The 288,358-nt window shown below is 43.3% G+C and overlaps 11 protein-coding genes and 1 non-coding gene across 15 annotated transcripts; 6 read left to right on the plus strand and 6 right to left on the minus strand.

Moving 5' to 3' along the window:
* The first annotated feature begins 2,185 nt into the window (after nucleotides 1-2,185).
* On the plus strand, nucleotides 2,186-28,399 carry LOC131283019 (sensory neuron membrane protein 2). The gene is made up of 9 exons (XM_058312576.1): nucleotides 2,186-2,321; nucleotides 17,170-17,327; nucleotides 17,411-17,558; nucleotides 18,232-18,366; nucleotides 20,595-20,849; nucleotides 20,926-21,155; nucleotides 21,227-21,426; nucleotides 27,811-27,929; nucleotides 28,025-28,399. The coding sequence occupies exons 1-9, from the start codon at nucleotides 2,211-2,213 to the stop codon at nucleotides 28,397-28,399; spliced, it is 1,731 nt and encodes a 576-aa protein (XP_058168559.1). The 5' UTR covers nucleotides 2,186-2,210.
* A 3,226-nt stretch (nucleotides 28,400-31,625) lies between these two features.
* Nucleotides 31,626-47,172, plus strand: LOC131282624 (transcription initiation factor TFIID subunit 4-like). Of its 4 annotated transcripts, none has more exons than XM_058312135.1 (10): nucleotides 31,626-32,889; nucleotides 36,254-36,415; nucleotides 37,267-37,440; nucleotides 38,765-39,337; nucleotides 39,429-39,542; nucleotides 39,632-39,973; nucleotides 43,188-44,342; nucleotides 44,411-44,584; nucleotides 45,152-45,277; nucleotides 45,370-47,172. In XM_058312135.1, the coding sequence occupies exons 1-10, from the start codon at nucleotides 31,729-31,731 to the stop codon at nucleotides 45,523-45,525; spliced, it is 4,137 nt and encodes a 1,378-aa protein (XP_058168118.1). In that variant the 5' UTR covers nucleotides 31,626-31,728; the 3' UTR covers nucleotides 45,526-47,172. The 4 variants fall into 4 exon arrangements, with proteins under 4 accessions (XP_058168118.1, XP_058168120.1, XP_058168121.1 ...); XM_058312137.1 differs by having other exon boundaries at nucleotides 39,632-40,018; nucleotides 43,914-44,342; nucleotides 45,370-47,171; XM_058312138.1 differs by having other exon boundaries at nucleotides 43,914-44,342; nucleotides 45,370-47,170.
* Nucleotides 47,173-48,775: 1,603 nt separating this feature from the next.
* On the plus strand, nucleotides 48,776-81,978 carry LOC131283046 (uncharacterized). The gene is made up of 4 exons (XM_058312606.1): nucleotides 48,776-49,612; nucleotides 80,513-80,699; nucleotides 80,755-81,224; nucleotides 81,309-81,978. The coding sequence occupies exons 1-4, from the start codon at nucleotides 48,783-48,785 to the stop codon at nucleotides 81,562-81,564; spliced, it is 1,743 nt and encodes a 580-aa protein (XP_058168589.1). The 5' UTR covers nucleotides 48,776-48,782; the 3' UTR covers nucleotides 81,565-81,978.
* Nucleotides 50,596-71,077, minus strand: LOC131283047 (carbohydrate sulfotransferase 11). The gene is made up of 5 exons (XM_058312607.1): nucleotides 70,943-71,077; nucleotides 52,292-52,571; nucleotides 51,991-52,196; nucleotides 51,229-51,396; nucleotides 50,596-51,144 (listed from the first exon to the last, which is right to left on the minus strand). The coding sequence occupies exons 1-5, from the start codon at nucleotides 71,075-71,077 to the stop codon at nucleotides 50,767-50,769; spliced, it is 1,167 nt and encodes a 388-aa protein (XP_058168590.1). The 3' UTR covers nucleotides 50,596-50,766.
* Nucleotides 81,979-82,851: 873 nt separating the features above from the next.
* On the plus strand, nucleotides 82,852-83,954 carry LOC131294985 (adenine phosphoribosyltransferase). The gene is made up of 3 exons (XM_058323042.1): nucleotides 82,852-83,088; nucleotides 83,157-83,394; nucleotides 83,470-83,954. The coding sequence occupies exons 1-3, from the start codon at nucleotides 83,000-83,002 to the stop codon at nucleotides 83,704-83,706; spliced, it is 564 nt and encodes a 187-aa protein (XP_058179025.1). The 5' UTR covers nucleotides 82,852-82,999; the 3' UTR covers nucleotides 83,707-83,954.
* A 5,238-nt stretch (nucleotides 83,955-89,192) lies between these two features.
* LOC131281521 (LHFPL tetraspan subfamily member 3 protein) lies at nucleotides 89,193-102,010 on the plus strand. The gene is made up of 7 exons (XM_058310855.1): nucleotides 89,193-89,334; nucleotides 95,233-95,366; nucleotides 95,630-95,756; nucleotides 100,212-100,352; nucleotides 100,425-100,526; nucleotides 100,593-100,692; nucleotides 101,902-102,010. The coding sequence occupies exons 1-7, from the start codon at nucleotides 89,193-89,195 to the stop codon at nucleotides 102,008-102,010; spliced, it is 855 nt and encodes a 284-aa protein (XP_058166838.1).
* Nucleotides 102,011-105,281: 3,271 nt separating this feature from the next.
* Nucleotides 105,282-122,047, minus strand: LOC131282819 (scavenger receptor class B member 1). Its single transcript, XM_058312361.1, has 10 exons — nucleotides 121,918-122,047; nucleotides 113,966-114,057; nucleotides 113,722-113,879; nucleotides 112,505-112,643; nucleotides 112,205-112,408; nucleotides 106,423-106,678; nucleotides 106,219-106,347; nucleotides 106,016-106,134; nucleotides 105,824-105,949; nucleotides 105,282-105,746 (listed from the first exon to the last, which is right to left on the minus strand). The coding sequence occupies exons 1-10, from the start codon at nucleotides 122,045-122,047 to the stop codon at nucleotides 105,282-105,284; spliced, it is 1,818 nt and encodes a 605-aa protein (XP_058168344.1).
* On the minus strand, nucleotides 121,359-121,541 carry LOC131283264 (U12 minor spliceosomal RNA). The gene has a single exon (XR_009188754.1). It is a non-coding gene; the product is annotated as a U12 minor spliceosomal RNA (small nuclear RNA).
* A 51,696-nt stretch (nucleotides 122,048-173,743) lies between the features above and the next one.
* Nucleotides 173,744-198,731, plus strand: LOC131281771 (homeobox protein Hmx). The gene is made up of 5 exons (XM_058311121.1): nucleotides 173,744-174,536; nucleotides 187,641-188,180; nucleotides 188,252-188,356; nucleotides 188,436-188,539; nucleotides 198,087-198,731. Exons 1-5 carry the CDS (start codon nucleotides 173,744-173,746, stop codon nucleotides 198,729-198,731), a joined length of 2,187 nt encoding a protein of 728 aa, XP_058167104.1.
* A 59,958-nt stretch (nucleotides 198,732-258,689) lies between these two features.
* On the minus strand, nucleotides 258,690-259,325 carry LOC131293980 (serine protease ami-like). The gene has a single exon (XM_058322030.1). It carries the CDS (start codon nucleotides 259,323-259,325, stop codon nucleotides 258,690-258,692), a length of 636 nt encoding a protein of 211 aa, XP_058178013.1.
* Nucleotides 259,326-260,509: 1,184 nt separating this feature from the next.
* On the minus strand, nucleotides 260,510-261,241 carry LOC131293981 (serine protease ami-like). The gene has a single exon (XM_058322031.1). The coding sequence runs from the start codon at nucleotides 261,239-261,241 to the stop codon at nucleotides 260,510-260,512; it is 732 nt and encodes a 243-aa protein (XP_058178014.1).
* Nucleotides 261,242-262,801: 1,560 nt separating this feature from the next.
* LOC131293982 (uncharacterized) lies at nucleotides 262,802-263,486 on the minus strand. The gene is made up of 2 exons (XM_058322032.1): nucleotides 262,869-263,486; nucleotides 262,802-262,822 (listed from the first exon to the last, which is right to left on the minus strand). The coding sequence occupies exons 1-2, from the start codon at nucleotides 263,484-263,486 to the stop codon at nucleotides 262,802-262,804; spliced, it is 639 nt and encodes a 212-aa protein (XP_058178015.1).
* Nucleotides 263,487-288,358: the final 24,872 nt, after the last annotated feature.

Below are 288,358 nucleotides of genomic sequence, written 5' to 3' on the forward strand. Positions count from 1 at the left end.
AGCGTCGATGTAGCCGGTGGGGAACGCAGCCACTACGCGGTGTTTGAACGGCATGTGTTCGACCAGCACCAGCACAACACGGGCGCACCGTGACTCCGACCGTCAGTTGCTCAACGGACGCGAACCGCCTCGGTCGACCTGAAACCTGCACTCGTAGTAGGCTCCCCCAAACCCTCTTAGTCGTAAGTATTCCGAGGTTCAGTTCGTTCGATACGCTGATACGAAACACAGTGAGTGACGTTCGCGATCGTAGCATGCCGTACCAAAGGCCACCAAGTGATGACTTTGCATACCTTGGGTGTTGCTATCGAGAAGGAGATTTAATTGAAACCCTCGCAAGCCAATCAGGCGGCCATGTGAAAGGATGTTGCTGACAGTTGAGTGTCCTTGCTGTGGAAAATAGGAAACTGTGTGTGAGTGTACGAATTATTCATCACCAAATCGACGTGCAGCCACATGTGACCGCATGTGGATGTGTTTTGCGGTGCATCGTGTGTTCATTTTTGCGTGAAAAACCGAGCGATCTGATTAATTCTATTCCGCCATTATTTTGTTGCCTTTTGCCTGTGTGACTACTATTGATCCGCGGCCAACCAACCAACCAAGTCGGTGAGGCAATTCATTGAACGAGCCTCAACAAGGAGAGCGGCCATCTACAAACATCCGGTGTCCGTTATTAGATTCGAAATATCGAACGTTGTTGTTGGACGAATGGATCTTGAGCAGCTGAAACATCTATTTTAGGTCAAAAGTGTGTGGCATGTGACAGTTTCCTACAAGTGCGAGTCGTTTAGTGTGTAACAATCCAAGGGACCCGACTTGAGGCACCTTCGTACATGTTTTAAGCGTTAGAGCCCCGCTACACGACCCGAAAACTCAAAAACTTCTCGGCGAGAAGAGGGGAACAACCGAGAAGTTTACGTCAAAAACTTTTCAGCTCCGTGAGCTGAAAACTGCACCCGAGAAGTTTTTGGCAGCTAACCGAAAACTCAAATGCGTCAGAAGAAGAAGACGAAAAAGAAATAAATGTAAACATAACAAATCTCAAAAACAAAATAAACGAACATATGGTGATAAATTTACGTGTTTCTTTTGTAGTTACGGTTAGTTAATATTTTGTTATTTTATAGCTAGAATATCAATTATAAATTCACTATAGATCAGGGGTTCGCAAAGTCCGGCCCACCAACTGATTCCAAAATCTAAAAGTTTCAAAAAGTTTAATGATAAAGATTAAAATATTTTATTCTACCACTTTTTATGTAACTTGAGAACATCAAAATCTTCCTTCTTCATGCGAAGAAAGTTAATTATAGTTTCATTTGCTTGCTCTGCTACAGTATTGTCCAGCAAACGGTTGCCATCTTCTTGCCTCCGCACAATACGCCTGTTGCGTTGTTGCAAGTTTTGGGTACTCAACTCGATGACCCGCGATAGGGTAGTTAGCCACACTTCAACAGATTATCCATCTTTTACTTTTTGTGTGAATTGAAATAAGATCTTGTTTGCTTTGAAGGAAGATTTTTGAGTTAACTGAAAAATCAAAAACAAAAACCTCGTTGCGCCGCAAAGTTTTGAGTTTGCGGCTCGTGTAGCGTGGCTCACAGAATTGGTACCACAAAACGCGGCTACACGAACCGAGAAGATTTTGACGTAAACTTATACGGTTTTTGAGTTCTCGGTTGGAGTTTTCGGTTCGTGTAGCGGCCCGGTTAGATTCAGGTTTATTTTACTCAGTGTGCCCTTTTTTACCTCTCGTGGAGGCTGCGATAGTCGCCCGCGGAGAGGGTGGCCACATTACATTTTGTTTTAATCTGGTTTATATTTGTTTTTTACCTTCTGCTCCTTCTTCCCTTCGATTTCCCGCCCGGTTCCACGCGTCGTCCTTCGCGGTGGCACGTGATCGCGCGAAAGTGTTGAAAGTGCCAGCCCGGGCCAGATGGAGCAAAGCCCCCCAAGTGCGACTGGAGTGTGAGTGAGTAAAAGAAATAGGAGTAAAAAAAAAGAAAACAACCACAAGTCAGCAGTTTTCAACGGGAGGTGGTAAATCAACAACAAAAGTTCGACATTCGACCGCCGACGCGCGGAGATTGCGGATCGTGAAAACCGTCGGATTCGCCATCGAGAGTGTGTGTGTGTGTGAGTGTGTGTGGGGTTTGGTGCAGTAAACGGTGTCACGGTGCCGTCGGTGCGCCGCCATCGGTCCTAAGATGGTGCAATGCACTCTGATCTGGGCCGGCATCGGTGCCGTCATGGCCGTATCCGGCGCCTTGCTCGGTTGGGTCGTTTTTCCACGTGCCGTACACGAGAAAATCATTGAGGTGAGTGTGTGGGTTGGTGGTTTGATTTCGTGGTAACAACGGGGGATAGTGAGGGTGTTATGTTTGTTGTTTAGAGGAATCTCAACGCTAACTTCATTTCCGGCCACATCCGAAGATGACCGCAAACATTTCCTGCGAGGGAAAGTGTCAGCGTTTCATTTTCGCTACTTCCATGGATTATTATTTTATTATCGTCATTTCAAATGAAGTCCAAATGTGCAATCGATGCAATTATGACCGTGAGGCTGACGATGTCGCTATGGCGTTGTTTCCTGTTTCATTTGTGAGGAAATTACTCACACCGCTTGCAAGGAATGCATCACAAAGACTATTTTTTCATTTTTTGAGCTCTGTTTTAAATGCCTAGAAAAGAAAAATAAAACAACTTGTATGCCTTACCCTTTTTATGGTACAACGTTGTTTTTAACGTAACGTTATGCTTTTTTGTAAATATTATTAATACACTGACTGTTTAAGCGTCACACATAGCGTTCTTTCTTTTGAATTAATTTAAAATTTGCTATTGTTGATTAGAATTAGTCTTACACTTTTGATAAAGCATAAATAAATGTAAGTCAAAATGTAATACTTTGGTTAAAAGTATAGTTTACATCTCTATCCTGTATTACAGTTTACCTTTGTAGTGAAATGTTTTCAAGCGATCGAATTATTCTTCGAAAGCAATCGAAAGTATTCTGATGTGCTGCAATGTTTCAAACCAAAACTAAAATTTAACACAAGGAAAATGTATCTTTCCTTATGGTTTAAGCACAGTTTTATAATATTTTAAAATAAATCAATACTTCATGAACATACTTTATTCTCTTTGAGTGTTCTGAGTTATTTAGAAACTTTTAATAAAACAAGCATTTACTTCAGTTATTGTACAAATATTTGGCATACAATAAAAGGCAGAAAATGTTAACAATATGATAATGTTGTTCAGTTAGCACAATTTCAGCATAACATTTAGCAAAAGTTATAAATTTGAACATTTTTAATGATTTTTATACATCACGTGTTATGGATAATAAAAACTCCAATTTTGAACGTGAACTAATTCAAAACAAGATTGACTGCGAGTAAAAACCTCATTCCGGAGAAGATTGTTCGTTTAAAACAACATTCACCACATTGTTTATTTGTCGAATTTTAAAACCAACGGATTTTTTCAAACCTGTCTAACCAATTTCTCTTTCGTCTTCCCCACTTATCAAAACCCAAATTTGCATCCACTCATCGATTGTTTTTTCGTTTTGGACCAAATATTCGACGTGGAGTTTCCGAAAGGAGAAATCGTTGGGCGCGACACATTCTTCTTCTACAGGGATCGACCCTCGCCACACTGGAAAGCCTGGAAACTCGCATCGGCTTTTGGGCTCAGCTGCGCCCAATTCCTAACCGCGAGACAGCGTCCCGAAACGATGATTGAATGCTAATTTGCATCGCCAACATTAACGATGTTGATCGTCACCGGCAAGCACGGCGTTATTATGCACGGTCCTTGGTTCGATGGATTCGATGTTTCGCCTCATGTTGGAATGTATTAGCTTTCCTCCCGGTGGCTTATGAATTGTTTGGTTGAAGCTACAAAAAAATACCATTATGAATTCGATGTTGGAATAAAAAGATAATGGTATTTGATAATGGTACCGTCCCGTTGGGTGGTTTTAAATTCATTCTGCGCCCATTTACTGCACGCCGCCCCCCTCTCATTCCTGCACGTGACACTCTCTTCTTCAGGGGGAGGGCGTCGGAAAAATTCGTTGTAACCTCGCCCGGGGACACGTTCTGAACTTCCTGCATTTGTTTTCATGCGTTTGATAAACATAGCCCGTGGGTGTTGGAAAGGTCCGCTGGCCTTGGCGGGCTCCAGTTCTGCCGTATCAGGCACATGCGATCTATTTTTCTACACTGGTTTTTTTTAATCGCTTCAGTTCCCCGAGGCTCACGTACATCGACGTAAACGTGATTTATTGGGCCGACTTCCAAACGGAGTTCCCGAGATCTCGGTTTGATCTATTTAAACTGGTCGAGCGACGGCTTGTGGTGATGCTCCACGTCAGCTCCGTTTATTAACATGGTGTATGCGTGGCTAATGAACCGTTCCGTACCAACACGAAGATCATAGATTAAAGTCACCACTGTCAACGCGTGTCCACGTTAGCTCCCGATGCGGTCAGTTGGATTTTAAAATCTCGTCCCAAAATGCCCGTTGTGATGCACCGGTCCGAATAAACATCGACCTGCTAATGATGCCCCTGTCGAAGAGCCCCATCTTCCCGACCTTTTTTGGGACGTCCTGAGGTTTCAAAGTCGGAGTAGGTCCATTATCGGAGGTTACATAATCGGTCAACCATAGGAAGAGCCACATAAAACGGAGGATGAGAATCAATTCGATGTCTCCGTGGACACGATGTTCCAAATATCATCGTGATATTTAACTCGTGCGTTGTCGTCACCGATGTCCAACCAAGTCGCTAGCAGAGGTAGGCCGGGGAAGAGCTTCCGAGCTTTTTCATGCCTGCTTGAAGAGGGTTTCGTTTTTCGGCTGCTTTCAACTTCTACAAAAAAAATACACGCACACACAAGCAAGTATACATGACTCCACGATGGCACTTACGAGGGGATACTTAAGGAGGACGTGCAGCAATCGTGCGCGTCCCGAAGAGGGCTTGCGTAACGCAGCCACCCGATCGTGCGGTCAATATTCAATTATTACATCAATGACTTGCGCACGGACTGGCCGGAGAGTTTGGCGAAGCAAATCTTTGGTAATTTGGGGAACGGCGATGCCGAGTGCCGAACAGTGCATGACTTGCCCGCGCGTTGCGTATATTTCTGCACGGTCCGATTTTTTAATACACCTAAGACACAAGTCACGGTTTGTTATATGAACTAAATTCTTTTTTGTACATTTTTATCTTTACAGAAACTCTAGTTGCAAGGGGTAGAAAATTAATACCCTTAAAGTGTGACATTTTGCACTATCATCACGGAAGTGTAGCGTTCCCTGGTGAACTAACTGGTTTGGTGTTGAACATCGACTGGCCTATAAGGAGTTATGTTTAAACCACACATAATTCTTCTTTCGACTTCTATTTGCTTTGCATTTGCCTTTCTATGTTCACAAACTAAATGACGCCACAGCAACCGCGATCTTAGCAAACAAACACTCCAAACCAAATAAAATTGTTAGTACTTTGAATTGTGTTTGCGATAACAACAAAAAACCTTCGTGTTCTATCGCAAGAGGGAGTTTTTTTCCTCCATCTTCCCCGAGTTCTTGTAACGTAACTTCTGTTAGCGCAATTCTTCCCTCCATTGTCGATCGCAGGGAATGATTCATCTGACCAAGATGATCTTCCACCCGTCCGGTGCCCGACAGCGAGTCTAATTCATTCGCACCATGTTCTGGAAGTGGAAGTTCACGGGAAGTTATTTGCCCTCCTGATTTCACATTGACGTCATCAAGCGTGTGTGTGTGTGGTTTAGAAGTTGTGCTTCTAAAACGCCCTCCACCCTTAACCTCGCCCTTGAACCACAGCCTCCCTGATCTAGCGCCGTTCGCATCGTACCTTTCGAGGAACAAATCGCACGACAGTCAGTGTCCGGATTCACGGAAAGTTATTTACCCGATGGCGCACACACCGGTGTCATATGTTCATACAATTGTTTCTTGTGTGAAAATGGTTTGCGCGTTGAACAATTATAACTTCTCTCAACCTCCGATGGCCCTTCCACTACCTACCGTCCGCTGGTTCACCATTACCTGCCATTCCGGTGAGTAATGGAGAATGATCTTCGACATGGCGAAGTTCCTCTCGAAGTCGAAGGGACAATTCGCAATGCCATCATAGATCGAGCCGACGCATTGTTAGATGATTTGGTACTATTTGTTGCGTACTTCCGTTGTGGTTCGGGTGAAAAAATCTTCCATTTGTTGTAGAGAGTTGTCAAAGTAACTGAATGATACTTAACCAAAAGAATCGGCTTTTTCCCTCGGAAGCAATTCATCCTCAAATGGACGTGGTGTTTTTTCCAGTTTCCAAGTAAAAATCCCCTTTACAAATCGGTAAGCAATTTAATTGATTTCTACGAGCTTGCGGCTAGGAAACCAGGCAAGAGGGTAGGAAGTTCAAGTTCAGTGTTGTCGATGTCACATTGAATTGCAGATTGCCTCCTACGCGCAAAAACCTAAGCAAACCTAACCGGATCACGGTCTTGACCCGTTTTTTCCGATTCCTTTCTAACGCCGCCCTGTTCGCGCGAGCGGTGTGCGGTGAAGCATGTGACAAGGATATTGCTGAGCTAAGTCGCAGCCGCTTACGCATGAATGTCATATGGCGTTTCGCGTAAATGCAGAGAGATCTGAGAAATGACACTAATTAATGGTTGACTTAGTTCGTCCGCTTCCAAAGGTATGTGGCCTCGGACGCAACCTTCAGTGTAAGACGACGTCGTTGCAACCATATGGAGGATGTCGCTTTTTTGTCGTCCGGGCTCTGTTCTATTTGAGTAGCTTTATGCCGTAGTTACTTCCTGATCTTTGATAGCATAATCGTCTTCTAGGAAGCAACTGAGAGATGGAAGACGGTGGATCGAAAAAATGCTCAAATAAAGAGTTAATTGGTACCAAATAGAAAAACAGCTGTAGCTCTATTTGCAAGTGGTTTATGGTTGCACAAACTGGAATATCCATTTTACAAGTATTATATTTCTAACCAAACAAATGAAGCAATAATACACCAATACAATACACATTGTAGCGATGGTATAACAGATCGATCGATCATGCTCGAGGCTAAATGTTAATCCATCAGATGGTTTCTTCTTTCCTATGATCACTTAACCTACTTAAACAACATACATCCCTTCTATGCAGCATTTTGAAGCCAATCCATGTACGTTCCATATAATCCCAAGTAAAATAAAATAACATCCGATGATCTCCACCCCAAACCGAAAAGGGGACATTGACCTACTCGAGACCCCAAAAACTCGTGCGCCCATATTTTCACACTTTGTCTTACATTCGCCGCATCGCACCCCGCAACGCACGGTGAATCATCTTTTGTAAATTTTCTCCCGTTAAATAATGTGCTCATAATTTGCAAGCCGTGCATCGTGAACGCGGAGTTTGAAGCAACTGTTTTTCTTTCTTGTTACCCTGTTCCTGTTTGCTAGGTGCGGTCAATTGCCGATGCCGCTATTTCTCCCAACAAAGGCGCCCTTGATCGGAAAAGAGCAACCGATCGCGAACGGCCAAATGATGTTCCATAATTCCGGAAGGCTGTTTGAGGCGAATGAAGGAGATTTGAAAACTGAGGCACGTACGCAATAATGCGGATATCAATCAGCGTTATTAGCGTCTGCATTGGGTGATTTGTTTTCCGAGATCGATAGACTGTTGTTCATTTATCACCATTGCAGTGGACGTTCGTTTTTCATTTTATCTTCCTCATGACGGAAGATAAATAAATGATCCGGAATATTTTTTTTTGAAGCACTTCATGCAATCCTACTCATATATTTAGAAAATTTTATGAAAGTGCATTTTAATTCTACTTTTACAATCATAATTTGTTGATAGGTTTGACAATCGCGCCAGTGTATCTCCCAATTTAAACAAAAGACTTCAACGCCATACCAGCATTGTTTTGCAAGACACGAACCCTTCTATTATTTCGGATACAGACAGCTTTCTACTTCCATTCGCGGTTTGGGGAAGACTGTGATGTGTTGTTTTTTCTCTTTCATACTCTCTATGCTCCCTCATGCCTTACCTTCACTTTTCAATCACAATGTCTGCATCACGATGACGAGTTTGGCGTAGACTCCGTCGATTGCTCGATCGCTCAAAGAGTTTGCAAAAAGGAAAGGAAAAGTTGTTCTGCCACTACCTTCTCTGGGGTATTTGCATGTGTGTTTCATGTTTAAAAAAAATACCCTACAGTACTTACCCAAAGAAGTTGTACTTGTGATTGTGTAGCATAGCTTTTCGCGCGTACCGTCACCTCGTCCGAAAGAGTTCGTTGGAGTAAAATTGAAAGTGAATAAATTTAACACGGCTATTCTGGGCGAACCGAAGAACTTGACGGTCATGAAAATTATCCGCTCAGATAATCATTGCATAACTCCTACCGGACGGATCGACTTGTTTGTGAAGTTCAATCAACCAGTGCTCTAATCATTTGCAAGACTTGCCGGACTGGTCAAACGGGTTGAAACACGATCTCTATCAGTAAACTCCCATCAGTGTTTACCAACATATTTCCCCACCCCCCATTCGAACGCTCGATTTCATGCTGCACATAAAAATTCATTCTTTCAAATGCCAAAGATGTCCAGCGTGTAAGATTCAACAATAAATCAGCGTTTTGCAAACAGTACATCGAGCTCGTTGCGTCAGTATGCTGCCCCCGCCGGGAGGTAGTATCGTCGTGTACAATCTCTCTTCGCGTCTCGTCAAAAGAGTCTGTCCCGGAATCATCAACTACATTGCGATACCTTGGTTTCCCATCCCATTCGACCGTTTTCCATGCAAACGACGGTCGTTTCGCGTAGCTGAAAGTATTTTCCCAGCTCATCAGAAGAAAGAACCGTACGGTAATCTTTGACGGCTGCGTTCGCTGGCACACTCCATGCAGTTCCACAATTGACTATTAAAATGTCGTTTGTTTCCAGTTTGTACAGTTTTGTACGAAACCGAAAAAAAATAATGTGAACTGGGATAAATGTAAACAAAAGCCAATTAATGGCTACAAATGAAGCGCGCGCTCTCCGTAATAAAGGTCATGCGTTATCCTTCGTCAAGGACTGAGGATCAAATTTATTAAAAGATCGTGTCACCGAATCCCTTCCGACCATTCCCATTAGCTTGCGTGCGTGCATAAAATGGACACTCCGGGGTGTGTGTGTTGCCGCCAACGACAAGCGCAAGCAACAAATAGGCGGCACGCACATAAACTTGAAGCTGCTGAGCTTGCACAATGCTCGTACCGTCCTCACGGTTTATGTTTATTTTCCCCGTCCGGTAGCCTGCGGTGGGTCGATTGTTTTCCAGTTAGTTTGTTTTACAATTCCTTCCTTTTTTTCTTGCTTTCTGTTTGCTCCTCTGTCGGTGACGTGCTGTGGTGCTCGCTTTTTTACGATTATTTCCAGCACATTGGTGGTAAATTTCATTCGACTGTTTTCTCCGTGCCGCAAGTGCAGCCGAGTGGGCTTCTTTCGGGCGGTCGGCCAACAATTGCAAAGCGCACACCCTCGACCGCCGTCCGATGATCGAAGAAGAGCGCGAATTGTGGCGGCGACGTGCGTGTTATTGGCTTCGATCGGCGACACGTTCGGCGGCTGCCCGCAAAACCTTGACCGTTTTGACAAACGACGAATATCAATCGGGGTTTTCTTTTCCAGCCCATCGCGGGGACGGGCCCAATTCGGGCGGCAAACTATGCCAACCGGCTTCCCCGAAGGCGATCGTTGGAGGGTGTGTGTCAGTTGCTTGCATCTTTATCACTTTCCTTAAGAAACCATTGTTTTTTTTAAATAATTTTATTTTTTATGATATAATATTATTTATATAGCATCGAAAACTATAGCTGTCAATCATCGAACACAGAAATCTTTTAACCAAAACTAATGTATCATGAGCATGGCTGTAAATCACTTTCGCTGCCAACGGAAACGAGCTTAGCAACATATTAAAACCTTTAATTCAACCTTCTACCTGTAGCCAACATTTGGGGAATGATGAAACCACACACCGTTCCAAGCGGTTGTAGAAAAGCGATGATCGAATAAATTAAGTGACAGTTGTGACACATGGGTTTGTCGTGTCGAATTCCTACCACCTGCCCGAAGAGAGATTATAAGAAAATAAAAAAGAAAGTCGCTCTCAATCCGGATACTGCATTTGCTGGCAGGATTGAAACGATCGGCTACATTTTTTTCCAATCTACAAATAAAGCAGTTCTACATATCCTGTTTGAAGCCGTGACTAGAGTCAATTTACGAAAGGCATCACAATTAAGTGGGTTACATTACGGCCCTGGGAGCTAAATATTCCATTTAAGCTAAGTGTTCATTGAATAAATAGCAAGAAATTACCTTTTACTGCCATTGTCTACTCAGAACGCCTGGTGATTTTTTTTTCTCACATTGATCAGATTTAGATGACGCTGGCGATAAGTAACGTTTTCTAGTGCATTGTGTGCCGTGTAGAGAATATTTTCTAGAAGCGATTTATAAACAGTGCATGATGTAATATCCACTGTCTGGTGAAACGCGCAACAAAAACACATGGAATTATTTGGTACAATTCCGGATCCCCATTGTCAAACACTTGATTGATGATACAACCAAAAACAGTCTCCAATTACAAGTTGTATTTTTTGTCACCCTAAAACCGATAGACCGTAGATATTTTCGATTGGATTCGAGAAAGCAGTAGTTCCAGTCGCGTAAGAAAATTCATGGAACATTGAGCGTTTTATCTCCACCGTAACCGGTGCCTATGTCGAAACCCTGTATACAAAATCTCTTACGTTCCGCTGAACCGCGAGAAGATAGAAAACAGGTAACTTTCTAACAAACTGCAACTCAATTCGTCAATTCGCTGCGGTATGATTTCCCCGTAGGACCGCTAGGTGTCCGTGGCTTAATTCCGGGAGTGAACCGGACCGAGGGCCTTCCGTCGGCACGCCTGTCACGTGAGGCTATGCAAAGGAAAAGTGGTCAATTTTCCTGCAAACCTATTGGTAAACAGCTTTCCCACCTGTGCCGATGGCGCTGAAAGCATACTCTCACTGTGGCGCAATTATTCGCGATCCGTTTGTTCAATCGGCCCTCGGCAAAGACCAGGGTTGCCATCGTCGAAGGCCGGATGTAAAACCAGATGCGGCCGAGCAGCACATTGAACCCTTTCCGAACTAACACTTCCTTTCAGCGGCGTCTTCAGTCTTTTGCAATCTATCGTGAGGCTCTCAAAATAAACCACTTCCACAAGTTGCAACACTTCCTTCATCCCATAGGCAACCGATAGTTTCAGTCAACCTGAAGCCTCTAATCAACACATTGCATTTCTCACCCTATAATTTTAGACATCCGTCCAGGAGACTATTTGAACCTTGAAAAAATCAACAAACTAGCTGTGTGAACCTTAACTGGCAGTAGCACATAAAAATACTTACCTGCCATTCGAGGGTTTGGCGTTGCCGCAATGCTTTACAAGGGTCTTTGTGATGACCTAATCGTCCGGAAACCACATTTCCAAATCGGAAATATTTTTTATATTATCCATCGCTATTTCGCAGTGCGCATCAGTGAAATTTACAGCAGATAATGAGTAATGAATAAATCTCTTACAAAACTTTTTAATGCCGCGATTGCAATTGCTAAAAGCTGCAGTTGCTATAGTGCAGTTTTCGAACATTAACCATCCACCTTCGAGTTTTTGAAAGTTGTTTTTTGAACTTGTTTTCGGGCTGATCTGCGGAAGAAAGGAAGAATTCCTTTTTTGAAAGTGATAATACGATGGATTTTTTGAAGTAGTATTTGGCGAACTCTTTTTGCCCTATCCCAAAACTTGATGTCATTGAACTCAGATTGGTGAACAAATATTTACCATTCCCCATCGTCAAGGTTACACTCTACCGTCAACGTGTAAATTGAAGATGTCTTCTTTCACATCTTTTCCGTATTATATCTGGTCTTTCCATATTTTTTTTCCATAATCTTCCTCTTATTACACACCGAAAACCACAAGTCATCAATCGAAGCATATTTATGCTATTTATGAAACCACCCGCACATGTCGCCAGAAGCGATCAGATCGATCCCGTCAATTACCAACGCAAATAACATTATTTTACCACTGCAACACGCTATGTAAATATCAATCCAACAGTCTGTAGATAGAAATCCTGTTGAAGAGTGGGTATCCACATCGCGCTAATAAATAAATAATGCACGTGGTCGCGACGACCCAATCCCATACGAACGGTTATTTCGAATGAGTTTCGAGCTAGCGCGAGCTCAGAATCGCGCCTAAATGTAGGCAACAATCGCTTTTCGAAATACCTTATTCTTCTAGCAAGTTTTTGTGATTGCGTTTTCTCGATCATCGAGCCCTGTCTTGTTGAAGGGTTTAGATCAGGGGTCGCCAAACTCCATTCAAATTGTACTACTTTGAAAACATTAAATCAATGTTTAAGTTATCCGACACGCGCTTTCTGCTTCCTTTCAATCATCTGGCAATCAATCATGTTTTTAGGAAATGGATACCGACTCCTGGTTTAGATTGATTTGTAGAAGAACATATAAAGACTCATAAAATGTTAAATTTCTAATCAAACACGCATCAACGAAAAATAAATAAACAAATACGTACCAAAGACAAACGTCAATTTTTATTCCACATTTACGTTACTGATTTCAACATCACGTGTCAAACACCTGTTAAGTAACATGAATTTGTTCGATTAGTCTGCTGCTTATGCCTTGACGCTCTTCATAAGATCGATGTGATAGTTCATATAGTTATCCAACGTTATACAGGTGAACGTCGATTATCCGGGGGTGTCGGGACCGAGAGGTCCCCGGATAACCGAATTCCACGGATAATCGAACATATACTAAAATCCGTTTATAATACCTGGTTTGAGTCTCGGCTAGTTCACTTTTGACCAGTTCCAGTTAGTTGATTAATCATAAAAAATGTTTGAATTATTTTCCTATGGTATTTTTATTGCTATTTTCGATCAGAGAAAATTTATTTGACACATTATTGCTACAAAATGTTGTGAACCAACCTAATATTCATGGAAACATTTAAGCCCGGTTGTGCAGTTGTCAGTTGCAAGACCCCCGGATAATCCGCCCTCCGGTTAATCCGGCCCCGGATAATCGACGTCCGACTGTAGTTCGAACTGCGAATCTGATTATCAATCGAATTGATCCAGTAGATTCGATCCTCGACACAAAGCCGATTTAGGCCATGCACTCCGGAGCTGCTATTCATGTTGCAAAATTGTCTTCCGTTGATCGTCACGTTATTACTCTTTCATTACCGACTAGCAGGATCATGTACTATGGTGTAGCATAAATCCTGACACGATCAACACATGTATGTTTTCCTCAGTTTCAATGAGATTAAATCGACCAACGTTCACTAATATATGATCAGCACGCACCAAACCAAAGTAGTTCAAACGATAGGCAGCTGAAATGAAAGTTGGTTTTGCTTTAGTTCCTTCACAGTCCCGCCAGGTCAAGAATATGGCTCAAAAAAATTATCACACTGTTTTTCTTTGTATTTTTGTATAGTTTTTGGTCTAAAATCGAAGAAAAAAGTATATTTTCCTAACAAACTTAGGATTGTGTTGATTAAATTTTGGTAAGTTTACTTATGTTCCATCATCGATTTGTATCAAATAAGAGAATAAAAATTTACAAACACATAAGATCGTGTTTTCGAAGCAGGTGCACTCCTAATAATCGCCGCGCAACGAAGATAGAAACAAAACGTGTGACAAAAAACTGCCCGAGTCTGACTCAGGCAAAACTGTGAAGGGGTTAGGTATCGATTTATTTTCTACCAGTAACTGTCACAGACTCACCCGAGAGGCTTTGTGGATAGACGAGAAAAGAGATTGTTTTAGCGTTGCCTGTGCTTTTATATCCTTGCCCCTTTTTTGTGAGTACCCCGCGTGGGTTCTCATGGAAACGCAAGAATGTTCTTTCGGATGCTGTTTTGAGTCCTGCAGTCCGTATCTGGACCAAACGCACGATAAGTTTGCGCAGCGATCGGTTTTGAACCATTCGTTTACCTAGCAAAGATACCGCTACAAACCGAAAGTAAAAATAGATTTCTATAATCTTAAGATAGTTGAAAAGGGGGTCAATTGTAGAAATTCGACTGAACAATGAAGACGAATGTAAACGGATAATGGTTAGATCAATTCCATGGCATATCCCGAAAGATTCGAAACCTTTTGAAATATTCCGCGTAACTTATGCATTAAAAAATTAACTGACTTTTACCTGCGAAAGGAAAAAAACTATACGATAATTGAATGAAGTAAATTTTTATGCCAAGTTCGGTGCTGCTTTATTGTGGCATCAACAATCCTTCAAATATTCCATTTTGTGCAGCGGCATTCAGCACGAGTAAATTTTCTACTGTTTCTAACACTTTTCACAACGCCAAAACGATTGACTATAAGCGGACTTATTGTAATATAAGATAATGTAAATGAAACAACATCTAGAATTTATTACAAAACGCAAGTTGCAAAAGATTCTTCGTCATCGTTGAAGATGGTTCTAACCACGCCCTTGTCACAAGGTTGATGAAAACATTTAACAAATATTACTAATACTATGCTAACTCTTATAATTAAAATAAATTAGTAGCACAATTTCCATAACACTTTTTATTCCTCAGCAAAGCCGTTGAATAACAATACATTTTTTTCGATATTTGCTTCCATGTAATTGATTTCATTTTCCATTTTCCAATTTCTCCGTCATGGATCGAAGCTTGCAGATCAAGTAACATCTGAGCAAACATGTCCGTTGGTACATAACTTACCAGTACCAGTAAGGATACTATTCGCACTCACAATATTTCCTTCACAGACGACTATAAGGTTGCCTTGAAGATTATGGTAAATCACTGCGTGCCACGGCCAGAATCCTTCCGCGGTTCATGATCTGCATATTCTTTGTTTCGGTAACTTTTCGTTCACCACATTTTCGATGCATGGTTTGACCACAGAAAACAACGGAAAATAAAACGATTAATACTGAAAGCGCACGCTGAAAGCTTTTTTTTTTTGTTAAAGCTTTTTTGAATGTAATTCAATGGTCGAACGTCTTTAAATGAATGACAAAAGCCTGCTAAAACCCAGGGTTCGTTAGCAAAAGACTGGTATGTTCCGTTGCGCTCAACAACTATCTCGGGTCAGCATTCGATGATAAGAAGAATGGGTTAGCCAAAAATGTTTTTTGTTTGTGTTCTGAAATTGACAGAAAGAAGAGAAAAAAAATGACAGGTCTGTAAAAATCTACAACATAAAAACAACATAAAAAAACCCAACATCCAACAACTGAGTATTCTTGCAAGCAATGTTCATTCTGTATAATCAAACTTGTATCAATGTAAGACCAAAGCGAGTTGTGGTCGACGGCGACGATCGTTAGCCTTCAGATGTAAGAAATAATCCACAAAATAAATCATATTATTCTACACCTAATGGGCCAACAAAAAGAAGGATATTGCTCAATTGAAGTTTTTTCTCGTGTATAACACTATCTTAGTATTTTCAACGGGTTTTGCTTTTTATTGCTTATTTGAAAATATCGCTTTATTACTTTGCTATCTGCAAAAGAAATGTTCTCATTCTGATATGCTCTCTTGCTTTCGTGTGAATTGAATAATATTCATATTTATTTGATTTTCAGTTTCTGGTTCAGTAAAATCTTTTTCTGTTTCAAAGAGCTTTTGTTTTTATCTTTTTCAATATTTTGTAATTTTCTTTCATGTGGTATACGGCCCTTTTTTGTTTATACAATAATGATGATGATGATGACGATGATTAGTGTAAATAATTTAATAAAACATTAAACTTTTGTGTTGAATATACTTACAAAACCCCGTACAAGCTTTCATTCAGAAATTGGTTCGAAAATATAGCATTACAACTTACAACTAATTCACGTGTATAATACGACCCCTATTCGGCTATTCGAATCAATTATCGTGGATTAAAAAGATGTTCTTTAACAAGCAAAAATATAGTACATTCTGTATGAGCTAGCGCAATACACCAGCTTTCTTATCAATGTTCTGAAACAGAAGTGAGAATGTTGTTTACAGAACTGCAGTAAATTGTTTAATTATGATTGTATATTATTACCTTTACCCACCTCAACGGCGTGGGTTCGAATCCCAACCGAGACCGGACTCTCCCCTGTGCGAGTAGACTGGCTATCCACGTACGCACAGGGTAATAAGTCTCATAAGCCTTCAACGGGACAGGCATGATCAACAAGGTCGTTACGCCAAGAAGAAGAAGATTATTACATCAAAAACACGTTGAAAAGTCTCAACATATATTTTATATTATAGAAGGGAGTATATAAGCCAGTCAGGTCGTAAACGTTTCAAATTACCGACCATGTTTCTTCATTTGTCAGGAAAGCAGAGTTGGTGTGTAAACCTGAAACCGCCCCCTCGATGGTTGAGGGTGATGCCCAACAAATAAAATTATGGAAAAACGCTGTCCGATGTTCCGATAGAAGCTTCATACGCGTCATTCCTGGCAGATGCTTATCACACACGACATGAGAGTGAAAAGACTATCGACGCATCACTATCAGTGCAACCTCCGTCACGCGACCTTTAATCGCACACAAGAAAGTGGAAATGATCAGGGAGTTCTACTGCACCTAATCCTTGTTTTGTGAGCATACAATTTTACTTGCATGTAAATACACACGAGGGACGATGTGAAAGTGCGTGTGATCAAATCTACCGAAACAATGAATTTGATGACGATAAAGCGATAAAGCTCATCGAGGAGGGAAACGGTTTAATTGGACACAGTCACGAACAACTCTCATTTACTGCCCTGATTGTCGTCGGGAGTGGAGAAAGTAAGCCCGCATATCTAGAGCAAGGACATTCGTACACATCCATGCTTCGTAAAGGGGCGCACAAGGACTGGAATTTTCTGAATTGGTTCCCTTGACCTCAAATTAACTATGCGTAGTAGACGCCGTACGATGATGGAGTAATTTTCTCATTTCCTACCATTTCTTTCCACAAATGTTTCTCTCTCCACAGAACACAGAGCTGCGCCAAGGAACGGATCAATACAAGCGGTGGGAGGCACTGCCGCAACCGTTAGACTTTAAGGTCTACATCTTCAACGTCACCAACCCGTACGAGGTGATGCAAGGCCGGCGGCCGAAAGTGGTGGAAGTGGGTCCGTACGTCTATTTGTAAGTAGATCTGTCCTATGGATTTCCTTCGCGTTGAATGTTAAGGTTAGGACGCGGGCTTACGCATCGATTGCCACTTCCAGCCAGTACCGTCAAAAGGATAACATTCGGTTCAGCCGAGACCGTTCCAAGGTTTACTACAGTCAGCAGCAAATGTACGTGTTCGACCCGGAATCGTCCTACCCGCTGACGGAGAACGATGAGCTGACGGTGTTGAACATGCATATGAACGTAAGTTCGGATAGCAAGCAAACGGGGAAAGCTTTTTTCTTTCAACTAATAAACCGTGGTCCACTCTGTCTTCTTCTCTAGAGGCAATTGAACTAACCGAACCGTGGAGCCTCCACCTGAGGAGGCTCACTGTAAAAAGCAAGATAAATCTGTACAATGTTCCTTTCCCCTTTCCGGTAACCCAAACTACCACCACGGATTACTTTTACAGCCAAACAACCCGAAACAACAAGAAAAAACACCTACACCACGTCACACACAAAATAATCGGATTTACTGAAATCCTTACCTCGACTTGGGGAGTAACCATTGACTTTTGGGGAAAGTACAACAAGTAGAACACACATTAATCCTCATCCCAACAAAACAAAAAACCCAAGCCCCAACACTAGTACACCTTGCAGCTTGATTTCTTCACGAGTTAAAAAAGGTACACATACGGATTTACACACTTCGGGTCTTCTTAAGCGAGTTTCTTAAGGAAGCGTTTCTCCGTTGACAAATCGACGTTTCGTACATTTAAAAATTGAAATATAATCTTACTTTCTCCATTCGTCTTATTCGCGGTCTTTATCCCATCAAATCTCTACCTCCTATTTTTCTTCTTCTTCTCCATCTATCTCCACATCCTCGGCCACTTCTGACTCTTGTTGTGTCTCTTTTCTGTTTTCAGAGCATTTTACAAATTATCGATAACCAAGCAAAGGAAACGATCACCAATTTTCGATCGGACGTGAACAATACACTCGAAAAGATTCCCGTAGTTAGAGTCATTAAACGGATCATCGAGCGCACCACGCCGATCCAAGTAATGCCCACGTTTTGTGTTATTTCTGCCATTACCTACCGGATGCATCATCCCGTGCATTTGTGCATTCGTCCCGTACCGCCCTCAGTTGCGCCCTTCACTATTTTCGCTACTCATACTGCATACTGTTTTCATTGAAAGAAGGGAGAGATAGAGAGAAAGAGAGTGAGAGAGAAAAAGCGAATAGATCTGAAGGAAAGGATTCAGTTTTCTTCTTTTTGATTTATTTACTTTCTACCTTGGCAATTGGCTGCGATGCATTGCGTTACTCTCTTGCGTTAGTAGATCATACTGTGTTATTAATCCTTCCGTTTGGCTTTGTTTTAGTATTTTTTTTTAATGTGTTTTTCTAAAATAATTACTTCAAGTAAAGGAATTGGTACGATTATTAAATCGAGTACAGAGACTTTAGACAGCTCACGGGTCTTACCACCAAAGTTACCATCGTTAACACGTCTCTAGGACAATTGTTTATTATCTTTTTTATTTACCTACTCTCTTGGTTGCAGTTTCTGGAGTTTGGTTTTTCCATCCTCGCTCTTTTCTCTACTACCTGTTTTCGTATTTCATTGTCTCTTCTCTTCAGCCATCACAACTCTCTTTTCATTTTCATCTTTCATCGACAACCAAGATCATCGGTGCATTGGTGAAGCACAGCATCTTAGTTGTTTCGCAATACGGGCTGTAATTGTTTATTTTTGTGATTGTTTTAATAACCGCTGCTGTTTGCTGTTGGTATTTTTCCCCGCTTGTGTTTATGTTTATGTGTGCCGTTTGTGTGTGTGATTTTCTGTGTGCATAATCCATGTAGGTTCGGGTGGCGGACTAATGGTTTCGGCTCTGCGGTCTTCCCTTATGCTCAGTGTGCCCCCTCCCTGTGCGGTTCCATGTAGTTGTTCGCCATCCTTATCCTTTCATCCCCATTCTTACTTCATCCGCAAATCATCGGCCACCGATTCCGATAGCCAACCGAACCGGTGCCTGCTCATAAGAAATCACACAAACGTCACCTTAGACACAAACATGCACACCCAAACCAACAGACGCAACTACGGACGCAAAACCAACCACCGACGCATGCCATGTAGCATTGAAAGTGTGGTATTTTATTTTTAGCAATCATTTTTCATCACGTCCAACACGGGCGGGCTTGTTTGGTCATCATTTTTCACCGACCGATTCTCCCCGGGAATGTTAGCTACTGTCGGATATAATAAAACAAAAAAGCCAACCGAAAACCTTCAAGTCAAGTTTAAAAATAAATTTAATAATGAACAAGCTCTTCCGCAAACATACCAGCCTTCCGAAAAGGTCGATATATCAAGCTGTTTGTGAGAGGTATTAGCTAAAAATAGTCGCTACGGGAGGAATAACTTAAAGCCGGTGAAACCGCACCGTACGCCGCACGTAACGGGGAATAAGTCGCAAAACTTGTTTGACCACCCCGAAGGTTCGTGTCTTTACCCTCTCGGCGATGCGGCATTGAAGTCGTTTGTTTGTATCGCTTTTTTACGCAGCACTGCAATAGAATTGAGGTTGCATTCTTTGATAATACTCTCCCGGGAGTGCATTATCTCACGCCGTACGATGGCGTGAATGTATTTGGACTGTATTGAGTCGTATTTGTTACCACTGAACCACTGAATAAAATTATAAAAACAATTTTAAATCGATCTCTTTTCTGAAATCATGAAGCTTATTATTTTACGTCAACACTCATCAGTGTACGAATTCCTTTTTTAAGACTTCTTCCCATCCAATACATTTCCTCATTTCCCATTCCTTACACCGAATTCCAAATACCTACGTATCCACTATCCAGTTGTTTTTTCATCTAATATAATTAACAGATATATGCAACAAAAGGGTGCTAAAGGGTTGAATAATATACTAAACGACTTAACCAACTATCATGTCATCATACTCACAGGTGCACGTGTTACATATAACATATAACAGATGTCACCGCCATCATGCTCATCTTCGCTGCCTGTTGCTCCGTTTACTACCTTCCATTTATCGTTCGGAAAATTTTTCTATATTTTTTTTTCCTGCACGCCCTCACACGTTCGTCATGCAAAATCAAATGTTCCCAATTTCCATAACAATGTCGTACCGGCACACCTTTCGCCGACTGCGCTTGTCTGACGACGGCTTGAACCAATTGAAACGGTGTCAACCGACCGACCGACGGGTGCACTTTCTCCTTCGCTTTTGCGTCACGCCAGTCGATATTGCAAATCGCCGAGGACGAGACGTACGACAGCCTGCGGTTGATCAACGCGGAGCTGAACCGCATCTTTGGCCGGCCGGACACGATGTTCCTGCGCACCACGCCCAAGCAGTTCCTGTTCGAGGGCGTCCCGTTTTGCGTGAATGTGATCGGCATCGCGAAGGCAATCTGCAAGGAGATCGAGAAGCGCAACACCAAAACCATCCGCACCATGCCGGACGGAAGCCTGCGGTTCTCCTTCTTTAGCCATGTGAGTTGGGATGGGTCTCCTGGTTCAACATCCACCGGAAGGTCACTAAAACGGGTTGATGCGGTTCTCGTTGCAGAAAAATATGACCGACGATGGTATGTTCACAATTAACACGGGCATCAAGGATCCGGCCCGGACGCAGATGATCGAGTTGTGGAACGGGCGGACGACGCTCGACGTGTGGAACAACCGGAGCAGCGGGCTGCCGTCGTCCTGTAACAAAATCCTCGGCACGGACGGATCGGGTTACCCGCCGTTCCGAACCGGCGTGGAGCGGATGACCATTTTCAGCACCGATATATGCCGGTTGGTAGCCGCCGAGCAGCATTTTAGAATGATCATTAATCGAATGCACCTTATCGTGAACCACTTGACAGGACGGTGGACATCAAGCTAACCGGTTCGTCGTCGTACGAAGGCATCCCAGCGCTGCGGTACGAGATCGACGGCAACTTTCTGCACGACATTGGCCCGGAGTATGGCAACGAGTGCTACTGCGTCAACAAGATCCCGAAGTCGATCGTCAAGAGCAACGGTTGCCTGTATCGTGGGGCGCTGGATCTGTCCAACTGTTTCGGTGAGTATAAGCCCGTCGCTCCATGCATTTTCATCCCTTACCACGGTCTATTCGTAGTCGTATCTTCTGCTAGAATCTTTCGATAGCATCTCAACAATGCACGATACAAAAACCTCAAATGGGATAAGATCTTTCTCCCACCCGGCGCCGCAACGGACCGCTTTGCTGGGCAATTGTTAAACACACTACAGCTACACTGGAAACTTACTAGCAGAAACGCAAAGCCCATTTTTGCGTCGCTGTCTGTCGAGTTTAAGGTGCTGGTTAACATGAACCGCAACGCAATTTATTGAACATAATGAAGGATTAGTTTGAATATTAGTTTTTTGCTGTTAAAAAGATATCTATCTTCTGACTGCTCTTATGCAATTGGCGAGGTAGCATTCTCTTTCGTTAGTGCCTACAATTGAACGGTATAGAGTTGCAAGAAACAGAAGCGTAACTAAATTTGAGTTACAAAGGACGGTTCAAAGGTATGGTTAACCAACAGAAAAAATATACCTTCTACTAATCATCCATCTAATTAAACATAATTCAATCCATCTCCCTACCATAATTTTTAACAATGATGCGTCATTTTTTATGGTTTTTGATTCCTCATTTCTGTTATTTTTGAGTTTTCCCACACTAGAAAGTTTAGTATATTTGCTCAATTAGTCGATATTTTTGCGAAAATGATATCACCATGCAGAAATGTTTTTCTATTTAAATGACGTTTTTGGTTTATATTTCACCCTTTCCAAAACTGCTTATAAGCGTGCATCAAGACAACTGTTTAGTGATCTATAAATGAAAGTAAAAAGAGATTAAAGCCAATAAGAACAAAAAAGTTGTTTTAAGATTTCGAAAATCTTTAAATAACATCGTTTCAATGAAAATGAAGGATCAAATTGACCTTCCTTGAGCACACTCTCACTTTGGTCAAAACTAAGCAATCATGAACGTATAATAAATATATTTTTGATCAAGTGCTATAGTTCAAGAAAGGTTTTTCCCAACCTTTTACCAAAATATTAAAAACAAAAAAATCCCATCAAATTTACCGCTCGAACGTCTCGAGTATCAAGATCGATTGTGCGTATTGGCACTATCGTCATTATCGGAGGCGTTAATGGAGGCTGCGTGTGCACGACTAATTAAGCCTGTTTCTATTTTTATCTACGAACTGGATGAAGCATCGCTCGAGGCGTGTTTAAAGGAAGGCTCGTGTGTTTTATTTAATTTTTATGGACACTACGTGTGGTGAGTAAACAGGTTTAACACGCATTAATGAACTCCCCTATGGAAACAAACGGTTTGATGTATGCCCTTACTTCATCGTCACCCTTATCGATGGTCGACATGTGGAAGCAGGTACTAAACAAATTATATCCCATCGGGATGGATCTACGAGCAAATGTTTCTCACCTGATCAGATATCGAGCTCGGTTCACGATCAAGATTCACGCAATCGACAGCGCTGACTAATGCTCATCAGGTGGACGTACATTTTCCCACACCGTTTGATGCCGCTCAATCTTTAATGCGTCTTAAAAATTAATTTTAGGGTGAAACTCAGTGAATCTCAGAGGGGGGCGGGAGGCAGAATAAAGTGCAAAACGAAACCATTGTTTATCGACGACTTTGTTTGCGCTGGAAGTTAGTAAACAGCGGGCGAGAAGGTCCGTTGACTGCGGTTGGTCAATGCAGTGTTTTAAGACGTCCGTTTATTTGCTAAAGTGCTAAAATATCAAAGGTTAAGTATTCTGATTCGCCGTCGTTACCGTAACGAAAATACGTGGGTTATGATTAAAAATAAATTTACCAAAAATTCGTAATGGTTCACCCCTTTGGTATTTCATCCTGCGAATTTCTACACATCTCGTTGTTCTTCGTAATCTTGATTGATTACGTCGTCGAAGGGAGAGTATTAAAAATCGTTTTAAAAATAATCTTGTCACCCACCATACGCGTGAGACACTAAAGTGTGCCTTTACGAGTTCCAACGATAAACAGATGAATAAACCATACACCATAAACACGGGGGAAACCCGTATCAAATCACATGACTTTGAGGTTTGGAACGGCTGGCAGATGCTTCTCAAAGTTCACCGTCTCGGCAAACAGGTGCCAACTTATGCAAATAAGTCTGCAGAATGCGCAACGGAACTGGCTCGAATACTTGGAGTGACTCAGCAACAGGGGTAGACAATTCCTGACAAGTCCATTGATTAGAATAATTTATTGGGCTTCCTAAAATTAGTCCATCTTGTAGACAGAACAATAAATGGATTAAATATGCGATCGTCGAGGGAAAATAATCCGAACCAAATATACTTTGCCGAGAACTCTTCGGTCCACTAACTTTGGCGATAAGAAATCAAGTAAATCTGGATAAACGAGTTCCACGTTTGACTCACCTCAAGAATCTTTCGAATAAATCGTGTAAGAGCTCTTGAGCCAGCAAGTATGTGGTGAGGTATTTATTTCCTATTGCTTGCCGTAACAATTGTTTACCCGCTTTGGAACCATCGATTGAAGCTACTGGCTCTGGTGGTCGTTTCAGTCGGGAAATTCTCCGCTCCAATCGTGGTCGGTGGTGTCGTTGGTGACGGCAGTGTTGCTGTCCGTTGGCGTGAGGCAAACGGTTTGAAGGTGTACACCGGCATGGCAGCGGTGATGGCGGGCCGTCGGCCAAAGTGGTTGAGATAGAAGTCGTACAAGCTGGTGGTCGAGTTGGTTGCACTGCTTGGTAGCCTAGTGGTGGATGGCAGTCGCGGTTGGGCAGTGGTGGCCGTCTTCCTTTGGAAGCTAACGGTGGTGGTGGAGGTGGTGGCGGAGGTGGCGGTGGTGGTTGGGAAGCGATCGGTTGATACCATGGTGGATCGCTTCGTTGTTGCCCTTGACCAGGGACGGAATGGAGTGGTACTTATCCGTGGCCTTGTTGGTCTGGTGGTAGTGGTGGTGGTGGTGATGGTGGTCGGTGGGGCATACGTTGGCCGCATTGTGGCGGGAACGGTGATCGGCTCCTCGAAACATCCGTCGATGTAGTGTGCCGAGCGTCCCTTGCAGTACGGCCGGTAGACGGCCCACGCATTGAACCCGTCCCCGGAAAGGCGCGTGTGTTCTTCGTGGATCGTTCGCATGCACTCCACGTCGTCGGTTAGATCGTTGTCCTCCAGGTCGGAGCAGGCGAGTCCGCACACCCATCCCTTGCCCGGCGGTGAACACCAGTAGATGTCACTGATCTGGAACAAACCATGATCCTCACTACCATCGGCGTTGAGTCGTCCAATGGCGGACACGTTGTAGTTCGATTCACGGTGCGCAATGCATACCCAGGTCGCGATCTGATCGAACGGCAGTCCGTGCCGGTAGTAGAGTTCCTGGGCCAGTTCGCAACGCTGGTACACCTTCCCTCGTGGGAGATTTTTCGGCGGTGCTTGCAAAGGTCGCCGTGTGGTCGGTGGAGTTGGCTCGAGTGCGTTTTCACCCTCCTCGAAACAACCATTGAGCAGGGACGCACTTTTACCTTTGCAGTGCGGCTCATACACCGACCACGCGTTGTATCCATCACCCGAGATGCGCTGATGTTCCTCGTGGATGTGCCGCATACATGCCAGGTCGTCGGCGAGCTCGGCATCTCGAAGTCGCTCGCAAGCGATCCCACAAACCCAACCGCGCCCGGGTGGAGAGCACCAGAACTCGTCACTTAGCTGGAACATACCGTGGTACCGAACACCGTCCGGACCGTGGCCTACGGCTGACGAGTTGAAGTTGGACTGATATTTAGCGATGCACACCCAGTTGGCCGTGTCCTCTAGCGAAAGTCCGTGACGCAGGTGAAGAAGCTGGGCAAGCTCGCACCTCTCGAACACCTTACCCGGGTTTGAAGTTCCAGCGCGTCCCGGTGGTGACGGGATGGCCGTCGGTGCAGTTATGGCAGGCCTTGGCAGGGACACGGTTGACGGTGATCCACTATCCCCAAAGCAACCTCGCGTAAACTCCAGCGACCGATCACCCTGGCAGTAGGGTTTGTAGACAGACCAGGCGTTAAATCCGTCCCCCGATAGACGCTGGTGTTCGTCATATATGATCCTCACGCATCGCACATCGTCGGTGATATCGGAGTCCTTGAGGTCGGCACAGCTTACACCACACGCCCACCCATTTCCCGGCGGCGAACACCAGTAGATGTCACTGATTTGGAACAGTCCATGATCGCCACTACCGTCCGCGTTAAGCCTCCCCTCGGCGGAAGTGTTGAAGCGACTCTCGTGGTACGCAATACACACCCACGTGGCCACCTGATCCCTGGGGAAGTGGTACTTGTGGAGCAAATCATTGGCCAACTCGCACCTATCGTACACCTTCCCGATTGACGCCGCTTTGACGCCCGGCGGTATGATTGGAGTCGTCGGTGCGACAATTCCTGGCCGCGGTCTGTTGGGCGTCGTGGGAAGTCGTTCCTCGTCGAAGCAGTTGTGCACGAAGCTCGTCTCACGCCCCTCACAGTACGGTTTATACACCGTCCAGGCATTGAACCCGTTCCCGGACAGTCTCCGGTGCTCGTCGTGGATCGTTCGCACGCACCGCACATCGTCGGTGATGTCACTGTCCCGCATAGCTTCACACGTAACCCCACACGCCTTTCCCGGCCGACGGGGATCCGTAGAGCACCAGTAGATGTCGCTGATCTGGAACAGTCCATGATCACCGCTCCCGTCGGCGTTAAGCCGACCCTCGGCCGAAGTGTTGAAGCGACTCTCGTGGTACGCAATGCACACCCAGCTGGCTATCTGGTCCTCGGGCAGCTGATGCCGGTCGCGTAACTCCCGCGCCAGTTCGCAGCGTTCGTACACCTTCCCCGGTGCTGAGGAGGCGATCAGATTGGCCGTCTTTTTCGCCTTGGCACGCTTCCGCTTGAAGTACGCCTGCACTCGCACCACCTCGTCGTCTAGACAGTGCGTAAAGGACTCCCCGGGCGGGACCTGACCCTCACCCCGGCAGGCACTCTTGTGTACTGACCAGGCCCCGAACCCGTCGCCTAGTTCGCGCGCGAACGCCGCGTGCACCTTCAGCATACACTCGATGTCATCGTCCAGCTCGTCGTCGAGCAGCTGATCGCACGAACCAAGGCCACAGATCGAACCGTACCGGGCGCACGCATACCGATCGTTGATCTGGAACATCCCGTAATACCCGGTTCCACCGAACCACTTGAAGCGCAAGTTCGCCGCCGAGCTGTTGTACGCCGATCCATGCTCCGCGATGCACAACCAATCGCCGATCTGCTCTTCCGGGACACGCTTAAGTGCCAACTCACGCGCAACTTCACACCTCGTCCACGGGTTGACGCTTCGCACGACCGTAAGCAAAACGACGATCGAGACGATCGAGCGGATTTCCATCGCGACGCAATGGCGTAATCCAAGAAGATCGAGCGAGAAACAGCAGACACACAACACGCGGCTCACTCGATGGCGTTCATGGTCACCTTTTCGCTACGTTCCGTTCCGACAACCGCTGGCGACGGCGGCGCAGCATAAACTAAACTGCATCGCGAAATTCCACCGAGTTGGAGTTGGATGGAGTACGCGATCGCGATGGCGATCGTTTGAGTGTCGTGCGAGAGCTCGAGAACGGCGGCGAACGATCAAGTCCAAGTGGTGGCTTCAAGTGATCGGGCAGGATCTTCACCACAGAGCATGAGAGGAAACGATAGTATAGGATGCTTTTGTAGCTGTTTGAGCAGTCCGCGTGACGCCATCGTCGGTGGCCAAAATCTGGGAGGGGGAGGTTTTAGAGGATCACGTTTTCTCGAGAGTCGCCCGATTCCTTACACCGTTCGCGCTCAGCATCATGATACATTGTTGAGTTTGTCGCAACATACGATCGTGGCGTTTGCCGTTCGTATCCTACTAGGTTTCATTCATCACATCTTCTTGGATGAGGTGCCTGGTCATTAATGCCACTTTAGGCACGAGTCCGTCCATTAGCGTCACGATTCCTATTGACTGAATCAAGTCGTAAAGTTGTTAGGAGGTGCCACCTGAAGATAATCTGTAACGATCTCGTGAAGCAACAAGACGCTTCCGTTATCTATCTGCCTTTTTTTGATAGCCGTGTTATCTTTTTGCTTTGATGAACCCCAAGAGAACATTGTTGTCTAGAGAATTGATCAGACGATAAGACATTTGCTGAGAAAAGTAAGTTCAAACCGGTTGTAGCATTGATTTTGAAATTTGCATACGTCCTATAGAAAGACCATAATTTTATGATGACGTTCACCATGATCTACGGCGTGGATTGTGGAGTCCGTGAATGTGACGCGTGTCGCTAGTGGTTTGTCAACGCAACGAGTGATTAATGAACCATTTTATTGACTGACTGTCTTCCCATCAGATGCACCGGTCGTGCTGACACTTCCGCACATGCTGGGTGTTGCCGAGGAGTACACGGCACTGATCGATGGCATGGACCCGGACCCGGACCGTCATCAGATCTTCGTCGATGTTGAGCCGGTAAGTGGGAAGTGGTGGTTGCTTGGTGGCAAGCCAGTGGGAGCCGTCTCGTTTGCAACTTTTTTACAACTCCGTTCGATTTCCCCTTCTCCCAGTACACCGGTACACCCTTGAATGGCGGCAAAAGGGTACAGTTCAACATGTTCCTGCGCCGGATCGATGCCATCAAGCTGACGGATCGGCTGCAGCCGACGCTGTTTCCGGTCATCTGGATCGACGAAGGAATCGCGCTGAACGAGGACATGGTGAAGCTGATCGACGACAGTCTGATGAAGGTCCTGAGCCTGCTGGACATCGTGCAGTGGGTGATGATCGGGGTGGGGCTGCTGCTGGCCGTCCTGATGCCAATCGTGTACTTCGTGAAGCGGTGCGGAGGTGATGGCAGTCGGACGGTGAGCCCGGCCGTGACAGCGACCACGAGTGCGGCCAGCCTATCGACGGCGGGTGTCACTGGCGAGCGGAACAAATGACCTTCGCTAGCGATGCTCAGTCTAGACTGATGGTAGTGTAATGGCCACCGGAAGCGGCCCCATCCGAGCGACGCGTGTTAGCGTCGCGTTCAGGAAATCATTTAACCAGGTGCCAATGAGTGGGTGTGTATGTGCAGCCACCCGGGAGAAGGGTGAAGGAGTAAGGGGCGGAGGGAGGGAACGTGCAAGACGACTGAGCTGAATGCTGAAACGAATCGTGCGCTTCCGCCGAACCACTGAGTCAAAAATCGATGCCGTCCATTTACGAACGGGTTTTTAAGGATAAAAGTTAAAATGTTTGAAATAGCTACCGTTATTTTGCTTACGTTTGCGTACGACCTCCGTTGGTTTCTGTTTATTCCACTGAATGTGATTTACCGTAGGAAGATTACTTGTAAGCAAAAAGAAAATTAAAAATAAAATCACACAAATCGAAAGAAATGCTTTTTCATCTCACACAACCGAATTTACCGATCGAAGATGACTAAAGAAGGGAGCAATTGAGAAGAAGGTCTCCACTGTAAGTGATTATATTCTTGTAAAATTGATATCAAATAGCACAATGAATTTAAACAGAAATTACCTTACAAAATTTTGAGAGTACCATGATCTATTCTTTCTGCAGAAATGAAAAGTTTTGTAGAATTTAAATGTTAAATTATTGGAAATGAAAACAAAACATACCTAAGTAACTATGCCAAACACTTCCAAATCGAAATGATGCCTAAAAATCTTTAAATGGAGTTTAAATGTAGACCACTGGAAATTTCTGCATGAAACGGGAGATATGACAGGTGAAAGAAAGGAATTAACTAGTTAAATCGTCCAGATATTGATTTGTATTATTTTCCCATCCCCAAAAAATTGTTTATCATTATACATGAATCTCAAGATCATATTTTGTATATGTTATGGTTTTACATTTTACTGGATAGTTTGAAAAGTTTTTGTTCTAAAGAATCGTAAATCTTTTTTGAGAGCAGAATTGGGCCGGCTTAATCATTGAATAGGTATGTATGAGCATGCCACTTGGCTGTATAAAGTGTTATATCGTCTTTGCCCTGGTAACGAGCTGGTGGCTTACTATGCTCACCGGCTCAGAACGCATACCGTACTCAATTGCTCAGTTGGTTTGCCAAACTCATATGCTCAGGTGGGCATAGCAAAATTACTTACACAGGTGTCTTTCCAATCTCATCTGCCCAGGTGTCTTACCAAACAAACCTGCACAGGTGGGTCACCAAACTCAATTGCTCAAATGGCCTGGCAGGTCCAACTTCGATGGCACAGGTAGTTCACCAAACTCAGTTGCTCGTAGCGATTCTCACATACAGCTGCAGTGATCAAATGTTAATCTTTACTTTTTTTCTTTAAATCTAGTGTAAGTTGTTTTTAGTTTATGCAACCCACGTATTGTACATGCGCTATTTTTTTTTTTTCAGTAGAACTTCTCGACATTATTTATCATAAAAGGCCCAACATCCTAGTGAATTTGTTAAGCGTGGTAATCCGGTTTATTTGATTTTTGTTGAAATAGTTGCTCTAGAGCTGGATGGATATTTTGAAACCGCTCCGGACTCAATTTCCCAACACTAGGCTGCAGCAGTTGACACCAAGGATACTAGAACCAATAAAAAAAAAGTTTCATAAGGTTAGACCATCTTGATTGTTATTTGTGACAATGTTAATTATATTCGGATTACATTCGCGTCCTCTGCAAAGTTAACTGAACAGTAATGATAACTGTTTAAATTGGTTCCGGCAACTTTCTAAATTTCAATATGACTACTACGTCTTGGTTTTTCAGTTAACCTCTCTTTTTCTAGGAGCCGTGCTTTGAACGCTTACTTCGCGGAACGTGTAGTGATGAGACATCCGAATCCCTACTATACACTCGAATCTCCAAATCTGAATCACAATCCATTAAACAGACGCGAGGCGCTGTAAACTCAAGGTTACTACACACTACTCAGGTTACGACAGCGCAGTTTTGCTCGGAACCATTTTGAATATTTTGTTGACAATTTGTCAATCAAAATAACGTCGGTGTTTAAGTGGTCTGCGCGAGCTTCGACGATCATTTTGCAGAATTAGTATGTATACTCCTCTTTATACACAAAAACTACCGCGAACTAATAAAAATAACAACTTGCAAAGTATATTGAAACAGTTAAAACGTATGAATAATAGACACAATACTGCACGGATTCAAGCGATCCGTAAACACAAAGCCGGACCCAGCTGAATAAGTTGTCAAAGGTTCCTTGAGTGGTAGAACACATCACATAATTGACGTTTTACTGTATTTCTATGTTGTACATGGGTTCTAATTCGACTCACATCAAATTCAAATAAATATGAATCCCAAATAAATCCTATCTGATTCAAATCCCAAACGAATCAAATCTGATCCAGATCCATCAAATGGGATCCAATCCTTAGGAATCCGTCAAAGGCTCGAATCTTAGGGTCTTCCGAATCCCAGTTCTGTCAACACTAGGAACGCGTCTGTCGTGCAAGTGGTCGAGTGTTTTCTTAAATGGTTTGTTAATTAAAGCGCCGATCTGCTGCGGGCGTCTACACACTGTTATCGGAAATATCAGCAAAGCCAGCTGGCGTGTTTGCAAGTTATGAAGGTTTGCAGTGCGAGCTAGCGGCGGCCACAAAAAATTGCACGGGAAAAAGACGGCTTCCGACGGCGAGTGCGATAGACCTGTAGTGTGGGGTGCGTCAGAAGGCTGATTGTGCGTTGTTGGAGTGATTAAATCGATAGTTGCAGTTGTTATCAGTGGTGTTGGCAGCATGCGTTGCCGTAATGTGTTCGAGTTTGTCGCTCGCTAAATGTTTCCCTGGGTAGAATAAGCATTTATCAATTGCAAAACATATTTTTAATACGCTAAAGTTGCTCTCGGAGCACCAAGCAGAGTTATTGATTTCCGAAAGCTAGTTCGAAACAATTGATGCATCGGTCGCTACGTGGCGCTAGTGTGCGGCCGTGTCTGTCTACACCTCGGGCGCCAGGCATATTTTTCTGCAGCAACCTTGGCTGACGTTCGAGGAACGGAGACCCGTGATTGGCCAACACGAACCGGGCGATTTGACATTGTGATTTCCCCGCGGTCTATTGGCCAGAGGTCATCGAAACGGGTTTACCGATTCGAGTTCCGGTAATTTCGACCTCACCGGATACCGGGTTTTGCCCGGAAAGGTCAATGAAGCGGTAATGGGCCAAACGTCAAACGCGGATCCCGCCAGTCGGACGAGCAACCGTGTTGAAATGACGCGAGCTTGCGTTCGGCTAAAAATGGGCAGTGGGTTCGCGAGAGAAAATGGCGTCTGCCAACTTTTTGGAAGAAGCTCTTAAATCGGACGTCGACGAATCGGCGGTGAATGCGATAGTGGGAACGTTGGAAAACCAGTTGGACGTGAATACGAACCAGGTGCAACAAGTAGGCGGTGCAGTGAAAACGGGTGCGTTCGTGAATAGTGTGAAAAATCAATCTAGTGCAATCTCCGAGCCATCATCGGCAGCAGCACCAGCAACAGCAGTAGCGACAGCAGTTGTGTCAAATGGGGGTGCAACGAGTAGCAGCAGCAGTAGTAGCGCTTCATCGGGCCAGAAACACGGCGCTGGTGGCCTCGTCACGAACGGCGAAATAGTGTCCAACATAGTGAACCTCGTTAGCAGCAACAACGGTGCTAGTGTGATTAATAACAATACCATCACGACCAACAACAACAACCTTGCAAAGACGTTCCTAGTGAGCGCGAGTGTGGCAGGCAGTACTACGACGACCGTGGGGGGTAACAAGGCGACCGCTGGTGGTGGCGGGAACGTAACCGTTACGTTATCATCGGCTGGTGGCGGCGGTCAGCAGCAGCAGCGCAATCCGGTTCCGTCGGTGGTAACATCCGGTGGCGGTACGACCGGTGGTGGTGGAGGAGGCATCAACATAATCAGCCAGCAGATCGTGGTGCCTGCCGGAGGGGGCAGCCACCACCAGCCACCGCCACTGTTCAACGTGACCACCAACCACGGCCACCAGCCGCAAAGCAACCAGGGCACAGCAGCGGGCGGACACGGCAATAGCATCATCATCGGCAGTAGCAACAACCACATCCTAACGTCATCGAATATGCCAAAGAATGAACCAGTGAAGTTGGTCTATCCTGCAGCCGGTGGCGTCCCGCAGACGGCGGTACTCAATATGAACAACAACCGCGTCACGCTGACTTCGTCCACGTTGCCGAACGGGACGCTTTCGTCCGGTCAGCAACCGCAGCTGATCCAGACGTCGAACATCGTCACCGGGGGCGGCGTGAAGGCCACGATCCAGCAACAACAGCAGCAGCAAGTGGCCGGTGCGTCGCAGCCCGGTGGTGGCGGTCTGCCAACGCCAACGTTAATTATCAAGAACCAGCAGACGGGCGCAGTCATGAACACCGGTGCACCTGGCATCGTCACGGTTTCGAAGCCGATGAACAATCAGGTAACATCCTTCACACCGGGTACCCGGATCCAACAAAGAGAGTCGTGTGTTGTGTATTTTCTGCTACTTGGTGGACGTTGTTTTGTGAATTCGGTACATATTCACGGCCAATTCTTGCAAAGCCAAACATCGGTGCCATCGGCGCGTTCTTCTCCCGGTCGTTGTTCAACTAACAGAAATCTTCTTGTTCCCTAAAACTGCGTCGCTAAGCAACAATCCCGCTATGCTGTGCATCATTCACTTCGCGATTCAGGGCGTGCTAAGGCTAAACTCGGCTCCTCAGGTTAAGCAAGCTCCGCAAAAGCAATCTCGGCAGATTCGACCGGCATTTCGCTTTTCTGCTTCTCGCGCTTCCTACCCCCATGCCGAAGACCGTTTTTTCGTCGCCCCAACATGGTGTCTGAACCAAGAATGATAGGATCAGGATGTAAACATTACTACCACATAGAGAGATGCGTAATTAACTGACAACAGGGCGAACACGAACGATAGGCGCCTCCGGTGTATCATTTTCGGATCCCCGGAAAATCCCGATGGCGATGGTAGATGTGTGCGTTGACCCGGTGGCCGGATGTGAGAAGGAATAGTTGTTGTTATGGGGTCGAAAGGTAATCAAGGAACGTGTTTGATTCAGGTGTAGTTGCTGTGATAATTATTTAACGTTGTTATCAAAAATGTTCAATCGAAACACCAAAATACACGAACAGTTTCTAATCAATTTGATATATCAAACCAAGCTTAGGATTCTTGAACAATTATTTGTCATAGCAAATTTGTGAGAACTAAATAACACGTGCAATGTTGAAAGGAGTACAGTTTTGTTTATAAAGCTCATCAAAGCTTGAAATTGGAAATAATGTTCCACACAAATGAGAGATGAATTCTAATAATATATATCAATATTTGTGTTACATTTTTGTATACGTTTTCAATTTCAACTTAACACGAGAGATCGGAAAACAATATCCCTTTCTTTATTTTAGTTTTGCTCAACAACATACAAAATTTCGAAAGTCACTGTTATTCAAATCATTTGGGTTTGCTATGCCAATCTAGTAAACCAGTGTTTTGTGAACATTGGTTTAGTATTTGAAAACCAAAGATCAGTATCCTGTGCATGGCGTCTAGTCAAATTTTAGATATCAAATGAAACTGCACCTGTTGCTTTCGTCGATGGTGCAGAGGTAGTGTTTATTTATACTGACAACCTTTTCAGTTTGAGTATTGAGATAAAATAGAATTATATTTTCGATTCAAATATCTCTTGCAGCAATGACATCGGCATACTCGATCTGAAATAAAGGCAAAAGAACTTGGAGGGAAACAACCGGTGTTAAAAGTTTCATGGAAAAGGGAAAGGGACCAGGAACCTCGTTCAAACTGGTTGAAAGAGTACAGGACTCATTTGACGTGTGTCCGCAACAATTATGCATCCGATCGATGCAGGGAAATATGCTACTACTCTACCCGCTTCGGTCAGTTATTTGCAACAACCTGACTGGTCCTAGACTCGGATACGTCCGACCGGCGAAAGAGTCTCGTCCAATCAAATCATCCGGACATGTGGAAAGCCGGTGATTGTGCGGTTACCACGGAGCCCCCGGGCGCACTGAGTTTGCTTGTACTGGTGACATATTTATTAGTCGTGGGGAAAGCTACGAACTTTCACTTCTCAGCCCACCCGAGAGGCCTCGGGGAAAATGCTCCATTTCCTTCGGTTTCGGGTGGGATCGGTGAAAAAAAGTGAACCTACGCGTGGAGAGTTATACTGAACTCTCTGAGCCTGCCAACAATAACCATATGTAGGGCACCGGGAGATGCTCTCGAACCTGCGTCGTCGTATTTGACCTAATTTGACAGACAGCTGCTGATGCTGTTTGTCGCCGCGATTTGCAATCGATTTAAATGGTCGAGTGTGTATCCTTCAACGTTTACTATTGGAACACTCATGGCGACCCAAATTAGCCACTGAGGAAGGTATATTCCGAGTATACATGCCATCAGGGGTGATTGGTGCAAAAGGGTAGCTAGTCCACATAAAACTCACTGATTGCGCTAAATAAGCGTAGGAAACAATTTCACTTGCGTTCTTTTCTTCATCCCCCTGTAAGGATATGCATCTTTGGAAAGTTAAACCTTTTAATTTGCAATGTTCAAGCAATGGAAAAAGATGTATCCAACATTAATTCGTCGTAGCAACCTCAAACGAACCAATGGTTGCGGAATGTGAACGACACAAATATGCTGCCTTTGATGCGTCACCATACGATGCTTTAAGGCCGCACACATACGGCTTGCTGAGCTCTAACCAACGTCACCGTCCTTCGCCGCGGTGGGTTGAAAGCAAACTGAGCATGCTACCCCACGGAAAACCCGCGCTTTTCCCATTTCTTGCAAACACAAGTGTTTGTGTGCGCGTTTGTCTGTATGCGCGCTGTATGCTCAAACTCTCATCTCCTGCTGGTCCGTTTCTCTCGCATCACTGGTGGTGCTGTGGTGACACACAACGCCCGCGGCCAGAAGTAATAGTGGTCTGTGTGGCTTCCAAATATCCCGCGGTTGTTGTTGTTCTTGTTGTCGTCGTTGCTCCTGTTCGACTTCGATCGTTTTCCCTCCGCCAGCATCCGCCGGTTTCGGTTCCCTGTAACATCATCTTTCCGATTGTCAGAACAGTCGCAGCAGCTGATTCGGTTGGCGTTAAAACATACGCCCGCGGCTTTTCTCGTCTGCACTTGTGTGCCGGTTTTCTTCCTGTCCAAGGTTGAACGAGTAGCTTTTAAACCACGCATCGAATCGGGAATGACGGAAAAGCATACACAGGTGGGAGCGAGCGAACTTCTGGCAAGGTCAATGACCTTGGCACGCGCTGATTGCCCCTGGGATGTTGCAATTTACGCTGGCGAGGGTTGTATGAGTTTCGATTTCGAATTCTTTCGCAAATTGTTTTTTTTTTATTTCGTTTTAAAAGATACAAACTTTTCTACCGTATTCTTGTTTTCTTTTACTGCGGTGCGTTTCTCTAGAATTAATTATCTTGGAACAAGAAAATTGTTGTTGAATAATTCAAGCTAACGTTTATGTTTTTATGTTGTACTCTAATCACGTATGATTGAATAATCTCCATAAGAAGATCAGATTGATCTTCGCCAAACTTTTGAAAGTAGCAAACGCTATTACAAACACATTTTCTGAAAAAACAAAAAACTATTGTCCACCTTGTACGCTCCCTTGTATACAACTGTGCTAAACAAACAATTTTACTGGTTCTTTCTCTCTGTCGTGTTTCTCGAAAAGCCGTACATCTTCTGCGCCAGTACAACTAATGAAATTTCTGTATCAAATTTCACACTACTCCACATTATAGGCAACACCAAACATAGTCGGTTTACCTGGTGTGCAAATTGTAAATGTTAGACCTGGCGCACAACCCACACAAGCACAGCAAAAAACTGTTGCCGCTGTTTCACCTAGAGTTGTTATTGGTAGCCAGCCAATAGTTAGTACTAGACCACCAAACGCAAGCGCTGTAAGAATCAAACATTTTTTTTCATTTATACTATCTTACTTAGTGTTACGTTAGAGCATATACACGATTCGTTACGCGATACGATTATGTTTTGTTGTTCATTCGATATACATGTTCGAATCGGTTTTTCTACCCCCGGTAATTCCTTCGTTTGGTATCCCTTCAATTCCCTGTGCCAAAATCGTTTTCCTTCCTTCATTTGTGGATTTGTTACTTTGCCATCTATTATTTTATTTGCTGCTGCACAGCGTCATTTTTGTTATGTTTTAGTCGCTTTGCTTTCGTACTTGAAATTGTTGTGCATTTTGTTGTGTTGACTTATGTGTTCGTATTGTGCCGCCGCTTTCTACCTTACGCGTCCCATCCATTCATGCCAAAAATTATAAATATTCTTGCATTCGCTTATATAATTGCTGTTTTTGTTTTACTTATTTCGCAATGCTCACCTTTTATGCTTCTATGATTGTTTTTGTTTGTTTTGGCGCATTTCTCACTTTATTGCAGCTTTATATTAATAAATATCGTTAACTAATTACTTTCCGGTGCCAACGGAATATTTTTCACATTAAAATGCATTGTTATACATTGCTATTAAAATTGGCATCGTTGGAAATTCTTTGGTTAACGTTTTTCAAACGGTTAAAGTTAAGATGTATTATGTTTTTGTATACTTTGTGGGTAGTTGTTATGAAAAAATATGGTATCTATTGGACACGTTCAACAAAACTAATTCTGTTCTCTTTTCTACTCTGTGTTTCCCGTCCATCCCCGGATGTACCTGATACCTTCGGATGTTATTGATGATGCTGCTACTACTTCAACGGTTGCCGTCACCGCAACGCACGCAACAGATCACTTTAAGTGCCCTTCAAGGACAGCAAGGTTCGACGCTGCTGCTGAAGAATGAGCAGGGCCATTTCCAGCTGCTCCGGATCGGACCGGCCCCGACCGGTGCCCAAATTACGCCCGCCAATCTGACGGGATCTTCCGCGAACCAAACGATACGATTGCAAACTGTACCAGCTGTAAGTAGGTTTACCGGGCCCCCATTAGCCCTCCGAAAGACCATTGTCACCAGTACGCAACAGGTGAAACAGAAGCAAAATGTAATTACCAAATCCAAACCAGAGTTTGTTTGTTCAACTATCAACTTCGTTCGAAGTCTTCCTTTTTTTCTCAATTACATCCGAGTTTATGTTGTTTGCATCGCATTCTTTTCTTATCGTTTTTTTCTTGACCCGGTGGTCCTTACGACCATATAGTTCGATTAGGTTTTCATTTTATCCATCGAGCGTGGTATTTTATACCGCATAGGATAAGCTCTTTCCAAGCTCTAGATGTGTGAATCTTTATTTGTTTCGATAACATCCTGTTATCTTTCTAATATGTAAAGTAAACTATAACTTGTTTTACACTGTTCTGACTAGAGAGAGTTACAGATATCTGACTTATATAGATCCTAAAATACATTCTTATTGGATTTACTTTAATATGTAAAACATGGTAAAAATCAAAACAATATTGGATTTCCGGAACGGAATTGTAAAGTCAGATAGCTCTTTATGGGTCCGTATGATTTGTATTTGATAAATTTAAGCAAGATAAATCCTCATACCACCACTGATCGGTCAAGGCGGTGTGAAATGAGGATTTGTTTTCCTTCTACCTGATAGCCATACTAAAACGCATGCATTTGTTTCTATCCTCTAGGAAGCTAGAACACGCCCGATCGGTTATTTTCTGTTAAAAAATCAAAGAAAAAGAAAACAACATCTATCACACCTGTGCGATGGTCACGAAAATGTCTTTTCAAACTCGCTTTTTATATGACACCACACGTGGTTTTGTGTTTTATATTTTTTTCCTCAATGTATACCATTGCTGTGTTTGGTTCCTTTTTGGTGGTTATATTTTGCTTTGCCAACACTCTGTGCCTTTCTTTCTGTTTCGCAACTTCAATACCCAATTCGGCCCAACGTTTGAGGCGTGTTTATGCTGAAAAGGATTCGTACTGGATGGTATCATTTGCGCTTCCTCCTATAGCCACCGAGCCAATTTCCTTTTCGGTTTTTTTTTCCAGTACGGTCTCATATAGATGTTTATTAGTTTTTGTTTTTAAAAATAATCCTTATTTTATTTCCAACCACATCCTGATATTCCTCCCTTTATTGCCTCCTCGTCCCAAATGAACCGCTTCTAGAAAATCAAAATGCTTGTTCAATGTTCCGAATGTTCTTCTAAAGAGCGTTCGTTTTAAATATGTTAATGCTTAAGATATTTTTGGTTGATTAATATTTACTAATGTTTGCTTCTTTTCGCTTCATGCAACGTTTTGTTCCGTGCGGTCAGACCCATTCATCCGGTTCCGGAGCCATCATAGTGAGCTCACAGTCCATTACGACCGCCCCGACGAGCTACATTTCAACGCAACCCACGCCAGTCGCCTCGGTGGCCCCAGTGCCGGCATTGGCAGCTCAGCAAAATATCACGATATCGCACTCCCCGGCGCAAGCGGGCGCCCAACCCACGGTGCTGGCCACCCAGCAATCATTGCACCAGCAGCAGCAGCAACAAACGACCGTTGTCGCCTCATCTCACTCCGTGGCAAACCAACAGCAGCAGCAACAACAACAGCAGCAGCAGCAGCAGCAAACGGTCGTTGTTACAACGACTGGCGGTGGTGGAGCCCCTGGCCAACAGCAGCAACAGCGAAACTCCTTAGATAATACCAAAGAAAAGTGCAGCAAATTTCTCACCAATCTGATCGAGCTGTCCAAACGGGAACCGGCCAAAGTGGAGCAGAATGTGCGAACACTTATTCAGGAGCTGGTGGACGCGAATGTCGATCCGGCCGAGTTTTGCGAACGGTTAGAGCGTCTGCTCAACGCTAGTCCACAGCCGTGCTTAATTGGGTTTCTAAAGGTAACCGTGAGGGGGTTCTGTGGGGCGGGTTTCTCTCGTACACTCTGCCCCGTTACTAAAAGCCAACCTTCCGTTCCCCTTCTGCACACAGAAAAGCCTTCCCCTGCTGCGGCAATCGCTAGTAACTAAAGAGATAACGATCGAGGGCATCAATCCGCCTTCGGCTGCTGTTGCCTTCGCTGGTACCGCCTTAACCCAAATTCCTGTAAGTACTAGGTAGCCAGCCGGTAGGAAGGAGCACCCACCCCGGATTGTCGATAACCGACGCGTTATGCTTCTGCTCAATGTTTTTAGGCCCAAATTCGCCCGATCGGACAGACGACGATCGTGTCACAAAACAGTATGGTCGGTCAGACGCAAATACGTATGCTTACCTCTCAGGCCGGCGGGCTGACGACGATGCCACGGATCGGGCAGACCACGATCCGGCCGGCGGCCCCCGTCCGAATACAGCAGCAGCAACAGCAGCAGGTGGTCCAGGGCGCCACGCCAACGACCGTCGTAGGACCTCGAACGATCACTGCCCAGCAGATTCGACCAAACTCTACCACGATCGGTCACACGACGATCGTGCAGACATCGGGCGGCCAACAGCTGTCGCAAAACATCTCAACGACACCTCCTGCATTGCTACCGGTGAGTGGGAGCGCTTCTTCTACGTACATTTCCTCCGCTCAGCAGGTACCTAGAGAAATTTAGTAGCGTGTTTTGTTTCGGCGATTTCTTCCTTTTCCTCCTTGGTTGTTAGTGTTTTCCATTTCGTTATTGTTGTTTTAGAGTTTTTTCTCCTTACTATCAAATATCTGCTAAACACGTTCCTTTAATGAATGCTGTTTGCAATCAGCATTGCTTCCCTAGAATCTTACCCAAACTCAATCAATAGAAACCTCACCACCCGCTTACAACATCACCTCCCTTCTAATCTCCCAACTGCCACTATTTTATTCCTTGCGTACGCTGTAACATTAATGCCCACACCTACTGATAATACTATTCTAATTATTTATGAAACTCCCTGTTGCGGGAACGCGGCATCTTCCTTTCGCGATACGTTCTCTTCTTTTCCTGATCACTCTTCCCAGTATCGAGTATGTATTGCAACTCTTGTTTTATTCGTATTTAAAAACACTTTTCTGTAGCACACGAGTTAGCTTGTTAGCACGAACTAGTAAACTTTGTGCTTGCACACATCCCTGTAGCACTAAGGTGATGATATAGGCCATCATTAGTTGGCATATCTTTTAGGTGGTTTTCTTTTGCACCACAACGGTATTTTCCACAACACAAGCACATGTATGTTGCACCCCTGGGTCGGTTCAGCATTTTGCTTAACTTCTTAGAAATCACACAAGTAGGACAAAGTTTATCCATCAAATAAGGTTGACATTTTCTTTGAGAAGGAAAAATTCGGGCTAAAATAGTACAGTTGCTAGGGAGATTGGACCCTTATTGGACAAATTATGTAATTTAGGGTTCATTCATGAAGGTTCATAAGAAATCTTTTTCGTGACATTCCGTTTCAAAAGCGTTTTCAAACGTTCATATGTGTTGTTTGACAAAAGTTTTTTTAAATGTCAGCCAAATAGGGGCGACATTGCCATAAGCATAACATTATGTTAAGTTGAACATTAATTTTTCTCACACAAATAGTAGTGTAGCATCTTCTCACCAACAACATAAACCAACCTGGTCGTTCTGTAGATCTCCTCCTATCCTCCGATAATTGCTGTTACTTGCTGCTACCCTAACAACCTCTGCCAACCCTTGCGTCTGAATGGAATGTATTTCTTGTTTGCTCTGCTCCCCGTTTTTGGTTTTAGTAGTCTCGTTTTATTTTACGACACGCGGTTAACTTTTGTAATGTAATCCGCGCTGTTGAATTGCAAACTTTAACAATCTGTTGTAGTTTATCTTTCCAGTTCTCTGTTGTTGTGTAGACTTTTTTTTGACTTTTCATTTTTTGGCATGCTCTAAGTTTTCTCGTTGAAATTCCAAAATCGACAAAATCATAAATGTAGACAACCAATTTCAACAAATGTGAAAAAAGCTGTAGAATGTTTTAGCTACATGACATAATTTTGTAAATGAGCAATGGAAAGATAAATGTACACTACTGAAGCAATTCTTGTCGGAAACCCATTCGTTTCCTCTGAAAACTACATACTATACAACCCCTCTAAAACAAAACATTTGGTGCTGGATATGTTGGTTTCTTCCTCCCCTACCCTACCGGACGAGACGTGCCTCCAAACGCGTACTAATTAAACTATATACAGAAGTATATATTACCTCCTGAACCCTGAACTCTCATACATTAGAGGTACACCTTCTTTCTTTAAGGGGTTACTTGACAAAACAAAACATAGCGGTTATTTTCTACACTACATTAGCCGTGGGACCCTTCTTCCCCCCTTTTCGAACGCAACCAAATACCTCCGACTTTTGTAACACATGCATGATACCTCTTAAACATTAATGCTATAGATGTATTGCTTGTAATACAAAACCCTTTTTTCTTTATGAGTTAGTTTACTTTTGTTGTTACGTTTTCTACTTTCGACACTAAATTTCTCTCTGCTGCTGAAAGGATTAATTAACCCACGATTCGTTGGTACCAAGTGTAAAATGAATCAAATTTCTCTTTTTTATCGAAGAGTAGTGACGCGCACTAGCTGAACCGTGTGTACGAAAGTTACATTTTTATTTCTAGCTAATGAACGTTTTAGTTACGTCGAGGTTTGTCCGAAAATTAGATTCAATCGTTTTTGAACTTTAAAGCTAAATTAATAATCTTGTGGTTAAGTGTCATAAACTAACTGATTAATTATAAAATACTGTTTAAAAACAAAACAAAAAACAAAATACCCCCAAGTATGAATGAAACAAAGCTTCTTGAATTCGTCTGTGCCAACTTTTCGTACTGTACAAAATTATTACACAGCGCAGCTTTTTCTTGTAACTAGAATCGTCACTTTGACAAGACTCAAAATAGCGATATGTCGCTACGCAATTTTCAATTTCAATATCTCTAAAACGGCTGAATATTTTTTCAAAACAAGACTTTTCTAAGGCAAAGTCGAATGCTACATCAAAGACCTAAAGTAACGTCAATTTCCATAATAACGAATCGAAATAAAGCTCAGAACAGAAAAAAACTATGGAAAATTTTAAAAAATCCATAACTTTGATGTTAATTTCGGGCGTCATTTGTAATCGTAAAAACATGAAATTATGTTTTAATGCTGGCAAAAAATACATAAAGTATTTGCTTTCTAGAGTATATTTTTCCTGAATTTTAATTTTATATTTTGAAATTATTAAAGTTGCAAAAACTTCCGACCTAACTAACTCTTCATCGAGATAGCGGAAGGATGAAGAAGTGCATAAAAAACCAAAAACGCCAAAAGATAGTCTGCCAATATTCTGAAATAACCGTTTATGGATTCGAAAAATCTTAAAAGTGACGAAGTTATGCCATTTGTAAAAAATCGGTCAAAAAGAAGCTTTCGTTGAAGATTTCAAAGCAATGTATTGTAGTGTTTAATGTCAAACTTCGAAGAAACTAAACCGATACTCGCTTCAAAAAAAGTGTTCCTTTTCGTCCACATTGTTTAGTAGTTCGGCACGCACAGACGACCGACCGAATAACCGTTTTATTCCCTCGTATTTTCTCTTCCCACCATCGCTGATGATGATTCGTTCGTGCGTGTCATCACCTTGATCGTGCATATCATCACCTACCTTCATGTCCAAATCAAACCAAATTTGCATTCGGATGGATGGGGGGTCGCACCACCAACTCATAATTGTCCCGTGTGTTGTGCACTCGTTATGGTCTCGGTTGCTCTAGATCCGAGCACCCTCCGGCACCTCGATAACGCGCACGAGCGCGACGTTACAGATACGCACCGCGGCTCCCGTGTCGCGCACGGTCACCTCCGTCGTCGGCGGCACGACGGTGACAGCGGGCGGGCTCAGCAAACAGATCCTCCAGACGCAAGTCAATCAGATACGCGCCCAAACGCCGGTGGCCTCGGTGGCGGCAGCCGCTGCGGCGGCCGCTGCCGCGGCATCCGGTTCGTCCGCGACCCAGGTTAAGCAAGTGACGGCAATTACCGGTGGCGGGAACGTGGTGGTCAGTTTGAACCAGGTTCCAGGTCCGCCTCCCATGCAGCCTGTCTCGGCGAACAGTGTCGGCGGGACGACGGTAGTGTCGGTGGGTGGTTCGTCTGCCGGCACGATACCGCCCATGCCTGCCCTCGCGCTATCCTCTTCTGCGGTAAGCGCGGCGGCGGGTCTTAGCACGACGCACGTCGTGGGCTCTTCCTCCTCTTCCTCGGCCTCGGCGGCGCCAACGGCCACGGTCGTTGTTAGTTCTTCATCCTCCACAGCAGCGTCAGCTAGTGGGACGGTGGTGGTTGCCAGTGCGTCCGCACCCTCGGCGGCCACTGTCAGTGCCACCAGCAATAGCGGCAGTACTAGCACCTCTGCACTTCCACCACCACCATCAACACCGGCACCGGCACCCCAGGCGCCGAGCGTAACGACTAATAAAAGTGTGTCCGCTAAATCGCAGAATCAATCGGGGGCGTCGAAGAAGAAGACGGGTGCGTCCGCGGCCGCCGGCAGCGCTGACCCGGACGCGGCCAGCAAGCGGGCCGGGGCATCAGCGCAATCGCAGTTCTACCACCACCATGCGTCCATGTACGGCGACGACGACATCAACGATGTGGCCGCGATGGGCGGCGTCAACCTGGCGGAGGAAACCCAACGCATCCTCGGCTCGACCGAGTTCGTAGGGACGCAGATTCGGTCGTGCAAGGACGAGGTGTTTCTACATCTGCCCGCACTGCAGTCCCGGATCCGCAGCATCATCGCCCGTCACGGTCTGGAGGAACCGAGCAACGAGGTGGCGGTGTTGATCTCGCACGCCTGCCAGGAGCGACTGAAAAACGTGGTCGAAAAGCTAGCAATTATTGCGGAGCATCGGATAGATATTATCAAGGTAGTGATGATAGTAACATTATTCACATGACCGATCCATATGATGTTATTCGTTTCTAATGCTTTCAGGTTGACCCACGGTACGAGGTCACGAAAGATGTACGAGGGCAGATAAAGTTTCTCGAAGAGCTGGACAAAGCCGAACAAAAACGTCATGAGGAGCAGGAGCGTGAAATGTTGATGCGAGCCGCCAAATCCCGATCGAAAACGGAAGACCCGGAGCAGGCTAAACTGAAGGCAAAGGTAGGTTGGCGGGAGATATGGCTGTCTGTCAGTACTCTTTGCTGAAGCGGATCAAATACTTGGCCAAGTGTTTCCTTTCCATTTTGGTGAAATTGTGATATCAGATTAAATAATTTTAGTATGTGAATTGCAATTTTCATCTTATAAATATGACATGATCTCTCATTCAAATGTTTAATACTGCTTTTGTGTTACTTCTAGTAAGCATCATTTTGTAAAATATGTTTTGGAGGAATTTCTTTCCTCTGTTGGCGTTATTTTTCTTATTGAGTATGAAGGTTAAAATAAATACGTTTATTTGCCGGTGTATGAAAACTTTGCATTATTAAATAAACGACTAAACGTTTTAAAAACATCTTGTATTTGAAGATCTTATATTTTTATGAGACTGAACGGGAAAACGTAAGTTCCATTATGGGCATAATGAAATAAGATTCTGAGAGTTTTGCCAACAATTTTAAAATGTAGCTCAAAAAGCTGTTCCATTGGCCATGAAACAAGTGCTTATGGAAAGAGTTTGGTTGCTCTAAGTATACTTGAATTCCACTTTTTTTAAACTCTTTCTAGGCAAAGGAAATGCAACGGGCGGAAATGGAGGAATTGAGGCAGCGGGACGCCAATCTGACGGCGTTACAAGCAATTGGTCCGAGAAAGAAGCCGAAGTTGGAGGAAGGAACATCCGCATCGGCAACGGTATGTCTTATCAAAGTCATATTCTTTTCTGTTTTGCTTATCATGTTCACTGAATAATAACACTAATGTACATATGTCTCCAATTAACCCAGCCCGGTGGGTCCGGAACAGGAACATTAAGTGGGAAGGCTCCGACGCCGTTACGGCCGCGCATCAAGCGCGTCAATCTTCGTGATATGCTATTCTACATGGAACAAGAGCGGGAAACCTGCAGGAGTCAGATGCTCTACAAAGCCTACCTCAAGTGATCGATCGTGGTGCTGGTGGTGGTTTTTCATAAGATCATCCTGATGGCTTCGAGCCTACAGAAGAGTACACTCGCGCTACGTGTACTCGGTACGCATATGTTGATAAACCGAAAAACTACCCAAGTATTTCCATGACGTACGAGCCCGAACCATCATCGTTGTCGTTAGTGAAAAGGGAAGCGTGTGATCCTCGAGCCAGCAATCCGGTTCGGTTTTCATGCTATGCGACGCTTTGGACGCCATTACTGACGATAAATTGTCAAACTTATCGATAAACTGAACATAAAAACGAATGTGTAAATTGAATCTAATATAAGCTACATTTTCACTCGAACCACAACAACCACGCCCGGAAAGAGTTGCCTAACATACTACAACGTTAGATTTCCACTTGAAAGCTCTCATGTAGAGTTTACGAAGCAAACACGGCAGTCGGTAACATAACGAGGAACAAGGATGTGAACTGATTTTCTATGTTTTAAACAATAGATTCCTAAACATCCCGCGCTCACCAATGCACTCAAACGGAAGGCTGATGGTTGCTGCTAGGGAAATAGAACGAAATCATCAAAAGCGGCGAAATTAATCCTCACGGAAATGCAAACAAAATACTAAATCCGATTGATGCAACCCGGCAAATTCGATCGATGCGAATCAAATGAAGTGTAATGCAGTCTAATGCTGCCAACGGACCTGGCTGAGGATCTGATCGTTACATCGAATGATGGTTACGGATGAAGGCGCAATCTGTAAAATAGATATGCGTGTGTATGTGAATGTCTATGTGAATGTGTATGCGTGCGTATGTGTGACTGAGCAAGAGCTTGTGATAAGCGAGAAGATGAGAGAGTGGAGAATGTTCGAAAGACAAGGGAAAATAGATGAAATTAAGGACGGAATGATCGTACTCGTATATTTGTTCGGATGTGTACTTGCAAGTGTGTAAATACAATTGGATGTTTTTTCTTTTTTTTCTGGCACTACCGGTAATAGGGAAGAGAATATGAAGTAGTACAACAATATGTATCTTTTGTTCTACTCCTCCTTTAGTTCAATGTTAGATGTTAATTTTCCGGCTTTTGGTATAGGTTCATAGATTTCGTTACACTTGCTACTTCCCATGCTCAAAAGGCAATTTATAATTGATATACACTTTAATTCATCCCCGTACAACCAAGAAGGGTTCGTTCAGCGCGTAATGGGCAACCATAGTTTATGCAAACGGAAAGGGGTTAGGCTGGGATTGTAAATCCTCCCCGCCCCTCCCGATCATTTAACTCATTTGATTCCGCACATTTGAAACATCTCACATGGTCATCTTCTCTTTCGCTAAATTTATCAACAACTAAAAATGAGCTGGAAATAGCACAAGACTGGCGGACGTGTGGCGCGTAACGTAAAGCAGAATAAGCTATAAAACGCGACACAGAAAAAATCAAGCAAATAAATATGATAACAGACGCAGCAACCTAACGACCGAGGTGTGCCCCATATAAACGGATGTATAGAGTTAGATATGTTGGAAATAATAATATAGTAAGAGAAAAGTTTAGTAATAGACGAGTAACAGATCGGTTTTATTAAGTGAGGCAGAGCAACAGCTCACCGTGTACTGGTGGACTAGAGGCCGAAGTTCAAACAGAGCCCCATCGTGACTCAAGTGTGGCTCTTTTGGTTTTACTTCTCTTCTTTACCTGGCAACATGCAAACGGCCAACCCCCTATTGAAGAGTTTTTAGATGACAGCAACTTTCACCTAGCCATAATTGTCAACAGTTCATTTTAGTTATGTGACGCCGAAGAAAGCATGGTTAAACCCAATTAAAAACGGTTCTCAGCGCAACGTTAAAATACTTACCTAGACTGAAACAAATTTTTGTCGCTAATTCTATTAATTCTTTTTATACTTATCTAACCTTGATCGGGAAATAGTATGAGAACACTTCCTAACCACCAACGCAAAGAAAAAAAAAATAGGTATATTTTAACGGCATAATCTTGGACGTTCATTATGATTTAATGTATGTTTTTTCGGTTTTATTTTTGATTATACTGTAGTGTTTTTTTAGCTGAATTGAAATGAAGTGAACATGTAATTTTATAATTTAGCTAGCTTACAATCAACATTAACATACATACTCCTCAACAAATTAGCTTTTTGCGTCCCGTTCATATGAACATTTTTTCTGGTGAAATCAATATGATTATGATTATCGTTAGTTGAAAATTTTGTTGTCGCCTAAAAGCACTTCAATACCTGGCAATTATTTTTATTTGATCATTAAGTGCTTCAGATTACTCGTACGACCCCAATAAGACGAACCCCTAGAAAATCCCTGTTGTGCATAAACACGTTGTTTGTATAGATTTATTATTTATGTTACAATCATCGCTTGTTCGATTAAATTTAATTTAATTTCGCTAATAAAGTGAACGAGCTAATGGTGATTTGTATTAGAAAAACACAAAATCTAAAGGCGAAACATGAAAAATACATTCTTTGGTGATCAGTAGCGATGGGTGGTCCAGCGGATTGTAAGTGCAAGAAAGGGATTAACTAGATCAAGCATAGCATATCTTCTGCATACGTAGTGCGAACCATTGAACATTGTTTTTCAACGACTATAGGATAGTATAGGATGTTTATTTTGTTTTTTTTTAGTTATTAAAATTGAGTTTTTTTCTTTTTTTTTTTTAAATGTACGCAATCGATTGACGAAGCTGAAAGCGTCGGTACTGCGGAAAGCAAAGTGCATATGCTTGGGTGTGTGCGCGCTCGTGTTGTGTGTGTGAAGAGAAAATAGTACGGATGAGTAAACCACAAACGAAGGAAAAACAAGAATTGATCCGTAAATAATTTTGTTTCGTGTAAGAAAAACATAAAAAGAAAAAGTAAAAATGAACCAAGAAAATGGAAATATCAAAATCAAAACTGTTTCGTATAAATCTACATTACACACTAGTTTTACATTTTCCTTTTGTTCATCACCTAGTGTGTAATACGAAAGAAATTGAGTACAGACACAGAATTACTTTTAAACCTTTCTCGTTCGCCAGCTACATCAATAATAATAACTACGATCTCTGTTGCTTTAATTTAACTGTTTTTTCAAACCGGTTGCTGGGTGGAACTCTGGAAACCAGTGTCGTAAACACCAATGTTGTAAACATAAACAAATCAGCTGTCATTTAACCAGCTGCCATGGATACGCGGATATATTTTTGCGCGCGCTTCACCGACTGTAGTTAAATCAAAACATGAATACGGCGAGTAAATACGAGCAGGATATACCGAAAAGGTTACAAAGTGATGTGATATTCGCCGAAAAAGTGTCTCTCGATCGTTCCACCGCCGTAGTTTATGCATTAACGCGCGATAGACAGTTGTTCGAAGTGCAGCGGAAATCAATTCTGCACTCGGTACGTCTGGGATCTGCTACTGGTGGTGCGGCGTGCAGTTCCCGGCTTTTCAATGAAAATCCATTGGCGACAGAAAGATTCACATCAGCCGACGAATTGACGGGGAATGTGTGCTTAAGGACGTTTCGTGCTAACGATGGCACAAGACGGAAACTTTTTATTCTCGTCCAGTTGGACCGAACGTTGATCGTCGTAGAGCGTCGGTTCGTGGATTCCGATGGAAGCTGTTTGCTGGTGATACACTCCTGCTTTGAAGAATTCCGGCAGTTAACATTCGTAGAAAACCCGCACCGTGGTGGCAGTTGCATGGTGCAGATCGAAGTGGACGATCGCGAAGAACCGATCGTAACCGATTTTCAGAGTCGCGGCCGTTCAGCCGGCGCGGATCAGTTGCCTTCGATGGTGGATAACTTCACGTGCTTCGATCATGTGCTGAAAACACTCCGAAATCAGACTGCCGAGCGAAGGGCTCACCTGGAAATGGCTCGACTAACCGTAACGGAGGTGTTCCATGACCTAAACGAGCGTATGAAAATGGTGCCCTCGTTGCTGCGATCGTCCAATCCGGAGGAAAAGGTTCCGTTGGTGCGTTACGGCGACGTTTGGAGCAGAATTCACAATGATCGTTTGGTGATCGGTGTACCGTTGTTTAACTGCACGTACAAAAGGTATGCGCTACAGGATACTGTTTGATAGAATAATAATTTTGTTATAGAAATTCTTTCCACAGCATCAGCTTTGGTTTAATCAACTTTGGGAAGAATCGTTCGTTGCTTATTTTATTGATCAGATAAGGAGTTATGATTGATATGATTAAGTGAAACAAATTAGTTAAATGATCGTTGTACTTTGGTTTTTTTTTCTACTTATTGAAGCAAATATTTTGATTTATTTTGTCAAACGAAATCGCAATAGATTTACCCCCTCCAGACTAAGAATAGCTGCTCAACAAACACGCTATCTACCTTAAAAACTATTTTAAATCACGTTTTGGTTTGATCGTAAGCCTCCTTGACTTTCGAAAGTATGTCACAACTTCCGCCCTCTTTCGTGGTTTTTTTGGTCATTCTTGCGCCACACTTTGAAGGAACATTTGTCACTCTGCAACTAGATTGTTCTATTGCGGTTTTGAAGAAGAAAAATTTCCTTCCTCCATTCGTGCAGATTTTGTGCATAAACGTTGATCGCCTTTCCAGCTGTAGCCTGTACTTACATTCGGTTCTACTTTGTCCTCGTCCCGTTTTATATTTAGTTCATTATTCATTACTAGCGAGAATGGAAGTTGGGGAGAGAACAAAAATCTAACAAACTGCTCGAGAAATCATCTACATCGAAATTGGCTTGCCTTGGCTTTCTAGTAAAACGTCTCTTAACCGCTAATGGACGTATCTATATAATATTGGGAGTTTTTGATTATCTTTCCAAATATGTAGAAAATATTCGCTCTCGCGCCTCGCGTTCATATGGTGTTTTTTCCCGTTTCCCGGCCCACACTTATTCTAAGCTGTTCCACGTGGTTGTCTTTTTTAGTGTCTTTTATTTGTTGCTCTTACTGTAGGCCGCCTTAAAATCCTGTTTTCTTTCCTTCCCCCCTCCCCATTTTCTTTAGTTTTAGCATCTTTTCTAACAGGTTGGTTTGTGTTGCCCAGTTCCTGTTGGGGTTATCTTTTTCCGGGGGTTTCCCCTAGCTTTGGAATCAGCGAAATGTTTCTCTATCACTAGTAATTTGACGAAATCATGTTCTCACTATCGATTAACCCGCTTCAACTGATACAAGCGGGTCTTTTAAAAGATCTATCATCAAGCAACGCCGCAGCTCCCGCTAGTCCTTGAAGTACTCCTTGGCACTGTAGCCGAACAGCTCGAAGTCGAACCGATAGTAGTCGTACAGGCCGCGAATCTGGGCCCCGTCCAGCTCGGCGAACAGCTTCACCAGCACGTCGTTGGTGTGCGCCCCCTTGCCGGCGTTCTTCCACTGCGGCTTGATGACACTGTCGAGCCGGCCAATCGCTATCAGATAGTTCTGGTCCTCCTCGAGCGTCTCGAACTTGGCGATCACATCGTAGTGGAAGAAGCAGGGCGTGCAGAAGTGCGTCACCGGGACCCAGTGCATGTCGATCTCGAAGTGCGGATGTTTGATCTCGTCCAGCAGGTAATTGACGAACTCGGAAAACGTCGGATGCTTCAGCAGTGACGTTGGCTGCACGTTGAGGTTGTTAGTAAACATTGATAATCATTTTTATTAAACCCACCTTTTCCAGTGGACACCAACACCCGGACTTACCTTCCCGTTGACCGTTTTCCGGTACTTTTGGATGATTCGATTGCCCAGCTTGTGATGGTGCGAGTTCGGCAGTGCGTACTGTATCTTATCCTTGTACGCGCTGACCAGCCTTTCGAACGGGTGCCGCACGATAATGAACGATATCGATTGGTTGATGGCTTCCTGCAGCTGTGGAGATGGGGAAAGACAAACCAACGGTCCAACATGGTTAGGGCGACGGGTTATAAAATTCCAACAATGTCCTCGATATTGCCAAAGACATTGATTACAAGGGCGGAAAGGAGTTTGGGTCTCTGTTTGCTAACCGCATGAAACGAGGAGGCTAATAACGATACACCCAACCCGGTGGCATATGAGCTGGCAAAGCAAAATCCCTCCCCAATCCTCTCGCCACGTGCTCTCGTGCATTATCGAGAGCGCAATTATCATATGCTGCAGCGGTCGGTTTCTTGTTGTTTGCATATTTTATGCCATGTTTACCGGCAACTGGAGCCTGATAGCGTTTGCGAGTGTATCGATTGAGTGGATGGGAACAGGGGCAGATGGCCGTTGTGTGACGTTTTGCCGGCGTGTAGGTTTTTTCCATTACGTAGGAATATTTTATCCTTTTCAAATAGATTAAAATGAACGAATCTTTTCTCTTAAACAACAATGGTTTCCTAATACCATGACGTAATATTTCGTGTGCTAAAACCTCCTCCAATGTCACCGAAGGATAGTGTGACATTAATGCTTCCCTCTCGATGCTTTATTTGGGCCTACCTTTTCCACCGACGGTCGCGGATACTTCTGCCGTGCCAGCTGCAACGGAACGTCCTTCGTTTTCCGCAGAAACTGTGGCGTGTAGCCGGCCATTAGGTTGAAGTTGTACATCCAGGACGTGGAGGCCGCCTTGAACACGTTGCACCACACGAGGTGGTACTCGTGCTGGATCAGATATTCCCACGCCTTCGGCTTGTAGGTATGCTCTGTGGCAAAGAGAGCGCGAGAGAGAAGAAGGAAAACGGAATTAGATCACACCGGTCGCACCATATCGTTGTCCTGGCAGTGACGGCCAACGTACTCGGTTCGTTCAAACGGTACTCGGTGCACTTTTTCTGCAGCCTCTCGACCCGCCGCGCCATACGCTGCTTCATGTAGTCCATGTCGAGCCGGTACTGATTGTTGACCGTACCGTTCTTAAGGGCGCGCTGGTACTGCTCCAACTGTTGCTGCCGGTGCGCCTGCTGCTGCTGCTGCTGCTGCACCAACCGGAGATGGTGAATGCCACCGTCCGGGTGGAGCGGTGCGCGAAATTGCGGCAATTGCTGGCGTGAAGATCCATTGGCGCTGATGGCACCGTACTGCGGGGTGGAGAGCAGAAGGGTTTAGTGGGGTGGGAAGATAATTGAACGGGATTATTAGAGGCACGTAGCCGTGGTAAACTCCGTGGAGCTTCGCACTCGTCTTGAGGGAACAATTTGCGCATCGGGTTTCATCCGGAATGGCAATCGTGAAATTGAAACTAAGTAGCGAGGTAGAGACACTAACCGGGCAATTGTTGGTACTGTAGAATCGCTGGCATTCCCACTCTGTTGCTGAATGTATGCAACTGAATGTATTTATTTATATTTTGTTTAAAAAGTGTTTTAAAACATGTTTTTATTTCTTCAAATATATATGACCTTAGCTCCTAATGTATATTGCTGTGTAAACTGTGTATTGTGGGACGCTTTGCATTGGTTTTCATCACAATGATTCACAATGTTTACCCCTTTTAATGTAATACGTAATGCTTTTTATTATATCCTTGAGCTTGTAGCTATGTTATGTTAGTACAGATCCAAACAGGATTCAGTAAAATATTATAGGCTAAGTGCTCCCATAGTGGTGCTAGTACTCGTACCAATAGTGTTTGTAGTGGATCAAAATTCCAGCTCTACGACGAAATAAATACAATGGAGATATTTATTCTTCTATGAAATGTTCTTTGATCTTCTTCGGAGTGTTTAAAAGATCAACCCTCCCATTCCGTAATAAATTAAGGCTCCGAAATTAATGTTTTCCAAACAGGTTGCACTAATATGCTGGATTTTTAATACTATCATCTATGACATGATTTCCTGAAGGCTTTAAATCGCTGCAAAATGCATTGGTTTATAAGTGGTCTATGAGGCCTATGCATTGGTCTATGACCAAAACAATGCATTGGTTTATGAGTAATTTTGCCGTTCGGTTTGAAATATGCTTGAAAAATAAGTCACATTGAAAATATATGTTTCGATCATATAATTGGTATAAACATGTAAAATTACATGACTAACTGCTCCACTATTGGTACCGTACCATAAACTATTTTCAAAATTAATTTACACAAGCGTATGACGGGTTCCGAACGGTAATTAGAAATTTGTTTTTAAATTGGCATCCTCTAGCCCCTTTGAGTGAAGTATTTCTTGAGGATTACTATTTTATTCCTTTCCTTACATGTTGCAACATATTTTCAAGCTCAATTTAAAGAAAATTAATGAAATTGTTATATTCCAATAAATTCAAAATCAAAGCTAAATGTAGGACGAGTGTTTTCCAATAACCTACAGTAAACTTTTGTAATTAGTTGCAGAAAGTGTTCTGGAGTTTGGAGAGAAAATTTCATGCTGCTGAAAGAAATAATCATTCCACACCTTATAAGTACACAAGAAGTTTTTTTTTTTTATTATCATAAAAACTTCGCGTTTGTTTGAAACAATATTGTGTCTGCAAGGGTTAGATCACCGATTGCAATGCATAGAGCTGTATCGGAACCGTTTGTCCAACGGGTGGCTGCCCAGAATCAACTAATGGCATTTTAATGCCACACAACAAATCATTCCGCTGCGAATTCCAACAAGGTGAACCACACACAGCACCTCTTCTTGCGAGATTTGCCGGGGCGTGCGATACCATGATACCGACCCGTTCCTGTATGTGTGCGTGCGTTTCGGCCGTGTATCTCCGTCCGGCGGTTTCGGCGGCCTTATTATTGGTGCCTTGATTACGGTAAAATATGGCCAACTGCGAGCCGTATGTTGGTGTCGTGGGTGGGTGTAACAGATTGAGTCTACGAGCGGGCCAATGCTTGGGATATCGGGGCTGGGACCGAAACGTCCGTGCCTTTATTTGCGCTCCGGAATCCGGAACCTCGTCGGCTGCTTCGATGTGGCACACATTAGCAATGCGGACGGCTGTAATTTCATGGTTTATGCTAGCGCGTGCCACGGGTGTTGGCCCCGTACCGGTTCACCCGAAGTGGGCCTGAATTGGTGGATAATTATGCGGCAAATGCCGGCGCGCCTTTGAACGTGGGGTTGTATGGATAATTTTCCGGATCTCTCTTGCTTGGGTTGGGTCCTGGAGATGGCACACAATCAAATTCATTAGCCGGGTCGAATTTGTTCCGATGATAAATCTACCATCCGTTCCATACCGAAGCACGTGCACGTGGATTATTGTTTCTGACGAATACGAAAATGTTCATACACTTTTCTGCTGTTTAAAATGCACACAAATAAGTGCATGAAACACACAAATCCCGCCCACAATCTCCATGGACTCAGCACACCACAGCTTGAACGCTATCCGATGGAGGCGCCTGGTTTCTGGTAAAATCAATCAGCTTCTCTCAACCTCAACGTGCTCACAATGGTCAATGTTTTCGAACGTTCTGCTGTAAGGTGTGTTTTATTTGGTAAAGCGCTTAATTTTTCAACATTTCCTCTTTGTTTTCCCCCTTCGACTCGTTTCAGCTATAGCGTGTGCGGTTCGTTTCTTCCTGAAAGCGCAGCGATAAAATATATATCCTTGCGCTGACCTACATAGCGTGAAAGCAGCGATGCGCCAGATGTCTGTCAGATGGGCCAAAGTGCAAGTGCATCGCAAAACCGGCACCGTGCGCCCTAGCTCTTGCCATCGTTGGTGCAGCCAGATGATTTAATACATCCTTTTCCTGCTTCAATTGATTGCTTTTATGGACGTTCGTTCGTTGTTTTTTCACCCACTCTGTATCCTTCTACCTATAATAAAAGAGATAGTGGGAGAGAGAAGGAGGGGTAGTTTTGCTTGCTCTTGCCACTATGCAAAACGGACAGCAGCAACACCGGACTCTGGCAGAGCAGAGACCGAAAAAGGTGCCTGCAAAGGGACACGCCTATTTTATTCCTTTCCTTACATGTTGCAACATATTTTCAAGCTCAATTTAAAGAAAATTAATGAAATTGTTATATTCCAATAAATTCAAAATCAAAGCTAAATGTAGGACGAGTGTTTTCCAATAACCTACAGTAAACTTTTGTAATTAGTTGCAGAAAGTGTTCTGGAGTTTGGAGAGAAAATTTCATGCTGCTGAAAGAAATAATCATTCCACACCTTATAAGTACACAAGAAGTTTTTTTTTTTTATTATCATAAAAACTTCGCGTTTGTTTGAAACAATATTGTGTCTGCAAGGGTTAGATCACCGATTGCAATGCATAGAGCTGTATCGGAACCGTTTGTCCAACGGGTGGCTGCCCAGAATCAACTAATGGCATTTTAATGCCACACAACAAATCATTCCGCTGCGAATTCCAACAAGGTGAACCACACACAGCACCTCTTCTTGCGAGATTTGCCGGGGCGTGCGATACCATGATACCGACCCGTTCCTGTATGTGTGCGTGCGTTTCGGCCGTGTATCTCCGTCCGGCGGTTTCGGCGGCCTTATTATTGGTGCCTTGATTACGGTAAAATATGGCCAACTGCGAGCCGTATGTTGGTGTCGTGGGTGGGTGTAACAGATTGAGTCTACGAGCGGGCCAATGCTTGGGATATCGGGGCTGGGACCGAAACGTCCGTGCCTTTATTTGCGCTCCGGAATCCGGAACCTCGTCGGCTGCTTCGATGTGGCACACATTAGCAATGCGGACGGCTGTAATTTCATGGTTTATGCTAGCGCGTGCCACGGGTGTTGGCCCCGTACCGGTTCACCCGAAGTGGGCCTGAATTGGTGGATAATTATGCGGCAAATGCCGGCGCGCCTTTGAACGTGGGGTTGTATGGATAATTTTCCGGATCTCTCTTGCTTGGGTTGGGTCCTGGAGATGGCACACAATCAAATTCATTAGCCGGGTCGAATTTGTTCCGATGATAAATCTACCATCCGTTCCATACCGAAGCACGTGCACGTGGATTATTGTTTCTGACGAATACGAAAATGTTCATACACTTTTCTGCTGTTTAAAATGCACACAAATAAGTGCATGAAACACACAAATCCCGCCCACAATCTCCATGGACTCAGCACACCACAGCTTGAACGCTATCCGATGGAGGCGCCTGGTTTCTGGTAAAATCAATCAGCTTCTCTCAACCTCAACGTGCTCACAATGGTCAATGTTTTCGAACGTTCTGCTGTAAGGTGTGTTTTATTTGGTAAAGCGCTTAATTTTTCAACATTTCCTCTTTGTTTTCCCCCTTCGACTCGTTTCAGCTATAGCGTGTGCGGTTCGTTTCTTCCTGAAAGCGCAGCGATAAAATATATATCCTTGCGCTGACCTACATAGCGTGAAAGCAGCGATGCGCCAGATGTCTGTCAGATGGGCCAAAGTGCAAGTGCATCGCAAAACCGGCACCGTGCGCCCTAGCTCTTGCCATCGTTGGTGCAGCCAGATGATTTAATACATCCTTTTCCTGCTTCAATTGATTGCTTTTATGGACGTTCGTTCGTTGTTTTTTCACCCACTCTGTATCCTTCTACCTATAATAAAAGAGATAGTGGGAGAGAGAAGGAGGGGTAGTTTTGCTTGCTCTTGCCACTATGCAAAACGGACAGCAGCAACACCGGACTCTGGCAGAGCAGAGACCGAAAAAGGTGCCTGCAAAGGGACACGCCGTGTTGAGACATCAACGTCCGAAAAGGGTCGATAGTTTTGTGTCTTTCTTGTTCCCCGTTCGGACTCGTTCGGGACGGCTCGGCCGGAAAGCTATTGTTTGTGCATGGATGCACAAGCTTTCCCGAGGGGAAAGCGACCTCCCTCCATAGCGAATGAGTTGGGTGGCAAGCGTCAGCATATTTTAGTCATTTCGCTGGAAACGTGCCAGCCGGCCGGTCGAAGTTGATCGACTTCAGGAAGTTGAAACCAGCGCCAGCGGGTGATATCAGTCATCAGATGATGGCGATGATGCGGGTGTACCTTTACCCACTGCCTTTGATCGGTCGAGCGCACTGACCGGAACTGTGATTGAGGTTCGTAGCAGGAAACCTGCCCAAGGGGAAAACCATTCGGTAGAAGGGTCGCTGTTCAGACATTCGCCAAACTGTTTACAAACTCGTGTAAATAGCATCGTGTCGTAGAATGCTACAACTTAGTTTAACTAAACACGTTTAGTACTGAATACTTCGGATGGATGGCTTTGATTCTGGTTGAGAACAGAAATAAACTGAACTGGACCGGCTGCTTCCGGTTGTGTCTGCCGAAGAATAAAGCCGTGTCCTCGAGTAGAAGATAAACAAGAAATTCAATTTCCGTTCCATTCAGTTCATGAAAACGGTTAGTTCGACAGTGGTATTCAGCGAGCCAGATGAAAGAATGCAGTGGCAATTTGATTTTGCGCAAATAAACCGTGAGAGAATGAACAACTTTCAAAGCCATAACAATGGCATTATACCTTTTTCCTTGTTTTTGATAGAAACGAAACGAGATTGCGGTTAGAAAAACTTGACTGTTTTTATTGGCAGGAACATTGTTTAAGAAATTGATGATATGGGTACCGGACTAAAAAACATGTAATTCTAATCTCATTGAAGGTATATGTTACACCAGTGCAATTATGTAGTTAAGATAAAACTTCAGGTATTGGACAAATTTTACCTTTAAACAACTTTCTCAACTTCAATTATTTAGAGAATGGTTCCAAACCAGATGGGTTCGTTGGTTCTTACTTCAATTAAATGGAACTGGTCTTTTCGTTGAATAACGTTACAGCGAAACAGGTTTGAAGTATAGCGTAGTATTTTAGATTAATAATAAATGTTCTCACTCACACCAATTGGGTTGAACGTTAAAGCTTTTTTTTTGTTTAGGCATCTGTACTGTTCAACACTAAGAACTATGAACACGTCGAGAGCAAAGTTCAGATGATAAACTGGATATGTGAAATATACGACATAAAAAAAAGTATTCCCCAAAGGGAGATATTGTTCATGGAATGGTTCTATCTGCTAGTTGTCCAGTGATTTTTAAAAATATCAAAACATTATGTGTAACAAACAAGTAATAGATTTAAACGACGTTCGACTATTAATTTAAACATGATCCATTTTCATTAAATATTATTTTACGTTCCCGTTGGGTTTTTTCCACAACGACTTAAACGAAATACTTTTCTATAAACTAACGAAGGAGAACATCTTCCCAGCTATGGCACAAATGAGTCTCTGAGACGAGAAAGCTTTACGCCATCGTCAACGTTTGCAATCGTCCAAGTCCTTACCATTTTCCTGTTCTACTTTGCTCTAGTCGAAACAGAAATGTTGTGTTGGAAAATTCGCCGTTTTCATTTTCCTGCGTACCGTTGACATAGAGAAGAGATGATGAAGGATTTTTGCGTCCCTTTGTCCCTGTGTTCAACTGTCATGCCTTGAGTTTTCATTTTGATAACGATTCCCATTCCCTGCGTTACTCTCCACTGCCTACGGCTTTCGATGATGATAGTTATGTTTTATCATCATTCTTACGTTTGTGATCCGGTAATCCCGGGCGGGAAAACGAATGGTACGTAATCTTCTCGGGCCAGAACCCACCGTCGGCTTCGTATCGTTCGGGAATGTGCAGTTTTTCTCCACCTCGGTCCGGCCTTTATTTCCGCACGCGAAAGAATGTCGATGGCAGGAGGGTGTGTGGTGGCAACGTTTCGAACGTTTTGTCGGAAATGTCTTCCGTTTTTTCTTCTCGCGCTCGAAAGGTACAAGTCGCCTTTATGGCGTAATTAAGAATGTGACGAATATGGCACCGCTTTGTCACGTCCCTCTATTTTCTCCACGATGCCGCAGTGAAGGATGAATGCCATGAGAACCACTCGGTGGTCGATTAGAAACAAAAGCACAAAATATGATGTTGGGTGGATTCGGTGGAATCCTTTCCGAAGCCCCTCCCAAGGAGGCTACAGCTACCCTGTGCGAGGTACGTGTGCGGTGCACATACATGAACAATGGAGAAACAATGCACAGACCATCGGAGAGCGTAGCGGTTGAGTGGCATCGTGTGTATGCATGCGCTTTCGGTTCAGTTTTCCATCCAACAATTCTCTCCCCGTGAACCACAACGAGTGTCGTCCCGAGGACACCGTGTGTCCTCCTTTCACGAGCGTTTAGCCGTGTTTGCACACTGCTCTTTTTCTTTTGCTGTGCCGTTATCTGTCCATCTTTCCCGTTTTTTAATTTGCAGGTCGAGTTTCTCTTCTCGAAAGTTTTCACCTTCGCGCGGGCAGCTTTTGGATTCGAACGAAAAAGGCCCCGGTGGTTTGAGGGTTCGAACAACGGAAGGAAAGTTGTTTGAGAAGGATTTTCCACACTCATAGCTACATAGGTGGTGGGACGATGACGCCGAGGTAAGGTAATATAGGTAACTTTTAAAACGCTATAAACGCTCACAAACGCGCTCGGGAATTCTTGAATTTCAAACGTAAGCAGTTTCTGTTGAGCGTAGGAACAGTTGAGGGAAACCGTTGGAGCAGCAAACGGGAAAAGTTATGCAATCACTTATTGGATTACGAGCACGCCCCGTTTGGCGTCCCGACGGCCCCCGTGAACCATGGTCTCTTGAGGTTGAGGAAGCGGATCGTCACAACGTCGGGAAAACTAAACCCACGTGTATGAGCCGGGTTTGAAAATTTGATACTATAGGAAAAAGAGGCCACATTTTCCCATTGGCATTCCTCTACACGATGGGACAGTGTTTTTTTGTGTGTGTTCCTGTTGTGCGCAACTTAGATAGGTCGGTGTGGCACCTTGCCTTTATGCGTGCCACCAGAAGAATGGCTTCCGATTCCGGTGGTTTCCGACCCCCAACTGCCCAATTGGAGCCAGCCGTCGCCAACCGCCGAGGTCGGTTTTTCCCGGAAGCTCCACACCATTTTTGGGCCCGAAACCGAACATAACCGTTCATGTTCGCGTTCGAGTCGAAATCGACAAATTTGCATTGCAAAAACCGGTCACGAACCATCGCCGTCGGACCGTGGTGGGGAGGGGGAAGAGAGGGTGCGTATTCTGCGCTTGGAAATGGCACCCAAAGAGGGTAGGGCTGTGGGGATATTCGAGGAGCGGGCTGTTACATCCGGACCGGGTGCCGTGTCGGAGGACGATGTCGGTTTGTTCATTGCATTTGTCATATCGGCAACCCGGTTGTCCCATGTTCGAGCGACTTTTCCAACGTTCAACGTGGCTGGTGGCCGTGTCGATGGTACGAAACGGTACGGGAAATGGTCCCTCCATAGCGAACCTGTTGGCCTCGTGTTCGTTTGTGTGGCTTTCACAATGTCAGGCCCGCAGCGGTGCGCAACAACTCATTTTGGTCTCAACGGGAAACGGAACGGTGGAAAGAGCCCTCTCTGAAGGTGTGTGGCCCAGGCCCCTGGGGGACGTGAAACTGTCGGGTTTTGTCACCAGCGAGGCGCCGCCACCAAGTCCAACTCCCGGCTCGCAGTCAATCAACCATTCATTGGGATTTGCAAAGGTCCCCCGAAGGACTTAATAAATGTGCCGAACCATCCGGCCTTTGTGAGGAACCATCTGTCCTGTGAGTGGGTGTGTGTGTGTGTGTGTGTGTGGAGTGATTTCTCCTTGAAGTACCAGCCTTCTTCTCATTCGACGTGCACACGAAGTTTGCTTTAGCTCTCGAGGACCCCGAGGGGTTATGTCTGTTTGTGCGAATCTTGAACACGGATCCTCTGCGATGCGGATGTGTTTCACTTCCCTTAAATTCCTCATAAGATTTCGAACTTGTGCACGCGTATGTGCGCACGTGTGTATTTTATTCGAATCCCTCAACCGTTTCCTACCGCGCGTCCTGATCAAGGGAAAAATTCTGCTTCCGCTTTTGACACTGTTTGGCAGGAGTTTTCTGCTTTTCCCCGCAGCAGCGTGATGTTTGATATTGATCGATGAATATTTTATAATATTCTACTTCAAGCACCGCAACATTCTTCCAAGGCAGCGCCGGAATTTAGCCGTCGGCCGGAAGGTAGTGATTTCCGGTTGCTACTGGCTACGATCACGTTTGAGCTTTCCGGCACCTCACCGGGACGCCACCCCATCATTATCCGCGCTGGGATGGAAAACAAAAATCCACTTGTGAAGAAATTGGAACGCTTGGAAAGGGCCCGACCGAACGGGCTTGGGTGTTGCGCTGTTTTTCCACAAGCAAAATATTTGCTCCTTGACCGCCCCTGGGCGACGGGAGTATACCAACGGGAAAAGTTGGCAAACTCTTACCAGGTATGTTTTCCATCAATTGCTGGCTGTTGCCAAGAACAATCCACTTGTGCTCTACGAGAAGAATTTGCCCGCTGAGTGGAAAACTTTATGCCAATCTTTGCAAGTTACTAATGGTTGCTTGAGACGATATGGACCAATATGGCTTTTTTATATTTTCTTAGAAGTTTCTTTTATTAACGATCGACGACATAACGATCAATTCACTCAATTCCAGAATAACAAGTACTTCAACTGAAACTGTTTTAATCCGATTGACCTTTCACAATCGGCTAAAAGCTTGATGATTTTGGGTGAATTCTACTTTACCGTTATCGAAAATGTGACAAATAAATGCTCGAATGAGGCCAACAGCATCGTTTTTATCTTTAATTCAGTCTACGTAAACTGCAAACACACAATTGAAAACACTCAAATGTTTCACCTGACATGCAAACATTGAAATGTGCTGATTTAGTTTGATTGATAACGCAGCAAGTAATAATTGCGTTTATAAATCAATTTGCAAACATTTGAAAATGTGCGAGTGATTGCATTTAATCTTTCAAATGAAAGCTACAGAAAAATAAAGAAGAGTCAGCATGTGATACAAAATAGTGAATTGAAATACGTTGCACAAAATAATTAAGAAAGTAATTTTAGGTATTACTTCAATATCACAAGGGAAGTCTATTGCCAAAGTAAGGAGGCATACGGTGCTCAACCATCTTTGGCATTATTTTTCATCGAAAACACTCCATTTCCACCAATGGGCTCCGATAAGGTGCTGGGAAACTAAATATTGCTACTCAATCGGCAAGTTACGGCAAATGCCATTCCACAAATTGACACTGAATACTTTATGGGACAATTATCGCCCGTAACCGTTCAATAACAGTTCGGTGCGCATGGCTACGCACGGGCAATGTTTGCGTGGGGTGATGTATGTAAATTAGGTTGTTTTATCAGCAACGTTACTTATTTATTTGGCTGCCCTACCTTCAACAACGGTCGTGTATGTTTTTCCGGTCGCCTAGGAGTTGTTCCGAAAGCTGCCTTTTGAGGAAGCGAAAGGAGAACGGTTTTGCGGAAGTTGTTTGATTTGTAATAATATCGATTATCGGCCCTCCGGACATACTCCAGGGATGGGAAATCTTCGGCCCACTGTTTGCCGTTCAGGACAGATTCTTTTATCAGTGTAAATAGAGCATTGCTTTCTTGTTGCAGCGAAGCGAAAATACAAAATGAAAGTAAAACCACACTCGCAGCAAAGGTGGTGCGGTTTTGGGGGAATAAAAGGTTCATTTCCGGGCACCTAAAACACTCCCAATCTTCCAACGTCGTTAAAATCCATGCTCGAAGGTGACCGAAAAGGAAAGGTCGCTGGTAGCAAAGAAAGATTTTCCAGACCACCCCCCTCCGAAGGAAAGCGAGTGGAAAAAAGGTTTCGTATCAGGTAGCCTCCAACGTTGCGTGGTGGGACTTTTGGCGTGGGCCAGTTGTAACGGATCCCGAAAGGTTTGTGGGTGAAGTAAGCGATCGGTTTTGAAACAACGTCCTTGTCACAAGTTCAAGCAGGCGTGCAGGTCAAACCTGCTAAACGTAGCGACAGTTTCGGCTGGATTTTTATCTTTTAGATATTTGTTTCGCTCCTTTTTCGTCCCCGTCCGGTCGAAAACCTTTCCACGGACCAATTGACATGATGTGATCCTTTTTTGTTATGTAATTTTCGAACTGTATCTTCATCGGCTACAGTCGTGTAAGCCACGATACGACTCCGTTCCCCCCCCCCCCCCCTCCCCTGCCCCCTCCCCATTGCCGGTGTTTGTATTCATCGTGAATGGGCCGAAGCGGTTTTTACTGGAATTACAATTTTTGGTGGGGTTTACCTTTTGCTCCCTTTTCTTTTGTTTCTGATTGAATGTCACCGATCCGTGCGATGAACGATCCGGAAAATCGATCAATCTGTCGACTAAACACTTCTAGCCATTCGTCTGTTCGGTTGGCATCTGCGATCCCCGCACGTCAATTAAAGTCAATCACGGAAGCAAAACGAAGGTTTAGGTCAACGTGCTACTGACCACCGACCGTTTTGCTGGCCGTCCTGCTTTGGAGCAAAGTATGTTTCTTCCCTGTGCTACAGGGACGAGCCTGGCAGGACTCTAGATATGTACGGTAAACAAGCTAACATGTTGTCTAAACGATAACAATCCTCCGGCTGGGCTATCGACGATGGGGAAGATGTTGGCATTGGAAGGTTATAATTTCGTCGAATGCGATTTTCGTGTCCTGATTTGGGCCTTCTGGGATAATTTGATTTGGATGGTTGTTTTTGGATGGTGCTTGCGAGTCGGAAACAATGAAATTTAAATGCCATTTCGATTTGATTTTCCAATAACAATGGGTTGGACAAATGCACTTTGTTTCTACTTAGTTTAGTTACCACTTTGTTCTACAAAGAGCATTAATATTTTTGATATTTTATTAATTTAAAATGAGAGTTTTCTTGTTATTTTCTGATTGATTGTTGTTTTCAATTTCGCTATATAAGCTTTCAAGGAATTTTCCAAAAAATTGTTTGTATTCCTAAAATTTATGTTTAATCAAACCATATTAAATTCTAAATAGGCCGCTGGTTGGAGAAGTTATGTAAATTAAAAATATAAGAGAAGAATCAAGTTACAAATTATCGTTAAATGGAAATGGTTGTGGCAGCCTTACAATTGCGCACAGCACTGTAGGTTTTATAAAAATGTGCGTTACATCAAACGAATTGAAATATTGAATTTTAACTTTAAACATGTAGTAGTGTGCTTAGCGTAATTTAGGAAGTAGGAATAAAATTCGATCCTTTCCGATCTCAAACTTCGTCGCGAACGGTTCTATTAATTTGTGAGAAAAGAACACGCTAAAGTGGTGACCCCGACGAAAGTGACCCGACGACCCTGTGAATAAAAAATCTACAAAAAGTGACATGGCAACCGAAGACAATAAAACTCCTGTCGCTGAAGGTGTCAGCGGGCACGCGGAACCGTTCGTCGAATCTGTTAAAGTGCCAAGAATAAACCCGCCCAGCATGATGGATACCAATATCGAGACTTATTTCCTCTCGTTGGAATTTTGGTTTGCAGCATCGGGCATTAGTTCCATGCATGACGCACGTCGGTACAATATCGTAATGGCGCAAGTGCCGCCCAACAAGCTAACCGAGTTGCGCTCCATTATCGACGGAACACCGGCAAGTGAAAAATATTCGTATATAAAACGCAAATTGATCGAATATTTTGCCGATAGCCAACAGCGCCGCCTCCAACGTGTACTATCAGAATTACCGTTAGGAGATCAAAAGCCCAGCCAATTGTTCAACGAGATGAAGCGTGTGGCAGGCAATGCTTTAGGCGAAACGGTATTGCTGGATTTGTGGGCTGCTAGGCTGCCGCCGCATGCACAGGTAGCGGTCATTGCTTCTCGAGGCGATGCGTCGGACAAGATAACAATAGCCGATGCCATCGTTGATTCAATGGGCCTTCGTAGAGTGGACGCCATCGATCACGTGCAAACGCCGACACCAACGACACCTGTTCGAGAAAAAGCGGTCATTGACCCAATTGCGGAGCTTACTCGTGAAATCGCATCGTTATCTAAGCGATTGGATAAAGTATTGCACACCGGAAAAAATACACGTGGGCGATCGCGTTCACATTCTCGTGGCGGAGAATGGAACAAAAGTCGTCACGAAAGAGATCCTTCGAACGGACCTTGTTGGTACCATAGAAAGTTCGGGAACGACGCCCGAAGGTGCCGAAAACCATGCACCGCCGGTGCACGTGGTCCAACAAGCCAAGAATGAGGTTGCTCAGCTGAAGCAGTGGGGGACATCGGCGAACAATCCACCACTGCCACAATCTTTCGCTTACGGGTAACGGATTCGACCACCAGGAAACAGTTTCTGATCGACACGGGAGCAGACGTATCCGTGGTGCCGCGAGGAATACATTCAGCGAAAGTGAAGCCCTCTTCTTTAAAATTGTTTGCCGCGAATGGAACACCCATAAAAGTTTACGGAGAAGTACTATTGAAAATAAATCTTGGTCTTCGTCGAGAGTTCTTATGGAACTTTATGATTGCGGACGTGCAATCAGGAATAATAGGTGCAGATTTTTTAAGTCACTACGATCTATTAATCGACTTAAAACGCAATCGTCTCATCGATAACACCACCTATCTCGAGTCAAGCGGATCACTCGACAAAACCAGCACGCTTTCCGTAAAAACGTTTTGTGAAGTATCGCCGTATGCAGATCTATTAGCCGATTTCCCGACAATTACCCGTCCCGCTACCCCGGGAGCAGTCAACGGATCGTCGACTTGCCACCGCATCGAGACTACTGGCCAACCTGTTTATGCTCGACCGCGACGCTTGTCACCGGACAAGTTAGAAGCAGCTCGTGCGGAGTTTGAAAACTTAATGAAGCTCGGGATTTGCAGACCGTCGAGTAGTAATTGGGCCAGCCCCCTCCACATGGTTAAGAAAGCAGATGGTTCTTGGCGACCATGCGGGGATTACCGCGCCTTAAACGCGCAGACCATTCCGGATCGGTACCCCCTACCGTACCTTCAGGATTTTACGTCGAACTTGCAAGGTAAAACTATTTTTTCAAAAGTTGACTTGCAGAAGGCGTTTCATCAAGTTCCTATCCATCCTGACGACATCCCGAAAACGGCCATCACCACACCTTTTGGACTCTTTGAATTCTCTTTTATGACTTTTGGGCTAAGAAATGCAGCTCAAACCTTTCAACGCCTCATACACGAAGTTGTTCGCGGTTTTGATTTCATCTTTCCCTACATCGATGATCTGTTCATCGCGTCGTCATCACTAGAGGAGCACAGAGAACATTTGCGCTTGCTATTTGAGAGACTCAAGCAGCATAACTTAACGATAAACGTTGCTAAAAGCGAACTGGGACGAGAAAACATAAACTTTCTGGGACATTCCGTCTCCACCGAAGGAATCCGTCCACTTTCGGATCGCGTCGAGGTCGTTAAAAACTTCAAGCTGCCGTCTACAGTTAAGCAACTAAAAAAATTCTTAGCCTTGATTAACTTTTATCGACGATTCATACCGAACGCAATCCAAACGCAAATACCGTTATTAGCAATGACACCTGGCAATAAGCGAAACGATCGTACGCCGTTGAAGTGGACCGACGAAACAAAAGCTGCATTTGAGAAATGCAAAACTCAACTCGCCGAAGCAACCCTACTGGCTCACCCCGTTAAAACAGGAGAATTGTCCCTCTGGGTTGACGCTTCAGATATCGCCGCAGGTGCGGTCCTTCACCAAATTGTCGATGATAAGGTTCAGCCGCTTGGATTTTTTTCGAAAAAGTTTAACCCCGCTCAACTACGCTACAGTACATACGATCGTGAACTCACTGCGATATTCCTCGCAGTGCGGCACTTCAAGTTTATGTTAGAAGGACGGAGTTGCCACATATACACAGACCATAAACCGATCATCTACGCTTTCCAGCAGAAGCTTGATAAAGCATCCAACAGACAAGTTCGCCAATTGGACTTCATCGGGCAATTAACGATAGACATCAGGCACATAGTGGGCAAGGACAACATCGTAGCAGACCTACTCTCTCGCATCGAAAGCATCCAAACTGTACCAGTGCTTGATTTCGACGCGCTAGCTGAGGACCAAAAGACCGACGGCGAACTACAGGATATTCAGCAGGGTAAAATTAAATCTTCATTGATTCTAAAATATTTTTCGGTTCCAGGCGGAAAGCATCAACTGCTTTGTGATTGTTCGAGTGACAGCATTCGTCCTTTCATTACAAAGCGGTTTCGCAACGCAGCACTCCAGGCAACGCATCATCTATCCCACCCTGGCACTCGTGCAACAGCCAAATTAATGACTGAGAGATTTGTTTGGCCGAGTATTCGAAAGGACAGCATCGCCTTCGCCAGAAACTGCATCCAATGTCAACGCTCGAAAGTGACCCGACATACGCAGTCGCCAATAGCGCGGTACCCAGCACCGGACAGCCGATTTTCGCACATAAATATCGACATCGTTGGACCCTTCCCTCCGAGTAAAGGAAACCGTTACTGTCTTACAGTCATCGATAGGTTTACTCGGTGGCCGGAAGCATTCCCCATGCCGGACATGACCGCGTCTACAATCGCCGAAGCTCTAGTCTCCGGATGGATATCCCGATTCGGTGTTCCCGCCTACATATCGTCTGATCAAGGACGACAATTCGAATCATCGCTCTTCACCGAATTGACTCGTTTGATCGGATCTAAACACCTGCGCACGACTGCCTACCACCCCCAGTCTAATGGAATCATCGAACGATGGCATAGGACCCTTAAGTCGTCGATCCTTTGCCACGATCCCAACTACTGGAGTCAACATCTACCGATAATTTTACTTGGATTACGGACAACCTACAAAGAGGACATCAAAACTTCGCCTGCTGAAATGGTATACGGTACGACTCTCAAGATACCGTCTGAATTTTTTGTTGACAACCTGCAGAGACCTAACGAAACAGAATTCGTCGCTAAACTCCGATCGACTATGCGTGATCTTCGCCCCCAAGAGACTGCCAGGCACGGGAAGCGAAACATTTTCATGCACCAGGACCTGCGAACATGTAAGAGCGTCTTCGTTCGCAACGATTCAATAAGACCATCGTTATCGTCTCCGTATGAAGGACCATTCGAGATTCTTAATCGAACAGAAAAGTTTTTCAAATTGAGCATACGGGGACGTGAAGTCAACATTTCGATCGACCGTTTGAAACCCGCGTACGTATGCAGTGAACAGCCAGCGTCAACAGAACCAGCAGCCACAACTCCTGCCGAGATTCCACCGACTAGAGTAACTCGCTCTGGCAGACGAGTTATTATCCCTTCCAGATACCAGTAGAGGGATCCTAGTCTAGGAGGGGAGTATTGTGGCAGCCTTACAATTGCGCACAGCACTGTAGGTTTTATAAAAATGTGCGTTACATCAAACGAATTGAAATATTGAATTTTAACTTTAAACATGTAGTAGTGTGCTTAGCGTAATTTAGGAAGTAGGAATAAAATTCGATCCTTTCCGATCTCAAACTTCGTCGCGAACGGTTCGATTAATTTGTGAGAAAAGAACACGCTAAATGGTTCTTCTTCTTCTTCTTTTTGGCGTGACGACCTCTTGGTCATGCCTGCCCGTTAAGGGCTTACGAAACCTGTTTCCCTGTTGTACGTGGATAGTCAGTCCCTCTCGTACAGGGGAGGGTCCGGTCTCGGTTGGGATTCGAACCCACGCCGTCGAGGTGGTGAGCCCCGGCGCTCATGGGCCGATTTTCTAACCGGCGCTACCGCTCGGCTGTCGCGGACCCCCCGGAAATGGAAATGGTTAGGATCACTTAAAAAAATAAGCTTGTCAGTATATTAGCGTCTGCATTAAAAGAAATTGACAAATTTTCATCGGTGATAAGAAAAAAGTTAACCAAGCTAAAAAATATCCCGACCGTCAGTAAGCGGTCTTACGGACCTTGGCCGAAACTTTAGCCATAGCCGACAAAACCAGCATTTTTTTGAGTTGCTGTGAGGCATTCATTAGCAAATGGTAATCCGTATGGACTTTAAAATGTTGGAATAGGTCCTACCTTTAAGTTGTGAAAGATTTTTTCGATTGGTTGTAGTTGAGAGTCATAGGGAGGATTAGCACTGCTGGTTATATCAATTATATTTGGACCGTTCAATTCCTCCGATTTATGATGTTTTCTGATCAAGTTGCTTAATTCCGGAAAGCACTGCACACTATACGCTTCTCCATACGCCGGATGTCTTGACAGAAAGAACAACGACTTTGTGCATAATTTTCTCGCTGGTTTTCAGCCACGATATGGCATTCTATGGGAGTTAAGGAAGCCCACAACATTTCAAATATAATGTAACAAGCTTCAAAAGCAATATAAAGTACCAGGGTTTTTACCACTTGCTGCCGTCTGGCTTTAAATAACCTTTGGTCACGTGGTTCGCGCTAAAGCTGGATGTTGTAACACACAATGAAACGTAGATGGTTTAATGTTTTGGCTACGGCGGGTTCAATTTAAATGATTCAGATTTGTACTAAATTTAAAAGAAATGCTTTATTTTGCTTTCTACAATTGAAATTTGTCTATTTTTTTTAATGCAAACGTTACAATTTTTCATCTGTTATTTCGAATCGATGATTATGCGTAAGAAAGTTGTTAAAATTAGATTGCTGCATCGCGCGGCGAAAGCAGAAACATCGCGTTACCAAAACACTGCCAGGATCAGAACAAAACACCAACTTGACCCAGTAACGAGCTGGGGAAACATCACGGAAGGTAAGATGAACCGAAGTGACTAAATAGCTGGCAGAAAAGGCTTGAAAAATAAAGGTGATGTTCACACGCTTCAATGGATACTAAAATTTAAAAAAAAAATGCAAACACAAACACTTGCTTCGGACCGTTGTCATAAAGAATATTGCTTGTTTGTTGCCCATGTAACAACATCACCAGACTTTCTACTCCAAACTCTCAGAATGCGGATTCAATTTCCCCCAAAACCAATAACCGCCCGCTGGGTGCCCCGTGTGGAAAAACAATATACCCACGCTGATGGGCCTTCGAGTGGCGTCATTATGCTGGAGGCTGATGCTAAGAATCATCATCACAGCACGACCTCAGGATTCCTGTTGGGCGGGGGATGATAAAACTCATTAACTTTTGAAAGTGATACATCATCCGGGAAGAATGGTTCCGTGCGCGCCTTACGCTAAGCTTCTGATTAGATATAAATTAGTCCGCTCTTCATTAGGTGCTGCCATCGGCGCTGGTCCGTAATGAAATGTGACTAGTTTAATTACGAACCGCATGGTTTCATTAATTGTCCCATCGCGAACGGTGGTCCGGGGTTCGATCATATTTTGTCATCGGCGACACGGCCCGTTGAAGCGTCTCTAATGACCTTTGTTGTGACTTTATTCAAAAGGTATATGTTTGCTCATAGCTTCGCCCTTTTTCGTTGAAGTTCGACGCGTGCCATGAATAATTCCCAGGGCAAGGAGGTTTACTGACAAGACGATAATGTATTCCCAGGATTTCCCTTCCGTTTTCCGGTTGAAGGTTTGGTAGGGGGCGGCGGGTGGGGAGTTCTTTTTCATTTTATTTGGAATAAATTACGGCGAGTCGAGTGAGGGCACACTTACCGTGTACTGGCGGAAACGGTAGAGATGGTCGGAGGTGATCAGGTAGAGGACGGTGAGCGGAATAACTGAGAGGGTGGTAAAGAATAGAAACAGGCGCTTAATGATGCGCCATTTGGTCCTGGTGTGTCCTTTCATGTAGTCGTGCCACGGTTTCGTCCATCGATCGTCCTTCGATCCGATTAGACGCTGCACTGGACTGGGATGGAAGAAGGCGAGCCCCGCCGTCTTGGGGCGCGCTCGCTGAAGGGGAAGATAGAAGGGGTGCTCTCCCCTGCGGCCCACTGCTGTGGAAGGCTAATCTTCAGGATGCTCGCGCGACATCGGCCATGTGGGGCATCGGCCGGTGCGGCATAATTTGACAGGACCGGTCTCCAACGCCGGCTCTGACGGACGTTGATTGATTGCGTGCCGTGATTAGTGGCCGCCGTCCACTTCCGTTCGGCCGTGCTCACTGGAACCGGAAGGAACTGCCACGGGTCGATGGGGCATCAGAATCTATAGAGGGAGAAAGAGAGATAGAGAGCGAGAAAGTGAGCAAAAGATTTGCTATGATATCGTGACACATGATGAGGAACCTTGCGCGAAAAGGAAAATCAGATATCGGCGTATCGAGAACGTCTTTTTGCATCGCCATGCTCTGCACGCAGACGATCTTTAAGCATGATAAGATGAGGTGCAATTGTGACACTTTGGAGTAGAATTTCGCAGAGTTGCTTAACGGCGGCACACTTAACACTCCTGTTGCGAACACATGGTGGACCATTCCACGAGGCGATAACGTTGCTGATGGCATTGCGCGCGGAATGAAGTATCCCTGTTGCCCTGAAGTGCAGCACAACATTAGATAATTATGATATAGACGGAAAAATTGGTGAAACGTACTGTTCTCACCACCTGATATCTTTTTATCGACGTACAAGTCACTTTGTAAAGTTCTAGAAATTGGTGCGATACTGGATGAACCAAATCCTTTACTAAACAGAGAATTTTCATGAAAAAGCGTCGTCACTGTACATTTACAACATTGCCAAATCAATCTATATGTTATGTCTTGTGTCCGTTCCATGAAAAATTTAATTCTAAAATTTTAGAGTAGATAATGGTCTCTAATAGCCAGGGGCTGGTGTACCTACAATCGGGCTGAGTGATCGCGGGGGCACCGAAGTGAAAATATAAAATGGTAACTTGTGTACTTTATACAAAAGATCTTTCAAACGAACGATCGAAAAGAAACATAAAAGTTTTCACAGTAATACCGTCACGTTTTAAGAATTTAGAGGCATCAATGAACTGCAAGATTCGGGTAGAAAGGGGAAAACTATGAATGATTTCCATGCACTGTTTTTAAAAGTGTATAAAAATGGCGTCGATAAATTCGATGTCGAAGTAGAACATTATAAAAGAGAATAAATTCGACGGGAGAGCCAATGTGGGAATCAAAGTTAGAGCATTTAAAATTGCTAGAGGAAAATCTTTACATTTCCCGGTGTGAAAATATTTGGTTACTTGACTGAAACGTTGGTTACTTGAATGAAAAAGATTTAACATTATCTAAAACATACGATAGGAGAAAAGAGGGTTAATAATTTATCCATAATTTAAATAGTAACAGGAATAATCTAAATAGAAACACGTATATCTAAATAAGATGAATACTGGCGAAATATTTCGCAAATTAGAAGAAAATTAATAAACTAATTAATAAAAGACAAAAAAAACCCAACTAAGTATAATTTTCATAAAATTTTAGAGTCTTTTGTGGTATCGGTAAATCACTTTTTAATGAAATCCGCCATCCTTGTATAATGAATAAATTTCTTTGGATTAGAAACATTCACGGTAACGGAACGCTTTGCTAATTCTAAAAAAAATTCGGAACGCTTTGCTAATTCTGCTTTGCTGTTCTAAAACTTATATTAAAAGTTTTGCTTTGTCTATCCAAATAGACTTGTTAATTCTGTTTCTATAAAATATTTACCCTTTACCACAGGTAATGCCTAGGTAAAAGGCATCTAGGGCCACAGTTTACTCCTTCCTCTGGAATCATTTGTTTTACATCGCAACAAATTCCCCAAACTTTCGGACCTTGTGCTCATAAATATGCTGCTCCATTGTGTGAGTGTAATGGTTTTAAAGCGAATGTCGAAAACTAACATGTAAAATTTACGAAATTGGACTTCCGCTTGCATGTGACTTACATTTGAAAACCTTTTCGTAACGAGGAGCTGTGACTTTTGCGACAAAGCATTAGCTATGGTTGGAGCAACAATCAAAATTGTTTCTCCCTCAGTCGGTGTAATTTTGTGAATGACTAATAGTTAGAAATTCATGAGTTCAGTCGTCGTTGTTGCATCTATGAAACAGCGCACGACACATTCGTAAAAAAGAAAATTAAATACAGAACGCGAGCTTTTTATAAGCGAACCAGCGGAACTTGTGGTCGTTATGTGAATTAAAAATAAATCACTCTTGCAAGCGTGTTTGCCCTTACACAGATTCTGGGACGTGTAACGCCAGTTTGTTCGGTTTCGTAAGTTCTTCCTGCGTTTTGTGGCATGGGCTAGAACTCCACTAAGCTTGTAGTGACGTTTCGCAGAATCCACGTGCGATTCATTTGCAAATTATTAAACAGCCTCAGTTTCGAGAATACCTTCTAATATTTTTCCCTAAATATACCTTGTTAATTAAAAATCCGAGGTTCAGGACTGGAATTCCAATGTCTGATGTTTGATGATCAATGGTATGCGATGAGCGAGGTAAATGCGATGGTGTTTTCAATCAATTCACGCCAAGGCTACTGGAGTGCTTGACTGCCCCCACCAACCTCTCGGAGATATCTCATTTTTTCGAATCGAATGCTCAACTGACTGGTAGAAACGTCTGCTACTACTAAACGACTGTACTACACTGAACGTTCCTGACTGGCTGCATCGTTTGTTTGCGAACACATAAACTGATTATGTCGATGGTTAAAGAATCACGGGCGCCCGCACACACACACAAACACACTATCAAACCATTCACCTTGATAACGGCTCAATGATGAAACGAAACTTAATGGACGGAGCAATTTCATAAAAGTGCCATAGAGCCAGCAAACGATACGAGCATCTAAAAACCCCAACAATAGAAAACATGCCTCGGAATGCTCCATTTTTCTGCTGCTCGTCTTTTGTGCGAAATTGCCGGGTCAGATGGCAATTCACAAAAAAATATAGATGGTCACCAAACACGCACCGCGTTTGCGCTGGTCAGCATAAAAAGGCCGAGTTTATTCTTTGCGAGGTTTATCTGTGGGCTAGAGAATTAAAATGAAAAACCATACAGATGAATTACACACGGATTAGCTTGCGGTGGGTCATTATGGGTTTCCTTCTTTTTGTTAGTTTTATAACTAAAAAAACCCCTTATTGTGCCTTTTGTGCTTAGAATCTATCACTGTTCGAATGTGTCTCTTTTAAACATCTGCAAATTCCAAAGCTTTTCGCCTGAAATTGTTTACTCTTCATGGAGCATGTGTCTTTTATATTTGACCAAACAATCCCATTTCATTTCACTGGGCATTTAAGTGAAGGGCATTTTATTTCACTAGTTTTTTCTTTGGCTACTTATCTGTTACGAACATAGATTTACTTTTCATCATACCAAACTCATTATTTTTATTAAATTTAAAAAAGATCCATTTAAATTCAATAGAACCGCGTGCAAGGTAACATAAATTTCGAATTATATAGCTCGAACGTTGTTCTCAAATAATGAGATCGAACCCGTTAAAAATAGTACCTAAAAGTGTATAAATGCACTTTTCTAATGTCATTTGTTAATAGTCTTTTTCAATCAGACGAAACAGTGGAATGTGCTTTTAGAAATTAGACGTCAAGTTCTGTAAGCTAATAAGTTTGAAAAAGATTCAAAAATAAATGTAACCCGTACCTCTGTCGTTGCTGAACAGTTTACTTTGAGCTCAAAAATATGCAACCATCACTCTGATTTACGATAAAATCAAGTGAGTTACATAGTAATGCGCTTCAGTAGTTTTAGTCTTTTAAAACGTAACCTAGTTCTACGAATCGCGAACACTGGAGTAAACAACCCATTCCTACGGTGCTAGTTTTATTGAGCGTCCACTAAGCCACGTTCCCTGCTGCCCCGAGCAATGTTCCATTTCAAGATCGTCCAAGTTTGATCACGCACTGATAAGGCGTACCCCAATGTACGTTGGCGGGCAAAAAGGGGCGGGCGAAAGGTGGAGAGTGTGATGAGAATTGAATGTAGCCAGGGTTGAGTGGGCAAAAGGGGGCCGCTGGTAGGGGAATTGTAGAGCCGGCGTTTGAAAGAAGACGAGTTACGAAACGTGACCATCCGCCCCGACCGGGTGGGGTGGCGGAAAAACGCTCCCGTCGGTTCGTTTCAACGTGATTGTTCGAAACCTTTTTGCGTGCGGGTGGGGTTGGGTGGCATTGGGGCAAATTGAAATCGACCGAGGTCAAGAGATGCTTATGCTGTTCCCCGTTGCCCAGTGTGTGAGGGTCGAATAAGGGAGGAAGGTTCCATGCTGATTGTAGCGTTTGATCGTCGTTTGCATCGCTGATAACGCTTCGATCATTTGGGGGTGCAAAACCAAAACAACAAGAAAAATGGCGATGGGATTTTAATAGCCTCTCTTTCATTTCCCTTTTTTCCGTTTATATTACCATTTTAAGTTGATCTTTTATAAGTTGAAATTTTAACGTCCACCGAAGGGGCTTTTTTTCCCTCTCGCTATCAAAAATAAAACCACTCGGTTGCTGAAGAGCCATCACGGACACCGTGAAGCGCTGACTAATTCGCCCGAGGTGAAGTGAAGTGTCTCTTCAATCTACCGTCTGCTCGATATAAAAGTGCCCGCACTAGATCCGGCTGTCGTCGCTTAAGCTTTTTATCTGCAAAACTCGTGTGCAGCCGCGTGTGCCGGTGCATAATTTTCCAGAATGCAATTTTGCGCTTCAATTGGTAGCTTTATCGGAGGTGTGCCACTTCTGCGCCGGGTGGATCCCTCCGTTTGTTTGCTGCATTTTGTGTGCCGGCCCTTGGCTAAAACAGCGCTGGTGTGTCCTACCCTCTACTCTGCCAATGAGCGGTGACGGTCGGTCCACTAGATTGACTCTTATCTTTGTCACTTTATTCGCCAACAACAATCGTGGCGCGGGTTGATGATGTTATCATCGTTTCTAGTTTGCAGTGGGGGGAAATTGGCTTAGTGGAGGCGACATTGCGAACCACCAGTCCCGGGAAAGCGGTGCGGAAAAGCTTATGAGAAGTGAAAGGGTGGGTAAGCTAATTAGTTCAACTTCGAAATTCAATTAAAAAGTTTTCCTCACTCACACGCTCGTTGTAGGAGATAAATTCTAGCGGACCGTCGGGGGAAGGGAAAGAGACTTATGGTTAGTGAAATTTGATGTCACTTGCTTTTGTTCCATTTTGATGCTTTTCAACAGAATGGTTAAATGATAAAAACGATATCATCCGGGTAGAGAAATAAGAACCCCTCTGCCCACGATGATATGCAAATTAGGTTTTTATGTTGTCGTTTTTCCAACGCACACATCGATGGGGCTTTCGATTTTGTCAGCCTTTTTATGCTGCTGCTCAGTTGAATCGGTGGAGGTGGAAAAACATTCCCAACCTACCATAATTAATATTGTGCGGGCGTTTCGTTTACGCAACGATTGTGCACTTTTTTTAAAACTCTATTTACCGTGACGATGGTTTAAAATGAAGCAATCAATGCACAATGGAAACTGTATAGAAAGACTAATGTTTTTTTATTCTTTGGAAAAGTTTTAAAGCTCTACAACCAAACATTTTAATGGACACTGGGACAGTGAAAACTGGTTGAGCAAGCACTAAAGCATTTCAACAAATCTGATGAAAATGTTGTAATTAATATAAATTTTATCAACGTGATTCATGCTGAGAAAAACAGCAGGAAAACTTCACCGTATGGTTAATTCTGTTAATAATAAATAAAAATGGAAATCAGTTCAAAAACTTCCTTGTTCTAGAATTATTTCCCCGGGAACATTTGTTTAAACCATTTAAAAGTATATAAAATTTTATTTTACAAATTTTTATATTCATCAAAATATAAATGAATTAACTAGAAAAATCGAAAGGAGATATATTCCTCTCATTAGAAGTCAAGGATCTTTGAAAGAAAACGGATGTAAAAATTACGTTTTTTTTCCTTCCATTAAATTACAAAGAATGTCGTATATAATATTGTTCGAGTTATATGTTTGTTTGTCTTTGAATACTTTAAATGCTAGGTTCAAATAGCAGTATCGACAAATCACAAGTCATCTTGCAGAATGGTTTCAATTAGTGTTTTACCCATTGCATTTTAGCGTCATGTTTTTGTCAAGTGGTCGTTAACGACCATATTTCCCGTGTTATGTCATTAGTGCAATGTGAATAGCACTTCGTTCATCATGTTGCAACGATGCATGCTGTATGCACCTAAAGGGTTCCGTCTTCAATGAAGCGAGTGTGAAAAATGTTTATTGACGATATCTTTGCGATCTTTTTTTTTCTAACCAACATTTTCTGTTGCCGCAACTTTGGATTCCTTCTTATTATAACTACTTTTATTTTTAGAAATGTTTTCCTTTTCATTATTTACGCTTGATAGTTTACAATTCAATTTATTATAACGTTTTGCAAACACAAATAATTTTGCCAAATAGTGTAACACAATACTGTTAGATATGGCAAGTCGAATGCCGGAAGTATGTTTTATGCCTCCCTCGCCCCCCTTTCTCGCTTCATTTCTCGAATCAAGCTCACATTTCCATCACAAGGTAGGCATCCGTTCGTCCGTTCTGTTCTATCCGATCTGTTCCATTCAATGAACTGTATCGATCTATTCTTTCTTTGGCACGATTCCCACGACGTGAGAAACATTACCCCCAACTCACCCACTCACCCACCAACCGACGCACCGCACCGGCATGCGCCCGAGTGTGCAAGTTCAACATTAAAGGATTGAATTTCCGCAAGCAACACCACGAAAAAGACGAACCACTACGAGCAGGTGCACCATCTTTCCGGCGAGAGGAGCGCCGTTTGCCGTGGCCATGGCGTGTTGCTACAACACGGTCCATCCGGTGCTGGCGCGCAGGCGAGAGTTCTACTTCCCCATGCGACCGATTTATACATCCCTGGCAGTGCCCGAATAACTATTCGCATGACACTTTCCGAGCACTCGGAAAATGAGAGGCATCGCATCTTGGTCTGGTAGGGCATTTTTATTTTTTCCTTCCCTTTGCGTCAAAGGACAATGGGTGCCGTGGTTGGAGCTACGTTTTATTTTAGTAAATAGATCGTCCGTTGTTTCAGGTCTAGGTAACGTTTGTTCTAGGGATTTTCTATCACTTTTGTGGCACTGCATTTTCCCTTCACTCTCTTCTTGGTACTCATACGGATGGTTCTACCTTCTTGGGCGGCTTCTAGAGAGGTTAGAATGATTAGCGATGGCCTTTATTTACCAATCTCACGAATAAGAACTGTGAAATAATTTCGCATCACATTTTTCCCGTTCACAGCAAATAAAAGCTACCACGGTTTGCTTCTCTTCTCGCAACGGAAACTGACGGTCATGGATGGAAAACACGGAGTTGTTTGCTATCGGGAAAATGTTGTCATGGCGCGCTTCGATGCTTTCCTTTTCGCGATTGTAACAATGTGAGATGCATTCTAGAGCAGTGAAGATTCTCGGCGGAACTGTGAGGAACACGTTACGACACAACAAACCATTGCCATCGCCAACATTCACTGCACGAGAGGGAGGAGGGAAACTATTGGATAACAACCGCAAGTGATGCCGATTACTACTCTACATGCGTGGGACAGTTCTAACAAGAGACGGTTCCGGCGGAAAAGGTCTAGAGGGGAATTAGAAAAAAATCACTTACAAAAATAGAACAAAAACACTGCGCCGCAACAGCAAGTACGAGGTGCGCTTCTTCACTGCGTACTCCTGGCCAAGCCGGGGATGATATCGTTTGACAGAAACGCGTGCTCGCACACCGTCCCGATACGGTGCACACCAATCACTGAAACCGCACAAGCCAACGGAGGCCGAGCGGCCGTAACGCAGGTTGATATCGCGTCCGGTCACCGGCCCGCACCACTCCCCGCGTACACAAGTGGCCCACGACGGTGTCCACCACGGAGTGCGTCCGTGCGAGAGTATCGCGTTTGTTTGGCGCGTGCGAACCGTGCCAAGTTTAGTCGCAAACTAACCGAACTGACGGGCTGGCCACTGCTCGGCGCTCGGTGCGGCATTTCGGGTGCGCTGCAGTGCCACTCGCTCGCTCGGAACGCGAGAAAATCCGCGGCCGTTTTGGTCCATCCACCTCCGGGAGCGTCGCGGGAACCGCGTGCGTTATCGGAGAACTCTCCGAATGGTGGGCGACCGGGGATGATGCCTGCTTCTTCTGCCGTAGTGGCCATGTGTATTTTCGGGACTGTGCAAAGATCCGCCAGCCCTGCTGCGCACCCTCCTTCGCTGCGGGGTGGGTGAATCGTTCTGTTTTGTTGTCTGGTGAGCATGTGCAGCTTGAGGGGAAATCGCAATCGATGAGCACCGGTTTGGGAAAATGAGTATCCGGCTTGGGAAAAAGCGAACCAACAGGGGTGTCTTTTATAGCTTTTGCTCTCTTCCCGTGGGTGAAGATAAACAAACGGTCGATTGTTACAGCGCTTTGCATAAATATCGGTGCATTGTAAGGAAGGAATCAGATAATTTTTTCTTTGCGTAGAGTTGAGTTCATGGAATACTCAAAATCGTGAGTCATAATGTTCAAACATTTTCGTCCACGAAAGTATCTGGTTGATGTTATATTCGCGTTTCAGTTTACCTGTCAGTTATTTTTAAAAAATGGTGTCAGTTGAAATTTTCATACCGGGATTTTATTCAAATGATATTTAAACAAGAAAAAAAAATTTTTTCCAATACTTACGACACACAAGATTATGGCAGAAGGATCGTAAACGTAAAATAGACAGGAAATGTAGAAACAACATTTCGAAAGAAGTAATCCAAATAGTAAGTCATTGGTAATTAATAAGATTTAAAATTGTGAAGACAATAATATTTACCAGAGCATTAAGAATTCTTATTACGCACAAATCAATTTTTTGTCGGATGAATAAAAACAAACTCGCTTACCTCTTAACAATACACAAGAAATTTGGATAAGATATTGTGGTGCGTTTTAACAATCGAATATAACTTCAGGTAGGAATGCTAGCGAAAAGGTCTTGTCTAGATTTTAGTTCATAGCTTTGCTTCACTCGTTCGCTTTGGTGGGGTTATAAATTAAGAGTTTCAATTTAAGTAGCACAATACAAACACCAAGTCTCCACAGTTGAGAATCACTGTACTAGATAAAGTTTATCTAGGCGCCTGATATGATTAGTCTTTGACTTTTACTATTTTAACTTATCTTTTGTATACCCGTATATTTTTACTAGAAATCAATAAAAATAAACAAATTATATTATTTTATTTTATTTTATTTTTCCTAGACGATTGACACTCACAAACCTAAGGCTGATGCTGATAAATCGAAGTCTGAGACCTGTTTCATACACAACCCGCTTTTATCGCCTGCGTGACGATGATTACAATTTAAAATCATACGATGAAATCATGGAAATGGAAGATTTGATTGCCAATCCAGTGGCATTCAAGCAAGAATGGATTGCTGAAAAGGTAGGGTGGAATGGTTGCATATGTTGGATAATTTTTTAATTCCTTTTTCTTTCAGGACAGAGTATTATATTCGGAAGATATGGCGGTTTTTGTAGCCACTTACAAACTTTCAACTCTGTTCGAACTGGGCCAGGGTGTTTCACTTGACTGTTACATCAAATACAACGTGGCGGCAATCGAAACGGAATGCGATGAGCTGCAGCTCAGCGTGGGACCGCTAGAGCTATCGCAAACGCAACTATACAGCACCGACCTTTGGGTGCATTTCAAACCGGAAGAAATCAGCCGTGATCTACTGACGGTTACCTGCACATCCGAGTTTCTGCCGCTGACTGTTTGCTACAAGCGCGAACCCACGGTCGGACTGAAGGAGTTCTGTGTCGGACGGTTAGGGTTTTCCGATGTGTTATCGACTATCGCGTATCGTACCGTGCTGTACTGCGCCGATAACACATACTGGCAGGGAACAATGATAAGGTTGGATCGGATGGAAGACAAGCGTTTGAAGATTAAACTTTACAGCAGGTACGGTATGGGGGATTGGGCCTTTGATCGTTTCCGCGCCTCATCGTATATTTCACAACGTTCAACTGCATGTTTCCATTTCAGATACTCGCACCAATTGACCACCTTTCTTCGATCGATTTATGACGATTACGAGGAAACCTGTTCCGTTGATCTATGTGCAACGCATCGAAAATCAACGGTTGAAGAGTTAAAGCAACATCTTTTGGAAGAGCTACGGACCAAAATCGAACAACCGACCAACAGTGAGGAATGCATGCGGAAGGAGTTTTGCACCGATTTGATTTATTGTTCGCTAGAGACACCGATCGAAAATCAAACCATCGATCCGTCTAGTTGATACTAACGAGATCTCTTCCATCGCCATTGCCACGGTTGTCGATTCCTACGTGCACGTTAACCATCGCTGGATTGCGATGCATTACTGGTACATCATCGTCTTCCTGGTTGTCCAGCGTTAGATACGGTTCCGGGTCTAGCACGTGGTCGGCATCCTTCAGGATATCCACATAGATCGACACGGCGGGATTTTCGTCGTCCGGAACGTAGTGTGCATCACTGGATAGAACGCTATTACCATCCGGTACCAACATTGTCTTCTCAGGGTCCGAAACCAACGGTCCAGAAGCAACGGTGGTCAATGTAACCACAAGCACCAACAGCAAAAATACACTTTTCATGTCGATTAGCGGATTGGTTGACTGGGAACAAATTATATCGCAAAGAAGATGATACTGATTAAACTGGACAATCCATTTGGCGGACCTTTTTATATATCAGCAAGCAAGTGTAGTAATAAAAGGAAGATGATACTTTATCAATTTATTGGGTGACAACATTTATTTTTGGCAGCGCATTTCGATAACCAAAAGATAGCAGAAGAATCGCAAAAAACTTCAGTCGGTAGTCAAATATTAGATTGAATTTTCTTTTTTCATGTAAATTTTCTCAAACCCTAAAATGAATGGAAACTCTTCCTTTAGCTAAAATTATTTGTCTTCAAAAGATCGTTCATTTGAGTGATTATTTGTTAAGTCAGTTAAAAACGAATAAACTTTTGAATTTATTTTTACTTTCGAGCAAGGTGCTTACACGAGAAGTGTTCAAGAAACCTTGGTTAAAAGATAAATATTTTTATGGAGCAAGCACTGTCAATTTAGTAGTGATGTACATTGCATTTATGGTTGGAATTGATTCTCTTCACCCCAAATGGGACTACGGAGTAAATCCTCACATTTTCGCAGAGCTTTGAGTAAAATAATAAAAATTATTCTTCTAGTTCGCTTCAATTTGATCATTTGTGAAGCAACTAAGTTATCAAATTGGATTGATCGATGTCGATTCGCATTGATTTGTTGTTCAGAATCAACAAATGCAACTTTACTCCCGGAGTTTTCATGGAATGGTTTTCATTCCACCATTGCAAACCCGATAACATCAATTTTTAAAATTTCCATTGAAAAGTTTTTTTCTTAAACACAATAAATCGCCATAGATGCAGCATGAAGGGTCAATCTCTCTCATCCAATCATTTGGATCACAAAGAATAGCTCCCAGTAGGGATCGGATACATGCACCCGATCCAACACCGACGCCCCAACACTAAACATACCGGCAACACATCGAAATCAGTCAGTTGATAACCACAACCGGGATTGATGATTGCTTATTGTTTTGTCTGATTCGATTGGGATGTTGTGAGCAAAACATTAATAAAACCTTTTTTCTATTCTGTAACTGTCCCAGTAGTTAGGTGAATTCACAGCAGCGCTAGAATGACTACCAAGCATAGCGATAATATTGCGCTGATAAAGAAGCACATCGGCGAGTATCCCGACTTTCCAAAGAAAGGAATCCTTTTCAAGTAAGTACCGTGCGTGCCGGAAACCCATTTCGTTTCGTTGTTTGATTAACTCTTACTCTATTTATTAGGGACATTTTTACCGCACTTCGAAATGGGGAAGTCTGTAAAGCCATCAAAAGCGTACTGATTTCGTACGTGCAGGAAAACTGTCCCGATGTGGAGGTGATAGTAGGTCTGGAAGCTCGTGGCTTTCTGTTCAGTTTGCTGATAGCCGCCGAGCTGGGTGTTGCTTCGGTGCCGATACGTAAGAGGGGCAAACTTCCCGGAAAGTGCGTGCAGCAGGAGTACAAGCTGGAGTATGGAACCGTGAGTAAACAAACTCGGGGCAGGGATGTTTGTTTTGGAAAAGATTCTAATGCTTTTCTCTCCTTCTGTGTTCAGGATGTGTTCGAAGTGCAGGAAGGTAGCATCACGAAAGGCCAAAAGGTGCTCGTGATCGACGATCTGTTGGCAACCGGCGGAACGTTGGATGCAGCAAACAAATTGATACAACAGCTGGGCGGTTTGGTTGTGCAGAATGTGGTTATTATAGAACTTACCCAGCTGGGTGGCCGGAAGAAGCTTGAAACGAGTGGTTCCAAAGTACATTCCTTTATACAATATGACGACATAGAATAACAAGGCCCAGATTGTTCTCCGGTTATCTTCGGTAGAGTGTTACTTTGGTTAACGATCAAAAGACAGTTAAGATTAAGTTACAAACGGACCTCAAAGGTCTTTAATAATAGCAGCTGGTTTTGGCTTGTTACCCTTTTGGACCGTTATTTTCGGTTCTTTCTATATTCATGTTCCTCTTGACCAATCTCTATGCAATAAAAACCGTTGATAGCGAACGATTCGTTGATCGTAATATAGCATAATTAAAAAAGAAAATAACAATGTTGTATGTTCGAATGTTAGATTCCTGTTGCACCTGAGAAAACATATGTGCCGTGCCACCTGCTTTGCGCCCTTTCGCATAATTCGTCTCTGTGTTAGTAAGCTCAATCGCTAAGAAAGGAGAATATACAGCGGGCATAACATAAAATTGAGAGAGAGAGAGAGAGAGCGCGCAGAGGATCAGCTTTCTTGATCTTTGTGTGTCTTCAGGTCCCGCGAGAAGCATAACTGCGTCCGCGACAACGGTACCACAAGCGGATGAAAGGCCGAATCTCGCGGTGTCAGTTTCGTACCGATCGTCGTGTTGAGCAGATCACCACCGTGTCATTCGCGAGCTTACGTACCAAAGGTTTGTGTAAAATTAAGCTGAGTTTGCAGAAAACTCAAGTACCTTTTTGTGTCGTCGCGATCGTACGTTTCGTTCCGTTGTTCAGGAGATCGTTTTTTGTTGTAAGTTTACGTCTCGTTTGATCTCGCAGTGTTGGTTGTCTCTGGGATGTTGGAAGTAGTAGTGTGTTACCGGGGGAGCTGATCGATCGATCGATTGTTTTCATACTGCTGTCTGACCTCCCATTGTTTATTTCTCAACATTTTCGAAGGGCTGCTGGTGGACCGCAACAGTGGACGGGAAATTAACAAACGCTAATGGGATCGTGGAGAAGATTGTGTGAAGATCAGTGAAATCGAACCGAGTCGATGGAAGTGTGTTAATTTCTCATAGGGAAGACCTCACGAGCAGAACTCGACCAGTCGAAGTCGAAATTTGTGTTGGTAACGGTACGTGACCGCGTTTGAGAGACAAAGCTTCAAAGCTCCAAAAGGGTTAGTTGGAGCGTTTGTTTTGCGGACAAAAATCTTCACTAAAAACCCCACAAAACGGGTCACCGTAATCACCAGCATCATTGGGTATTCGTAGCGACAGCCACGCAAAGGTGGCAAACATACGCAACGAGCCGGAGAACGTATCGGTTGAGCCGTTTCGGTTCACACAACACCGCTCGCGTTACCCTTCTCGCTGGCCGACTGACGACGTGCCGGAAGAATGAAGAAATAAACATATTTTCGTGGGAACCCCTCGGTCGGGCGGTGTGAAGAAGAAGACTTTAAACAATGCGAATTGCTGCAGCCGATCCTTCTGCACCAAATGAGCATAGTATCGTCGTCTTTTCCCGGTCTCGGTGCTGGCAAGACGCGTGGCATTCGGTTCCGAGAAGGAGGTTCTGCAACTTTTGCAATGTGCTATCAAATGGAGTGGAACACCTTCGAATCGAATGTCCTTGAAAAGGAGTGAGGTAATTGGTTACGAGAACGTATCGCCCCTTCAACCCGAGGATCCTATTCGAAAGGACTTTGTGCCAAGATTGGGAGTTCCCATTTTGCCTTTTGATATATTTTTTTTATCTGCAAGCTTCACATGAAGGTTTCAATAATAAAGCTTTTTAAAAAACTCAATTCTTCCTCTCAATGCTTCTGAAATCAATTGTATACATTAAATTCCTTTTGAATTTCTTAATTAAAGCAAGACAGCAACGTTGCAAATTGATTAGGACAATAAGAAGAAAACATATTTTTGAAAAGTGCTTTAGTAACATTTTTAAGTAAATTAGTAATTGACAAAAGTATACCACTTTTATAAATTACCTCCAAGAGTTTTTTTAACGTAACAGTTCCTTAAAAATACTTTGTTGCAGTTATTTTCAAAACAATATGAATTAAAATAATTAAAATGCTTTTCAATGTGAATTGCTAGAAATAATAATTACTTAGGTACTGATTTGCAACTTACATGTTTTTCTTTTGAAAAGTATGTAATTTATGATAGCAATATTTTTTCAATTTTAAAGTACTTTTCTACTACACAAAGAAGCTTCTACTTGCGCGTTATATTTACTCTATCAAGCAAATACTGTATTTACTATGCCAACGATCTTAAAAGAAAAACAAGAAATCTGCTTTCGCAAACAAAATTCGTTCGCGTACCAAAACACAACAGCTGGTGATTTGTTCCTAAGCTTATTTTTTTTTTCGTTCATCCATTTGGTTCACATTCCGAAACTTGCGGAAAGTACGGTGAATCATACGGTCGTGGTGTAAGTCGATTCTTAGCGATCCAGCCGATCGCGCCGCCCGGCGTGTAAAGTTTGAGCGCAGTAAGCTTAAAAGTAACAGGCGCACAGAACCGCAGGCAGCGAATCCGGCGGTGGCCAAAGGTGCTAAAGTCAAAATGGAGTTGAAACCGAGAAGGGATCGGACAACGACGGTTGAGGGTTAATCGAGGGTTCTCTCTCTCTCACACTCTATCGTTCCACTTCTTCGTCTTACGATCGCGAGTAGGTGAGCGAAGGGTCATGGCGTTGCAGGAGGGTCTCGCGTATGATCGAGGTAGAGAAGCGAAAAGATACATGTTGTGCCGTGTGTGTGGTTCTTCTTTCATCGTTTCGTGGACGAAGGTATCAGCCCACTACACCTGAAGCCATCATATGAAGAAGCAACCTGTGCCTCTGTAGGACGGATCTGGGAAGTACCACCACAACCAGAGGAGCTTGGAACGCTGGTTACGAAGAGGAAGATACACAGAACGATGAAGCAACCTCTTCGATTGCTGGTTGCGCCTGGTAGTTGGAATGAAGGAAAAATGAGCTTATATGTTTACTCACCGGAATCTGACGTAGTCATATGGAGGGAAGATGACTACATATTGCCGTTGGGTTGGACGATCTCGTGGGTGATCGTACGGCCCGGAATGGATTGATGCTGTCACAAAGACACACAGACGATCGATTTGCGAGCTCTTATTTGCAAGATCACGATCCTCAGACTCAGGAAGATACCGCGATCGTAAACAAATGTCATGCGCAGAGTAACGGACCACGTTGGAAGTGGTGCATAAATTTGTCTAAATCCTGCCGTAAAAGCGTTAGCGTGCCGTACTGCAATCAGCTCGGTGTGATCAGAGGAACGATTAATCATACTGTCAGTCAGCAGGTTGCACGTACGATGAGGAGAGAACCGTTTGGCCTAGGACAAGCTCAGATTCAGCCGAAAAAGAGGTCAAAGCTTCGTGGCAGGGAGAAAAGACGTCTGTCGTGGTGCTTCTTCATATTCTACCTAGGCGCTTGCGCGCCTAGTTTACACGACACCGAGTGCGCCAAATGGCAACGGCATCGTGATCGTGGAGGAGACGCCAGCAGAAGTAGGGTCGGACTAAATGCGGCCGAATTCAACATCATCTTCATCCGCCTCTCATAATCGTTTTTACCCTCCATGTCGGTCGGGTGTCTCTCTACCCACACCCGCATGAAGCATAGATCATTGTTACGCAAGATGATGCTCGGTGTTCGGTGGAACGAAAGACTTCGACGGCCGAGCAGAAAGGGAACCCCAGAAAATGAAATATTTGCTTCGATATTCGGTTGAGAAATATGTAACGTAGTAGGCATATGATGTTTAGGGGTATTTTTCTCGAAAAATATTTGTGGTTTATAAACTTCACTCCGTTAATTCAATCAGTAAATATACCTTCAACTGAAGCATCGTTGTAACAAAAAGTAATTCCTACCGTACCGCGGAAGTGTGACATTCCAGCGTTTGGGAAACAATTTTCTGCTCTTTAAAACTCCCATCCAAAACAGAAGATCGAAATCAAGCCGAGCTCACGTGAGAAAGGAAAAGCTGCACCAGCGCCCGAGTGATGCTCCGATATGGAAAAGCGATCTGGCGGGCGGAAGGGTCGCATTTCCGACTCCGCCCGGTTGGTTATATCTCGTTACAGCCATCATGTAATGCGCACGGTTCGGTGCGCATACCAGATCATCGGATTGTTTTACTGCCGCTTTTTTTTAAAGCTTATCTTTTTTCACTTCACATTTCACTCTCATTTCCGAACGCTGTACGCCCCGCGCTCTCGAGATTATGCGGGGCTCCGAAATCGTTTACTGCACTTTGGGTGCATGCCGGTTTCAATTGTGTTCAACATAACATCCTCTTCCCATTCCCTTTTACCACAGGCGCAGGCTTTTATGGGCTCGTGGAAAGCTTTAGGAAATTTGTTAAGCTTTGCCCATTGATTTGTTTTTGATTACATAAATTCCATGGCCGGTAAGTGTGTGTCTGTGTATGTGCGTTGGAGAGTGGAAAACACAAAGCTCACAGGCTCCATTAAAAAGGGTGCCGTCTTTACGATGAGATATGTTGAGCATGTTAAACGTAGGTAAAGGTTTGCTGTAACAAAACAATCGAAAAATAATCTTTTTTTCCACGTGAGACGCGTAGGTGAAAGAAAGCAGATTGGGATCGTTTTGTTAATTTAGAGAAAAATTTCATTTTGGAAAGTGTTTACACTATCGAATAAGTTTGGAGCACATATTTCAAACACTTCCTCTCCTCCATTGCAAGGCGTTCAAATTGGCGTTCGAAAATTATTTGTTTTCCAATCGGGAACCGGTCCTATCCATTTTTTGGGGGAAATGAAAAATAAATCGCATAAACACGCTCTGTGTGTGGCGAATTAGTCAACGGTGGTCCGAAACTGATGTTCGAGGAAATAGTAAAGAAGCCAACGGATGGGGGTGTTAAGTGAGTATAATTTACAACATGTGATATTTGGCGAAGCGATGCTGGTAGGTGTCAGCATCATCAACAACATCACCATCATCACCGGCATCATCAGCAGTGTAACGAAAGCTGTGCAACACGAGCCCAGTTTGCCATCTTTTGTTTCAAAGGCATCTTCAAAGTTTTCTTAAAGCTACGCTTTGTTCACAACGGCTTTACGATGAAGCCGTTCGAATGAAACCAAAAACATGAGCTCCCTGAAAAAAGCATACCGCGAGTGAAATGGGATCGAAATACGAAGACGTCAATGAACGGGATTGGCAAAGGAAAAAAAACGCGCAAAACAGTCGTCGTCTTACTGATGCTACCGATTTTATTTCAACAGGAATACCCGTGGCCGTCCCGTTGCCATCGTCGCCCGCGATTCGTCCGTTCGTGGTGTCAGTGTTTCGCAGTGTCCGGCAGCACGCGGTGGTTAGGAAATAGTGCGAGTGAAAATTTATTCCTTCTGCTGACGCAGCAAAAAAGAGAAGTGTCCGCGTGCAACGTGTATTTAGTGCGCGAAAAAAGTGTGCTTTCAGTAGGCTGGTGAAAACCCCGAACAGACGTAGCGATCGCAATCGGGAATCTCTGGGAATACACAAGGTAGTGAAGCGTAAGACGGGCGCACGATGGGAACGAAAATTGAGTATGTCGACTCGAGCCACATGTACGCGACGAACTACATTCGAAACTCGAAAGCGATTGCGGTTCTGTGGGCGATCTTCAGCATTTGCTACGCGATCATCAGTGTCGTCGCATTCGTAACGCCAGGTGAGTTTATGGGAATGCCCAGCGAGGTGCGAATTCATGAGCCAAAATGCCGATAATTAGAGGGATTTATGCAACATTCGTCCGGATGGAAGTAACGATCAGAAAGCTCACTCTCTGTCACAGTTGTTTCAAATTCAAGCGAAAATGTCTTGCACGTGACCATATGACCTGTTTTAAACGTCTGCCCTGAGCAAAAGCGAGCACATTTGGGTTTGCATTGCATAAGCACGAAAAACATGGACTTTCCTTGTTGTGTTTATCGCTTGGTAAAAAACTGAACGCTTAGTTCTGCACAATTTGCACGGTGAAATGTGACCTTGTTTCAACACATACCGCCGCAAATAAAGAAGAAAAAGCATATGCTTGCTTGAACTCAACGTTCATCGTCAGCGATCTTCCATGTTTAGTTAGGACATGACAAATATGTTTAGTTAGGACATGACAATAAATATGAAATATCGTAATTTTTATGAATAATTCTTTTCTTTCAGGTTTTTAGTTTCAAAGGATAGGGTTTTGCATGATGATTTGTCTCTTTTAAATTTGATTTTTGCTCTTATTACTTTAGATCCTTTGGTTTGTTCGTGTTGTTTTCTTTCAAAATTTGTTGTCGGTGTAAATGTAGTAATAGAGACAAAAATAAAATTCAAATGACAAAAAATAATACAAACATTGAACACAATACACAAAAAAAATTAAATCAACAAGAAATTGGTATAATGAAAATGGACAACCATAAGGTGTTGAAATGGAAGAAGAAATCTAAGTTACTTGAACCGAGCTCGATGGAATTAAAATATTTTTTCGAAATGCATCATAAAGATAGTGAACTTTAAAGAAATGTAAGAACCTAAAACTGACTCATTTGAAAAAAATGAGTTGAAAAAGAAAGATGGAAAAATACGCATTGTATTAGCAGATGAGGTACAGTGCAGGAGTGTTGTGAGTACGATGAAAAAGATTACAAACGTGTTTTGCAATCAATGAATCCCAATGGTAATGGTAAGGTTACGTTAGGTTTTGCAAAAAGTGTTGTTCGAGTGCTCTAACAAAACGAAAAATCATATTATTTAGCTTTTAAAATATCGATTTTATGCTTCTGGGCATAATTCAAAATTTTGGATTTTTAAAACTCCTTCCTATTGGTACAACACAACCCGTTTAAATGAATCTGATTTTCAATGTTCTGTTTGAATAATTTTTAAGCAAACAGAAACACAAACGGTCCATTAAGATAAGTTAATTCAATAAATGCACTGAGCTTTTAAATTTATCATATCTGTTGCTTATGTTTGGAAGACTCCGCATTGTGAGGCATTTAATAGCCATTGCAATGAACAAACCTAGTATCATATTCCTTTTTCACGACCATTAAGATTCTTTGGAAACTCTTAACCCGTTTTGCTTTTCGCGGCAGAACAATGGATACTATAAGCGCACTGTGTGTTAGTGTGTGTGTGTGTGTGTGTGATATGGTGCAATTTTCTTAGGAAACCCTATTCCACCCCTTTGTCCAAACGTCCGAAAGGGTCAGCGTAAATGTAAATACGACTCCGCCATCCGCAGATGGAAAACGAATCCACGGGGGTTGCTTTGCAAAAGTGTTCCCAACTATAAGAAAAAAAGGCAAAACAAAATTCACAGCCTCAGTGTGTTCCATTCTTTCGCGCCGATGCGCAATGGGAGAAGCAGTGTTCACACTCCTCAAAACGACGGCAACCCATTACTACCATTTACTACACCATCGGGCGGCTCGGTAGCGTGCCGTGGTGACCTTTTGCGCTGAAAAGTTGTTTCCAAACAACCATTACCTTACGTGGTAGCATCGCAGTCGGCGGTATGCAGACTCGAGCGGGCGAATGTTTCCGAGGTGCCGTTGCCTTGCACTTTGGTTCCCTCCCGCGAGCGGAGACGGGCGGCGCCACACGGTGGGCGACAATTGGTGGACGGTTTTCGCAAGCTAATTAAAACCGGTTGTATCTGTGACTTTGTGTGTCAGTACCGTTTGCGATCGAGGAAGAGAAAACTTAATTCAATTCATTTTGTTTTTTAATAAACATAATAAAACCGGTCACTTTTCGTGGGTAACACCAAGCTTTAACACAGCTTCTTCATCGGACGTTCGATCGAAAGACTTCAACGCCGTTCACAGCGCGCGCAGGCAGCGACGAACCCGCTGTGCGTTGGAAGTATGTAGCAATGCTTAAATAATGCTTAAATTAATCATAATAACCATAATGATCATATCGGCGCCGCGCGGAGTACCGCTCCGAACCCTTCCTACCCTCCCCCCTCGCTTCCTACGTGGCGGCTTATGATGCAATAAAATATCGGAGGCCGGAAAGTAAAAGCTTTCCTTTTTCTCCGCATGTTTCCGGCGCTGGTTGGCTCGTGTTAATAATCATAAATCTGCTAGCGAAATTTTATGTTCAGTTCAATTTACCCGCACCGACTGCACCTGCACTGTGCGCCCGTCTCCCAGCTGATGATAATTCGTCGTCTGATTAAGACGAATTGAATCGATTGCATTGTTCACTGGCGAAGTTAATTTGCGGGTTTGAGCTTTGGCTGTAAGGAAAATGCGGAAAGAAAAATGAAGCTAGCCAGCCCGGGGTAGCAGGAAATGAAGGCAACCCCGCGTGACACCGTGCTGCTCTGGCGGAATAATTGTCTAAATTTCTTCTTTTACCACTTTGTGCGGGATTTTTGGACGGTCTTGCTTTCTCACCTCTTAAGGCCGCTCGGATGATTTGCATATTGCTATGATTTATCGCACGATTTCGCGGCGGTTCATCATCGCGCTGAACTTCGGGCCGATAGCTGATTGTGTTTACGGTTTCGGTCAGGGAAATTTTTCGAGGGCAGAAGCAGTTATCTAACTCGTTACCGCGTTACGGTGAGCCGAGGAGGTCACGCACGGTGATAATTAATCATAACAATCCGTTGCTCCACATGCTGATGATAAGCGAAATTGGAAACGATTCGAAGGTATTGTTGGAAATGTTTCTTTTTTCCTTATTTTGGATTCCTGTTTTTTTTAACAGTTTTGCAAAAAACTGATGCTCCATTGAAGATGGGGAAAGCAGATCCGATCATCGACGCCGATCAAATGTAACTGTGCTGGATCGTTTGGCACTGTTCGGCTCAATCAACATACATTTCCCAATCGTTAGACGATGAACGGTTACCGAAAAGCCTTATTATTGGCAATTTTTAGGATACGAATTTACCTGCAGGGCATTTTGCGATTCGGTGCACCTAATTTTGATAACAAAAGGTAATTTATTGCGTTACGGTATCGTTCTTGATTTGCAGAATATTTGTCTGCAGATGCTACGGCAGATGGAAATTTAAAAAATAGAGAACTCTTAATTTAACATTCTCTGTGCCGTCTGTGCGTCCCTCAAATAACATGAGGTTTGCTGTTGACGATGCATATGCTTTATTAAACACTCGGGGCAGAACATGTTTTTAATGAATGATCATAAATGCACTGGGATGTGAAGTTTAAGGTACAAAATGTGTCCCCAAATAGTGAAATTTCGATCTGAAAATGCATCAGAACGAACAGCTTCATGAATGAAAAACATGAATCATATTATGAAAACATAAATAGTCATCATTTGGCCAAGGTTGTATTAATCCAGCGTCTTATGTTCTGGGGAAGTTGTGTTTATCTGGTTCGAGTAGCGCAATTTTTCTAAGAGTCTATTGCCAACATGGATATTTTCATTTCTTTTACTCATTTCCATAGCTTTTAAATAGTTTTAAATTTTTAAATTGTTTGTTATGTTTTGTTTAACCCCCATAAGAGCAGTCTGTAAAGAAACCTACACAATTTTCCGGTTATGCCTGGGCACGTGCAGTTTTCGGTCACCGACACTAGCGCATGCACATTATAAATTATGTGTTTTTCATCAGAAAATCGTATGCAATAAATTTAATCGATTTTTTTATGATTTATCGATCAGTCAAAAGGGTATGAGTGTCATACTTACACAACTAGCAGCACTTTTCTGCCAGGGGCTAGCGGCCGAAACGGCAACGACAAACCCCTTTTGACCGCCTTGTGGTCGACTGCTTTATGCAACCTCTGCCACGCAATGTAATGCTCGCGGAACAATTTGTTGGTTTAAGCATTATGGCTTCGGCCGGATGATTTGCGTCGTTGGAGGCTGGGCTGGAGGAACAAGAAGCCAACATTTTCTGCCTTTTTTCCGCCCGATCTCGGTGTGGCCTTTCATCTGTAGCATTACTTTTACCTTGGGTTTACCGAACAAAAGGTGAGAGTTTGAAGCTTATTATTGCCTTCGAGTGGATGTGAGTTTTTATTCCCGCGCACAGAATTGCAAGAGTTTTCGCGCACAAGGAACGGGGAAATGGGTCCAGGAAAATGATTTAAACTAGCGCATAAGAAAGGTCTCATGCTCCCGCAACCACTTCCAAGAAGAGAAAGAGGAAACCATAACCAGAATGCACTGATCGGTGGCAATCAATTGGTTGTGTTTATTTTTGCCACTGCCTTTGGGGGTAAAAAAAAAGGTAAACGCCACCGTGGAAAATCAAAGGGGTTTTTTCTTGACGTGCAAAATGAGATTGAACATTTTGGCTTCAGCCCACGGCTTAGCTGGCTGTAATGTGCCGGCGAGAGTTATCCAACCGGGTGGATGATTTCTGGGCGCGCACGTCGGCATGTCAAGCTCGATCTCGGCTCGGTTTTCCGCGGAGCCCGCAACCCGTGAAGGATGCAATGCAGGAAGTGCTCAAGCTACGTTCGTTCTGCTCACTTTCTGGCCGACGACGTAATTGGTTCCATTGACACACCGGGTTTAAACTGCGCAGCGAATGGATTTGCCTGTGGTTGTAATGTGGCACGAGAGGAACATTTGCTTCACCTCCGTTTCGAGTGGTGCTCTGATTTGCACGCTTGCAACATAAAAGCCCTATCAAGCGAAGCATATGTAACAGATTTTAAAACTTATAAAACACATTTTGTAGTTGCACCAGGTGATAATTGAAACACTCTAGTTTTTTCGTTCTAGTAGACAAATAGTATTTAAATGAGCCTCAACATATTTTTTTATTCGAACCCGTTCGTTTTACACATTTATAATATCAGTTCTGTCACGTGTAATTTGTTAGCTCATTTCCATCTTTTTGCATTTTGCATGTTACCAAATCTAGTAAATTTTATTCGGATTTCTTCTTTTTTTAATAGATTTTTTACATTGCAAGCAATTGTAAGTTTAAATAATCATCATTGAACCAGTAGCGGATTTACACTAATCGGGGTCCCTACGCAATACTGTAAAAAATAATAAATGTTCTTCTTGTTTATATGCTTTTTAACGCAATCAATGTTAGATATTACTTTTGTCCTGCAATCAATACGTGGACTCCTCGAAGTTTGAAAATGTATGGCAACATCTAACAGGAAATGTAAAAAAAATCATTGCTTGTATTTTAACTGGTTGAGTTTTTCAACTCATTATTTTAATCCTTTGCTTGATGTATTTAAAAATCTTGTTGTTTTGCAAACTTGCAATGACATGCTTGTTTCTGATTGATAATTTAAAAAATCTTTTTACTGCTGTTACTCTTCAATTAATATAATTCTATACCAGACCTTCTTTTAATTATTTCGCTATGGCTCTTAGCATTATTGTTTTAAAGATGCAATAAAATTAACCATAATTGACCGATTCCTATTTATTACTTGTTGCTCGTTAAAGAAAATCGACGAATTCTGTAGAATATTTGTTTAAGTATAAATTTTACGAACTTGACCGTTGAAGGTCCGGGCCTCGTTCAATACGCCGCTGCATTGAACTTGATATTAAGCACGAAAATAAGCATGACAAATAAGCATAATGGGTTTCATTTTCTTGTTTTTTCCAGAATGGGTTGGCGATGCAGACTCGGACGCCGGGGGCCGGCTTGGCCTGTGGCAGATTTGTCAGAAAGATGATCTCAACGACAGCTGTAGTGGCAAACTGGAAGAGCTTCTGGAAATGCAGTCGATCGCGTTTCAGGTGAGTTTTAATTGACTTTGAAAGCTAAATAGAACCCCCGGATTGCGGAAGTTTTCCCCGAAAGAAAACCCGTTAGCGCTCCAGAAATACAAAAAAACGGGGCGCTAGATGTGACGTTTTTATTAGCAGACACCCCCAAGACTAGTTCTCCCGGGGGAAAAATGTCACTGACACACTACCACCCGCGGAAGCCCAACACGGTTGGCCTCGTTTCGTTGAGCGGAAGATAACCCTTCGGTGTTTTTCCTCCATCTTCTTTTCAGGTGGCGACCGTATTTTGTGGCCTCGCCGTGGCCACTTCCGTGCTGGCGATCTGCTGCCTCCTGCTGATGGTGTTCATGAAGTCAACGACCGTCTTTCACATTTGTGGCTGGATGCAGATGCTTTCCGGTAAGCATGGAGGATGAAAAGTGCGGAGCTTGGTAGGACAAAGGAAACTAAGCCATCTTAGTGTGCTTCCATCGACTGAACACATCGAGTAGCCATCGAGTAGTTGTAGTGGAGTGTGGAATTTCGACAGGAATTCGGAGGGAAATGTTCGCCCCAGCGAGACTTCGCTCAACTTACGAAAACATCCACTCGATAATCGATGGGAATAAAGGGTCGGTTCGTACACGAGCTGTACGCACGAGAACCGACCACCATCTTCCTCATTGCGTTCGTTAGTGAGAAGAAATTGTAATTAAAAGCCGTAATTGTAAGTAAAAGCCCCATAAGGCAGCGATCGGCCATCGCTCAGTAATAGCGCGCGCAAAAGCGGAAGCAATGGAAACGGTTCACAACCAACCGGAAAATCATCTCGGTTAAGCGTGCGCTCTACAGATCGCGTGGAAACTGGGATTAATAGTTCAATCGGAGACTGGAAAGATAGATTACTTTAGTAGTGGCAAGATGAGGCACTTAAACGCGACTCCGAAAGGAGTCCACTCGATGTGAAGCTATCCTACCCAATCTGCCCATCAAACGTGGCGAGAGTGTTGGGTGAAGGCATTTTCATGTTCACTTATCGTTAGTGGATAAACAAGACCTCCATGTTCGAAACGGAATTGGTGTGTCTAATCCGGTTTTTCTGCGCTATCAACCTTCGCGGCTTCTGGCCACCTTTTCGCCAGCAAAACTGCACTCGATGCAGCTGCTTTTCCGTTGTTTCCCTTCACTTCAATCCGATGCGAAGGCCGATGGTGATGATGTTGTTGGCGATGATGGCGATGATGCTGATTAGGTCGTCGAGATGGTGGAGCACATTAAGAGGCAGGGTTTGGAAATCGTCATCATCGAAAGCATCGCTGCCTTCTGGACCGGCCGGTAAACCGGTTTTCCAACTCCGGTAAATGGCTCCGGCGTTGGTCCCTTGAGACGGAGGTACCCGGAGAAAGCTCCGACCGGGCCGGAAGAAAGAGAAATGATCGATTCTCGCACACCCCGAAAGGGAGTGAACGTGCTCTCGATGGCCTTCCCTGTACCTCTGGGTTGGAATGTCCGGTCGAAGAAAGCAGACAGTCTACCCACACTGGAAGTAGGTCATTGCCACTATGCTGTGCCCTGGAACACAACCGGGTGTTTGGGCGATGATCCCTGTTTTGATCACTTTTTCACTCGACTGTTGTCGCACGGGTTTGCATGCGAGAGTGGACAGTTTTTCCAGCAAATCGATCGAATGGAAAATGAAAGCACACGCGGGGAAAAGTAGCTTTCTTCATCGACAGGAAAAGTGATTCCAAACCAGTTTGGTGCGTCTTACTACGACTCTCTTCCTAATGCCGCAAAGCGAAGTGGTCGATCTAGATTTCCAATTTCCGCCCGTTCGGCACTGACCTTTATCTCGGCCGTCCGCCGCTGAAGATCGCGAAACCGACCGGGGAAAAACAAGTTTCCAGTCGATGTCCAAGTTTGTTGACTTCACTTTGCGACACAATGTCGTGCTGGGTAGGAGTGTTTTGCAGTATGGATTTTTTGTTAGTGAAAGTTGATTTGAAAGTAAAATAATCTCCCAACTGGACGAGCAATGGCGATCACCGCTAGTTGGACATCTTAGCGTTCTTAGCGACGACCAGCAGTGAGTTTTTCCAATAAAATGGAAGCGCTGCATGCAACCATAGGTGCAATGAATGTTTCTCAAAACTCATTACCACTTTAATTTCTTTCTACCTCGGATTGGTTGTACAGTCAATAAAAATTGAAACATGATTACATTGGTTGCGTTACGCGTTCATCATCATCTGCAAAGCGAAGGTATGGCATTTGTTGATTGATCGTGAGTTCGGATTTATGGCAAACATCCTCTCGCACACGCACTTTTTACAGCTGCGTGCCCGAAAATTACGTGCCACCATTTTGCCATTTTACTGCCCCCTCATTTGGGAGCAATATGACTGACCGGGTGGGTGATTTGAGCCGATGCCGTCGTTACGGTTACAATTTCGGCCTTTATTTACTTTCGCTGGTTGACCCAGTCTTGCCGGGTAAATGGTGAATGAGATTTCAGGCTTCACGGGTGCATTAGTTTGGCATTTTCAGTCGTTACCGATTGCGTATCCTTCCTCTGGTGGCGGACGCTGAACTCGATCCAGTACTTATAAGATAATTTTGACGAAAGATGCCTGATGTAAGCGACTCTAAGAAATGAGAATGATGTGTAATAATTGTTACAGTTGATTGCGGTGATTTTTAAAAATGGAGAGTGCCAATCGTTTCGGAAAAGTTTTTGCATAAGAAACACTTACTAGTTATATTTTTTTTGTTGGTAGAAATGACTATACATTTTTTTAATACTATAATGATTTCAACCCAAAATGCCTAGACGTTGGCTTGAATACATCACGAAAGCCTGCTAGAACAGAAGTGCAAAATTTTGGTTCCATTCGGTGTCCATGGGTCTTCGAGAAATTAACAAATGTTTGATCAGTTTTTCCCTTTCCGCCAATGTCTGCTGTACATGTGGCACATGTTCAAAATCAAACAATCATTACTTACTACTCACTAGTATTTTAAAACTATGTGTTTTTGATCCCGGAGTATAGTTCTATATTTTATCAATTTTTAAAACGATAAATACCGTACACTTGCAATCAAATCGTGACGAATCACTGCATAATACTAATGACAGTATGGGCTCAAAGTTAAATAAGTTAAATTTGCTCACAAATCTATCTGTTCATAGAAAACAATATTTAAGGTCAGTTTGGTATTGATTTTAGATGATATTTGCACTGTTGATCACATTTAAGAAATATTTTTAAGATTTAAACTCTTGCGAAAGTTTGCAAATATGTAGCGAAAGTTACCAATACTGTCACGAACAATAGCCGCAAAAAAGCGGTATGGGAAAATCATAAATTCCAACTAATATATAAAAAAGAATGAAGATTTATAGTTCGATAGCTTGTTTACATTTTCGTTCCGTTTTTTTCTCCGCGGTCCATGCATTAATTCTTTAAAAGGTTTTTGTCACGATGCTGTACTAACACGGCGAAGGCACCGTCATTTGCCCAATTTGTACAGTTTGTTTTACAGGAAATACGTAAAATAAGTGCTAAACCGAATGAGGCGTGGAATTTGGTTTCTCACATCAACCGGAACGGGGCACCCAAATTAAAGATGATGCAAAAGTGATAGTTTGATGAGCGGTGGCAATTGTAAATGATACTTAAAAATAAAGAGAAAGAAACTTAACGGTTCCGCTCCCGTGCACTTCGCTAATCAAATCTCCATTAAGCGAAGAAATCTGCGTATTTGTACAAGGGTCCATTATGCGTTGGAAGAAAAGTGGTTGCGAAAGAAAGAGTTTCAACGTGATGACGGCCGGTTAATTTTTGGCTGAGTGTTTTTATTTCCCTGCTTTGCTTTTCTCTAAATGCCATTCCAACGGATGATGCGCAAACGAGTTGACTGCACGCTCCGGAAAGTGACCGTTTCCGGAAGAAAACATGCGGTGTCTTTTTATTTACTCGCCAGCGCCGTGGCGTACAATTTGTGATATTCTCGTTTGAGTTGCGGCACTTGCAAGTCTGCGAACGGTGCGGTACTAATTTGTCGTGTGTAACTTGAGGTTTTTATTTTATTTTATAACCCGCGATGGTCGGAATGTGGTAACACATGTGGAATTGGCGGGGGGAAACTAATGCGGTGGAACCTTGAGCACGCCATTGAGATTCCCACTGAGGGCCACTGAGTTTGTCCCGCCTCGGACCGGATGGATGTACGGTAGGCGTCGGCGTGCAAGAAGAAAGAGCCATAAATGTAATGTATGCAAATTTTCCTTCCCGCCACTATCGCACTCGTCATCAGGTGCGTTTGCGCTGCGGTTGAGCTTTAATGGTGCAAACCCGGGGGCCATTATGTGTGTGCAGAATCCCTTGGCGGACAGGTGAAATAACTCTTGTGGATCACTAAAAACTGGTGGCCGAATGGAACTGCGTCATGTGTTTTACTGAGGTTTTTAATCTGATGGTTTCACAATCTGTGGCATTGTTTCCTCGGATGTACCAACCCGAAGCCACGATGTGTTCAGTTGTTACATTTACGGGAGCGTGCATCATTCGGTCCATAAATCGGTAGAATGGCAGTGCTTCGTTTGCCAGCACGAGTGCCTTGGGAATACAGTGCTTGTCTAGGGCTGAGGGTGGGGGTGCATCGGTATGAAGTAATAGCCCCGCGGGGAACCACACGGATGAGTTTTAATATTGAGGGATGCAGTTCTACCCTTTCGATTGAATGCTCTAGGCGTAAGCTTTTTTCCGAATGAATTTACTCTGGATTCCTATAACATTAACAGTTCTTAGATTCTTATGTCTTTTCTATCTCAAAACTTTGCTGATAACATTTTTAATTTATTATCTTTTTCAGCCCTCTGCATGGTGATTGCTTGTGTTTCGTTCCCGTTCGGGTGGAACTCGGACGAGTTCCGCAAGATTTGCGGCCCCGAGTCGAACCGTTTCGAGGTTGGTTTGTGCAGTTTGCGCTGGGCGTACCCATTGGCAATAATCGGTAAGATTTGACTCACACCGTTTACCACCAACAAATCGCTTCACGAGGCCGAGTTTGTTTGCATCTTTTTAGCATGTATCGATGGGTTCATCCTCGCCACGTTGTCCTTCATTCTCGCTACGCGACACGTCCGCTTGCAACCGGAACCGCAGTATCAAAGCAGTACGTATAAAGGTTGGGAAGGTCGGGTGATATCGTTCCTCACAATTCAGTTGATCATCGTATTTTCTATATTTTTAGGGGAAATTAACAATGCCTACGTGACGGACGCCGTTAGCATCGCCGGCTCGAGGAAGTCGTTAAACCTTCAACCAGTGCTCCTGGTTGCGCCGCCACACATGTAAGATAGAGGAAAATGAATTCCCAATGTTGTTCCAGAGGCTATCATAGCTTTCATAAGTGGAGTGTGCGGGGAAAATAAGTTAAATGAAAACGATTTGAAAGATTAAAATGTGTAGCTGCATACACTTTGCAAAATGTAATTCTCATCTATAAACTTTGAACTAGAAATTTACTAATTTACGATTTTTCTAGAATTGTTTTTCTTGTAATTTTCGTTTTGTGAGAGTACTCGATTATTTGTTCGATCATCCAAATTATTTGTTCAGCATTTGGGTGGAACAACACGAGCGCATAATTATTAATTTTTTCATGAATTTTGAATTGTTATATTTTATTAATTTTTTTATTTTTCAATGTTTAAAGTAAACTAAAAACGAACGTTTGAAGAACTTTTTTATGAATTTAGAACTCGGAAATAGCTTAATAATAGGAAATAAAATTATCTCATAAGTCAGCTATAAGTCATTAGGAAGTGATTGCGATACCTTTCTAACGTAATGAATAATTATTCTTTTTAAAAGAAATTTTTGTTATTATAAAAAGGCTCAACTGTCAATTCTTATTTTCAAATAATAGAATTTGCACACATGATGTCAAAAGTAATTTATTTTTTATACAACATAACAATCTTTGATGGTTTTAAACGGCGGATATGGTTGGATGTCTAAGTAAAAACTGCGATTTGTTGAAATGAGTGATAAGTACCATTGTAAATCATTTAACGTAAATCAGACTCCTCAACCGAAAACAATTGCCAACGCGTTTGGAAAGCATAAAAGAAAATTATATGTTTTTATGTACATTACAATTAGAGCTTTTTTTCATTCTTTTCTCGATTCACCTTGTAAAATGAGACTTCTCTTCAAAAATCAGATTGTTATATAAGGTTATGTGGGCATATGTCGCACACCTGATCCCAATTAAAAAAACATAAATAGTTTTTGTCATAATTATTGTAGCCGAATGTACATGCTAGATACCGAACAAAACAACGCACGTTAAACCAGAAAAACGGTATCTAAAGGTCTGTAGAGTACCATTTGATATGACATATTTGATAGAAATCTGTTCAGTTTCTCAAAATGTCTGTAAAATTATAAAACTTGAGTTCTGGAAAAAATTATTCCAATTCAATTCGCCTCTTATACTGTTCCACCCAACCCAAGTAACTCATGAATACTAACGTTTATGCATATTCTTTTTCTAGGGCGCATCATATGAACGGTACCGACACTCTGTCCAGCCGAGCTGCTAGTCGCTACGGACACGGTATGCGGCCAGACTACCACAGCTCGCTGCATCAGTTCCAGCTGTAATATACACCATACCATGTGCAGTGACGTTACGTTGCACCAAACAATCCTTCGAAATTGCGCGATAAAATTATTAGTAACATCGCGAACAAAATCTATCACTATTCAATCCTCAGCACGTAACGCTTTAGCGTTACGTCGAAGGTTGCCCACCCATCCAGCATGGAGTGAGGTGCCCGTCGTCGAATAGTTGATTTTTAACTTATTGAATTCTTCCTCGCATCACGTTGTTTGGAAATGGTGCATGGAGTTAGTTTCTTTATTTTAAAACTGTTTGACAAGAGACCGAGAGAGAGAAAAAAAAAGAAAATAACAAACGATCCCAAAAGTACGACGCAAAGTGCAACCAACATTTAAGATTAGCTCAAACGATATGGTTTTTTCTCGCCTTTTTTCTTTTTTCTTATGTTACTTATCTTTTAACCGTATCTTTTATTCGTTAGGGTTATTGTTTTTTCGGATTTTAGCGAAAAATAGATATTTTTAAGCATTTACCAATCAGAATCGAGAGCGTATAGCATTCTTGTATACATTATTGAAAGAAAATATTAACAAACAATTGGTTTCTAGTTGATAATAAGGCAACAATAAGCTTAATCAAACTATATTTAAAAAGTTTTCTTTATAAATAAAAAAAAATGAAAGTTTTCGCACGCAATTTATTTTCCTACTGCAAGGAATCAGATAGGAATTGATCCGTGGTGATTATGAAATGAAAAGTTTCAAAATTATTTAATGAATGGTTTTTCAAAGTTCAAAGTTAAAAAATGTACGTAAGAGGGATAACTTAGTTCTTTGGTGGCGTAGCATATCCAAACTGTACGTACTCAATGAAAATATCAAAAGAAAATTTGCAACTGGGGACTTGGGTCGTGGGTTATCCTGGAATTGCATCACTCCAATAGACGGAGTCTTTGGATATGAAATTATAAGTTCCCACACTTGTGATATGCTTTCTCATACTATAGGGCACAGAGAACGAAAATTAATCGCAACATGTTCACTTAACTCAACCTTCCAAGACGACATACCTGAGGTCATTATACGTTACGCAGTATCCGCCTAACATACTCGCTGTAATAAGCAACAGCCTTTCTAGTCGTGACGGTATTTTTCATTCATAAAATCCCTCAAAACGATAGTCGATCGTGCTCGATGAAACAAGTGCTACCGAAGGCGATTGACGTCCGGTTTTCTCCCTCTACGTTGACCGGAAGGCGGTTCGCCTGACACTGGGCTAAACCGTGACGTTCCTAAGGTAGGCCCAACGCAAGCGCTATGACAAATTAGCATCCACTCCCTCGGCATGTGCACAAACAATCACCGGCGGGTGCTAGAGGTGACGAAAGGCACCGCAAACACGGGATTGAGTCGGAAACAGGGGCCAATCATGCCCGGGATCCTATCTCGTTCGAACGCAGACGAAGTAATTACGCGCAAAGTCGACGCCAGGGCAGCCCGTGGTGCTCTTGAACTTGCCTGTGCCGCGCGTGAACGCGGTAATTAGTCCGATCCGGTCAAGCAAAGGGAAAGGAAGTGACCCATAAGCTCCCCCGAGCTACGGTTCGTATCATCTGCGAAGCCACGTGCCCTGTGGCATGTTTACTCAAACTGGGCCCGAGTTCTCGCGTGGACGCGTTCTGCTCCCTTCGTTAGGGATCTAATTGCTTAATTGCCGATCGACGATGATGAGTGTTTCATACAACTAAATCACCTCTTACAAGATGGAGAACTGTATCATTATCGTTTGAAAGCTACAAGCGAATCGTCGACGAAATCCTACCTCCTCCTGGTAGGATTTTGTTGCCAGCAGCAAAATAAGTAAGATGTAAGTGAACCACGTGGTACAGGGACTTAAACAAACAGCTCAGTGCCGTTATGATGTGGGCAAAGTTTGGAAAGCAAGATGTCTTATCTAGGCTTAGAATGTGCTCAACACTTCAAAGAGCATTTTGAAGGGGAAAATAATTTCCAATAATTACATTTCAGAGCACGGGAGGGCTCTTGCCTCTTGCTTTGATAAAGTAATCAACTATGTCAAAAACAAGTGTTTATGACCTTACCAAGCTCCTACACCTGACAGGAATTTTAAATATGGAAATATTGAGATGATCCTGTTTTCATTAAGATTAACTACGTCGATATTGGTTGGAATATTTTCAGTGGAAATACACCGCTTTTTCTAAGTCAGCAATTATTTAAATCCATCGGTTTAAAAAATCAGAAACATTCAAATTTATTTACAAATGAATAAAACGTTTATCTCCTATTTACATCTGTGGTACACGTTCGTGGGATAAAATTGCATAACTAGCTTACACGTTCTATTAATTTCTAGAGTAAACCTACGATTACCAACGAGTTGCTGCACTGTTGAACGTGAAACAATCGCAGTTAGATAGCATCTTGTTCCGTTTCGAATCCTTTTCGTCGACCAATTACTCCAAATACTTCTTCCTAAAAACCGTTCCCTGCACTTTCGTGCACAATGTGATATGTACACGCGCTAGCCATATCAGCCAGCTAGGCGGGCGAGTAAGAATTAAATGAGAAATATTTTCAAATGGCTTACGGAACCCTGTCGCGTACCGATTGAGCAAATAATATTTCGCCTCCGCTGCGTGGAAACCTCGTACCGTCAGAGCTTATTCTATACTGGGCTGAGCATTACTTTTTTCTCTTTTCTTGACGTTTTTTTTTTTGACTTGCGGTACACTTTAGACAACTTTCTTTGAAACTATTCCCTAGACGACCGCGTATGTAGATAAATTTCCAATGCTCTATCCAATAAAAGGTTGTCTACCAGTCGCGCCTCTTAGTAGAAAGAAGAGTTTCGTTTCTTCCGCTGGGGGTTTCTTACAAAATAGTACAATGAGCTAGGTGGTAGTGGATAGATGTTGAGCTGGAGACTGAATACGATGGCAGTGCGTAAAACGGTTGACCGCTTCACGACGACCCTTACCACTATGGGGCGGAGAGAATGGGGAACCGGAGGGTTTTACTCCACGAAGTACAATCCTAAATCTTATGCGAACGAGCTTCGGCGCAACGCTCGGTTAGAGGTAAGTAGATAGACGCAGGTAGCAAACGACGAAACGTAGTTTAACAAATAATAATCAGCAGTCTCTATCACCGTTTTGGAACGAACGTTGGTGGTTCGTTCCAAGGAAAAGTTGAAAATCATTGTATAGGAAGCTAGTCGATCGTTATTTTTTTCTTCTTTAACATTAGAAAAAGGCGTTGTTCGTGCTGGTCTTTCCCCGCAGCGGTCCTCCTAGGCGGGCGAATCCACCTCCGTCAATAGACTTTGGTCCTTCGGTTGAATGTACAGATGATGATGACTTTGCAGCAGGTTGTGGTTGTGCAGCAGGTGGTTGTTGTTGATCGCGTGGGCGTCGGCGGCAACCGCACTGGAGCCGGTATCGTCCACCTCGTCGGAAACCGTCGCCACCGTACCGTTTGCCTTCAGTAGGATGTAGCTGTCCCGGTGCAGTATCCGCTGCTGACCATTGTGGATCAGATGGCTACCACGTCGCAGCGATCGTCGACCCATGTCGATCAGCTCCGTCGTCGGATCTTCGGTGAAGACGAAGTTCTTGTACGCCCGCACGAAGACGTATATCATGGCGAAGGCTCCGGTCAGTATCATGCCGTAGGACAGGATGGGGAGCGCCGTCGGGGCAAACACCGTTGCCAGGTAAATCCAGCGTCTGATGGGAGGCGTTAGCTCACTGACACCCTGTAGCATGTGCGGTAAGACGATAAAACATTAAACATTTTCCACCCATTGCAGACCCACAGTTCCGAGCCGCCTACCTCCTCGAGCCACATGATGGGAAATACGAAATCACGAAAGTCTTTGGTTGCCAACACGTTCGGTGCTTTCTCGACTAGAATATTGAGCTGCACTCGTACCTGACCCTCCAGCGGGACGCCCAGTTTCTATGGAAGAATGGACTATCGTTAGTATCTCGCATTACGCGCCATCCTGACGATGGACACACTTACGGGTTGAATTTTGAAATACGTTTTGTGCTTCTCCTCGTTCGGTTCCAGTCCTTCCACGGCGTCCAGCAGTTTGGGATCGGACTGGAAGAAGTGCGGGTTCGAGATGTAGACAGGTGCGCCTATAAGAGACAAGTACATCAAGCCGTTAAAAGGCTGTTTATAGTAGGACCTCCCAAGGCGTTATATTCGGCGAACTCCCTCACCATATTGACAAGGACTGATGTTCTGCAACCCGTGGTACTTCTTATAATCCGAGTGATCAAAGCAGCTGTTGTTTTCGTTCGGTGGCCCGTAGGAATCCTCCGCAAGTGTGTACAGATCGGCCGCTATGCCTATCGAGGCGTGGAAATTAGAAACCAAAATTGAGACGTGCAATCTACACAAGCGGGTTGTTCTCCCACACATACCATCCTTCTCGACCGGCTCCCGGTAGACCAGTGGCAACGTCCGGCAGAGATCCTTATCGTAAATGTACACTGTGTCCTTGCCGGTGATGTCGCGCGGTGGAAAGAAGCTTCCCTCCGACGCCTCGATGCTCCGGCACGGTTCGCCGTCCCAGTGCGGCAGATGGTCCAGGCCGTTCAGCTTGTCGAAGTAGCCGAACTTCTCCATGCCCGTGTGTCCGGTGTGCATCGTCGCGTACTCGGTGAGCGTACCGTTTCGCTGCACGTTTCGCAACATTCCGAAGCGTTTGGTGCCGGGTTTTGGGGGGTTTGCAACAAAATACGACAAATGGTTGGGGTTTTTGGTTTTTATGTTTGATTAAAAACATAAGAAGACGAAGAAAGAAAAAAACGGAAAAAGAAAAGAAAACGGGACGGTTGTTTTGGATTGTCAGAAGCGCGTCGGTGAGTGGGGAGGGACGAAATAAAGGTATAAACAATTATAGGAAAAACAAATTAAGAAAAACACAAATAACAAATGGGAAAATGGGAGGTGGGTTTTGGGGGAAAAAAACAAGCAAAATGTCAATTAGTACATGGTTTGAGAAGGTAATACATGGTTAAGGATATTGGTTTATTTTGCATGAAAGTATAAACAATGCAAAAGCGAAGGATGATGAGTTCCAGAACCGATGAAGTGCATTGTTCAATCTCAACATAACATCATTCGCTAAAGATAGGAAAACCCATTTTAGTATGTATTCCTGAGGCAAAACGCACCTTTTAGAATTTCTTATTGAAAATGCGTTCTATGAGCTAAAAAAGTAGTTATCCTGTACGCGTGAACTAAAATACGTGTTTTTGTATAGCTCTACAGCGAAATAGAAACAAAACAAGAACATCACTGGTTCGAACGTGTTCTGATGTAATTTCGCTGATCACTTCGCTGAGAAATCAACGGTGTAAAATTCGCTGCTTTTGTACATGGCATACATAGTTTAGTCAATTAGAATCAGACATTCAAACTGCATGTAAAAAGTAAGTCTCGGTAAGTATCCATAATTACTCGGATTTATGGGGGCATTATGCACTCCGTAGGTCGGGGCAAATTACATCAGTTTGTAAACAAACCACAACGAATTCGAAATAAAAATGTCGAATAATAAAAGCATTGAATATCATTTAATTACGGTCAAAACACAGGAAAATTGGAACTTTTCAATTGAATCAAATTTGGTTATTTAAGGAGAGTGCTTCTTTGTTTTGCTGCGTATTGCTCCTTTCTTATGCTGAATTTAACCCTGTACTGTACTGGGGCATTTTGCCTCAACCAGATTAAGAACTATCTAAAATGCAACGTTTTTTTTTAGAGTATAAGGCAAAAACTCCCTAACAGGTTACTACTTTAAACCTTAATGAACCAAATGAGTTGATAATATACACAATCACTTAAGGGGCACGTATTGCCCCAGGAACAAGCTACCATTATCGCGGGTCGACATTTAATTTCCCAGTTCACCGTTTGTTCCGTACGGTTTCAATGATTGCTTGCACAATCGGTAAACGTCTGGAAACGGAAAATTCCTTCCCTGGCTATCGTTACCCCATGGGAAATTGTTTTGGTTTATTAAAATTTGTTGCCAGTTTTTTATTATTATTTTTTATTCGTATTGTAGGGAGCAATTCAAACCTGGAGTGGCCGGGAAAAAAAGTTATGCAATAATTGCGGTATTCTAATAGGCATCGTGTTTTCCCACTAAACAAGCAAAACAATCGGGATGCACTGGACACGCTTGCTTAAATTGATTTCCTCTAGCGAAACTTATGCAATTCTCGACCGTGGGGTCGTCTCGTATCAACTTAGCATACTTAGTAGATGGAAAGTTTCCGCACGCACACACAGACACGCACGCCTATTGCTATCAGGGTGATAGACGCGTAGGTGAACTGGTTAGCAGCTGAGTGAGGGATCGATGGTGATCTGTGGAGAAGATTCTAAGTACTTCCTGCGTGCGGGACTTTTTGACTACTGATCTCCCTCGCTGAGGAGGTTGGAATATGTAAACCGTAACAGTCACAGCTTGTTTTGCCAACACGCTAATGCGGGGAATTTTCTCACGCTTACTGATCGCTGGTATATCAACCGTTAAAAAACGGTAACCCGGCGGAGTCGACGGAGAGGCGGTAAACATTTACAATTCGTTTTCCATTTCCATTAGGTGGCAAACTTGCACGAGGTGATTGTTCAGGCCGGGTTCTCCATACCACTCGGTTCACCTGGCGCTCCATTTGGCGATTCTATTTAAATCAATCGCCATCGAACGATCTAATGCGACCGACTTTTATGCAGTGCCATAACTTTTCCTCCGCTTAGCTCTAGTCCCCATTAGCATGACAGTCGGCGGCCGTAGATTGTCGGAAAAAAGCGGAACAAAGCTTAAACAAAGAAAGCTTAGACAGTTATCTCAAGCTCCAGAACGTCCTTCATCAGCGCAACGATAAAGTAATCGTATGGGCGAGACAAATGGCGGAACGGGGCGAGAACTCGCCATCCTGATGGCCGTAATCGAAGCGCCGCGTGAGCCCTGTTAACGATGATTCATATACATTGTAGGGTAAGTTATTTTATCGCCCTCTTAATCAGCATATAATACGACGAAAGGGAGAGCGTTTGCAACGGCGCCGAGAGTGGGACGCGAGCGACCGGCTTGTAATAATCATTTGTTTACCTTTACTTCCATCCTCTACCGAGGGTGGGGAGGTGGGATGGAAGTCTGACGAGGCTCACCTTCTTACGGAGGCACCCTCGAGACAGCATCCACGCCACGTTTGGGTCGGGCCGACTTCAAAGATCGGCTGCTTTCCGAGCAGTTCGAGCCCTCCGGGGCGCTTCGGAGTAAATGGAAGAAATACCCGTAAAGCCACGGCTCTTTGATACGCTCCATCGATTCGATGAGGCCGCCCGCGATTGCCCGGAACCCTCCGGCACGATGTTAAACTTCTCGCCCGTTTCTGCTCGGAACGTTTTAATAAGACTGTCCCGAGCAACAATTTGATGGTGGGAAATTCAGGCTCACTTTCATGCATATTTTGCACCTCCTCCAAGGTTCTTCCTTCGCCGGCCATCAATTGCGCCGGTGCCTCTCGCAAATTGATTAATATCCTTTTGATGGGCTTGTGTGGGTTTGTTTTCCCTCCACCAGTTTGATAACCATTAATTCTTTCGGTATTTGGGGGCTTCAGGCATTCAAAGTGTGGCCTAAATTAAAAGAAGGGGCTGCCTATAATTAAATTTAATTTCTTATTAGGATTTTTGATTGATTAAACTTTTTAATTTCTATCTAATTATAAGGACATTATTCTTTTTCTAGGTATATGATAACATCGTTTGAATTGTTTTTTAAACACTTCCGAGGCAGACAATTTTGAAATTTGACACTTTGACACTGTTATATTCTTTGGCTCTGGAGATTAATAACATAAACTTCGACATCTTCAATGACACGCGCGAGCTTCTGAAAACACCGACCAATCCGATGATTTACGACTCGACAAAGCGGTTTGGCCACTTCTGGATGGGTTTGTTTGTGTGGCTTCCCTTGCGTTTGCACCAAGAGGTGAAACCGCCCAGATCATACCGATAGGATCGAAGGACCACCGTAAAGCTGTCTGGTGGCACCAATGCCTCGACAAAGATCGGTTTGCGGGAGTTCATGTCAGTCCATTAGCAAACAAGCAAACCGCCGGCAAACAGAAAAATAAAGTTTGTCTATCGCAACGGATCAATCGGGTGCAGGAAAGAAATCGTCAATGTCGTCCTACTCGCAAAAGTTCAATGCCAACGAAAAGTGCCCAGGTTTGAACTTCCATCATTAGGATCCTTGGAGGAATACTATTACATCGTTTAAAAAATGTTCTGATGAGATAAAACCCTCTTACAGTGATGTGTTTACATCAGCATAAAATGTACTGTTGCAAAACAAATGAGGAAACGCAATGAGAGGGAAATAAAGAGCGGCTGTGGAAGCATATGCATGTGTTGTTTACATCCCCTGCGTGATACGTGCCTCCCCGTTGCGACATACACATGCCGTAATCGATAATTGATAGGCCGACTTGCTACAGCCGCCCGCGGTCAGGGTCACGATCTCTGATGGCGGTTGTTATATGTTGGACGGTTGTACCGATGCGTATCTTAACGGTGTTATCTCACAACCGACCGGTTGCAACTCGATCGATGGGAATCGTAATGATTTTATTATTTTTAACTGGTGTAAATGGTTTAGCAAGCGATATGTGCTGATCATCGATTGCACATTTCCCACGTACGTGTGATGAAAACAAATAAGGTATGGCGCGCGTGAAACTGGAGCAGTTCTCGAAAAAGTGCACCATGATTCACACGCCCGTCGGATACAAAGTATTTCGCTGATCCATGATGCTGGGGCCACGAAATCGGACGTTGTGCCCCCTTATCATTTTCCCCTTTCCCACCATGCAAATATGCGTTCGCAAACATGCGTCGCAATTATAGTGGAAATATTTGCGGCACATAAATGCACACCTGTCGAACATGGCGTTTAACACCGCGAAAAGTAGCAAGAATGCGAGATGGTTACTTTTCATAATGTGCGTGCGAGGTGGTGGGGTGGTACGTTATGACACAAGGTTTCTAGAAACTGGGAAAATCCCCTTTATGGTGGAGGGTGAAAAGCGAAAAAAAAATGCTCTGGCGATCACTTCCCAGCGGTGTTCAATTTCTAGTTCCCACTGGGCACGATGAGAACGGCTACTGGCGATCAATGCGGCAACAATGGGGGAATGGAATAATGCGGAAAATGAAATCAAATTTCCTCCTGCGCGAGAAGCACACCGGGCCGAGACAGAACGTTCATGGTTTGTTCATGAAAAATTCTCCAACACACAACACCTAATCTGAGGTTCGTACAAGAACGTTGGAAAAGTCAAGGTTTTCACGCGCGAATGGTTTGTAAAGTAAGGTTAGGTTACTCATGAAGGTGTAAATCCATGAAATGCCGTTTGACGTTTGCGGTATCTAAGCCCGTGCCCGAAAGGTTCTTGGGGTAAGCAACATGGGGAAAATGGATTTGGGAACCGCTTGTGGCTTGGAGGGGGACTTTTTGGACCGTCGCAGGAAATGCCTGGGAAATGGTTAAAGTAATCCAATTGACACTGGAGTGCATTGATGAAGATGGTGGTGGTGATGATGATGATGATAATGATGATGCTGATGGTTTAATGAAGACGTCGATGAGATCAGTATTACCCGGGATGCCTGCAATGCATTTTGAAACATGGAGAGAGAAAGAGAAAGAGAGAAAAAGAGACACAGAAAATTCTAAACAAAAAGAAGAGAAACTCCGTAACCGTAACAAAGAGTGGTTCAGGCCACGCGTGCCTCTACACTACTTCCGGATAAGACCTCTTCACCGCAGGGCCATGCTTTCCGAACGGAGGTTTGCTGGATGATCGGTACCGGCCATGTGGAATCGAGTGCTTCAATGAACTTTATGACTAATGACGACGAATGCTGGTAATCGGCTGGTAAAACCTCCCCACTCCCCCTTCTCCGACGGGTAACGCTAATGATGACACTCATGGTCGTATGGATGCGATGCTGATGATTTGATGATTGCGAGAAGGAATTGTCCAGGAGTGTTTTTGTTCATTGAAGTCTAGGAGTCTGTGCGGAAGCATGATCGGCGGGAGAGTTTTCGTCGAGGACCGCAAATCCTCGTCTTCGGTGGTGGTTATGGACAGAAATGGGCGGACGAAAATGACTTACCCCATTTAGCAGGCCCATCTTTTCCATGGGCCGTCGGTTTCGGGGGTAGTATCGATGGGCCAGACTGACGAGCGTATCGTCGTAACCAAATACCAGCTCGTCTGCCGTCAGTGAAATGAACGGTTTGTATTTGGTCGCCGTTAGTACGACGGAGATCATTTTCGAGACTATAAACGAGATGTACTTGCTTTGGGTCGAGATAGTCTGTTGAAGGATGGATTTTAAAATTAAGTTAGAAATGACCTTCTGCACGTCTACAAACATCAACAAAATACGTTTCGAGAGAAATAAACGACTTACCAGCAGTGGAATATTTGGTGTCGTAATTCGGAGGTTCTTGTCTACGCTAAGCTCAGGAACAAACTGCAGAATCTTCTTGTGCTGGTACGTAACGGTGTGGTTATCGTGAAACTTGATGTTCACTTTCTCCATATCTTCCCTGGTGAGATGGAAATCGAAACCGAATGCATCACAAGCTGTGTCATTAGGAAGGAAGCAAACAATCTAGACACTGTTCGACAGGGCAGGACCACCATGCAGGCAATACCGGATGGCCCTGATCTTCCCTACATCGGTCATTGAAATCGTCACTGTACTGCGAACTACGTCGCTCCTCGTTGGTCAGCCGGCTACGGCAATTAGCTGTCTAATAAACTAATCCACCGGAGCGACGCCTTACACGGAGTGGGGATGCCTTTGATGCGTACTGGTACGCTTTGTTGAGAAGGTGTGTAGCTTGGTGTGGCATTCTACACTACAAAGTTAAAACTTGTTGTACTTGAACGGGGCCAGCGGATACATTGACCGATGAACTCCTGGGACTTTTGCAGCCGGAGGCAATCAGATGACTAGGCGATCTATTTGGGATCCCAACACTTATTCTAGTTTTAATTTGATTCCGTTGAAGTAGGTGTCTTTACATGATCTATTTCCGAACTGATAGGTTTTTAATGGGAGATAATAATTTCTCCTGTTATAATAATTTCAAGAAGGAGTATTTCTGCGAATTTACAGATAGCGATCTGCTAACGGCTGTAGAAGCTCGGGATTCCATGAGTCGGTGATTCCTGGCCCTTTTGTTTTGTTTTTCTCTTTCGAATGTCGATGACAACAACAAACAGCCGTATTAGCAGTTGGAATGAATTAATTGCACCAAAGCACCACCTTCTCTTCCCTGAACCGGAGTGCGAATGTTCTCGTGCACTAGAAAACTCTCAGGGCGAACGTAACCCCTAGCGGATGAAATCGGGAATATCCACTATTTTGTACAACACCCTTAATGAGTGTTGAGTGGAAGATAGCATCCGGTAGGAAGGGAAGTAAAAACGTGATTGTTAACGAGGCCCGGGACACGAGTTTGATTGAGATTTACGATCAACCTGTTTGCTGTCAATTCTACGAATTGCTGCCGCTCCCATTGATTGAGGATATAAATAGACATTGGTGTACTATTAGGTACACCGTGCACCAGGGGCGCGTGTAACGTATTCTAATTTTAATCGCTTCTGGACACTTACCTGTACACGAACGGTCCTACTTCAACTAATTTTGGCTTTTCACCGGCAAGGAATCCCTCCGGATTTGTAACGTTAAAAATGTACACCTTAGTAAGCCTAGTGACGCCCGGACGCTGCCAGTAATGAAAACTTATCGTACCGTTCCAGAGTCTCAGATTCTGGAAAAGGAAAACGCAAACGGTGGTTGTACTAAAGATTCTGAAATTTTCTATGATTTAGAAACCGCGATCTAATCGATCCTTACCTTCATGATGAAAATGTTCAGCCATGGAACGGAAGATAGTACAACGCCGGCAATGAGTGTGACAATTCCAAAGACAATCACCGCGATACGATCTGCGAATAAAATAAAGCGCATACAACCCAGTGAGCAGAAATACAATGAAGAATTATTTTTAGAAGTCTTAAAATGAGAAAAAAGGTTGAAAATAGAAAACCTAAAGTTTGCAATAGATTTTTAAGTCAATAAATTTTACAAATAAAACACTCAAACATCTTTCTAAAGAGAAGTATCTGTCGACTTAGCTGGTAGTTTTGACCATTTTTTAAATATCTATTTATATATTCACGCCAAAGCATTAATCAACCATAGGGTGGAAGCTGACAGTCCTTCACCATGGCCTAATCTCACCTATCGAAGGGTGATTGATGACCAAAACCAATCGACAAAACCCTACGTCAAACGGTCAAGCAAACCCGTTCCTTGTGTTGCCTTTGTGCATCGACTGGTGCATTTGTGCAACGGAGCCAATCCTACGCCACCGGCAGGTTAAAGGGCAACTCAGCAATGGTACAATTTAATTACCGTACGGAGAAACCACAACCACATAATCTTCCCTCGACGACGACGTTCAAGAACGTCCTAATCCTAGGAGTGTGTGTTGCTAAACACGGAAAGGTTAGCTCGTGATGGAGGGGAAGATTAACCAAAGAAACCACCTCCGGAGCTCGGCGGGATATCACCGGTCAGACGGAAAGATGTCTTGCGGATGGAGACAGTACCAGGAAGTGCAAAACAACAGCACATACGTCATCCGGAAGCAGAACTCTCCTTGCTTTGTTGTGTGGTGTGGAAGGATGTTTGCAAGCGTTAGATGCAGTTGGTGCATTTACATGTACGTACTCGGATTGCACTTCAATGGAGAAACGAACGTCAGAGGGGATTTTCCCACGGAATTGTGGAAGACGCCCTTTGGAGCAATTTACCACATGCACAGAGGGAACTCTACTGTTTGCTTGAGGTTTGCTCATCCCATGGTTAAGTCATACAATGATTCTCGACCATCCACTAACGAAATGTGATTCCTTCTTTATTGTTTATTCAACGCATTAAAGGCTTTGATGGTAAAATAGTTGGGGAAATCAATTAGTTTGGCGTACTCTGGTTATTTAAATATAACAACAGTGTTTATAAGCAGGTAGCTTTGGACTGATACTTGAAGTAGCTATTTTGATAAAATTTATCCCTTATAATGTATGTTAGAAACCAACTGGTTCAACTGACATGTTTTCGTATTACAGTTGATGTTGCTTAATTTAGTTAACTTTATTGTTAATTCCAAATTGGGCGTCGGTAGATTTGATGAGAATTTGCACAATACTGGAGAAAAAATCATGTATCTCATTTGGGAAAGGACGTACATAACTTAACAAACCTACGATGTCAAATTAATTTGTTGAACTTACTTACAGTTACAGTCACAGATTGTTTATTTCTTATTTTGGACATAATTAGAATCCTATTACATTGGTTTTAGATAGGTTTCGGTTTACACCACAAACCTATACGTAGAATATTTTGCGCAATTTGAGCAATTTGCGATTTTGTTTTGTTTTCTGTGAGGCTGTCTGCGAAAGTTTAATACTCTTCTAAGCGTATGCTTGTACTTGTAGATACTTTCCATATTATGGAGTGATGAATGCGCTTATCAGTACGGTGTGTAGATAGTTATAATTGATGAAGGTTTGATCAAATATTTTGGAGAGGCATGCGGCTTAGTGGAGTCAAATACAAAAGAAGTTTATTTGATAAGATAACTGCACATAGCTTATCTGGTTTACACATTACACTGCCATCTTAATCAAATGTCTGAAGACAACTGAAGTTTCCTGGAAAGATTTTTCCTGTTGCAAGAGTACTTGTTGCATTCAATTGCTAATTTGATGTGAGCGATGCAATTCTAGGTACCAACCATTGTAGTTTAACACCATAAAAAATTGTACCCGTCCAACACCTATGCTTGTTAATGAGCAGGTATGCAAAATGCCACATCAATCGTCGTCCTTCGCGCAGGGCACTCACGGAAGCGATCGAGGGGTAATTATCTAAGGCATAAAACTCCCTCACTTGATGCTTTACAACCGTGTACTGCAATTTCTCCCACATTGTGACCGGTTTATAGCGACCATGGCGATTGCTATGGAAGAGAGCATTGATTTCAGTAAGCACGCTACCAACGATTAGAAAAAAACGGGGCGTCCCTTAGTCCTTTCGAACTTCACGGTTAGCCTGGGGGCCGACATCATCCAGTTGACCTCCAGCTGGCGAACTTAATAGGTACGGTCACACGAGACGAACCCTGCTCGAATTTGGACGCTCGGCGAACCTTTTCTTGAATGTGTTAGTGAATCGAGCAGAGTTCGAGAACCTTTTTCGAGCAGAAAAGGTTCACCGATTTTGGTGGATAGCACGAACCTTTGCCGCGAACCTTTTTGACGTTCCGTTCGATTTCCCCATTTGTTTACAATGCTTACTTTGATTTATTCTTACCAACTATCAATGAAACTACATCAAAGATTCGTTACGTGTGAACGCTATAAGGTTCGGCGAACCTTTTTTTGGCATTCGTTTGTAATAGTGTGCGAAAGGTTCGCCATCAAAGGTTCGTCTCGTGTGACCGTACCTAATCGATGCTAATCCAAACGCACGCAGCTCCCAGCACGATCGGAGACCTATAATCATATCGGAACTCCCGCAGATCGGGTTGGGTTACCGCACTTAAAAAGGGCACCGTTTGCCCTTGCACAAGGGTCCACTTGTGGTTGAACGTGTTCCAACCGTGTCCTCGAAGATCCAAGTTCCCGTTGCACAGGCGACAACAGCGACGACGACACCGAGCAGGATCAGTTTGTGTTACCGTAACCTCTGGTCGGGTGTCGACTAAGCGGCTATCAGGCTGGGTCTCTTCAGATCTACCAGAGCGCATTGCGTTAATTGAATAGTAATTACATCAGCCCCTGCGGACTGGAGTTTCAATCCCAAACCGTCAACTCTTATTGCTCGCAGATTGAATGTCTCGCGTTAAGTTGCACCCACCGACGACGACGACGAGAATCAGGACGAGTGCACGTTGTCCGGCGTGCGTTTGAGGCAGCTTCAAACTGGAATCGAACGTGGCATAACGGTTGGGTGCGTAAATTTTCGGTTATATAATTGGGCTTCGCAAAACAGGCTTTAAACAGGTCAGGTATTGCGTGGCTAACCCACGGCGGGGGATCCAACAAATCAAACAAGAACAAATGCCGCTTTCCTATGCATCCTTTTTCGGTACCTCGAGGGAACGCAGCAATGTTGTGGTTCGTGATTATTTGGCAAGTGAAATGAGGTTACCAGTACAGGTTTGCCTTTCTTCCCGAGGTACATTTTAAGGTCACAGCTTCTCCACTATTCAGCCATGTTTCGCTGGTTAACGCAATAAAGTTGAGGTTATAGATAAATATTGGGACTATTGTATCAATGTGAAATCCATACCAGTTCTATTATGAATAATGTCAGTATTTTTGTGAGACGAAAAAGATAAATCTACTCGTTAATCTACTTAAGAAATAACACATCACGATTTGAGGTTCACCAGCTGTTCGTGTACGTTAGCTCAGCGGGTTGCTAATCACCCTGTTTAACGCTCCCATATCCCTCTGACATCAACTCCGGGTTTTGAAGTAAGTGTCGGAGAAGGTTCGTGATACTCTCGGCCTGACCGTGTCTCCCGGAGGTGTTTGCAGAAATATAGCCAACGATCACGTTACCGACGATCGTGTTGAATGCAATCGATTTGTGTGACCTACCGGTTAGACTCGCCTGCATCCAGCAAGGCAGCTTAGAAGAAAGGCCAGTTTCATTACGTTTCATCAGGGCTCGACCTAATCGAACCTTCGTTGGTCACGATGAATTCGCCATATGGTGTCGAGTGGCCGGTTTTATTCCTCTTTTTCATCTCCACCAACTATCTTTCTCCTTGAACGGTGTCAAGTTAAAGCTCCGGCGTACGTGCGTTCCATCGGCTCGAACTGGTGCTGGCCGCCTCTGCATCCTTCTGCTTTTAAGTCGGAAAATGTCGGCCCAATGCATACGGCGGCTGGTACTGGGACGGGTGGGAAGTGCATACCGAGAGCGGGTGCCGATCAGCAAGCAGTTATGTAAGGTGGATGAATGATCGGACTGCTGCAGAAACATTTTCCACCGGACCACAAACGGCAGCTGCATTGACCGGTTTCCCTAGAGACTGGTGCATTGGGTTAGCGTCCGCTGGCGCTCACCGGTGTTTCGGTTTTCAGGTTAAAGAGCCGATGCATTAGATCGATCGGGGAATTGCCCAAGAATTTCCCGCGCGTGCTTTAAATGGTTTGTTTACGATTTAGCTCGCCACGTCGCGTTACACCGTTGAGGTGTGTGTTTTTCTACCAGCAAGTTTTCTCACAAAGTTCATTGCTCGAAGAGGTAGCGGTGATAGTGTAGCGGTAGATGATGAAATTGTGCCACAGCAACTTAGTTGATTGATTCTTCTGGGGCTTTGCTCTCATGGCCCGATATGAGGTCGAGTGAAAGTGAAAATGGAATTATTATTTTCAAAGATTACTGAAAATTGCAGCTTGAGTAAAGAATTCAGCATTACCGTTACAAGGTTTATAGAAAATGCTTGTAACAAAGATATATTCCAAAATAAATCAACTAGGTATTTCATGCATCAAAAGTTAATCAGTGAGAATAATCTAAGGTAATTTTTTTTCTATTTAATTCTCTGGGATGTTTGCTCTTACTCTTATCTATTCCTCAAACAATAATCGCAGAAGAATAAAATAAGTTGATTTGTGAAACAATTGGGATATATGTAAACATCGATTATAGTAATATAGTCAAAAAGTACACATTTAGTCTCCTAAAACTAAAAATCCGAAATTGTTTACATCTCAGCTTCATGTACTATTTTAAAATTGTAAAAACATTTAAAGATTACAGTTAATGAAGTGTCAGACGAATTTGACAATCTTTTATTAAAATCAAAACTGTTGTTGTTAGTTGAAAGCTAGAAACTGCTTAATAGTCCAAAAGAGTAATTTTGTGTTACTATAAACTAAATAAAATACTAAAAATACTAAATAAAAAATACTATAAACGACCTTTAGATAAAAAAGAGTGGCGTTGAAAACTGAGTCTTGTTGTCAGCAGCGTATATTAAAATAATTTTGTGCGGAATTGTATTTAACAATCGCATTGAACCTTGAACGCCTAACTAACTTATATAAAATGTGTAATTAATTATCCAAACATGTGCCATATTGTGACAATGTTGCGGCTCCAAACCAGCGAAAGCGTACGCCATCGATAGTTGATAGTGTGTTTGAATTTAGCAAACCGCAAATCGCAGAAAAACTGCTAACTCATACGCCAAACAGTTGAACCCTAGTTTGGCTTCCAGCAGGGTGTCCAGAATGTCCCCTGTTACCGTGTGACGACAACGAGAATCGGATATGGGACGTTTGAATAGAGCTAGGAATTGAGGGGGCCCCGGCGTATGTGTACACACACCGCAAGTTCCCAGCGTGGCGATTGCTTCGGTCGCGTTGGTATTGGCGTGGCACAGTGGGCGCACTTTCGCATCGCTTGACGTAGCCCATCCTTTGCGCCAGAAGCTCACGTTGTCCAGTTCCGTCGGTTCCGTTTGCTTGCGATGATCAAATATTTGCCCGTAATGTTCATCATTTCGAGCGGACTTTGGAGTTCCCCGACCATCACCGGTGGACCGGTGAGCAGACGATCGCCAGCCCAGGAGCATTAATGTAATGAACAATCGTCATTAGCCGTAATTTGCCGAACGAGGAGACCGTCGGCCAATTGGACACGGTCGAAATTGAGCCAGAACTTCACCTACCTAACCGAAATATGACGCCAAAAGACCCATATTGGATGGAAGTACGGAGCATCGTGAGTGTCTGGCGGCAGACTGAAGGTCAGTCCACCAACCCAACACCTCGGTTTCGGTTTCGGGAGGCTGAGCAAATATGCGTAGAGTACGGAGAGGAAACTCATTCAGGTATCCGGTCCGAGAATTCGATCGTCTGGTCCGACGAAACACATCAAGTGGCGCACTTCACCCATACACCATAAGGCACCAGGCGGGATCGGAGATGATGCCGATCGCTTAGCAAATTTTGGCAAGATGGTTGAGCTATTTTTTGCTGTGGCTCCTGTTTACCAACGCGATCATTGAGGAGGAGAGAGCTGCACTTAGCTAGTACCCGCCAAATGTGCGCAAAGAGGCCATGCCGGGATGCTGGGGTGTTAATTTAATTCCACCGATCATCGCACCCGAGATGGTTCATATGTTGGGTCGATGCTGATTTGATTAACGTTCTCGCGAGTCATCTACCCGAGCCAAGGAAACCAGCGGGGAGTAGCGCAAAAAAGGGGATTTTCCAAACCGAAGTATCTGTAACTGTGAAGTGTTTGGGCGCAAGATCCTCCGCCCCTCTTCAACTCGAGGGCTAATCGCTGCTGCCAACTGAGTCAAGAGCATGTTGTCCACGCTTTTAGCGTCATCAACGGGTTTTTTCTTCCTTTGGTTCTCTGTTCGGAGGATAAAGAACGGTTGTTGTTCCATTAATCGATTTTGGCAGGTGAAACGTATCCATGTCTAAATCAAGCTGCCGTGCGGGGTTGTAACACCCCTGGGGCGAGCGGCGCGGATTAAGACACGTACCGCTCAGAGTTTAACAAACCACCGGTTAACGACCGTAGGTGTGTCTGAGACCTTTCAGTGGCGGTGTTCAACTGGTGTTGATACTTTGGAACAATTCGATAATGATGGTTCGTGGTGAGGTTTTCTTGTTTTGTTCTAACTATATAATTAGGATAGTCGTATAGAACATGACTGCGAGCTCGATTCGAGGGCTAAATGTGCAAATTGTTTGGAACGAGCCGACTACAAGGTTGTGTTGAATCACAGTTTTCATAATGCCATTTACTGTAACACTGGGATAATTGATTTGTTATCTTTGCTACCATTTAAATTCCTCCTTGAAGGAAATGAAGGATACTTTCTAAAGTAAACAGATGTCGACCTTTCAGTCGTTTGACAAAATAACAAATCCACTTTGCCCTTTCAAAACTGACTGTATTTAATGGATTCGGCAATTTAATAAATCCTTCGTAAGCTCGTGTGAACATAAGCAGCAGCCGACAACACCATAAATAATAATCAATCTTGATGAAGAAATAATGTAATGTGGTACACGGTTGTGAGACAATGTATTTACAGGTAGTGTTTAATTTATGTAAAGAATTTAATGAACCATTTTCCTTCTTAGTTGAATCCCCATCCTTAAATCACCTTCATCACCACAATGGAACGATGGAAATGGAGGCAGATCGCAATTCTCCCAAGCATCCTGCAAAAGTAGGCAGGACAAGCTCGAAGGGACGACCTGTGCCTCGACAAAAATTGCGCCTACCGGGAACGCCATTGCTGGTTTTCCCATTGCGAGTAGGCAGAGCCAAGCGTCACCAAGGCTCGTAATTTTCCTTACTCATTAGTTTAAGGCACGAAGAGAGAGAGCAAAAATGGAGCGTTGCGATTGCGCAGGGCAATGTTTCGATAGCGACGCGTAAATTTGGCCGCAAAACCATACAAATGTTCGTACCGCGGCGAGCGCTGCAGAGCTCCGCGTTTGAATGCGCGCGAAAAAACGACCGTTACGGCACCGCTCGCGGGGTTTTCGATATTTTATTTAATCGCAGCCTTGTTATCAAGAGTTGTAGCGTTAAGATTGGTTTCAAGTACTTTTTGGTGTTAAAAACGTTTAGAAGATAATAATAAAAACAGAAAGTATAAAAAATTATACCATATTGCAAAATATCAACCGATTCGGAATGCGAATGAAATCGAAATTAAATTAAATAGAAGGAAATACTTCACTCACTGTTGTTGAACTTCGCTCCCTGAGAAATGAGCATCGATAGCGGCGTCGGACCGCCCTGGCTGGGCGGCAGACCGAACAGCTGATTGCTAGCATTTTGTCCGACTTTGAAGTAGTTTTTGTGCAATCCCATCGTATCCGGTGTTGCTGCGTCGTTCCGGTCGCACTACTGCCGACGGGGTGCGTTGTTGAGGGCTCGGGTTGTGGCGCGGTTCGGCCGGATTGTGATGAATGACGTCGCCGGTTTGCTCGTTACTGTTCGATGGAATCGGTTGGCGGAGCGCATCTACTACTGCTGGTTCTCGGGGCGCTGAGATCTGAAACGGAACAGGAACACAGGCCGGTGAGGGTCGATGATGTTTGAGAATAGCTTAACGCTAGTTATGAGAAGATAAGATAAGGAGGTGTGAATGATTCGTTTTTGTTTTCAAATAATGATAACCCTTCCAAGCGGTCGGAATTCAGCCGCATAAGCAAACATTCAATCCGGATGAAACATCGACAGGGCGTAGATCGCGGAATTCGAGGTCAGCCCGGTTACATAACCCTGCCGAGCACCTACAACCGTCCGACAGTTCGCACCTTTTTTTCCGGCAACGTGAGAAACATTGCGTACACTTCCCATCCGCCGCCGGTGGATGCTGCGCCTCGCCATCCCGTTGGAGAAAGCAAGAGGGTACTTGCACACAACAACAACAAGACCACCAGGAGACCGGCGCAACGTACGAGCATAAATTATACACCACTCTCCCCGCACCCTTCCTCTTCCAAACGCGCTTGACCCGAGTGCGCACCAAAAATGGACCACTCGGTGCGTTGTCTTTATGTTGATGTGACCTTGGCTGCTCATGCCGGGAGAAGTGACATCAACTCACACGGTTAAAAAGAATGCCGATAGCCAAACGAGCGCGAAAACAGGCACTTCAGCCCGTTGAGACCGGTGTTGCTTTATTATTATTAACATTATTATATTTCCATTAACTCCAAGTTGGCCACTTGGAGCCACTTTAAGCGGGAGCGTATGAAGACGTAAACCATTTTTTTCGATCTTCGGTTCAACTGTCAGTTGGCATGCGATCACGTTGACACTCCGACCTGACCTGCGTTGTTTGTTCAAGTCAAAAAGTGCCCTACATCCTAAAGGGAAGAGAGTGGGTGCTAGTTTTTCTGTCCACAGTTTCTTTGGCCTCCTGGGAAACTGATAGTCGTAGACGTTCGCGTTGGAATGGCTCAATTTTGTGTGCTTCGAACGGGTCAGGCAAGCTTCTTTGCTAGTCCAACCGAACAAAGGACTTTCTGGGTTGAGATAAAGCGAGGGGTTTCTTCACTTTTTGGTTCGGCTTCACTACGTGATACTCGGGGGTCGCGTCAGCAAAGCTCGACAGCTCGAACCAGTGCGGCCCCTTGTGGGGCGTGTTGGCGAAAAGGTCACTGCAGAAAACGGCAACCACCGGGCGTGGACCGGTTGACCGTACACGAAGCCCGCGTAAGCCGACACTAAGGACGATAATTGCTACGGTAGGATCATAATTTCAGGCGATAAGTTTTACAGTTTTATTCCGCGTGTGCGTGTTCTCACCCTGACCATTTATAACAATTTCTCCGCCATACTGCATGCAATGGCGGAAAAAGGGAGGACAATAAATGGACGCTGGGAGACAGCAATTGCTGACCCGCGCCAACGTTTTCGACTATTGATTGTAACGACGAAGGAGGATAGGCAACGTCTCGGCGTCAAGGGACACGCTGCTCTTACTGGGTGAAGGTGAAAAGCTTTTGCTTTCTTTAATATAATTTTCTCCAAGGCGAGGCCCAGGCAAGGTTTGACGGTGTTGGCGCCGGGTTTGCGTGACGATCGTGGTTTCCGAGCGGGCAATTTACCTCTCGGGGCCTCTCTGATGAGGCCGTGGCAAATCTTTACGACCCGATCCTCCGTATCTTCGGGCCCGTCGAGGATCTTAACCTTGTTCGGAGGAAGCATCGTCCACTACTCCACCCAAAATACCCGTGGCTTTGCATAGGCGTTGCGGCGACGGTGTTGTTGATGGCGGCAGTTTATGGCACGTCATGGAAGAACCAGTTGGTTTGCTACTGACTAATTAATTAAACCACTTTTTTGCATGTTACTTACGAACGCGGTGCTTTTTTTTCTCTTGCCTTTCCACCCCGTATCGATTACGACAGACTTCACTCGGAGGGAAAATGATCGGGATGGTCTTGAAAATTCATCCGATGCGCAAATTAAATCTCGGAATATCCCCAAGATCCGCCGACCCCGGGCGCCGGGTGGTGGGTAATTTGGCGCAATATGGTTGATTATAATAAGGCAGCCGGATAATGTTTGATGTTGCACGAACGGGAACGGCGAGGAGGAGGAGGAGTACATGTCTTAAAAATAAATCTATGTAGCGGACGATGGGGCAATAATCTTTTTCCAAGGAAAATATTTAACTTCTTGCTTGAACCATCAATTTATGCAATGCTTTTCGTCATAAGCACAGCAAATTGAACAAATAGAAATACTAAGTATTTTAAAAAGTATTTCTAAAACATACATCCAATGTCTTTCTACGCTGCGATCAATATGCTTACGAAACAGGTGAGTTTTGAACGTTTTAAACATTGTCAAAGTTGCAACAGAAATCAAGCATTTTAAGAGTTCTATTGCAGGCCATTTTTGTAAAGTGACAGCAGAAATGTTTGTACATCTTACTTACAAACAAATATTGAAATAAAAAAATGAAAAGAACTTTACTTCTTGAAGTGGTAAACAAATCGGTCTTACTTGAGTAATTTCCTTACATAAACCATAGTTTTATAATTTGAATTAAATTATCTCAAAATCGGAATTCTGTTTTTAATAATGTATATGCATGTTTATATAATGTTGCATCATATAAACATTTCAATTTTGTTAACCACCTCTTTATTCTTCTTTTTCTTCTTGGCGTAACGAACTTGTTGGTCATGCCTGCCCCGTTAAGGGCTTACGAGACTTTTTACCCTATGTGTACGTGGATAGTCAGAGAGGGTCCGATTGGACCCCGATGGTCCGATTTTTCTAACCGGCGCTACCGCTGGGCTGTCGCAGACCCCCCGCGGACCTCTTTATGCAATGCATTGATCAAGGTAACCGAAACGAGATTTTTATCATTTTAGATATCTATGATAATATTTTCAAATGTTGAGCTATTTTATTTACCAACATTTTGCACAAAATTACAGAAATTGATGTATTTACATCGGATACTGAATGCTTTTTTACATTGATAATGGATCATATTGCCCCGTGTTCTCCTATAGGCTACATGTACGTTAAGAACTGCGTAGAAACAGTTACCTTTAGTTTTTGCGCTTGAAAGCTTTGTTTTTAATCACTAATTAACTTCCTCTCATCCGCTGGCGTTAGCTAATGTTACGAAATTGAAGAACGCAGAATTTCCTGGATGGATTTTGCTGGAGCACCACCACCAACGCCACGTCCCCAAACCCATCCTCTGCCGAGGATTGCATCACGCTGGAACATTCAAGGCCATAATACTCGCTTGGGGTAGGCAAACTCGCGATGCTCGATCGACATTGAATTTCCCGCTGATCCATTTTCCATTCCACCTCCGAACGCACATTTGCACATGTAAACAATTTCCGCAACGCCCGCGCACGAACGTACCCCGCACCGGTTGCGTGTGGAAGTCGATGGAGCTGGCGTTGCGTAAAGGAAAATCCGTACCGCAGCAATAAAAACTCGAAACGCGAAAAGGGTTGGCGGAGTGGAGTTGCCATTTAGCTTGTTCTGACCGTCACTATCAAGGGCCGCTTCCCGCCTGATCGGCCAGGTCGGCAATGCACTTTTCAACGTTCGCTGATTCGCGGGCCTTGATTTTCGTTTAACCTTTGCTGCTTTCCGTTTCTAGTGTTTGGCTTAGATTATTCAAGCACTTCTGGGGTTTACCTGGCAACGCAGTGGTTCGCTTGATTGCTCGCATACTTTGCGTATCGCCTGCGTAGTAATTAATCCTTCGCCAGTAAGAAACCCTCGCGCGGGTCAGAAAATTTGGCCGCCAGTTCTCGGTTGGTGAAGCAAACAGTTTTTTTGTTTCTGTGTGTGTTCTTCTCTTGCTGGTGTATTGGTTGTTGATGTAAATGTTCATGAATGCTTCACCTGTCGTCTTACAGTTGTGTTGAAAATCTTTGTTGATCTACCAAAGATACAGGAAACCGACTGCATTCCACTGCCCAACGACACACACAGCGCACCATTAAACTCTTCACGCGCAGAGGAAGCATACAGCACCCGACGAGAACGTCCACCATGTCCGCTAAGGTCTAGTTGTGCTCATAAAAATCCTTCAAAATCCTTCAGCCGACCGCACCACTCGAACGCTAGAATACTTTACTGCGCTGCGTTTCGATTTCTGGCACACACGATGGACCTTCTGGCCATTTGTAGGCCACGTTACATAAACGTCTGCCCCGACTGAAATGGCCCATGCGCTCCCCGCTTGCCTCACCACCTCACCGAACGGAGTCGTCCGCCAGCGAAGCCAGCGTGCAATTATTGTAAACTTGATACTTGAAAGCAAGACACGCGGAGGTGCGTTTGCGTTAGAAAAACCGAAAGCCACATCCATCGTCGACCACCGTCTTACATTCGCACATTCGGACTGGCCGTCTCATCCGCACATACGCATTCATATCGATGGGTCGCATCGATTGGCGATCGGCGCGTGGTGGATTCCTTTGGAGAAGGCTCGTCACGATGGTGCATGGGCTCCATCTTTTTTTCTTCATTTAATGTTTTGCCCGCCGTCTCAACTCCTCCGGTTGGTGGGGCAGGGAAATTGTGGTAGCTTTTTTGTTTAGCAAAGTCGAGCTGGTCTTTTTCGTATTATTTCGCGCAGCCCCGAACAGGCACGCAATTGCGCAATCATAATTGGGCTTATTAATGGGCGAGCTGTGTGCGTTGCAACAAGCGCCAAAACCTCCAACAGCATAAGGAGCAGCATTGAATCGAGTGACTTTTCACCCCCCTCCTCCTTCTCATCGAAAGGGATGGATTAGATGGGGGGCGGGGGACGCTGGTACCGAAGCCAGAACCATTTAGCAATCCACAACCACCCCAACACGATCGCACACTCGTGACTTTTCCTTTCCTTTGGCGAACCGTGGTTTTGCTCTACATACGCGCGCTTCGTTGTTTAGGCTCGGATTGGAGAAAAGAAAAGAAACGCGAACAGTCAGCAATTAATGTTAACACCTCTAGGCAAAGGGCAAAGCGAGGGGAGGGTTTGGATGGGGGGGGATTTTTCGTGCACCCTGGATGCGCTCCGGCGGGCGTGGAGATTGATACATCGCACTGCACGGTGTGCACTTTCACGGTTCGCATCCCCGCTTGTGGACAGCTCGCGGAACATTGTTGCACCCTTTGTCAGCCTGTAGCGAGTTCGGGCGGAAGGCAATGGAAGGGTGAGGGCTAGATGTGACGATGAAATCATGGGAAGTGCCATCGGCAACAGTCCTAATTATGTATGATAAACGATCGCGATGTTATGCAGAGTTTTTCGTCCATCCTATTCATTTCCCACCCGGTTGCGTTTGTTGTGTTTGATGCTCCAGCTGTAAATGTTCGATTTGTTGCATATTGTTTGCCACTCGGGAATACATTAGCTTTTGATGCATTAGACACGCCAGCTTAAGCACCTGGCATTCACTATTTACGCTTCTACTTTGATCGCATTTAGTCCGTCGAAGCGTTTTATTAAAGAATCATTTTTGCTGTATGTTCAAAAGGAGTTTCTAATGAGATGCAAATTTCTTCTAGATCAGAGTAGAGGACTAAGATGCTGACATTATCACATAAAAACACCAAGAAGCATGAGGAAAAGTTTCACAAAATAGTGTTAAACAATACAAGTTTTGTTAACTAACGTTAAACACAATTTTTATTCAGAAATTGTTTTCGAACATTTTTTACACAGCTGTCGATAATATTTCAGGAAAAAGCAGGTATTTTTGAAATATTTGGGACATAACTCATCTCGGTGTATTACAGCTAATCGAGTACCAAAATACAGTAAGCGATATGCTAAAGCATTCGTTTCGCCCGAATTCGGCAGTTTTTAATGTTTGTTTACTATTTTTGTGCAAATCAATTGATAGTTAATACAGTATAGTATTTTTTTTATTTTGTTGTTAATATCCTTCATAATATTTTGGTTATGGATTAGTGAAAAATATAGTTTTACTTTGAGCAACAATATTTCAAATATTTGTAAGATCACCTTTGAAATATTTTTACTCTCTTACTTCAGTTCTGGATGCCAAATGAGCAATAAACACACAAACCTGCGAAGACTGTCTCCCGATAATTGACCCCAAACGGGTATCAATTCTCCCAATCGCAAACGATCACTTTCGCTTTCGATCGTGTTGTGGTAGCGATGCTATGCCCGTTCGCCAACCTTTACCTAACGTCTGCTAAATGGAACCAACAGCCGGGTCTGTGCAGCACGCTGGACGTATTCCGTGACACGAGAACCGCGCATCGTGATTATTACAAATCGACGCTGCAACCGCTGTTCCAGAGGGCTTAACCTTTCCGTCTGCGGTCCCGAACGACGGTGAAGTAGGGGAAGAGGGCGCTGTCTGGTTGGGACGATCAAAACTCACAACATCTCAACTCCGGTGGGTGCAACCCTTGAGCGTGAAGATGGAAAAGGTAGCACCATCTCATAGGCGGGCGTATAAATGCGCGAAATAAGGCTTAGAAAGCAAACGCGGAGGGGGAGCATATGTGTGAATGAGCATCGGCATCAGCATCAGCATCACCATCGCCTTGTACACAGCATAAGACGTTGGGCAAACAATTGAAATTTGCATAATTGATTTCGTCTTCCTTCTCACGTACTCTCCCCGCGTGCGGTGCGTGCTTTACACTTATATCGCCGATTCTGGTCGGAATTTGGTGGCCATCTTTTTTTCGATTGTTCCATGTAGTGGATTCCATCGGTGAATAAATCTACTTATTTTGCAAATGTCTATTTATTCTTGGTTGGCTTACGTTTGTGGATTCGTTGGTTTTAATGTTTTCCTGTTTGCATATGTTTTTTTTCCTCTAATGCTCGGATACGCACTTCGTTTCTTGCGAACTTATGTTGACATCGTTCCGGCAAATTCAACTTCAACTTTAATAGCTTCGCCTCTGAATCCCCTTTTTGCCGTTGCTCCATCATCTCCTTTCGATCTCGGTGCGTTGCGGCATCTAATGAGCCGAGGTTAGAATACGGTAGTAACCGAGTTCGGCATTACTGAGGCTGTACTTGCCACTTGCCGGCCACTAATGAACTTTGCCGACTTTGACTCTCAGTCAAGTTCACTTGCCCGGTCGTGTGTAGGGCGCAATTGCTTTACGACTTTGATGGCGCCGATAAACGGCGGTGTAGTGAAGCATAGGGGCTAGCTTTTTCAAATATTGTTCCTTAGACAGTCATAAACATTTTAATCGTTGTTTGCGTTTTGGAGGGGCTTAAGGATGTTTCTAGCACATTCTACGAGATTTTTTGCCAAAGTCATAGTTTTGGCACATGTTTTGCTAAGCTTTGACACCGGAAGTACTCGACTAGGAATTAACCGAAGTACTTGACGTTTAGTGGATAGTGGAATACGGGTTTGAATTAAAGGCAGATACAATCTGAATTCTTTCCAAAGCAATACAAACATCGTTCTAAAAACGTAATACTCGAATTAATTTGATTCAGAAGAAAAATATCTGAAGCACCTATTAATTTTGCTATTTGATTAATTTCTATCACTTCAAACTATTTATTTAAAAAAAGACACCAAACCCGAAAAAATACGAATGAAAGATGTTGATACTCAATATTGTTGCCAGGCGGATTGTCATGAGCACGTTGGATTACATGTTACCACAAGCTGCGTGACAGATTGGCACGAGCGCTGTTCCTAGGAAAGCTTTTAATTACCTGTTAGAAGTTGTACAAACTGAGGCTATGGGTTGTAATTGCTACTCAGAGCCATCGCTAGAACCCCTTCATCATCGTCATCATCATTACTATCGTTTCGCTGAGAGGGGGATTTTTGAGGCAAAGAACCAGCAATTGAGAACCAAATTGTGTTTGTTGTTGTTGCGGTTAATTCAGTATTGATTTTTTGACGTTTCCGATATTCATTAATAGACGAGAAGATGATCAATCGATCAATTATCATCCACCGTCTGTAACCCAGTTTTCCCAAGGTTCCGCTGGGCGGGCGTGGAAAACTGCGTTGCCGTTGTCACATTTTTCCGGTTGCAGAACTTAGAAGCCATTTCATCAGTTTGTTCCCTTTACGAAGCGTCATCGCTGCCAAACCTTGGCTTAAAACATCACGGAAAGCACAAAGCAGCCTCGTTTTGCGATTGCCAACTTTCGACCGAGTTCCACGCCGAGGCGCAGAAGCGAGCAGGCGAAAGAAATAGTTGATCTACACACGCACCCCAGCCGTCTTCGTTCTGGCCGGCCGAAGGTGGATCAATGTGCGAAATGTGTTTAATGCGAGCGAAATAGCGGCGGAAAAGCTAGGCCAGCGTGAAACAGAACCAAAACGGCGCGCCCGTCCGGGTTGTATGGCGTGCGGCACATTCGCACTCACCTTGGCTTTATTGAGTGCAGTGCAATGTTGTTGTTGTTGCGGCGGTGCCGGTGGCAGCATTGCGTCGGCCATTTGCAACCCTTCGCGGGCCCTCGAGTGGAGAAGGGCCCTCTCCGGCCCAGCGGCAATCACTGACGGCGCAACACTTGCATTACCGATCGGAGGGGGGACTGGCACCAACACCACCGTTTGCAAAAGGAGATTCCGTTTCGCGCCTTCCGTTTCTGACACCGCTTGGGGCTGGACACTTGTCACTAGGGCACAGCAGGGCCCGGGGCCCCGGGGAAAATGTTGTGGTGCGGTTTGTTTTTATGGACCGTGGTACAGTTCAGAATCGGGTGAAGAAATATCACTTACACCATCACGTTCGAAAAGCATGAAAACCAAAACTCTCCTTATCCTTCTGTTCGCAACTGTTCGACCGAAATCAGCGAAAAACAAACCCATGGCGAAGGGTGTCGGCGAGCATAAACCGGGCCACTGTTAGTCCACACAACCCAGCTGGCGGACGTTCAACATTCCGACCGACGCCGGAGTCTCGGAGGCGGACGCGTGAACGTGTTTATCGTCGCCAGCCCAGCGCCAGCGGGCAACTAAATGCCAGCTTCGGGCGGCGGAACAAATGGACCTGCAACGATCACCGATCAATTGGCCTTCCGGCGTGCTGCGGGTGTTTTCGTTGATTGAATTTAATGTACAACAGCCACCAATGTATCTCCGTATCGAATGGGGAGCATTGCTGGGCATGTCTCTATCGCTCGCCATTTCGGACGGTTCCGTTTTCCGTATCGATCAGAAGGAAAGCAAATAGATCGTGAGTTGCTGATTGAATTGAGCAAAATGTAACTCACCTAACATCGGCATCGGATGAATAAGCACGTTTTGTGTGCTAAAATTATAGCTCAATCAGTCTATATTGAACCGATGTGTTGTTTTTAGATGCTATGGGTCAGCGAAAAAATAGTCTCCCGTAGCTTAGACTTCAGCTCGTTTAATTGCGGTTGTCCGGCTTTTAACATAATGCCAAATGAAAAAGCTTATGGTACTTAAGGGTTTTTTTCTTTTACTGTCACCTCTTGAGTGTTTTTCTCTGTTGCCAATTAGCTCGGTTTTTCTTTCCTCTGTCTTATGCTTTAAAACAAAAAAAAAAACATCTATTAAGCCTAGATAAAATAGGCCACAGCGACAGCGTGAAGGACTTTTGCAATTGTTTCTCTCAACTCATGATTAGAAAACCTCACGTCGATTAGCACAGGGGAAAGAGGAAAACTCACTGCATGACAGTGGAAATTTTCCGACATCAACCAACCGAGCGAGGAGGAAAACGGAAGAACGATGGTTTCCGTTGCCGGAAGCGTGAGTTGCTGGAAGCGACGCTAGATTAGCACCAAGTGACAGCAGAAAGTGGGACATTGTCTATGGCTTTTTGGAGCAGTGAGCGCCTTCATTTTCGAAAGTGCCAATTTGAGCCAATCAAGATGACGTTGACCATCGGAACAATTAGCCATGTCCATGACATCCTCTGCTCGGTGGCTTTCGCGCCAGGCTGGCTGCCAACTCCCTGAAACAAGACGAAGAAACCCCCAAGAAAACTCCTAAGAGAAAGAGACGCGATCCTCTGCCGCTCGCATGCAGTCATACGATCGAAGATTGAAGATTCGACCGTTGCCAGTTGGAAACAAACAAACAACGAGCCACACACACACGGTCCTCCAAGTGTGTCTGTGTGGCTGGCGCGTGTAGAAAGCAAACGAATGGCCCGAACTGGCAGGGCAGGGATGGCGGGGGAAGGTGACACGCAGGACAACGGCGCAGGTTGGACCTTTTGCATGGTCGGTGTCGTCTTGCCGACTCGCGCACCCTGTCATCAGCGGCATGGCGTGGCGTGGTCACGGTTTGGCAGAGACCTTGACGGGTACCTGAACGATGAAGAATTGCCGCCACGACAAGAGGCTCCTCTTGTCGATGCGTGCGTGTGTTCGGGCGCCTCGTGCTGATGTATCCGCCCAGCATTCGGGCGTCCGCAGCGTTCGTCTTATCGGATAAAAACCGGATACTGGCTAGGGGTTGGGGTTTGTCGAGATTCTACACCCTAATGATTTACCGTATTTTGCGGATTATATTGTGTACCGATGTGCAGTTAAGCTTTGAAGCTTAGGTGACAAATGTTCGGGAGAACTTATGAAATCTTCTGAACCCAGCGTTTCTGAGACCAGCTTGATAGTTTCAAAACGATTCACTTGGTGTTAATTATCAGCAGATCATGCTTATCGCATCCATTCCTTTGTGATACTTTGAAAGCATTTCAATTCAGTATAGCTGAATTTCATAAACTTTCGAATTGAGCATTGTTTGATCTTCCATATTTGAATATAAAATGTTAAAACTAGCAAAACTTGATGGTATTATATTTTGCTAGCTTATTTATTGCTTTTTTTATTTTTAAATAAAATTTGTTTGTAAAATGTGTTAAACGAATAATTTTCGAAAATTAAGCAAAGACTAAACTTTCCAAAGAAATAATTTTTAACACTAGAGCTACCGGATCAGTCATTTTGACTGGTTTGGTACTTTTCCAATCACACTTATTTCTTAAGGTTGAACAATTCCACAAACAAACAAGGAATGTTAATTTTTATGCATTCCAATTTTCTATTGAATATTGAGCATAAATCGCGGTTGTTCTAGTGTTAATAAATATAGCAGTTAGTCGCATTTTTACTTATTTATGGGACAAACACTTTTTAGAACCAATTACATTTGGCTATCAAGGATGATATCCATGTCAGTCAACGTATTAAAAAACAATGTTTTTGTCTCAAATTGAGAGAATGGAAGTTTGGAAAATTCGGTGCATAAAAGCCCAAATGTTAAAGAGATTTTGGACGAAGTTTTATCAATATCGGGCAAAGTCACTTAAAGTAACACTCACATATAAACAAAAATTGAAGGAGACATAAAATGTTATGTCTTGCAAATCATGAGTCGCAATTTTGTTTCAAAAAAATTTCAGGAATAGTTATACAACTTAAAAAAGGTAAAACGGTAGTTTATGATAAACTGTATCATTGACTGTAGCTGCCAAATAGCGCCTTTTTCTCTTCTCCTTTTACTGAATGGCGTTTTCCGCTTTATTTTACGCATTCAAAAAGCTGCTTTTCGAGTCTTTTTGTGTCCGAATGTCCAACAATACAATCGGAACGTTCTCAAGAACAGTTTGGTCGGTTAATTTGCATACGAACATCGGTCATTTGTTTTCCAGACGGAATATTGACTCAGCTAGCGTTCTTCCCCGCCGCCCCCGTTCCGATCGGGCCGTTTTTCACGCGCTCATCTAACTTCGCAATCTTTGCAAACTGGTGGCGGCAATAAGCATGATGGATTCTTTATTTTACATCCTCCACCGTTGGCTGCTGATCCTGCCGTGCGCACGCCTTGACGGCCCAAAGGAGTAGGTTTTGTGTCGGTGGCCTGCACCAGCCGGCCGGAGTTCGCCAGAGTTCCATCCATCACCGCGAAGGTTACGGCGTACGGTGTGCGTCTTTCACTTTCCGAGCGGCCATTAGATCGGCCGGTATAGACACACACACACACATGCACGTGGGGCCAGGTCCGGTGCAGCGTCCTCGGAGCGGTGTGTTTGCATGGCCATGGCTTTCCTCCAATGCACGCCGGAGCTCTCAGAGCTGGCAGGCTCTAATTGAATCAATTACACCACGTCTTACCGGCCCATCTCTGGTCCGATGTGCGCGTGTCCTCGAACATTTTTTCGGTTTCAAGATCGATCGATCCACCGAGTCGGGTGGGTTGGCCGAGAGTTTTCCTACGTACGTTTTTTGCTGCTGCTCCTCGGACTCGTTTGCCTTCGGAAAGAAAACATCAATATCGGCAATTTGTGACGCGATCTTTAATTGTGGTCCCTTTTGCGTACGATTTGATCTGAAGTTTTCACCGAATGGCCAAAACGCTGTCCGAAATGCTCGAGCCAGTGCGCGGACCACCGTTACCAGACGGACGATTGTTTGCCGAAGGTGAAGGAGAGTGTGTCTTGGCCACCTTGGCCATGATGGTCGTACTGAGGGGCCAGATGCAATGTAGGCTGCGAAAAGGACAGACGGTTTGGAGGAAAGGATCGGCTGGAAGGGTTGAAGTCGGGGCCAACAAGTGGTGTGCCAGACCTTGTGCCAGAGACTCGTGTGTGCACGGTAAGTGCCCGGTGGGTATGAGCATGCGAGAGTACAACCGCTGCTCGATGTTGGTAAGTGAAGTTGTTATTACCTTCGGATTCCGTTGAAGTGTAATCGCACCTTGGTGGAAGCATATTTTCTTAGACCACAGCACTTTGGTGATAGAAACACCCATACACACATACACACACTCACACGGGCACCGAGGGACACCTTTATATGTACGCTCGTACGTCACATGTTGAACATTCCAACGGAAAAGATTTGTGGCTTCAATTCACAAAATGTTGCACCGAACAAACATTGATGTTTATGAACGAACTGTGTTGCCAATTTCAGGATCTCGTACTAAGGTTCACTCTCTTTACATCAGATACAACGGACTAAACTCTGCCGACCCTAGCGCCAAACGTGCCAGCAGGGCACTGAATTTTGCGAACGTCAGAAGTCATAGTTGGAACCACTACGTCGTGTCGCTTCCACGAGCTGCAGTTTCACAAAGCGATGCTAATTGTCTGGCCCAACTTTAGATCGGTTGACTTCCAGATTTACGTAACCAAATGCCCTGGACGGCATCGCCCAAACTCCCTCGAAAGCGGCCAACCAAACGCAAGAAGCAAACCGTGTGTCCCTGAGAGCTGAGAGGACTGTTGAACTTGATGACGCGATCGGCGTTTCTTCGATTCCGTTAGAGACACCGTAATTCTGCGGTACCGAAATTAAATCAAACCAACACTCACACCGTCTGGTAGCCATGCATCATGCAGGTGCGCGGTGATCAGGGATGTCATTAGACGCCATCATTGCCGCACGGAGCAGCTCGACTCAAGAAGACATATTGGTCCAGCTTAGCAAACATTACGCGCCGGTAGAGGTCAACTTCAGCAGGTGGGTTTATGTTTGACCAATGATGTGCCGTGTCCGATTGAATGGCGGGACCCGTTGGAAAATTTGCCAACCACCTGCAATGGTGAGGGTAGTAGCCTGTGTAGCTCAAGGTCTCTGTAGTGAGTTTGCGCTCTTTGATTTCCACTCGCTTTGGCAAGAATGTTGCTTCGTTCAGCTGAATTTTAATAACTCAATTCGGCATATTGGTATCTTCATCGAAATAAATCGATAAGTTATTAATTTCCCATCGTATTTAAAATAACGATTACTTCAACGAACAGTAAATTTAATGGTCACTTATGACATCGATAAGCCTGCCCTGCCAGTGACAGTTAGTAGTCAATAACTTCAAGGCTTACTGATGCTCGTGGATGAACATCGAAGATGAAAGATGAAATCAACAACAACGAGACCTCACCCACCGGAAGCAAGTCGCCATTATTGATTACCGTCATCGCTTACCGATTAAACCGCGGCGCGTAACATAAAACGACTTAAATCTCGTCTTTATCATCGTCCGCGCCGTGGCGCACCATCGTCTACGTTTTCGGGAGGTATCTTTCAAGCTCGAATTCACACACAAACACTTCACGAGCCCGCACAATGGCGCGAAAATGATCGGTTGTCTCGCGCACAGGATCGGCTCGGTTGGTGCGTTCGGTCGTTCGTGGTAAATGGGCGGAAAATTGTTTCGAATTTATGGCGCCATTTTGTGGTGGTACTGAGCCTTTGTTTTTGTTTTATTTCTGTCTTTCCGTCTGCTTGTAAAGCCACCGCGGATCTGGAAGCGTCTGATCGACGGGCCATGGTTCGTTGATTTCCGTGAGAGGAGGACTGGTTTTTCCGGATGCGCTGCCTGGAAGAATGTTTGGGCGATCGTTTAGAGGCAATTTGAAGTAAAATGACACGTAATTAAAGCGTGCTGTTATCAATGGTGATGGTATAATCGTTGTAATAAACATACAACAAGTCAGAGTTGTAAAATTGATTTGCAAGTTGAAATTGTTCAATTGCGCAGTTTGTATTTATTTTGATTTTGTCAAAACAGGTCAGGTCTACTTCTTTGTTGACGTGAGAGACTTTTACCCTTTGCGTACGAGGATAGTCAGTCCTCTCGTACAGAAGAGGGTCCGGTATCTGGTTGGGATTCGAACCCTATAATAGATTAGGATCTAGTCAATGGAATCTTTTGTATGTAATTAGACCCGTTTTGAAATAGACTTAGACCCGCTTCTGTCTCTAACGCATCAGAGTTTGTCTCTAATTCATCAACTTGCCGAAAACATGAAAATAAAACGGTGTATTTGTGGTTTTCGTATATAATTACTCTGTAACAACAACAAACATTAATTAATTTATGATTTCAAACTAACTTGTGTTTACTTTTTGTTTACCTGTTTATGTTTGCTTACAAGAAGTACAAACAGTACAGTACAGTACAAGCAATAATATTCATATTAGCGTTCATTCTTATTGGCAAAATGTTCGAATAGGGCCAAAATTGAAATTTGGAGACAACAACAAATGAACACGAGATAAAAGCAGATGAGTTAGAGACAAAATCAGATGCGTTAGAGACAGAAGTTGATACGCTATTTCAATCATGCGTGGGTTAGGGGCAAAAGTAACTGGTAACGACTGTATTAAAAACAATAGTTCAATTGAAGCATACATTTGAATGAAAGACAACGAAATCCCGCATGTCGTACAAATAATGGATTTACAAAAAGTTGTCGATCGTAAAAATGTCAAGTTTGGAATATGATTGCACATTATCCTTAACTTACATGATCGTACCTTGTCGCTGGTTTGATTCATAAGCGTCTCTTCTGCTCGTTTCCTTCTTTCCTTCATGTTTAACCACCGATTGTGACTGCCAATGCACTCGCAGCGAGCAAGCAAGCCCGAGTAGATGTTCGTCGGGATCGCAACGGTGTGTTTGCGTTTTCGGCATGCAACTGCGCCTCGGCACGAGTCTCGCAGTTACGTAACGGCCAGGCCAAGACCAATGTGATGCCGATTGCTAACAAGCGTATCCCCGTGGATAAACTCGTCGCTCGGCAAGATGGTTCGGTGGCGGTGTTGACTCTTTGGCAGGGCTCTTCGTCATCTCCCCGGAGTTGTCCCCGAGCGGTACTGGCTTGATGATGCGTCTTGGCCTCGCTCGGAGTACTGCACCGAACAAGTTTCGTGTGGTGTTAACGCTCTGGCGCGTATCATTTTCCGATGAAGCTGAAATTACACCTCGCAGCTTTCGGGCCGTAGTGGAAAACAGTGAAGGTAGTAGCCGGGCATTTTCCTATCCCTGAATGTTAGATAATACGAAATGAGAAAAAATCTCCAAACGCGGGGATCGATACAAGTGCTTCAGTGGCAGAACCGGGCATTTAATTTGTTACGCTTTGGCGAAGGGAAGGATATTCGATAAATTGTCCCGTAAATGCTGACCGGCCATAATTTCTTCATTTGGAAGCCATCGTGCCACCGCTGAAAGCTAGCTCCACTCGAAGGACACACATGACGATGTCCAACGACCCGCCTGGGGAACGTGCACTTAGCGTTTGCAGAAATGCAGCAGCGAAACCCGCGGCGTTCCCTTGGACTGCAGCCGAAGAAGTTGCCCCGGACCCGAAGACCGGACTGTTCCACAAACCTGCTGACTTAGAAACCTGTTTCCGAAGGTGTTTTTCACCCTCGGTGCGACACTCAAGGGGAAAACCCCCCCGCCCTCCCGCATGTTCACTTTTTCGGAGGGCAGGTTTCGGGGCGGGTGGGCGTTTGACAAATGTAACTCGCCAGCTCGCGGACCGTTCGTGGGGGCGCCAATTAAAATTAGTTTAATTTAACTGCTTCAAGTGCCACCCAGGGCAGTGTGGAGTTGTATCTGCTCGCAAAATTCTGTATCTATCCAATCGGAGGAGCCGATTTCGAGCGAACCGAGCGAGATTCTGTTACACAAACATTTGTGTTCAAAAATCGCCTTACCTTGGATTGTGTTTGTTGCTGCGGATGGATGGAGCAGCTCTAGCGGTGGCTGTGAGTGGCGTACCGTCCCACAAGCTGGCTGATCCAGCCCGGAGGCGCTAGACCGAGCGTACGGGTTTTCCCTTTCCATGGCCGGAGGTACGGAAAATATGTTTATCTGTTAGATCAGCGTGCAGTTTTGCTTCCATTTTTCGTCATCGCAACTCCGGTGACACTCGGAGCTGCCCCGGCAGGGGTGTACAATGTGCCACCCGATGGATGGCAACCCGAGCCGAACGTGCGGCCCGATGCTGTGCTCCTGTGCGCTTATGCAACGCCGTTAAATGGTCGCTAGCGACAAAACATCCCGACGCGAACGGATTGCATTCAAACGGTTAAAAGCAGGGTAGATGTGCGATGCGAGGAGGATAGGTCGCACTTTATTATGCTTCTAATCGATCTTGTTTGCAGCGACGACAGCAGAAGCCCACCACCGATGGCGTCGGTGGCGACATTCTACTCCATGCGCCACGGCGCGGTGACTTTTTCCCTCTCGAGCGTTTTTCCGTAAACGGGTTTGATGCAAATGCGAAGTGGTTTACCGAGCGGTGGAATATTCAATTGAACAGTTCTCATCAGCTGCTCACGTTGCAACCAAGCCCTCGCCGTACGGGAGGGACTTGCGACACCGGTTTGATATAAGCGACGAAACTGGAGATGGACATCTGTGTTAAGGATGTCGATGATTGCACGGCGCTTGCTTTCTTTCGTTCATGCGTTCATGGTGGTTCGCTGTTGTTCGGAAACCGAGAGTGTAGGTCCATGAGAAACGTTTACCATCTTCACAACTCAACCCCTTCTTGGGCGTGAAGACGAAACCTGAAGAGGTCACTTGTCAGTGAGGGCATGGGTGAGGCGATTAAACGGTTTTAAGTTGTTTTCGCTGCTGATAAATATGTCGATGGTCGTCTCCAGCACATATTTTTATATTCAAATATTACGGCATGGAGAAATCTAAGGGCGGTATCGTCTTTATTCCAAAAACTCGTCATATCTTTTCACAAAACCAAATCTTATGAGAATTCCTCGTAAAACTACATTAAACATGTAAAAATTTATATTTATTCATATCTCTCACGAGCAATACTCAAATCTTATTTTGATACAAGTGAGAAACGAAACTAAAATGACAAGTGCAATAAAAGGTATGGACGGTGAAAACATGTTTGTTCGCAGGAAAGACGCAAGCTTCGGACGAATGGAGTCGCCATGTTCAAGATCATGTTCACGCTTGACATTTGAACTGAACGCGATGTATGAGAAGGAACAAATAAAGTAAAATAAAAAAAACCATTATCCCAACTTACTTGGAAAGTGTAACATGTGACGTTGGCGACCATTTCGCGTTTCGCGAAATTCAATTGCTTTTTGTGTAGCGTTTTGGATTCGCTCATTTTTCTGCGCTAACCTTGGCGCACTTGTGCCGTGAACCTGCCCGGAGTTCTTGTATCACCATTACGAACAGGAGCAAGCAAGGACAAGATGTTGTCTTTCTATTTCGTCATTTTTTGTTTTGTGAAATCGCAAATTTGATCGTTAGCGTTGATCGTTTTAGCTTGGACCAAAAGAGATTCGTGTGGGTTAAGATTAGTTTGGATGTTTTTGGCTGTCTGGAGTTGCTAGATGACATGTGCTGCTTTCATAGTGTTTATTTATCCTTATTTTTTATCCAATCATACCGAGGACTTTACGGAATATTAGAATACACGAGAAACTAATTTCCCGAAGAAACCCCTCAGATATTTAGATCCTTTACAAAATAATTATTTACAAGCACTCTGAAAATTTCGTAAAGATCTCCGTTTAATTGAAATACCTTAAGTAACTTCATCCATTTACAAAATGATGCAGTCAAATGTGTGTCTATAACTTTTAGTTTCATAAATATTCCTTCCCCATAATATACACGGAATTATTTTGAATCAAAATATGAATTGACTTTCTCGACCATTTGACAAGTCTTTCCCAAACCAATAACATACCCCGGGGCCGGAAAGGACGAGGGAAGCGGTCGATTAGCAAATAATACGGTTGAAATGAATCCCTCACGGTCGGCTGGCGACGCTCGGCCATCGCCATCGGGAGACGCAAGCGCTCGCGCGTTTGGTTGTGTTTGCCGATAAGTTTCGAAGTCGTTTTTACTAATGACTGTCATCATCGGTGGGTGTCCCATCGGTCATAGCTGTCGTCGATAGAGGCACGATGACCTCAGCGTTTCGCGGGACGACGCTTTGGCCGCTCCACCCTTCCGTGTTTGCATGAGGAAGAAGTGGAAGAAACCGATATGCCTCGTCCGGTCGCGGTGGGAGTCCAGAGCGGAGGAAATTTTCGTTCTCGTTGGTACCAAACGCGTACGTCACCGGCTGTAGATAATACCGTTCGTTGAATAATTTTGCCATTGATCAGTTCATTTTCATCTCGGCAAGTTTGTCGGGGGGTGATTTGAGGTGTTTCTGTTTGGTTGAGAATTGTAATCTTTTTTTAAGCGAAATGATGTCATTACTCAGGTATAACAATTTATTCGAAAGGAAAAAGGATTTTTGTTTCATTTTTCCTGCGAGTAGTCATCGCTTCAATGGCTACAAATTTCACACGGATAGGTCAGTACGTTATCGTAGCCAACCGCACGGCCCGACGCGATTCATTCATTCAGAAAACCGCAACGCTCGCAACAGCGACGAACCTCTCCTCAACTCTCGCTGTCCCGCTTAGCGTTCCGTCTACGGTCGCTCGTTGGTTGGTCAGAAAATACACGTCGTCAATTACAGATAGCTTACGACGCAGGCGGGCAGCAGTCGGGAAGATTGAGGATAAGGGCCCGTTGAGTGCGCCGTTGAGTAGAAGACACTCTACTCTGAAGAGTCCCTACAATTGCGGCTGAAAAGGCACTTCGCTCGAGCTTTGGAAAAAAATATGTTGTTGATACTTCTGTGAGCAATCAAATGAAATCTGGTCAGTTTTTTGTACTATTGTACTGTTTTTATGTTGCAATTTCCACTACAAGTTCGGGTTTTTGCAACATAACGATAATTTTCCCCGCTTAACGAGTATCGATATCGGCTTTTCAGCTTCACTTCTCATCTTCGGCCAGCAGCAGCTCTCCTGCTGGGTGGCAGCGCCTCACCGAACGTCCAACGGGAGCGTAAAGCTGTCGTGGAGATGCGATAATGCAACAAAGCATCCTCACCGCAGGTTCGTCGCCTGGTCGACACGTTTCGCTTCGAATTCAATTACCTCCGCTGGCGGTCGGTTGAAGTTCAAGCTGGATCCTTGGGCCGCTCGCGGTGCTTATCTCAACCGAGGCGTGTGATCTCCTGACCTAATTACTGTAGGACGCATTCTTTATGCCGCCACGTACTTGCGGTCGGGCAGTGGTTGTTATGAAATCCCCGCGACGATGGCAACCGGACCCGGGCAGCGGGAAGGGCCGGGGGTTGGGCTTTCGCTTTCGAGACAGGTTTACCGTAAGCGGATGGATCGCCCTCCGGCGGATGTCGCGGATGCCATCGGTCGGTGCGAAAACCAACGCATGCGCGAACCCGGGCCCGCCTGACAAGATTGGGAAGAGCGTAAAGGCGTAACGATCAGGGATGGAACCGGCGTGGAGGAGTTTTTGGCGTCTTGAGGTCACTAGTCAACCCTGAACAAGGCAGCGGTACGCGAATCGGTACGATTCATCATTCCGAAGAGGCGATGTGTCCTTGTGGCTCCGGTATGGGTTCGGATTCCGGTTCGTTTTCGTGGGTTTTTTTTCCCATCTTTTTTCATTTTGATACACAAACCACCCGACGACTCGAGTTCGATGTTCGATATTGCAAAATCTTCCTACCCGTCGACGCCAATCGAGCGGATCGAGATACGGAACTTCCGAAACTTGATTTCGGCTAGGCGATACGGGCGAAGCGGGAAGAAAGTAAAAACGGTGCTGATGATACGCCGCTTGGAAGGGGCTCGGCGCGGGCGAGGGAACCAGATGTAGCGGCACAACAAGCCAAGGTTATCGCGGCTTCCCATTTTTTGAACCCGTTTATCGGATCGTGGGCGATAGACAGTGGCGCGATGTGTGCGGAATAGTTTTCGGCGACAGGAAGGTTGGCGACGTTCGCCAAAAATTAATGAGTTTCGTTTCAGTTTTGGCATTTGAAGCTTCCCGAATGTTCTGATGAAGACGGTTCCGGAAAGTTATTTTTCATTTTTCCAGTGCTAACCAGTTTTCTGTTCTAAAAGTTTGTGTTATTTTGACCTTTGCTCGAATTCAAGTGTTTTTTTTATGTGAATCTTTGAAATAGTTGATTGATATTTAATAACGGAATAATCAGTTCTGTTCTTTGAGTTTCAGAGCATTATACCTGGCTCCATTTTTCTTTTAATATATTTTGCATGCTGATTTAAAGAATGTTTGTATCGAATTATTTCCATCTAGAATTTTCTGCACCATCTTTTTTGCTCTTCTAGAACCGTATCCCATTAGCATAATTTGCGCGGCTTGTGCAGCATCGTGAGTGGATTGGTTTCCCGGACGCGTCGCCCAGAAACGAGCTTGTGGCCGCGCGCGTAGCCGCGAACCCAACACGTGATGGGACCGGTTTCATAGTTCGCCAACGTGATCGCACTACCTGTCGCATAGGCCACATGGCACACGATTGGGGAATTTCTAGCGGTTCCATTTGTTTACATTCATTCACTGCCGGAACCGTTCGATGATGCTATGTTCGCCATCGTGTTATGCGAAATGGTTTTATTTGACAATTTGCACTCGTGCCCTTGGGGTTTCGTGGCCTTGAAGCGAAATTAGAGGAAAACTTTCAAGAACTCACCTGTGGGCCCGAAGGGAAGAAAAGAAAGCGAGCAAGCCAATGGCCACCCGCCACCATTTCTCCCTGCGTCAAAATTCCCTTCCGGTAACGGTTTGACGATCGCGTGCCACATGAACTTGCTTCCATTTGCTTAGATGGCTCAAAGTGAAGCCGTTGCACTTCGGTACTTACGCCGCTCGGTAACCACCACGGTTTGCCTAAGCAGGGAGGTGGGTAAATGTACTTTGCGCGCCGCCGCGATTAACCTTCGGTTGGGTTTTCTACTCTCACTGCCACCGAGGGAGGGTTACGAAACGGCCCAGCAGATGGGGCGGGACGAACCGCGGGTTGACAAATCAATCCAACAACCGCTGATCGTAGCTTTTTCCGCTTAGAACGAAGGGCGCGGCGAGGATTATTAGTTTTTCCTTTCCTTTCCGCCAGAGGGACTGCCCAACTCGGCAGTCGTTCGAAGGTAATGGGCTAGTTCTGTTGACAAATGCGATCAGCAGGTTGCATAACAGTGCGTGTCTGATGCATTAGAGGTCGCGAAGTAAAGAGTAATGCAATTGATGTGTTCCAAACAATTTTGCTTGATTCTCCAGAGCCGATAACTTTCAAACATCTTTCAATGTAAATTTTTGTAAGTTAATTTACACCTTGAAAGGAGATGCATCAAACCTTCCTGGTGTTGCGCAAATCACTCCCACCTTAAACACGCAGTTTTATATCTAATAATAATTACTTCATGTCATGCTAACTGGACGAAGGTGTGTTGCGATAATTGTACGTTTCGATATCTCGAGCGTTACCGGGTGACCCTAAATTAGCATAATGCCATTAATATTCGCACAAAGGGTCAATTAAGGGTCAGCCAACCTTGCGAGCTGAAACTATATATGCAAACAATTTCCGCATGTCACTTTTACCATCGGATCTCGGTAAAGTTGTTTTCCATATTTTTATCAAAAAACTGAATCCTAATTTCACGTAATTTCTTAAATTAACTTAAAATAAGTTGCTTGAGGAAATGATAAATGATTGATTTTCTAAAAACACAATAAGATAAACATGCATAAGTTATTTGAAATAGTTGTTAGCAAACCTACCGTTCACAGAAACGAAATGCCTTATTTTCTTCTATGCCACAGGATAAGTAGACCAAAGTCGATCGAGGTACACGTTACACCGTTTCACACCCTGACGCGATTGACTAGCTTCTTATCTTTCCCAACACCTGCTTGAATGCTTGACCACAGCACCTTTTTGACACAAACAATTAAACACCGTTTTATTTTCCGATATGAATTTTCCGGAACGCACTTGCAGTGAGGCACTTTTAACGTTGCGTCAATATTTCGCGTGTAAAATGTGATGCTATATTTTAGTGCAAAGGTTGCACTGTGAGCGTAGCTGAATTCGACTGTACTAGATCACCCAGGCTTTCACAACGGACTATAGTCAACACTGTTTGAAGCATCTCACACACCAGCACTAGATCGGCGATACGTTGAAAATTCAGGAAAAGTTGCTTGATCCAAAGCTCGCAAGGGCTAAAGATACTTTTAAGATACTTGCTTTTCACACAAACTATGCAGTACGATCACTGACGATCACTACGGAAGCGTTGTTTTGAATGGAAGTGTAATCCCGGTTGCTTCCAGTATCCGATTGGGACCACAGTCGGGATAGACCCCGGGGTTATATACTCCGTTTAATTCAGGCTAGGCACTAGCAGCACTCAAGCACTCACCTCGACCAAACAGTGACGTCCACATTGGGATTTCCCCGAAACGAAAGCAAGACACAGTTGCGACCAACGACTAATTGGCAACTTTTCAGAGTAGCGTTTCACGAACCAGGCAACTGGACTCACTGACGGACTGACGGGGCAGAAAGCGCACGGGCATGGGAAATCCGCGACCAACAAGAACACCCCTCGCGAGAGACAGGATCCAGCAGTTGGGCTCAGGTGCGCGCAGAACCTGCGTCCACTCCTCGGAACGGCAAACGACAGAATGAACGAATCCGATCCTGTCCAGCCTGCTCGCCGCTTCGTACTCGCACACACAACGATTCGCGCGACGCTTTGGCTGTTGGACTGCTTGGACTGCTTGGCCTGACGGAGGTAGCACCTGGTTCCTGGCGAGCGTACGTACGAACGAACCGCCAACGATTCACTATAGTGGCGCGGCGCAAACGTAAGTGCTTTAGGTACAGCAAAGCTCCACCACCGAGTCGAGTTTGGCTCGATTCGCTCGATGCGCAGGGTAAAGGTTCGGGACGCCAGAACGAACGACCGAAGTACGCTGCACGCGAGTAGGAGGGAAAAGGCAAACAGCCTGTGGTGGATAAGCCGACCGTGCGCTAGAGTAGGTGGAAGCATCTGTGCGCGCCCCACTCGATGATCGAGGCGGCCGTAATTGCATGGGTACTTAGAGCTTTAGCGCTGGGCTCAGCGTCTCGAAGGCAGGCAAACATGTGTACACACATTGCCGCACCATGGAGATCAAGATTTGGAGCTTACCCGGTGGGAGAGAGAGAGAGAGGGAGTGAGAGAGGTCACGATCGCGAGTGCGTGAGCTCACCTCAGTGAAAATTCTCCACTTGCGGTCTTCTGCTTTGCGCGCCGTGGTGAGTATTTGCGCAGCGATCCTGATCTCCGCGCGAACAGGTGTGCGCACAGTGTGGTGAGTTTCGCTCGATCGGTGCTGAGTGACCACGCTGCCGGCACTCGTGGAGGCGCCGAGTGTCCGTGCAGTTTCTTCCACATCCGAGGCTGTAGAGATTGATCGCACGGTCATACAAGCAATGGACGTCGATGCCGTCGGTGCGTCATTGTTGCGGCGAACTTCCACTCTCGCCGACGGGGGGAACCTTGGCGGAGGCAGCCTATTATCAGAGTGCGAAACCAGTAGCTCCCTGCTCGGGTGATTGATTTCGGATGGCGGCCCGGTTGATGGGCCGTTTCGGGTGGGAAATTTACTATCCGGTCCGTGGGTTTGCGCATTTATCGAGGGAAGTTGTAGTGCCGTTAGCGGAAACCTTGGCGTGGCTTGTGCGTTGACTCCGTCGCTTCCGGGAAGAGGCAATCCCGGCACTGTCGCCACCTTCTGAGCTCGCTCGAGACGGGCAGATTGATTTGCGTGTTGCGTCATGTGTGTTCTTTTCTATCGCTCGGATGTTGTTGCGTACGCCTATTCGCTCGGCTGGACATCGGTTTGTTTGTACGCAAAGTGCCGTGCGATGAGCGGTCAGGTGTCATTACTGGATGATTGCAAGGCTAGGCACATTTCTATGATGATTGATAGGCCATCGTACGGTATACGTCGGCGTTGCTTAGCGTGTCTCGAAAATTTTCCATATCGATGATCATCGTCTGGTGTTCCCCTTTGTTCCTTACCGAGAACGAATAACTTGTTGAGGTTAATAAACACCATCATTCCGGGGACGTATGAAAGATGTTTCGGATTAGGAAAATTTTGCCATAAAAACTCCTCTGAAACGCCTACCTGGAAACACACGTCTTCATCTCGCCTATCTAAGTCTAAGAAAAACGTAAATTTTATGGAAGATTCCCCTACGTCAGTGATTGGATTCCACGTGTGATTTTGCAAACAGGAAGCAATTTTATAACAGATCCCTATCGGTTTGATCAGTAGTGATTAAACAGCTTTCCCACAAGTTTCTTTGTTCGGGAGCATCAATTAGAAAACGTGCGCATGCAGCATTTTCTTCCAGTTTTGATGATCACCTCAAGCGGATGTGTTGTTTTTTTTTGCCACAAGCCGATTTGTAAATCGTTAGATTGCTGGTCAATTTTGCATGTGATTTGGAATGATAACAAGTATTAAGTTATGCAAATTGCTGCTTCCGTTTAAACGGTTTTTTGTTTTGTAGAGACTAATGAATACAAGCTTTGAGAGCAGTATGACCGATTTTTATTCTTGAAGAAAGAACAATCTGGGATTATTGTCCGGAAGCAACCCTTATGTCGATTGGTGTGTTTTTCCATTTCTAATTATTTCATTTCCTTAACATTGGGAGCAAAAAAAATTTCCGAAAGTTTCCAACCAACGTTCTTATTCCTGCGTTCAATATCCAATGAAAAAACATTTATTACATGCCAACGTAACGTAAATCCTTCTTCGGGTATAGATAGGCCTCCGTGATGGCCATTTCGTACAAACTCCTGGTGCCGTGCCGTTTAGCTCGGCCAGATTAAGCCAACCCGCCAATCCACGGGGTCAGTAGGACCGGCATGCGCAATGTAGGTCAAACGATCTTGCGCGCGAAATGTTATCTAACGCACCGACGTCGGTGCAGCAGCAGCAGCAGCAACGTTTCTATCGGCTGCAGCTGCATTTGTTCGCCGGGGAAAAGTCGGTGCGAAAGGCTCCATATGCGGCGCGAACCGAGCGGTGGAGAGAATGTTCGAATGATGCAAGGTGGCGAGTGCATATGCTTTCGTTTGCGCTGCAATTGTGGTACTGGTGGTCGGGAAGGACGAGCGTCCACGCAGACGAGAGTGGCGTCGCAGCGACGAGGTACTGGTTTTCTGGAACGACAGTTCGTGCCCCATCCGAAACGGTGGTGCAGTGTTTTCTATTTCGACGAGTTTGTTTCTTTCGTGAGTGATACGGTCGGACACGCATATGCGGTGATAGAAATTGCATCGATAAGGCTGGGGGGTCGGCAAGGGTGAGGTTTATGATTGACAAATTCAGCAATCGTTACACTTTGATTCGAATAAAACGTTTCAAGGGGGTTTGCAGGAAACGTTTTGCAAGGTCCTACCAAGCTTTCGTGCTTCACTTTTCAACATTTTTATTCAAAGCTGCTAGTGTTTATGTCACACTTTTCAGTGGGCTGTGAATAGGTTTTTAGTATTTAGATGAAATGTGTATATTAATTTTATTTTATAAATCTACATTTTGACACTGGGGTGTTGCAAAATAGCATTTTGAAGCATTTATTTTAATTTTAAAATCTTTGAAGTTATTGCAAATATGATTTTATTTGATTTGATTTCGTTTATAAATGTTTTTAATGATTGGATTTATTGATTTTTAAAGTTGAAACCATTCGTCATACATTTAGAATTACATACATTTTACGAATAATGGAGATAACAAATTATTTGAAGTAAGATTTGAAGCAACCGATACGTAATTGAATGGAGTGAAATCTCAAATACTTTCTTGAGGAACTTCTGCAGGAGAAGTGTAATTTGAGAGTATGTTTTAATAGATTAGAATAAACGATGCTTTAAACGCTTGCACCCTGCTTTTGAATTTGCTTTTGAAGTTTAAATGCAAAATTTTTGTTTTTTTTTAAACTATTTCGTTGGGTCATTTAAAGCAGAAACCATTTTTTCAGTTTTTTCTAGTTCTGGCATTCTAAAGACTAATATCGGTTAAAGTTAAAAGGCAACAAAGATTCAATTAACGCATTCTGGAAACTGTACGAGAAACACGAAACCAACACTAACAAATTCTGGTCTTATGGTAACTTCTTCTTCTTCTTCTTCTTGGCGTAACGACCTCTTGGTCATGCCTGCCCGTTAAGGGCTTACGAGACTTGTTTCCCTGTTGTACGTGGATAGTCAGTCCTCTCGTACAGGGAAGGGTCCGGTCTCGGTTGGGATTCGAACCCACGCCGTCGAGGTGGAGAGCCCCGGCGCTCATGGGCCGATTTTCTAACCGGCGCTATGGTAACTCGTAATGTTTCTGGTTTCCTTAAAAGTTCGACAAGCATGTGGAACGTATTTTGAAGAAAAACTGTAAATAAATAAACTAGAGGGTAGGCAATCGTGTATGTATGTTTATAATTATGAAGAGCAAGCGCGACGATTTTAACTGTTTGCTCTACACCACATGTTCCCTTTTATTTCCAAAAATAAAAAAAAATCTTTAAATCGGCGGTCATGCTAAATTTGTATTTTTGGGATATGCATTGAAAAAAGTGCAGTGAGCTATAAAGCGGAAAATAAGATTTATAAAAGACGCTCCATGGAAATATACTACTGAGCAAGGTATTCATCGTGAGTGGTTTTGGAAGGAGCATTCGCATAAAAAACAGTTACTAAGTTTGGTAGTTAGCCGGTTCTAGCGCTCATACAGACGAGAAAGAAACGTAAAAAAGTGAATTTAAAAACTATATAAAATACACCTCTTTAAGTTTTTAGTTTCAGGCCATAAGAATAATCATTTGACAGTAAATTTGGTAATATTAATTTTCTTTAAAATCTATTATGGTATGTATGGAACATACAAATGGATAATAGAGATTCAGATTAATGTATTTGAATGTTTCTTTGTTTCAAATTAGAGATTTATGAATCTCAGAATGAGTGATTCACGAATCTCAAATTTTCATAATTGTTTAAAGAATGATATCAAAAAAATATCTAAAATGGGGAAGCGAGTCTCTTTTTTATTTTTAGTCGCACACTCTAAACTCATTAAAGAATCCGTCAAAGAAAGACATTCGTTAAATACACAAGTTTCGAAGGATTCATCAGTACTTTGTAATTCGAATATACAAAGATTCATATGAGTGAAGATTGCCAACTCTAATGGAACATGAAAAATCAATTTTCATTTTATTGTTTAGTTTATGTTCGAAACTTTCGAGAAAAGTTCATCGTATGACAAGAAGCAAGATGTTTTGAAATGGAGTAAAACTCAAAATCCTCCTTAATTTGGGGGTGATTTGATACGAAGAAATATTTCTTCACCCCACGACATCATGCTTCGCCGATTAGATGGCATCTGCTCGCCGCGGTCGTCGTGCGATTTGCATGTGCTGCCGGCAAGTCGCCGGTATGACAGCCGGCCATGACGCATGTTGCAAACGCCCCAAAGACGCTCACCGCCCGCCGGGCGTCCCCCTCCGGGCGGAGGGCTAATGCTACCAACGCCAACGAAATCGAAAGTAAGCCAGAGTCGGAGTAATGTGGCGCAAAGTGAATGAAAAAAGGTTAAACAAGAAAAAACCTAAAGTAGGCAAGTGTACCGATTTTGCCCAACACTTTGACAGTGCCCCCCATCTTGCGAGGCTCAACCACACACGGTCCGTTACTCCTGCCGGTTTCGGCCGCTCCGACGAGGCTGCTGCACCACCTCGAGTGGCCCACACCGACTTTCGACACCACCATCACCAACACCACCACGCCGGAGGCCGGCGGCGGCCAGCGGCGTCGTCATCGTTAATGTTGCTGGCGGGTAATGAACGGCCGTAATGGCATTTTCCTCTAATGCAAGTGGCTGGCGCGTGCCACCCGGTTCCTCTGCCGGTCAAATTAATACCGTGCCACCCGAAACCGGGCAATCTGGCGTGGCGTGCCGCTGCGTTATATCACCGGAGTTTGGAGGCGCGAAGTCCATGTGCGTGTGTGTGACATGTTTGAGGTTAAGCAAAGATGAACCGATGGGTGGGACCGATTAAGGCTACTTATCTCCGACGATCCATCGCTCGTTACCCCGCCATCGACCTTTGGGGGAGGTTTCTGAACCCCATAACGGGTCCTTTCAAATCGAGCGTGATGATCATTCGGTCATTCAAACTGATTTAATTACTGATGGTTTATTTTAATGGCTAAATACACTCCGTAATCGTATTTACAGGTAGAACGCTGTATATTTTTGTGACATAATATTTATCGAAAAAAGTGTTAGAAGATTCCAGCAACACCAAATGAAACGGACATCAATAATGGAAAATGGAAATGTAAAAATGGAAAAATAACCGTCTAATCCGAAAACGTGCTTGATAATCATAAACAAACAATCCACACTGCCATCATCAAGTGTAAGAGCCACATAGTATGATTCGTCTGATACCGGCCAAACGGGAGCTCTCGTAACAGGTTTGTCGGTGTTTGTGTTTTTTTTTTTAATTTATCGGTGCGACTTTTCTGTTGTCTGATTTTAACACCTTATCCTTATTCGAGAATCTTCCAAATTTATGCCAATCGCTTGCGGAACTTTCAAGGATATCAGGAAGTCTCGCTAGAACGCGTTTGCGGCATGTTTTAGACGAAAAGATAAAAAATCTCAACGTACATTTCTTCGATGTTTTGTAAGTTCTCGTTTCCACGATGTTTTGTAAGTTCGTAAGTTCTTTTCTGTCCAATAACAATAATCTTTGTTATTTGTCGGTAATAATAACAAATTTTGTTTTGTGTTGATATCTATGATATATGAGTGAATGCAAACGTCGAAGAGTTAAATGTTAAAATACAAATTATAGGCAAGATTTGATATAATACATTTTCATTGATCCACTTTGCAAATCCCACGAAGCTGTAAATTATCCGAAAGAGTTTTTGAACACTTTGATTTTCACACAGCATTTCAACATATAGAATGGAAAATCAGCATGTAAAAAACGAATATTTTCAACAGGTGTATAGCGTTCGAAAAATGTATAACCTAGTCAACCTACCACAGCATCCCACGAATATTATAAGTTGAGGAGTACAAACCATACGCGGCCTGCAATAGCAGAGCTTGTGATGGTAAACAATTATCAACGAACCAAAATCAACTAGACTTACCAAAAAGCTCATAAAAACTAGGTACTCGGAGGAATAGAGTTCAACATTTCAAATCATTGCGAAGGAAAGCCAAAAATGTCTAATTCATCATATAATATGGCAATAAATATAATAAAAAAAATGCTGTTTGAATACTTTAAAAAGAATGTTTAGATATAATATACATACAAATGATTTTTGACGATTTCTCTTTACAAAGCGTTGATTATAGGACGCGTCACTTAGAAAGATGGAGTTGCTTATTTTTTTGTTTGGAGACATCAACGGCAAATTATTGTGTGTGAAGCATAAAGATTCATATTTATAAATTTATTTAAATAGCTGTTGAATACAACAAGCATAGATATACAACAAATTTTGTAATAACAAAAGCAGCTCATAATTGCGGAATACCGTTTGTAGGTATAAAGTAATGAGATGTAATTTCCCAAACGGGTGACAACTGCATTACCCCAATTATCCTTTTTCTGATCGTCATTGTAATAATTGGCATTCAAAAGCTCATCTACCCACACAGTGCATTGCGCAATGGCTGGTCCTTTGCTTGGAATACACACTTACACACACATGCAGTGGGGTGTATCCGCGTGCGGCGGCGGCCGAAAAATAATATCCACCGCTGCGTACTTCGTTTGCGCAAAGTTCAAGATCATCTCTCACTAGCTCTTTCACTCACTCCCTTTTCGCGTCCCCTGACTCGCTTTCTCGCAGCGTTTCTTGGGTGGGCGAAAGCCGCGATGTCTTTGGTGAAGTTTTTCGGAACGACTCGCCCGTCCACGGACCGGTTTTTCGGGTAAGTCGCACGCGTCCGCGACTCAACGTCAACGTCGTCGACATTGAGGTAAGTGTCGTCTCTTTGCTTTGGTTGGTTTCGCTTTCCCGCGCATTGTTCCTACTGCCCCCTTCCCGCTGGCCGCCGGGTAATGGGAGGCTGTTGGCGCGCGAGTCACCCAAACATGATCATCACATTATGCTGCGCTCGTGGCTGCATGTGTCAGTTTTATGAGTGGCTCATGCGCGTGTTCACCGAGAGATACAGCTTTCGGGACGCGTGCTCGGATCCGAACGCGTTGGTAACGGATTTGCGTCGGGGTTAACCATCATAGGTCACGTCCTAGGCAGTGGGTAACCGTTTTGGGTGCTTTACATCGCGCTGCCTCGGTGTCTGCTATCTTTCGCCGGCTGATCTTTGCCTTAACTCCACCTTACACCGGCTGTGTCGGATGATGCTGGAGGAAATGGTACACATTTCGTTAGCCAAGACATGCTGGCGGCATTTTTTTTTGTCAAGGTTGCCGCTTATGCGCCCGAGTAGATATGTTGCGTTTCACTTGTGCGCACCTTTTCGCCGCTTTGGGGCAATGTAATGATGAAATACTATACGCTACCATTACTCTGAGGTTTAAGTTACTTTAATTAATGTTTTTTTGGCTCATGAAATCGAGCGAGTAAATCATCCATTCGACCTTGGATGAGCTGGAAAACACAGGAGGTTCGGTGTTGATGCAATAAGTCACACGTCTTTGGACATGTTTAAGGAAACAAAGCGGAAGAAATCCCTCCCGTAAAACCCATGTCCTTGATACCGCGTGGTTCCCATTTTGCTATCCTTGGGCGAGTTTCCTTGAAAGAATTGGGGTTTTTAAATTAAGATCGGTTATCTATAGCTATCTTGAGTCAGATTGTTGAATCATGGCACTTGACACACTTTCGAAATATTGGTCAAACGAAAAACCTTCTTTCAAACGACTACCGAAATCGACGTTGATTGCATTATTTCAATATTGCATAAACTAGACCCGGAGTGGCGCAGATAATGAGCGAAAAACATTGGCCAAGTGAATGTGAAAATCACAACAAAACTGCACAACCATCCGCCGGCCGAGGTTTGCACGAAGAAGTACGAAAACTTGCCGTAATCACATCAACTGCAGTTTAACAAAATTACAATACCAATACTCCGGGGGCCCCGGGGACGGCATTACAGATTTCCACACGCAACGAGCGGGCCATTAATCATCTAATCAACCGCGGAGCCCGTGCGGTGACCTACAAAACACGCACCTAGTCGAGGCTCCCTTCCGCAAGCGAACATCTTCATTTTCGACGAGCATAATGTTGCCCGCGTCGTGCGCAATACACATTTAAGGCAAACCCGATACAAGCAATCGACCTAATCTTTCATTACGCGTTGGGACAAATTTCTTAGACCAAACCTCCGATGACCGCTCCTTCACCTGAGGGGTTCCTTTCTATATCTCCAGCATCGGGCGGGCGTTGGGGGAACCATACTCGAGGGAATCATAAAATGATTGGCAAACAACGGGCGAAAAAAATCGTCTCCAATTTTGGTCCACCACCTCCCAAGCACACAAATTTCGTAGCACTCGTCCGCATTTGGAGAAACTTTCAAAATAAATTGTACTTAAGGCAAGGAAGACTCAACACAAAAAACAAACCTAACTGAGTATAAAACAAGTGCAACCTAAATTTCGCGGGAAAATTATGAAACTACACCCGGCGCAAGTGGTTTTATTTATCCTGCACATGAACAGGGTCTGCACATTTATGGACATTTGTTTCGTGAGGTGTGTTAATTAAACGGATAGCAATAGATCCACGTGTTTCGCTTTCCATTTCGTTGGATTATCTTGCGTGTGGTTTAAAGTTGAAAGCGAAAATGACAGACATCTGCCCTTTCCTTTTACCCTCCATTTGTGTTTCTGGTGCGCGAATAGGTAGCCTGGAAAGAAGAAAAAAAAATCGCTGGTCGCGGAGTTCCTGACATCGTTGCAACCGTCGTACCTTTGCGTTCGTATTTCGAGAAGCATTAAAACTGCAACGACACAACGCCATCACGAGCTCGCTCGCATGTCATGTGCAAAAAAAAGAAGAAAGAAAAACGGCGGGTGGATAAAAATGATGCCGAAGTTGAAACCATTTTCCATTTCTTCGGGGAAGTGAGGCCCGGCCCCGATGCCGCCAGAGGTTTGCCAATTACTTTCGGTGGTTCACTTGCAAGGGGGCGTGGATGGGGGTGGGGTGGATGAGTTTTTCGCAATGACAACCGCGCGTTCCTTTTATGACGCGAAGGTTGTTGCATTAAAAAGATTAGAGAAAGAAACGCACGCCAAGGTGAGACCGCGGCGACGACGGGCGTAATTAGAGGAGAAAAATGTATGTTAATCATGTCCAGCGTCAATCCGATTGACCGCAGCATAGGTGGCGCGAGGGAAGGAAGTGCGGCTCTCGTTCGAGTGTAATGGGTCTATGTTTTATGCTGTCCTGTGGCACTAAAGAGGAGAGAGAGAGTGAAAAAGAAAACATAAAACAAATGATGCGGTTTGAAGCGAACGGTAAACCATACAGGGTGTCTTTATACACTCGTTGGCGGGGTATAATTTTATCCGCTCAAGCAATCTGATCGTGGTTTCTTCTGTGAGTGATGATTTGATTTTTTCGATCTTTCTTCGGCCCGCATATCAATTTGTTGCATAGTAAAAACCCTTTATCTAGCTGCTAAATTGATATCGGGCGGCATAAAACATCCCATTACTGTGTCCGATTTGTTTTGCTTGGAGTAATCGATTGTTGATAATATGCCTTGTTCGATCAGGATCACTATTGCCGAAACGACGCTGACCACAATGGTGCAATGTACATGAAAAGTATATTACTAACAAACAAAACCAGCTGATATGTCCCTCTCCGTGTCGCATGTTCGCATGCAATGCTGTGAAACGCCCGTGAATGAAGTATTGGAAAACAAACTAATCGTAGTTCAACCTGTGTGCAGCCCACCTGGCTCAACACACTTTCACACTTTTCAATGAGAGTCGTTGACACTTGACACTCTTCTTAACCTTTCGCTTCCTTGACCGTCGTGTGTTTATTTTTCCCCTTTGGCGAAGGTGGCGTAGCTTATTTAATACGATCAAAGTGAAACGAGGCATTGACATTTTGGATGATGTAAATTTTTCTAGATACCAACAGTTTCTGTTTTCATCCAAAGATCATGAGGCCTTGCGTGCTAAAGTTCGATGCTTCCAATCGGAACGGTATCGCAAAACAGGTGACTGTACATTGGCCATGCCCGGGAAGGCTCCGGAAAGACGGAAGTCGCCGAATTTTTACTCGACTCATCTCGATAATTTCAATCGCAATGTGTTCACTGTCCATTTTGAGGTGTGAATTTGCTAAAAAAGTGACATTTTTCAATTTACATCGAGCGCATCACTTTTTGGATGGCCGTGAAGGTTTGTTTGACAGGGTGGTGGAAGGTCAATAAGGAAAGAAACGTTGATATCCGTTTCGAGTACTTTTGCAGCATTCGAGTTTTTACAAGATTTTGTTTATTAATTTCTTTACCAAAAAACTGGAGTCTGTGTACTTTTATGTTGGATTTTTGAAATGTTTTATATTTTGGATGTAATATTCGAAATGTGCAAGCATCCTTTTGCATAGAATCGGCTTTAGCATTGAAACCTTTTGTTCTAGGATTTTTTTTAACTGTAACACTTATCGCAGAGTAGTATCCAACATACTCAATTTGTTTAAAAGATTCTTAGGAGGGGTTTTTGTAGATCAAATTATTACTATGAATACTTAACCTTCAACTCATCAATGTTACGCTTTAAAATAGCACCTAGAATTTAGCACAGTTTATTCATGTCTTGATGTTGACCACCCAATAAATAAATAAATCTAAATAAATTCTAAATAAATAAGTAGATGAATCATTTTGCTGATTGACAATCAGCTGATCGATGAGTGATCGATCTTCATCGATCAGCTGGACCTCTCATGATGCGTTGACAAAATTAGTTAATTTTAATAAATATTTGTAAAGGTATGTAGCGAACGAATAACTCATTTTATGATGAAACAGGAAACCTCTAATACAACTCTGTAATAGGAAATATAGAAGTACGGATTCATTAAATCTGTATTTTCATTCTGAAATTGACATAGTTAAACTATAACGTAGAAGACATACATGAGTGGATTCCCAGGATCTACAGTCCTTATTTTTGCAAAGAAAGAAGATGCTGTCCTGACACATTGCTTTCGTAGTAAAGAACGAGGATTTTGATCACATTTTCTAGCATTTTAATAAACGTTTTCTTTAACTTCACAATTTGTAATTTTAAGGATTGCGAGGTTGTAAACAAGTACCAAAGTTAATCGTTGCAATTGGTTTTTTACCTTCAACATAATTTAACTGTTAACTATTTATTTGTGCATTGATATTAGTGTTATACGCGTGAAATTGATTTATTAGTGCAGGCAAATGAAATTTATTAAGGTTTTTATTCGTTTGAAAAAACTTCTCTTCTGATCTTCTGACAAAAACGCCTCTCCGGTGACATACTATGAGTATGAGTAGTACTAAACAGGTGAAAAATAAACAAAAGCTTCTGAATGATATAAAAATGTCTATTGAAAAGTAAAAAGCTGTTTCCCACTTGCACTACTATTCTTTTATGATTCGGGGTGAAAATTTGTCAAGTGAGAATTAATTGGGCCTGTCGTCAACGTGTGGAACGTTTCGAAGGTGGAAGTGTTTCGTTGCGTTAACTGACTTCACAACCAACTTCTCCCTTGTTTCATTCTTTTTTATTCAATAGAACCTACATGGTGTGCCGCTTTCTATTTTCGCACTTGTTGTGTACACCCGGTGGTTTGATTCCACGATTCGTAATCCTTACGAAATGGCGCCGGCTGAACGGTTCTTTGCTCGTTTTTGCTCCAATCTCCTCTGATGGGTGGTTCAGTCGGAGCAAAAGATCCATCGGAGGCCTCGGGATGGATGGCAAAGTTTGCAAAGCATCGCGTTATGCTGCCATCGAAGCGGGGGAGGGTTGGAAAATCGTCCCGCCTCGTGCAGAAATGCTCACGCGGGGGAGATGGGAAGCGGCGAAACATGGCACTTCGTATCGCACATGTTGTATGCGCACCCGAAAGGCAAAAAGGGCGATAAAGATTGCTCGTTCCGGAATCGGTCTTCGGTACGCAAATTCATACGGCTCCAGCTAGTTGGTAGGTAGGGCTGGCCAAACCCCGTCCCCCGATACGGTTGATTTCCATCCCGGTGACGGTGGCGGATACCCGAAAGGCTGTACTGAGAAAATAAAACACGAAAATGTTCCCAAAATGGAAGGTCCAACCAGCTCCTGTCGCCTGTGAAAATGATGAAACGCTTTGATGTTTTCCATGCCCGTTCTTGCCTTTCGTCCGCGCGACGGTGACTCTTTGGCTTTTGGCCAAAAGTCCTCCCACCCAGGCCCCGCCAACAACGGCATGGCCGACCTCAGGACCACCTGCCGGCGACACGGGCGAATGTGTAAATTTCAACCATGTGTGAACTCGGGTCAACCTTTCGTTGGTGTTTCGGACATAACACACGCGCTAGAATCGATGTGATTTTCCCCGGGGTTTTTTTACTCTCCCTCAGCTCACCCATTTTCAAAGCGAATGGTCTAACAAATGACCGTTTTATTCGCCTCAGTGAGCGCCCGGCAATGGTGGTGAGCAAACGGACCGAGCCTGCGTATGATGCGTCCCGGTGGTGATTTGATTGATCGCAAGGATGCAAATTTTATTCGAGGCAAAAATTGTTTTTGATTTTGGCGGCGTCGTGATAAAACATGGGCCGCGTACGAACATGCCAATCGAGAAAGTTTTACGATTATTTAGTACCGAAGTCGCACAATCGATGCTGGTTTCACTTTAGAGTACGATTGACTTCAGTTTGAACGGTTGCCGAAAAAAGGGAAATGCGAAGGAGAAGGAAAAGGAAGAAACTTTTTTAACATCACGCAAGAAGAGGGAGCTACAGAATCACACGCAAGTGTAAGTGACAGCTTCATCGGTTGAATAATTGCGTGCGTTTCCTGTATCCCTTGAATGTACTGTGCCTTTTGCCCGGAAGGTTCGGTAAAAATTGAACCTGAGCAGCAATTCTTTGTTAGTTTGAATTTATTTATCCACATCTTTTGTAAATGAAAACGCCTTTAAGAAAACGAAAAATTAAATACTTTAACTGTACGATAACTCAAAAGCATCGAATGTGTTCCAATTGTTGAACCTATAGTACGAGTTTGAAGCATGCTCGATTTAAGAACTGTATCATAAATGAAACGTTCTGCGTTCTGAACCTTCTTTTTCATCAAAAGGGAAGCCTGTTTCTCGTCCCATCGTCGATTTTTGACATCCCAAGCACTTTGTGTAATGTTTTCCCGTAGTGCCCACTCCTGATTACCTGTGTTTAGAGTCGGTCCCTAGCGGTCGGTAAATCCATCATCGTGCCGTGTAGCTACAATCCTTTGCCTTTTCGTCCGACGCCTTGTGAAGTGGCCCTTTTTGAGCAAAGGGGTGAACCATCAATGCCGACCGAACGGGCCGAATGTACTAACGACAATATTTTGACAAATTAAACTTCGATTTCATTCATTTCAAAGTGTCGTAAAACTTTAAATTTATGACTTTCCGAGCTTGCCTGTTCGGTGAGCTGCTAACAACTATCGTTCTGAGGGGGGATAAATCCAGGCGAGATTGATCCCTGGAACAAGTCGATTCTTTCTCTCCCTTTCGGGTGAAGCGAGCCCAAACCATCGGTGCAATCGGTTGGTGACAGTTTCCCGGAGGTATGGTTCTTCGGGCGACCCCGATACCCGACAGCGTACACCTCATCAGGTCGTTTGGGATACGCTCGGATCGCTTTAACCGGCTCGGTTTACCTTTGCTTCCTACCCTTTTCCACAAAGAGAGCAACGGCGGGAACGTGCGTTAGGGTCCTCGACGGCGATCCCTGGGAGTGAATTAATAAAGCAAAATTAGTTTCCATCATTATGATAATGGGTTGTTGTTACCGTTGTTGCCGGTGAGGGCTTTGCACGTTGTAAAATTGAGAAATGTTTTTAATAAATTGGTAACATTACCAGCGAGCACAAAAGTGTTGACTTTTGGCTGGGGTTCGGCCGCTTGGCAGCCTGGGTGATCGGAAAATGTCGAGAGTCCTTACGGTTTGTTCGTTTCGTACGCACGACGAAGAAGCAATGATTTACGTGCATTTGATGGAGGTTAATGTTTTGCTCAACTGGAAGAGATCTTTTCGGAATGGTGAAAGGATGTTTTGACACCGAGAGCTAACGTTTTTGAACATAAAAGAAGATGTTCTTTTAACTGAAAACAAATTAAATATTTTACGGTCAGTTCAAGTTTTTTCTAATCGATTATTACTGAAGAATATATTTGGTTGCACAACAGCGAAATATTGCATTAAGCTCAATAATTATAGATGTGAGATTAAAAAATATTTTTATTTTTTATAAAAATCGACCTTTCAGGTTCGACCTTTTTGGACCTAAATATGTTCTCTTCCCAGAAAACGATCAAACTGACCATGAAATGTACTGCTTCAGATCGTTGTCACAAAGAAATGTTGTTGTTCCTATTGTTATCCCTCAAAAACTCCCAAAAATACATTCGCAAAAAACGCACAAAAACGGGCAAAACCCATAAAAAATAATTTATCTAACCCTAGCGCACTGCAGAGCAAAAAAATATGTTCCCGTTAAGCCATCACATTTGTCATTTCCTGTGTGAACATTACTGCCAACCATTGCCGAAATCAATGCCATCAATAAACTGCTATCGGCCAAAAGCTTCTAATCCACCGCCCAAGACGAGTCGATTTATGCGAATGTAACAATTAGCTGCCGACCAGAAAGGGAAAGAAAAAACGCATCATTTCACTTCTTTCCCCCGAAAGGGCGTAAACGGAAAGATGAATGCAATGGCTAAGAAAGGTAAAAGTTCACATTAGCACGAGTTTATTGTGCAAGCTCTGCAAGCTGCGTATTGAAGTCCATCGGACACACCTTTTCGCAGTTGCATAAATGACCGTGCGTCAATACCGAGGGGTGCGTTTAGGGATGTGTGTCACTGCCCCCTTTGGCTTACCCAAGTATCCGGTTTGGCACGTTGTAATAGTTTTTAGTTTCTTGCCACGTTCTGATGCGTTTAGAAGAGTGCTTCGTTGATTCGCATGAAACGATGTTTTCGTAACGAAGAACATGCGTAGGTAACAAACACGTGTGTGTAGTTAATTGTTGCTTCGCAGCATTAGATTCTTTAATCAGTGACTATCGAACGATTAAAAGACGGAACTTCGGTGTTCCGGCATTTGTTTACTTCCTATTAGTGATTACGCTAATGAGGCTTAGATGTGTAATTTGTTCGACAACACGGGCTACGATTGTGGAGACGGGATTGTGTATCAAAAATTCAAGAGTTACATTTTCCAGGTACAATCTATAGCACAATTGTTGTTGAAATACATACAACATACACGTTGGCCATACGTCCTTTCGTCTGGTTTTGCATATAAAAATGTTGGCGGAAAACATATGCGTTTGTTAACAACGCCAGACACCTCGCTATCCAAATGTCAAGATCTGTTTACATTGTTCACCGAGGTGATTTATTTATTTCCGCCTGGGAAGTGATGTTGCGTACTGTCTGCATGCTGATGGGCAGAGGGAGGCTCCGGCTCATTACGCATCGGCAATATGTTTACCGTGATTTTGTAATTATTTTCCACCAAAGGGAAGGGCCCAACGAGGGTTGGGTTTTGACTGTTGCATCGAATCGTTCCGCGTATCGGTCCGCAGGGAAATGCAGCAGGTCTTGTATAGTTTAGACTTTATTTACAAGCATTTAAAGTGAGACCCGTTTAATAAAAGGGAAGTTGGCTAACGAAAGTAAGGGTTGCAACCTGAATTCAGGAACTGAACAGTGCCGCCTTTAGCCTACTGCTCTGTTGGGCCGCTTTTTTTCCTCGCCGACCTTAAAACGTACGTTTCGACGCCAACGGATTCATGGAAAATTCATAGAAAATCAAATAAAATCAAAACATGTCTCTTTTCGATGGAGATTTATGCTAATTGAATTCGGCCATGTTTGCGTTCGTCTGCGGGGCACCTCGGGGTGGAACTTGCGGTAACGGGGTAAAATTACTATGCCAAATGAATGCTACGATTCGGGTTCGGCTGCGATTTGGCTGGAGTTGACGTTTGATGGGCCCACAGATGGACAAACAACGTATTTGACATGTTACGAGCAGTGTGGTTATGAAAAAATAGTGAAGGTAAAGCATAACAACAAGGGACTGAAAGATTGAGCTGTATTTGAGGCGGTATGATGTGGGTTTTAAAAAATTATCCTCATCGTTTAGGAAAAAAACCAATAGGAAGAGGGGTTTGATTTGGATCGAATAAGAACAACACAAAAATACGTTTAATTATTAAGTTTCACTTGGTCTAAGCCGCCAATTCGGTCCCAATTCAACTGTCAATCTTTAAAGTTGGGCAACAAATAAAAAACAAGACAAAAAAGTGAACTTTTCCATCCAGGAAAATTCATAATCTCAGGAAATGCCGGAAAGTTGATCTTGACTTTTATTAAAAACCCGCATAATAATTCCCTTTCCCGCCCATTTTCCGATCTGCCGATGATAATATCGTAACGGTGGCAATTAGGTGGAAGGGTTTCGGCTCGGCTCGGCGACGCAAGGCTCGGCAGGTCAGGCAGGGACCGAACGGGGGGCCGAAATTAATTAATTTACCAAAAAACCTGATGCTACACCGGAACTAATTTTACTGCACGCCGACCGGGCCGGGGCCTGGAAAATATGGCTCAGACCACCGGCATGGCTCAGATACAGCAGAGGTACGGTGAATGAAACGTCAGATTGAGAAAAAAAGCGGGCTGTAGGATAACACTCTTCGAGCTTTGCTCGGGCTAAACGGTTCGGATTTTGCTACGGTCACCAATCGCTGCAAAACAAGGGACCGAAAAGGAGTCGGGAAAATTATCGGACCACGGTACGGCTCGGCCGAGGTGATGGGTTCGAGAAAATCCGCTGCCCAGAAATCTTTACCACCCGGTCATGAAAAATGATAAAACAGGATAAACATGGTTTTATCACCCCCGGGGCAAGATTGCGGGTACGCGGGCTGGCCACGCAAAGGTGCCCCGGGGTTCGGGGTGGGTTTCCTGCGACTTTTACCGTGCAATTGACACGTGACCATAACTGATTTGTTTATATTGAGCTCGTATGAGCTGAACGGCATCCTCGCCGATGGACAAATTGGGGGAAGGGCTTGTTGAGTTGGAAAATATGTCTGTTGTCCTATCATCCTAGGTTTTAGGGCGAACATTTTCTTTCACAGAACCATTTAAATTGGTATTTCAAAATGCCGAAAACGAGTTTAAAAAACCTATTTTAAAAATATTTAAATACATTTAATAGCTATAATTCATCAGCTGATAACTGTATCAGGTTTAATTGCTTCTAGATCGCTGCCGCACTGTCATCGTATAAAGGATAAATAGAACGAGGAATCACCATGGATAATGGTTTAAGCTGCATTGCTAATGTTTATTGTGCGCTTCACAGCATTCCCGGTCGTACGTGCTCGCTATATCTGTGCTCTCAATAATACGCTTCATTATGGTTTATTAGTCAAGGTAAAATTCATAATTATTTCTCGCCTCTTTGGGATGAATGGAGTTTCGTTCCAAAGCATTTGTTGGTCGGAGGGAGTTTTTCGGCCTCGGAACCAAGCTAACGATGGTGCAATAAAACGCAGAATCGCGAAATGGTGACATCTTTTCCGGCGTTCGTATCGGATGATGGTTACGGTGTATATGTATATTTTCATCCTTTTAAGTAAATCCTGCTGGAAACCGGTTGAGGGTAAGCGTTTCGCTTCGAACGGTGTCGTGTGCCGCCGGTGCTGTGCAGCATCTTTTGTTCCCTCCCCCTCTTGGCACCTTCTGCACCTCCTCTTCCTTCTTCGGGCATCAGGAGCGTGTGGTGCGGATGGTGAAATGTCACTTGCAAGCGTCACACTTTCGATTTCACTTCAAACTGTGACCATGATTTCTTTGCACGCCAGCGAAAGGCTAGAGGAAGTGGTAACGCAGGCGGAAATGGTAAGGGATGTTGTTGACGATGATGCCGGTGATGTCCTTTGGATGTGCAAGGACTGTTACTGACGTTTATGTTGAACGGTGTCGTCAATGGATGAATGCCGGCGGGTGGTACAGGGGGAAGTGGATCAAATAAATGACACAGATTTTCACATTGTCTTGCAGGACATGTTTCGATTGGGTGTCGACTTAAGGAAGCGGCGCGGGATGCGGAGCGCTGTCGCAGACATCATAGTGATTATCGGGACCAGACGGAGTCAGAAAATCAAATCGGGTTTAATTCGGACGGCATTCATACACGGTGCACATTTGTGATTGACAAAGCAATTTCCTGATGCCAAAGTATGTAACATGAAATTATTAATTTGATTGCATTTTGCCCTTTTCCGTGCAAAACATTGATGAAAGATTGGCTTACAGGTTCTACAACGGTGATGACTTATCTTGAAATGATATAATACTACTTTTACTAGGAGAAAGTGCACGAACGTGCTCCGGTTGAGTTGAAATTAATCTTCATATTTAAACTGAGCTATACGATGCGAAAATATAAAAATAAAAGAAATGAATTAATTTTTCTTATAAATAAAAGAAAATAAAGTTATACTCGTGTTCTGTTTTGTCTTTCGCATTGAGTTTAAAACGGATGAATAAAATTTGACAGTGAAATTAAACTGATTCATCGTTGAATAATTCTTTATCGTTTGTCGTTTCTTTAAATTTATTTTTCGTTAAATGATTGTCAAAATCAAAGCAGCACTCATAAAGCACCCGTTAATATGATGCAAAACAGCTTAGTTATCGATCGAGTAGATTAGTCTAAGCCAGAATTTATTGCGATTGAGTACTATTGATAAATCATTGGACCAGAAAATTTAGTCCGTAAAATAACATTAATAGTTGGATTTCTTGAATAAAACATAATCCAAGTGATTTACACAACCTGAATACCCAACAAGTGCTATGCTGATAGTATAATTTAAAAACAAATAACCTTTCTTCACCAGACATCGCCATTAAACTTACACATAAAACACAAATAGACCAAACAGGTGCAATGCCCTTTTACTTCTTTTCCACAACAGGAATTCACCACGTGCCGAAACCACAAACTGCCCAGCACTGTGGTGGGCCAAGCTCGTATGGGATGAAACATCCATTCCTTAACCTCTCTAGGCCTACTCGTGTGACCTTTTGCAAGCTGTAGCGGAAATATGTGAGAGCGAGCTTGTTGCAGTTATGCAATTTGAGTGCTCTTTCCACATGATTGTGGAAAGTGCGATTTTGCGTAAACGATGCTAAGACACAGTGCAAGGTAGCTAGTGAATAAAACCCGTGTGGTTGTACAAAAATGAACAAGAGAAAGGTCCCCATTTTCGCAACCAGCACGCATCTTTTTTGAGTTTTCCACAAAAATAAAAACAGAACGACGCGACAGTGAGAAAAAAAAAATGCAACCACGAATCATTATGCATCGAAAACAATGGTGCTGGAGTGCAAGGCAAAACTACAAAAGGTAAACAAGAAAATGTATTCCATATAAACGTTCGTGTCCGGGCCATTTTTAATTTTTTGTGTTTGACTTTTTGTGAACATTCCGAATTTTCCCATTCCTCCCCACACATCCGGTTAACCGCCCGAAACGTCCAACCGGCTGCGGTTGCACTAGACTGAGAATATTGAATTTTCATTTCCATGACCATTTGCCAGGTGATGTTTGTCAGGTGGCCAATGGTTTGTGATTGGGTTGGTTTGTTTGTTTGGCTTTTTTTTTATTTTTCGTTACGCCTTTGTCTGCCAAATAGCTGCGGGTTGTGCCAGTTTTTCGCTACTATTTTTTGGCAACGGCCCCGAACCGGGCTTTGGTTGGATTTTTCTGTTTATCTCCTGGTTGGGTTTTTTTTCTTCATACAGTCTGTGCGTGCAGGCTGTGCATTCCAAATTTTAAGTGACCGTTTGTTTGTTTGCTTTATGGAGTGGCCAGTTAGCTGTTGGAGCCATATTCGAATCGAGTATGTCGTTCCAATTTAACAGTCGAATTAATTTGTTCAAATGGAATTCATTTTTCCGGTGCGGCTACCGATTATTCCTTTATTTAACTTTCATCTTCGATGATTGGTCATTTTTTAATACTTTTTCATCGATTCCGTGGTTATGGTTGTGAGTTAAATTTTATTTTAAAATTGAATTTAGCTTGCATGGCACCAGTTGGTGCAAACAAAAAATTGTTTGGTCTAACATGCAGAATTCATTTATTTATGTTATCGATTATTTGATTGTATTGTTAAAACTTATACTTGAAAACACCTTTGAATTCATCATGTGTTAGCCAACTAGTCAGGAATAGTAATGTATTACCTAACCAACAGATTCTTTTGTCATGCAAAAACATGGTGTTTAGGAGGTGGGAGGAAGGGGTTCAGAAATCGCTCCAGGTGCTGGTGTGAGAATTTGTACGTTATTTATTTGCGCCAATACTTAGCACTTCTTACGAAAGCTTCCGCATGTCTATTTGACATGCAATCTATCGACCCGGCTGAAGCTAAGCTCACCCCCAAAGGGGCAGTTGATGGACGTGTTTTTATTCATACTTACGCTGCAATAGTATTCTTCCAAAACACTTTTATCTGCTATCTGCTTGTTTATTTGTACGTAAATTATTGCCACAAATCGCTTCGGAATCGCGGCAACGTGTAAATGAATTTTCCTTCCTCTCGCTACTCTCGAGAAGTTCTACGCCCACCACCATCAGTCACGATGGCGGTGTAATTGAAATATAATGAAAACCCACATTGACTGCTGAAATTGCCCCCTTCGGTTTGTGTGTATGTGTGGCGGTGGCCGTTGAGTATCATATCGAGCATAAAGTGCGAGCATATCGTGCCAATAACAATAAAACAGTAGTCTCAACGCCTGTCATTCTCTCATGCGACCGGTCCCGTAGGGATGGGAAGGGCACCGGGGTGGATGGTACCGTTTGCTTTGGAAGCGTTTTCTTCTTTGACTTTTCACCAGGCATTCCGCAAACCCTTGCTAGAGCAGAGGTTCTACGCCGTTGACGGTCCGCGGGCTCATCGGGCCAATTTTCTGCCAAGTGTGATTTCCCTTACCTTTTTACGGTCAGCATCCTGCGACAACCTGCACACATACACACATACACATAGCACACAGACATCGGAAGGGTGCTGGGAAGGACATCAGCTGCACGGCAACGTGAGGACGCAGCACGACGAACGAAGCATCTGTTACACAGTCATTTAGAGACAGCTAATAGATCGGCGCCAATTGTCCCGTTTCCTTGCCTTTCCTCCGTCCGTCACCCTCCACAAGCTGTTGGTATCCTTGCTTGAAGTTGGGAGAGGCGCGATCCTGGAAAGGCTATGAGCAGGAGGGGGGAAGCTAAGGATATCGCTTTCGTTTGTCATCTCGTTAGCTCCGCTCTGCGGCTAAAGGGTGGATCCGTTTTCGCGAGGAACAATGATGACACGGCTTACGTGTATGAATGATTTCCATGCCCGGCAGGTCACAGCATCCTTAGTGGACGTTTTTTTTCGTTTGCGAGGATCAAATTGAAAGATTGGAAAATTCCATTCGGCCGCCACATAATTGGTCCCATAATTGGAGTTAATGATGTGCTGGCAATTGCTTGGTCCAACGGAAGAATAATCGTCCGAAGAACGATAGTTTGAACGGTGCATCCTTGGCATGTGCACCCGATTGTCTCGTGATCGCTTGCCCTAACGTTGTCGATGGCAAGAAATGCGTCATTAAGGACAATCTGTCGATGATTGCAAAATGTGCCGGACGAATCTTTCCGGACCATCGAAGCCATTGCTGCACTCGTCACTAAATTAAGATTCATTTGCATTCACGCGGGGGAAAGAGACGGGAAAACCGAGACCGGGTTGGAAAATGTCTGAAGGTTCCTGTTCAAAGAATAATTATCGGCCCCGGCCGGCTGGTGGATCTACCCACCCGTTCCCCTTCGTGCGTGGTTTTCTGCACGAGGTGTGAAGAATGTCTGCCTGGTTCGGTTTTGGGCCGCGTCTATTTTTCCATCCTCCACGGTATTGTCCACCGGCGGGGTCCGCGCCGGAAAACACTAATTAAATGCAAATTTTCGGACGATCAATTTTCATTCAATATCGCACAAGTTTTGTTTTCTCCTTGAAGCAGGCGGGCATCCATCATTTTTCGACATCCACTGATGAAGCGTCGTCGACGTTGGACAGAAAAGAAGGGCGGTGTTTTGGCCGGAACGCCGAGGGTATGAAAATGGGGGAAAGCTATGTGGTTTTCGACGAACAAATAGGGGGTGGACACCGCGAAGAATTGCGAGGCAAGTTTAAAAGGACACCTTTTCGGGCAGGATTGCAGTGATGAAAATCAATTGGACATAATAAGAAATCTATGTTAATTAGCAAGGACCAATGTCATCGGACCCATCCATCATTAGCGAATGGACAACTTAAAAAGAATGGAAAAGCACCATACAGAACAAGCGGTAAAAATCAAACAGAAACTAACGCTCGCAATTAATACATTACCAAACGCTTGGTTTTCACATGTGCAACTTCTTTTGTGTCGCTTTTATTCGCTGAACGTATTGTACGTGTAGCATAACTAATCTTCTACGCCAGAATTTTCACCTCAACCCTCACGAAAGCCAAACGTAGGAAAGCGCTGCTCAGAAGCCACGTCATCGAGTGCTGCAGATGATGCATGATAAATAGTGAGATTGATGATGTAATGGTCGTCAAATTAGTGCCGTTTGAACATTCCATTTCCCAGCGAGTATTAGTTATAACTTCGTTTTCTGCAACACATGGTTATGAGTTTTGTGTTCTTTATTATGAAGTGAACGTTTGTTTTGTTTGACGAAATGATTTTTCAGAAACTTGTTAACTTGTTATAAAAAAGTGTTAACAAAAAAGTTCAGCTGCAAGAAGATGATTTTGTGTTCAAATACTTCATTCACATAAGCAAAATATCTGAACAATTGTTAGTTATTTTTACTGTCTAATTTGTATTTTCGCTTTACCAAACCAAACCAAAGGATCTTTTACTCAATTAACGAAAAAAAAGAAGTTCAACAATAAACCATTATGAGAATCAATAAATTAACCTTCTTTATGAGGAAAGAAATGTAGATGAAAGCATGTTTGTTCACTGTGCGTAAGTCAGAAGCTGAGAGAAGTTAAAAAGTCGACTTTATTATTTTTTTATGGTACCATTAAATTTTCCCTACAACTCGATAGGAATGGAAAATAATGGGAAACTTGCCAGCACATTCTTTCCGGTGCCTGAAGAAGGCAAAAAAAAAAATACCAACAGTAAAATAATATAAAATGGAGTTCGTCATCGTTGCACATAATCTTGCTCCAACTTGCGTGCTGCACACGAGTGCGTGTGGATCGGTGTGTTTTTCCTGCCATCGTTTGGACCCGGTGAAAAGAAATTCTATTAAAACGAGGACGCGAGAACTTTCGCGTAGCTCATAAATGGGAAGGAAAAAGCATTAAAAAGAACGAAAAATCGTTTATTTCGCTCGCAAGGTATGGATAATAAAGCGGCTCGCGTAAAAGAATGACGAAAGTGAAATCAAATTATACTTTTCCGCGGAGCGTACCGACGGTTTCTCAGAACTACCTCTGATGGTCGGGGAGAGGGAATTGAAGCGTAAGAAGGGGACACTTTTCTCCATCTCCACTCTTTACCCGTTGAGGAACGTATCTTCGGGAGGGAATGGCGAAAATTTAGAGGCAAATCTGGCGTTTTTTTTGTACCCACCATGGCATAAAAGTAGGTGGAAAACACGTTAGCAAAGTAATCGCGGTGAATTTCCAATCTAAAATAACACACTCGCGAGCGGGACGAAGCTAGCAAAAACTGAACGAGCGACGTTATGGCAGGAATCGGGAAACCGATTTTCCACTCCTCCTGGCAGTTGCTTTCGCGAGCTCCATTTTTTCCTCACCTCACCATCCGTCAGACCGTTCGAGATAGTCGGCGAGAAAAAGAATGCAGAAAAGAGATGGAAAAAAACCCTACCCTCCCACCCTCGGTGGTGGTGGAAACGTGGTGGAAAAACCCCCGCCACATGGTGCTGGCAGAGTTCGAAATGGCAACGGCACCGGAAACGAAACGTAACGAAACGTAAACGGGAAAGATTATATGGCGACATCTGGTTTAGACATCTTTTAATAAAATTTTCATTTTTATTGCTATTTAAGAGGGATGATAAAATATATTATTATTACAAAAGTTGAAATAATAATAACGTCGTCGAGGACGATGACGATAGCAATAATAATAGGTTGACGAGTTTCGGCCGATGCTGGTGCTTTTTCCCCGAGTGTGTCTCCTCCGTTCAGGTGGAAAGCGAACCATGCGCGTGCTGTTATTGATTTTTGGGAAGAAAGTGAGCGCCTGGGAAGACAAATCCGATGCAAGGTGCTGGTGGTGGGAGGTGTCTTATTTTGGCAACTTTAAAAACATATCTATTCAATATCATGCCAAAGTACCAGCAAGGGAGTGGAAGTGAACATGGAAGAAAACGCTTAGGCTCTTACAGCCAATGGGAAAAAAGGCTTATTCAGTCGGTCAGATACAAGGGGGCGGAAAATGTGTCCGATATCTCTATCGAGCTGGACGATTAGGAAACCCCGTGGCCATGCACCGATGAGTTAGTGACCAACTGTGGGTGGAACACGTGGTGTCGGCAGATTACAGGAAGAGCCTGTCAGCATCAGACGGCTGAGCGGGATAATCCCTCCAACATCGAACGCAAACTTTTCTAATTGAGAACAGCGGAAAGTATTCTACGAGCGAACAGCTCACATTGAGGGTCTCAAACTGAATCAGAATCCAGAAAAGAAATGAAATACAATGGAACTCTACAAATGGCTTCGCTTTTATCGCCGAAAACTGTCATCCATCGGCCATGAAGATGAAATAAGAAAAAAAACCAAACCATCCTACTTCAGTTATTCAAAAGCAAATGCTCATTCTATTCATGACCAGCATGGGAGAACATAATCAAAGCATCGGACGATGATAATCATGATCGTTTATGTACAATCCACCAGAAATGGCGACGATACCATCCAGCAGACCATCAACGGCGAGAGATAGCAATATATTGCTTCTCCTGCCGCCCTTTTGGAAGGAATGAAATTTTATTTTACGATCCACAAGTATCGATGTATAAATCATACTTTCCTGAACTCTTGCTAACTGGGAGTAAAGAACTTAAAGATCATCAATTCACTATTGTCATATCTTAAACGTTCACCATGATAAGTATCTTTTTTACCATTTGCTTTGATTATGAGTTTATCTAGTTTACAATCGGGTTTACGAGAATCCTAAATTTGGTACGTTTTACTTTTGCTCGCGTGCTGTTAAAATGTTTCTATTTTATTGTGTATTTTCCTAACAACCCCATTTTCCTTTTTACCACATACGCTACCAGGCGGAAAATTGAAAACAACACGAGCTGGCAGCAAAAGTCATGTTAATAAAACGTTATAACATTTGCTCCCAAAGGAGAGAGAGAGTAGGCAAACGATAATATGTATGGGAGTTCTTTATTTTGCTATCGCCCATTTTCTCCTGTCGGTGATATGTTTCTCGACAATAAAAGTAATGATCGAGAGAGAAAGGGAACCAAGTTGGCGGGGAATATAATATCGATAAACAAAAAGTCTTGCTGGGTGTAGAAGTGGGGAGAAAAGGCGAGCGGCGTACAAGATGGAGAACTCCACCGGAGGAGAATGCGAGATGGGAGAAAAACAAAGTCAATCTCGGCCGAAAGGACAAAGTTAAATGAGATTATGCAAAACCCTATCCCGGATGGTGCTGAAGTGGTAGAGCAGCAGCAGAATGGGAAGTGTATGATTTGCAAGCGGAAGACGGAACAGGTTCCAGAGGTGGAAGGAGGCATGGGGGTGCAAACGACGCCATTAATTTTTTCTCTACTCGTACTACAATTCCCGGAATGAATTCTAAGTACATCGAGCCGAACCGGGAAGAGCGGACTGGACACGCTGACAGAGCTAAAACTGGAAAAACAAATACTAGGAAATCAAGACACTACCGCGGGAAGCGACCCTAGCATCATGTGCTCGAGTATGTTGTGCGGTCGTGTGAAGGTTTTTCCACCATATTTCATCTCCGAAAACTCCATTAGCTGCTTGGTGGACAAACCACCAGTGGGCAAAAAAGGAAGTAAAAACGATCATCGGAAAAATTCCTCCAGCTGGCGAGACGACCCGCTTTGCTTTTAGTAAATAAGTGAACGCTTGTGTGCAACAAAGATAGCGAAGGTCCGATAAGGACGATGTTTTTTTCCCCCTTTTGTTGTTCTGGCGCTCCCTCAGTACCCGGTTGTTTACGAGTTTTCCATATAAAACCCGAAGAACAGCGGGCACGGAATGAAGTCCTAAATATTTCCCTTCGCGGAACAACACGCGAGAAAAGGTTCCGCTTTCGGAGCGGGAGAGCGAAAATAAAAATGAAATCCTTTCAAGAGGATATTCGCTGCTCGTAACTCCGCCCATTTCTTACACCATCCGGACCGGAAAACGCCTGCGAGTGTGTACCCTGCATCAGTGTGTGTATGTGAATATCCTTGTGTTGGTACCCATTATTGCTTTAGTCCCTACGGAGATTTCCTTTGTCGCTCCGACTCTCGCCAAATTCTGTATCCTGGGTTTTTTGGTGTATCCTTTTTCTTATTACGAGCACAATTTGTGCTGCCTTCTCAGAAACAATAAAGGATGCATTTCCTCCATGCGAAAAAGAGCGGCAGAGAGAGATAGAGGCACCAACATATTAGTGTTTGTTTCTTCCTTGAAGTCCCAAATCGGAGCTGCGAGTGTGAGTGAGAGAGAGAAAGAGCGTGAAAGGATAATTCTACCAGCGAAGGGACGAGGACTATTTCCCCCTTTTGGAAAATCCTGCGATCGAGAAAAGGAGGTGGGGATTAGGCGAATGAATGCCGATGATGCTTTCACGCGATGCACGATGATGATGATGACGATTGTGCCAGGGTGAGCGAGGAGGATCTCGTTGCGAAGTTCGGAGTCGGAGTTCGCGGGAAGGGTGATGAATATGAATTGATGCGACTCTCGTACCCTCATCGTACCGTATCATCGCCATCGTCATCGTGGAAAGGCGAACAATCTCGGCTCGTCCTTCCGCCAGTGGAATCAATGCAACCGGTGCGGACTATTGCTCGCCCGTAAAGCGCCATTCGTGATAGCGGACTCGCCCTGTGTGGATTGCTGCGTCAACAACGACGACGACGACGACGAGTAACATTAAAAGAGCTGTGAAAATTCGGATCGTTTCTCGGTGGGAAAAACATTCCGTTCGATGGCGTTTTTCGAAATGGATACATAGTTTCATAACAGCTATTACCAACCTGTGTGGAGGTTTTAGTATTAAGTGATCGTGATCGAGTGATACGGGGGTTGTTTGGCTATATTAATTGAGTGTTCTTGGATGCATTAAGTGATAATGTTGTACTGAGTGATTTGTCTTTTTGTGCCACAATAAATAATAAAACAGGAGTCTTGTGTGATTTCACATATTTAATCATTTCGAGTGTTGGAAAATCATACTAGTGTAAGGCGATCGATGAGTCACGGGGACTCAAGTGTTGGAAAAGAGTACCTTTTAAGGGTTTGAAACCGAAACAAATTTTGCGAGTGAGCGAGTGAATCATGTCCACGGCCATGTCGACGGCATTCATGGTGGACAGCATCCTGCAGGATAAGGACGCCATGAGCGAGCAGGCGGCCAGCCCCGTCGGAGTTCCACCAGGAACCGTGGCCGGCGATAGCTCGCTGGCGTCCGTTTCCGATAGCGACGAGTTCGAGGAGCCCAAAGACACGGTCGGCCTGTGCGATTCGCCCAAGAGCTACCACGGGCTGCACCACCACCATCATCACCATCATCTGCTCCATCACCATCCGGCGAACGATCATCTGCATCTGCATCACCATCATCACCATCTGATGCACCATCACCATCACCAGCAGCACCACGGCCACGCGGCGTACTCGGACGACGAGCTGCCGGTCGGACCGCCTCCGACCAACGGCGTCACGATCCTGGGCCGCCCGGCGCCCTTCCGGAGTCCACGGGCCGACGAGGGTGGCTCGTTGGACCAGATGGACTTCTGCTGCGCTAAGTGTGGCCACTGCCAGGCGGAGCTAAATCCCAGCGCCGGCCGGAGTAGTCCCGGAGCCGTGGCGAAAAGCGGGCCCGAGAAACGACCAGCGGATGGGGAAAGCAATAACAATAATAACAACACCAAAAGCGAGAGTGCGTCCGAGTCGGGGGGAGCGGGTGAGGCGGGCGGCGAGTTTGAGTTCAAGTGCGAAAAGTGTGGCTTCGGCCAGTACGTCACGCCCGGCAAGCAGACGATCCTGAAGGAGACCGCCAAGCCGGTGCTGAAGTTTAGCGTCTCCGCCATCTTGGGCGATAAGAAGGAGTGCGTTAAAGTTAGAAATGGTAAGTTCCGTTGCTCGCTGCAGTGTTGGGGGTAATCTGCTTTAAACTGCTTTAAACTTATAGTAATACCAAAACTAATGGAAAACCAAACAACTGGTGAGATGGTATAACAATACGGTATTCCGAAATAGGGTATCTAAAAAACATTTACATCTTTAAAAACCACCAAATTCTTCAAAGAATGCTTCTTCGAGATTTAAAATTAACCGTGTTTACATTTCGGTTCTTCAGTATTGAAATCATTCGCTTATTCCGTATAAAAGATGCACGTTTTTGTACAAATGCCTGGCTATCAAAATCTGAGGAGCAGCAGCATTTAAAAACAAGCTGATTCTTACGAAAAAAATGAAAAATTATTTAAAAAATTCATATTGAATCTACTTTTAAAGTGTAAATATTTCTAGAGATATACAATAAATTATTCAATGTTTATTGTTAACATGTTTCACCTATGGGGCTATTTAAACACAGTTTAAAATTAACACAAGTATAACATAAATAGAGCTACATAAACATATGCAAATTGGGGCAGGAAAAGGAAATAGGGGAGGAAAAGAAAGGAAATTTTAACGAAAACAAGAATTGGTTTTACGAGGGTTGCCTTTTAAGTTTCGGGATTTGGAAAAACTGGTGATGCAATCTACCAACTAACAATTTTATCGTAAAGTTTGAAGTTTTTGAGGATATACGTACTCAGAACGTTTTGACATACGAGCGCTATTTGTGTTGTTAAAAAAATGTTAAAAGTGTCAATGTCCCCCGAATTGTACAATTTGGTCGTGGACATTTTCGTGCGATTATTTTTTGCAGCTTTCGACGTGAATTGACACAGCAGTAGTGCATGAATGAACTTAATTCAACTTTTGGTGATGAAGCTCCATCAATGATCAGTATTTATCGATGGTTTGGAGAATTAAATCGTGGTCGGAGTTCACTCCAAGATGCATTTCGTGAAGGTCGTCCAAAATCAGTTGTCGTTCCGAAAACAATTGATGCTGTGCGTGAACGGATATTGCAAGATCGTCATGTTACTTTTTGTGAGATAGAGACAACCTTAGGTATTACTGGGACCAGCATATACTTAATATTGCATGAACACTTAACTGTAAAAAAAATTTGCTGGTGTTGGATTTCACACAATTTGTCAATCTCTCAGAAAAAGACTCGTGTCGATTGGTTGGAATAAATGCTCGAAAAGTACGATTGCGGTGCTTCAAAACTCGTCTTTAATATCGTGACAGGTGATGAGTCGTGGATTTACGCGAATGAGCCCGTAACTTAACTGCAATCAACTGTATGGGTGTTTCAAGATGAGCCGAATCCAACCAAAGTTGTTCGCGCACGAAGCACTTCTAAGCAAATGGTCGCATGTTTTTTCGGAAAAACGGGATATATCGCAACCAAACCTCTACAACAACGCAGAACAGTCTATTCTGAGTAGTACACAACAATTTGTTTGCCAGTTGTGTTCCAAGAAATCAAGAAATTCAACCGCCGTCGACGGATCACCCGTCACCACGACAATGCGAGCTCTCACACATCGGCTCAAACAACTGCATTTTTGAGTACTCAAAACATCGATTTGACTCATGTCTGCCATATAGTCCTGGATCTAGCACCAAAAGACTTCTTTTAATTCCCGGACGTAACAAAATAAACTGAGAGGTCAACGTTTTTCAACACCTGAAGAAGCGAAGATCTCTCAAAAAGGACTCCTGTCGATTGAAACTTTAAACATTTTTTTAACAACACACATAGCGTTTGTATGTCAAAACGTTCTGAGAACGGATAACTTCAAAAACATCAAACTTTACGATAAAATTATTAATTAACAGATTGCATCACCAGTTTTTCCAAATCCCGAAACTTAAAAGGCAACCCTCGTATTTGACATAAATAGAACCTCTTATGCAGATGGTAGTTGTGTGAACGTGATAATGAAAATCTAAGAGCCGCAACAGTAATACTCTGCTGTGTGTATTCAGTACTTTACCCTCTCATTATTGTGTAAAGTATTAAAAAACATGCCACTTGTATTTACCGCATTTATTATGGTTTATTAAAACTGGAGCCAAATAACTCATGAAGAAATAATCCAAATCTTTAAAATAAAGCTAAATGCTGCAATAAACAATTTCGGTTGGTTGAACATTTTGCGTTGTACCAAAGAGCTCATTTCTTTATTATTTGGTTAAATCGCTGTATCAACAGATAACAAGTAACGCAAACAATAATTATGGGTGACTAATAAAAAAGTATAATTAATTAGCCTAACACTCCGGCGATGCTCGGTAAAGAAGGGATTGAGAAAAAAATTATGGTTTTGACTCTTTACTCTAACAGCACCTGTTAAAGGAACCTGGAACGAGATTAGATGTAGGAAAAGTTTAAAATAGGTGTAAAGCGGGAAAACCGCCCATTTTACTCTGTTACAAGCACTAAGTGTACACTCTGTAATAAGCAGCAGGAAATAAAGAGTAAATTTTAGGGGTTTTGGCCATAGGTTTTACGAGTAATTCCTAAGAATTCTTTTTAGTTTCCAGCGCCACTATGAAATGTTTGTAACAATGATGGATGCACCTTGGCATATGAGCACATGCTTGTTTTGTTTGTGTTGCTAAAACTGAGTTTCAATTGTACAATTTAGATGATTTTATGAAAAATAGTGATCAAACAAATCGACAACAACATCTGTAGTTCTTAAACTTAATGAGTGGAAAGTTTCAGAATCGATGGTTCACTATTGGTCGAGTTTTTAGTGCGCACAAAATACCATGCATTAAAAAATCTAAAACTATATAACAGATAATCAAGTTGTTCTAATTTGTGCTATATTGGGTTAGGTAACTACACCTTTAATAGAATTTCCCATCCAAAAATATATTTTAAAATTATTAAACTTCTCCGGCACGTCAAAGACACTGCGTAGACATGTTGCTACAAACTGTCAAACATTTGAAACTAAAATACTTGCCGGGAGGCTAAATTTTAACCTTTCGGCAGTGACGTATCGGCAAAATGCAAAATATCCATCGTATTTCGATCACGACCAGTGACACAAAACAATCAACGTTCGTCACTGGTGGAGAGAGAATGTCCGTCGGAAAATACGTATCGAAAGCCCGGTCAAACACAGCCACATCCTGCGGCGCATTTTGTGGTATGGGGACGCACAGCCAATCCCATTATCCGATTGGCGTGCGTAATTATTATGATCTGATATCGCTCTCGTCCTCGTGCCGACGCTTTGCGGTCAAATGCACACAAAAGAAGGATGTCCTTTCCCATTCCTCAGCCGAGTGTCCAAGCGAGAACGTAACACCAACGGATACGCGTGTAAGGTAGTCGAACAAGTGCTGTACACATGCATCCACACACACACACACCCACTCGGAATGTTGCCTGCATGATTCCCGCTTTCCCTCGGATGATGCACTTTTCTTCCATCCACTTGGGCGTCCACTCGAAAAGCGCCCACATCCACCGGTTGCATCGTTGCAATTACGCTCGCTACGTTGCTCATTTCGTGCTGCACTACTTGTGCACATCTTGCATGCCCAGCTCCACGACACCGGGACGGGCACGATGCAGTTTATCATCGACAAATGGACAAGCCTCTCTTTGGGCTGTCCTCTTCGGTGGAAACACAGTGAGGCGACTGGTGGGTTTGTATGCATCCGCATACGGCAGACCGAGGCGCTCACGTGGTGCAGGAATAATTTATATGCAATTAACACCTCATTTATACAAATAGATGAACACTGCCGTCCAGTCGATAATCAGTCGATGCGTGGTTTCCAGCGTTTCCTCGCAGGCACAACACAACAACTCGGCGATGACGATCTGCCGGACACTGCCTGATGATGGCGGTCGGTGGTTTGTTTAATTTGATGAGGTTCGTACTCATTGCCCCGCACATCGTCTCCTTGTTTGCGGATGAGAACAATCTGACCCACCGCCATTGACAACATTTCAGCTGTTTGGAGCAAGTTTGCGCTGAAGTGCAAGTGACAAACACCGATGTTGGCAGACAAAAACCCCATTCGTCATGATTGACGCAAATTTTTGTAGAAGCAGGAAGTTTTGTTAGCAGACGGTACATCTTGTCGGTGATATGACACCATTCTATCGTGAGAAAATCAATGCTCAGCTGGGGGTATGTTAGTGGTAGTAAATTAGTCATTCTTCTGTACATTAGTTTAATTAAAAGAGAAGACAAAACTTAAGTAATGCCATTCATGGTGAGTCATAATTTATTCTAAAAGTGTTTATTTTAAAATGGCATGAAGGCATCGTTGAAATATACTTCAAAATTTGGTTTAAGATTACTTCAAAGCTTCGTCAATCAGAATAATATCTGTTCAAGTGAGTGTGCAAGTGAAAATACATACAAATGTATCAATTTATTGTCTACATTCATACACTTTTTCACTTTCTTCATTTGCCTATTAACAAAACGCAATTTGATCTGGTGCCTCACATCTGAGTACGAGTTTTCTATCACAAATCATCGTCACAATAGTCCGTACATAAAATTAGACACTAACTAGCACAACTGATAGATGATTTTTAATGGATTTTCATTTAAAAATGGAGAGATATGTTTTCATCCGTACGTTTTACAAGTGCGACGTATTCATTGATTTACTTATTTCCTTTTTTTACTATACCGTAACAAAAAACCTTATAGATGTAATACGTAATATATTACGTTATCCGTAATATATACGTTATACCAAGGTATGATACATTATATGTAATGAGCCCCGAGATTTTTGTGATTCTAAATATAAGATTTCTAAGTAGTTTACACAATTTAATCCTTTCAATCAGACATATGAACTATTTATATTCAGTGTTCAGTTCTGTGGATGTTTTCTTCCACTAGTCTTGATCCCACTTATAAATATATTAAGATATATCAAGATTTTGATTACATAACAAAAATCTGAACAGATGGCGATATTTTGAACAAAACTAATAATTCTAATCTTTTATAATACTGTACACAATAATATTTGTATAGTCTTCCCAGTTATTTAACCTCTATGCATCGAACATAATCAATCACGAAAGGTTCATCAAGAAGCCATTGCAGAAACAAAAAAAATATGGTAAAATTGGCAAACGTAACAACAACGACAAGAAAACCACAGCCTCTGACCGGAAAGGCTCGTTGGTTGAGGAAAAAAAGTCCTCCGATCTGAGAAATTGATTATGTGCTATCGATAATTTATACCACACTTATTCTCCTCCTCGTGCTGTGATGAAGCGGGGAATGGCTTCCGGTGCAAGACCGGAAGCAAAACCCTCCGGTCGCCATCATTACGCCCCGGTAGAGCATTAATTTCCTTGCCGAAGGCTATTAAAAATGGCACTTTGATTTGGCACCACTTTGCCGGCGGAAGAGGCAGGTGGGTGGGGGCAGGCGAAAAAGCTAATTTATATCGCTTTGATTTCCATCGCCAAGCTTGTACCGGCGGTGAGAGTGTTGAGGTGACAACTTTTCGAGGTTTTCATTCGCACCAGCCCACCACCACCACCCACGGGACCGGATGCAGGTTCGGTTTTGGGCTGGTCGAATTTTTCCCCATCAACGGCCCAAGTACCGTCCGGAGCGGTTGAGCGATGGAAAGTTCTCCGCAAAACAAGGAGGAAAAACGGCAGTCGATGGGATTCTTATGCGCTCGTTTATGATTATCGACGTCTGGCGGTGACATTAGACCAGGAATCAATGGATCGATATTCCGTCGTCCTCCGTCGGAAGGAAAAGGCTCGTTTGGTATCAGTTTAGGCAGCAAAACGTTCCTTCTTACCATCGTACTTCCCCACCGTTGGGGGAGTTTCTGGAAAAGAGCACTTTTTCCTACGAACAACGGAAGTCTGTTACACGTGTGTCCTTAGGAACGGCTTCCGGAAGCATCGTACCACCGTTCGTATGTTGAACTCGATGTTTCCGGAAGCGACCCATCGTAGTTACGCGTGTCGTTTGAGGATGCACATGAAATTATAAACACATCTACCGATGCGAGCCGATGACCGCAAAATGGCTTCGTCCGAAATTGTGACCTTCTGGTGCAAGAACTTTTCGGCCCGAAACTGCACCGCGTTGGTTTCTTCGTGCAGAAAAAGTAAAACTCTGCCCCGAGCGAAAGAGCGGGCGTTAGTTTAGGACTAAGAAGGACCATTGCCGCCTGCATTTGGGACGGTATTTAAGGAACCGACGGAACGGTCCCAGCAGGCGTATGAACATGTTCGTGCTGCTAACGAGCTCTCGGCCCAGACGCGTCGAGATGAGGTTCCCGGGGTTCACATTTCACGCCAAAGAACACCCTCGGTCGGGCGTTGGGGGTGGAGGAGTTCCTTCTCACCGAACACGATGCCAATTTCATCGACAACTCAACTTTCTCGATGGGCCCCCTGAACGGAGAGTCAGATGATCCTCTAAGTGAGCCGCCAGCTGACGCAAATTATATTATTTTCCACCCTCGATGGCGACGTCAACCGGGTGGGTTTCAGACTCGCAGGAAGGGGATTGGGGACGGGTGGTGGAAATCTTCGCCTCGCCTCCGTACGTGCTTCCCGCGCCAGTTGGTAGGCCTTGGAAGGTGGAGATTTTTTCCGAGCACATTCGCTTTCCCTTCGACTTCGACAGATTTGGGAGTCTGCACGGGCAAACAATGGCCTCGGGTGGAGGTTTTTCGCACAAACCGGGCGCTTGGGGCCGGAGGAAACATCCGGTGCGCGGGAAGCGGGACGAGCAAATAATATCCTCCCCGAAACCGACAACACGTACCCGAAAGTCGGGGATGGGAAAGAAATCGGACGAGCAAATTTTGTGCAGTCAAAATCTGGTACAGTTTACGTGCTAAGTGTTTTCCTCGTTTAACTCAATTTAGGACGAACATATGTTTCCTCCGGGCTGGGATGGGGAGGGTTTTCTTCTCTCCCTTGTGGGGCACATGTGTGTGTGTGTGTTTGTTTTCGTGACAATAGGCTATTTTCGGTTTGCGCGTGTGCGTGTTTGTGTGTGTTTGTTCTGGAAGACAGAAGATATCGACTTTCGACTCGATTCGCTGGGAGTCTGGATTTAAGCGCAAAAGTTACCGTCGGCCGGTTATGGTTATGATCATCGTTTCTGTCACTCGATTACGAGAACCAACGGCGGAGTACGTGGCGGGGAAATGACTTTCGGTCACGAAACTCCGGCTAAAATAAATCGATATTTCTATCTAGCTTTTAAAAGTACGGCGGATAGTGAATGGGAAAAGTTTACTTTCTTCCAGAAGGTCGTCGTGCGTTGCTGGAAAGTTTCGGGATAACTAAGTTAACGTGCTTAAAGAACGAACTGATAATCGGCCCTCGGATGTGCTGAAATATTGTCAGTACTTGGAAGCCTTGAAAAGAACAATAACGACGCTGGGTAGGGAGCTTAAAGCAGCAACTTTTAAATCGCTGTAAATCGTCCACATGCTCGAATGGAACCAAAAACCAAGCGTGGTTTGATTTAAACGTGCGGTACACCACGGATGTGCGTGTGAGTGGGATGATTTAAATTATTCAATTTATGTAACGCAGAACCTCGAGCGCGCGGACAACCTCAAACCGACCGATTCGTCCACCTCATTGCTGGACGTGTCCGATGTTGCGGTTTTCATGCATCGACAAAAAAGCGGTGAAAAATTTGCTCACTTCCATTGGATCCCCTCCGCGATAGTGTTGATAGTGATAAAAAGACACAGGGTAAAAAGCATCATGAGGTTGGATAAAGGGAGGGAAAAAGAAGGGTTTCATCGAGCACCGTGATTGTAATGAATATTTATAACATTGTATGCCAGGCGGATGAAACACTAGACAACGGGATGGTGAAAATTGTGGAAAAAACATATCATGTAAATTTCAACCACCAATTGGAGGCGGATCGGAAGGAGTTCGGGAAAATGGTTGTTGTGAAAATTATTACCGATACATCCCACAGCAACCCCTTTAAGGTCCGTTTTTGTCCAATCCAACGTTAGCTATGTCAAGCGTTTTGTGATGATATTTAAAACAAGCACAAGTGTTTTGTTTTGCTCAGTTGAGCAGCTTTCAATAGTTGGTGGAAACAATTTAAACGTAGGCAGTAAAAAAACAATAGTATATTTTTATTAGAAACTTCCTTGGTGTTTTTATTTCGTTTCAACTTTTACATCAATTCGCACTTATCTGTTTGATTTGATGATTTTTTTCCAACCTCAACGGACGGAACCGCCACAAGTGGTGAAAATTGTTCGCGATGGCTCTGAATGGGGTTTTGACATAATTATGAAACCTTTCCTACCCATCTGCCGTTGAGTATCTCGCATTCGCGTTGGCATTTGAATGTTTTGGGACCTCTCCAACTCGAGCAGAAAAGAAAAACAAGCGATAGAGCTCGAAAACGTGTCGTATCCCTGTTGGCATGATGTTCTGGGAAGCGGTTTCAAACCTGACATAAAAGAACGAAATTGTACATGCTACTCCACTCGATTCCGTAGGCTTTTTCGGCGCCCCCGCCGGCATCCCTCGATGTGGGTCGCACATAATGGGCGGTTTCGGAGCCCGACGAAGCGTGTTGTTGTTTTGTCGCGATGCGATGCATATAAATTATTCTGTGTAATTTGTTATTGCACTACATGTTTCGGAGGTAGCGGGATGAGAAGAATAATACGAAACAATAAAAAAAATCTGTCACCGATGCTGGAGCATGGATCCTCAACATTATTCCCGTGTTTTGGCGGAGGAACGGGTTTGCAGAGCGAAGGTGGTTGGGTTGAGTTTGATACAGCTCGTGGTTAACCGTTGGCGACAACACTTAGAGTGATGGGCTGAATGAATTGCTTATTAATTATGCTTGTGAAGTACGTGTCCAGTTGATTGTTGGCAAACGGCCCATTGTAAAGCATGTTCGTCTCTTCTAGAACATGTTTTTTCCTAGCAGTTTGTGGGAAAAAGGAGCACAGCAATGATCATATGATGTATCTAAGCCTAAAATTCTTTTGAATATGTTGGACTGTGAAACCAAGATGACATGAAGTCGTGCGGTTTGTTAAGGTTCTTTTATGTCGTTGGTAGCCTAGCTTTTCACAACTCTTCAACTATACAACTTGAATTTTAATGAAGACTATGTTTAAATAGTTTTAAAATGTGGCACAAAAATAATGTATTGACCTAGCTCCATGACCTATGTGATATTTATGTATTGACTTTTTATTTTGTTTTCGCAGCTTTAAACAGATATTGACCAGTTGAAGAATATTTCAATTACTCTGTTTTAACTTATTTATCTTATTGTTTGCTTAATAACTAAACTTGTCAGAACAAATTTTGTGTGCTAGTGTTTTGTCGTTATGAAAAATTATCTAGACTCAAAATGATGGAGTTTGAGCACAAAGCTTTAACAGGCAGCAACTTACACATTTGTTTTGCTTACATACTGCACGTTGCCTCACCTTTCGTAAACATAAAACTTATTTGTAAATCTTTAAATCAAGCGGGTTAGAAATTTCTAAAACATTGCAATAATTGTAGTGAAAATTGGCCAAATTTCCATTTTTTGCAATGGTCACCTATAAATAAATCACTAAATCTGTTTTTCGAGACACTCCATCAAACTCTCGTTAAACTGTTTCTTTATCGCTAATCTGACCTCGACAATAAACAGCTTCGGAAGCATGTTAACAGGCTGTGGACTTTATCTTCCAACCTCGAGGGATATGCAGCATTGTCTTGCACACATTTTGCTCTGTAGGCCACACGCTCAACTTAATACCCGTTTGATCCTTAAAAGCCCATAGCGTAAATCAGCCGGAGCATGAAAAAAACAGGGCATACAATAAAAATAAGAAAGACCCCGCGCGCAAAACAACAATAATCGTTAAATCGTACGAAAAATGAGCAATAAAAAGGAGGTGGGAAACTGGTGGCAAATCCCACCGTGTGCAGCGGTGAGGACATTGATTGAAGACCAGCGCGGAGGGGCTCATCGATCGAACCGAAGCGTGCAGAATGCCGCCGCCCCTGCTGCATCCCGTTGAAGGGTCCCGACACTGTTTCCAATCATGCTTCCAACCGACCCAAGCCATGTTTTAAATGGCACACAATAACAACAGCAATACCCGGGTGCGTTAAAAAAGCATCCCATGCTGACGGGTGAATCCCGCTGTGGGAAGGCCACAAAGCGCTATGGTTCCTGGTGCGCTCCTGGATGTCCTGGCCGCTGGCTCGAGTAATGTCGATCCCCTGCGAAGCACCAGTTAAGGATACCCGGCGTGCGAGTGCAACAACGCATCGAACTACGGGGCGAGAGACAATAATTTAAACATGATTATAATCCAATGTTTTTACAGCCTGCCAGTGCTGGTTCCGGGTCTCTTACTCTCGGTAGAGCTTGGATGTTATTGAGCTGGGTGAACTACCAGCGAACGGAAAGCCATCAAAGTTCCATCCGCATAGCCGCAGGATCCTCCTTTTGTTTTTGTTAAAGATTAGGACGGAAATGATGGAAAATTGAGGACGCAAAACAGGGACGATCGGCTTCATCATCATCATCATCATTATCAGCGTTTGTGGTAGACGATGAAGTAAACCGTGGAACCCGACCGGAAACTCTCCGGATGCTCCTGTACTTCCACTCTGTCTCTCGATTGCCATCAAGTTTCATGACGTTCCGCTCGCTTGACTGTATTGTTGTTGGAACTATTCCGTTGGGTTTGTTATTGCTGATCCTTTACCTCGCCTGTTAATCAAACGCTCATGCCTTTCGTCAGCGAGCAGCGTAAAATAAATTTACATTTCCACGAAAATGGTATCGCCACATCAAAATGCAACTCGTCGCTAAATGAACTGCACGTCAAGCTTCTGGCATTTCTAGGAAATTATATTAAATCAACCTATATTTAAATTTCCCCAAGGTAGATGAAACACACCCAACTAAACGCTTTGTTCGAACGCCATCGAGGATCGGTTTACAGCAGAGGTCGGCACACGTTTTCCAAAAAGGCCCAGATGGTTTATGAGGTTCCAAAAGTGCGGGTCAGATATATTAAAAGATGATTTAATGTTTTCAACGTAATATCGAACCGATTTGAACCGATGATCAACTTTTTAACTAGTAAAGTTACTTAAAAAAGTGAAATAAGCCAAAATATTTGAAATTTTATCATTAAACTTATTTAAACAATTTAATACTTATTTTTGTTGAATTTAAATCAACATAAAAATTTTGGTTTATTGTAGAGTGAAATGATTTTTTAAATTGCACTTGAAGTTAATACGGTATACAAATTATTTTAAATAAGCTTAGCATTACTGACTTATTCTCTGAGCAACTAAAATAACTCAGCTTCGATAAATTTTCAATATTGCGAGCCTCATTTTAGATCGTACTGGTTTTGACAATTGTGTTCCTTGAATGTAGCTATTTTTGATGCAAAGTAAACGTATTATTGCTGTTTGATTTTTTACTAGACTCACAATGTTGGGAAATTCAAGAACGATCAATAATACAAGTGTGATAGAAAAAGTCTAACAAAAAGTATAAGAGAAAGTTGCTTGGTATTTAATAACTCGTTCAACAATTTTAATCTTCATTTGAGGAAAAAAAACCAAACCTGACATCCTGAAAAAATCCGGTAAGAATTGAGATGGGTTTTTTGTATGAAGCTGGTGGCCCGGATTTGGCTCACGGACCGGACTTTGTCGACCCCTGGTTTACAGCATCGAAGCACCGCCACCGACTTCTTCTAATAGCGTTCGTTTGGGAAATATCTGCCCTCGAATTGGAGCTGCATTACGGCGCTCGAAAATGGCTCCCACAACCGAAGCCCGTCGGGAAATTTCAGAAACACACGGGATATTGTTTTCATCCAACGTTGGGAGAGAAAGTTCCTAACCGAGTGGTGTGTGTTTTACATTTCAACAAATCATCCGCTCCGGAACTGGCAGCCGTCAGTCAAACGGCCGAGGGTTAGCACACCGTTTGGAAGCAAAAGGACCCACCACGATCGCCACATAGGAAAATGTCGGGCTGACGTGTGCGTGGTAGGTTGAGGTATAAATTGGTTCGGTTGGAAATTTAGCGTAAACTGGCGCCAACAAGAAGGACTCGCATGGTTAGGCTCGCAGGCAAACAGTTTCATCCGGTTTTTGGCAGGTGGTGAGATTGGTGGGTTGGGAGTGTTGGTGTGTTGGCAGAAGGGTTGCGAACGGGAAGACGATGATTAGAATGTTTACGAACAAAACAACCCTCCCGATCCATCCGAAAGTCAGGTTGGAAGTGACGTGTTGGCATCCTGTTGTTTGCAAGTGAGCTGATAAAGGCTCAAAGATATGAGGATATCAAATTCATAATCACGGAACACACACGAGCGGGAAGACCCTCAGAACGGTCGCTTCCTTAAAATGTTCCGCATATGAAACCGACTCCTGAGTTGAAGTTCTTCGGATGCCAGTTTTTGTCAAACCCTTTCAAGACGTACGCCCGTGAACGTTAGGTTCGTGTTGACGATCTCGGCGCAACCGTGGAACCCCGGGGACACTCCGGAGTCACTTCCGCACATTTTAGCGCGTCCCACGACAAGGTGTTAACGTGGAAGTTTTTATGTGAAAACTTTGTGCCGCCAGCCGTTATCGCGGTCCTCTCTAGGGAGGTTGGTGTCATAAAATAGGCGAGGGGTTGCTTTGGAAACTCCCAGCCATTTGCTAGCCGAGCGTTCCTTGCGGGAAGTACTTCTCGTGCAGGTCGTAAATGAAATTAGAGGTGAAGTAGAGTACGATACGATGCGAGTCTATATGCGACCTTCGCTGTGTGGGGTTTCCTGGGAGATTGAAAAAAAATAGGCAGCAGCTTGTCGATGGAATCCCCACGGTTTAGACGGATTAAAAACCTGTTTAAGATTATTAGGCGCTCTATTGTCGGAGGTCGTTTTTCGTCTCCGTGGTTTGTGGCCTTCCGAAATAGGTTTGAAAGTTTGCTTGCTCTTGAACCGTTTGGATCTATTCCAGATTGTTCCATTCGGGGAGTAGGAAAATACAAAAAAACACGGTATCTTTCATCTTTCCTGGGTGTTCTATTTCTTTTTGCAGAATTTATTCAACCACAGCACCTTTGGCCTTACATTCAGCAGAACCTGATCCAACAGAACCACTTAGCGAACCCGGCCTTCCTAGCCGCTCATCCACACCATCCGCATCATCCGCAACACCCTCACCATCAGCATCATCATCATCCCCATCCTCAGCAGCAGCAAGGACCACCCGCTTCCCATCATCCGTTGTCACCCCAGCAACAACAACAGCAGCAGCAGCAGCAGCAACATCTTGCCCAGGTGAACGGTGGCTCACACAACAGCGCAAGCCCCAACGGCCACCCCGGGCACCAGCACCAACACCACCACCACAACCAGAGCAGCAGCAACAGCACCAGCGAGTCCGGAAGTCTGCCCAACAGTCCGGAGCTGCAGGACGACGGGCGGATGGCGGCGGCGGTGGCCGCCCTGCAGCCGAGAGATAATAAAATCATAGCGAAACCACTTCCGAGCCGGCCAACGCCCTTCCTGCACCACAGCCTCAACCACCCGCACCTGCATTCGCTGCTGGCGCACTGCCGGAATCCCTACATGCCGGGTAGGTGGACGGGTGGGGATGGTACTCCAGGGTCTTTTAATTAACCAGCCGTTTCCTTCGTCGCTTTCCAGGTGGACCGCAGGTTTTTCCGCTCCCGCCGGGCCAAGGTTTTCCGTGGGCTCACTCCACCCGAGGGAAACCACGCCGGGGGATGATGCGGAGGGCCGTTTTCTCTGGTAAGTGGGCGTCGGTGAAAGAATTTCAAACCCCATACGACTGGCCAGTAACATTTGTTTTCCTTTCCCACGCTAATAGACTCGCAGCGGAAGGGCTTGGAAAAGCGGTTTCAGCTGCAGAAGTACATCAGCAAACCGGACCGCAAGAAGCTCGCGGAACGGTTGGGCCTCAAGGACTCTCAGGTAGGACCGTTATTCTTATCGGGCACAAGCGTAATGATTTATTCATCCCTCGTTGTCGAAACGCTCATTTGGCGGGTTCCACATTTGTGCGCGATGACAATGAGCCACCGATTAAACCAATACCGGCATTACGACCATCAACGTCACCTGGCGATTAGTTGATATTTTATCGATATCGAAACGGTCCCTGGAAGCCTTTGATTTCTCCCGAAATGGCAATGGGATGAGATGAATAGAAATATACGTGTCCTCTCGTGCACTCACACACTCCCACAACTCGGTAGCTCCGCCCTGCCGGGGTTGCAATAGTGAACATAGAATTTTCCGTTCGACCGTGCTCCATTTTTCTCGGCTTGTGTGTTGCAGGGAAAGCAAGATGGCAGAGAATTGGTCCGGTCTTATGTGCTCTCTGCTCTAGCTTGGGTTTTTTCCTGGCAAGAAAAAAAGAGTGGAGAAAGTCTTGCGACTAACCACACAGTGAAAAGTGGGGGAGCGCGTGAGCAGATTGAAGCGGTTTTCGTTCCATTTCCACACGGACGCAAGTGCGCAGACGCCATCGGGAAAAACGGTGAATCATGTCCCCACCAGCAGACGATTTACCACCACCAGGGTAGATCATGGCTGTTGACTCCTGAGTGTAGTTCCTCCATGCTGTGTGCTGGAGCGGTGTCTTGTTGAGGATTCCGATTTTCCACTTAAGGTTAAGAGGTATCGATGTATGAACGGAAATATTTTCCAAGCCGTTCTTTATAAAAGGCTATGCAAAGGTTAAAAAGGATTCTGTTAATTCATATTTAGTTCGATCTCCTTTGTGATTGATCATAGCCATCAAAAGAGTTTTTAAAATATGCTTCATGAAAATTCGAAATGTGCTTTTCACAACATGATTTTATTTTTATTCATTTTCGTTGTAAACTTCAAATAACTTATGGTTGATGCAGTCAAGTTAATTTATTCTTTGAAACCCAGTTGGAACGTACAAATTTGTTTTTTCATTACATGTTAAAAATTATTCTCGTTTTCTATGTTGAGTTTAATTTTTTACTGTAGTTACAACAATTATGAGCATTCATTTTCCGTCTGGAAACTAAAAAAAAGAAGGTTGATTTGAAAATTGTATATACATCGCGAAAATAAAATAAAACCATTTTTTCAAAATGCTTGGCGCTTTTCTTAAAGCGTAATTAATGTAATTAATTATATTAGAGCGAATAAATATAAAGCATCAAAAATGGAATTGAAAAATAAATGATGCTGTTCATGACAACAAGGCTTTACCAGGTTGTTAATAAAACACGCCAAGTGCTACAATGTCTATAGCAGAAAACCGTTTAAAAGCCATTTTTAGTCAATTTTTTCTTGAGTGCTGGAAACTTTTCCTAAATTTAAAATGTCCGTAACATGCCATAGTTCGCAAAGGTTCAAACAGTGATTAATGATTCAATTGCTGAAACCACAATATCCATCCTCCGGCACATCTGTGCGCGGTTGTGGCCTTACCTCTTTCGTCCTCCACGGCGCCGGGAAAAGGGACGAAATCTGTTCTGCTCTCAGTGTTTTATTTTTCCCTAGTCGCATCCACTTTCTTGCTTGTTTTTCCCCCCGAAGAAACGGCGCCGAATCGTGATAATCTGCTCCATAATCCCGATGCACTCGACCGGAAAACGACCAGAAAACCAAAAGCCATTAACTTCATGCACAAGCTGCTTGTGCGGCAGTCGATGGAAAAACTAGATTGAAAAACACCATCACCCGCCCAGTTCGCCCGGTTCGCCCCTCGGGGCAAATCGGGGGTCGCCGGAAAAGCGATGCGAAATGCCTCGAGAGAAAACAATCACGAGTGTACAACATGACAAATAAAGAAGCGATTATTTCCTACTTCGGGTTGAGAAGGAAAAACCCGATTTTTCTTTTTATTTCCCACACAAACACACGTAAGCGAATGGCACATTCTCGTGCTTCCGGTGCACACATACACACGCACGACTGCTGTATGTGCTCTCGAACTTTTCTCCAAGTCTGCGGATGACATTTTTCCAACTTTGATGATTATTTTTTGCTTGTTCATAACATCGTCCTTTGGACATGCACAAATTGCTAGAGGCACGAGAGGAACGAACGGTACAGAGCAACGGAGGGAGAGAGAGAGAGAGAGAGAGAGACCTGGATAAAGAATATGAAGTTGGAAAAGGAACACCGGAGGATTCACGTATCCTCGACGTTCGTGGAAGGTTCATTGCGAGAAGCTGGAAATTGATTTAATCCGATTGTTATCGGTGGAAACGTAATGAATATTTTCCACCTCCCCCTTATCTCCCACGCGCTTCGTGCACCACACTGGTCGGTAGGAGTTGGCGGGGAGGGGAAGGGAAGTAATCTCATTGATGATCATGATCCGTGAAATGATTCCGATGCCGTAAGAAAGAGGCCGACCCTGGTCCTGGCGTTTGTGTGACTTTTTCTGCTTCTTATGGCCAATGTTTTTCGAACTGTCGGGGGCTTCAACTGGTTTGGCGGAAGGGAAATTTCAATAAATTCATGAATTTTCTTTTCTCCACCTTACCGTACTCTATTAATTTCCTCGGAGCAATCGGCCGCACGAATAGCACGAAAATTAATCGTTCATTAATTTCTCAATTGAAATAACACGATGAGGGTAAAAGTGGTTGCTGATTATTTTATTTGTTATTATTTACCCTGGATCTCTAAATCTAAGGCTCTAAATCTTGGTTGAATGATGAAGGTGCTCTGAAACTGGATGTAATTAAAGGCGTTTTTATAACGAAAACTGGTTGTGTTGTTCATAATTCAATAACGGAGTATTGTTGTTTGTTTTTCACAAGCTTGTGTAGGTAAGAAAAGAAGCTTCACTGGAGTGATGGGAAAATTGAATATTAAATACAACAAAGATAAATTGCTATTTGTCATGTGATATCACAAAGTCAAAGAACCATCTTTGTGCCAATGACCACATTGATTAGTTAAGTCTACTAGCATTTTGGAAACAAATAATATTGATCTTTTAACCTATTCAATTGATTGAATGCTTGGAAATATATATTTCAATTCCAAAGCTAGTGAAGTTACAAAATGAAATACTGAGAAGTTGCTTAATCCGGATCTGGCTAAATCCAATTCCACTCAACACGAAAATTAAGAGTAGTTTGATTAAGTGTCATCATTGATGTTATATCTAGGAACACGTGAATGGACCAATTCTTTTTTCAATTCACTCATTTTGTCGTATTATTAATTTCAAGAAAACTTTAAATTTAAACAAATTCAAACAACACTTTTTCCTTATTTAGTTGTCCTAAACTTGATTTAAAAATTTGCTCTCAACATTATTTTCATTTCAAGGTGTGGTTAATAACATCAAGACATTCCTTTGAAAACAAACGTTTTGTTCGTCTACATAAGAATGTGACACATTTCTGCAACGCACGGTTAGAAATTGGTTTTCTGCGATTTGATGTATTCCTGCAGGATATTTAGGCAATCTTCCACATCATTTGTGATAACTCGATAATAGAACAATCAGCCAAGGCAACAGATTAGCCGCCACCGAGATTCAGCACGCAAAGCAGCACGTTCACAGCGTAACAAATTTGTCCTTAATGGACCGTTGCGTGCGATATGCGATACACGTGCCTATCCGAACGACCGAATGCCCGAGGAAACATAAATAAAAAACAACCACAAACGCCTGCCCGGGAAGGATAGGCATCGCTGCAATTGATTACCACCCTCGGGAACATACGTTTCTGTCTTCAGGGTGGGTGAGGGGAACAAATCTCGTTCGGGAAAAATCACCCACTGCAGGCATCTTTTCCTCGAGCGAGGGAGAATTTCAAATATTTACTTGTCATTGCCGTAAGGCATTAAACGATCTAACGTTGGCCGGATTTCTTTCCCGAAGAGTTTTTACTCCGACGTATTTTGAGCGTGTAAGGCAACCGGAGGGTGGCTTTGTGTTTGAGTGTGTATGCATGTAGTTTGTTTATTTGTAAAAGTAAGCCTCACAAACAGCACAAGCCACAGAACATGCAGTCTCGAGTTTCCCCTTGGGACGGGACTTAAACGGCCAAGTGCTCCCGAGATTATCTGATTACGGTTTCGAGTGGATTTAGCCCCCGGGTTGACATTATCACTGTGGGAACCCGGGTGGTTACTTTTGTCTTCCCATTGACGGGCACTCACTCCTAACGTTTAGCGGTGATTGATGAGCGGCAGTCCGCGAGGAACCGGGATCGGGCCAGGAAGCACATCGAATTTGCCACACAATTCCAGTTCCCGAGCGAAACTGGAACGCGGAACTGATTTAATTGATAACTGCTTTGTCGGATGACAAATGAGACCGCAAAAGTGAGGCCACAGAAGGTCCAAACGCCGACAGCTGGAGGTTTGGTGGGACATTCAGGTTTGGTAGGCACGCAACAGGGACGATGACAGAAGTGCCCCCTTTAACGTCCTTTCAACCTCGGTAGAAACGTGATGTCATCCTTCCGCTCGGTTGTTTTTTTCCCTGTGCGACCAAAGCATTAAAAGGGGCCGCAAAAACAAAACATAAAACGGTGTCAAAATTCATCGATCAAACTTCACCTCCAGTAGAGTCTCTGACGGCCGGAGGAAAATCGAGACACTGGATAATTGATCGTTACCTTTTCGTCACGCGCCGTCAGTTTGGATTCCGGAACCGATGGTGAAAATGTGCCACTGTATGATGACTTTCCAGACAAGCAATGGTTCGAATTGAGTTGTTAATGTGGTTCTGACTTGGCTACTGCCGTAAAATATCAAGAGCTCAAAACTGATCGCCGAACTTGAAATTTTCATTTTACAAAATGCTTAAGTATCCTTTGCAGTCTCAGCTGTACATTGACCTTCAACAAGTCCGAAGCTCCGGGTCGAAAGCGGTGGGCGTCACTGACAAGGGCAAACTCTTCAAAGAGTTGAAAGAAAAACATACACCCACCGCATCGGATGACAACTCAAGCCACCGGTTTAATGACGACGTCAAACGACGTGAGCATGATCGCTTCGTCGTTGTCTGCTGTAAATTTCTCCTCTGCGAAGCAAAGCTCCATTCGAGCGGTAAAACAAATATTTTCATTTATGACGAGTTCGGCTTAATTCCATCGGGTTGACCATCGGGTTCCATAGGTTCCAGGTGGAGGCGTGTGTGAGGGAAAGTTTGTAAACGGACTGTCGTTTGATTAATAGCGTGAAATCAGAGGGGCAAAATTTGCGTCAACCAATTGGCCATTTAGTAGGTGTGCATTGTAATTTAATAACATCATTTGGAGAAGGGCCAACCCAGGGAGTGTGGTTTTCACTGGCGGCAGGTGAATCCCTAACTTTTTGGGGAATGTGAATGTGCTCAATCCTCGTGGATACAATTTATCAATGGATTAACGAAGTTTGTTTTATTTTATTTGTGATTTTTTTGGAACCTTTTTCCAAACTATTATGGGGAAAAGTAGATACTGATCTCTACAGACAGTGGCTAACAAGACGATTTCTGTTTGGAGACCAACATGAGTAATTGTACATAAGATTATACAGAGTGCGTGACGAATTTGTGCAGTAAATTTGAACAATTTGTTTCTCATTTTTGCGTCACAATTTTCAAACAAAAATAACAGCAATGGGAAGGTTATTCTGTGAGGTATGAGATAAAAATTCCCTACGGATTACTTGGCGCAGCGATGTCGAACCGAGAGAGAATTCGGTAGGCCTTCGTTATTTTATAAAATTCTGGGCTATTCGCGCCAGAAAATAGTATAAAGAATTTTGTTCAGTCTTCAAATGTGTCAGTATGATTCATTTACAAGTTTAAACAAACTGAATAGACTAAAAAAAAAGAATAGAAACTGGTTTGTTTTAATATTTATAGACGCAGATTACTAATAACAGCTAAAACAAGTTTAAACTAAAATTAGTTTTCGAAGTTACAGGGTGGCCAATGGCTATCATTTTTTGTAATTGTTTTTCGTTGTTATCCTTTCTTTAGTTAACTGAAATTGAATTTCTGCTCTCTGCTTTCGATTTCCTCATAACGTGTCTTCATTCATCTATGTATTTATTTGTTTTTTTTTTACCAGAAAGAACGGCCTAACCGTAAATGTTTGGTTAAGCGTACAAAACAGAATTTGTTGTACTATGTTAAGTTTGATGTACTATATTATGTTTTGAACTCTAATTTTTACAGGCACTTTGGCAAGGATAAAGTATTTGTAACTTTAAATTTTAAAACTCAAACGAAACAAATCATAAGGATTCATGCTAAACCAACATAATAAGACTCAAAAACTCTTTTGCTGAAAGAATGATTGCTAAAATTCTAATCTACAAATTGAAATTGAATTGAATAATTAGTTCAAGAATATAATCGCACCCGACTAGGTCTGGAGAAACAGGGTAGTTTTTATTCTTCAATGGATATTTTTGAGCATATCTGAGAGGAAAGTGAAACATAATTATTCAATTATGCAAAAACGTTTTAATCTTGAAAATTATTTGAAATAATTACTATTTTGGTTTTCAAAGAAGATCATTCCATGTTTAATGTTCCCAAAATAATCTTATATGCTAATCAATTTTTTTATCGTTGTATAAAGCTGGTTACATTTATAATACTTTTAGGCAACTCGTTACATGTTCTAGTAATGTTAGTTCCACTGTAGATTGGAAAATCTTTCGCAGAGAAAAAGCTCCACAAGTTGCAACATTTATGCTATCCGGCTGCATCCTTCAATGCGCCGTTGCTTAGGGGCTGACTCCCGGTCAGTTTGTGCAGCAATTAGTTGCAGTCTGCTGCACCGACTGCACAACAACTCCAAGGCGACTGGATGAACCTCCCAGGAAGAGTCCGAATGCGATACTCTTACCAAAACCCACCGACCGATGACAGTCATTAGTTATCGCCGGAGCGGACCCGGCGAAACCCGTAAGGTTCGCCTTTCGTAGGACCCCCTCACCCTCTCCACTTCACTGCTCCTCCTCTGCTTGAAGGTGGTGGTGATGGCCAAGCGCCGGAAAACGTAATTGTCACCCGAAAGTGTCTGCCCGTGACAGTTACGAGAAAAGGCGGGAATGTATTGCTTTGAATTATATGCGGCACGCACGCATTTACACCCCACCGGTCTCGGGGTTTGCAGACGGAGAAAAGTGTCGTCCCAGGGGAAAGGAGAGTTGGTGGCGGGGTGAGAGCGGCACCCTTCGCTGCCGGAAAATGTCGCACGACAAACGGAAACCTTGCCCGGGCGTCCTTCTGCACCCTGGAGGATATTCGTGGTCGTCACCATCGCAGTTCGAGTGGCGAACGGGGTTTTTCTCTACATTGTAGCCCCTCGGGAAAATTCATCTATTCTGTGGCCGGAAACGAGGTGTTGGGGATTTTGTCCGGCGCAAACCATCCGGTGGGGGCCGGGTTGTATCTTTGTTGTTGTTTGGGCAACGTTGTACGATTCCGGCGATTCGTTCGATGGTGAAGGTGCGAGCACAACGATCCGGATCTGTTTATGAGTAATTGCAATTTACCTCCCTCTGCGTGAGTTCACACTTTGAAAATTCACCCCACCCTACTCCCTACTCGGACGTTTTTACCTAACATTTCCTTGCCGAACGTTACGCGACGCTGGTTGAGGTTGTTGTACAACTTTGTTGCCAGCGCCAAGGATATAGCTACATTGAAGCTTTTTTGTTTCACCGTTTTTCACACCAAGTAAGTGAAATATGCCCTTATTTCGGGCAGGTTGGTGTGTGGCACTACTTGCACCACCCAACGCACTACTAAAACCAACGTCCTTGTCAACGTGTAGCTTTTTAGGATGGCAAACGAAGAAAAATCGATGAACGCCAGATATATGCCTGATGGCTTGTTGGGAGCGATTCCGTTTTCGCCTACCTCTCAACGGAAGTGCCATGCCTTGAAGATGAACGTGGGTGGAATGGTTAGTTTGAGTTTGTAGAACCTTCACCCAAACGTCGACGTTTGGAGAAGGAAGTTTCCACACGAGCTCGGCAAGGGCAAGTTTGATTGAGTTTCCGTCGAGAACATTTTTCCCATTGTCATTACGGTGGGCCGACGCGATGTTACGTGCGACGAAAGGGAGAAGTAGTGCAGACCGAGCCATGAGGGTTGTTGTGTGTGTCTGGGACTCACTTAATGGACCATACAAATAAGAAATGATTTTGAAAAAGGATCTTCCCAATGGTTGCTCTCCGATCGACGAAGAGTATGAAACTTGAGCATCATTAAACAGTGGCCGACCGTTGGAATCGTGGAGCCGCTTTCCGAATCGTAGATAGATTGTAAACATCGAATCCGTTACAAAGTGTGCAATCTGTGCGGAATCGAACTTGCCTTTGCTTTTCAGCAAGGAAATTTGCCATGAAATTTGATAATGCTGCAGGGTGACTGTTTGTATTTTGTTGTTTGAGAGATTTCCTTTACTAGATATTGAATTATATATACATTTCTAATGATGTTTCTAATGATGTTAATTTAGATCAAAACGAATCAAATTCATTCCTAATGGAAGAAACTATTACTGCCTCTATTTCTAAATGTCTTCATACAGAGGCCGATCAATCTATCCTAGGGCCTCAAGCGGTGAGGTACAAATACCCTGAAAGACATTACCAATACCCTGAAAATTTCTTTAACAGAGACCAAAGTTAGGCTGATCTGAAATCCATAATACTTGTCTAAGATATTGTCATATAATTTTTATGTTCATCGGGTACATATGTTATAGCGAGGTCGTAATGGGAAACATCAGGAGAAGAATTTAAGATACATTATAGCCTTCAAATTTTAAATCGAGCCAACATCATGACTTTCTGTTGGAAAATACTTTTTGTTATACCTTTTCCTCTTCGATAGTTTTATTCTTTTCTTCTTCTTTTGCACCTTTTGATTTTTTATTGTGGTACAATACATATGAAATCGCTTTAAAATTATTAAACCCTTTGATCAGTTTGCACTACGACTAGGGAAATCATTTGCACACTTTTGCATGTGAATCGCAGGCACTTGAAGCAAAAGAAAGAAATTATTGGCTTGAAAGATTACAACAATGCAAAGAAAACATACAATAGCTTAAAGTGTAAAGTTAAAATTAACAATAACAAGAAAGCAATTACGTTTGTAGGTTTGATGCCTTTTTTTTCTTTTTTCTAACCCCCTCAAACTATTTCAACATGGAATTCCCCGCAGTTTTTAAGAGCCACAATTTATCAAACAACATGAAGATTGCTTAGTAGTTTGCTGGTAACAAAAGAATTTTATGAGTTGTTTTGTTCACACTTTTAGTAAAATCAAATTGTGGATGAGTTTCATATAAATGTTTTTTTGTTATGAACCGGGATTCATTCATACCGAAATAGGTTGAGTATTAAACTTAAAATATGATTTACAAGTCTTCCGTTTGTTTGTTTCAAAGATTGAAACAACGGCCATATTTTTACTATTTGAAGCAAACACTTTCGATTATGCATAATTCTAATAATGTGCTCATTTCTCTTTACCTTCATGTTGCAGGTAAAAATATGGTTTCAGAATCGACGCATGAAGTGGCGAAACTCGAAGGAACGCGAGCTGCTGGCGAACGGTGGATCTCGCGACCAGACGCTTCCGAACAAGAACAATCCGAACCCGGACCTCTCGGACGCCCGCACCGACCGCCAGTCGTCCCTGTCGCCCCCGCCCTCTTCACCATCGCAGGGAACGGATCCGCAGACGCAAACGCAGGCGCAATCGCCACCACAACCCCCGACCCCTTCTGCCTCACCCAAGCCACCCACCGCGCAGCCATTGATCACGTTCAAGTCGAAATTCGAGCTGCTCAAACCATCCGCCGTCGCGGCAGGAGGTGGTGGTGGTGGAGAGTTTAAGTTCGACTTTGAAGATCATCGGCCACCCAACGCTGGAGCGGGTGGTGCTGGCGTGGGTCAGTTCGGAATGGCCGGGTTCTATCCTCCGGCCGGAGGTGAGCGGGATCGAGAAGCCGCTCTGATGCGACTGAGTCCGGGAAGCGGAACTGTGGGAGGATCGGTACGATCGAACAGTAGCGCCTCGTCCGACCCTAATGCTGGGGGTGCGTCCGGAGGGGGCGCGATGTACTACGACGAGTACGATTCCGCGGGCGACACCGATGACAGCGACGAGGAGATCAACGTCACGTGACCTGACACGGGGGAGGGGATGAAAGAATCCTTTTAAACTGTAAATAAAATGTGATGACTGCTAGACATTTCGGCGATTCGGCCCACGACAGGGTAGAGACTATTGTAAAAAAAGACACACACACACAGAATGCCATGTACCATAAAAGCGCACATAAATAAAGCGAAACGCGTTTAGCGATCGTATGAAGAAAAATCGCTCCAAAAATGGTAAAGTATCGCCGACGGTCGTGCATAGTTGGTATAAATTTCTTTCAAATTCTTTCTTAGTTCATCCAAGTGAACAAAAAAATATGGAAAAAGTCTCTCGGATCAAGGAATCTTACTCGAGTTTACATAAATAAATGTAATTTAATCACAAACACTACAAGAACGAAAAGATAACATTGTTTTATTGGAGAACGTTGTGTGAGTTTTAACTGAATTGCTGGATTTGATATGAAGATTCAGATAAATGTGTTCTTTGGGATAGTATGGTCTGTTTCATAGTGAATTCATTTGATATAATAATTTGAATTTCTATCATGATTTAAACTCTTTAACAAGGTGTAGAGAGAAAACAACAATTTCAACATTCTTGTCGAAACAAATCATAATCTAATAGTTTTTTTCTAGCTCGATTTGAAAGAAGCTACAGTCAGTCGCAAAATGGAGCGTAAACCACAAGTTTTAGTTTCCTGGAGAATTAAAAAACAAACCTTCTTTAAACTTGCGGAAGTGGTAAAGATTGCATGCATGTTTTCATTTACTATCTAAAGATATGATAAATATTTTTTTTTTTCAATTGATATTTACAAAACATAGTCAAACGTGGCCTATATTACTATCGAAAAAGTGACAGCTCTTTGTATATTTTAATCTATTGAGCAAATTAAGTTCAAAGTGAAAAAACGGAAAGCTCTTTAGGGATTTACATGGCCACTTTAGACATCTTAGCACTAGGTGCAATCGTCGAGGCATCGATTCTTCAGTTTGTTAGCCACAAATTTCTTAATGATAGAAGCATGAATGCCAAAGATGGTATAAATTAAATTAGAAGTATTGAAAGGAGTTTTTTTTTTTTATGTGGCACGACATCCCCTAGTGGGACAAGGCCTCTCTCCGAAGAGAGTTTTGTGTGACCGAAAGACGGTATATTATAGATCGGTGGTCAGCCGTTCGTAATACCGGAGGGTGCCAGACTCGAGATTCGATCCCACACCTGTGGCGTGGTGTTTCCTCGCGCTACCGCTCCAGCGTCCATACGTAAAAAAAAAGTATCCATACTAGTCGCGTTGCGTTAACCTCACCACCTTGTTACGATCAAAATAAGCTTTTTTGTCCATTTTTGAATTTACCTCCCTAAACTATGACAGCAACGGGGTTCTGGAGCAATGAGCATTTTCTATTAATATCCGAAATAACGTTGGACTTATAAGACCACCATCTGTCATTATGAACATTCTAAGATTGCTACAGGACAAATAGATTGCATTAGAAAGAGCAAGGAACTGCCAGCGTCTACCAACAACCATAAAGTTCCATTCAATCCGACGTTTTTCGATAGCTTGGCATTCTAAGTCTTGTAGAAGCACATTTTGCGTGGCCTTGATGGAGTCGTTAACATAAGGGATATAAACATTCATTTCACGTACACAGCTTTTTTAATTTCGTCGAGTTTTTTTCCTGCTGCTGGTTCCAGTTTTACCGGCTTTAATCACTCGTGCAGGGCTAACTGAACGACATAGTCTGGATCTGTATCTTCTAATGGCTCGATACAAACATCGCAAAATTAGGTTCCAGATTTGTTTTGTAATCTCCTTCTTCAATTCTTCAAACCTTCAATGACTGTGATAAACACAATAGAATTTTAGAAAATTATTTCGAATCCTCGTTTGAATAGCTCTACACTGATGTAAACTAAAAGACCCAAAGCCTTTATGAGGAACAAGCGTACAGCGAGTGGCCTTCCTTTAACTCTATCAGCAGAGTTTTAAAATACACACTGACTTCCAAGCCACTTTCAATTAAACTCTCTTGCTAGGTAACCTTTGTAAGCTAAGGGATTCACAACGATCGGGTAAGATGGATTGACTCTTGCGTTACGGATTCATGAGAATATTGGATCTGCTTTTATAATTACCCGGGAGTTCCGTAGGGCAGAATTCGGGAAGCTTTACATTTTAACATTTTTCGCAATGATATTCCAACGCAACGAGTCCAGCGCATCTGATGATCTTAAAATGTACTAGTATGTTCCGATTTACAACGGTTCGTCCTACAATCAATTTTCCTAGCCTGGTTAAACAGTTTGTTAAAGACAATCGTCTTTAACGGGGCTCTAGGTGTTACGAAGATAAAAAAAGAAAGCAACCAGCTTTTCTTGCCAATGCGAAACTTTATTAAAGCTATAAAGGCCAAACAATCTTCTGGCTTTCTCGTTTACGTTTTACCAAGAGGACGAAGGCGCATCCTTCGATCCCTTTTATACATTTACAAAAACATCGCCGTCGCGGCGACGTTTCCGTTCGGACAGCTTCGTTGGACCGTTACATTACAGCGGTTCCAACTCAGTTTAACGTATAGTGCTCTCAAAGTTGCATGTCCATATATGTCAGTGCTGAAAAGAAAGTGTTCCCCGTAGCGACATAATACGTGACTTGGGTGTTCGCTTGAACTACAAGCTAATTTTAATTAAGACAGCATGTACACGGTGTCCAATATATTCTCATACACTTTTTTAATTCTGCCGTAGTTCCCTCGCCACATTTCATATACTTTGTACGTATTTTAAGTATTTTAATTGTATCATTTTCGATTATATTTATCATAGCAGTAACTTTGAGAGCCTCTGGGTTTGAGGTTTCTTAGCGGTTAGATCAAAGATTCAAATTTTTCCACATTTTGAAATATTTCACGACACATTACAACGAGGTAGCGTCATCTGTAAGATTAAAAAGGAAGCACTGACATTATTATCTTATCCTTGGTTCTCACGAAAAAGCATTGTTTTAAGAACCTCGTGTTCAAGGTGTCTATACCATGGTCACCTGGAACACCTTTTTACAGCAACCTTTGTGTTTTAATTATTTCGAATTTGAATTTAGATTAATTCGTTGTTTCGTCAATCAAAATTACCTGCGCAAAACTTCACATAGCTATTTATGATTTAATATTGATAATAACGTATTGCACAGAACAATTTAATTAGTGAATACATAGATTCAATAGTGTGTACATAAAACAACACTAACATCGAACTCTTAATCGTACTTTTACTGAATTGCAAATCGTATCAATCCGGTGTTTCTTCTTCTTTGTTCCAATCTTACAATGCAAAAACGGATGTTGCAGGTTTCCTTAATGTTTTGTACATATTCTTAACGTTATATGTTCATAAGATACCCATGAATGCTTCCAATGTATTGTCATTGCTTAGCAAAGAATGAATAACTAAGCAAATGCAAGTTGATGCATTTAAAAATTGTAGCAACAATGCATCTCTTCTAATATTTTTTATTTGTAGGTTAATTAAGATTATAATTCGGAACAAAACTGTGCTTTTTTGAATAAAAACCAGGAACGAGTTACAATAAGACAATTTGTTTGTTTCATTTGTCCAAAACATATGCTACAGAAGTAAATTTAAAAGATTGCATTATGCCAATGTTTCCGTGAGTAATCATTAAAAAAAACAAATCCCTTTAATCAAGATCTACGCTCAATTTAGCCTCCGACTGTAAATACACTAATTCGTTTACCTGTGTACAAGTTATGCAGATGGAAAAGGAAAAACTAGTCTTTTTGTACATTTGTTGGCCTACCACTTCGACATTATGGTCCGGTTTTTTCATCCTGCTCTTTCTGCAATTGGGTTTGTTCTTCAACGTATTTAGTAAACAAAATATGGAAAAACACTTTTTGAAGGTGATTTTTATTTCTTCACAATTTTCGTACAATTTTTGCCCGACGGGAGATGCGTGTTTACGAGGCAAATGGTGCCCACTGGACAACCACCGTTGTTGGTGGCACACGGACTAGGATACACCGGGCACTTGTCGGTAACAGCAACCATTTCAAACACATAGGTTTCCATTGGAGTAAATTTGATTGGTTTTTGCCGCACGCCATAATGATCAATACTTTCCAACTGGTCGCTGTGGGATTAAAAAAGATAAAAATGTATAAAGGGAAATGAAAATGTATGATAATGTAATTATAATAAATGTACTCACGTTTTACCATGAGTCCAGTAGAAGAGATCTTCGGTTAGAGTAAATGCATCCACCTCGGAGATATTACTGACTATTGTACGAATCTGCCTACTGTACGGATTGATGCAGACTATCGATTGATCGTTGGGGAAGCAAAGCTCTCCAGTAACCTTGGAAACCCGGAGATAGTATGCATATTTGATCTGTGGCGAACCGATCAAAACTTTGCGATCCGTACCATCGAGATTTGACCACTCAATCAACGTTCTATCTTTATCCGTCATCCAGTACAACTTGCCTCGATGTACATCCACTGCTAATCCATAAGAATGATACGGATTATTTATCAAAACCGTACGCTCATCGGGGTTCTCTAAGTTTGCGACCTCGATATTAAGGTTATCAGCCCAGTACAGGCGACGTGAAACCCAATCCACCGCTACACTCCACGGATGGATGAAATCTTTCGATATGAAAGGCTTCAGATCTGTCCCGTCGTACTTTGCACTGAGAATTTGCTTCGTTTTATAATCCGTCCAGTATATTCGACCACCAACACAGTCGTGATCGATCCCCACCAGTGGCGCAGAACTATGAAAATCTGGAATGACTCGTCCGCCATTTAAAGGCACGCGCATGACACCATTTAGATCGCCAGCTATCAGAAATCCGTGATCGAATCCATTCTCAACGTTACATATAGTATCTTTATCGATCAATTTGCTTCCGCAAGGCTCAAGATTACTCAGTCCCCAAGGTAGGATGGTGAGCGAGGCTATCCAACGACGGTATCTACTAACGTCGGTAAAAACTGTATACTTGGAATTATCACACATTTGAGCCAAGTCTATTGGAATGAAGGACACTATGCCTCGTAAGTACCAAGTGTTATTTACCGCAAAAAACATACCACCACCACTATCCCCGTTACATGCACTGACACCTGGTTGTCGACCGGCGCAATACATGTTACGTGTCAGTACCGGCCCGTACGCTAGTCGATCACTCTCGAGACATGCGTGTACATCCACTACGGTGATGGTTGCCTCTTGCAGCAGTCCAGACACTTGATAGTGTTCGTTCATCCCGAAGCCAACCAAAGTTCCATTTTTGTCCACAACTTCACGGTGATCATCATCGAAGCTCCAAATGCAGGCGGGCTGTACATAGTCTGTCATGATAATATCACGGTCGAGTTTAATTATCGCAATATCGTGGGACACCCTGCCTATTTGAAACTCGGGATGGACTATCAGTTTGAACACGTTTAAGATTTGAACATGGTCTGTGGTTTCATTGAGGCGTTCTCTTCCAACGTGCACCGTAATCTGGTCCTTACGCAGCAAACGTTCAAACGTATATAGGCAATGAGCAGCTGAAAGAATGTTTGAAGCATTAAAAAAATGCGATTTGACAGGTGAGCGAGGAAATTAACTTCTAATGACTAAGACTGAAAAATTCCACCAACTACTTTCATGTAAATCAGTGGTGTCAAACTCAGTTGACCTCGCTGACCACCTTTCCTAAAAAAAAAGTTTGCGAGCCAAACATAGCATCATAAATCATGAAAATAGGTTTACACAGGTGTGTCGAGTAAGCAAATAAATAGTGTTTAAGGCGAACAAAGCTGTCGAACTACAATAGTATTATAAATGAAATTAAAGATGTTCAGCCATCAGTTGACTGACAATACTTTGTAAAAGTGATCTTAAGAAGAAGTTTACATAATCTGGTTGAAGTGAATTCTATGAAAAACATATTCAGAATTATTCAAAATTTAATTAAATTAGCCGCGAAAATTATAAAGATTTTTGCGAGACTGCTTTTATACTGACTTTATAACAAATGAATCAAAATTAAGATAAGCGAATAAGTACCGATCATATTTGTTTTATCGAACTGAGATCGAATATTAAAAACGCGAACATTGATTTCATGGAATCACTTATACGTCACGCTTAAAAAAAATTAGGTTTTTACTACAGTGGTAAAACAGAAACATTTTCCTATGCTCGTTAAAAGCACATTAATTATCAAAATACAGTCTGACAAGAAAGTATCCGTAGAGTCACCAATTTCAACTTTAAGCCTAGTTATCTCAGCGACTACGTGACCTAGGACAACCATTTAAACGACATATCGTAGATAAACTTCTATTCTATCCAATGAGGTCTTAACATTTCGAGAAAGTTACTTGTAGGTCACTTTGTTCTATAGAAACCCAAAAAAAGGCTCAAAATCGATGACAAAAAAGTATCCGTACACCCACCTCTCTTGAAGAAAAACACCGGTTTGGTGAGGTTCTAGTAGTCAAAGTATCAACCTAGCCATTATTTCGAGTTATTAAGTGTCTAAAAGTATGGTGGCAACAATTTTATATCATCATCCAACGTGAAATGCCGGTGAAACTAGGCAAACAGCTGCAACCGATAGAGAACTATCTTTTTCATGTGCAGTAAAGGGAACCTAACTTGGGAAGTTGATGAACCCTGTGGGAAATATCATGCTAAGTCTCAGGAACTTACAATTTGTCGAATTAACCAGGGTACAAATAGACTAAACCCTTCAAACAGACATCTTTCGTGGTTACTCAATCGCTATGAGGGGGTGATTGCTCGAAAAGCTATGAAGTCCTCCATACTTAGAGTTCTTAAACATGAAGAAAGAAGTGTCTAGATCACCAATCATATGATTTGGATTACAACTCTTAAGAAGGTGTTTTGTAAATAACAATAACATTGCATAATTGTACGTTGCAAATTTTTCATTTCTAAGGAAAGAATAAGGAAGACTGGGGATTTGCAAATCGCTGTATTTTGATGCCATTGGCGTGTCGGCACAGTGTTTTATACACTATATAAAGACTTCATACAGACAATATTAAGCAATTGTGGCCAAAAAAACGAACATCAATAGAGACTTGACGTCGAACTCAATCATCAATACGAGCAACGTTCTTCCAACTATAAAACACAGTAGTTGAGAGTATGTGTTATGGTGTTCGGAGGCCATTAATCGAACTGGAAACATAGAACTAATTATAAATCATCTGTGGGACATGGTCTACTTAGCCCATTTTATTCCTTGGACAAGCCAACCCTTGTTAAAAGTTTAGATGTTCTACAATGTTCTCTCTGAGTAAAATAACGATCCTAGGAATAGGCCATGTATTGTCCAAGAGTGACTACTTTATGAGATCATACAAGTGTTGACGACACTCGAAAAGGGTCCGGAATCGATCTCTATACAACATTTGTCGAAAGATGCCTAGATTTACCACCAACGGAACATTATCCTGATCTTAGTAGACATCTTTAGAACTATTATGGAATCGGGTCAAATTTCCAGCATCTTTCGAAAAGAAAACTGGTAGAAATTATTTCTTGGCACTTACAGGCTATTATAGAGGCAAGTGGCATTGATTGCACCATATTGGCATATCATGTACGGATGGCACATCATCAATACTCATCATGTACGGATACTTTTTTGTCATCAATTTTGAGCCTTTTTTTGGGTTTCTATAGAACAAAGTGACCTACAAGTAACTTTCTCAAAATGTTAAGACCTCATTGGATAGAATAGAAGTTTATCTACGAGATGTCGTTTAAATAATTGTCCTAGGTCACGTAGTCGCTGAGATAACTAGGCTTAAAGTTGAAATTGATGACTGTACGGATACTTTCTTGATAGACTGTATATCTATTATGTTCGTCGTTCTGCAATTCATACCAGGTAATTGTCAGGATTTTGCATTTCAAAAAACATTCCATTGTTTTCAGCAATTAAGGGTTTCGACAAATTGCTGATTGTTACAGTTTGCGCCTTTACTTTGTATATAACACTATACAGTGCTACACATCTGTAATTTAATTGCGAAAGCTCTTGTAGTTCATCATACTTTTTGTTCGGCTCGAAAAACCTGTGTAACACTTTTGGTCATTACCACCGCCATCTGTCGACGTGATGTTGAGAATGACTTTCTTATCGAAATTATTTAAATTGACAGTGGTGCAGTACTCTTGCAACTAACATCTCTGATGACAATCATTCATTTGTATGAAGTTATATGAAATGGAAATCAGTTAAAACAAAACCTGATTTATTTTAAGCATTTGTTCAATTAACCAGGAAATGAATAAAAAAAAATATCTGAAAAAAGCAAGTTAAGTTTTTCCATGTTTGAGTAAATGGTTCTTCACCTCTTGGAGTAAAAGTTAATCACCTCTTAGCTAGTATCATTATTGTTGTTCATTGTTTTGTTTGTTTCAAACAGATTCGCCAAATATTTTTTAACAAATTTCTAAGTCGTGTTTAACTTTATTCAAAACGAACAAATTTACCCAAATAAACTTAAACACCAGTAAACATGCTTCATCAGAATAATAACTTTTGATAGGATTTTTAACAATTTCATTGCGATTTATGACGTTCTGTTTCTCGTGAAACGTTATGTCTATACATTAATGTGTTTGCAAAATTGTTTTGCAGAAGCGGACCTCTAGTGTACACGTTACTATTGGCCTACAAACATTTTACGAAACTTATAGTTTTTCTTCAATAAAAATCATTGAGGCCAATCGCTTTTCTCATACTTTATCTAACCACAGCTGTTTAAGGATATTCTAATCGATATCACAAAATAGGTAGAGTTCTTGAATCAAAAATCATTTAAGCCTACTGTCTAATGTTCAACAGTAGTTGAAAGATGCTCAGATCAAACCCGTGATAGTTTTTAATGGACTTGGCTTTCGAGAAAAATCTGGAAAATAAATTTTCTATGCCTTTTTGACAAAATCGATTGATTTTCATACAAAGGTTCTTATCGCTTACGTAGCCTTGTTGGTCTTTGATGAATATGTGTGAACATACATAAGCGTGTCGGGTATATAAGAGTTAAAAAAATATTTAATCGAATGATTTAAGCCTTTTGTTCTTACCAGTAACGACAGCATTTTTCTTAATGATAACAGCTCCACAAGCAAATTCTTCTTTGTTTCCGGATCGATGATAAACTACTGCATGCCACGGCCAGTAAACTATCCTCGTGGGAGCACCATTCGCGACGAGATATTTAAAATTCACCTGCCGTTGTCCACATTTTTCAACGTATTGAGACTCGATTTGAGCAAAAACCACACTAAACGTAAATACGATCGTGAAAACCGCTGTTGTAGCACGAAATGACATTAAACCATACAACATTATTGTCGGATGTTTTTAACTGAGTGAACAAGGTTCGAAACAGACAAGATGCACAGGGAGAATGAAAGATCGCTGATCTCGTGCAAACGGCTCAACTACGCTTACTAACGTAAGACAACAAGTAACAAGAGCATAAATCAGCGTTTTCTGTGGAACATTGGATGATAATACGTGCGAATATGTAGAAAACAAAACCAAAACGGCAACATGGTGCAGCACCAACATACTTAAAGGTTTTGGCAGTCCAACAACAAGTACATTGAAAGTTATTTTTGATTTGATAATGAGCTTCACATTTGGGAAGCCACGCTACCAACAAATTCAGGGATCCCCACTGATAAGGTAAACCTTCAACGCAGCGCAAGTAACGCAGCGCAGGCAGGCAGCATCAATGCAAAACCACCGTCTGAGGGGTATGCTTATCAAATGACTTATTATTTATTAATTTCCTGCTAATCAGCGCAGCAGACTACACCTATTAGCGAAATTTATCTATTTAAAAAGTTAAAAGAGAAGGAAATAGAGTGTTCAATAAAATGAAAATATTTATTGTGTATGTTCTAGGTGGGGGTGTCCGCGACAGCCGAGCGGAAGCGCCTGTTAGAAAATCGGCCCATGAGCGCCGGGGCTCACCACCTCGACGGCGTGGGTTCGAATCCCAACCGAGACCGGACCCTCCCCTGTACGAGAGAACTGACTATCCACGTACAACAGGGAAACAAGTCTCGTAAGCCCTTAACGGGCAGCCAAGACCAAGAGGTCGTTACGCCAAGAAGAAGAAGAAGAAGAAGAAGAAGAAGTTCTTGGTAGATTCATGAGTGTGTGAAGTAACATTTAAAATTTCGAAAGAATATTAAATAATTTGGACCTGAAATTTTTTTGCAAAATTGATTGATAAACTTTTTCAATTTGAATGTTCCAAGTATACAAACAAATCGAAGGATTAAGATTAAAAGCATTTTTATTTAATACCGAAAATCATGTGTGTAAAACTATACAAAATGTTAAACAAGGAAAGTCCATAATAAAAATAGTAATATATAACCATCATTACTCACAATGTACAAAACAACAATGAGTATTGCTAGTTCTATCGCAAACAGTCATTCTTATTTGAGTTTTAACAATAGTTTTTTGCTAGATATTCAGAATTGTTGAGGACAGTTGTAATTAAAAATCCTTAAATGGGTGAAATCTTAAATTATAAATTGTTAAATATCTTGATATTTAATTTTGAAGCATCGTTCTTGGTCAAATTACAAGAAATAGAAAGAGGGGGATGCATATGAAGTTGTGACTGCGAACCAAGACGAGTTTTTCCTTTTTCGCGCCACTTTATCTGATTCGAGCGACACAAAATATCGTCAAATGCGACACTAACGAGCTGTGACCCTCGTAAACCTCGTAATTTGCACACATTGCTCAACACTGAGGTATACCATACACAATTACTTTAAAAAACGCAAAAGTTAAATAGCGAAAGCCATCGTAATCCATCTCACGCAAAAGCGGCATACGCGACAACGATGCACGTTGTGACAGTATTCAACGCATGCATCTTTGCTCGCCCGTCGAGTGCTTCAGGAAACCTAACCGTGCAACAAAACACCCGCCGAGTATCCTTCTCAACTGAGAGGCTCATCCCCCCCTAGCGTGACGTAATTGAGATTCAAAATGCAATTCATAATTAAAATATGCGCTACGGCAGAATTTCTTTGTCAACAACTACGTCGGTGACTAAAACTGGAAAGCGAAAGGCTCCGGGAAGCACACAAATAAAACACTCCTACGCTACGCAGAGGAGGACGAAAAAAAAATCAAACCTCTCTTAAAGATGAATGGACGAAGAATGAAAAAGATATGTCAAGACGAGGACAAATTGTCTCCGCAAAGCAAACCGACCGGGCACTGACGGGAAGGAAAGGCGACAAGTTCGACGACGGCGGGACGATACTGGCGAAGCGTTAAAGTAGTTTGGGTGGCAAAAGGAAAATTTTTGCCTTCGCTTGCTTGTACAAAGTCGCACTCCGGAAAATCAAATGACGTCTAAGGGAGAGAGAAAACAAAAGCGTGCAAAACGAAAGGGGAAAAACGGATAGCAGGAAGTCGGAAGGAGCTAGATGGGTATGCACCGAGCAGGAAAACCTCGGGAAAGATAAACAACGAAACAAGATCAACCCCGGTCCGTTCCCGTTTCCTTTGTTTCGTGCTTCGTCTGCGACTTTCCCTATCCAGGAGTTAATTCATCTTCCTTGCTCGTTCATTTTGCGAGCTTTTCACCACCTTATTCCAGGTCGCGGGAGGAAGTGGGTGTGCTATCCTTTTGCTTCTTACATGCGCTACGTTTTCCTTCCTGCTCACACTTCATGCTAATCTTTTATTCATCTCAGCATCTTTCTTATTGCGCCGTTTGTTAATCCCTTCGCATCCTGCTGACCACCGAAACCATATACTGATTGCTGCATACAGGGACTTCTCCCAGTATATGGTCGTTCTTGTTCGTCTTATATTCCCTTGATCCATCATCCTTCAGCCCGACATATCTTAGAGTAGCCTTGATAGTTCCACATTCAAAGCATTTTCACTCCCTTCGTGTCAGAAATTCTGTTTTATTTATTTCGTTCTTGTATTTTTCTTTCAACTCAAGTGTTTGCACTGTTTATAGTCAGTATGGCATTTGAAGCTCTTGATCTTGGTACAAACGTAGAAAGCGATAAGGAAATGGTTGACCATTTTAGATCAATTTTTAAACAAAAGATCAAGTATGAATAATGCTTCATTTGGTTTAAATCAAAACGAGTAAAGCATGACAGACAATTCGAAATAACTTTAGTGAAATATACATAATATTATATAGCAGTCAATACGTTGAACAAGCACCTCGAAACGTTAATCCTAGTTTGTGTATAAAAATGCTTTTAGGACTTGTTCGAGACAGTCCAAGCAAGGTTTTAAAAGTTATTGTCGAAGAAATGGAAGTTTTAGCGCCTGCTAGCACTTGGGCACAATGGAGGATACCTAACGGGGAACCATTCATCATCCTCATGCCGCCCGGAAGTAAATGTCCCTTAGAGTGGACGTGAAGAGCGTGCCTTTGAGTGAACATTCCACGATTAATGAGCGCTGGGAAAAGGCATGCTTTGGCCACCGTCCAGCCAGCGCAAAGCCACACAAACGGTGGCCAATGGTTCTCACAATCGGTTGGCCAATTCGAGACGTGATTAGGATGAGCTGGTGTGGACCACAATCCCCAGTGGCATCTTTACGATACGCTAATCGGGTTGGGAACTCGAAGAACCAGACGTTCCATCCGGCCGACGATGGATTTTCCTTGCCTTCCCGTATGACATTGCCAAGGAGTAGGGGATGTGAACGTGCTAGAATTTGCTAAAAAAATCGTCGTTGTCCCGTTCCCGACGAGGCCCGCAGGGAACCCGAACGACTAGGAACGATTCTAATTGGCCTGGGCAATATGTGACGATGGATTAAAGAGGTTGTGCTGATGGGCGTCGTACAGGGACGATCTTTGCCGTGTTGTCATGTAACGAACGTTGAACAGGACCTCGGTCGTAGAGGAGACGCGATGGGGAAACGTTACGTTGATTGAACAACCGCAGCCGGAATGCTTTATTCCATTGCGAGCTGCGGTAGGATGTGCCCGGGACCGAAGGTAATTTGTTTTGTTCGAAACGCCAACGGAGGTGGTTTACTCGTACAGGAATCATTAGTTCCTTCATGGAATTCCTCTAGCACTGGCTATGCAGCTTTGGTTTCATTGTGGTTAATTGTCATCGTGGTTTGCACTTCGAAAGGATAGAACAATGCATGGCATCAGGACATTACACATTAAACTGGAATAAGTATTTTTCCATGAACAGTATCAACATTCGTCATCAACTGTATACATCATGCCATATGTTATTTACAGCGCAAAAGCATCAGTGCTGAATAAATTTCTATCCATTCTTAGTACGGCACAATAGCGAGAAGATACATAGGAATTGTATGGATAACTTTGAATGACGGATAGTTGCGAAAACAAGTACAAACATTATAAAGGGTACTTGAAACAGAATAAAAGGTACGATTCAGTATTGTGGACCATACAATGCAGCACATTGAACAGATTTAACGATGTATTTATGAACCGTTTAACAATATGGTGCTTGTTTAATTAAAATAATATACTTTCAATTTGTAAGAAAACTCCTGTGTTCGTTTTGAAAGAAAAGAAAATTTAGCAAAAGAAACTTGATCGACTTTATGACAGATGTCTAAAACAAAATGAATGATGATGAATTTCTTCACAATATAAATACATTTAAAATTTGATTATAATCCATGATCTCTGTGTGATTTGTGGCATATGTACCATTTTTCCACAAATGAAAATTTTCCACCTTGTCGGAATAATTTTGAGTATGGAGCTCTTTCATTGATGAATCTTAAGCAAAACAGTGGAAAAGGTAAATTCATGAACTGGGTATTTGATAGTTCTGCTATGTATATAATTTGCTATGTATAGAAGGTTGTTTTTTTAAATTGTAAGCGTTTCTTTTCCTAAGCTAAACTTCAAATACCTAACCAATTCTATGCTCATTATAAAGAACAAAGAGGTAGAATTGACCCAGTTTGTGCAACGCATGAGCTTAAAAATAGTTTTGTTGAAGCACTTCGAATTCCACACATTTTTCCCATATTGTGTAACAAACATGAGAGCTCTTGATGTTTAGGGTTAGACCTTTTGAAGTGATACTTGCTTTCGGTAAGCAAGTGCTACATCTCAACACTTCACCCCAACCCCGTTGCCCGGGCTGGGTTTTCCACCGGTGACGTTCGTCAAATTGGTTCTTATCGAAATTAGTACGCTCCAAAAGCACTCAACCTAACCTCAAACATCCGCACAGAGAATACCGAAGCAGCGGTGTACATTTCGCCGGCAGGTTCTTCCCCGTGCATGACCGCGCGTTTTGTACCGACGATGTCAACTCCAACTCCAACTCCTTCCCGTCCCAAGGTGCAGGCGCACCTGCATAGGCGGACATGTTTTCGTACGCGCACAAAATCACCAGTAGCAGCAGAAGCGGTAACAATCCAACCAGCGGCCGGAAATCCACTTTGGTGACCGTCGGCTCATTTGCGGCGGTGTAGCCCTGATGTTTGATGATGATATCATTAGTCGAAGCGTGCGCGTGTGCAGAGATTCGGTCCCTTCTTTGGGCAGCCTGTGCACCGCACCCGGGAGCCGATAATTCACGCTGCACGCACAGCACTTGGTTGGTTCGGTCGGTCGGTCGGTGTTTGATCTGCAAATTTCCTCCTAATTAAGGAACCGACTCCTAAGAAGTTTGCCAATAATCAGACCCCACAGCCCGGACGGTTTCGGAAGTGTTGGTTTTCGGGTGCTAGCTCGTTTTTTGGGTCGCCAGCAACGAGAGCATTCTCTCCACCAGTCCGTCTTCAGTGGCGGACGATGTTTGACGGTTCGCCGATCGCACCGAGCTTCCCGGCTACCGACGATAGGTTGTCAGTGTATTTATTTTCTTATGCGCACACACCGACCGAAGCACGCGGTCACGGGAAGTTTGCAGAAAGCTAAAAGGCAGGAATTTTCATTAAATTCATGCTGCTTGTTAGGTGTCATGTTGCGCTTGAAGGCGGTGTCACTGTCACCAAAGGGAAGCTAAGGAAGCTGATTTTTGCGTACGGCACTCAGCGAACGGTTTTCGTGGAAGAATACTCCTTGTTTGAAGAAGACCAGCGGCTCGTACGGTAGTAGTGTACTCGGAAGGTTTTCGGTTCCGAAAGGTGCATTCATTTATCGGTGAAGATTTGGGGAAATTACACGAAAGATATGGGGATAGGTTGTGAAACATTTTCGAAAATTTGCAACCCGTACAGTGGCGCTCATGTTCAGTGCCCTTTCGAGAATGAGGATTTTCTGAAGTTCGTTGTACTCCAATGCCAACGAAAAAGAATAAATACCTCGTGTAGTACATAACATCAGTGTATAAATTATGTAGAATTATTTTTCGTATGAAATTGACAGGGGTTCCATATCTGATTCTTTTATCAGTTACTTCTTTTCAAAATAACATTTTTCTCAGAACTGCGGTGGGTTGCAGTATTTATTCTACTAGTAATTATTTACATAGCAAACTACTCGCCCTCGATAGCATGTTACTTACTCTTTTCTAGTATAATATACATCAGTACGTTTCCTTTCGACTCGTTCTCTACACGGTTGAACTGGTTCGAATGATGACGCCCCGTCAAAGTAATCGCTCGAACTACTTTTCTCCAATCCAGCCACGATGGATTGTGCTCACCGAAGCGCCTGAGCTTTCCTCATGCTGCGGCCCACACCCAACACGTCCCGCAACCCGCCCTAGGGAGGGTTCGGTTGATCTAATCCGATTTCAATTGATTGCTGCCGATGCTGGCGAGCGGGACGCGATTGTCGAACGTTGAAAGCTCCCAGACGGCGCTGTCAGTGTCCGATGAGGGAGATTTATTGCGCCGGAGACACGATGCCTGCACTGGTGATGGTGAGGACGATACAAATTAATGGCACGGCGTTGGGATAGACAGCCACAAGATGCTTTTAATTTGGCGTCGAGGATGTGGTGGAGTTTTTCATCTGTGATTCTTGCCATCGAGATTGGGCTGAATTTTCGTTAGCGAAGAGATCTAACGGCGGTTGTCACGATGATGTTCAATAATATGTGCAAGGGAAATGGTTTGGCATTATTTATCATTACAATGTATCTGGTATTCAATCGTATGTTTGAAATATTGAAGTTAACTGGTTTAACATAAATCAAATCTTAAAACCATGTGAGACTAAAACATGCTAGTATGAAATCACATCATGGACTAAAATATAAAAACAAAAACCACAAAACAATCTTTTACTGTGGAAAACATTCAAGTGAAATCGATTTGTTGGAATCATAGAAGGTAGTGAAAGCGTGGCCTGAAAAGCTTACGTGCCACAATCCATTTACCACTCCATGATGCCATATTTATGCGGCTTCAAAACTCGGAACTCCCGACGCTTCTATCGGTCGAACGTTCTGAGGAAAAGCCTCCTGACTATATAGCGATTCCTGACGAGACTGTGCCGCTTCAGTTACGTAACAGTCGACTGAAAAACAGGCAGTTCGTCGGTAGTACAACCCACGAGTATGTTGGAAGCAGCAGCACCCTCGAGCTGGGAAGCGTTTGCCTACCGAGAGCCTAGGAAAAACAAACACCGATGGATGGTGATAGTGCTTATTTGCATATTACATCAAGATCGTGATAGATTCGCATAAAAAGGAAAAGAAAAAAGTGTCACCCAAAAAGGAAAGCATTTCAAAGAGAACTGAGAGGAGCATAGCCAAGAAACGAGTGTAAGTGAAAGAAGGCGAAGAAATAAGGGAACGCGTTAGGAAAAATCTTGTTTTCAGCGGAAAGCCGTCAGTTTGTCTGCCAAGTGTCTTTTGGTAGTGTTTGTTTTTTGTCACTCGCTCACCATCTCTATCGGGTTGTCTTCTGCTCTGCCAGCCAGGAAAAGCGATGCGAAAAATTCCGTCCAACGATCCTCCGTGTCTGGCGTGTCGTGCCGTTCCGCTTCGCTTCGTATCGTTGGCTTTTATTGCCTTCACGATACGGCACAGGACATTCTACAATTTGATGCATGAATTGCTTTCGTCTGAATGTCCCGATGCACGTCTGGAACACGTCGTGATGGGTTTCCCTTGGATATCTGTAGGGAACATCGCATCGGAAAGACGTTCCTCGGGGAAGGAAAGGAACAGATTTGGGAAATCCGATTGTTGCTAATTGATTTGCTGGAGAGAAGAGAAAAAGCACTAGCGAGGAATTTTTCCTGCAACTTGAATGAGTATTAAAGAAAAACGTAAATAAAACCCAAATTTTGTTGTAGAAGTTTTACCAGCTACCCATTAGTTATCGACTAGTTTTATCATATTTTCGAACTGCAGGAACGCTTACGTGAGACGGAAAGGAAAAGTTTTCGCCCGAAACATTTCATCCTCCATTCCATCCTATATTTGTTTATTGCCCTTTGCCAATTTTCCAGCTACACCGACGCCAGACTCGATGGCCATGAACGATGGTCGGATGCATTTTTGTGTTTCTACGCTTGTCAACGCCGGGGCGCTGTGAGCACCAGCTGCAATTTTCACCACCTCCACCGCCAACGGGAAGGGATATTAGTTTAAAGTAGTGGAACTTTTTCAATATTTGTTTGTTCCGCGCGAAAAGCGCAGTTCAACGAACTTGGTCGGTATTGGGTTTTCTCTCCCTGTGCCCCTTCCCCACAAACCCGACAGTTTGGCCCACCATTCGTGCATATTATTTTCCATTCAGCACCGGCAGCCCTGTCGTCTGCATGTAGATTGGCACACAAATCGTCATTGCGAGCAAATGGGAAAAGTTTTTTCCGCGCAAGTTTATTGGCTAGTTGTGGCGTCGGTCGCGTTCTAAGAAGCCCGAGCGTCTTTCATTCGAGCGCAGGGTGAAGTGGAAGCCAGAAGAGGAACGACATTAGCATGTGCGATTCAGCGATTTGGAAAATAAATTGTGCATGAGTAACAATCCCGCGACACATGCTTTGGACGAGGCAAGAGTGCATCATTTGCATCGTGGTGCATTGTGTAGACACTGCTATGCGTTGTTCATTTTCCTCGTGTACATAGTCGTCACGATTGTCGTAACGTCAGTCAGACAGGATCCAACGCATCGGGCCTCACTGGAGTTTCTTTCACATGGAAATTGAGAGCTTTCCATAAAACCCCTTGCGAACACACCAACAAAACCGTAGAACATCGTGTTTTGTAAAGGGGAAAAAGAAAAGAAGCGAAATTGCACACATGCATGCAGGGCTGAGCATTGGTCCGATGGTGGCGTTTGTTTTCCCTCAGCTCGTTAGCGCAACGACTTCTGACAACAGACAGCGTGGGGAAATAGGCCAGCGGTGCGCTGCTTTCTACAAACCACTGGGCGTCTCCATCGAGAGTGCTTTCTTTCTTGTAGCGAATATTGTACGGCTTATCCTCGTTCTTTTGTCTCAATCTTCCGGGTTATCTTCAATGGGAGATACATTTTCTTTGCATCGTAGGAGAAATTAACGGACTGTAACTTAAATTCATCAAAACCAAGACATCGTCAAAATTAACCAGAAGGTAAAATTATAATGTTTACATATTTTAGAAAATGAGGTATTTGCTTATTATTTAGCTACTATTTTACATCATGAACATTGAAAACAATTCTTTCCTTGAAGTATTAAATCTACGTGGAAGATATTTTGGTGTGTGAAAAGTTATTTGAATTTGATTTAATATATAGGAGTGCAGTTAAGGAAGAGCAAATTTGATTGGCGCCCCATATTTGATTTTCTTTCCTCTCACTTTCACCATAAAAAATGGACGTTTATGGGCAGAGTTTTGTGATAAAAGTAATCAATTTCAGTTTTGATCGAAAACGATTTGAATGCATTCATGAACTGTAGACTTGAAATAAAAACCAGTGAAAATTTCGTTAAAAAGGAAAGAAACACATTTAAAACAAAATGAAGATTGGAATGTAACAGTAATCTGGATTTATAAATCTTGAGTTGAGCAGAAAAAAAACAAACATGTCAACAAACGCCAGGAAGTTATGCAAAATTCTGTCGTTGACTGATAATTGACAGTTTTCACGGTTTTGGCAATTTCCAGCGGCTAATTTCGAAACGTCGCTCAATCCGCCGACTGCCCCAGTTCAAATCCTTTTCATTTCGCGTGCCTGTGGTCATCGTTTATCCGTAAAATATCTTTCAATTCATCATTTACGTTTCCCGGTAGCTTGCATGCAGTCGAACTGCAACGTTGTACTACTCGTACATTTCTCAAAAGTTTGATAAATGATTAATAGCTTTCTAGGTGCGGCATGCCATCACAATACACAGAAAAACGTCAGTAGGAATTGCGTTGAATAGCGAGAAGCAAAATCTGTGATCAACAGAAAACTTGCAATTGCATTATTCCTCCGTTGCTCAACGAAAGCTTTTTTGTTCATCTCCCCGCTATTCTGCGAGCAAATCTAGACCGTAAACGTAGCAGATGCCTCTAACCGACCGTCCAACCTGTCGTTCATTCGCTCTTTGCATCGGGCCGCCCGGTTGGAAAATGTTTCATTAAAATTAACGTTGTCCTATCTCCATCTGGTCCAAACCGGGAAGTAGAAGAAACAGCCCTCCACCTAGCTTTTTTTCTGTTTCAACACGCTCTGCTTCACGCTTTTCTGATACCGTTCGCTTTGTACGAAGGACCCGTCTTTTCCCGGCGGGTTTGGACGCGACAACATTGCCGGTGCCTTGCAATGGGTGGCCGAGAATGCGAGAAAAAAGAAAATCCCGGAAATAATTGTAGAAATGTCATAATTTTTCGCGAGCACCAGCGATTTCCCGCCTTCAGGTAAAGCCCTCGACCAAACAGGGGTGTCAATGTGTATCCGCGACGGTTTGGGAAGCAAATTCTTTTTCCAAGGGGGTTTTTAATGGATTTGCCAACACATTTGATACGAGAAAAAGTGCATCCCTAAAAAAGAAATGAAGAGAACATTTGCAAAAATAAAAGAACGCTCAATACGATTAGAACAAAATAGGCCAGAGGTAATGGTTGTAGCAAAAGAAAATCCAACGTACGAAACGAATACCATGCCGTTGTTGAAATATAAAAGAGATTGCGAAACATTCCTCGCCGTAGCGTTTTGATCGAAAGAAGCGGGAAAAAAGAATCCGAACGAAAGGAAAAGATGCATTGGAGACGGCTTGGACAATGGTGGGAAAAACGGATTTCACCGGGATAACGGGATGAATAATTTTAATAGTCGTACTGGTCTGCTCAAATAGGAGCTTACGGTTGGTATCCCACCTTTTTTCCACCGATTTCCGGCGTTTACCCCCTTTTCCACGGCGGTATTTCTATGCTCTTGTCTCCTTTCAACAAGGCATTCATCCGTGAGACAGGTGGCAAAGCAGGGTCGTTCTTCGTGACGGCACTTTAGATGTTCGTAAAACAAATGGCTCCGACTTAATGTGGAGGCAGAATTCAAAACTTTGCCCCTCTCTGTTTGGTGCAATGCGTCCGTTGTGAGTTTTGCGAGAGAGAATAACCATCCAACAAGCGGGGTTGGACTAAGAGCATAATTCTGTAATTGCACTTGGTGGCCTTATGCTGACCGAAGGGGAATTAGTCGGTTATGGGCAGTTTTATGACGGTTTCATAAAAGTTTAACAGTCGCACGCTAGAGTGGATGTGTTTAAGCTGCTGCAAATAGTCTTCCGATCTCAATCTCAGCCATGACAAATCTGATAAGCTTATAATGTTCGAAAGCAAGCCTGAAGCGTTCGCTGTTCATCTTAATAGCAGCTCAAAAGATCAAAAGATAACCTCTTAACCGCCATCATTGCACAAGAAAGATAACAACATGCTGCGTCTATTATATTGTGGTTATTTCAATTAAACCGTGAATCACGTCAGTGGCACTAAAGCGTCTTCCACCAGCATGAGAGTCGTTTTAAAGCGAGTGCTTCCTGGTGGGCGACCACCTAATGCCAGAAAATGCATCATCTAAATCAGAATCAACCAACCAAAGACAAATTAAATCTCCACCGTATTACCCTGTGGGAAGTCGATCCGTGGAGAGGCAAATGGCAACACTATCGTGTTCCGGCAACGCGAATGCAACTGGCACCCGGTCATTTCTGACCCATGGCACTTGCTTATGACACAAACACACACAGGCAAGCCGCGAATCCACTACGCTACAGCGGATATTCCACTCCGTTAACTCCGGGCATTAATTAAACTATAAATTGGAAAATGGAATTATTTATAATGAACTAATGCCTTTTCCATTAGCCGCCGATCGCCGCCCGCTAATGCCAAAGGTAACGATGTACTCCCGAGAGCCATCTTCATCCGCCAGTTGCAGTTTTGCCAGTGCCCGACCGACCGGTTGTTTTCTAGTGGGTGCGTATGTGGGTATGTGTGGGTGTAGGTAGGTCAGCCACCAATGGAAAAAGCGACCCGGTAAGCTAAAGTGCTTCGCAATAGTTGATCCAACATTGTCCCAAGTTCCGCCGGATGGCAAGGAACCCGGTGCGCTTCTTGGCGGGAACGGAGCGGGTCGCAAAACAGGGACAACGACTGTCGATGGCATTGGTTTATGGGCTTTCGCCTCGAGTACGGTGGCCTTGGGGCTTTAAAGTCACGGTGTGTACGGCACTAGCTGTGGTTTTTCCTTATGGCTGTTGGAGCGTTGTAAACATCGGGCCGGGTTATGGTCAGGCACAAGATGCACGCACCGGAAATCGGTTGCAATGGGCGCGAATCCCGGTCTGGGCCTTGCCTCACGTAAACCGCACGCCCACTTGAGGGGCGTATTGGGAGGGCTCAGGCCACGCAACTCCCGCCAACAGAGGTCGGCGATGATGCTCCGATTGTGTTGTGCAGCTTAACCTAACGGAAGAAAGCGGTCAGCCCCAACTACGCTCGTTGGCAGCGAGTAGGGAACACTTCACCGCTTACGTAGACGGTGCAAGCGGACGGTTCTGTGGCCTAGATCTATCGCGCCCGATACGACCTGTATCCTTTTCCGAAGCCCGGGCTTTGCAGCGGACAGATAAAATTAACCGCAACGAGGGCATATTGAAAGCGGATATTAGCACAAATATGGCTGCAATTACACTGCCCACAAAACGAGGCCGATTGCGGTAACGTGCGCGGGAGTCCATAAGGTACCACGCGGAACACGGTATCTTTACTACCCTGCGGCTTTAACGTTGGATTATCCATGTTCCAGGAACACGGGTAGGAGGTAAATGCACTCGGTTCTGGTATGCGAGTACGTTTCGATTGATTATTGACTTTCTCCTGAATTGTGCTGTCGGGTCGTAGATGACCCGACGGGATATCATTGCTCCCTGTATGGAGACTCTCGATTTAATTATTACACAATCGGGCAGGGAAACGGACGTTAACAGAATATGGTGTGATTTCCGAGACCCTTTATTTTAAATGAAAATGAGAGTATGATTATTTGCTGTCGGTAACATATAATTGAATCGTATTTAAAATGCGTAATTATGAAATGCTATTGAATAATGAAAACATGAAGCAATCCTTAACGTTTGGTAATTTCGTAAATAGTCTTGTTAAAAAAAAAGCTTTATCAATTTTTTACTGTACTGTGGTTCCTCAAAAATATTCAAAAATCCTAATGTATTTGATAAAACTGCATAAAACCCTATCAATTGTTTCTACATGGAAATATCATTTCCAGCTCTTCTGTTTTTTTAAATCAATTTTAATGTTTAAACTTTTTGCTTTTATGTTAACCGTTTATAATCTTCGACTACTCTACTGCCCTGAATGCATTTCTTCTACACTGGTTAACTTTGGCTATTTTTTAAGGTATTCGATCAAACTGTTCGTAAATAAGTATAGAGAAATAATTCAACAAATCTTAGCTGTAACTGTTGCTATTCGTTAAAGATGGTCGTTCAAACTGTACACAAATATAAAGAAATAATTTCAAAGTCTTTAGTATTTATTATTCCTATCCCCCATCAATCCATAACATGGAAAAATTAATTAGTTTTACTAATCAAAACCATACTAATGAAAAAATACAAAACGTAAATTAAACAGATGCTTTGAAAATCATGTAAGATCGCAGAAAAAAACATGTCATGATTTTTCAATCGCTCCAAAAATATTGTTTGTTTCGAGACATATTGTGCGTGGTTTTTCTCAAAAACATTTGTTTAAAATTATCAATAAGTTATCAACTCCTTAAATTTCATGAACTATGGTTTATTGCATGAAGTTATAGTGGAGAACTAGAAAAATATCGTTCAAATACCAACAGTTACTGAAATGACATATATATAATTATTGTAAGTTTTAGAATTGAAAGAAATGTCTCGTGTTTAAAAAATTATATACAATGTTTTATGTACATTTTAAATCATTCTAATGCAATAACACTCATAAGTGTTTAATCTCCCCCCCGCCTGATCGTGTTTCATAGACGAGGTTGTACTGTGAATGTAATAAACAATAATTATTATAGTTTGTCTAACGCGGGCAGCTGCGTAACGGTGAAGTTGACGATCAAGTTTTCTAAGGATCATGATAAACCCTAATTTATGAACTGACAAGCGAGATCAATGTTTCCGTTTTACGATCTCTGGTAGTCTGTTCTTACTCATATTAGCTGAGAGTAAACTAACAACTTTGCCCATTAACCGAAAACCACTGGAGAGTAACAATCACTTTAAGGCACGTCACTTTCAACAGCAGACTATCAAAGTAAAGTTGTTGATAGTTTTGTTTTTCTTCTGCAGTTTTGTTTTTGTAGCTACTCCAGGGAAGCGGCCGGCTCCGACGTAATTACTTCCCATTAGTGGCGCTCGCTCCCACAGGGTCTTTGACTGGCGTGTTTCGGGGTTTTGATAATGAAAAAACAAAACAATTCAAACAATTTCCCCATTATGCCACAAAAACCGCCACCCGTTCCGCCGCACGCTCGGCAATCGCAAGTTTATAATCGCTGCGCGCAAAAGCATCACTTTTAGTAATCACTCACCACAATAAGCGAAAACTCTCAACAAATTTTCCACTTTAGTTTGCGCGTTCTTTTGCTTTCTATTTTTGTTTTGTCAGTCGGTCGCTCCTTTGCCTTCCATGCATGCGACCATGGAAAGCGGTTTCCTAACGCGCCCTGCGGAACTGAAACCCTTGCAACAATTCATAAACTTTTCTCTTGGGGTGAGCACGTGCTTTTTTTGCGTTCCTTGTCTGTCGGTCCTTTTTGTCGCGCTTCAACTTCTTCAAGTTATGCGTTCACAACCCGCGCCGCCTCCGCTCGGTGGAGGAAATCGGGAATGAGTGGCACCGACGGGCGCAATGGTTGCCCCCGTTGGCAAAACGTGGACCGCGACCCAAGTTGGGCGATAGTCGTTGTCGCGTACATTTGCATATCTTAATAGGCAACATAAATTCTGGCCGAAGTTCAACCCCATCTTGTTCCATCGCCGGGAACCGAGGGAGTGGGGTTCCGTGCATGGAAGGGGAGCCCATAGCCCACGGATAGGTTCGTGGGGCATGGGGAGCTTACAAAAGTTTGCTGGGAAATAATAGAAAATGCAATTAAGTGAAATGCTTTTCATCGCCACGGTGCCGCAAGTGCAAAGAACTCGCACTCCGCGTTGTACTAACAACGTCCGGTGGGAAATGTTGTCTATGCTTACGCTGGGCACATGTGTGTGTGTGTGCCGGAGTGTGCGTGAGGGCCAAAATAAGCTGGGAATCCTATTCCTCGCGAGTGCAATTGGCAAGGACATCATCGTACCCTGGAGCGGACATTCGCTAGCGAAAGGTCCCACAATGGGGCAAACATTCCGCGAATTCCAACAGAACCCCGCAAGAACCCCTCCAGAGGAACTGCAGTCAACTTTTTCCGGCGAAGGTCAACAGGACCTAAATAGGATAGCGTAGCCACGAGCTCACCGTGTGCGAGTCGGAAAAAGGGGCATAAATAGAACCGAGTTTGGGGTTGCGCAAGTGAAATATATGAATATTATTTAACTTTAATTATGATATTACTTAACCCCCAAAATGTGATCATAAAGCACTCCCCCCACACTCGACTCTCCCGACCTAGGCAAGGCCTGCTGCTCAGAGGTTCTCCCGGCGATGGGTCTACCTTTCCGGTTTGTGGTTTTGGGTGTTTGTGAAGGCAAATGGTGCCGGTTGTGAAAGGGAAATAAAAACACAAACATAGCCACAGGCCGTTTGACGATTGAAGAAGGCCCCTTTTCCATTTGGCACACTAAAGCGTCCGTCCGCTCAACGCCGTGCTGAAAAGACATTTGCCGAAACTAGCCAACGGAACGGTGGTTGTGTGTGTGTATGTGTGTGTGTATGTGACCGGATCGGCCATACTGATATGTGCAATGGGAGAAAGAAGCTGGTTGTTTGGAGCGGTATGGGAGGGGCGATAATTAAGTAAACTTTTTCAATTCAGCATTTCTGCATAAATTAGCCATTTCCGGTGCTTAGAACTCCCGGTAGGTACGTCCAAGGGTAGCAGGGCTAAAATGGATGGATTGTTTCATCCATCCGCGCACACACACACACTCCGAGTACTCGTTCGTCGAGCCTGTTTCTTCAAGCCTGCTTCCAAGGGGGAAAATCATGGCCAAACCAAGTGAGCTGCAGCACGTGGGAAAAATTCAACCACACGCGTGACAACTAATTACGATTATAATAGGGAGCATATGTAACCGGTACGTGCGAACCAATGATTTCACATCAGTTTAATGAGCTCACGCAGGGAAACACAGCTGGAATGAAATGAAAACAAACGCACCCGTTAACACACGCATCAGAAATGGTATGTACGTTTCAGAGATCCAGATAACGAGTTCGCTGGAGGCAGTGAATGTAATGCTGAGGAAGAGCAATATTTAACACTGAATACTTTATGTTTGGCCATCCATAGAGTTCTTAGATATTGTTCCCAGATATATTGGCGAATATACCGGTCAAGTATCCATTAAGGTTAACCTCCTTTAAGGTTAAGGAGATTGTCCTCTACAGGATTTTTATGTTATAAATAACTATTCAATTTATGGCATCACCATAAACCGAATTTACAGACTTTTTCATGTCAACATAAAATAGGACTAGAAACCATAAAAAAAGGTTTAAAAAGCTACTATTAGGAAACTGAGATGGCAAAAATATCATTGTGCTGTTTGCTTCTGGGAATGAAGGCGGTAAAACAGGAATAGATTTTAGGAAGAGTAGAGATCCACGTGAGGTTACACGTATTTTATCACATAAAAATCAGCCTCATATGCTTAGGAACTGCACAAGATACTGTACTTATTTACTATAGTAAATGCAATATATTGCACGGGGTAATACAAGATAAGGAAATCGAATAACAACAAAGACCAGAAGCTTTAATGACGTTTACTGCTCAGTTTATTTTAACGTCAGCAGGGATGTTACAGGGATTTTCAGTTGATATCAAAACAGTAGCAGTATTTATTTAAACTACAGCACATGATATTCAAACAGTACCAGATGATTTCATAACGCAATCATGTTTATTATAGCTGTGTCATTTGAAATCCTGGGGTCCGCGACAGCCGAGCGGTAGCGCCGGTTAGAAAATCGGCCCATGAGCGCCGGGGCTCACCACCTCGACGGCGTGGGTTCGAATCCCAACCGAGACCGGACCCTCCCCTGTACGAGAGGACTGACTATCCACGTACAACAGGGAAACAAGTCTCGTAAGCCCTTAACGGGCAGGCATGACCAAGAGGTCGTTACGCCAAGAAGAAGAAGAAGAAGTCATTTGAAATCAGAATCGTTACAGTTGATATTATACGTGTAGAGCACGGACTACGATCGAAAACAAATCCGTTCGACGGTCGGTGAAAAATTAACTCTGTGCGTTTATACCTTGTATGCTCAAAGGTTCCTTTGAAACCTCCAGCTTCGTTGGCCTGACGAGGCTCCATTCGAAACCGCTCCCGACTTTATTGGCGGCTTCGTCCACGCCATCCTTCCACCTCAATTTTGGCCACCCACGCCTCCTCTGTCCTTGGGGACAGCATAAAAGGACTTTACGGGCTGGGTCGTCCGGTGCCATTCTCATGACATGACCAGCCCACCGGAGCCTGGCGAGTCTAATTCGCTGTACGACAACGAGGTCTCCGTACAGCTCGTAGAGCTCGTCATTATATCGGCTCCTCGGGCAATCGATTTGATTTAAAATTTTAGCAATTTCTATTTAGATCTCAGTGCACACTGAGCTTTAACATTTTCGCAATTGAACATGGTAAAATATTGAAAGTGTATATTTACTCCGTGTAAGATTTTATACTTTATCTTGCTTATCAAAAGTTATTGTATTTTTCTTGCCCTGTGGCTATTGAATTTGTTGCTTTTGACTCAGTTTGTTAGTGAACTGTTGCCGGTATGTAAATATCAATCAAGAAAAGAATTTATGAAGACTTCGTTGAGAAAATACTAAAAACTGTCAACAACAATACAATATGCATCGAGCCCAGAAGCAGCAGTGGAAACATTGGAATGAATTTGTGCTGAGTGACCGAAACACGATGGACGACATTTCAAGAGTTTGGCATAATTGGTGAAAAAACAAAACACCCGGCTCGAAAAATTCCGATGAATTTAATCCAATACCTTGCTCCAGTTTTAGTTTTGAATTTTTAGCAAACGTGACCAAATACCGCCACTTGCTTTTCGAATTGGCCTTTTCTTGCGATACATCCGACTGCACTCCGTTGAAATTGACGTGAGTGACGGTCCAAGTAGGAACCCAACGAACCTTTGACAATTTATTCAGCTAGGTCCGGCTTTGTGTTTACGGACCGCTTGCATCCGTGCAGTGATGTGTCTGTTGTTAATAAGTTTTACTGTTTCAAATTACTTTGAAAGATTTTATTTTCATTAGTTATCCGTGGTTTTCGTCTGTAGAAAGTGGAGTATAATCATCATCGGAAAGACCGCCGATATACTAGATGTTTCAAATAGTTCAACCCGAGACAATCGGCAAAGTCCTTGCTGGTGCTTCCAAGCTATATACAACACCCAGCTAATGTTGACAACATGGAGGAATAGGTCTCTCAAATAGTAGATGCATAACTCCTTGATAGAGATTTATTGATTGTGTCATTGAGCCACTCATTCACCGGGAGCTTCACAGTTCCTTTGCTCGTTGGGGAGCAAAGACAACAAAATCAAAAAGTGTCCAACGAACATGAACTAAAGTCAATGAACATTTTGAAAAAATATTCTAAAAGAAATCGGAAACGATCGAACAAGTCAAACAAACTTGAGGGAAAGAAATAAAAGTTACAAACTAAACCAAACTCCCAATTATTTCGCACTTTCTTTAGTACAATGATATTGTTTATGGGTAACCGAAACACCTTTTGTTCAGCGATATAAATGTTTATTTAAATTGCATGTTTATAAACTCATCAACGCATTTACAATTGCATTTACATTGTTTACATTTACACGGTTAAATTACAAAATTATTACATTTTTACAAAATAATCGAACAATACAATAATGAATCTAACTACATCTAGCTACAAGAAAATAAAATAATTAATCCTGCCAAAAACTGATCCATCCTTCTTTGAATTTTGATCCTTTGGGGCGTCGATTTCGGTATTCTTTTTATCCTCCAGGTCATCTTCATCTTCGGAAAACATTTCCCCCTCTTTTTCTTCAATGTCCCCTAGCGAAGGTTTCCAGCCCTGGAAATGAGAGAAATCATGTTAATGTACAGTTTTACTACACATACGATTTTATTTTTTTCTGACTCACCAATACTTCTTCTTTTTTTGTCAGCCTCAGGTAGTAGACGCCGTAATCCTCGTCCACCACTTCCTCGTCTGCTTCATCATCGTCGGCTACATCCTCGTCTACTACTTCCTCGTATGCTTCATCCTCGACTGCTGCATCCTTTTCTGCTACTTCCTCGTCCGCCACTTCCTCGTCTGCTTTATCTTCGTATACTTCATCCTCGTCTACTTCATCCTCGTCTGCTACTTCCTCGTATCCTTCATCATCGGCTGGTGCATCCTTGTCTGCTATTTCCTTGTCTGCTACTTCCTCGTCTGCTACTACCTCGTCTGCTTCATCCTCGTCTGTTTCAACCTCGTCTGCTTCTTTTTCACCTGCTGCATCTTCGTCTGCCACATCTTCCTCAATCCGGGGGTTGTTAAGTGGATCCAAGTCTTTATTTTCTTCCTTGAAGCAGCAAATCACTAATTCATCCTCATTCGGCTCGAGCTTGACCCTGAAACAACAAAAGAAATCCATGATACCCATATCGCAAATTTTGAGCATCCGTATTCAATCGTTACAAATGCTCAAATAACAACATATGTATGCTGCGATTGATTTATAGGCTGTTTCGAGGGCAGCAGATTGCATTTCATAGTCTACTAGATGCAATCGGTTTGATTTAAAATTTTAGCAATTTCTAATTAGATCTCAGTTGACTGAGCTTTAACATTTTCGTAATTTCTATTTAGATCTCAGTGCACACTGAGCTCTCAGTTAGCACCAGCGTTCAACATGGTAAAACATCGAAAGTGTATATTTACTCCGTGTAAAAGCACCTACAGACTACGCCAATATTGGCGCCAAGTACTTACCGCCAATGCGCTACTCGCTAGCGATTCTACACTAGCGACTACTAGTGATGGCTAGCGCAACCAAAAGTTGCTCGTCGAGAAAATGTTGTCGCCAACACTTGACAACTTGTTAACGAAACAATCAAAGCAAACTGTTTTCTATGCGTGTGCATCAGAAATGGATGTGTCTACGAAAATAGTGCAGTGCTTTGTGTTGTGAAACGCTGTTTGTAGTGTAATTGTGTGTTATTTTGTGTCCTGGAACAGATTAGGCACTAAAGTCGTTCAACTTTGAACGAATGAAAATGAATCAAATCGACTGTTCCGAAATCACCAACGGTTTCTCAGCAATTTCAAATCCAATGATTGCTGAGTATTACCGAGGGCTTTCACACACGGGCAAGACCAAGGCAAGATTTTTTGGCACTTGCTAGTAGCTTGTCAAGTGTTGCCTAGGTCTTGTCTTGGCAGGCCTTGGCGACAGTCTGTAGGTACTTTAAGATTTTACATTTTATCTTGCTTACCAAAAGCTATTGTATTTTTCTTGCCCTGTGGCTATTGAATTTGTTGCTTTTGACTCTGTTTGTTAGTGAACTGTTGCCGGTATGTAAATTACAATCAAGAACAGAATTTATGAAGACTTCGTTGAGAAAATACTAAAAACTGTCAACAACAATACAATATGCATCGAGCTCAGAAGCAGCAGTGGAAACATTGGAATGAATTTGTGCTGAGTGACCGAAACACGATGGACGACATTCCAAGAGTTTGGCATAATTGGTGAAAAAACAAAACACCCGGCTCGAAAAATTCCGATGAATTTAATCCAATACCTTGCTCCAGTTTTAGTTTTGAATTTTTAGCAAACGTGACCAAATACCGCTACTTGCTTTTCGAATTGGCCTTTTCTTGCGATACATCCGACTGCACTCCGTTGAAATTGACGTGAGCGACGGTCCAAGTAGGAACCCAAAACCTTTCACAATTTATTCAGCTAGGTCCGGCTTTGTGTTTACGGACCGCTTGCATCCGTGCAGTGATGTGTCTGTTGTTAATAAGTTTTACTGTTTCAAATAGTTCAACCCGAGACAATCGGCAAACTCCTTGCTGGTACTTCCAAGCTATATACTAATAAGATATGTGGACGAAGATTATTATACAAAAAGGCTTTATTTCACACGCGGTCTGTTTGTTAAGCGAATCGACAAAGAAGTGTTTTTTATACTATGGTTTCCGGTGCAAGGACACCACTGACAGCTTGCACCACTGACTGCTGGTTTAGACGCGTGAGTTCGATACTCACAGAGACGGAGATTGTAAATCCTAACACCCCCGCTCAATATCCGGAACATGCAAATCCCAATGTGGCTCGATGTTTTTGGAATAGACCCACCGGTAAACTTTTCGTCATCACTGTAGATAATAGAATAGAAAGTCAGCAACCTGCTCGCCGGTTGGCACGTATCGAACAGCTATACGCCCCCGCTGAATTTCTTCACGTATAAAGCGATGTCAAACATCGACATGCTTTAAACGTCCAGAGTCCCGTTCTTCCTCTACAACCCTGATGGTGGACTGGTTGTCTTCGTAATAGATCACTGGACTCTCCGGCTCCCAGGAAAGATCGTTCAGCAGACGTACCATCCAAATGCCATGGCATACTGTAGCGCTCAATGCCACGAGCTCTGCTTCCGTAGAGGACAGCGAAATGGTTGATTGTTTCCGGGTCAACCAACTAACAACACCACCGCATACTCGGAAAACGAATCCAGTTATTGAACGCCTATCCACCCAATCTGCATCAGCATATACCTCCATGACTGGAACCGTATCCTTCGCTGAGAATACCAGACCCAAGTCCAATGTTCCTTTGATGTAGCGCAATACTCTCTTGGCGTGGGTCCAATGCATTTCCGTTGGGCAGCTTTGGAATTGACTCAGATAGTTTACTGAAGCACACAGGTCCGGTCTTGACGTCAATGTCACATAAGTGAGACAACCCACTAACTCACGGTAAGGTTTCTCAGTACGTTCGGCTTCATCTCCCTTTTTTAAGTGAAGGCGACACTCCATCGGTGTTAATGCTGGCTTACAGTCAAACATATTGAAACGACGCAGCATATTCTGGAGAAATCCTTTCTGACTGATCCTAAGGGTCCGCCCTTCAATATCCCGGTCAATTTGCATACCAAGAAACGATTTCACTTCTCCAATATTTGTCATTTCGAATTCCTTTCCAAAGCATCTTTTCGTGATTTCTATCGCCTTCAGCTGACGACCAACCACAAGTAAGTCGTCCACGTACAGTACCAATAGGACCTGGTTACTTCCGGATCCCTTCACATAAAGGCATGGGTCGCTCAAGCTTCTGCTGAATCCTAGTCGTTCCACGAAGGTATGGAATCTTGTATTCCACGCTCGAGATGCCTGCTTAAGTCCATATAAGGAACGATTAAGACGGCATACCAGATTTTTACCTTTCTCAAATCCTTCTGGTTGAGTCATAAAAATCTCTTCTTCCAACTGGCCATTGAGGAATGCTGTCTTGACGTCCAGTTGCAGAACTCCAGCGTCAATTGTCTTCCGGCATCGTTTCTAATGCTGTGACAATGGTAACGTAAGCAGGACCAAGTGTCAACAGCAGGTAACACACGATGTCGAGTTCCTCCAGCTTCGCTCCGGTCGATCGGTAATCTCGAATGAGCCGATCGAAGGTCAGGAAATGATCCTGCAACCTTCCTCCGTTGTGCCGCAGTGTGAGTATCTTCTTTTGCAGGAAAAGGCGGCTGGCAACGCCTTTCCTTTCAAACACCCGCTCGAAGGCCAACCAGATAGCCCTCGGTGTTTGATGGTCCTGGATATACTCCAACATGTTGTCGGCAATCCGGGAAATCAAAAGCGATTTGCAGCGCCTATCCTTCTTTGCTCGCACTTCCGCCAATTTTACCTTTGCCTCCTTTACGCCCTGCTGGTCCTTCTCCTGGTCCACTAGTCGTTCATCGTCCGCAGCCTCCTGCTCGACGCAAGCCAAGAGCTGATGCTCTTCTAGCAGTACCGACACACGGTACTTCCACTGCGGATAATTCGACCCATCGAACAGGGGTACACGTACAAATTCCATATCTTTGTCCATGATAATCACTTTTAAACGTAGTGAAGATATGCTCGGCCCATAACCTAATAAGATATGTGGACGAAGATTATTATACAAAAAGGCTTTACTTCTTTGTCGATTCGCTTAACAGAACAGTCCGCGTGTGAAATAAAGCCTTTTTGTATAATAATCTTCGTCCACATATCTTATTATATACAACACCCAGCTAATGTTGACAACATGGAGGAATAGGTCTCTCAAATAATAGATGCATAACTCCTTGATAGAGATTTATTGATTGTGTCATTGAGCCACTCATTCACCGGGAGCTTCACAGTTCCTTTGCTCGTTGGGGAGCAAAGACAACAAAATCAAAAAGTGTCCAACGAACATGAACTAAAGTCAATGAACATTTTGAAAAAGTATTCTAAAAGAAATCGAAAAGGATCGAACAAGTCAAACAAACTTGAGGGAAAGAAATAAAAGTTACAAACTAAACCAAACTCCCAATTATTTCGCACTTTCTTTAGTACAATGATATTGTTTATGGGTAACCGAAACACCTTTTGTTCAGCGATATAAATGTTTATTTAAATTGCATGTTTATAAACTCATCAACGCATTTACAATTGCATTTACATTGTTTACATTTACACGGTTAAATTACAAAATTATTACATTTTTACAAAATAATCGAACAATACAATAATGAATCTAACTACATCTAGCTACAAGAAAATAAAATAATTAATCCTGCCAAAAACTGATCCATCCTTCTTTGAATTTTGATCCTTTGGGGCGTCGATTTCGGTATTCTTTTTTTCCGCCAGGTCATCTTCATCTTCGGAAAACATTTCCCCCTCTTCTTCTTCAATGTCCCCTAGCGAAGGTTTCCAGCCCTGGAAATGAGAGAAATCATGTGAATGTATAGTTTTACTACACATACGATTTTATTTTTCTCTTACTCACCAATACTTCTTCTTTTTTTGTCAGCCTCAGGTAGCAGACGCCGTAATCCTCGTCCACCACTTCCTCGTCTGCTTCATGCTCGTCGGCTACTTCCTCGTCTACTACTTCCTCGTATGCTTCATCCTCGACTGCTGCATCCTTTTCTGCTACTTCCTCGTCCGCCACTTCCTCGTCTGCTTTATCTTCGTATACTTCATCCTCGTCTACTTCATCCTCGTCTGCTACTTCCTCGTATCCTTCATCATCGGCTGGTGCATCCTTGTCTGCTATTTCCTTGTCTGCTACTTCCTCGTCTGCTACTACCTCGTCTGCTTCATTCTCGTCTGCTTCAACCTCGTCTGCTACTTTTTCATCTCCTGCATCTTCGTCTGCCACATCTTCCTCAATCCGGGGGTTGTTAAGTGGATCCAGGTATTCATTTTCTTCCTTGAAGCAGCAAATCACTAATTCATCCTCATTCGGCTCGAGCTTGACCCTGAAACAACAAAAGAAATCCATAATACCCATATCACAAATTTTGAGCATCCGTACTCAATCGTTACAAATGCTCAAATAACAACATATGTATGCTGCGATTGATTTATAGGCTGTTTCGAGGGCAGCAGATTGCATTTCATAGTCTACTAGATGCAATCGGTTAGATTTAAAATTTTAGCAATTTCTATTTAGATCTCAGTTGACTGAGCTTTAACATTTTTGCAATTTCTATTTAGATCTCAGTGCACACTGAGCTCTCAGTTAGCACCAGCGTTCAACATGGTAAAACATCGAAAGTGTATATTTACTCCGTGTAAGATTGTATATTTTATCTTACTTACCAAAAGCTATTATATTTTTCTTGCCCTGTGGCTATTGAATTTGTTGCTTTTGACTCAGTTTGTTAGTGAACTGTTGCCGGTATGTAAATATCAATCAAGAACAGAATTTACGAAGACTTCGTTGAAAAAATACTAAAAACTGTCAACAACAATACAATATGCATCGAGCCCAGAAGCAGCAGTGGAAACATTGGAATGAATTTGTGCTGGGTGACCGAAACAAGATGGACGACATTTCAAGAATTTGGCATAATTGGTGAAAAAAACAAAAACACGGCTCGAAAAATTCCGATGAATTTAATCCAATACCTTGCTCCAGTTTTAGTTTTGAATTTTTAGCAAACGTGACCAAATACCGCCACTTGCTTTTCGAATTGGCCTTTTCTTGCGATACATCCGACTGCACTCCGTTGAAATTGACGTGAGTGACGGTCCAAGTAGGAACCCAACGAACCTTTGACAATTTATTCAGCTTGGTCCGGCTTTGTGTTTACGGACCGCTTGCATCCGTGCAGTGATGTGTCTGTTGTTAATAAGTTTTACTGTTTCAAAATACTTTGAAAGATTTTATTTTCATTAGTTCTCCGTAGTTTTCGTGTGTAGGAAGTGGAGTATGATCATCATCGGCAAGACCGCCGATATACTAGATGTTTCAAATAGTTCAACCCGAGACAATCGGCAAAGTCCTTGCTGGTGCTTCCAAGCTATATACAACACCCAGCTAATGTTGACAACATGGAGGAATAGGTCTCTCAAATAGTAGATGCATAACTCCTTGATAGAGATTTATTGATTGTGTCATTGAGCCACTCATTCACCGGGAGCTTCACAGTTCCTTTGCTCGTTGGGGAGCAAAGACAACAAAATCAAAAAGTGTCCAACGAACATGAACTAAAGTCAATGAACATTTTGAAAAAATATTCTAAAAGAAATCGGAAACGATCGAACAAGTCAAACAAACTTGAGGGAAAGAAATAAAAGTTACAAACTAAACCAAACTCCCAATTATTTCGCACTTTCTTTAGTACAATGATATTGTTTATGGGTAACCGAAACACCTTTTGTTCAGCGATATAAATGTTTATTTAAATTGCATGTTTATAAACTCATCAACGCATTTACAATTGCATTTACATTGTTTACATTTACACGGTTAAATTACAAAATTATTACATTTTTACAAAATAATCGAACAATACAATAATGAATCCAACTACATCTAGCTACAAGAAAATAAAATAATTAATCCTGCCAAAAACTGATCCATCCTTCTTTGAATTTTGATCCTTTGGGGCGTCGATTTCGGTATTCTTTTTATCCTCCAGGTCATCTTCATCTTCGGAAAACATTTCCCCCTCTTTTTCTTCAATGTCCCCTAGCGAAGGTTTCCAGCCCTGGAAATGAGAGAAATCATGTTAATGTACAGTTTTACTACACATACGATTTTATTTTTTTCTGACTCACCAATACTTCTTCTTTTTTTGTCAGCCTCAGGTAGTAGACGCCGTAATCCTCGTCCACCACTTCCTCGTCTGCTTCATCATCGTCGGCTACATCCTCGTCTACTACTTCCTCGTATGCTTCATCCTCGACTGCTGCATCCTTTTCTGCTACTTCCTCGTCCGCCACTTCCTCGTCTGCTTTATCTTCGTATACTTCATCCTCGTCTACTTCATCCTCGTCTGCTACTTCCTCGTATCCTTCATCATCGGCTGGTGCATCCTTGTCTGCTATTTCCTTGTCTGCTACTTCCTCGTCTGCTACTACCTCGCCTGCTTCATCCTCGTCTGTTTCAACCTCGTCTGCTTCTTTTTCATCTGCTGCATCTTCGTCTGCCACATCTTCCTCAATCCGGGGGTTGTTAAGTGGATCCAAGTCTTTATTTTCTTCCTTGAAGCAGCAAATCACTAATTCATCCTCATTCGGCTCGAGCTTGACCCTGAAACAACAAAAGAAATCCATGATACCCATATCGCAAATTTTGAGCATCCGTATTCAATCGTTACAAATGCTCAAATAACAACATATGTATGCTGCGATTGATTTATAGGCTGTTTCGAGGGCAGCAGATTGCATTTCATAGTCTACTAGATGCAATCGGTTTGATTTAAAATTTTAGCAATTTCTAATTAGATCTCAGTTGACTGAGCTTTAACATTTTCGTAATTTCTATTTAGATCTCAGTGCACACTGAGCTCTCAGTTAGCACCAGCGTTCAACATGGTAAAACATCGAAAGTGTATATTTACTCCGTGTAAGATTTTACATTTTATCTTGCTTACCAAAAGCTATTGTATTTTTCTTGCCCTGTGGCTATTAAATTTGTTGCTTTTGACTCTGTTTGTTAGTGAACTGTTGCCGGTATGTAAATTACAATCAAGAACAGAATTTATGAAGACTTCGTTGAGAAAATACTAAAAACTGTCAACAACAATACAATATGCATCGAGCTCAGAAGCAGCAGTGGAAACATTGGAATGAATTTGTGCTGAGTGACCGAAACAAGATGGACGACATTTCAAGAATTTGGCATAATTGGTGAAAAAAACAAAAACACGGCTCGAAAAATTCAGATGAATTTAATCCAATACCTTGCTTCAGGTTTAGTTTTGAATTTTTAGCAAACGTGACCAAATACCGCTACTTGCTTTTCGAATTGGCCTTTTCTTGCGATACATCCGACTGCACTCCGTTGAAATTGACGTGAGCGACGGTCCAAGTAGGAACCCAAAACCTTTCACAATTTATTCAGCTAGGTCCGGCTTTGTGTTTACGGACCGCTTGCATCCGTGCAGTGATGTGTCTGTTGTTAATAAGTTTTACTGTTTCAAATAGTTCAACCCGAGACAATCGGCAAACTCCTTGCTGGTACTTCCAAGCTATATACTAATAAGATATGTGGACGAAGATTATTATACAAAAAGGCTTTATTTCACACGCGGTCTGTTTGTTAAGCGAATCGACAAAGAAGTGTTTTTTATACTATGGTTTCCGGTGCAAGGACACCACTGACAGCTTGCACCACTGACTGCTGGTTTAGACGCGTGAGTTCGATACTCACAGAGACGGAGATTGTAAATCCTAACACCCCCGCTCAATATCCGGAACATGCAAATCCCAATGTGGCTCGATGTTTTTGGAATAGACCCACCGGTAAACTTTTCGTCATCACTGTAGATAATAGAATAGAAAGTCAGCAACCTGCTCGCCGGTTGGCACGTATCGAACAGCTATACGCCCCCGCTGAATTTCTTCACGTATAAAGCGATGTCAAACATCGACATGCTTTAAACGTCCAGAGTCCCGTTCTTCCTCTACAACCCTGATGGTGGACTGGTTGTCTTCGTAATAGATCACTGGACTCTCCGGCTCCCAGGAAAGATCGTTCAGCAGACGTACCATCCAAATGCCATGGCATACTGTAGCGCTCAATGCCACGAGCTCTGCTTCCGTAGAGGACAGCGAAATGGTTGATTGTTTCCGGGTCAACCAACTAACAACACCACCGCATACTCGGAAAACGAATCCAGTTATTGAACGCCTATCCACCCAATCTGCATCAGCATATACCTCCATGACTGGAACCGTATCCTTCGCTGAGAATACCAGACCCAAGTCCAATGTTCCTTTGATGTAGCGCAATACTCTCTTGGCGTGGGTCCAATGCATTTCCGTTGGGCAGCTTTGGAATTGACTCAGATAGTTTACTGAAGCACACAGGTCCGGTCTTGACGTCAATGTCACATAAGTGAGACAACCCACTAACTCACGGTAAGGTTTCTCAGTACGTTCGGCTTCATCTCCCTTTTTTAAGTGAAGGCGACACTCCATCGGTGTTAATGCTGGCTTACAGTCAAACATATTGAAACGACGCAGCATATTCTGGAGAAATCCTTTCTGACTGATCCTAAGGGTCCGCCCTTCAATATCCCGGTCAATTTGCATACCAAGAAACGATTTCACTTCTCCAATATTTGTCATTTCGAATTCCTTTCCAAAGCATCTTTTCGTGATTTCTATCGCCTTCAGCTGACGACCAACCACAAGTAAGTCGTCCACGTACAGTACCAATAGGACCTGGTTACTTCCGGATCCCTTCACATAAAGGCATGGGTCGCTCAAGCTTCTGCTGAATCCTAGTCGTTCCACGAAGGTATGGAATCTTGTATTCCACGCTCGAGATGCCTGCTTAAGTCCATATAAGGAACGATTAAGACGGCATACCAGATTTTTACCTTTCTCAAATCCTTCTGGTTGAGTCATAAAAATCTCTTCTTCCAACTGGCCATTGAGGAATGCTGTCTTGACGTCCAGTTGCAGAACTCCAGCGTCAATTGTCTTCCGGCATCGTTTCTAATGCTGTGACAATGGTAACGTAAGCAGGACCAAGTGTCAACAGCAGGTAACACACGATGTCGAGTTCCTCCAGCTTCGCTCCGGTCGATCGGTAATCTCGAATGAGCCGATCGAAGGTCAGGAAATGATCCTGCAACCTTCCTCCGTTGTGCCGCAGTGTGAGTATCTTCTTTTGCAGGAAAAGGCGGCTGGCAACGCCTTTCCTTTCAAACACCCGCTCGAAGGCCAACCAGATAGCCCTCGGTGTTTGATGGTCCTGGATATACTCCAACATGTTGTCGGCAATCCGGGAAATCAAAAGCGATTTGCAGCGCCTATCCTTCTTTGCTCGCACTTCCGCCAATTTTACCTTTGCCTCCTTTACGCCCTGCTGGTCCTTCTCCTGGTCCACTAGTCGTTCATCGTCCGCAGCCTCCTGCTCGACGCAAGCCAAGAGCTGATGCTCTTCTAGCAGTACCGACACACGGTACTTCCACTGCGGATAATTCGACCCATCGAACAGGGGTACACGTACAAATTCCATATCTTTGTCCATGATAATCACTTTTAAACGTAGTGAAGATATGCTCGGCCCATAACCTAATAAGATATGTGGACGAAGATTATTATACAAAAAGGCTTTACTTCTTTGTCGATTCGCTTAACAGAACAGTCCGCGTGTGAAATAAAGCCTTTTTGTATAATAATCTTCGTCCACATATCTTATTATATACAACACCCAGCTAATGTTGACAACATGGAGGAATAGGTCTCTCAAATAATAGATGCATAACTCCTTGATAGAGATTTATTGATTGTGTCATTGAGCCACTCATTCACCGGGAGCTTCACAGTTCCTTTGCTCGTTGGGGAGCAAAGACAACAAAATCAAAAAGTGTCCAACGAACATGAACTAAAGTCAATGAACATTTTGAAAAAGTATTCTAAAAGAAATCGAAAAGGATCGAACAAGTCAAACAAACTTGAGGGAAAGAAATAAAAGTTACAAACTAAACCAAACTCCCAATTATTTCGCACTTTCTTTAGTACAATGATATTGTTTATGGGTAACCGAAACACCTTTTGTTCAGCGATATAAATGTTTATTTAAATTGCATGTTTATAAACTCATCAACGCATTTACAATTGCATTTACATTGTTTACATTTACACGGTTAAATTACAAAATTATTACATTTTTACAAAATAATCGAACAATACAATAATGAATCTAACTACATCTAGCTACAAGAAAATAAAATAATTAATCCTGCCAAAAACTGATCCATCCTTCTTTGAATTTTGATCCTTTGGGGCGTCGATTTCGGTATTCTTTTTTTCCGCCAGGTCATCTTCATCTTCGGAAAACATTTCCCCCTCTTCTTCTTCAATGTCCCCTAGCGAAGGTTTCCAGCCCTGGAAATGAGAGAAATCATGTGAATGTATAGTTTTACTACACATACGATTTTATTTTTCTCTTACTCACCAATACTTCTTCTTTTTTTGTCAGCCTCAGGTAGCAGACGCCGTAATCCTCGTCCACCACTTCCTCGTCTGCTTCATGCTCGTCGGCTACTTCCTCGTCTACTACTTCCTCGTATGCTTCATCCTCGACTGCTGCATCCTTTTCTGCTACTTCCTCGTCCGCCACTTCCTCGTCTGCTTTATCTTCGTATACTTCATCCTCGTCTACTTCATCCTCGTCTGCTACTTCCTCGTATCCTTCATCATCGGCTGGTGCATCCTTGTCTGCTATTTCCTTGTCTGCTACTTCCTCGTCTGCTACTACCTCGTCTGCTTCATTCTCGTCTGCTTCAACCTCGTCTGCTACTTTTTCATCTCCTGCATCTTCGTCTGCCACATCTTCCTCAATCCGGGGGTTGTTAAGTGGATCCAGGTATTCATTTTCTTCCTTGAAGCAGCAAATCACTAATTCATCCTCATTCGGCTCGAGCTTGACCCTGAAACAACAAAAGAAATCCATAATACCCATATCACAAATTTTGAGCATCCGTACTCAATCGTTACAAATGCTCAAATAACAACATATGTATGCTGCGATTGATTTATAGGCTGTTTCGAGGGCAGCAGATTGCATTTCATAGTCTACTAGATGCAATCGGTTTGATTTAAAATTTTAGCAATTTCTAATTAGATCTCAGTTGACTGAGCTTTAACATTTTCGTAATTTCTATTTAGATCTCAGTGCACACTGAGCTCTCAGTTAGCACCAGCGTTCAACATGGTAAAACATCGAAAGTGTATATTTACTCCGCGTAAGATTGTATATTTTAACTTACTTACCAAAAGCTATTATATTTTTCTTGCCCTGTGGCTATTGAATTTGTTGCTTTTGACTCAGTTTGTTAGTGAACTGTTGCCGGTATGTAAATATCAATCAAGAACAGAATTTACGAAGACTTCGTTGAGAAAATACTAAAAACTGTCAACAACAATACAATATGCATCGAGCCCAGAAGCAGCAGTGGTAACATTGGAATGAATTTGTGCTGAGTGACCGAAACACGATGGAGGACATTTCAAAAATTTGGCATAATTGGTGAAAAAACAAAAACACGGCTCGAATACCTCCAATGAATTTAACCCAATACCTTGCTCCAGTTTTAGTTTTGAATTTTTAGCAAACGTGACCAAATACCGCCACTTGCTTTTCGAATTGGCCTTTTCTTGCGATACATCCGACTGCACTCCGTTGAAATTGACGTGAGTGACGGTCCAAGTAGGAACCCAACGAACCTTTGACAATTTATTCAGCTTGGTCCGGCTTTGTGTTTACGGACCGCTTGCATCCGTGCAGTGATGTGTCTGTTGTTAATAAGTTTTACTGTTTCAAAATACTTTGAAAGATTTTATTTTCATTAGTTCTCCGTAGTTTTCGTGTGTAGGAAGTGGAGTATGATCATCATCGGCAAGACCGCCGATATACTAGATGTTTCAAATAGTTCAACCCGAGACAATCGGCAAAGTCCTTGCTGGTACTTCCAAGCTACATACAACACCCAGCTAATGTTGACAACATGGAGGAATAGGTCTCTCAAATAGTAGATGCATAACTCCTTGATAGAGATTTATTGATTGTGTCATTGAGCCACTCATTCACCGGGAGCTTCACAGTTCCTTTGCTCGTTGGGGAGCAAAGACAACAAAATCAAAAAGTGTCCAACGAACATGAACTAAAGTCAATGAACGTTTTGAAAAAATATTCTAAAAGAAATCAAAAAGGATCGAACAAGTCAAACAAACTTGAGGGACAGAAATAAAAGTTACAAACTAAACCAAACTCCCAATTATCTCGCACTTTCTTTAGTACAATGATATTGTTTATGGGTAACCGAAACACCTTTTGTTCAGCGATATAAATGTTTATTTAAATTGCATGTTTTTAAACTCATCAACGCATTTACATTTACATCTACATTGTTTACATTTACATGGTTAAATTACAAAATTATTACATTTTTACAAAATAATCGAACAATACAATAATGAATCTAACTACATCTAGCTACAAGAAAATAAAATAATTAATCCTGCCAAAAACTGATCCATCCTTCTTTGAATGTTGTTCCTTTCGGGCGTCGATTTCGGTATTCTTTTTTTCTTCCAGGTCATCTTCGGAAAACATTTCCCCCTCTTCTTCTTCAATGTCCCCTAGCGAAGGTTTCCAGCCCTGGAAATGAGAGAAATCATGTGAATGTATAGTTTTACTACACATACGATTTTATTTTTCTCTTACTCACCAATACTTCTTCTTTTTTTGTCAGCCTCAGGTAGCAGACGCCGTAATCCTCGTCCACCACTTCCTCGTCTGCTTCATCCTCGTCGGCTACTTCCTCGTCTACTACTTCGTCGTATGCTTCATACTCGTCTGCTGCATCCTTTTCTGCTACTTCCTCGTCTGCTTTATCTTCGTCTACTTCATCCTCGTCTGCCACTTTCTCGTCTGCTTTATCTTCGTCTACTTCATCCTCGTCTGCTACTTCCTCGTATCCTTTATCATCGGCTGGCGCATCCTTGTCTGCTGCATCCTTGTCTGCTATTTCCTCGTCTGCTTCAACCCTGTTTGCTACTCCCTCGTCTGCTTCATCGTCGTCTGCTTCAACCTCGTCTGCTACTTTTTCATTTGCTGCATCTTCGTCTGCCACATCTTCCTCAATCCGGGGGTTGTTAAGTGGATCCAAGTCTTTATTTTCTTCCTTGAAGCAGCAAATCACTAATTCATCCTCATTCGGCTCGAGCTTGACCCTGAAACAACAAAAGAAATCCATAATACCCATATCGCAAATTTCGAGCATCCGTACTCAATCGTTACAAATGCTCAAATAACAACATATGTATGCTGCGATTGATTTATAGGCTGTTTCGAGGGCAGCAGATTGCATTTCATAGTCTACTAGATGCAATCGGTTAGATTTAAAATTTTAGCAATTTCTATTTAGATCTCAGTTGACTGAGCTTTAACATTTTCGCAATTTCTATTTAGATCTCAGCGCACACTGAGCTCTCAGTTAGCACCAGCGTTCAACATGGTAAAACATCGAAAGTGTATATTTACTCCGTGTAAGATTGTATATTTTATCTTACTTACCAAAAGTTATAATATTTTTCTTGCCCTGTGGCTATTGAATTTGTTGCTTTTGACTCAGTTTGTTAGTGAACTGTTGCCGGTATGTAAATATCAATCAAGAACAGAATTTACGAAGACTTCGTTGAGAAAATACTAAAAACTGTCAACAACAATACAAAATGAGTCGAGCCCAGCTGGGTATGGAATGGGCGATAATTAAGTAATTTTTTTCAATTCAGCATTTCTGCATAATTTAGCCATTTTCTGTGGTTAGAACTCCCGGTAGGTATACTTATTACGATTACAATAGGGAGCATATGTAATCGGTACGTACGAACCAATGTTTCACGTCAGTTTTATGAGCTCACGCAGGGAACCACAGCTGGAATGAAATGAAAACAAACGCACCCGTTAACACACGCATCAGAAATGGTATGTTCATTTCAGAGATCCAGGTCGTTCCCAGATATATTTTCTGAAAGGTCACTCAAATATTCTTTAAGGTTAACCAAGAGATTGTCCTCTACAGGATGATTATGTTATAAAGAACTATTCAAATTATGGCTTCACCATGAACCGAATTTACAGACTTTTTCATGTCAACTTAAAGTAGGACTAGAAACCATAAAAAAGGTTTTAAAAGCTACTATTAGGAAACTGAGATGGCAAAAATATCATCGTACTGTTTGCTTCTGGGAATGAAGGCGGTAAAACAGGAATAGATTTTAGGAAGAGTAGAGATCCAAGTGAGGTTATTCGTATCTTGTCACGTAAAAATCAGTTTCATGTGCTTAGGACCTGCACATGGTGCCGTACTTATTTACTATTGCACGGGGTAATACAAGATATGGGAACCGAATAACAACAAAGACCAAAAGCTTTAATGACTTTCTGAGCTGAGCAGTTTATTTTCACGTGAGCAAGCAGCAATTATAAGAGAAGGTTTAAGGTACTTTAGAGTTAAGAAATATAAAAGTGTTAGAATTAAGGCGCTTTGAGGGCATAGCGGATGAGGAAAGATAATACCAATATAAACATAAAAGCATATAAAGTTCAAATGAAACCAACGGAGAAAAGGATAGTTTTGGAAACTAAATCAGCAGCTAGCTACTAAGCTAAGTATCGAAAGAACGAGAACGAGAATTTGTTTCCTTATTTCTCCATTCGGTGCAGTTCAATTTCTTCTCAATGTTTTTCATTACCTGCACGATTATTTTTTAAATGCTCAACTTTACTGTGACATTCAAGTATGAGGTTTGAATGTAGTTTGACTTTTCCAACTTATTATTAATCATATGTCGATGCATTATGTACACACACTGTGTAGAACAAAATTAAATTTACTAAAATACATGGCATGTGTAATGTGGCAATGAACCGCCGTTTTTGGTTGGTGTGTTAAACCCTGTGTCATATATGTTAAAGCTAAACCTTTCCGGCCTTCCATTGTTCATAATCACCAGAATCAAAGTGACTGTCAAGTCTAAAGCTGGAACTCGCATTTGTCTTCGAACAATTCTCTATCTCGCTAGATTTTGCAGACAATTGAGCACACTAGGATGCACTTTGATAAGATCAGAGTGTATGGATGCATGATGCATCCTGCGCCAGCTGGCAGCTGTGGCGTACAGCTACAATCTATCAGGATATGCGAAGACCTCTAATCTGCGTGCAATAGATTACGCCTTCGTTCGTCGAAATCGTTCCGGCTACGCTTCGTGGTGCGGAATCCGCAGTTAATGGTCCGCTGTCGAAAGGGCCGTTGTTAATCAAATCAAACAAATGATGCACACCAACGCAATAGCACGCACCGACTCAAAGGGAATGCATTGCTCGTGTGCATGTGTGTGTGTGTGTCAGAAAGGGACCCACTGGGAGCGGGGGCACATACTACACTAATCTACGGCCTGGGAGCAATTAGCTGCGACCAGTATCGTTGATCAAATTGTGTGCCGATGGAAAGCAAGTGCACGTACATTTTCGGGTCGGTTCGATCGACGCTTCAACACGTACCTCTACCGGCAAGTGCGCCGTGTCACGTGTGCCGATTATTGGGGCACTAATCTAATTTTCCATCGTGGCGCCGTGCAGCACTTCCGACATCGATGGACGCCATCATAATGGCACGTTAACGAACGATAATGGGCGTGAATTATGAATCGAAATTAACCGGTTTCTTTCCGGCCCGGGTTATCGGGCGGACTCCCTCGGGAGCCGGTGTGGATCCGGTGGCCACACAGCATACAAGTAATTGCTTTCGTCCCGTAGCCCTCCTCCCGCGGGCGTCTGCTTTCCCCCAGGCCCACCCCGTAGTTCGTTGCTCCGGAGAGTTTCCCCAACAACGGACGTGCCAGCTTGCCCGGGAAGCCAGCCTGGCGCAGCAGACGGATGGAAAAGTTAGTTTTGCGTTTCGGGAGCAGAGGAAAGTCGGGTGACAGCTGGCGGCCCGATTATCAGCCCACCCGCATGTATGTCCGGTTTTTGGAAACTGTCGAACATGCCCAGCTTTGGTCGATGCCGTGCTGATGCGAGGGGATTGTTAATTAGAGGACGTTCGCGAATAGTTGCCTTGGTTGTCGGGAAAAGATATCGCCATCCGTCCGTATGCGTTTGTCTGTGGTGATATTCGATAGCGGAACACAAATCAAATGATGTTTTGCCTTGAAGCAAAGTAGACGAGTGCTGAAGGGAAATGAATCTGACAATCACCAGTCTAGTGATCGCAGCCGGAAGAAGCGTACAGGGTGCTATAAACGAACAGAATCCGATAAACAGGTTGGAAAATTGCAGCCTTAAACACCACACTTTCCGGGTTATTGGATCAATTCATTCGAAAGTTTGCGCAGGAGAGTGAACGAAACGCCAGCATAGCGTTGATAGGAACAGATGACGCGATCAAGACAGTTAATCTGGTTCATTTTGAGCTTGTACTGACGCTTCTATTCTCTGAATATGTCAACCATCATACACTAGCCTTGTGTAGAACAGGGTTGATTCAGTCATCATTATTTAACTTTAGTCATTATAAGAAGGAAAATAAATTATTAGAAAAAAAGACAGCTCGTCTTGAGAAGGGACGTTTTGTAAACCACCTTTTAGGAGAAGTGTAATTTTCTGGAGAATATAATTACTATCCTATTTTGAAGGTCAAAATAATACCACTTTTACATTAAAGATTTTGAAATGCGCTCTGATGTCATTGCAAATCAAGGCATTATGTTCCGCCGGAGGAAGCGATGCATTATTTTAAAATTTCAAAAACACTACAACTTCCTGCGAACCAGTTACTATTTTAATTATTTGTGCCGCGATAATGGTTTTGAATGCGATGAAACAATTCCCGCACACCAACGACGCTATATAAGCGTTCAATGGCGAAACATCTGGCAGTTTTTGGTGTGCGTTTCTGAATATGCATCACAAAACGCTTGAGTGAACCTGATGGCAACCGGAGCGTCATCCATTTGGCCGCTCGAGGGTGCACCCGGTCCGGTGGAAAAGGGCCAATTTGGGAGAGTGGGGGATCCCTGCCTCGGTTCGGTTTTCCCCCGGCCGATTCCGGGATGAAAGGATTGCGAGTCTGGCCGCGAAGCTTCGCTCGTCAAGCGTGATTTTATTGCGCTTTATTTTAATAATTATTTTCCGAAATGAGGCGGCGTTTCGAGCTGTGAAGAAAAGCCCTCGCTCGGGTGTTCCGGCGCTCGGGCGGAATCGGCGGACATCGGCGGGAGAGGGGACGTGCAAATTGGAACTCAAACTCGGACTCGGTCAGTCATTCGTTTTCCGACAGAGAAATTTGCGTTTGAAGGCCCGCTTAACGTTTGGTGGGTTGAGGAACGATTTTCAATCTCTGCTCTAGGGGTGGGTAGAAAGGATGTTGCTGGGCTGGCTTGGCGGGAAGCGGAGCCTTGTGGGTACCGACATTTGTGGAACATTATTATCCTAGTGGCAATTGCAGCAGCTCAACACTGCCATAGTAAAAGCTTAGCCACGGATGTAGATGATGGGAAAGAGCAAAATGAGTTTTCAAATAAACGATCTTGAAAATATTCAGTTTTGTGTGGAAATTAGATGCAAATAATACTGATGGCATGTTAGAACATCTATGCAAGTAGTTCAATATCAACGTTTGCTAGACGTCGTCCAGAAACATGCAGTATAGTGATGTGCATTGATTTGTACTTAGTTTTTGTTCTCAATTAAAACCCAAGGCTTGCCCAAGAAATAGTGTTCCTTGGCGTTTCTCCTTCAATGTTTTAAATTGTTTTGAATATCTATGATTCCAATAGGACATTTAATCAAATGCAACTTTCAGCACAGAATAAGGATTCATAGCAAAAACAAATATTTTAAGAACTTGTTTTGACATGAGACTTTTTAATCATGAATATGTACATACGTTAGCATAAAACCATACAAAAGTCCAATATGCAAATCATTTTGATAGGAGATTTTGTAAACAATTAATGTATACGATGCCACAAAATCATGCAAATGCACAATACACACAAAATTAAGATTATGTTGTTTACATTGTGTCGCATTTTTTATGTTCAACTGATTTCTCATAGCTAATCTCAGAACGATCGATCCCGAGCCGGCTCCAAGTTAAACGTGTCATGCTCTAAAGGTTTGTTAGTAAATAAGCAAACCAAAGTAAATACACAAGTAGTCACGATAAAGTTAATTTATGTTTAGGGAAAATGATATGCTTTGAAATTGATGCTTTGATTTGTTATGATTGGCTAAATTAATTTTATGACCCAGATTGTACCAGAATTGTACCAAAATGAAATGGACGAATAGCAATTTAATTCCGCATTGGGACCTTGTCTGTCCATTGAGTTTTCATTCTAAATAAAGAAACAAATACACAAAAGTGAAACTTAAACAGGAATGTGAAATGTTAGGTTTAGTACAAAAATGGTGCCCTCTTACGCCGAAAAACTGAAAAACTAAAGACAGTGCGCTCATAAAAGTTAAAAAAATAATGTGTTGATAATACTTGTGAATTGTTCTTTAACGGGGTCCATTTGGGACAATATATTTTTAAATTGTATAGTTCAGGGAAACGATTGCAGAAGAGGACATCCTACTGATGCTTTTTACCGCACTTACTACTGCTGCTGCTAACCTGTACAACATTCGTCCAATTTATCATAATCGGTCCTGAGAGATTAGTCCGCAGCGAATCAGGGAAGAAAACAATCAAACCGTTTTGCCGAATTATTTTGACAGTTTCAACCAGAAACTTGCCTCGTTCTTGTATAAAACAATAAACTATGGTCATTCTTTGCAAAACATATCGAGCCTCTTGACGGTTAACCTAATCCCAGTGAAAAGTGTATAGGTGGGTGGGCGTCAGCCACAACCGGTTTCTACAACATACCAGACCCATACAACATGAGCCCCCAAATGATGATGTTTGGTTGAAGTGTTCCGGTCCATTTTCACTCGTTTCTCAGTTGCCGCGAAACGTTGTCGAAGCAATCCAGTGTAGATGGCTGCTGGAGAAAATAATTAAATAATGGGTTATTTATTTTTAGGCCCCGGATGAGTTTTTACTGAAAATAGGAACAATCAGAAGATGTTCATTCCTCATGATGTTCATCATGCGGTTTATTTACTTGGAATATCTTTAACTACGAAGCATATGTATTATGGTAGAGAATATTAATTATTAATAATGATTAGCATAAAGTTACATGCTTTTCTAACAATAACTAAAATATAAATTATACTAGTTACCTCGCTAATGGAGCCTTAACACAATATTTCTGGATTAATTGTTGGTGACATTAAGGATATTCAATTTTAAAAGGCGGAAATATAGCCATTGGGAAAAACACGACCTGTTCAACACGTTGGTAAATTCGAGAAACACAATATGGAGCAAAGATCAATCTCGTTTAGGAAACTTTAATGATTTCCTTCCCATCTTGTTAACAACCACGACAAGAATAAAGCAGTAAGCAGAATTAGTTTTAAAACGATGAATGCAGACTTCAAGCAATGCGACCCCAAGCTTTATTCAACAAACACAGAAGCACATGTTTCACCGGAGGATGTGAAGCGGTAGAAATTTGAATTCCTAGCGTGTCGAGTGAACCGATCGCACCAACACACGCGGCTAAAAAGGCCAAATGGCAAGGTTCTACGAAGCTACAGCGACGCTATATAGCGAGGGCAAGATGATCAGTGACGCAGCTAATGCCAAATACCGCCCGTCGAAATCGTAGACGACCGTGAACGGATCGGCAATACAGGTCGAGGAAAAAGAAACTCGGTATCTGACATTTGACGTGTCACGTTCGCATTTGCGAGAAGCTACTGAATGAAAGACATTAAGAAACCGAAGTCAAAAACATGGGAAAAGAAACTTCGAAAAGCATCGTCCGAAAGCAGCATGCATCTCTTCGCAAGCGCCACGGAGATTCGCCGTTGTCGAACGAAAAGGCTGACACAAGGGGTTTTTCCGGTGGCAACATCCGTGAAACGGTGGCTGGCTCGGTGTCCCGAAATTGTCGTTCTGCAATTCGGGCCCCCCAAAAACGCTGGAACGCTCGCTCGCTCGTTTGGATCGGAGGAAAATTCATGACAAACTGTGTTGAATGAGTTTAGCTTGTGTCACGCCGAACGGGGTTTCCTATGATTCGGTGACTCGTTTGAAGTCCTTCCATTCATTCGTTCCGCCTGGTGCTGGTGGGAGGTTGTTGGAAAATTTTTCGTTTTTTTAGCCGCTCTCTTCCTGCCTTTTTTCTATTTTTCCCCCCTGAAGAAGATGTTCTTTCTTTTATGTTCCCATTCTTTTATTTGCTCCGGAGCTCATTTTTCCTCAGTGATTTCGTTGTCAGCTTCCGAAAACTTGCCGGGGACCGGCTCATGCAAATGAGTTCGCTCGAGACGACAGGCCCCGGGGAGGAAGGACGTCATTCGCACCGGAAATGCGGCGGTGGTGGATCGTTTGCTTGAAATTTCATTGTAAGCTTCCTTTGCACGGAAAACGCATGAATTGTGTACAAGGAAAAATTTGGCCATTCTCTTGTCGGCCCGTGCAGCTGTCTCCGGTTTCTGCCGGTCCGTCTGCCTAATCCCCGGCCCGTTCCGTCCTTCCCTTCTCCGGCAGCGGCTCATGCTGCATGTTTGGCATTAGTTGAGGTGCTCGATAAGGATAATGGAGTTTATTGCCGGGAGCCAATGCCGGAATAAGTCCGTCTGTCACCGTACGGTATCTGAGATTTTTGCTAGTTTCCCTCGGTGAGAGTGCTTCTGCGGAGTTTGCCAAAATGGGAAACGACAGACACTCGGGCAGGCACTATACATCCCAAGCTCGGTGAGAAGTGACGCAAAAGGACGGCAAGACGCATTGCCCCGTAGCGAAGTGGATAAAATCATAGTTGAATTTTTTGAATACAAACGACATTAGATTATAACGTCAGTTACGCTCTTTAATGCCCGATTTCGTGCGACTGACAACGCTTCGGGCTAATCTTCCGCACTCTCCTCCACTCCTCCAGCAAGGCAAAGGGTAAAGATGATGGGAATGTCTTTGGGCATTAGGAGGAAGACAAGTTTAGAATCAGAAATGAGCAATTTGAGCAAAGCCCTCCATTGTTCACTAGAGTTCATCCAGGGGACACTGTTGTTAAAATACGTCTGATAAGGATACAATTTTCCGCACTCGGAACAACGTAAGGGCTTTCCGGGTTCGGGGTGTGTTTAATAGATTTCAAGGATTCGGCCCCAGGCTTAAACGAACGGCACCGGTTCCCGCAAGAGATTTAAAGTATATTCAATTTAATGCCCAAAGTCCTTCAATTTGATTACCCATATCGAGACGATACTTTTTCCCACCGTTTCCCCGATCCGCGCGCATGAAGTTTATCTTCCGAACAGATTGCCGAACATATTTTCATACATCATTTCATAAAGGGAGCCGGGACGGCACCGTCACCCCCCCCTGGCAGATCCATTAGCCAGCCCTTAGAGCTAATAGTCGATTTTGTCTTCCGCTCGTTGCGGACACGGATTCGGTTTTGGGAGGAAAGATAAAGTTTTCAACCCTCGGCACACGGGGGGGAGGAGGGCTACGATAAAGTGCTAAGAGAGGGGATGTTAGAGGATGATCTGCTCTAAGCGAAATATCGAAAGCCTCCATTTTGCTTGGACGGACCGGGGCTTCGGTACTCGGGGTCGTGTTGTTGATACGAGCGCCATCAAGCAACGCCGATGCTCCCGTGTGGATATTCTGTCGCGACGGAACGGCAGTTTCGTTGAGGACCAGTGGCCTCGCCCATTCTCCCTTTCGGGTCCAACCACGGCCGGCCACCTCCTTCATCATTTTTATTGACATTTATTTAGCGCCGATCCGTGTTGCATGGCGCGTGGCCTCCAGTGGATGGGGAGCTCCAGTAAGCCCGGCTTGGCTTTCCCGGGAGGGTTTGAAGTTTTCCAAGCTTCTCTCGTCCTCTGCTGGTCGCGACGGTCGCATCGAAGGCGAAGAAACCAGAAAAAATCGGAACAAATAACCATTCGTTGGTCATCTAGAATCGTGCGCACAGTAGGAAAGCGGAAAACGAATGGCATTTTGTTGTGAAGCGAAGATAAACTCGCGAACCGGCGGACTGCACTGAGGGCCGAGGGTAGGGACTACACCGGGAGGGGGAGGGTCAATGGCTAAAGGTAAGATTTAAGCAACGGCACGGAACGGCGGCGCGGCTGTTTTACGATGGTGCTAATAAATAATCATGTTAACAAGATTTTAATAGCTGATTCTCCACTTTCATGACCATCGAGGGGTCGTGATTCGAGTTCTTACATCGGTGGTTATGTGATATGTGTTCTTGTGTTTTTCTTCATTTTTTCCTCGTGTTCGCTCTGTGCCGTTCTTTTGTTCATGGGATGAGGATAAGGACCATTACAACCCTGTTGCTGCCTTTTGGACGTACGAAGCGGGACATTATGTCACCGTTTTGTTATCAATTTTATACCACCATTATTATTTCGTTTATCTGGTTGCGGGAAGCAATATTTGGATTTACCCTTCTTAGTTCGTTAAAAGGGAATTGAACCAGTCAGTTGTGGGCGGGCATGTGGGTGTTTAAGCATATTGAAAAGTCAGTCTTTAGCTCGTCCCTTTTCCTATATGTTTAATGTGAACGGAATTTTATTTACTTCTATGAATCATTTCTCGGAAAAAGAAAACGGAACAATGGCGGACACTGGGACAGTTCGGGTCTTTTTTTTTATGACTATTGATATGATACTTTTTCGTCCAAAACACCATACAAGTTCTTGGAGCTACCATAAATTCCTTTGTGTGTGTTTTGCTAGCAATCATGTGGCCATAAACATGTCCTCGAAAATAGCACACTGGCTCGTAAAGAATACCCACAGCTGCACGTTGGTGTGCGTGGTCCCCAAAGCCGTTCGGCGAAACATGTTCGGTTCACAATAATCGTTATCGAAGCCGTTGGCCGAGGTAATGGATGGGCCTGAAACACGTTTCCACTGTTTATAGCAATGGGTCAATTTTTAAACTTTGTTGATGCAATTTATAGCAAAGTTTATTTCGATCAATCTTTTCGTGCGAAAATGTCCCGCGTCAGACATGATGTCTTACATGTGCTGCCGTGCGGGATGGGGATCTTTTCGAACAAAGAAAATCTCAGCTTGATTGCTTTAATGTCCCAAGGTTGTTGGTTCCTTTACAAACCGTTTTTCCCATTTTCAAATGAATAGTTTAGCTGAAGTTTGTCAGGAGGTTGAGAGGAGGAGTTCAGTTTAAGTCGCTTGACTGACATCGTTGGCCCACTTCAAACACAATGCCAGCCATTTGTTCGCATTTTCCACGTTGGCCTCCCGGGAGCGGCGGGTTGAAAACCGAGAAAGTAATCCCATGAATAGCTTTTTAACAGTTACACCCGGCTGGCGAATTATCTGCCTGCCAAATTTCCAATGGTTCCAATTAGCATTAAAAGTTCCTCGAACACGAAACTTGAGGCACTTGAGAGAACGGTACGGGAGTCGTTTGAGCGTGTGTGTGTGTGTTTTTGCAAATTTGGGATGATCGAAAAGGTTCCTTTAGCTTTAAAGTTACTATCGAGCCATCTGACCATGACCCACTCCACTTCAACTAAAGAATGTAAGGATGAAACCCGCGCAAATGGCTGAACTTCTGAACCTTGCCAGTCGGTACAAAAGCCGGCTCGAGGAGAAGTGGATGGGAAACTTTCCCGAATTTCTGATCCGTCACTACCGTCGGGTGATCCTTGGCAACCCTTGGAATGCTGTCAGGTTAGCAGACGAACCCGGAAGAGAGAAAAAAAAGATAACCTTCACCCGGAAACGGGTTTGTCCGCATACGGGTTTGCCTGGGATGGGGTTCATCCCGTGTAGGTCCTTAAAGCACTCAGTAAACGGAAGTACCAGTACGCACGTCCCACGACGCTCCAGGCTTTGCCGGGGACCATTTTAGTGCCCATTGTTGACGAACCGGACCTTCCGCACCGCACGAAGATTTGCGTTGTAACGTTTTTATGTCAACAATTATTTAACCCACCGACCGGAATACAATCATTTGTGCTTGTTTCCGCAAAAACGGGCGTTCGTTCGGGAGACTTGTCCTTACTTCCAGACTGCCGAGCACCCCATCGTGGAGGGAAAATTCCTCTCGGAAGAGCTTCGAAAACTTGTGCCCCGGGTTTTTGTAGTGCCATTTTCAGGATCGGTTCTTCTCCATTTGGATCCAGTAACGATTCGATGCACGGCACGTACGGCCCAAGTACGGTGCGGGAAAGGCCCGGTTCCGTCAGTTAACATGTTGACGAAGCCCTTTTTGTGGAATGAACTATCCACGGTGAAGGGTGAAGATGAAAAACTCGACGGAACCGGCTTAAGAAGGCTCGTGAACGGGTATATAGACGGAAGCTGAAGTTGATTGAGTGGAAATGTTTCATTATGTGTAAAATTTGATTTGCAACGTCGGTGGCTAGGGTCAATGGTGGTGAAGGTTTGATTACACATATGAGAACAACCGCATGGGAAACGCTGGTCAATGGCCGAGCCGGAACCCGGTGGTCTGGAACAAGGTGGGAGCAAAGTGCTGCTAAGCGGTTCTGTTCGCTGCGAAACTCCGCCATTTCCCAGGTGAGCCTTTTAATTTTTTTTTCTCCACTCCGCAATCGGGGTTCTGTAAACAAAATGAGTTGACAATGTGCCCATTTCTGCGTGTGCACCATGATTGATAAGCGATCCTAAAACAAGCGCATGAATTATTGAAGCGTTCGGAATGAACACAGACCGCTTTGATTACAGATCGGTAGCATTTTTCGCCATCAATGATTTACCAGCGCTCGGTGGACGGGAAAGTGGGAAACATTCGACCGGTCTAGCTTTGTTTTTTGTTGCATCATTTTTCTAGTCCCTCCACTCGGGTCCATTGTACTTCCGCGATTGTTCGAACAACAAATAACAAATGGCCAGCCCGACCATAAGCCATTTCCATCAACATTCGTCAGGTGTATAAATCCCGACCGCTGTCGGTTGTCGATCGTATCGGAGCTTTTCTCTGGCGCGGGGGGCAACCGCTTCCAATTTGTTCACTTCGGTTGCACTGACGGACGCGAGGTGGAAGTACAATATCGTATATGCAGCTGCATGGGAAATGCAGTGCAGTTCACGGCCCGGTATGGAAATGTCTCTATCTATCAACTGCTATTGGTTGTGAGGAATCAATGTGGTGGGTAGTTTATGAGCGCTAGAGTTGGGTGGTACAAAGTGCACAAAGCGAGCTATTGTTTCAGATGTTTTTCGATGATTAACGAAGCACGTCCTTTATGCAGTAACCACAATGTTGGCTTACATTTACCATGAGTGTTGTCGTTATGATTTTGATCCAATCCGATTGATGTACTGGTTCATATAAAATTACACCACCCGTAAAGCGGCGTTTTTATAACTACTGTATACGTAGTAATTTAATTTGATTATTTTTATTTTTATTAGAAATACAATAAGTTATCTTTCAAACTGAAAACACAATTAAGGTATTTTTATGCCAAGTTAAATATTATAAATGTCAAATGCCAATCAATTTGTTGATGTGATTATTTATTGAAGCGGCGTCCAATATATTCTCATACACTTTTGTCATAGAGGCGTAGTGCTCCCGTCATAGTTGATACTTTTTACATACACTCTGGTGCAAAATTGATCGGACAAAAAATGTGTTTAGTAAATTAGGTTAAAAGGGATGAAAAAAACTGTTTTCAATCATTTTTCAATTAGGTTTTCTTTGTTAAGATTGGATCTCAGTAAAATTAAATCAAAATACTAAATAATATTGTTTTCAAAACTTTCCTGAAACAAAAGACACAAAATAGTTCAAATTCAATGTGCATAAATGATCGAATGATGCAGAGATAACATTTTTTTTATTTAATAGTTGATTTATTTTACTGTTTTAGTAATGCATATTTCCTCATTTGTACTTAATAACGTCTGCCAAGCGTTTTGGCATGGATTCGAATAAATTGTTATTTGTTTCTAGACGTAGACAGTTCCATACAGCTTCGATCTGCTTCATTAATTGTTTCTGTTGGGGATATGCTTCTTTTGCAGTTCTCGTCCAATTTCATCTCATAGATGCTCGATCGGGTTTAAATCCGGGCTTTGGGGAGGGTGATTCACCACAGTTATGTTGTTTTTGGGTCAAATACTCTGTCACAAGCTTCGACTTATGCTTATGGTCATTGTCTTGTATGAACACAAAGTTGCTGCCCAGTCGATAGTTCCTGGTTGATTTTGAGATATTACGTTCCAGAATAACTCTGTAGTCTTCTTTGAACATAATCCCTTCAATGAAATCCCTGGTGGGCGTTCCAGCATAGAACAACATACCATGCTTAACAGTTCCACGCTTATTTTTTTCTAGCTCGGTACCATCAGTTCTCCAAACTCTAACACGTCCATCTGAAGCTCTAACGTTGAACGTACTTTCATCAGGCCACAGTACTTTTTTGCTTTTTATGCTCCTTGGCGTAGGCCAAACGCTTCAATCTGTTCTACTCACTTATGAATGGTTTTTCCCGAGATGTACGACTCTTGATTTCTACTTCATTCAAGGCTCTACTAATGGTGAACCGGCTTACAGGTTTTCCAATGATGGGTTCCAGATCAGCTGCTCACTTTTTGCCGTTTATGAACGGATCTTTTTTTAACAGCTTGTCCCAAATACTGCTAGTTTTGTTGTTAAAGAACCGGTGGGTGCCCACATCTGGGGCGATTTTCGATGCCGCCGATGGTTTTTTGTCGGGAAATGTTGTCCGATACCGTTGATTTCGGAATACCAAGATATTCAGCAATTTTACAAACAGTTTGTCCGCGTTTGTGATAAAGTAGCCGTTGAAGGCGTGCAACAAACGAAATTGAAAATTAAATAATTGATGTTTTAATTTGAGAATATTTGTTGATACACTCAACAGGGAATGTTCCTACTCATGATGGACATGGTGTTATTGGTGCCTGCTATGCCCGATCCTTAGGAAGTTCAGCTCACTTCATGAACTCTACTTCGTTCTCTACATAGGTGCGTTGGATTCCACGAATCAGTCTTGATCGAAATACAACTTTAGCTACCAACCTTCACCTTTCAGATGCCCTACAGCGGATGTAGTAAAAACAAATTGCCGAACAACCTCACCGTTAAAGTAAGGAAAAACTCCCTGCTTCAGTGCGTTCTGGGCCGCTGTTGACATTTAGTAGGCAATAAATATCCACCAGTTATCTTTTCATCGAGAACTAAGTGCAGCAGTACACGCGGTTAGAATTTGAGCATTGGCTTGGCAAAGTGGCTCCAGTGTGTGCACGAACGACGCGGGATCTGAAACACGCAGCTACGTTCAGAAATACTAATGCTGGTAAGTGCTCTAATTTTCTCATATCCGGAGCACGAGGAAAAACAAAGCAAATGGTCAGCAGTTGCCCAAGTTTTCCGAGCAGCCTCTAAACACCATGACTCCTACTTCACATTGGCGGGCACAAATTGAAATCTGTTAAGAATATTAACAGAGTTCCGCCGGGGTAAGGTGGAATAATTATTCAAGGTTTACTGCCACTAATATACACTGTTACACCCCGAAAGGAGAGAGAGAGGCTCCCTGCAGCGCACTGCAAACAAATGATCGCGTGCGTCGCACACCGAACCTGCCACCTCAAGACGCGGTGGCCGGAATGTACCAGTCATGCATTTTAATTCATTGCAAACGCTAGATGGTACTTCAACGCGTTTGCACCGGGCGTTTGAAGTAGTGATGAAGCAGGATTTTCTTGTTTCGGTTAACAACGTGCCACTCAATGTAGCCGCCAGCCTGCCGGTGTACTACGGTCGTTTGACGCAGGTTTCAAAGCTCGTTTCAAACAATGCATCCTCTAAGTCGGTGAGTGGCTCGTTAGTTATTATTTAGCATTTTCTTGGTGAAAGCAAATTTGTTGAACGAATGCATTAACACTCTGTTTCTTGAAATTAAAAGTCACGAGTGGGAAAACCAGTACTATACAAATGCATTAGAGAAGGATTGGAAGGTCAAAATTTATAAAAAGACGCACGCTGGTAGTATGGCGCAAGCATAAGTTTTTTCAATTAATTAAAGCTAGTTCACCGAAAACAGGGTAAACAGTACAATATTTTCGAGTCCTTTCTGAGAATGTAAGCTAACGTTGTATTTACAGTTTTAACCATCAGTACGGTTACTGATATCACCATCCCACCACGTTCTCTATGTATGAGTCGGTCTTCATGTTCTACAATCAAACGGGTTAGAAAATTCACAGGCCTTAACCTGAACATATGCCCATATTGAGCAATCCAATGCATTGAAGTCCGGACTGGTGGGAGGCCACCAGTTTTACTTTTGCTAAGGACGAACATTCCAAGTTATGTTTGACCAACCGATGTTGTTGAAAGAAATTTGAAGGCAATAATTATTTTGCACTAAGCCAACTGACAAGGTGGAAATTAGATTTATTTACTAAGGTTCCAAATCCTCACTGGTTGGCCCGGTTTTTGGTCTCCTTTTTATATCCCATCCCAGTGAGCTCCTAAAAGGCTCCGGTTTTCAAATTGTACCAATTAATGCCGAAATTTTAGACGACTTCAAAAGAGCCTTCACTTTCTTGTAAGTCACCTCCGGGTAGGCTTTCAGCAATTGTTGGCATGACCACTCATATGTTAATTATGACCAGCTGGTTTTTTTTCCTTAAGTTCTAGTGAAATGGCAAAGAATTTATATGTCTATGACTAACTTTAGATCAAATAATACGAGAAGCGTTATTCTTTATTTGATTAAATTGCACCTCAACCATCAATTGAATGAGTTATTTCTGCAGTCTGAAGACAAGCATTTGCAATTTTAAATTCATGTGTTGATTTTAGAATATATCCAATCCTTCAGATCCTGCGCACCTAGTCTTGTGGCAACAAAATCTGTTGGCGAGTCGTTATAATAGTCGCCGACCGAGAACAAGGCGTACAAGAGGTCGTCTGCTACAGCGGGAGCACCGGCATCGTTCCACCACAACACGTATTTCCTATCGTTAGTCGGGGTGACGCAGTATCCGTGCCCTATCGTGATAATCTGTCGGCTTAACTCTTCCCTTAAGCTGTAGACGCAATCGCTATCGGTGCTCAAAAGAAACTGTCCCATTTGTAGCTCTGACGTACCTTGGTCGTTCTGACCGTACGAGACTAATTCGGCTATCAGCTGATCAGGGTTCGTGCTGGCAAGCTTTATCGGCTTCACGGTTGGTCCGTACACGATTGCCTTCCTGAGCTGCAACAGACCAACGTTATTCTCCCAACCAACCCAATCGGGGTGTTTCCAGACTCGTTCTGATTCGTGCCAGTTGTTACTGGTGCTCAGCGAATCTCCGCCGATGACGGCACAGTAGTCACTCTCTCCAGAGGTGTACAACGCACTGGCGGAAGTAACGACCCACTTGGGTGCGAGGATGGCTCCATTGCCAACAACGGAGCGAGAGTGGGCTACGATCGCGACGAAGGGATACTGAGATCTTGATGCTTTGTCCGCACCGAGTATACGCATCTCACCAAGCACCGCCACTACACTCATTATCGTGAGGAGTAAAACCTGAACCAACGCCATAATCAACGTGCTTCGAACACTGATCTGTAAGAGCCCGAATGGTCCGGTTTTTATTCACAATATATTACAACAAAACTATAAGAGCTTCAAAGTCTTTCAAATCCATTAACACAACCATATTAGGTACGGAAAAAAACTTGATACGGTAAATTAAAACGTTTAATTTGTTAATCCGATCTGGCTGTGGTATTCGTTCAGCTCATGGCTTCATGTTTGAAGTAAAGGTGATTGAGAGCCTGCTGCTACCGATATCAAAACTTTCGATGGAACTAAAATCTGTATCGAGCGCCTTGTTTTTTTCACGAGTTTTTATTGAATTCTAGGATCAAATCTCATCTTCAACTCATGAGTTCATCATTGAATGGACCCAATTTCTGATCTCCGGGTCGCTAACTCTTGTTGCCATTAAATCTTTTTCGAGTGTAATGTCAAATAGGCCGTATAGAAGGTTGTCAACTACGATCGCACCACCATTGTCGTCAGATTCGAATCGGTACTCCTTACCATTAAGCGCAGCAAGGCAGTATCCATGACCCGTGCGAATCATATCCTTGCTAAAATATGTACTGAGAATATTCACACACGCATCATCGGAGCTTAGGACGACCTGCGCCTTTTGCATTCTCGTCGAGCCGGAGTTGTTTTCACCGAACGAGATCATCGTACCCACCAGGCCCTGCGGATTCACGGTAGCGATACTGATCGGTTGCACCGCGGCCGTGTACTTGATGGTGCGACTCAGCTGCATCAATCCGATATTATAGGTCCATCCAACCCACTCGGGATGCTTCCATACTCGTTCCGTGTCATACCAACTGCTGGAACTCAAGGTGTCGCCACCGATGACGGCACAAAAAGTCGACTCCGGAAACTGATACAACACGTTGCTAGTCGTAAGAACCCACTTGAATGAGACGATGACCCCGTTGCCGACAACGTAACGTGAATGTGTGACGATCGCCATGAACGGGAAGTCCATTCTCGATGCATCTTCGGCTTCGTATATGCGTAGTTGACCAAGCACCGTTGCAGGCTGCACGCAGGCTAGGGCGAGAAGTAACACTGGAACAAGCTCCATGATAAACAAACTTGTAAGCACTATTGCTCATATCAAGCCATGTTCTGGGTTTTAAATGCTCTACGTGTTGCAAATAGTTGCATTCGCTGCAGTAGTAATTCTGAGGGGATTTGACAAACATTTTACGAAAGGTTGCTCAATTGAATTAATTATAAGGCTCGCTGTGGCTGAGCTGTAGTACGAAATAGTTCTGATCATAAGTCTCGATTGTATTGGCACATGGAAATGTTAACCTGTCTACCAGTATTCCAGTTCAACAATCAAACGAGTTAGAAAATCAACAGGCTTTAACCTGAACATATGCCATATTGAGCAATCCAATGCATTGAAGTCCCACAAGTGAGGGCCGCCACATGCGGCCCGCAAGAACATCGCATCCGGCCCGCGATCCCTTTGAAGCAATACATCAAAAGTTTGGATCTTTGAGTATTAGCTTTTGTTTGAATAGCAAAATTTGTTTTGTTGAATTCAATCAATTGCAAGAGAACTGAACGAACGTCAATTTCAACAATTTCTGTAAGAAAGTGATACACAACTTTGATCCACATCACGCCGATATATTGCGGTTGACAAAAACAAAGATTTCACACAGATTTTCGAGACAAGCGAATAAATAGTGTTCATACAAAACAAACGTCGTGAACTACAAGAGCATTCTAAATAAAATAATAGATGTGGAGCAATAAGTTAGCAGTAGTAATAACGCTCATTTACGTTTTTTTTAATCTTTACCAAAATGCACAGTAGTGTTAAAGAAAATTTATCTTTTGCTGAAAATTGTAAATTTTATAAGAAGTAATATAATATTTAAAAAATTTGAAGGTGTTAAACACGATTGACTGTTTAGATCAAACCACACTGATAAGAACATATTTTCATCAATCCAATCAATTTTACGTTTTGGCCCGCGAACCTATTTTGGGGCGAAATGTGGCCCGCGAGGTCAAACGAGTTTGACACCACTGCCCTAGAGCCTCCTGCTACCGATATTAAAACTCTTGATGGAACTAAAATCTGTATAGAGCGCCTGTTTTCTTTTTACGAGTTTTTATTGAATTCTAGGATCAAATCTCATCTTCAACTAACTAGCTCGTCATTTGATCAACCCAACTTCTCATCTCCGGCTCGGTAACTCTTGTTGCCATTAAATCTTTTTCGTTTGTAATGTCAAATAGAGCGTATAAAAGGTTATCAACTACGATCGCACCGCCATTGTCGTCCGATTCAAATCGGTACTCCTTGCCATTAGGCACAGCAAGGCAGTATCCATGTCCCGAGCGAATGATATTCTGGTTAACATATGTACTGATAATATTCGCACACGCATCATCGGAGCTTAGGACGACCTGCGCCTTTTTCATTCTCGTCGAGCCGGAGTTGTTTTCACCGAACGAGATCATCGTACCCGCCAGGCCCTGCGGATTCACGGAGGCGATACCGATGGGCTGCACCACGGCCGTGTACTTGATGGTGCGACTCAGCTGCATCAATCCGATATTGTAGGTCGATCCATCCCACTCGGGATGCTTCCAGACTCGTACCGTGTCATACCAACTGCTGGAACTCAAGGTGTCGCCACCGATGACGGCACAGAAAGTCGACTCCGGAAACTGATACAACACGTTGCTAGTGGTAAGAACCCACTTGGTTGCGACGATGACCCCGTTGCCGACAACGTCACGTGAATGTGTGACGATCGCCATGAACGGGAAGTCCATTCTCGATGCATCTTCGGCTTCGTATATGCGTAGTTGACCAAGCACCGTTGCAGGCTGCACGCAGGCTAGGGCGAGAAGTAACACTGGAACAAGCTCCATGATAAGCAAACTTGTAAGCACTGTTGCTCATATCAAACCGTTTTCTGGGTTTTAAATGCTCTACGTGTTGCAAATAGTTGCATTCGTTGCAGTAGTAATTCTAAGGGGATTTGACAAACATTTTACGAACGGTAGCTGAATAGAATTGATTATAAAGGCCGATCCACACGCTCCGTTTTGCACAACGTTTTACCTGCGCAGTTCAGAACGTTGCAGGTAAAAGGTTGCGTGTAGACAGGAAAACTGCACAGTTTTGAGCTTGACGGGAGAACTGCACAGTTGCAACGATATCTGAGCAAATTTGCTTTGAAAACTGCGCAAACTTCTTGACTCAACCGGGCTGTACGAATATGTCGATGGATATTTTTGCTAATCACGCGATCTTTGGCAATGTTTCCCGAGGATTTCTAACGCAATTTATTGCTCTTTACCAGCTCAAGCTTTTCTTGTGTTTGGCGTGTAATATCGACGGATTACAGTAACAGGTTGAAAAGGGAGAAGCCTATGACGAATTAGTGGAAAAATACAAGGAAATTAATGCAGCTGCCAATAAGGATACAGTTGTGAAAAAGTCCATCCCCATGTAGGATCAAGTCCCGTCGGTTCTTCTGAGATATTAAAATCTTTTTTTTTTTTCAACAAACCAACAGGCAAAAGTTGGCCACAGGAGAACCTCCTCCATTGCGATATCATCAAAAACTGAGTAAAAGCACAAACAAGGCTGTACCGTCTGGAGGCTCACAATTGCAACGTTTTCATTCCGTCTTAAAACTGCGCAAACCGGAGCGTTTGCGCAAAACGGAGCGTGTGGACCGGCCTTAAGGCTCGCTGTGGTTGAACTGTAGTACGAAATAGTTCTGATAATAAGTCTTTATTGTATAGGCACATGGAAATGTTAACCTGTCTACGAATGCATATTGATGACATTGTTATTCAAATATTTTATTGATACCAGTACTTTGTCTTCGCTTTTCAAATGCATTGTTCAAATCTTTGCATGATTGCTGCATTTACATATCTATATTGGAGAAAGTAGTGGTGCTCATCAAACACGTAATGATAGCTATTCCAAGCACAGGGTATATATTAAAAGAAACGTTTTTGATGAAAAACAAAAAAAGTTAAACACGAAGCTTTTTACCTTGCTTCATTTGAGTAAGCCTTTAGTTTCGTTTATTTTAATGTGTTTGTTATCTAAGTCTATAAACAAATTATATGCCCGAAAAGATGTTAAAAAGAAAGTTTGCTTAACCCCGACAAATTTAATATATTCAGTGAGAAAAATAATACATAATCAGTGTACAATCGTGACATACATAAAGTATGCAACATACATAGAGTAAAAGAAAAACACACCAATAGCGTTATTTGCATTTTTATTAAACACGTTGGATAAGTATGAATGCTACGCATGTTTTATTCTTTTGATTTTTTTACCGTACGGATTGATCGGTTTCATTATCGGTATGACTGTTCTAACATTTCAGACATAAGAATAGTTTCCGAGAAGCATTGACTCGATCCACCCGTAAATTTCTGGAGTCCCAATTTTAGTAGCGATTAAATCTGTTGCCACTCCGTCTGCAAGATTTCCCATCGAAAAAACAGCGTGCACATAGGGAAGTACTATGGCCGGAGCGCCGACATCGTTGTACTCGAAGATTCGATTCCCTTGTAATAATTCATCGATACAGTAGCCTTGTCCACTCAGAATAACCTGTTTGTCGTGTACGTCCGATAGACGTTCGACGCATCTGCTATCGCTAGTCAACTTGAATTTGAACGATTGTAGATGCGTCGTACCTTCACTGTTCTTTCCGAACGAGAGAATCACTGGTCTCATATCTGGTGGGGACGACCGGGGTGTATGCACTATATTTATCGTGGGTCCTAAGACAAGTTCCTTCGCTAGATGCAGTAGTCCGACGTTGTAGAGAGAACCATCAAACTCTGGATGTCTGTAGATTCGTAACGTTCGGTAATATGTCCCTGTTCTCAGTGTGCTTCCACCGATGACGGCACAATACTCCGTATCTGGTCCTTCGTGAAAGGTGCTGGCAGCGGTCAAAACCCACCGAGTCGAGACAATTACGCCGTTTCCGGCTATCTGGCTGTAGAGGGCCACGATCGCCATGAAAGCATATCCTTCTATTGGAGAATCCTTAGCGCCGGAAATCGGAGCACTATCTACCGTCACTGATAACCCACAGCTTATCGCAACAATCAAAAGTAAAAACCTCGCCATCTTAGACCGGATCGTAGAACTTAAACGAGTTTTAGCTTATTGCAGGTGATTATATAGCATTCCCTTATCAGAATAGTTATAAGGGATTTGCTATGGTTTCCCTGTTATCGTTTGTATCGAATGTTCACCACTCTGGTTTTCGTGTTTTTTACTAACAACAATGGCAGCTAAATTTTCCATTCGATAATGTTATTGTTTTCTTGTTATAATATGTACATATATGAAGCAAAACAATATGCTGGTAGATATTAAACCGTTTTTACTACACTCCATTGGACACGATTGCTTTTTCAAGGAGGCTGTATTTGTTGTCATTTGATGGAAACCAGTCCATTCTGCAATAACCAAACATGTTTCGTATAAATAAGACTTACTTAATAATAATTTATTGTGAAGACAATCAAGCAGTTTATAGCAAAATAAAACTGACTGAGGGGGATCGCGACAACCGAGCTGAAGAGCCGATCAGTAAATTTGCCCATGAGCATCGGGTCTCTCCACCTTGATGGCGTGGGTTCGAATCCCAACCGAAACCGGACCCTTTCCTCGACGAGAGGAATGACTATCCACGTACTCAAAGGGAAAAAATCTTGTTAGCCCATAACGGAAACAGGAATGACTATGACGGTCGTTACGCTAAGAAGAAGAAGAAGAAGAAGAAGAAGAAGAAGAAAAAGAAGAAGAAGAAGAAGAAGAACAAGAAGAGGTGGATCTCATATTTCCAACAAACTCCTTACAAAACTATGTGGTTTCTGATTGCTGGTCCCATATTGCATTCGTGTGAAACTCAATGTTCCCTTTTCGATTTGAGACGGTTGTAAGAGCTACCTAGTAATTTATACGGTTGGTTTCAGGTAGCTGGTGTGTGCTGAATAACAAAAAAAAATGGAACCCTTGGATTTAAGAACAGCTGAGCACCACCGATCTATAACCTACCTTTATGATAGGAGCTCTATTCGTAGACATAAATTATCGTATGTGCTTAATTTAGCAAAGAAATGAAAATTATCCAAAGCAACTTAATTTTCTTTTTTAATAACTTATATCAAAGCATTGAGAAACATTTAAGTCAAACTAGTGACTAGTTTGAAATTACTTCGAATTGAACAGTTTTATCGACTCGAAATTTCTGGAATGCCTCAAGCAACATGTTTGCTATCGTTCTGCCGAAAACTGGATTTTTATTTTTATTCTTAGTATTTTTTTACAGCATTTTTCGATTTATATCCCTTAAATCTACAACCGCCTGTCTGGGTAAGCCATACGTTTTGTAGAGGAGTTTACATTTTATCTGTACCATCACAATGATCAATAGGTGCACCCTCGGTTTTTGTTTTCAACATGGCGTTTAAAATTTATATTGAAAACAATCCTAATTTATCTAAGACGCACTATAAAGACTGTTTTGCAACAAGTCAGTGAACAATTAGCAATGGAAGAAATTCGATGACGATCTACAAATATGCAAACTATGTGACATTTTGGACCACGCAGCGGCATCGAAAGCATACTAGGTGAACTTTCATCATTTGTTGCACAAAATAATAAATTATCAACAGCAAGAAAATCATCATGCAACGGGTTGAATTAAACACAAAGGAAACTGTTATTGTGTGAAACAAAACTATCGAATTTATGTATATGGGCTAAGCTTTAAAATGTTAAGGCTTAAATATAAGATGTAACAATGTATGATTAAGGATTTCCTCCAGATATGCCACTGAGTTTACTGAGGAATATGAACATTTCAAAAACGTTAAATTTAATTAAAAAAATATTTCTAATTCTTTGATACTTCAATTTATAAGCAAACATTTGTTAAGGCACCAAGAAGTTACTTCACCAGAAAGTTAAGAAGTACTAGTATAAACAAACACAATTACTTATTGAAAATGTATGGCTTACAGAGTTGGCGATTGTAGATAAAATATATTTGAATGAAAAAAAAACTTACTTATAGATTTTTTTTATATTATTATTCAAATGGGATGTGTTACAAAACATTCTTAAGTATCATCACAGAAAATTTCAACTCACTACGGCATCTAGAACAAAAGATATAAGCTTTGAAGCACAGCAAAAAGTTAACTCCCGTACAAAACGTATGGCGTACCCGGGTAGGCGGTGGTATTTTAGCGTAGATATTTTTGGGTCGTAGACCTGAACACGTTGCCGTCCGGATACACGCATAGGTGTAATGGTATCCGAATGGGTTTGCATCCGATCACATCATTTTGGTGTGCTGTCAACGATGTCACCTAACACCCGCCTCATCCTATTAGATGTAAACGAACATCAAATGCAATGTAAAGAAACTTCACTGGGTACGTTGCTATTCGTACGTAAATTTGAATAAAGAAAGAAAAGGAATGATTAAACAAGGCGACCAGATACGGTGAGAACTGGTGCTAACGCGCCGGGCGTAAAGCGTTGTGATACCGTGAATTGTGCGGACGTCAAAGTGTTAAGGGGAACGGTTTTGGATAAACATATGCACAAATGTCTGAATGTACACACATCAGCTGGCGCTGCCAGATCCTTTCAGGATTGATTCTTTCCATTCAAATATTTTTCATTGGTAAAAATCAATACTCCAAGGATCACAGCACGCTTAATAATCCTATGCGTATGTGGATAGTCAGTCCTCTCGTACAGGGAAGGGTCCGGTCTCGATTGGTATTCAAACCCACGCCATCAAGGTGGTGGGAACCGGCGCTCACGGGCCAATTTGATAACCGTCGTAAACGCTCTGCAGTCGTATCGTAAGCCTACTTTCATTCTATCTAACTAGCTTAATCTATGTGATAGATTACGCTTAGCAACTCTATCTGAATCCGATGAAGTACGTGGATTGAACTGTGAATATCGACAATGATTTTAAGAGTTAAGAGTTTTTCATAATTTACTCAGGAAACTCGTCTGACAAAATGAGCTGACAACAGCAACCGATCCAATGATTCCGATCGAATAGCTAAAAGAACAAACACATTTCCTTCCGTCCTTTTTTGCAGCAATAATCAATAGCGTTGACAGTATCTTCCCCCCGCGGGAGCAGAACAGGAGGACATTTCAAAACACGGATTAATTTGTCGTTATCTGTGACGAACACTTTTGATCCAGCATCTGCTAAGCGCACGGGGGAATGGTGTGAGCGTCTGCCGAGCAGTCGAGATAATCGAAATATCATCGATACCGAACCAATTCGCCAGCATTCCACCTTCGGGTCGTAGCGTTTGACCCAAGTGATAGCGCTGTGCGGCGGGCAAGGAGAGTCAGGAAGTGACAGAGGCGTACGGAAGGAACTTCTGTTATTATCGTTCGAAACCCGTGCCGGAAAGGGCGAAACCGGGGAGTCAGTTGTGTTGGCAGTTTCGGCCCGTCTTCGCATCGGAGTGCGGCTCGGAAAGCGATCCGTCAGCCTCGAGGGCTTTGAGTCCCTTGATTCCCGAGTTGCCTACCTTTTCCTTCTTCTACTCGCGTGCCCTCAGGTCGCCACCGGTGACAGATCAACAGCCCTCGTAATGCGAGCGTCGCTTTCTGGCTGTTTCCGCAAATTTCGGTGGAACATCCTTCCGGCTCAATCAGTTCGTGTGCAAAGGGCGGGCAAGCGAAAGGCAGTAGAGAACGAGAGAGCAAGATCCCGCATCCTCCTGCACCCCTTTCCGTCAACAAACCCGCCCTGTTAGAGGTGAAATGGAGAAATGGCATTGCTGGCGCTCCCCGGAAGCAACGCGAAACCGTGGCCCAACTTCACCAAACGGAAATCCAATTTAATTTTGACATTCTTTCAAATATTGATGAAGCAGCGAAATGTGTTTCATTATTGTGCCAGGCACCAAACCGGGGCCGAGTCTCGGCTAACGCCACCGGATGGGATGAATCTTTTCGGTTTGACGGTTTAATTTTACCGACCGTGGAATGACACGGTCGTTACGGTGACTGATTCACGGTTGGAGCGCGCCGAAGTCGGAAGCGTTTTTTGGGTGACGCATCCGAGAAGAGTCGCATCCAGCCAGGTCTCTGTGCGCTGCTCCAGCCTGCGACGAGCCCAAGGTCGTGATGGAGGTTCTATGCGAGCGCTTCAAACAGCGGCACCGAGCAATGATGAGATAATGAAACTGTGACTGAGTCCCACGGCTAGTCAAAAGGCTGGTATCGTTCGATTTGACAGCAGTGTATTGGCGAGGGACTGGGAACGGAAATTCAAAATCAATTACAGTAACTAAGTACTATCGACGCTTGCACGATTGGCACCGTTATGGTTTGGAAAAGAAAATCGATGATACTCTTGTAGAAAATCACCTGCAAACGAGGATTTAGACTAATCAGCTTCTCGAGTTAACATTTGAATACATTGCTTTGGAATCTTGTTCGAATGCTCTTTAGCCCGATTCGTCAAATTTTAAAAATATTCAAATCGATAGACGGCTACTTTTTAGTGTTCTATCTGTTGGTTATCTTTTTTCGATTTTTTGATTTTTTTGATTTTGATTTTTTGATATACCAGTTCATCATTCCGCTAGGTCTGTGTTACGCAAAACATGGTCGAATTTAAACTAATTTTAACTGTTACTAATTTCAAAATGTTACATTTAAATTCAGAAATAAGTGAAAGACCTACTAAAAACGTTAAGCGACCTACAACACATAGTTTTATATTTTTACGATTACACATGATGCAAGAAATCGTTCTGTGCTTTGTTCCATTGTTCAGTTGGCGAGCATTTCTATGCGTTCTTATTGAAATTACAATGGCTCAAAAGGTTTTGTTACTTTAGATCTTTGAGGTCGATATTTTGATGTTAGTTTTCAGCGCAAACATATTATATTATTTATCAAAGATGGCGTATTTGCTTTTTAGCACCTTCTTTCGGGGTTTAGAAGAAATACTGGTGGTTGTTTGCGATCGAAATATTAAAGTTGAAAATTGTATAGCGACCTTAAACTTCCGCTGTTTGTATTCTAGTGTTAAGGAGGATTTAAAAATTTTGACCGGGAAATACCCTGTTTGGAAATGAAGTTAGCTCGGTTTTTAAGATTAAATCATCAATTTTTCCCTTCATGGAATCTAAAGAATTGACATTAATAAATACATGGGCTTATCAACAGTTGTCTATGGTGACAGGGTGTGGTTTGTTGAACATGAATGAGTTGGTGAAAATAGTTTTCTTTCAATTTTGTGAACCAATGACTTGAAAACTGAAAGCTTTTTCAATTACTTAGACCTAAAAGAGTCTATTTAATACCTAAAGAATATCAATATTGGAAGAACAAAGTTTGCAACTCTCGATACATCACGCAGTGTACACAAAAGAAACTCTGTTTCAATAGCCAGACGTACGTTGCTGAACAAGGAATTCGAATGGGAATGGTTCCTTGTTTTTGTGTGTGATAGTTTATGAGCCGTTTTGTTTATGTTTCTGCAGGAATCAAATTCATCCGAACGTGGTTCGATGCAGAAAAATTCTTCTCCATGCCGTTCTTTCGAATCGGGTGATGAGTTAATCTCGTTCACTTTACAGGATGCGTGCTGAAACCATTTCTTCGAGAGTGCCAATGAAATGGGACACCGTATGCAGCTGTTTAAATACACTTGCCTCCACTGGCCCACCAACCCTCCTATTCCCTCGTGCTCGGTCGATAGGGCACCGTCAAGGGCTGATATCAACGCAAAGACCATTGAGCTCTCATAAGCTCCATTTCGATGGTTCTCGATGGGTCCGGCAGCTGGATGGTAGCGCGTAACTTGAGCCCGGAACCACTTGCCAGTTTTGTTACACTCAGACACACACACACACACACACACACACACACGCGCACACGCAAAGATCACCCTACGAGAGGATGCCAGCCTGAGTCGATTAGCTGAAGAGAGCCTTTCAGCACATTTGCCCGTAGTGCAGACCGGTGCACGACCCTCGAGAGCTCTCGAGGATCTAATGTTTGCCTGCCGGTTTCCTTGCGTTGCTGGCCGAGATACCATCCGTTCGGTCCGAACCAGGCAGTAAGTGGTGTGGGCGCAGCGCCCACTGTGCACTCCTGATTGCATTGCGTTGCATTTGCGGCCGGGTTGTGCTTGCGGGTGTGGGTTTCCTTTCGCTGCGGATACTATTATCATTTTATCGAACAGTTACCAGTAATCCGGGTGGAAGGAAAACGAAACCAATAGCACACACACACACACACGCACGCACGGGAAAAGGCGTCGAAGCTGTGCCAGCGTGGTGGTTGTTTGCGATCGATTTGGCCCTCGGAAGAATGTCGAAATTGGACCAACCGTCGGAATGTCTCCGGTGAATTTCGGAATGCCGAGCCGGCTACGACACGCGGGGGTGTTGCGGTGAGCGGGGGCAATGCAGTAAAACCGAACCGGCACGACATGCAACGGCATGCTTTACAGCCACTTGCGGTTATTTTTCTCGAACCGTGGAAATGCTCCACCGGTGCCGATTTTTACTAGAAAGAATATTTTCCACCCAATTCAAGCACTTGAGGACGTGTCGTGTAGCAAATTATGCATCGCAACGCTGGGAAGGCTTTGGCGCGTTACCGACGATGTGTCCGTTGTTGACCGAGGAAAACGACCCCGCCAGGGCGGTGATTTATGCCCAAGCCCATGCAAGTGGGGCACCATTCGATACCTAATTTTGTCTGCAAAGCGACCGAAGAATGGATCGAAGGAAAATCGGGTAGGTTGAGGCCAACATTGAGCCATTTTGGCGAATTGAAGTAAAATCACGTACTTCAACCAGAACTCCCTCCGCTGCTGCTGCTGCTGACCTTCCGGGCCGTAGGAGTCAGAGATTACCGACCCGGTTTCATGTTGCCCCCATTTCTTGCCACGCTTGTTACCGACATTCCAAAACGGGCCCTGAAGACTCGAGCCGGAGACATTCTGGCAAAGCTGGGGAGTGAAGAAATTTATTACTCCGAAGTACGAAAAGCAATCACGATAAGCTATCGCCGGGCGAACAGGTATTACGCCCGCATACTCTCACCGACCGACACACACACACGCTCGCCGACTCTCGATATCCTTCGGCGAGATTGGCGACAAATGGCGCCGCGTAGGGAGGAAACATAAATCACCGCGTCATCGTCTATCAGCCTAGATCCTGGCTTCACGGGCGTTGGCAAATATGAGTGAGCCTTATCACCGTGTAGCGCCTCAATCTAGGCACTTGTTTTCGGTATCGGTCGTGTCTTTGTGCTGAGGCCACACACTCACCCACGCAAGGAAATTGCCCTCGGCGAACCCCAAACCTTCCGGTGGAAAATTAGAAAACCAATTAAACCGTTAAGCTTCCGACGTAAATGCTAATGCCGTGTAATTCGTTGTGAAACGGCCATCAAATTTGAGACCCCCAGACCAGCTTTCGGGAAACATGGAGATCCACGGGGCTTAAGCGGTGGGCCCACGTTCTGCCGGTATGTGACGGTCGGTTTAAGAACTTTTAATCGTTTCGCATAACTATATTCTTCGCCTTCGTTTCACAAAAGCATCGATAAAAGACAGACATGAAATGTGTGCGAGATAGACAAATTTTATCCGCAATAAACGACGGATGATCTGCCGATCGTCGCAACAAGTTGGGCTGTAAATAAGGGGCTACTGGGCTGGTTTTGAGGGGGAGGGGGCAAAGATAAATATAATAATGCTTAACAGGGGGCCGGAATCATTAAACGCCCATCAACCTGTTGCGTTATCATCTTATCGTGCGACGTACCGCATCAAAGAGCGTCCGTTAAAAACGAACGTCCCCTTTTCGACGCAGTCAAACAATCGTTCCCGGGGACCGGTTCGCGAAGTTCGCGTGGCTTAAAATTCACCTCACGGGCGCGCCTCGGTGGTCTTTAAGATTTGGCCCCCTCACCGCGAAACGAACCACCGGTTGCGCCCCTCGATGGAACCTGAGCGAAATATCCGTCAAGTTTAAAATTGTAGGCACACCGTTGGGGGGAACGCACGGAACACGGGTCGAATATTGTACGCACGTTTGGCACCATCGTGGCCTCGGAAAAACCCGAAACCCTGCAGAACTCTCCCCTCCCCCCCAGCGGGCACCCCCGTTGAGGAAAAATTCAATTCGTCGCAATTTAACGGATGGAACGTGATTGAATGCCATGAAAACTAATTTAATTACGGTAAACTAATTAATGGCTCCGCTTGCCCCGGATCGGGCTTCGCTTTCGAGGGTTTGGCCCGAGGTTTGGGATGTTTTCTTTTCATGCACATCGTTCACTGGTTCGTCCGCTGTACTTGTTGCTTTCTTGCCTTTTACTTTACCCTCAGGCTTGCGGTTTGCGTACGATTTAACCCCAGAAACTGGCTTTACTTTAAACAATTCTAGTACATCGATAAAACACTTCAAAGCACCGAAACCTGTCGAGAACATAACACATGCCATGGCGCATGAAATCAAATTACTCTCCTAACCACCTTGCTTCCCCTCTTAACCCGGTTAGGAAAACGCCAAACGGAAGAGCTGCTTGCGAGGCAATTCGGCACTGCAGCGGCATTATATTGTCGTCCGTCCGGGAAAAGGAAGCGAGAAGAATCTCTTTCTGGTTAACAAAATTTAAATAATGCAGCAAAACTAAGCGGCCAGAATGGAAACCGTCGCCGTAGCAGAATGGTGAAATGGCAGTCGGTAAATGTTCGCCGACAAATGCATAAAGATGGCACTTGCAGCTGGCCGGGGAGCAGCAGCATTTCCGACCAGTCAGCTCGAAAGAGTTTTCTCGCCGGGGGGTTTTTTTTGGCTTTCCCTGGGCATCCATTGCGGGTAAAATGGGCCACTTTTCCCCGCCCCGCCGCTGGAATGCTAATTGATGCAGCTGAAGACGCTTACAGATACGGCATTACGGAGGAAGTAAAGTTTAGTAGCTATGCGTCGCAGCGACAGCAGGGGGCAATTTCGGAAACGTATGGCGCCATAAAAACTCCGACCCCGAGAAGGTGTTTCCCCTTGCCCTTGGGGAGAGGGCGGGGGGAGGTATGTGGAAAAATGGAAATTGTACTGCAGTTTTGGGAAATTAATACGACAGTCCGCGTGCGGATGCTGGCAACGCGCGTTGGCAACGGAAGGAAAATAAAGCAGTAGAAACAATGTTGAAAAAAACTGGCGAAGCAAATAAAAGGCCGCCAGCACAACAAACAATTGGCCCCCGCTGGAACCGGTTCTTCCAGTCGGGCCATTCGAGCGGTAATCGGGCAACATTCGGTGGATGTACCGCTGCCACCCGGCTAGGCGGTTCCCATTATCGCACCACGGGGCGATCATCATTATCGTTAGCATCATTAACAACAGCAGCATCATAAATTCGGCATAATTCACTCCCGACACGGCTCGATGAAGTGACGAGCCGGGATAGTGTTTGTACATGTGCACCTCAAACAATGGGTCTCGGTGAGCGTTGGAAAAATTAAAACAGGATTGAAAAAAACGGCAAACACGCACACACACCGCACCGAAGGCGATCAGTTTTACGGTAAAACGCATGTTTTCCCTAAAGGTTGGAGCATCGGCGTGGAGCGTGCAGCCGTACTTTCCCTCCACGAGGGAAATGTGGTTCACACGTTTACAATCACACGACCAGCACCGTTGGGGACGAAATAATAGTGCCGAACATGTTTGACAACGGCACCGGAGGATGCACAGAGCTCTCTCTTTCTCTCTCCCTCGCCGCTTTTCTGAATAAAGATGACCACAGGTAACGGAACCGAAAATGTACCAGCGCACAATGGGTCATGGTAAAAAAACCAAGGGGGTATTTAAAAATTTTGATTAATTTTGATTAATTTTTCGAAGCTGCATACATTCATGTGACATAATGGTACAATTTAATACGATATTTGAAAAACTATATCCCTCAACGAATAGCGTTGCTTTGAAGTCTTGTTTTCAGTATCTTCTCTCTATCCGATTGATGCGTACCAAGCATTGGGTCATGCAAATACTGGTAATACTTTTACTTAAAAGCCTGTATAACAAAAAACAACGAATTCGGGCTGCCAAACTGTTTAATGATTCTTTTGCTTATGTAGTTAAAAGTTTGTGCACGCGTTTTGATACCCTCTGTTATCCAATATCATAGCTTTTCTAAATTTTCATTTCAGTCGTTTTCGAACAAAAACCAGTTATATTAACGGTTGCAGCTATTCAAACGAGATAATTGTGTTAAGGGGGTCCGCGACAGCCGAGCGGTAGCGTCGGTTAGAAAATCGGCCCATGAGCGCCGAGGCTCAGCACCTCGACGGCAAGGGTTCGAATCCCAACCGAGACCGGACCCTCCCCTGTACGAGAGGACTGACTATCCACGTACAACAGGGAAACAAGTCTCGTAAGCCCTTAACGGGCAGGCATGACCAAGCTGTCGTTACGCCAAGAAGAAGAAGAATTGTGTTAACATCTTTAAATTATATCTTTTCAACATGCTGATAATTTTAAAATTTTGATGTGTTTAACAAAAACCTTTTCAACTTTGACACATCACAACTGGAACATTGAGCGATATTTCAAATTAATAGTAAGATTTTTAATTACTCGACTATTCTACTAACATTTGAAGTAATAACCATTTCTATTCTAACATTTTTTTCTAACAAATAAAGGCCACCTCTTATCCCATTGTGCAGCGTGGGAAATCCCTTTTGGACTTGCTGCTCCATCGCTCGAATCGAAACATTCGTCCTGAGGGTTTCGGATCGAAAAATCGAGGAGGAAAATAAAGTGAGCGACGATAAAATGAAATGGTTTAATCCTTTCTGTTTGGTATCTGTCGTTTTTTTCTCGTTTCTGTGTGGGCAAGGTTGACATTGATGCTATCATCCAAAAACCCGAACAGTGGGAGGATTAATTGGATAGCAGACAACACCCAGACTTCGATTCAGATGGACACCTTCATTTGATAGCAATTTATAAAGTCGCTTTGCGCAGGCCTTTTTTTATTTTAATTTCTGGGGAGAAACATTCGAACGGTACATAATTCATTTCGATTATTCAAAAAGGAAGCCAATTTTTATCGGTCCAATTTTTCCTAATCAATAGCAAGCGAGCAGTGGGCAGTGATAGAAGCTGGTGCAAAAACCAACAAAAAGAAAAGCCACATCTGTCATGGCAAATGACAGCAATTTAACGTCCCGTTTGTCGGTTGACATTTACGTTTGTCACTCAAAATGTTCCACCAAACCTGAAGCCGCAGAGGAATGTTACACTAGAGAAAAAATCACACAAAGTGGGAATAAAATGTATTCGGTTTCTTTTTCAGAACATCAAGCCTGTAAAAGCCATTCACCGATTATCAGTAATCGAGCATTTACATTTCTTTTTTCGTTCCGTCAGAAATGCCATTTCGCTTCGTCAAACGAAAATCAAATCATCGTTCAATTCGGGCTGAGCGCTCTCGACACCAAGTGCAGCAAGTAAACATGGCTTCATCGGTCCATCTGTCCGATCGTGGTTGGTCCATTTCCGATTCCGGTCCCTTTCCCCCGGTTCGTTTCTTCCCCTTCCTTCTGCGTTCGCAACAAATATCAATATATCCTTCCGAACGCATGTTACGCAAAATTGCGCTCAACTTAATGGATGTTTTAATTGATTAATAAATTGTGCTCGGTGCACTTTTCACTCGACGTAACCGGCGGGGCACACAATTTGAGGTTGAAATTTCATTTATTTCGATTTCTGACATTTTCGCGGTTGATGTTCTTTCTTTGTGTTTTCGCACGGTAAATGTTTTTTCATCAAGAGAGTGAATGTTTTGGAAACATGTTGTCGCGGTGGAAAGATAATTCCAATCGCATTGGAAACCGAGTTCCCTTCCCCAACTCTAACGGATGGCATCTGAAGTTTTGGAAAGTAATCGAAATAGAACGGACGCTTTCAATTCTGTCGTTCTACGTATAGGCTTTGCAAGAGAACTGTTTGGGGGAAATATCGAATGACATACTCGGTATTATCTATAAATATGGATGATGATAATGCTGATTCCATTGCAAACCGTTGGCTTACGGCAACTGATGGCAGCCGTCGGTTAAGGATGCCGGTTCCAGATGAAAAGAGATCCCGTTGCGAGGCAGGCGGACTTTATGCTAGTGATTGCAAATGGAATAAAAAATCGTTTTAAAAATCGCCAATTTAAATGACAGCTGAAAAAAAGACTTTGAGGCATTTTTGAGCCCATTTTTGTTCGTGTTCAACTAACATTCGAACGATAAATGGATTCACCCATTCGGGGCCAGGTGAAAAAGGGCCGCGAAGGAGAGGGCAGGCCCTGAAGCACTGAAGGACGCCTGGCTAGGGGTCCCGAATAATAGGATGAATAATAATTTCTGCATTAAAACAATATTTTTCGCCGCTCCACGTGCATTCAAATTTAAATTTATTATTAATCTCATTATAAAACGAAAAATATTTATTCAATTATGTTCGCCTGAGTGTTCCATGATTTATTTAAATGCTCTATCAGCGCACATTTGCATGGGTTGCGTACGCGATTGCGTTGCGTTGCGACCTCCCCGCGCGCACGGAGACACTCATGAACTTTTCAATTGCAGCTGCCGAGTATTCCCCTTAGGAAATGGAAACAGACCAGAGATAAAAAGGGATAACAATTGATAACGTTTGCACTTTTCGACAACTCTTGGCTAGGAAGATTTTATGCATAAAATCACCTTTTGCAAAAGAAAACTCAACTATAGTTAAAATTTAAATGGTTTTTATTAGCAACTACTTCTATTCTAATTTACCAGTATAATTATATGCTCCAAAATGAACCTAAGGAAGGGCCAACAGTAAAATGCACTTTCTCGTACATTAAACCTGACCAACTCAAGAACCTTCTTATTCAATCACGTCTCCATTGAACCACTTCCACGCGCATGTCTCCCGGTATCTTAGATACAAGATAAGCAAGACCCAGCTTCATTACGAGTGTAGGAAAGGAAACCGATAATTAATGAAAAACCCGCCCCCGGAGCTTTCCTCACAAAACCGACAAAAAAGTACCACATTGTAACCTCGTGACCTAAGCAGTTAACTTTCCACTGAGAACTCGCTGGAAACAGTTATCCCTTTACGACAAACGTCCCGGTAAACGGGTGGGAATGTAAGCCGGTTGGCCGTTGCGTCGCAGCCGTTTGCACACTTGCGTCAATAGCCACCGAGCGGGAAAGAAAAGTGGCGACACTTCAGCTACAAAAGGAAAACCCGAAAGCAAAGGCAGGCAAAACGGGTCCTCGCGGCAAATGCCGCTGCTGTTCGGGATCTCTGGATCTTTTTTTTTTTTTTGTGCCAACCACGTACTCCGCCGGATTCCGCCGCACGTCTTGGAGGGTGGAAAAGTTCCCGGTATATAAAATTTAATGTATGTAATTACTTAATTAGATTGCGGGGGATTCGTCGTGTTCATTTCACGAAACAACCCTCGGGGCAAAATAGTGGCTCGCCGTGCCATTGCGGGGACGTGAGCTGCCGGGTGAGCTTGTCCACGTTCCATCGTTGCCGGGTCCTCCACCCGACGGCCGGCAAAGGTGGGAAAGTGCAAACGCCACTGAACGTGGAAATGGGAAGTAAAAAATATGGGTGACGTTTCAAGACGGTTTCTCAAGTTGATCTTTACAACGCCACCGAGCGGGGCGAAAGAAACAAAAATTAATTACGCAACTTGAGACGTGCCGATTTAAGCTGCTTAACTGTTGTGGTTTTTCTTCAGTTCGGGGTAAATAAGCTTGATTCGAAACATTGGTTATAGAACCATGACGCGTCACCACTATTATTTTCTCAAAAAAAAATTACGTTTGCTAGCAAGATTCATGTTCTCTTTATAATGTTGAATTTCTCCATTAAACATTGTCATAACAGATATTAGTTGCCATTATATACCGTTATATCCCTCCAATAAACCTAGAAACAGCAATAATCGTAGAATATCTGCCTTTCAGTAAATTTGTGATCCTCAAAATCGTTTCCGGAAATAATTTTACTACCGCATTTGGCCAGTTCTTAAAATTTATTATTCACGTGAAATACCAAGTTGTTGGATGCCAAACAGTGCAGAAACGATTGACTTCCATGAGTGTGTGTTTGTGTGGGTGGGTGTACTTGGGCGAAACTCATCGATCGCAGTCCGGAGCGGTGTTTTAAGCGGTGCTTAGCGATTGTGGGTCTGTATATCAAATTAATGTCCTTTATTGCATCGTAACTTTCGCATAAACCATAAATGCTGTACCGTGTTTTACAACGGTGAGTCCACATCGAGCTTTTTCCGCCCAAGTGTGCCCATGCGAAACGCTAAACGGGACGAGTTCTAACACGTTAGCCGTATCCTTCAGCAACTCTTCATCGAACCACCCGTTTCGGGGAAAGCCGTTTGATTTCGGTCGATGTATCATTTGCATTTCATTTAACTTTAACATCGGCGCCCGACACGGTGTCACCCAGTCGGGGGCAATCTCCGGCACAAAACTATGCTAACCACCTTTTGTTTGCAGTTATAATCCACCTGTCCCGCCCCGTCGTTTTGCCCCGGTGCCCAAGCGTTCCCCCAATCGGTGGCAGGACACGCAGTTACTAAGCCGAAATGATGGAAAACATAATCATAAATCAGTGGCTCCGAGTGGCCGTGGCTCCGGCTCGTGGACGGAAAAGCACTCACCGCGTTGACGGGCTGTGCCGCATACAGTGCCAGCATCAACGCAGCGGGCATTCGTTTATGCTCGGTTTGGATTAATTTATTCGAGAAAGCAAAATTTAAACAACACAAAAAATATCCCTCCCTTGTTATTTCGGGCCCATCCGCAAAATTATATTAAATTCAGCGAGACAAAAGAAATTAATTATTGTACACAAATGCCCTCGCCTCGGGCTCAGCCTCGGGAGGCTCGATGAGAAGGGTACGGAAGCCGATGGGAGTGGGAGTAAACGGGTTATGCTGGATGGCCGTGGGCTGATAAAACGCTTACAGCGATCCACTATCGATCATACGACAGCATAAAATCTGTCATTTCGGGTTTGGCCTTGTTCCCTTGCCTCGTCTCCCCGCCTCGGCCCGTTCCAAGCTCGGGGCTCATCAATACAAATTTGACAACTTTACGGCTAGGTTTGGACAATAAAATCGGAAAATCGAATCGAATCAGCATCGACGGCACAATCCTTTCGACGGTCGTAAGAAAGGCTAGCATTTTTCCCGCGCCCAAGACGGTCACCGGAGTGTAGTTTTATCTCCAAAGCAAGGGAGCAAATAAAACCTCATGAAATGCGATATCCCTTCGTCACGGAACGGACCAACCGGAGCGTGGTGGGAGAGCACAAAGCGAAGAAGAAAACCAAAATCAACAAATCGACCAATGGCCATAAAGTGCTGCAAAATGTTCCATACGGCGGTGGGAGCGCGATGGCATAAAAGAAAACCTTCTGCAAATAAAAGAAAAGCCCGAAGAAAAGCTGCACACTTTTGATCGCCTCAAGTTTTCCTCCGTGTTCGTTTTTTTTTTCCTTCAAAGAAAACGTCTTTTGCAACCGAAAGCTTGCGCGTCAATAGCGAATAATTTCCAGATTTCTAGCGGTTTCTAGTGGCTTCGATTTCTCCACAAAATTTATCGCTTCCCAACGCAACCACTCCGAACCCTAACAAACTCTTCTCCTCGCCGGGTCACCGAAGCAAAACAAAACCCGCCACAAATCGCTTGCATAATGGGTGGAAAATGATTACGAAATACTTTTCCCGCCTCCACCGATTCGAAAGAAACGGAGACCCCTGTGGTGGTTTGCGTCGGTGCGCGAAATTCCTTCACGATCGTTTTGGATACTTTTGAAAGCTTTTCGCTCCTTTCGAATGCGAGCCACATGATTGGCGTGATTTATTTTGCGTCAATGGTTGGATATTTCCGAATCAAAACTAAGCACCGGCTTAGCGAAGAACGATGGAAGGCCGGAAGGACTTTCTTGTCCCGGCCAGGTTGAGCTTACTTCGCGGGGCGACACTTACGCGCCTAACGACGACCCGATATTGGCATTGGAAAGCCTCCAGTAACTCCAGCAGGAAACTCGGGACCGCATCTGCTGGGAAGCGGGGAAAATGGGAAAAAGTTCGAGCCCAATGGAGAAAATTCGACCAAGAACGTGATTTTGGCTGGCAAATCAGGCGTCCGAAATGGACAGGAATCTTTTACTGTTGGGATCAGGGACAGAACGACAAACAAACCGAGCTGCTGTAGCTGGTTGCCCGGTAGTTATTGATATTTATAGCCGCAGGTGGCAATAATGCCCGGTTGGTCGACGCTCGGGGAAATCCTGAGCGGTAGGTTGCAAAGCCAGTCTTAAGGTGTTTTGCGATCGACTCGTTGGCGCTTTTTCGAAACACTAATCAACAGCCGACGGTTACGGACATTTATACTGATGGTTCAAATTGAACGGAACGCCCGGATTTGTATCGCTCTGGAGTTCTATCCTACGGTTCCAATGAACAAGTTATATTATTTGCCTTCTTTTCATATAATGCTTGAACGAAATTAAAAAAGGCCGTTTCGTTACAAAATATATTGCAATACATAAAATAATTTCATGATTAATAATCCTTTTATTGTATCAAATGAATATTAGCATAATGAGTGGCTTAACATTTGGTAGCGCAAATTGCAGCAGCAAATAATAATTTAGTTTTTAACAAAAGAATCAGTGGTTATCTTGACCACAACTCATATTTCGATTTAAATATCTCAAAAACGGCAGAAAATTTAAAAAAATACATCGAAAACAATAATTTCAGAATGTTTTGTTCGATCAGTTCCGAGAAACAAATTGGCCAGCCCTACAACGCTTTTTGGGAGTTATTTTCACCGCTCTGTTTAACATGTTATAACTTTGCTATTTTTTTTAGATTTTTCTTTTCAAATCTGTGATCGGCTGCGGGCTGCATGTCTGTTGATCATCTGTAAAGTAAAAAGATTGAAACTGAAATCTTTTCAGCTTTTAATTGTTTAAAACATTGAATTTAAATTTAAAAAACGATGCATTAAACGACCTTTGCAACAAAGCACAAACGAAAACAACCTCTTATAAAATTCCCAGCACTAAGGTGAATTAGTGGTACAATTTTGTACGCATTAGCTTTCTAGCGCATCCATTTGTGTGATTTTACATTTGACCATTGACAAAAAAGTAAAAAAGAATGTAAACTCGACTCAATTAGATCTTTTCTTGCTAAACACCGAGCTAGCAGAAAGATCGAAAGGTGCATAAACAAATTGAGACTGCAAAAAGATTGTTCACAAATATTCCAAACAGTAACCTTTATTTGAAATATTTAAATATGAAGTTCTAGCTTGTTAAAAAGAACTATCAAAAAGACCGCTTAAAAATTACTTTGGCGAGATTGCAAAACAATGTTGGCTTGTTTGCACAAAATTTACGCTACCATTATTAAATTGAAATCATAAACTTTTCTTTTCCAACTCGTAATTAGATCATAGTTATTAAAATATCAAAGGAAATGAGAAAGGTGATTCATTCTTTTAGGGATACGATTTTTGGGTTTACGTGAATGGATCTATCCCTTATAAGCGACATACAGCTATAGCTACCTCATTAATTTTTCCCATCAATCATATTTTGAGGAAACAATGTATGTTACAGTTCGAATTATGAAGCTAAACAAGTTGAACGTTTAAAATTAAAAAGAACAGGCTTAAAGATAACGTTTTTCCAAACTTTTCTTGAAATATTAGCTACGCGTTGACTGACGCCACAACCATCTTGTTGTAAGCTAATTCAATTGTTCGAATGTTCCTTTGATCAGTACATGGTAGTTTGGTACACCCGAACTCTACACGGGATGGTGGTTTCGTTTCCACGCATGCAAAGTAGACGACTCTACTGTCTTGCCTGCGAACGATCTCCTAAAAACGACCAGCCCCCGATAATGCCCCGATGGTCGTACTCGACATAAATTCAGCCGATAATCCTACACATGGGAAGAGTTGGTTATAAAATTACGAACCACAGAACTGAATCTCTGGTAGCGTCTTGTGCGGGCCGACGGGAAAGCATATTTCAGTGGACGGACTTTCAGATTTCCGTAGCCCTACAGGGCAAGTTTTGCTTCCCAACCTGCCGGCAAAACTATTTCTTCAACGAGTGAAAGTCTCTCAAGCGGATGGCTAGAGTACGGATCCTGATGGAAGCTACACTCTAGTTCTGAAGAAGAATATAACGAAGAATATGCTATAGCAAGCGAAAGAGAGAGAGGGAGAGAAAGGGGGAGAGTGTTTAAGGGAGGAAGTATTTCGACACTTCGGTAGTTGCAAGTAATTCAATGAAGACACAATAAGATCGGAACAACTTGTGGCAATGCGAAGAAATGGCGGTTAAGTTCGTGTTCGCAAACTCCGACGGCGATTTATAGTGATTTGATTTGCAGATTTGTACACACGATGGGTCATGGCGTCCGGGAGTGTTTGCATAAATTTATGGTTGAGGTTAGGAAAGTGTATTCCACTTCCGTCTTCGGTTTATGTGGAGCGCTGATAGAAGGCATGGTTGAACATAATTAGCTTAAATGCAGCATGATTTGTTGTGGTGTAGATAAGCGAACCAGGACGTGTTTGATTTAAAGTACCGAGTGTTCATTATTCATGATGATGGTAAGAATTAACTGACTTCTTGATTTGGGTTACTTAAAACTTTAATGCAATTTTGTTGCTTTATCATGAAAATATTAATTTCAATGTTGAAATAAATTTCGTCCCAAGAATGGTTTAGTCTATTTCAAAAACGCTTTTTACTCCAAGTTACGCTTTTTTACTCCAAAACACAAACTAGTCGTTGAAAAAGTATTTTTATTGTTAGATTTATTGACAAAAAGGTCAAATATCAAGAATAGCTAGATATTCATACTACGACGCTTCATTTGCTTGCAACTCTTCGGTGGTGGAGTTTCTTAGGCTGACCACAATCGTTCGTGCACCAGTGTGGGACTCCATCAAGCAAATAAATATTGTGCCTGTCTCGAGCTTCCTTTCCTTTTCCCCAACCCTTGGTCGGCGATGGTGAATAAACATAAATTGTTGTATTTTAATTCCATTAGAGCGAACTATCCGTTGCGGGAAGAGTGAGCAACCGGAACCAACCGTGCTGCCCTCGTGGAAACCCCTTAGGATTGGTAGTGTGGTGCTGATGTGGTGACCGATACCGGCACGCCGGCAAACAGGTCCGATCCGGCGTTCGAACAGCATGACCACACACATGCTGCCCTCTTTAGAGAAGGTCAGGGAAGTGCGCCCGGAGATGGCCGCGGTCGAAAACACCCAACCGATGGCCGAATAACACTCTTGCGGTGCCGTGACGGTTGGCGAGCGAAACGTCCCGTTAGCGAGCAAGTTACAAGTGCTTCCGGTGTAATATATTGCTCCGTTTTTATGCCACCGGCAGTGCGAAGCGGGTGGCTCACTTGTGGTACCTTAGGGCCAGCTCAGCCCATCGCCGGAAGCAAACCAGGCTAATTCTAGGCAATCCGAGCGTATCAGTTCGCACAAAGGGCTTCTGGTGTGCAACTAATATTCTCTTCCGGACTACCGCCCAGGTGGTACAAATAAGTCGACGTGCAACAGCGCCTGGGATCACGGATATTTCATGGTGGGAAAATTTATGGCTCGAAGAATTGGCCATGGCCAATATTTTATTCAGCGAATATGAATACGTAAAGCCAGCGCCAAAGAGGTGTTGAACAAGATAGGAACGGCCCAATTGAATATTTAAACAAGGTGCAGCGAACGTAGGCTCCTTCAACTGTTTTCTATTCGATGCTTTATGAAGATCCATTACCTCAAGTTTCTTGGATTCGCATTTTTCCTTCTTTATCATCAATATTTTTATTTTTATTTATTTATTTACTTCGTATTTTATGTTTAATCCTAACAAAGGTACTTCTAAACTTTGCAAATATCTCAACATTTACTTTCATTTTCTTTGCTTACATTAAAGTAAATTCCGTAGTAAACCCGTTGTGTCGTGTCGAAGTTCTCAGTATATGAAACTGGATTTTTCTAGAATACATAATGCATCTATCTCTATGCTTACTTATTTAAACACTAAAAGAGACCTAGCGTTTTCTTTGGTTTCCAGTCTTCAATCGGTTAATGTAGAAACTACACAGTGCACATGATGACACAATAATTACTTCAAAGGTAAATATGTTTCTGCAGCATACGAGAGCTAATAAAGTCGTTTGGATTTTATTTATTTATGCCTGGCTTCTAAAGCCAATTCCAGAAAATAATGAAATATCAAAATTACATCGGGCTGGTTGGCTCAAATTGAACCAAACTAGATATTTATTCTTAATGCTGTGAAATGTTCAGCATCAAGGAAATTAAAATATTTAAGAGAAAAATAACTAGCATGCTAATGAAAATTATCAACGGCAATTAAAATAAAATATTCAAAGAACTAAGGGCAAACAAAAACATTCATTGAATTCCTCGGAATATGTATGACCATGTTGATACTGGTTTCTTAGACAAGCTATCCAATGTATGTGGATGACGACAAAAAAGAAAAGATGCCATTGAAAGTGCTCAGCATTAATGCCATATCTACCATCATTATGGAATTAAAAGTGGACATACCATTTTCGGTTATAATTGATAGAAAAATGCAAGAAATGAAATTGGCAGAGACGATTCATCAACACCTGATATCACAACCCGTTCCATAGGAGTGAGACTACACCGTTCGCTTGGTGGACCAGTGAAAGAGAAAATGGGACACTCAGCGGGAGGGAAGCTCTGTACAAATGAGCGGTAAACCGAGAGGAAAGTAAGGAATTTGCAATGCAGACATTAAAAATTTTAATTTAGAAATAAAACCCATCCGAAACGAAGCGTTGCCATAAATTTTCGCTTCGTAGGATCCCTACGGCGCACGCCGAGGCGTTGGCGAAAAACAAAGCCACCAGTGCTTGGAATGGGTGTGTTAAATAATTTTCTGCCTGTCCAGTTTACGCTTTTCAATGGTTGGGCTGGGCCGGCCGCTACCTCGCCGTTTGACCATCGTCCTCGGGGACGCCTCGCCGGGGCTGTTGTGTTTCTCTGGTTTGGAGGTTTTGTTGCTCCTTTTTGGTGCGCCATTCCTCTCGATTGTTACCGCGAGCGTCGACAAATGAAGTGCAGTTTGTTCGGCTTAGCAGCATTTTCCCATCGTTTCACAGCGCTGGAAGGAATCATGCGTAGCCATGCGCAAACCCGTCGGCACGGGAAGGAGGAGGGGGGAAAGAAATCGCAAAAAAAAACACTGCACGGCAGAAGATCGTCCCAGCGCGCTGCCGCTTACTGTGACCGCTAAACGGAGGCCCTCGTTGGTAGTTCGTTAATATGGCTTGTCTCGAATGTTTGACGCAAGATTCCGGCGGATGGCAGCGCCAATTTTAGCGCAGATTTAACAAAAAAAATAACCCTCCCCACCGAAAATCGGTCCTCGGAATACGGACAACCCACGCTCGCAACACCCCACCCTTTTCCCTGCTCTCCGGGGGTAGCCCCGCGCTCGGTGCCGAGTCCGTTAGGTCGCATTGTTTAATTTATAGTCGTGTCTTGTTGCGCCACCAGGAACCGAAGCCTGGCTGCGTCCGGACGCGCCCGTTCGAAGCGCTCGCTGATATACTCGTGCTCGCCAGTGCCATCTTTTTATGCCATCGGGCTGGATTTGACGTGATGTGGACCGCGGTTTTTACGCTCGCCCAAAGTGTCCCCGGCCGGAATCCGGCAAGTCCAAATGTTGATCCTCCCGTCCATCACTGATAGTCGGTGTCGGTCTTGGTTTTGGCGTTTGGAGGGCCGTGGCCCGTTTCGAAATGTTTCTCGTCCTGGTGATTGTCTACTTTTTTCCCCGCTTTTTTTGTGCGCCCCCTCTCCTCCCCCATTTGAAGGTTTTCTGTTTTGTCTCTTTTGCTTCGGCACACTCACATACGACGCCAGAAGACGCAGAGCATTTGTTTTCCTTTTTTTTTGCGAAGGGTTGTTTTCCCGGCACGGCTGCTTTAGCCTCACTTGTTTTGTTCGTTGTTTGTCTGATTTCTGTTTTTATCCCAATTTGATTTGTGTGGACATGTTTTGAGGCGCATGGAGCGCCCGAGTTTCGTTTCGGACATGCCGTTGGGCCGCCGGGTAACGAATTAATACAGTTTAAGACCGCGGCTTAAGTGCTTGTCCGAAATTGTGCAAACCGTTCCATCGCCGGACCTGCAGCGAGGGATTAGCTCTGTGCCAGTGTGGTTACCGAAATCTGCGAAGCGTACCCTTTGGGCTCTTTTTATCCTGGTGGTGGTGGTGGTAATTTGAAACGGGGCTTCGTTTTAATTATTGGTTTGCTTGTCCGGAATAATCTCTTCCTGCGGAATGGGAAGCGGTGATGGGTGCCTTTTAAATGATTTGTTTGTGGCTTCCAGTGGGACATTAGCATATAAAACTAAAACAAACGTATAAGAATGTGTTTATGAAGAAGTAATTGTGCTGGAGAACTATTCTGATTGCTCCATGTTGACAATTCCTAGAGTTGTGAGATTCAGTAAACCTTAAGCAACCAGTCACATGCTTTTTGCTCCTTTCAGACGCCACGATCAAGGCAAACGAAGAGGGATACAAAAAAGAATGCTCAGGATGACAATGAACTGGCAACTTCATCTTTTCCCTCGTGAAACGAAGACTAAGTCAACAGAATCCCGAGATGCGGTGGGAACAAAATCAATTATGATGGGATTTAATGCATTGTAAGCGGCTTTGCAAACGTGCATAATAGATGCAACTTTGTCAGAGGAAAGGAAAACCGGAGAGTCAACTAAACATACCGTTTAAATGGTGCGGGTAACATTTATATTTAGCGTTACCGGTCAATTTGTCGTATAAAATTTCCAGTTCTCATTTTTTGTATTTTGAAATAATCAGTGGTTTGTTCTTTTGGGAGTTATTCTAGGTATTTTTCCTCACTCTATTATCTTTTCTCTTTTCTTACACATATTTTCATGTCAGGGCATTTCAAATTAAAAATATTTCATTTAGTAGAAATGATATGTAAATTAGAATCCGTTATGTCCAGTTGGTAAACTATATTTAGTTTCAATAGCTAAACTATATCGTAAATTTTATCAAAAACAACAAATTTACCGACATAACAAAGCATTAGCTATTGTTTCAATAATGCAAACCAACATTTTGACCGTTTATGACGTTCTGATATGTTTGGGGTTAATATTAACTCCATAAATTTTTACTATTTCAACTTACCTCGACCATAAACGTTCATTTGAGTTATATTTCAGCACTATTAAATTCGGTTTTAAAGTCATCCACCTACATGTTCCCAACCGATGCCGACCTGAGCTCTGGGTCAACTGATGCAGATATAAGTGCACCGAAAATAAAGCGCTTAAATTTCGGGCTGAAAACATTACCGTTGCGTCCGTTTTCCACCGGTTGAGTTGTCATTGTGGCCAATCTTTTCGCTTCGCGCTGGCTGCCAGCTCAAACGGTCCCTCGAGAGCGGGAACGTACGGAGGGAGGTGCACAAGGGACAAGCAACTGAATGATGGCACGGTAAAATTGAAAGACCTCCTGTTTTCCCTCGGGAGCCTTTCCAGCGGCGTGCTCCAACGTTCGGTGTGCTTCCGGTTCGGATTGGCGGTCTGGGAGGTTGAAGTTAAACCCTAACGAAAGCGAAAGAAGAAACGAATCACCCAACCGGGCGCAGGCACAGGGGAGGGAGGGTTTCATAAACAAAAAATATACAAAACCGGTAACGTAAATAAACACTGGCATAAATTTATTTGCAAACGCGAGCGAAACGCTCGTTCCAACGGTTCACTCCCTGGGTTTGGCAACTAGTTACCGAGCGTCGGTTCCCTTTTTTTTCGGCTCTTTCGGGCCAGAAACGGAACGTTGGGGATCGAGTGCAGGGTAAATTCACCCACAATTTACGTTCCCTTCCATTCGTCCCACGGCCTCCTTACGGGAGAATCCTCCCGCCCGGCCCGCAGTTGTTGTGTAGCTTTAGCGAAATTGAGTTATATGATGTATGGGACACGCTGGTCCGTGGGTATTTTACAATGTGTTCGCTGCATCCTCGAACGGCACCGGCGCGCCACCACAGGTGTACGATATCGGACGGAACTCGAAATGTACCAACACCGGTGGTACCCAGCGTGGGTCGCGTGCGGTCATGTCAGAATCAACATACATATAGGACCAGAACGAGAGGAGGAAAAAAGGAAAACCGCACCAGTGACATGGGCTTGACCAGGCGCGAGGCCCCGGGACTGGGTTAGGTTTTGGATGCAACTTAATCAAGGCAGCCACGGCAGCTAAACGGCGACAAGAGCAGTGCAACAATCCCAAGGGCCGAACCATATCAACTCCCACCGGATGGCGGTGTGGCGTGCGAGAATATGAGCGTTATAAAAAAGGGAGAATTAAAAAAAAACGAAACGGAAGGACGTCCGGTGGGATGAGAAACAGCAGTGACCATCGCCACAAAAACAAACATGGAGCTTGAAAATGAACGATAAACAACGACAAGCACAAACAAGCACGCCCGGGGACCCGTGGAAAGATGGAAGTGGCAATGACTGTATCACTGCCTTCGGATTCCGGTGAGAATCATAATTCCTTTCCGGGAGCTTTTGCCTTTCTTACACGCTCTTTTTCGGTCTTTGTTTTTTCGTTTCCTTTCTCTTGTTTTCGGATACCGCTTCCAATAACAACAGCGGACAAATGGAAAGGAATGCTGAAAATAAGCTTGCGAGTACTGATAGCGGATAATCTTTTCCCCTCCTCCTTCCGCGCTCGTAGTTCATTCTTTGGCGACCATTGTTGCTTGCGACAT

Source organism: Anopheles ziemanni, chromosome 2 (genome assembly GCF_943734765.1).
Source record: "Anopheles ziemanni chromosome 2, idAnoZiCoDA_A2_x.2, whole genome shotgun sequence".
NCBI lineage: Eukaryota > Metazoa > Arthropoda > Insecta > Diptera > Culicidae > Anopheles > Anopheles ziemanni.

Bases quoted from the DNA above. Each gene is read 5' to 3' on its own strand.
- LOC131283019 (XM_058312576.1), top strand. From the start codon at position 2,211: ATGGTGCAATGCACTCTGATCTGGGCCGGCATCGGTGCCGTCATGGCC. The intron at 20,850-20,925 runs GTGAGTTGGGAT...TTCTCGTTGCAG, and splicing joins GGTTCTCCTTCTTTAGCCAT to AAAAATATGACCGACGATGG. The intron at 21,156-21,226 runs GTTGGTAGCCGC...ACCACTTGACAG, and splicing joins TTCAGCACCGATATATGCCG to GACGGTGGACATCAAGCTAA.
- LOC131282624 (XM_058312135.1), top strand. From the start codon at position 31,729: ATGGCGTCTGCCAACTTTTTGGAAGAAGCTCTTAAATCGGACGTCGAC. The intron at 32,890-36,253 runs GTAACATCCTTC...TCCACATTATAG, and splicing joins CGAAGCCGATGAACAATCAG to GCAACACCAAACATAGTCGG. The intron at 39,543-39,631 runs GTAAGTACTAGG...CAATGTTTTTAG, and splicing joins CCGCCTTAACCCAAATTCCT to GCCCAAATTCGCCCGATCGG.
- LOC131283046 (XM_058312606.1), top strand. From the start codon at position 48,783: ATGAATACGGCGAGTAAATACGAGCAGGATATACCGAAAAGGTTACAA. The intron at 49,613-80,512 runs GTATGCGCTACA...TATTTTTCCTAG, and splicing joins TTTAACTGCACGTACAAAAG to ACGATTGACACTCACAAACC. The intron at 81,225-81,308 runs GTACGGTATGGG...TTTCCATTTCAG, and splicing joins AAGATTAAACTTTACAGCAG to ATACTCGCACCAATTGACCA.
- LOC131283047 (XM_058312607.1), bottom strand. From the start codon at position 71,077: ATGAAAGGACACACCAGGACCAAATGGCGCATCATTAAGCGCCTGTTT. The intron at 52,197-52,291 runs GTACGTTGGCCG...TCTTTGCCACAG, and splicing joins GTACCGTTTGAACGAACCGA to AGCATACCTACAAGCCGAAG. The intron at 51,397-51,990 runs GTAGGCCCAAAT...CCATCTCCACAG, and splicing joins CGCGACCGTCGGTGGAAAAG to CTGCAGGAAGCCATCAACCA.
- LOC131294985 (XM_058323042.1), top strand. From the start codon at position 83,000: ATGACTACCAAGCATAGCGATAATATTGCGCTGATAAAGAAGCACATC. The intron at 83,089-83,156 runs GTAAGTACCGTG...TCTATTTATTAG, and splicing joins AAGAAAGGAATCCTTTTCAA to GGACATTTTTACCGCACTTC. The intron at 83,395-83,469 runs GTGAGTAAACAA...TTCTGTGTTCAG, and splicing joins ACAAGCTGGAGTATGGAACC to GATGTGTTCGAAGTGCAGGA.
- LOC131281521 (XM_058310855.1), top strand. From the start codon at position 89,193: ATGGGAACGAAAATTGAGTATGTCGACTCGAGCCACATGTACGCGACG. The intron at 95,367-95,629 runs GTGAGTTTTAAT...TCTTCTTTTCAG, and splicing joins TGCAGTCGATCGCGTTTCAG to GTGGCGACCGTATTTTGTGG. The intron at 95,757-100,211 runs GTAAGCATGGAG...TATCTTTTTCAG, and splicing joins CTGGATGCAGATGCTTTCCG to CCCTCTGCATGGTGATTGCT.
- LOC131282819 (XM_058312361.1), bottom strand. From the start codon at position 122,047: ATGGGATTGCACAAAAACTACTTCAAAGTCGGACAAAATGCTAGCAAT. The intron at 112,409-112,504 runs GTAAGTCGTTTA...ATCCTTCAACAG, and splicing joins CACCAAATATTCCACTGCTG to ACTATCTCGACCCAAAGCAA. The intron at 106,348-106,422 runs GTATGTGTGGGA...ACGCCTCGATAG, and splicing joins GGAGCCGGTCGAGAAGGATG to GCATAGCGGCCGATCTGTAC.
- LOC131281771 (XM_058311121.1), top strand. From the start codon at position 173,744: ATGTCCACGGCCATGTCGACGGCATTCATGGTGGACAGCATCCTGCAG. The intron at 174,537-187,640 runs GTAAGTTCCGTT...TTCTTTTTGCAG, and splicing joins GTGCGTTAAAGTTAGAAATG to AATTTATTCAACCACAGCAC. The intron at 188,540-198,086 runs GTAGGACCGTTA...TTCATGTTGCAG, and splicing joins TGGGCCTCAAGGACTCTCAG to GTAAAAATATGGTTTCAGAA.
- LOC131293980 (XM_058322030.1), bottom strand. From the start codon at position 259,325: ATGGACTTCCCGTTCATGGCGATCGTCACACATTCACGTTACGTTGTC.
- LOC131293981 (XM_058322031.1), bottom strand. From the start codon at position 261,241: ATGGAGCTTGTTCCAGTGTTACTTCTCGCCCTAGCCTGCGTGCAGCCT.
- LOC131293982 (XM_058322032.1), bottom strand. From the start codon at position 263,486: ATGGCGAGGTTTTTACTTTTGATTGTTGCGATAAGCTGTGGGTTATCA. The intron at 262,823-262,868 runs GTACTTCCCTAT...GAAATCTTGCAG, and splicing joins ATGTCGGCGCTCCGGCCATA to ACGGAGTGGCAACAGATTTA.